We start from the raw sequence: 284,861 nt of genomic DNA on the forward strand, positions 1-284,861 counted from the left end.
TCAAACAGGTCTACAAGAAACTACTATACTTACAAATGAATGTACAATATAAGTTCTCCACAACAATGCATCTTATTTTATGTCTTACTAGTTAATATAACTCACAGTGGCATATGTATACTATGCTATATGTTAGTTGGTAGGTCCTGTGTAATAAATGTGTAAAAGTAGCACTTTGTATTACAGTTGTGTTTCAATGCAGTTACTGTGGACGCACTAGTGAATTTACCCAGTAGTTAATGTGTACAGTATTCAATGGTTGGGTTTGCCTCACAGTAGCATGTATTTATGTTTGCTATAACTTAGGTGATAGGTCCTGTTTAATAACGGTTTAAAATGCAACACTTTTTTGCAGTCCTGTTTCCATGCATTTACTATGGACCTACTAGTGAATGTACCCAGTAGTTAATGCGTAGACATACCGTGTGTCTCAATCAGCTCCCTTGTTCAGTAGTCAGGGCACTGATCAGGGAGTCAGCTATTTTAAGGGCTGTCTCAATCGCAAAATCCGTCCAGTGCACTGGAACGTTCGTTCCCTAAAAATGTCCACAATGCAACGCAAAAACCAGTGAGCATCGATGGTCCCTATGTTCCCTTACCGGAAATCACGTGACCTTTTCTGAAGCTCGCCAAACGAACATCACGTGGTCCAACTCAATAAACTTTATGAAATGTGACAGAACTTTTATAAAGACAAACGTTTGTTTTAGTTTTAAATATAAACGTCACTACACAGTAAGGGACCACAATCTACTCAATATTTAAAATAATAGTATTCATTTACAATTGTAAAAAAAATATACATTTAAAATGTAATTATATTCCTCCAATTTTATGCACAGATATGTAAGAGAATAATGACAGTGTTTTTCACAATGTACTGTTTAAAATTAAGTCTTATGTTGGTTTTGCCGGTTGTTGATGAGTAACAGCTGTGAATGATCACAACGCGCTTAAGCAGCCACATGACAGAAAAATAAGTGAACATTGTCCCAATGTCAAGTGAGCTAGGGTCCTTACCATTGCCCGAGCCTGTGTACACAATATACTGATTCACGACCTCGGGAGCTAGGGAACGAATTGAGACACAGGGATAGACATGTGCCTGTTCAAAGACTTACATATGGTAGACTCATGAACAGAGTTGTAGCCAGTCCCAATGATGTCTTCAAGCCTTTAGCTGTTACTCTTGGGTTCTTTTTTACTTCATTGAGTATTCTGTGTTGTGCCTTAGGAGTCATCTTGGCTTCTTGCGAGGTATTGTCACAGTCGCACACACAGAAGACGAGGAGTATGAGGAATATATATCTTTAATTAGAATAACAATAAACTTAAATGACGAGTAGAGAAACATATATCAATGACATTCACAAAATGGTAGATAGACGAGAACGGACAGAGACAAAGGGAGAACACAGGGTTTAAATACCTGAGGATGGCTAACAAGGGACAGGTGAAGACAATAATTAACCAAATGAACAACAGGTGATGATAATTATGAAACTAAAAACCAAACTATGACAGTAACGCCACACTCCCCTAGGAGTGACTCGCGCTGTAACCAAAACAACACCGAAGTTGTGGGAAATAGCAAACAAGTTCATTCTGAGAGTCCAGTATCAACTTACCCTCGATAGTGGGAGTGTGGGTGGGCTACACATCCTCATCCCATGGCATCAATATTTGACGCACTTGACCATGCGTCAATATGTTACGTGGAGGGTATACCTTTCGCGTCATTTTTTGACGAACTGGGGACTTCAATACTATTACGTCCGTTGCATTCTCTTTTCCTATTTTCTAACCATTTTCGTGTCGGTTTAGGGTTAGATTACGCAAAATTAAACAGTGTACGCGAAATTGTCACCTGGCGTTGGGGTTAGAGTTAGGTTTGCGAAATTAAACAGTTGTCACCTGGCGTTGGGGTTAGAGTTAGGTTTGGGTAGGGATGTCATTATGTAAATCTATCCCTAAACCGACGCGAAAATGGCAAGAAAATAGGAAAAGAGAATGCAACGGACGTAATAGTATTGAAGTCCCCAGTTCGTCAAAAAATGATGCGAAAGGTATACCCTCCGCGTAACATATTGACGCATGGTCAAGTGCGTCAAATATTGACGCCATGGGGATGAGGATGGGTTGGGGTGGGGCCTCCCTCGAAGCCCTCAAACTCCACCAGATCTTCCACGGCAATGCACGGTGTAGCCGGCTCACACACTTGGTTAGACATTTTTAAGGGCTCATGCTCCGGGGCGCTGAATGGGTCAGTTGCTGGGCTCTGGCTCCATGTCTGCAGTATGCTCAGGATCCATGCAGAGGAGGTGTGGCTGGCTGGTCTATGGTGTGAGAGTGGGACTCGCATCATCAACCACGGTCAGTGGGGATCCACAAAACACAAGCACACACTCCACATATCTGACGAAGCTCCCTATAGGACCCTCCCCGGAAAACTGCTTCCATGTGGCAGTGCTAAGGTGAGCACAGAGAAACGTGCAGAGGCAGTAGTCGGGGGAAAGGGGTGTGCGGAACCAACATGATAAAGTCATATAGATGTTCCTCGAGGGCGTGATTTACCTGCATATCAGGCTGATGACCGGAAGGGTCATAACGAGTGAGGGGGAAATAAACTACTGCACGAAGGCTTAGATGGAAAAATAAAAACCACTAAACGTACACCCTGCTTTTACTTGTTTAAGTCCGATTTTTGGTCTGGGCTGCATACATGGACTACACACTTACCAGGTAGGGGAGAACAGGGTTAGTTGTAACACTGTTCATAACTCCAACATTAGAGGCACTATGTCAAAAAATCAAATAGCCACTTTGTGTGACGACAACTTCTATAGTCAACTTCAGTAGCGGCTAGTGCTAAAAAAAAATGTGGGGGGGGCGCAAACACACTCAAAATCAAACTTTTACTGTAAGTATGCAGTACTCTTAATAGCCATTTATCAGGTGATGAGTATCATTAGGCTAATACTTAGCTAAAATCCTGAAAATGTTACAGTTGAAATCAAACGCACGAAATAAATGTACTATGAATCTGTAATGAACTAATATCAAGGTAATCATTCACACACAAGCACATGCACGCACGCGCGCACACACACACACACACACACAGGTTGCGAATTGCGATATACTTTTTCAATCTCCGTCATTTTTTTGATAAACAGCGTTGTAAAGAGTCCTTCACAGTCAGTTATTATCCGTCATTTCATGTTTTAATTATTTTATTTTCGTTCACATGTCCATTTCTAATCATAAACTTACAAGACGAGCATACAAGTCAAATGTGTTTATTCATTTGTTTAGAGAACAGATAAACGGAGACCGTGCATCACTTTACCATCACATGAAGCAGATGAATTAATGTTTTTTCTCACAGTGACAGCGGAGGCAATAAAACACGTAGCTTTATGCTGAACCGGCAAATATGAACAAATCAAATAACAAAATACTACTGTGATTAAAATATCAACAAACATGTAAAAATCTGAATTTAACTAAACTCATCTGAAACCATCTTGTGTAATAAATGCATGAAGGCAGATTAATGCACTCTTGTCATTAGATTTTGTATCTTTACCTTAGACAGGCGTCTTGTTGCATCGCTCCTGTAGTGTTTAACTTCAGCAGCCATGCGCAGACCAATCAGTGTATGACATCAAAATATCGCGAGAATGTTTAGAAACCAGGGCGTCATTTGAGCAACACACTGCCACCAACTGGACATACCTAGGAATGACATTCTCAGGTTGAGTTGTATGGGCAATCTGCCAAAATGGCGTTCAGATTTTTCTTTATCCTGCTTAAATTTTCTCTGTCAAAGACTTTTCAGTTAACGCAATCGAACACACACAAAAAGAGACACTAAAGTTGCCTAATCACAGGCTTGTACATTTGTTTTTGCTTTTATAACAATAGCACAAGCACATTTTTTCCCTCACAACAGACAAAGTAAATACAGTCCATCAGCTCAATATGCACGGTTCGTGAAGTTCCCTTAAAAATAGTGGTTTTCTCGTGTGTGGTTTTTAAAACTTTACAACAACAAAACTAACAACAAAGTTGACCAAGCCACGGAATATACCGGATTGTATGAGCTTACGCTCTCATTATATCCATGCAACACAAGCTCAAACGCGCCACAAAAGTTCATGTTGTGCACGTCAATCACACATTCAGACTTTAAAACAGCAAACAGGGAAAAATAATAAAACTAAGGACTTACTCCATTTGCCATAAGAAGTGGTAAAGCACACAGACTGCCATCATTTGACTCCGTTGGTCGATCTGGTCCAAGCTCCTTAATCCTTTATTTATTCATCAATGAAATACCTTGTATAGGGTGATTTTGTAAGGATAAAACAAATTTTCCTTCATCTCAAGATATTTCACTTGCTTTCACTGATCTGTACTGTAGCTATCAGAACACAGCAATCTTCAACGTGGTTATGAGACTCTGAGAACAGTCCAATCACAGGAGGTAAAAACATAAAAACCAATATTGATTCGCTTACAACACAAGTGGGAGGATTTGGGGCGCACAGTCCTGTGCCCCAGGGCGGATCCGAAACCAGCCACTTGGAGCTCAGCCTCAGGTCACATGTTTTTACCCTTTTTCATAGAGACTCATTAAGGGTGTGCCCCAGACACACAAACATGACACACACACAACGAACTCAGTTTTGATTTTTAATTGTTTTAAATAAATTATAACATGACTAGCAGTGAAAAAGTACAACTAAATGATTTTATTTTGTATTAATTTGCACTATATATTTAACTTTTTGATAACATGTTAAAGTAGCTTTCCTCTTTGGCCAGCTTTAAGGGGGCGGCGCCCCAGCGCCCCCTAGTGACCAGCCGCCACTGGTCAACTTCGCATTCACATATGGTCAAGATTTCGTCCAATCTGACACAGTTTTGCACAAAATACATGACAATAACATGTCTTTTGATACTTTAGCTGACGTGCTATGTTGAGCTAACTCTGAGATTTAACCAACATTAGCACACATGTCAGTTTGGGGCAAGTTGTCTTAATGACTTTGGGGCAAGTCATCACATGCTTTTCTCACTGGAAATAGTTAACCCCATGTTATTCTAAACCCCTGGGTTAACGGAGGGTAAGGGCCTGCAGGGAAAGGACAGGACGGAGCTCCTTCGTCACTGTACACACCTCCTGCGTTGATGTTGTTCCCGTGGCGCCCTTCTCTTCTCCTGAAGGCAGATCAAAACACACAATAAGTATGAGGGAAGACAGAAAGCAACTACCTGGGCCTGTGCCTACAATAACGCTGTGCTGACGGATTCAAGTGTCAGCAAACGGTCCGACCGTGATCTAGAGCTCACAACATCCCAGTGGAGAATGGCAGAGGACATAGTCAATGTTCTCAAGCCAATGATCAAACTGACAGAGCTTTTGTCACAAGATATGAACACATCTCTGTCTGCCACTGTTCCAATGCTTATGAACATTAAGAAACGACACTTGGTGGTACATGAAGATGATAGCACTGTTACAAAGACCCTCAATATCACCCTGACCGAGGAGATAGACAGACGATGGGACCTTAAAGGCCGTCTTTTGGAGAGCAGTATTTATATCAAGGCTGCAATTCTTGACCCACGCTTTAAGCTGCTTTCTTTTTTCACTGATGATGAGCAAAGGAATGAGGCGTATACTGTGGTGGAAAATCTTGCTGAGAGTTTATCTGCCAGGCCTGTACAGGAGGTGAATTGGTGGAGGAGCGCGATACTGCAGGCACTTCAAGACAAGAAAAAGAGAAAGACCAAGTGATGTCGATGCTGTTGTCCAGTGATGAAGAGGAGCAGCAGCCAGGGGACAGTGAGATGAGGGCTTTTTTAAAGGACACTACAAAAAGCAGTACCGGACCACTGGAGTGGTGGCAAAAGAATGATGAGAGATACCCGAAGCTGTCCAGGGTCGCAAAAATGTTCCACAGCATCCCATCTACTTCCACGCCATCAGAAAGAATTTTCTCCAAGGCTGGATTTATTATCAGTAAAACCAGGAGTGCACTGCTGCCGGCCAACGTTAACAAGTTGGTTTTCCTCGCACACAATATTAAAAGACTCAAACGCACACAAGCAGAGTGAAAGACTGGATTTTTTTTCGATCGGGTAGGGTACAAGTGTTTTCAAACATTTCAGCCGTTTCTAATTTTAATTTGCTGTAAGCATGTTTAGCTAAAAAAATGCCAGTTTATCATTTATTGTTGTTTCGGCAGTTAAAAAGAGAAAGTTCACAATTCTGGCTAAACTTTCTTTGTTTTAATAATTTACTTATTTTAATTTTATTTATTGATCACTCAGGGTAACCTAATTTAACGTTTTTTTTTTAAATATATGTTCCCCTGCACGTTGCCATTTTGCACACATTTATTATGCTCCCTGTGACTTGATTTTGACTTTATTTAGTTTTCATTTATTTTTTTATTATTAAAAGTGTATATTCTGTTCTAATTTAATTCTGTAAATTAATGTTTTTCATTGTTTTTCGTTGTGTTGATGTTGCGCTGCACTTAATGCATGCTGCTGGCAGAGGCAATTTTGCCGATTTTATTTAATTTCGCAAAATGTGAAATGTAAATCCTGTCTGCGGTCTTTTCCTGCCTAGGCAGGTATTTTTTAGGTTTATTTATCAAAATGTTATTTTATATATTTGTGTGATGTTCTGTATTTCGATTGCGGATTTAAATTGTTATGAGAAAACGTTTTACGAATGTTTATCCACATTACCTTTTATTTAAACCTAAATAAGAAATCCATTATCAGTTCGTCTGTCAGTTGGCAGGCAATTTTGTTCTCTTTATTAAAAGCTGTTGCTGTGTGCAGTGTGTAAAAGAAAATAAGTTTTACCCTCCTACTGACCAGTGTTGTGCCCCTCCCAACTCATTCTCACACACATAGATGATTCGACTATCAGTCGACTATAGAAAGATTCGAAAATTCTGATTCGAATATGAAAATTCTTAGTCGGGGACAGCCCTACTTCTTATATTATCTATTGATTTTCTGTGTTCTCCTCTACATCTTCTCATGTAAAGCTGCTTTGCAGCAATTAACACTTGTGAAAAGCGCTATATAAATAAAATTGAATTGAATTGAATTGAATCAATAACATTGAAAAACCATACGTCACCTTTTGGCTTCGTTCAAGAGCGAGGAGAGGGGGGGAGTTTTTACCAGCGTCCGGCTGTGGCTTGTGGGGCCAAGTGGGGCCAATGGCACCTCAGTGGCCGAATTCGAGTCGAGCAGCTACCGCACTTTCGTCCTCCTGGACTGGCATGTCCTGTTCCCTTCCTCCTGTGGGCAGGCGAAGATCTAGACAGTGGGGTGGGCAGCTCAGCTCACACCGCCACACACAAGGTACTAGGGATGTGCCCGAAGCCAAATACGTTATTCGGAAGGGCACGGATAATAGCTTAAAAACGAATAACGAATTCATCCGAATAACATAGAAAATATTCAGCCAGACATAATCATGTGTTTACCGGAACAGCTCTAAATTATAAACCCCTTAAACACGAATAATGTGTGTGTGAAGTGAATGAGTGCAATCTAAAAAATGACATGAATGACATTTTCAGCGCAACCCTTATTTAGAAACGCCAGCTGTTTTGGAATTAGTTTAAAATCTTAAAAACGCTGCCAATATCAAACTTATTTAATCCCAGCTGTACAAAAGTACCCTTTTAGTTTTTTTTTCGTTTTACATAATTACACAAGACCAAAAAAAACTTGATAAAATGCTGCACTCTGATAATAAACTATTCATTAATAACTCTGTGTCTCCGTGTGACTCCGGTAGATGATCTTTTAAATACTTCTAGTCGAAGCAAGCTTTATTGTCAATCTAGGTGAATATAAAATAAATAAGTAAATAGGCAAAAATATGAAAATGTAACATTTTAAAAGCTAAATTTAAACTGAAGATTACTATGACATGAATTGCAATTAACATAAAAATAAAGTAAGCAAATGACAACTGAAACATTTGAATTAAATATTTCTAATTAACTTATTGTTTAAAATCATGTTGCTGATTTTTAATAGAGCATATTGTTATTTGAAAACGAATATCTGATTATTTATTTATTTAGATGAAGATTAATGAGAAAGTTTTTTTAAACAATTCGTTATGTTCGCGCAAACGCTGTAGAACATAGATAAAAATGAGTTCAGCAAGTTTGTTGTAATGCTTTTATGCTTTTGTAAATTATAGTCAAAACAGATGTTTTTGAACTATTCTGTGTATATAGTGCGCACACGTGTCTCTGCGTTGCATTTCGGATCTGTCAGTCAGCGCGAGTTTGTCGATCTTAATAACCTTTTAACATAAATCAGTTCCCGAACTTTATCTCCCTTAATAACTCTTTAAACATCAAGCAAGTCCTACATTTTATTTTCAAATTCCTGCATGTTTTTAAACCGAAACCAAGACTCAGACATGTGGATGTATGAGTAGTATTAGGTTATATTTCACTCTCAGAAAACTTACAAATAACGATTATTTTAGATGTTTAATTACTATATGCGAATCGTTAGACGATGGATTAATGTAGGCTTTTTTTTCTGAAAACATCCCACTCATTTAGACAGAATGCGTCTCATGGAACTGTGCTGACAGGCACAATTAACGTTTAAAGGTGATGTAGCCTACAGTTTTGTCAACGTGCTTTCAAGTTTGTTATTTTAATGCTACAATTCAATGATGCATAGCACATAGGCACAAAGGATTTAAAAATTAGATGCTTGCTTTCCATGCGTATTAGTAACGAGAATCAAGTTATTTGTCTTTTTTATATATTTTTTTTTATAAATATTTACAGTTATTCAAGTTATAATTATAATAAAATTTTCATGTAATATGAATCCGGTTTAAGACCCGCCCACTTCCGGTTCCATCCGTATACAAATACAGATACAAATAATTTTGAGACTGTTACAGATACAAATACAGATACAAATACTGACTCCGCTGCACACCCCTACAAGGTACACACACAGCAATCAAGTTTCCATACAACACTCCCCACGTTCCCTCTGGCGATATGATTTTTCCCACAATGTTCTCACAGTACCCCACTTGACGTACGTGACCCACTTCCTCTGGGCTGGGGTTATAGCGGGCAGTTAGAGAATTTGGTGTCCACCGCCTCAGCAGCTCACGCTCGTTTCCACAGGGGCCTTCTTGACCTGGGGCGAATACAGACGACAAGAAACACGGCACAATACTGCAAAGCTTCAGGTGCACACACGTCAAAGACAGACTCACACACTGCACGACACATACTTCAGTGATTTAATAAGGTCCGTACTCTTCACCTGGCCGAGATCCGCCCTGGAGGAGACTTGAGTTCACTGGACCGAACGATGTCCTACCCAGTCGTGGTAGCTCCGCAACACAACACCAGCTCGATCTCCCAGACTTCGGCTCGCCCACCCGTCTTAACATACACGTGGGGTCGCTAAACAGCAGATAACACTCCAATACTGTTACTTGTATCCGTCGTAAACGATAACTTTACCCTGTACTCACTGTATCTGTGTCATTAACCTTTCTTCCTCTTCGTTCCTCTCTCCTTAGACGACTCATCGGATGCCATGCAGTATTGTCGCTTCGCCCAGATCTTCAAGGAAGCACACACACTTGGTAAGTATAACTTCCTCCAATGTCACTTTTCTCACCCCTGTTTAGGATCTTCGTTCTCCTATCCTTTCGTTCGCATAGCGAATCCACAAGAGCTTCAGCCTGTATTCTCCCACACTCGTGTTCCAGCCCTCCGTTTTTCTCGCAGCGTTTTCTTCCCAACCACAACAACACCCTTCTTGTATCTCCAATACTCCTTTTATGCTCCTTTCAATCATATGAGCCGCCCACTGAGCAATCACCACGTCGTTTGCGCACCTGCGTTTGATTTCGCTTGATTTGAGGGTCTCCCGGGGATACCCGGAAGTGACGGTGTTTGTGGAATTCGGTCCGGGCGGAACCTCTTCTCTTACTTTTGGTTCCGCCCTAGAAGTCACTCCGTGACATCCTCCCCCGCCAATGGGTTCTAGTCCCTAGAACGTCCTTCTCCCGTCCACTCTCCATACCTCACAGGGGGATGTCCTCGTCATGTTCCGATGAACAATGCGCTCTGGCCCAGCCTTCCCCTCGTGCCGAATGGTGTATACCGGTTGGCCTGGCCGTTGTTGTGCCACTATCACGTAGGGAATGCCTTCCCATCGATAACTCAGCTTGCCTCTTCCCTGTCGGCGATTATCTCGATGATGGGTAATGTAGTCCAGATAGTGACAGGTGAAAGAAACCTCTGAAGACCAGCAGAGGGAACCAATCTGGCTCTCAAAATAGAGCCCTCCCTGGAGTGGATTCCAGACACTCCTCAGGAAGTCCAGGACGGTGGTGGAGCCGAAACGGAACCAGGGGAGGGACGGTGGGCCAGGTCCATGTAATGGCCGAGGGTTAGGAGGCCAGGGAGGAGCCGGCGGAGCAGAAGGCCAGGGAGGAGCCGACGGAGCAGAAGGCCAGGGAGGAGCCGGCGGAGCAGAAGGCCAGGGAGGAGCCGGCGGAGCAGAAGGCCAGAGCTGAGCTGGAGACCAGGGTGGAGGTGCTCTGGGTCTGCAAATAGGGACAGGAGATAAAGAGGCTGGCAAGGCCAGTGAAACAGAACAAAAGGCAGACAAAACGGAAAGTTTGGTTAATTTAGACATCACCATCTTGGGCTAGGCAGAGAGTTCAGGGAGCTCGGAGACGACCATTTTGGACCAGGCAGAGAGTTCATAGTTAGCCATCTTGGATAGAGCAGAGAGTTCATAGTTTGCCATCTTGGATATGGCAGAGAGTTCAATGACAACCATTTTAGACAGGGCAGACAAAGCAGAAAGTTTGGTTAATTTAGGCATTGCCATGGCCACTTTAGCAAGGGTAGAATGTCTTTGGAAGTTGTGAGATTGAGGGTCCATTGAAAGTCTATGGGGGTTGTATATGGCATGGGCAGAAAGTTTTTGGAGTCTGGGAGTGACCATAATAGCTGACCTACAGGACTCAGGGAACTCAGGAGTAACCATTTTGGCTTTTACAGGAAACTCAGGGAGCACAGAATCAGGCCTTATGGTCAGAACAGCAAATTCAGAAAACTTGGGTTCGGTTAGCTTGGTCGACACAGATAGCTAAGGGGACTCCATTTCCAACTTCTCAGCCATAATATAAAGTGCAGAGAACTCGTGTGACCTTTGTGATTCTGATGATTCACTTGACTTTGATGATTCCCTTGTGACAGAAAGTGCATAGGGCCTAGGTTCAGATCTTCCAGTCGTGGCAGATGGCTCAGGAGATGATGCAGATTCCAGTGAACCAGACGACTTTGGTGAATCAGACTCAGGTAAACTGGACGATTCATGTGACTCATACGATTCAGGTGTGACAGAATATGCATGAAGCTCAGGTTCGGACCATCTAGTCTGGGTTGAAAGTGCAGGAGACACAGGTCCGGACCTTCTAGCCGTGATAGGGGGTGTGTTGGATGATTCAGATTCATGAACTTGAGAATCCTCACATGAAATAGAAGAGCAGAAAACAGACCACACACAAGGCCATGGCAAATACAGGAAGCACAGAGTTCAAAGAACATACCTCTGATGCCGTGGAGATGACAGGAACAACTGGACTAGGGATCCCAGATGCCCATACAGACATCATCTGGGTGTCTGCCAAACCAGACATCAGGTGAGGCGGCCATTTTGTGAACTGGTTCACAAAACAGGCAAACAACAACATCAAAGGCAATCCAAAATCAGTAGTCAAATGTCCAGGCGTGGGTCAGGGCAGGCAGAGAACAATCATAAAACAATAAACAGGCACAGGTCAAAACACAAGGCAGAACAGAATGACAGGATGAAAACGCTCAGAACTGTAGACAATGCTAGTGAGTGTGTTTGTGAATGGATTAAATAGTCCAGGTGATTACTAACAGGAAAGAGGTGTGGTGAGGAGCTGGTAGTGCAAGGGATGATGGGTAATGTAGTCCGGATAGTAACAGATGAAAGAAACCTCTGAAGGCCAGCAGAGGGAGCCAATCTGGCTCTCATAACATCATGGACACTACGTCCATATTTTTTACAGTCTATGGCGTGAACAGGCTGTGGAGGGGTACACTGAATGCATTTATATATTACTTAACGTAGTGATTGCTATCACAAAATGGGGAGACTTTTAACCAGCATAACAAAAATGTTTTAAAGAATCACCTATTCCACCTTTAACACTGCCCTCCCACTTTATCATACTAGCCTCGGGTACTAGGTGAAGTAAAGCAAACCAAAGTGTATCTACTGTAAAAACATATCTTGTTACCTCTGTCTCTGTGGCTTGTGTTCCTCACTGGTTTTACAATGAAAGAGTTTGAAGTTTTGAATGAAAAATGACAATACACTGTGCATGACCCAAACAAATTGGAGAGCACATTCACTTGCAGTTATAAACCGCATGAGAATGTAAAAACAGGAAAATGTGAGCAAAAATCCCTCAAGGGGCCGGCATTAAGAAAATAATATTCTATTTTCAGGGAGTATGCGGTTGAATCTGACATTGGTATTTACATTAAAGAAGATTATAATTTGCTCCTGGAATGAAATTCACTTACCTACAGTAATAATAAGGCTGGTACTTTTGCTGAGATATGACCGCATATTTATTTGGTTTGAAACAAGCTTTGTCTGTTTCCTGAAAATTAAGACACACAGAATCTGAAGCATTTAAAAGTGGTATTTATTAAAGGTAGCCGTCTGGCAGAGCTTGATAAAGTGGACTACACTTCTCCAAGCCGTTCTGGTGTCCCGGGAGGTGATGAGAAAATGAGCATTAACATAATACACTTTGTGCACAATTATTAGGCAATTGAGTATTTTGACCATATCATATTTTTTATGCACATTTTCCAACTCCAAGCTGTACAAACTTGAATCCTTATGTGAAAGAAGCATATCAGGTGATATTTAATTGTGTAATGAGGAAGGTCGTCACCTAAGAAGATCAACATCTTATATCAAGGTGTGCATAATTACTGTAGGCAGCTTCTTTTCTTTAGGCAAAATGGGTAAAATAAGAGAGTTAACTGACTGTGAAAAGTCTTTCAGAGGGATGCAGCATTCTTGACAAAAAGTTTTTGGGGCATGATAACAGAACATCAAACATTTTGGGGCAAATGGTTAACAAGAAATGTGTTAAGAAAAAAAAAGATGCAAATTAACTGCAAAAGTGTGTCCTAGGGCCATGACACCACCACGGTGGCACAATGTCACATGATGTAAGTTTTACTCTAAACTCTCCAAGTAGCCTTCAGTAAAATTCATGTAAAAAAAAGTGTCCGGGCGCCAGACAGGACTTATACAAGCAATATAACATTACTTAGTAGTACAAAAGCATAAGGGCCAGCATCGGTCAGAAACCCCTCCTCCTCCTTTAGTTCACGCCAGCGAGCGAACACTGGCCCAATATAATTTATCCTCGTTCTTCTTGTTATTCTGTCACTCTCCCCTTTTCTCTTTCTGGTCTCCTCAGTTTCTTTTTCTTAGTTGCTGCTTCGGCCATGAAAAAACATCAAGAAAATAAATAGTTGCGCTCTCACGTCCGAATTTGAGAAAGCGGAGGAAGTGATGTGTGCCGTAAAGCAGATGTTTTTAGTTTTTTGTTATTTGCTCTGGTTACTACCTGAAACCCCAAGTTTAAAAGTATGAGTAAAAGCGATACAGACCCCGTCAGGCTATGTGGACATGTCATTCAACCTATTTTAAGTCGATGTACTATCACAAGGGTCTTGAAATTATATTTTGAAGGTTGAAGAACTACAAAGTGTCACTTTAAAGAAGACCCTTCACAATTTCAACTGATGTGAAACACATAAGTGTATGATTATTAATGATGAAGTATTTTATGTTGATTCTGCTATGATAAGGAGAAATACGTCAAAACATGGCGCCTCGTTTTTGGACCCCAGGGAGTTAAGTATTAACCTTTGACATATAACTTATCCTTTATAATTTCTGTAACAGATATACTGTAAATGACACCAGGGGCGGACTGGCCATCGGGAGTTCCGGGAGCAATCCCGAACGGCCGGTCCATTTCAGGCCGAACCGGCCGGAGGTCAAATTTTTTTTTTTTTTTAATGCCTAACCAGGCGCTCAGCTGCAGCGGAACGCTGTGTCTGTTTCAGACCGGGCCAAACCAATTCTTCAAATCTTGAGGGGGGATAAGAGCGGCCCCTCCCAACTTGAACTGATCCTCATTTTTCCTCACATCCGATTGGCTCAAAGGCGCCGATCAAAAGAGGCAGCTAAATGCATAAATGCGCCAAATTAACAGACCTTTTTCGCAGTTAAAAGGACGCTGTGGCAGGAAGTGCAGATGAGGAAGGACCAGCAGCATGGACAGGACAGGTGCACAATTAGTGATGCATCTATTATACACTGAAATCATTTATATTTGCATTTAAATATAGGCATATATAAGCGCGAATACAACCCCGACAGGCTTATCAGGACCCCACGCAAAGCGGAGCTTGAATCAGCCTTACGGGGTTGTATTCGCTATAAGAACCGCCTCGCTCTACATTATCCCGCTTATGAAATTGATGAAATAGCCTGCGTGCGCATTTTGGCAACAGAAGTGGTGTTGTTCCCCAGTGGTTTTAACGTGTTAGCAACTCAGTAAGTTTATCAAAACAGTTTCCCAGCATCAAAATGTCTGGTAATTGCGTTTGGTTGCACTAATAATATACTTTATATTTGGCCATCTGCTAACGTCTTCTATTCACTCCACTATAGTACACGGATCTGGTAGCTGTGTTGAAAAACTTGATAAAGCCAACTTTTAAATATAACTTTCTCTGTCTGTGTTGCTTCACTGCTGATTCTTGCCATACTTCCATTGCCAACATGCGCGTGCATACGTTTCCACGTCAACATTGTGTTCAAACAGTAAAATGGTCTAAGGAATCCCTGTATGTCTGTATATTAGCTGTTAAGGTCACTGATGGAGAGAGACAGGTTGATGATGACCCTTGCAGTCATATTGATGAGGAAGAGGAAGGAAAGCAGAACAAGAGGAGGAGGAGAATGGAACCAGTACAAAAACAGTGATGGGGCAGTGTGCAGGGCTGGGTAGGCAATCATATTACCCTGCTGGAAAAACCAGCAAGACCAGCATATGTTGTGTTTTGGTGCTTTTATGCTGGTGACCACCAGCTAAACCAGCATCAAACCAGCATAGACCAGCATAATTCCCATGCTGGTTTGATGCTGTTTTTTCTGCAGGGTAGGCATATCAATCAACCAATCAATCAAAGGTTTATTAAGGACACACAAATAGAAAAATACAGCACAATATTACATATTTACATATAGGATAAAATGCAATAGTTCCACTTACTAGATTATAACCTGACTAAAGCACAGATTGAATTAAAAAAAAGGAATTATTCTTAGTCATATTTATTACTGATGTTCTTCTCATGCATGTACAATCAGTAAGCAGAGGCAGGGTCCAGCACAGGGGAAGTGGAGCCAGGGAGAGTTGAAAGTGAGTACGTACACACACAATCTCTATTTTATGGGACTGTATTGTAGTTTTTGATTATCTGAGTGGGTATGTGTCAGTATTTGTAACAATTTTATCACTCCAACCAACTGTACACATGACATGCTGGTAGTTAGCAGTATACTGTGACTTATGTGTTCGAGATTGGGTTTTGCTGACCTGGTTGTGTTTAGTGCAGTGGTGACTTGCTTATACAACCTGAGGAGGCAGGTGTTATCCTAAAGTTTCTTTAAGGTCTTCAGCATAATCTGATTCTCTTCATACCATAAAAACACTACTAGAATTAAAATAACTGCAAAAAATCCTGCTCGTGCACCAAGGGCACTCGCGTAAAAGGCCTCTCCATCTTAAAGTCCCAGGCTGAATTTCAGTCCCAGTACGTCCCTGAATGACACTTCAAATTGATGGTTGTCCCTTACAAAAATTAACCATGTTTTTGTGGTAAAAATGTAATAACTATGTTTTTTTTTTTGGTGTTTTGATTACATAGGGCCCTATCTTGCACCCAGCGCAATTGACTTTGTCAGTGATGCATGCATCATTCGTATTTTGCACCGGTGCACAGCAGGGTTTTTCCCTCCACAAACGCACGTCGGCAAACTAGGGAATGAACTTGGGCGGTTCAGTGCAAAAAAGGAGGCGTGTTCCGGCACAAACCATCCCTGATGTTATTTTGCAGTTTCAAAAAACAATTGCGCCACTGACCAGAAAAAAACTAGTCTAAAGTCAGTGGCGCGTTGTTCATTATGCTATTTTAAGGGCGCATGCTTGACCATAATGTATAGCGTGCACAACGCGCACACACTTTGCTTATGTAATCTACACAGATGTAACAGTTATTTTTGCAAATCATAAATTGTTACAATAAAAAAATATTAACACATAAGATATAAACATAAGTATAAATCATTGTGATGAGCATTGTGGTGATAGTTTTTATTTATTGTGTGGCTGCCTTAAAAAATTCTCATGCAAATAACGATTAAAATATTTTCATAAGTTTGTTGTGTGGCTGTATTACGTTTATTTTATGTAAATAATAATTAAAATGTTTTCATAAGAAACCTTAATGTATGTGAACTTGATTTGTAAGTGTACTTTGGGGTTGGACTGCTTGCGTTTCTTGGGTGCCGATTTCAAAGCCCCCAAGCCCTTCAACACTTTCACCGGTAAGGGTGGACGCAGCGATGTCCTCAGGTCCTGTGTAGAGGCAGATCCACCTCCCGTTACACGCCGTGCCCAATTTATGCTGGCAAGCTTGGGATTCCCCCGTCTCCTGACATCATTGTAGCGCTTGCGGCGCAACGTCCTGGGGATGCCAGCTGATGAGACAATTGTAGCTATTTCATCCCACGCCTGTTTAACCGATGCTGATTTGGGCGGGTTTCTCCCATCCCCATACAAAACAACTTCTCTGTCTTTGACTGCTTTTACAAGAACGTCGGTCTCCTCAGCTGTGAACCGCTCCTGGCGTGCGCCTGGTAAATCCGTCATAATAATAGCAACCCGCCATGGAACTTGCACACTTGTTAAAGGGAATGTTGGATGACGTTCTGATTGGTTTATTTGACGTTACGCCCAAACCACACCTATGAATAATGAACCTACTTTAGAACAACCCCTTATTTATTTGCGCCTGGCGCAAGAGTTATTTCTCCCACCAGGAAAATAGCAACAGTGCCCAAGATCCACCCACAAAGTCACATGCGCTTTGCGCTTGACACTTGCGTTTCAGATCGTTAAAATAGGGCCCATAGACTGTAAAAAAAGATGGACGACGCAACTTCGCTTACTTCCATTGTAATGAATTGAAGGCAAAATGTCCGATCATGGGCGCTTCCATGTTACGCAAAAAAACTGCAGTTTTAAGCCAGGGCCTGCACAGAAGGAATCGTCCGTGGAGCCCAGAGGTGGAGCCGCGGTGTCAAACTTCTACTCAAATGCTTGCGCGTCCAATTCAACCACACCCCTTGAACATCTCATTTGACTGGCCTGCTAAAGTAAGGTACTTTAAATACAACTAATTTTGTCGGTGTGTGAAATAACACAGAAATGGAAAATTAAAAGTTAGTTATATCTTCAATATTCCCTTGAACCCCCGAGGGTCCGTTTAGAAAAGCTGTCAATCACAAATGTAAATAATTTCTATAGCAAATGCCCTGTTTCTATTATAGCATCAAATTATTAGCTAAAATAAAACTTATCACAAAAATGAACAATTAAACATATATCAGCATTATAAAAACTACCTTAAAGGACCAAAACCATTATATTTTGACCCGAGTCCTGTTCGATTGCATTGAGAGGGCAGGGTTTATGACTTGTACTGCAGCCAGCCACCAGGGGGCGATCAAAGAGCCAGCAGTTTTACTTTTCATGATTCATGAGGCACACCTGATTGATTACTATTAGGGTTAAATGGACTGCATTCACAGTCACCCATTCACTTATTCATTCATACACCGACTGCAGTGTCAGCCATTCAAGGCGCCATCCAGCTGGTCAGGAGCAGCTGGGTTTAGATGTCTTGCACATGGACACCTCGACACTTGGTCAGGTGGAACCGGGCATTGAACCACCAACCTTCCAGCTTGTAGACAACCTACATGATACCACTTTTTTCCTACCAATCTGATTTCGATACCTGAATTTTAAGTATTGGCCAATACCGATCCTAGTATTTTTCTTGATCCATTTAGAATTGTGTGCGTTTCTGAATACGCATACATATACACAAACAAAATCAGGAGAATATCATGTCAAGTGTACAAAACTCATTTAAAATTAGATACAATTTACAGTTTTTTACGATTGCTATGACAGATTTTTCAATACTTTTAACAAGTTTTCAAAACTCTTAACACAGTTAGCAATACATCCACCTATGTAAGCTATACTATTAACACATTTCTTGTTGGTTTAACACAAAATGCATATAATTAACACAAATTTAAAATGCTTTAACTTCTTTTACATACAAGCTCAAACAATACCAAAACAATAGATTTTGAATGTCAAATTTACAAATGCTTTAACACAGCATGTCAAAACAGATAACAACATGTGCTAAACCTCACTTATAGTCAAAGTAAACAGCTGTTTATATGATGAATTGAAACATAAATATATTCCCTGTATTTTATTCCATTGGGATTGAAAAACAACTTATTGTACCAATGCAAATATATAAATCACAGCTGATTCCCACCTAGGAAACACACTCAAGTTCTTTCAATTGCATGACTATATAGTATACAATAGTGTAAAGGAGGGCCTCTTTAGGTCGATCTTGTGTGAAGAAAGGAACAATATGAGCAACACACAAAAAAAAAGATATATGTCTGCACAAGTCAACGGAAGACCACCAGTTTTCCTCAAGTCCCACCTGGATGCAATAGATGGTGCATTCCTAGACATTACACCTGAACACTGTCAGTGATGGATAAGACATGGCAAAAGATTCGTAGATATCAGGTGTGATGTGAATGAGAACATATGGCCAAATAGAAACGCAATAGATTAGAGAATGAGATTTTCCTTTTACTTTATTTTTCAGTGGCTTTTTCTGTTTGTATTTTCTTTTTTACTTTTTACTGTAAAAGGAAGTAATATTGAATATGTTTGTTATCTTGCAGTAATGTCCTGTTGTAAATACCGTACTGTAAAGTCTTTACTGCAAAAATTCTACTTTTTTCATAAACTGTACTCTAAGATGAATGATTAATTTTTGTCTTGAATTGCTGCAGCAAAACAAACATAATGCATGCATTTACTAAACCCAACTAAACAAAAATATAACCAAGTTTTCAAAAGAAACTGCAGTGCAAAACTCAGTCTATAATCAATACAATCTACTGTCTATTGTATAAGGACAGACTTACACATAAACGTATGCAGTTTTTGTTTTTCCATCTTATGTTTGTGTTTTTCATGACATTGTGTTATGATTGACTAAATGTTTCTGTTGGAAGAGAGCATGTGTTGGTGATCTGGTATAACTAGTTGATTCTGAAACATGTTTACAGTGTTTTTGTAAACAGTGTTAGAGTTTAGTTTACAATGTGTGATTTTGAGGATAAAATTAACTGTTTTGCCAGTTGTGTGTTTTAGGTGTGTTGGTGCGTTAAGAGTTTAGAAAATTTGTTAAAAGTATTGAAAAAAGTGTCATAGCAATTGTAAAAAACTGTAAAAGAAAGTAAGTGTTCTTAAATATTTATTAATAATGCTAGTATTTGAGTTGACATACGACTGAGCAAATAAATAGTCCAAGTACATTTTTACTTAATTACACAAAACTGTCACAATTTGAAAGACATTGCTGAGTGGAGAAATAGGGCTTACGCACATCCTGGGAGAAGAATGATGCACTTGAATCATCCCGTCCTTTCTGTGCTTCTGGGCAGAGGTGTCAAGTAACGAAGTACAAATACTTCGTTACCTTACTTAAGTAGATATTTTGGGTATCTATACTTTACTTGAGTAATTATTTTTCAGACGACTTTTTACTTCTACTCCTTACATTTTCACGCAATTATCTGTACTCTCTACTCCTTACATTTTAAAAATCGCCTCGTTACTTCTATTAATTTCAACTTGTTTTCTTTTTTTACATTCCGGCTTGTCATAGTTAAAAAAACCTATCTTGATAAATTGCATCATCCAGATGAATGCGATTGTGGTTGGTTGAGAAGTATAAACATACACCATTCCGACTCCCTATTGGTTTGTACGCAATCCCCGCCCCCCAGCTGACTGCAGATGATCAAAAGTTTGTTCGATAGCGCTGCACAGAGAAACATAAAAGAACCGCGAGAGCGATTAGAAAGCATGCAGAGTGTCTCCCCTCGCGATGCTTTGATATCATCCGCCATCTGTTTGTACAGTAACAGAACGCGGCATTCTGTCTTCAAATGGAAAAGTACGAAATAAAACTCGCGCATCACTTTCAGGTCAGTTCACATTCACAAGCCTGTGTAAATGTATAGCTGGCTGCTGACACCAACTCATCTGTGTGATTTAAATAGTGTAACAATACCAATTTATATCATGTAACTTCAGTTGTTCAACTTAAATGACATTGTGCTGCGTTGCGTTTTGAAGAATGGCAAAGATATCTAGGCTAAAGACATTGTTGTTTTGTCCGCCGTCAATTTTATTTGCATTAACAAAACCTACTTAGCTGAATGCTTGAGTGTTAAATCAATGAAACACATAACCATACATTCCAACTTTTGCTTTTGTTAATAGACATCAGCTGTTTCCTTAAACCTGACTTTTAATTTACTTACAATAAAGACATTTAGTAATTCTCCAAAATTGTTTGGATTTATACTGACTAAAGTAAAGTATACAAAAGTCCATTAGCTACACAAGTACAGATGCAGAAATAGGCTATAATATATTATACCACGTGTCTTTTGAATGCTGCAGTCTGATTGGCTGATAAATGTTCTATTGGTGTTGATTATTTTTCTGTAAACCGCACACCTTACTTTTCAAATGTCTTAAAAATAGGCACCAGAGCAATGTTTGTGGTAACCGTGGTATAAGCGGAATAATTGACTCCGGTCCTTTGAATTATTTGAAAATAATGCACACCTGCGGTGTAACGGCACTCCGCTTCGCGTCGTGCCGCATTACCACCTTGGTGTGCGTTATTTTCTTATAATTCAATGGCCCGTCCTCAATTATTCCTTACTAATTGCATATTTGTAGTTTGTGTTGCTGTCAAAATACAATTATAAATGATAACAATAGCATATTTGTATTCTCACACATACTATAGTTATGTGTGATTTTGTTGTTTTTTAACTAAAGAGGGCACCACTGTAAAAGTTTGGCCACCAGCGGCACTGCTCTGAAGATTGACTTTTTGCACCATTACAATATTTATAGGCAACTAGTCATTATATCTTCCTCTCTATTGAACACATGTTAATGCTCAGTAGTACACATATATGGTTCTTTAATGCAGTTGTTATCAAACATTATTTGCGGCCTCCCTTGTGTACAGTGGATTGACATAAACATTCTAAAACTTAAAATTTGAATTAAACAAAACATTTTAAATTATACAATTTATTGCTTTTGTTTAGTAGCCTTATTTTTCTGAGGTTTAATTACACAGAATTTATAATAAAGTAATGTATTTCATAAAATATTATAAAACTGGGGCCCCTGGCACCATCTGGCGACATCCAGTTTGAGAACCACTGCTTTAATGTATTTGTTTGCATAATATTGAAATGCGTTAATTTTTAATGGGCATATACCGTATGTGGTTGAAACAGATAGCCTAGTGCAGGGGTAGGCAACATGGAGTGCCGATGTTCTGCAGTGTTAAGCTCCAGGGGCCTCATTTATCAACATTGCGTAGAAAATGTTCTATATTTGTACCTACGAATGAAATTTTGAATGTGCCTAAGTACAAAAAAATCGGGATTTATCAAACGTGCGCACGTGGTTCGTACGCACATCAGTAAGTAATCCTTGATGATAAATCCCACTTGTTCTTAAGCACCATGCTCGTGCACGTTCATGTTCATTTGCATTTCGAAACGCCTCCAATGAACCATATATGGTGACAACACCTCCCGTTATAAGTCACGTGGTTGTGCTTTTTCCCTCATCGCAATAATGACAAAGAGAGCGTAAAAGAGGAACTTTACAGACGCAGAAATTGAGTTACTGGTGGATGAGGCTAATAACACATCTGTTTGGTTCACTTAGTATGGGAGGAATGACTAACAAAAGAAAACAAATCTGCATGGGAACATGTTACCAGTGAGTTTAATTCCGTTGGTATGAGAACACTTCTAGAAATAAAAAAGTCGTTTGACATTAAATTATCAGCAAAAAAAAAAAAAAAACGCGTCACAGCACACCGACGTGAAACGAGTGCAACTGGAGGAGGACAGACAACTTTCCACCTTGGACAGCAGCATATAACCAGCGCTTTGAAAACGCGCTACCTGCGGAATGATTGTTTGCCAAGTCTTCCAATAACGCAAGATAAGCCATTGCACTGTGTCAAGCATTTGACGGAGACTTCATTTATACAAATCACATGTAGAGCTTTCACAGATACAGATACATATCACAAATAAATCATTATACTTATTTGCTGTTACCATACTGCATTAATCATTTTTAACACCTGCGTGTGGATAATAAATAGACACTTCTTTACTCACTGGAACAGGGTCCTGTGTAGTATCGCTATTCTACCACTAGATGCTCTGCGTACGCATACTCCGAGGTGTGCGTATATTTACACACATTTCTAAGTATAAGTGCAATTTGATAAATTCCACATTTTGCGTAAAACTGTTCCTACGCACACTTTACGCACACTTCTGTGCGTACGCACGCTTGATAAATGAGGCCCCAGGTCTAATCAAGCAGACCTGAACAAACTAATAAAGGTTAAAGTCACCTGAAACTACAGGTAATCAAGGTTTTATAAGGGTTGGAGCTAATCTGCAGGACATCGACACTCCAGGACTGACGTTGCCTACCCCCTAGAGCATCCCAAATTTTTTAACATTAACATTTTAATAACACTATAGTTATTATGGCCTTTATAAACATTTTTTAGAGGAGATGGGTAGTGCCCAAAAGGCCCCTGTGGTGCGGCCTAGGCTTTTTTCTCTAATGACATTTTTTTCCTTACATTTACTTTTACTTTTATACTTTAAGTAGTTTTGAAACCAGTACTTTTTCACTTTTACTTGAGTAAAAAGCTTGAGTTGATACTTCAACTTCTACAAAAGTCTTTTTAAACCCTAGTATCTATACTTCTACTTGAGTAATGAATATGAATACTTTTGACACCACTGCTTCTGGGGCACAAGATAATGTGCTTATAGCATCTGTGTAAATGCTCAGCATGAAGTATATTGCATTCATCCAGTGGTTTACTGAGACTTTTTAATCAGATGTTTCAAATATGGTTATTGTGTGTGTGTGTGTGTGTGTGTGTGTGTGTGTGTGTGTGTGTGTGTGTGTGTGTGTGTGTGTGTGTGTGTGTGTGTGTGTGTGTTTGTTTGTGTGTCTTGTGTGTGTATGATGCATTTAATTCACCGCTACTCAAGTGCATTAACTCCACAAGCACTACCATTCAGTTTTTGTGACATTAAAGACACACTATGCAGTTATTTTACCTTAATATAACAGCTTCAAAGTTATTTCTGTGGTAAACAAAGTCATAGTAAGGCGAATCATCCTCCTGTTGAAGGTTGGGGAGGATGCCGCTAGCAAAACCACCGCTAGCAAAACCACCATTGCAAGCTTGAGAGAACCGCCCCTGACAAATCTCGCGAGAATCACGACTTGCTTTACGGCAACGACGTCACACACGTTAGGCTTGTTCGACTTCGTGTGGCGCTGCAAGAACCGACCGCCTGATGACATCAAAGTACCGCGAGAATGATCCGAGACGGCACTTTGACGTCATCAGGCTGTCAGTTCTTGCAGCGCTGCATGAAGTCGATCAAGCCTATAGCACCAACTGCGCGCGCGAATTTGAGACGTGAGGCTAAACGATTTAAAAGTTAAGAAATCGCGTTTGGAAGAGAGTAGGAAAAGGAAAAGAGAATCTGACCGCGTTAGGAACCGGACAAGGGTCCCACTCGGTCAGGTTTTTACTCGTTGGCGTGAGCTAAAAGACAGCACTGGATGGGATGCTGATCTGACGATCTTGTTGATGGACTAGTAAGTAAATCTCTCATTTGTAAACTTGTTTGTGGTCTATGTTGTATGTTGTTGAGCTTGCTTGTAGTATGTCATGCGATTATCATGACAACAGTTGTCAATATCTCACATAATTATCAGGATATAAATAAGCCTAGAGGTTGTAAATAGTGTAAACATGCACAATTTGCAAACTATTATAATAAATAGCAATAATCATGTATAGTGACATTATAAGGAACAACGTTATGAAATAATGGAACGTACACAATTAACTTTGTCATGGCATTTTGTAATGTTTACTTGTGATTTAGCTGGAATCATGTAAAAACGTTATAAGCTAGCAAACGCGGTACTTTATTATTATATGCACTCTACACTTGGAATAAACTTCTTATTATCCTATTACCATCATCTGTAGTTTAGTAGACAATGCAGTAGCCTAATATTTGTATGAAATTGTGAAACATTACCTGGTCATTATCTTCGGAGTACTAGAGTGGGAAATTACGACGGTTGCAAGTATTCTCCAGCGACTCTAGGGGTCGCTGTTTGACAAAAACGCTGTAAATGCATAGAGCGGCTTTAAATATCTTCATATATGTATTTGTTTTTCGGATAAAGCTGTCGAATATGTTAGGAAAACTTTGAATATAGTGTATAAATATGTTTATGATGCTTTTATAATAGTCTGACTTTTCTATAGCATAGTAACAACCATGAGTAAAGCACAGCATCGGAATCCGATTGGCCCGTTAGTCCGATAACCGATCGGCCCACCCCTAATTACTACTAGCAAAACCTTGGTTTTACTGTACTAACCATGGTTTAACTATGGTTTTTGAAAACCATGGTTGTCAAAAACATGGTTATTTTGTGGTTACCGTGGTTTTACTATATTAACCATGTTTTTTGTTTGTTTTAACTATTGTAAAACCATGGTGAATTTTCATAAGGGGTGACGTGCTGAGATTATTTTAGAAATGGCAGTGCAACACACTAAAAACAGCCCAGATCACCTCAGCATTGCAGCAGCAAGTTTTGCTTGGACAAGAACCTCTAACACTTTCTTTAAAAATTTAAATTGTCTTGTTTTCAACCTCTCATTGCAGAAATATACTGCAGGAATACTCTGCAGTAATGTTGTATTATGTCACAATGGACATCTCCAGGGCTATAAAAGCAACGGAGTGAGAATAATGGTGATGCAGATATTCAAAGAGAAGTGTTTAAATACTTTAGCTAAGTATCTTCTTCCCAATTTAGGCCTTAATATCCCTGAAGATATTAGCTCAGCAAGTGAGCTGAAACATTACAATCTACATACATTACAGCAAGGCAAAATACCATAAAAATGGCATTTAGTGGCGTCTTAATGCTGTGATAATTGCTTTAAAGTTAGAGAAATATCAAATAGACTTTACCAAATCACTTTGAATTTTGTTAAATTTTGTTAATTTTTGTTAATCTTTAAGCTTTCATATTTAAATATTAAAAGCTATATCTGTAAGGTTTGATAAATAAATGCAGTTGTCATTTAATATTCACATTCCATTTACATGACGGGTGCATGACGCACTCTTCATAGACTAAACTAAGTCTTGGTGCCTGGTAAAAGCATTAGACTGAAAAATGACATATGACAATTACAATTAAGTAAAATTTCTCTTTTAAAAGGACAAACCCATTAGATGACTAGATGCTCCCGGATGGGGAAATTACAGCATGTTTGTTGTTTCTTTTTTATTTCATGCCTCATATATCATGTCCGTCCTGTTTATAGTCAGTGTTCTTCAAAAGGCATTTGCTAAACAAAAACAGCTTGACGTAAGGCAACACAATACATCCTGCCATGGTGAGACTACCACAATGTTAAATGGTTTTCCATTGGTCCCCCATATAAAGACATGTCTGCCATCTTCTGGAATGCTGGAGAAAGACTTTATGTTGAGACACTCTTGATTTCCCAGTGTAACCCATAAGAAATGAAGTGAAGATGAAATGGAGTGTCTGATTAAGACTCACCTGTACAGTTTTAAAGAAAATGTCTTGAATTGTGCTCAATACAGTATAAAAAACTCATAACACATTTGTATGTATATTTTACATGTGTCTCATATTATACTCAAAGAGATGTAAAAGGACAAAGATGATACCTTAATGAAACACAATTAACACCACAAAGTTTCCCGAACCATGAAAGTACTGGACAATACAATTTCCTTGAATGCTTGAATGCATAAAATACAATGTCTTTTCAAGAACCTCTACTAACTCAAATCTTGTAACATTCCTTTTAATTTGGTTCAGATCTATTTATTTCTACTTTAAAGGTGTCAGGGGAACATTGCATTTCGCTTAGATCATGCTTTGGCTTTGTGGGTGGGAAACTTGGCATGGTTTTCAAAAGAACAGTTGTGTCTCATCGAGTCACTAAAAGAGACCACAATTGTATTGTCATGTCAGGAATATGGCAGCGAACGCAGTTAAAGTGACATTATTGTTTAAGTGTTTGTCAGGATGCAAAACCGGCTTGAAATTCAATGACAGTACGGACATGTCGTTGCTCCAACACATCACATCTCAGCGTGAACTCTGGATATGTACATTATTTTTGGATGTGCAAGTGCTACACAGTCAGCACACTAAAACCTCAAACTTTATGTGGACCCAGAAAACATCATGTTAATAACAGATCTCTCTGTGACTCCAATGTTAAGCTAAGACCAAATCCTGCTTCTCAACCTTGTTAAAACATCCTTCCTGTAGTCATTTGGCTTTCTACTTCCTCTACATTTATTATCATGCACAACGGGTTTTCCTTACCACAGTCGGTTTATGTGGTGGAATCTTACTCTGAAGAGTCGAAGATGAAATTTCAAACAATGGACCAAAATTGGTAGTAAATGTCAAACCTTTGATGTGACCCTGTGTTTGAGGTGATCGTTTCACTCCATGATGCTAAGACCACTTCCATTGAAATAATATTTGAACAGTGGTTATGGATGAACATGATGCCATACCTCATTTCAGGTTGTACCCACGAAATATGCAATATTGGCTTTTCCTCTTAAGAGATAGCGTGCAGAGCACTAGGCCCACAAGATCTGTCTGTACTTTGGTTAGAATAGTGGTTTATTTGCTAGTTTTGTCATGCACATTCTAATACCCATTAAAAGTTTATTAATGTTTAGTTAATGCTCACAGATTTCATCAAGTGTGACATTTGTTCTTCTAACAGGTCTAGCCATTAAGCAATTTTTTTTATTGTAACATTTTTCATTCTGTGTCAATATGCACTATGGACACCATGCTCTGTGAAAACATTCCTCTGTTTGTTTGTGCACCTTGACCAGCCATTGTCTTAAAGGTACAGTATATTTTTGCATTTAAATGCGCTAAAGGGTGTGATTGGGTGTGACGCGTAGCCATCTCTTTCAACGCAGCCTCTCCAACATCTTGGGAGACTTTCGAACAAATCATATACAAATTTTTTTTAAATATATTCATTAATTATTACCATTTGCCAGTAGCCACCGAATGGCAATGAATGTAGCGAAGTAAAAGTACAGTTTTTTTCGACTAGAAATGTACTTGAGTAAGAGTAAAAGTACCCTAAAGTACTTGAGTAAGAGTAAAAGACGTTGGGCGAGTTTTAATACATAAAAAAAGATCCAGGATGTTCATTATGTCATGCCGCACACGTTGCTGTTTCTGTGTGAAGTCAAAAAACTCTGTGCAAGCGCATAACTATAGATTTGTTAAAAATAATGAAAATATATATAGTATATGTACAGGAATTAAATTGGGATTTGTTTTGTGGGGATGCTCTGTTAGGAGGGAGGGTTCGAGGGGTTACATGTTTAATCCTGATGACAGGAAAGCCACTTGTGTTTTTTAATGACATTTTGTACCTCTGTTAGGGTTTTAAGTTTCAGTTTTAAAGCTGTGCCACATGTTGACCAAAACTTTAAAACCTGAACTTTAAATTATGCAAATCTATGAGTCTGACACCATATATGCATTTGGTGCACATGTCATTATGCACAATGGATCAAACTTTGAAGGAAGTTATAAGACTCAACCTCCATGACTAATTCTAGGCATAAGATAGGCTACCCAAAAGACTCAATTAACAAGAAAAACAACATACTGATTCAGCATAATGTCTTATAAAATAGCCATAGAGATTCCCTAAGCTGGTCAGCAGTTAGTTAAAAAATACCTATAGTTAGGTCGTAATTAACTTGTATAATCAAAATACATTATTTTATTAAACTATACAATAAGTTGTATCCAGTTATCTAGTGTAATGAGATGAGTGACATGGCTATACATACTTTAATACTTTGTTTCTAGACTTCTATTAAGTTTTTTCGACGTGGGCACCATTCTTACCTCTATCTCTCATCTCTACAGTAATGTCAAATGATCCTGTTCTTGAGGTTCTGAGTGAGACGCGGAGCTGCGTCTGAGCACAGGATGACAAAAACGATCAACGCGTCGTTTAAATGAGCGGTAAAAACCCACGCACGAGTCTGAAGCCTATGAACGAAAACACATCAATAGGCTTGTTCGACTTCATGCGGCGCCGCATCAATCCACAGCCGGGTGACGTCAAACTACAGCCAGAGTGATCGCGAAATCATGCGTAGGAGTTTGCTTTTAAATCGCTCTCGCGAAACTTTGACGTCATCCGGCTGCCGGTTCTTGTGGCGCCGCATGAAGTCGAACAATCCTATTCTCTTCTCGTCAGTTCACACGCAGAGCGAGACCTTGACGCCGGATTTTAAACCCTGCATATGTATCCGAGTACTGATCAGGAGGTAACATCCGATTCCGATCGAGTCTGAAACCACGTGATCGGGGCCGATTTCCGATCACGTGATCGGATCAGAATTTCCCTAATTATAACTGTATTTTTTTTAATTAGCCAACTCGTAAAATACGTACGAATTTCTGTGAGATAAGGGTGAAACATCAGGACCTCTCTGTGGCATACAATGACAAGATTATTATGTATAGAACAATCTGATAGCTCAAGTGTTGTACCCAGGGATCTCATGGGACCATGATCAAGCCCTGAATGGATTTTAAGTTCTTGTTTACTTTTTTTGTGTGATCTTTGGTTTCTTACTACCCTTTTACCTAATAAGATGGTGCTTCAACCACTAAAAGACGTCATGCATGATTGACAATATAATATCTTTTCTTCTTTAGTAAAACACATTTGCCTTTGGTTCAACTGGCAGTCTAGGCGGTTTAGTAAGCCTTAGGTTTCACAACTCATTTGTCTAATCTACAGCATTACCTCATCATATCAACCTGGCCTGATAATACCTTTAGAGATGAAAAACATCTTGTCTCCTTCCTTCATTTATAGTTCGGTGGGGCATATAAATTGTAAACATCTGTCAGACAACTTTCATTGAATACAGAAGGTGTATTCTTTAAAACTCCTTAAGGTAATTTCTATCAGTTTAACACATGTTACTTAGGAACTGTAGCATGAGAATTCAATGCTGGCCTCATTTAATGGTATGATCAGAGTATATGGGATGTAAAAGGTAATTAAGATGACGGATTAAACTGTTATCTCCTCACCGGATACTTAGCATGGCTTGTTAATACCTGCCTGTGTCAAGGATTGTTAGCGCCTAAGGGAGAGTGATGTCAACCAGCCCTATAGTATGTGAAAATATTTGGGGTAATTGTTAGGTGTAATGAATTAGTGATAACTAACCTTTTTACTGTTTTTGTGTTATGCCTTTTACACATTATGTGTAATTTTAACACATTATGTGTCATTTTGTTGATTTTGTTTTAAAATAAAACACAAGTTTTGTTAAAAGTAACACAAAATGTGTTGTTTTAATATTTAAAACAGAGATGTGTGTATTCTGGGACAACGCATTTAGTGTCTTGTCCCAGAAGAATACACTTAGCTTCATCGGGACTCAGCTTCTTGCAGGGGAGTTTGAGATGGATATTCTCGGTGGAAAGCCAAACCTTGCGTTCAGTCTGACTACTGGATTGAGGATGGTATCCACATGACAGACTGATGGCTATACCTAGGAGCTTAAAAAGGATGTCCATTCTCCTGATGTAATCTGAGGTCCACGGTTTGAAACTATATCCTCAGGGATACCAAAATAACTCAAAAAATGTGGTGAAATAGCAGTTCTGCAGTTTGTATGCAAGTGGGTAAACCCTTTAGAGGAATGAGCCTGATGAATTTGGAAAACCGGTCAAATACTATAAAAAAATGTGGTACCCTCAGACAGTGGTGAATCTGTGGCAAAATCAAATCCTAGGTGTGACCAGGGTCGATTGAGAAGGTAGAGGAAGAAGGAAGGATGATGGGGAGTTTTGTGATAGCACAGATCTCACACATCCATTAACAAACCTTCTGACAATGTTGAACATTCCCGGCCACCAAAACTTTTCCTTCACAAGTGAGAGAGTCTGACCAATGCCCGTGTGACCAGTGCCAACAGAGGTATGAATTTGGTTAATGATGGATGTTCGTTGGTCCTGTCAGAGATACTGTGCATGAAAGGGACAGCCCGGCGGAGGTTCTGAGCTTTGTGGAATTGAACCTTGTTAAGAACAAGACCCAGCGTGCTTGGCGAGGATTTAGCCGTTTAGATTCGCATAGATACTGGAGATCTGTTTTTTGTGAGATTTTGTGATCTGTAAAGACTGTAAATGGAAATTAAGCACCCTCTAACCAGACAACTTGATGGCAAGAAGTTCACAATTGTCAATGTAATATTTAACCTCCGCTGGGTTTAACTTCTGGGTTGAGCAAATGGATGGAGTAAAGAGGTGTTACAGAATTGCTGGAAGAAGAATGGCAAGAACTTCAGTCGTGGATGCGTCGACTTTGAATGGTAGCTGTGGAGCTAGATAGGGGCTAGAGTGAAGGCAGTCATAAATTCTTTAAAGGCCTTTGTTGCTAAGGGGGCCAGGACATGGACTTATTCTTTCCTCGGATGTTAGTGGATACTATGATGCTTTAGTTAAGGATGAAACGTCTGTAGAAATTGTCGAATCTTAGAAATATTTGAACGTCTTTGATGGTGAGTGGAAGTGGCCAGTTGCAGAATGTCCATGTAGAGACCTTGGGAAAAGAGACATTGTATCCCAGAAATGATATATGAAATTTGTGGAACTCACACAGTTGGTGGTTACAAAGTCGTTGGAGTACAGTAGCCACATGTTGTACATGTTCCTGTACAGAATTAGAATAAATGAGAATGTCAATAATGTAGATGCTCACAAATCTGTTAAGAAGGTCCCGGAAAACATAAGGCATGAAATTCTAAAAGACTGAGGGAGACGTTGACTAATCCAGGTTTTCGCTTATCTCCACTTCTTGTGCGCACCAGATTGTAAGCACTGCGTAAATCCAACTTGGAGAAAATGGTACTACCTTGTAGCTGTTCCAATGCTACGAATGTGGAGTTCTCCAGAACCAGAAAATGGATGCTTTCCTGATGTAATTCACCTACTGTCAGAGTTACTGGTCTGGCACAGAAATGAATAGCAGAGCGGTTGAAGGGTTTACCAGTTATGGCCTGTAATTTTCAGTGATTTACATAACTGGGCTAAGATGAAGTTGCCCGCTGAACCAGTGTTAAGGAGTGCGAAAACTGAAAAAGAACAGTCATGTACAGAAATCACTACTTTGATTTGCAATGGAGCATAATGTGTGGATTCGGGTTGAATGACACTTACCACTGAGCATGGAGGATGGATGGGACACAATATTATGGTGTGTCCTGCACCTCCGCAGTAAAGGCAGAGACCAGGGATAATCTTTGGTTTCGCTCTGACAGTGTAAGGCATGTGGAGTCCACTTGCATGGGTTCTGGAGAGAAAGACTCTGGTTGGCAGAGGAAAGATGAGGAGTTACTAACACTGTGGGAACAGTTCATACGGTGTTGAGCTGGATTAATTTTTTCAACCCATGAGATCGTCCTGAGTGGCGAAAGGCAACTGCAGAGAGGAATTGAGTCCATTGAGATGAGAATCACTCATTCATTTCAACTCACCCCTCACAGACAAATCTCTATTAGGTAAGTGAAAAAATTGAAAATTGAATAAGACTGTACCATAGGGCTATCCTGTTGCCAGAGTGAATCGGCCCATTGAAGAGCTTTACCTCATAGATGGGATATGAGAAAAGCAGTCGGTGGGCAACTGTTGTGGTTGCATTTTGAAAACCAAAGTACACTGGAGGAGAAATTTGCTGCAGTCCTCCACTGAACCAAAGTAGGGTGCCGGGCTGGCCTTGGGAGATGTGGTAGCGGTGGCAGAAAAAAAGTGTTGCTGTGACTGGTGTGACGCTGTGTTGGGTAAATTGTGTCCGTAATAAATCCACTAATACCTGTATCTAGTCTGTTAGTGAAGATGAAAACACAAGAACCAGGAAGTAGCAATGGTGAGCCAACCCTACTGAAAAATCCAGCTAAGACCAGCATGAGCTGGTGAGCTGGTTTTAGCTGGTCCCCAGCTTGGTTTTAGCTGGTTTTGCTGGTGTAGGAAGCTGGTTTTGCTGGTGTAGCAAGCTGGTCTAGGTGTGTTTTGGTCACATTTTAAGCTGGTCTAGCTGGACTTAGCTGGTCATGCTGGAATACCAGCTGGCCCACCAGCATGACCAGCTTTGTCAGGCTGGGAGGACCAGCATAAACCACCTTAGACCAGCTAAAACCAGCTAGAGCCAGCTACCAGCTTGTGCTGGTTTTGGCTGGATTTTTCAGTAGGGAATATGGAGAGTCCAGGTAAGATATGAAACACACACACACGTTCAGTAGCAGAGATACTATTCATTTTCTTGCAGATGAATGGAGATAGCGATTCATGGGAGATTCCAGAAGGAGACGATGAAAGGAACTGGTATGTAGTGATGTTACATTTGAAACGAAAAATATAGCCATAAAATATAGTTCCTCTTTTAAATCCGCTTAGAAAAGCGCTACGTTTTATTTTGTACCACCAAACTTGCTCGTATAACTACTCGTCTTAAATAGGAAAAACGTTGATGTGTTTGGTCACTTCTAACTTTATCTCTAAATGGTACCATTGAATGAATGGGGCTAAGCTAAATGCTATCGAAGCGTCGCAGCGCGCTCCAGCGCTTACGTGCACGCACACAGATGATAGAGGGATGTATCAACAACTCTTAGTTAAGGTAATTACATATTTTAATATTGAAAATGAGTAGACTATTCCTTTAACGTAGAAAGCACGTGACCATGACAAACAAGCTTTACTTTCTGCTCAGTCACGTGCGCGTTTTGCTTTGCATGTCAGAACATTCATACTTTAGAGGATTTTTTTGAGTTCTCCTTTGCCTTATTCACATTTTAGTCACACATAATATATAGTGTTGTATGTACATATACTTGTGTACGCGTGGTTTATTTGTACACGTAACATTAAAGAGCACCTATTTCATTACATCTATTTCTAAAAAACAACATTATTTTGTATATTTGGTATAATACAATGTGTTCGTGTGGTTTATGGTTAAAAAAAAATCATATTACCGTACATTTTGTTGCTCCAGATATCCCTGCCTTCCTCAAAAGCTCTGATTTGTTACAAAGCTCATTGATCTGAAAAGTGCTGTATCCCCAATTGGCTAGCTAACAATACATTGTGATTTGCCTGAATACCTCAGACGTCAGCCGGAAATGTGACGCTACCTACCATGTTTTGAAGATTAGCTCACAATGCACTTCTGACAAAGTTATTATAGTTTTTATAAACCTTATCAATACGAGCCAAATCTGATCCAGAATGCAGATGACCAAGGTGATCAATCAACTTTTCCAGCGCGGCTTAAGCATGACATAACAGATTGGTACATTAAGAATTACTAAAGCATTAAAACCATGTTGCATTTGTGATCGTAGAAACAACAAATACAAGCGCTACTCTGCACTGCACAAAACTTGTGTTTTAGTCATGGTTTAGTCAGTAGTAAATTATTTAAATATGAAAACAGACTACTTACTGACTGTATCTCAGAAGCATGAGGAATTATGATAATGACCGTCGTGTCCATGTCAACATGCCCAGGAAGTAAACTGTTGCCTACAATCTGTGTGTTTGTTGTAGTCCAAAAAAAGAGATTTACGTTGAAAAGGATAACTTGCTTCATCATTTACTTTGGGATTTGTATCTTTTGCATATCGTTAACATACACACTTACACACCAAACGAAATGTAAAATCGTGAATCGGATAATACTTGCTCTTTAAAATGAATCTGAATTTCATCAACTGGTTGCTTTGTGTAACAGAGCTTCTTCATAAGCAACTGCTATAGCACTTAGTTACGTTAAGGATGCCTGCCGGCCAACATTTCATATGGTGACAATAAAACTACTGCAGACTTGTACATCGTGCATAAGGGATCAGCTGTGCTGGGCAGAGACCTCTTTACTGGATTGTGTTTACAATTATGCGATGGCCAGGTCAGTACAGTTCAATGTGTGAATCCTGTTTCATCTGTAGCTGCAAGCTCTAAAAACCGACTGGGATGTGCAAGAGGATTTGTACATCGTGTAAAGATTCGGCCTGAGGTCCAGCCCATCCAACAGAAGCTCAGACGCTTACCTTTCTCAATTCGCGATGAGGTGTCCAAGGAATTACAGAAGCTTGTACAACAGGATGTAATTGAGCCTGTGGATGCATCTGAGTGGGTTTCCCCGATAGTGGTCACCAGAAAAAAAGACGAGGGGATTCGGCTCTGCGTCGACTTACGTGAGCCTAATAAAGCCATCGTAGTGGACTGTTTTTTTCTTCCGCACATGGAGGAGATGTTCGCCCACCTGTGTGGAGCTAGAATGTTTTCCACATTAGACCTCCAAAGTGCTTACTATCAGGATGTGTGGCATGAGGACAGTCGGAACATTACTGCATTTATTACGCATGATGGATTATTTCGTTTTAAAAGGGTTCCTTATGGACTGGCCTCAGCTCCTAGCTGCTTCCAGAAGATGATGTCTGAAATACTTAAAGGTCAGTCTGGAGTTCATTGCTACTTGGACGACATCATGGTCACAGGAGCAACACTCAAGGAACATGATGATAACCTGCAATCTGTGCTACAGCGAATTGACAAGGCAGGACTGAAACTGAACACGGCAAAGTGTCACTTTAGACAGCCAGAACTGTCATTTCTGGGTCACACACTGTCTGGGCAGGGACTGAGGCCGGATGCTTCGCATGTTTCTGCAGTGCCGGATGCTTCGCCCCCGGCTGATGAGGTTAGCCTTCATTCATTTCTGGGACTTACATCGTGGTTCTCCAAGTTTATGCCAAACTTTGCTACCGTGGTGGAGCCACTGCGCATGCTCTTACGGGGCTCTGTTCCATTCATATGGTCACCTAAAGCTCAGGAAAGCTTTGAGACCTTTAAGAGTCTGATTGTGAATAGTGCTGCTCTTGCACTGTTCAACCCAGAACTAACCACTATCGTAACTACAGACGCCTCAGACAATTGAATTGTAGGTGTTCTTACACAGCTGCATGCAGACAATACTGAGAAAACAGTAGCATTTGCTTCACGCACCCTCACAGCAGCAGAAAGGAAGTATTCCACAATAGAAAAGGAAGCACTGGCTTGTGTTTGGGCCACAGAAAGATGGAGAACCTACCTGTGGGGACGACACTTCATACTGCGGACAGATCACAGCCCACTGACCACTCTTTTGATATCAAAGGGTCAAGGCAGAGCAGGTATGCGCATAGCCAGATGGTCAGCTAGGCTAATGGCATTTACATATGACATTCAGTATAAGCCAGGGTGTGAGAATGTAACCGCAGACTGTTTATCTCGTTTACCATGGCCTAGTACTGAACCCAGTCTGGAACATGATGTTGAAGTGGTAGCGCTCACTTCTACGCTTACTGCAATTACCAGCTCTGAGTTCAAAGCAGCATGCGATTCTTGCCCTATTCAAGCTGAACTTCGCAGACTAATTGCTTCAAAATGGCCGAAGTGTGCAAAAGCACTGGACCGTGCTTTACAGCCATATTTTCAACTACACCATGAACGTTCACTGCAGGATAGTTGTGTGGTGCATGGAACCAGCTGCCTCCTAGTTCCAGAATGCCTCCAGCCCAAGCTCATCATGCTCGCACACGACACACATCAGGGCATCGTGAGGACGAAAAGGAGGCTGAGAGACCTCTACTGGTGGCCTGGTATGGACGCAGCAGTTGAAACAGCAGTAAAATCTTGTGTCACGTGTCAGTCACATGATAAATCGGCTGTCACACACATAACACCACTCCAACCTGTGCAATACTCTACCGATGCCTGGGAAAAAGTGGCCATAGACATCATGGGTCCTTTTGATGCAGCAACCCCGGACTGTCGCTTTGTAGTCACTCTGGTGGACTATTACAGTAAGTGGCCTGAAATAGCATTTGTCTCACATCCAACCACCCAGTCTGTAATACAGTTCCTGTCTACTGTGTTTAGTAGAGAGGGGAATCCAAAAGAGCTGATTTCTGACAATGGAGTACAATTCATGAAATATGACATCAAACTGTTCTTGCAAAACAGGGGAATCATACACAGGACATCATCTGTGTACTACCCGAGAGCAAACAGGGAAGTTGAACGCTTCAACCACAGCTTAAAGGATAGCTTACAGACTGCATCACTGGAAGGAAGAGGGTGGAAGGAGTTTACTAAAGACTTTCTGCAGGCATACCGTTCAACGCTAGCCTAGAAATCTAGACGCACCCTAGCGGCCGCAAAATATATTTGCTGCCAGGGTTTAGTCTAGGCACTCACAATACACTTAACAGCTCCAAAAACCAAAATTTGGTCAGGCCAATCACATCGTGTGTAGCGTCTGTGGGGCGGGCTTAACATGATGACGACAGAGCTGCCTGCGACGGTTCCTACTTGAAAACAAAGAATGGCTGCTGCTGGCGAACAGCTTTCTTTTGAAGCGGCTTTGGCCGCGACTCTGGAGGACTTAGACTTATGTTTTTCTTTGAGTGAAGAGCAAATAACCCTACTGAAGTCCTTTTTAAGCAAGAAAGATGTGATTGGAGTTTTGCCCGCTGGTTACGGTAAAAGTTTGATATACCAATTAGCTCCACTGGTGGGGAAACGCAGGGGACTCATACGTCACCTTCTTCGTTGCTCAGACCCATGTTAACCAAACTTAACCTGTCAGGTTTTCACTTACCACCTGCACGTAAATCGCCCTCACCTGAACAGCTAGCTTCACATGTGAGAGAGAAACAGGCAAAAAGCAAACAGTACACTGACAGAAAACGCAGCGCAAAGCATGTCTCATTTCAGTGTGGATCCTATGTCCGAGTAAAGAGACCTGGAATTGTGCCAAAAATGCAGTCTAAATTTGGAAAACCTCTGAGGGTTGTGGGTAAAAAAGGACTGTACACATATAAACTCTCAGATGGACGATGCTGGAATGCATCTCACCTGGCACCTGCACTCACTCCAAGCGAAACAGAGTTCAGTGATTTGCCATTATTTGCCTCTGGTAACATTGAACCAGTAGGGGAGAAACAACCTGCTGTAGTTACACAGCCTGTTCGGAGTAGGCAAGCCCCTGCATGGGCTCGGGATTATGTGATGTAAAATATGGTTTAATGCATAAATAATACATCATTTACATAAAATGACATCCCTACCCAAACCCAACTCTAACCCCAACACCAGGTGACAATTGATTAAAGTTTAGAAAATATAAAAGAATACATCAGAAGAGATAGTTAGACCAATATTTAAAGTGACATACTAACGCAAACACCATATCTAACCCTAAACCGAAGCGACAATGGTTTGAAAATAGGAAAAAGCAGTTGAGTAACCAATCCGTAAGAATGCCACGGAAAAGAAAGTCCGTGGCAGGGCCACGGAAATATGTGGAGATCCGTTACTGTCCCACGGAACTTTGTGAGATCATGTTGGAAGCACATATGAAGAACCATACGGGGGTCATATAGCACCACATATGGTTCTACATAGCACAATATGGTTCTATACCGGTGCTCCACAGGTACTTCATCGGTGGTATATGGCACTTAAAATGGTTCCTCTATGATTACGAGCCAAGAACCACTTTTAGCGCTATTTAGCACTGTTTGTTTTTAAAGTGTATATGACAGTCAGTACTGTTACTGTCAACACTGTTACTCTACCTGGCTGGTAACAGAGTTTGACACTAATAGAAACAACACTAACTAATTCAGACAACAGGAAATCGTGATTTTCAGCTATAAGACACTTTTTACAGAAAACATTATATTTTTATGGCCGGTAACATCTGGTTATCCATGACAATGAAAACCAAATTTGTACAATTGTTATTATACACTCACCTAAAGGATTATTAGGACACCTTTTCAATTTCTCATTAATGCAATTATCCAATCAACCATTCACATGGCAGTTGCTTTAAGCATTTAGGGGTGTGGTCCTGGTCAAGACCTGAACTCCAAACTGAATGTCAGAATGGGAAAGAAAGGTGATTTAAGCAATTTTGAGCATGGCATGGTTGTTGGTGCCGGACGGGCCGTTCTGAGTATTTCACAATCTGCTCAGTTACTGGGATTTTCACACAAAACCATTTCTAGTGTTTACAAAGAATGGTGTGAAAAGGGAAAAACATCCAGTATGCAGAAGTCCTGTGGGCGAAAATGCCTTGTTGATGCTATAGGTCAGAGGAGAATGGGCTGACTGATTCAAGCTGATAGAAGAGCTACTTTGACTGAAATAACCACTCGCTACAATCGAGGTATGCAGCAAAGCATTTGTGAAGCCACAACACGAACAAACTTGAGGCAGATGGGCTACAACAGCAGAAGACCCCACTGGGTACCACTCATCTCCACTACAAATAGGAAAAAGAGGCTACAAGTTGCACAAGCGCACCAAAATTGGACAGTTGAAGAATGGAAAAATGTTGCCTGGTCTGATGAGTCTGATATCTGTTGAGACTTTCAGATGGTAGAATCAGAATTTGGTGTAAACGGAATGAGAAAATGGATCCACTGTACAGGCTGGTGGTGGTGTAATGGTGTGGGGAATGTTATCTTGGCATACTTAGTGCCAATTGGGCATTGTTTAAATGCCACAGCCTATCTGAGCATTGTTTCTGACCATGTCCATCCCTTTACGACCACCATGTACCCATCCTCTGACGGCTACTTCCAGCAGGATAATGCACAATGTCACAAAGCTCGAATCATTTCAAATTGGTTTCTTGAACATGACAATGAGTTCACTGTATAAAAACGGCCCACACAGTCACCAGATCTCAACCCAATAGAGCATCTTTGGGATGTGGTGGAACGGGAGCTTCATGCCCTGACAGTGCATCCCACAAATATCCATCAACTGCAAGATGCTATTCTATCAATATGGGCCAACATTTCTACAGAATGCTTTCAGCACCTTGTTAAAGCAACACTATGTAGTTTTTTACCTTTAAATAATTATGTCAGTGATAGAACAACTTTTAACTGGACAAATTTTACTGTTGCTGCAACCTGAGCAGCCTCCTAGCTGCTACAAGCACACTCTGAAAGTGGCGGTGGGTAGAGCACACAGCCCGCCCCTCCCCCTGCCTGCAGAAGAATGTCTGATACCAGGCACTGTTGCGCTTTTCAACCACATGAGGGAGCTGTAAGTCATTTTTGCATGGAAACTACATAGTGTTGCTTTAAATCTATGCCACATAGAATTAAGGCAGTTCTGAAGGTGAAAGGGGGTCAAACACAGTATTAGTATTGTTTTCCTAATAATCCTTTAGGTGAGTGTATGGCCATTTTTAAAAAATAAAATAAAATAGTGGACATCAAACTTTGGACACAAAATGTACCATATGCAACTATATAATCACATAGGATGACACATGAATCACATGAATCACACTTGAATACCCATTCATTTTATGACTTTTAAACTGTGACTGACTGTCATAAACTCTAAAAGATTCACTGGTGTCAAAGTCATTATATGCATTATGGAAAAAGTACATATGACCAAATACTTTTTCCACACTGAAACAAGAGCTGATAGAAAGGTCTTCTTTTCCTTTATTTAAAGAATCTTACATCAAAGTCTGTTAAAAACAGTTGTAGAAATTAAGTAGCTCATGCATTTCAAGCACCATATTACAGTATCATCTACTGCATGCCAAAAACATTAACTGGATAAATGCCATATTTACATTCGAGATGATAACTTTTCAGAACTAAACTTACAATGTGAACAATAATGTTAGGTAATGCGTTCATGGTGCAGTGTACTGAATGTAATTGCTATACTGTATTTGTAAAAGATTGACTGTAGAAGCCACATTTAACAAGTTATTGAACTTTGTGACTTGGAATAATAATTGTTTATTTTGATTATTGTTATATTCATAATTATATCCAGGTTTAAGTCTCATAATCTAGTTATGACATTAAGAGCATCAAGGTTTGATTTCATTCATTGTTTTTTCATAGATAGCAGTAGACTCCAGGGCAGATCCGCTCCACAGTCGGAAGCTCTGCTAAAGATCCATCCCGGAGTCTATTGCTATCTGGGATTCTTAACGCTGTTCCAGCATCTATGGTTATATTCATGGCAAGAACTGATTAATCCATACCCAAGTTGATACACACAAGTTAATCCAATTCACCTAACCTGCATGTTTTGGACTGTGGGAGGAAACCAGAGTATCTGTAGTAAACCCATGCAGACACAGAACTCTACAATGGACACCTGACCCACCCAGCCGGGACTTTGAACTGGTGACCTTCATGTTGCTCCGTACTGAGCCACTGTGCCGCCCCAATTTCAATCTTTGACATGACCTTACTCAGTCAATATTAAAGATATTAAGGTTATATTTTCACAGAATGTTCTTTACATTATGTAGGATAATTTTATAAAAAACATTAAATCTCATTAAAAAAAACTTAAAAATATAGTAATATGACAGTGTAATCTAAATATAAAAATGCTATATACGATTATATATTAAAATATTATACAATATATTTAATATATTTATAATGAAAATGTAATAATGATTATTGTTTATTATGTATAGATCTACATGGTGAAACAACTGTAACCACTTGTGAATAGACGTCACAGAATGTCCCACCTGTTGAATTAGACATCCAACAAGTCAATGATGCCAACTCACCACTAGGTGGCGCCATCATCACATAAATAGTTGGATCATCCTCATGTGAGTGCAGGCTCACCTAACAGAAGTTGTCTTTTCATGCTTAATGTGGGGGTGGCATAAACATTTAAACCCATAAAACTTCTGTCTGGATGTGATATCTAATATGTGATGATCTCATGAGGGTCTGTCAAGAGCAGGTTTAATGCAACACATGGCCACAATATTACAGTTTTTTACGATTGCTTACACACCAAAAAATTTTCAAGTCACACGATTTTTGAAACCTCTCACTCAAAGTGCAAAACTACATGCCAAATCTTCAAAACCATAAGCTATTTCTCAGCCTTTGACTCAGTTTTAAATTGCATTAAACACTTTTTTCAGAACACTACACACAATTCTCTACCTAAAACACAAAGATCTATGAGGAAGCCACTTGCTTTCCTTTTCCAAACACAACCAATCAAAATGCTACACTTGTCACCAGGTCAACATTTTTTTCCAATTGCTAACACACTAAAATGACATGAACAGAACAACTATTTAAACTGACACACAGAGAGCAACACCTCTTCGCAAGTCTCCAAAAGTCTAAACACATTTTCTGCTTACAGTTTTTTCCAATTGTTAACACACTAAAATGACATGAACAGCACAACTATTTAAACTGACACACAGAGAGCAACACCTCTTCTTAAGTCTCCAAAAGTCTAAACACATTTCCTGCTTTACACACATTTTGCAATTCACAATGGCACTTTTTAAATGCACTGAACACGGTTCTCTGCACAAGACACAACAATCTGACATAAAGTCACATGTTTGCCTTTTCAAAACACTACCATTCAAAATGACAATACACGAGCTAAATGGCCAATATATGTGCCACCTGCCCAAACACCTGAATGGTTAATTTGTTAACACTTCAATCAGGATGTAAGCACTAGAAAAGACCACAGGAACGTCATTGGCCACAGAGCCATTATAGATGTTTCTGGCTAACGTGGTGGGAACATCACAATGTGTGCTGCCATCTCCAATATGGATGGTGTCCTCCACCTTCATGCCAACCTTGATACAACACAGCCCATATTCTCACATTTCTAGAAAGACTCCACAACATTCTCCTACCATCAGAGTGTATGAATGATGCAGACCAAATAAACCAGTATGTTGTAATATGGCACAACGTGAGCTTTCATCGTGTAGCCCCAGTCCAAAACTGGTTTGCTGACTACCAAACATTTATCGTGCAATACCTCCCACCATACTTTCCATTTTTGAACCCCATAGAAGAGTTATATGGAAGGTATATGACCAGCAGCTTTTTGTGCGCATGCCTCTTTTGGAGGCTATGGAAGATGCATGTGATGAGATTGATGTTGGTGCAATTTAGGGATGGATAAGGCGCTCAAGGCGCTTCTTCCCTCGATGTCTGGCAAGGGAATATATTGCCTGTGATGTGGACGAGGCGTTATGACTTGTTTGGTGAAAAAGTAAAAAATTCAACAGCATGTGTGTGTATCTGCAAATATTTCTGTGCATGTGAACAATCTAATACATATTTTAGTATTATGGCAAAGCATACTAAAGAAAAGTGCACTTTTCATTATGCCCAACTGTGTGTAGTTGGTTAGACAAAAATCTGGTAACATGAATGAAGTGTGTTCCAATTTGTGTCAAAGTTTGATTTTGATAATGTTATATGTAGTTTAGGTTAGAGTGCTTCATTTTGCAGGATATATGTGGTATTTTGCTATTTGGGTGTGTGGTTTTGTGAATTTCTCGGTTACGGATGTAACCCTCGTTCCCTGAAGGAGGGAACGGAGACGTCACGTCGTGACCGACGAATTGGGAACTCGCTTAGAGAGACCAATCTGCTTCGTATACTACTAAAACGCCAATGAACTTGGCATTGAGATATTTGCATAATGCTGGCGCCGCCCCGCCAGGTGCGTATATAAGGCGCACGTGCAAATAGGGAAATCAGCTTCTGTTCGCTGAGAAAGCCGGAAGGTGACCGGCCTAAACAGCAGGTGGCAGCACCTGTGGCGACGGGACGTGACGTCTCCGTTCCCTCCTTCAGGGAACGAGGGTTACATCCGTAACCGAGACGTTCCCTTTCAGTCGGTCACTACGACGTCACGTCGTGACCGACGAATTGGGAATCCCTACCAAAACGCCACTAGGGGCTGACCTCTTCCAGTGTCTGCGTAAAGCCCTCCGGTTCCACTTAAGGATAAGGAGAATTAGGTTTTAAGGCAGAAGGCCGGGCACTAGATGTTCCTTTAACCCCACAGTAGTGCCAGCGACTGGGAAGCGCCCTACCAGAGCGGGATAGGAACGCTGCGGAAGCCACCGCCCCGTTAAGGGCTAATGGTGGGCGAAAGTCAACCGTAGTTGAGGTAAAAATGACAGCCGTGGCTGTGTAAGCAAAGCAGTGCTCTGCTAAGGGAAACGTGGGCTGGTAGGATTAACCCCACGGAATAATACTCACAAAGGAACCCGATGGGACACAATGTGGGGCCCTGGCCAAACACGTAGGTTCGTAAGAATACAACTAGTGAAAGGCTGACAGCCAATGCTCCGCAACAAAGGCTGTCAAGGCAGTGGAGAGAGCAAATCAAACCATTACGCATTTTTGCTCTGTTAGCCTTCCATACTGAAACTCAATTTGGAGCCTCAGTCGGAGGCTGCAAGCCGACTTGCGAGTCTGCTCTCCGTGCCCTCCCTGGTGAGGAAAGAACACGAGAGGATACAGGCTCGATACGAACATTGTAAAATCTAATGAACGTATTAGGTGTCGCCCAACCAGCAGCTCTACAGATGTCTGTTAGCGAGGAACCACGAGCTAAAGCCCAAGATGAGGCAACACTCCGTGTGGAATGCGCTCTCAAATTAAAGGGGCAAGGAATGCCCTGCAAATTGTAAGCTAGGGCGATAGTATGAACTATCCAATGAGACATCCTCTGCTTAGTGACAGCTTTCCCTTTCTGCTGACCACCATAACAAACAAAGAGCTGGTCTGAGGTCCTGAAGCTTTGCGTGCGGTCCACGTAGAATCGCAGTGCGCGTACGGGGCACAACAAAGCCTCGGTTGGGTTTGCCTGCTCCAAAGGCAACGCTTGCAAGCTCACCACCTTATCTCTGAAGGGAGTGGTGGGAACTTTGGGCACGTAGCCTGGTCTGGGTCTTCAGTGAGACAGCAGGACCAAACTAAAAGCACGAATCGTCAACAGAGAATGCATGTAAATCCCCTACTCTCTTCATGGAGGCCAATGCTAGCAGGGTCAGAGTTTTCATTGATAAAAAACTTCAGACTCGCAGACTGCAAAGGCTAAAATATGAGACCAGAAGGCTTCAGCACCATGGACAGGTCTCAGGAGGAAAGAGGGAGGGCGCGAGGGGTTTTGCCTGCGAGCGCCTCTTAAAATGTAATAATTAAATCATGCTGGCCAACTGATCTGCCGTAGATAAGTGAGTGATGAGCAGAAATAGCGGCGATATCAACTTTAATGGCGGAGGGACAGCCTACCATCTAACCTATGTTAAAGATATAAAAGCATAATGTTAAAGGGCATTCTCTGGGGTCCTCGCGTTGCAAAGAGCACCGGGTGACGAAAAGGTTTCATTAAGCGCGTAAGCCCGTCCTGTGGACGGTGCTCGAACCGCGTCGATGGTGTTAGATACCGCTTGCGATAAATCACCTAAACCTTGCGCGCGCTCAACGACCATACATGGATCCACAGGTCGGGGCGCGAGTGCCAAATGTGCCCCTTCCTTGAGAAAGAAAGTCCTTCCTCAGGGGAATCCGCCAGGGAGGGCTGTCGCGAGGAGCATTAACTATGAAACCAATTCTAGGTCGTCCAGTACGGACGATTAATAAAAGGTTATCCTCGTCCTGCCTGACTTTGCACCGTGCCTGCGCAATAAAGCTCACTGGAAGGAATGCGTATTTACGCACCCCCCGCGGCCAGCTGTGTGCCAACGCATCCACGCCGAGGCTGCCCTCGGTTAGTGAATAAAATAGGCGACAGTGGGTATCGTCCGGCGACGCAAACAGATCTATCTACGCACAACCGAACTTCTTCCAAATTAGCTGGACCGTCTGGGGGTGGAGTCGCCATTCGCCGGGGGCGCAGCTCGGGAAGCGCGTACCGCTGTATTGAGCGATCCCGGGATGTAAATTGCACGAAGGGACCTCAGATTCTTCTGACTCCAAAGGAGGAGATGACGAGCGAGATGCGACAGGTGACGAGAGCGCAAAACCGCCTTAACGGTAAATAACGCAACAGTCGCAATGTTATCGGTGTCGACAAATACATCCTTCCCTCGCATCTCCATAGCGGAGCGTACAAGTCCCAGATATACAGCGCACCGCTCGCGGCAGTTGGGGTGCTATGCACACCCCAGAGACTGCAAGCCCGTCATACGTGGCTGATCATCCCGTGCTTAGGGCATCGCATGCTACAGAATGCCAGGAGACCCCTCAGAGGCATATCTTGCTATCAGAAATGCTGGGTCTACTACGGGGAAATTTAAATGACACGCAGGTGTAGTGTTTACACAATGTATGCCGGTGCGCCACGCTCTCCTCGAGACTCGATCGTAAAGCCAACGCTGAAGCGGTCTCATATGACGCAGCTCGAGCAGTGTCACAGCTGCAGCATGCTGTCATATGTCCAGGAGCTTCTGAAATTGTATCAGAGGGACCGCGTACTTCCCTCGAATTAAACCGAGGCAAGTCAGAACTGACTAGTTGCGCGCTCTTGTAAAACACGCCAATTAGGTGATCGAGTCTAATTCCATACTGAGAAAAAGGATCCTCTGCACGGGGCAAAGTTGCTCTTTCCCAGTCGACCTGATGACTTAAACGAGCGAGATGCCGAAGCATTAACTCTCTGTGTTTGCGCACGTCTGCCAAGAACGGGCTATTATAAGTCAACGTAAATAAAAGCAGAATGCGAACAACGCTCTCTCTCTGATATTTTAATGCCGTGACTAGCACTTTCATGGAGACACGGAGAGAGAGAGACAGCTCGAATGGTGTACTTAATATTAATATGCCCACCCCACGACGCAGAGCGAAAAAACGGTCTAAGGCGAGGGGAGATGGACACAAAAGTACACGTCTTACAGGTCTAAAGCTGCAACCGATCTGAATATTGAAATACGAGCCTCGGCGTTATCATCCAAAAAAAGACCACCTTTGTAGAGCCGGTGCGTAAATCAAATCGATCGTAACCCACCGCGTATTTTGGGTACTATGAGATAAAGGCTGGAAAACCCTATCATCATATCATCATCTCGGTAAGAGGGACCGGCTCGAACATCCTTCGCCAGCAGGATATCGACTTATGCACGCAGTACATGTGCATCGAACACTTTCACATAGTGAAACGAAAGCCCGAGAATTTTGGGGTTGTGCCGGTAATTGTATTTCGTAACCGAGGCGGATCGTGCGTAAAACTCAACGAACGGGCTGGGAACTGAAGCCAAGCACCCAGGCACCGTACGAGGAGAATTAACGACACTACCGGTGTACCCGCGGCGGGGCAGCGAGGCGGGACAGGCGGGACTGCCGGTGCGTCTGCCGTGACAGCATAAGCATCTACAGTATGTGTGTGTGTGACACTGACCTGAGCCCGCTGAGGGAAACGGTCGTCCGGTCTCCTCAGCTGAGGACGCAGACTCCGAAGGGGGTGCTGGTGGTCCGGTCTCCTGAGTGGAGGGCTCGGACTCCTCAGAACACCCGCTGGCGATAGAGGAGAGGTAGGGTGAGCTGGTGTGTGCCCGCTCACGGCTCTCTCGATCCTCTGGAGACCTGGAGAGGGAAGAGGAATGCACTCTGTGTGTGGTTAGTGGGTACCGGCTAAACAACCGGTGGAACATATGCAAACCAAGAATTTTCCACCCGACCCTCTATCGGGGGAAGGAGCGAATCACCGTCTCCTGAAGAGTGATCCTCTGCCAATCCAGGTCGCCCGCTTACTGGCCACTTAAACTCCCGATTTCACGGGCAGCGGCTAAGCGGGCGGGGCGAGCTGCTGACGACCGGTTCCCCCGCGCTGCCGAGATGGGGTCCGAGGAGGGGAACGGAGGTGGTCGCCGCAGGACGCCGACGGCGAGAGGCAGACTGAGGAGCCGGCGTGGTGGTTTTTACCAAGGGCAGCTCTCCTTCGCCGGGGCATGACCTCAGAGATCGCCTCAGTCTGCGCAGCGGAGCTGTACGACTCCACGGCCTCGCCGAAGAGGCCGGTCTGTGAGACAGGAGCATTCAAGAAGTTGTTCTCGCCTGCGTCCGTCAGCCAGACACAGCCAAAGGTGGCGATCTTGAACCACTGTCGTGAACATCGCACGACTGAAGGTCGCGGCCTCCCTCGTAAATCCTTGGTGAACCCGTAGCAACGTTATTGCGTGCAGGGCTGAAGCCGCCTCTCCGCATGCCTGACGGACAGCGCCCGTAACCGGACGACTGTCTACAACCCCGGGAGGGAAGGGTTGGGTGGTCCCTCCAGGAACGCAGCTGCATCGCAACCCCCCGCTCCACTGAAGGGTTCCTGCCCTTAGCGGCTCCATTGGTGAGGGAGGTGAGGGGTGAAAGCTGAAGCTGAACGGCCGGATGGCCGCAAATCACGTCAGCTCTTCGTGCCGTCGGGAAGAAAGGCACAGGAGCAGAGGACCGAGAGGCCCGAGCAGCTCCGAAATGCCAATCACGTGGGCGGTACAGTTCGGGCGGAGAGGGGTTAACCTCTCCAACTCACCGTTTCCACCGCTCGAGCGGGCATGGCGGCCATCTCCGGAACGACTCCACTTCGGAGGAAATTGGACACCCCTCTGATGCTGCAGAAGTGAACGGGACCAGAAGGAGGTCCCATGGATTCGGCAGACATCGTAGAACACGACTCTGCCGTCTCCACCGGAACCTCAACCGGCTGAGGATGAAAGGCCGGTAGGTGGAGGACGCATCCTCCGTCCTCCTCAGCGTAGTGATGCGAAGAGCGTCATGCGAGCGCTTGACAGCCGCACCATGGCGGTGTCAGCACTGCAAAGACGCGGACAGCATTCCCGTAGAAATGTCAGTCGTCTCCGCAATCCAAGAGGGTTATGCTCTCACAGAGAGAACAAAAACTCTCCACGAGCGCAGCCTCAGAGTGCTTGATGCCCAAGCATGAAGACAGCGCTCGTGACCGTAACTGGAACCCTTATACCTCTCACATCCAAGATCGCACGGACGAAAAGCAATCCTGAAAAGGACGCCGATCTCCGAATATACGAGAGAGTGGCTGTCTTTAAAAAGACACAGAGCTCTCACGTATCACTCTTTTAGGGAAATCACTCTTTAGGTGCTCAGCTGATGATGCGCACAGGGAAAGGCAACGCACACACTAAACTCAAAACAAAAAATATGCAGAGCAGTGGAATACTGCGAGCGTCCGCTGTGTTAGTACTGCTTGTCAATCAACTTCAGCAACCGTTCCCAGAAGAGCAGATAGTAGCTTCTCAGTCAGATAAAGCCGGCTTTCGAAGCGAAAAAAGCTGATTTCCCTATTTGCACGTGCGCCTTATATACGCACCTGGCGGGGCGGCGCCAGCATTATGCAAATATCTCAATGCCAAATTCATTGGCGTTTTAGTAGTATACGAAGCAGATTGGTCTCTCTAAGCGAGTTCCCAATTCGTCGGTCACGACGTGACGTCGTAGTGACCGACTGAAAGGGAACAATATATTCAACAACATTCAACGAGTCAGTCTGTCCACATGGGCTCGCATTCTTACAGTTTTTTACGAATGCTTACACACAAAATCTTTTCATTTCACATGATTTTTGAAAGCTCTCACTCAAAGTGCAAAACTACATGCCAAATCTTCAAATCCATGAGCTATTTCTCAGCCTTTGACTCAGTTTTCAAATGCATAAAACACTTTTTTCAAAACACTACACACAATTCTCTACCTAAAACACAAAGATCTACGAGGAAGTCACTTGCTTTCCTTTTTTCAAACACAACCAATCAAAATGCTACACTAATTCACCAGGTCACACAGACACACTCCTCACGTGTGCAAACACTAATTGCTTTACTGATCACTTACCAATCACTGCTTTACTTTACAGTAGTATAGATAGGCCTATAAAAAGGTCAAAGGTAAGATTACCTGTTTTGGCAATCTGCACCCCACCCCCCTTGCCAGATCCTGGACAGTATTCTACTGTAAAGAATATACTTTTGGTTTACATGTTTATAGTTTTGTTGTATATAACAGTAATGTTTGGCCTAATAAATATTTTCTGTTTCTACATTGCATTGGCGTTTTTGGTGTACTTGTTACCCCTCTCAGCAGATTACTTTCACTGTAGAACATTGTATTGAAATGTAGATATAAGACCAAAGAGCTTTAGATTTTGAACAGCAGTGTTTAGATGGTATATCCAAAAATGAATAATTATGAAGGAAGTGTTTGCCATTTGATGCAAATGCTTGATTCTGACGTGTGTTTGTGGCATTTTGAATGCAGTGTTGCATTTTGAAGGAGAAATGTGCTATTTTGCATTTTGTGTGTGCAGTTTTGAGAATTGTGTGTAGAGTTTTGAAAAAAGGAGACTTAGTTTTGAAAACGTGTGTAAGCAATTGGTAAAAACTGTAATATACTTTTGGTTTACATGTTTATAGTTGTGTTGTATGCTAATGTATACAACAATAATGTTTGGACTAATTACAGTAATATTTTCTGTTTCTAAATTGCATTGGCGTGTCCGGTGTACTTGTTACCCCTCTCAGCAAATTACTCTCACTGTAGAACATTGTATTGAAATGTAGATATAAGACCAAAGAGCTTTAGATTTAGAACAGCAGTGTTTACATGTTATATCCAAAAATGTTTTATTATGAAAGAAGTGTTTGCCATTTAATGCAAATGCTTCATTCTGACATGTGTTTGTGGCATTTTGAATGCAGTGTTGCATTTTGAAGGAGATGTGAGCTACTTTGCATTTTGTGTGTGCAGTTTTGAGAATTGTGTGTAGAGTTTTGAAAAAATTAGACTTAGTTTTGAAAACGTGTGTAAGCAATTGGTAAAAACTGTAATGTTACTTTTCAACAATACATTTACCATGTAGTTCTGTTATTGACCAACTGGAGTCATTACATTGAGCATGTACAATACCAAACAACACACTACCAGTTACGGCTTGCAATACATCCCTGTATAAAAAGTTAAAAGGGAACAGGTGTTGAAATGATGTGTGATGTACAATTTTGAGCTGAAACTTTTCAGACATAGTAGCACGGTTTTGCTGTACCTTTTAAACATTATTATTATTATTATAGGCTAAGTTAAGCTGCTTAAACACTGACAAACTCAAAATAGCAATACAGTCTATTTCAACCACCGCTGCTATTATTATAATAATAAAATAACTAGATTGTTATATGCAATTATCTTGATCTGTTAGTAGGAACACTCAAAGGTTTGGGGTAAAATTCTTATTTATATATTTTTTTCTACATTTTAGAATAATAGTAAACTCATGGAAAATGGTATAACATGGAGTTTCTCAAACAGGGGGCTGGCGCCCACAGGGGTGCCTCAAGATGATTAAAAAAAGGCACAACAAACAAAAATCAAGATGTTTCCTATTTTTGGGCCATTTCAGTAGCGAATATACATCTGTTTACTAATTCCAAGCTCTAGTCCATTTTATTTGAAAAATTGAGTGAGGGGGGTTCAAATATTGTTTTGGGAAACAAATGGGCCTTGAAGGGAAAAGGTTGAAAACCACTAATATAACAGAATGGTATAACTGCAACTATAGGAATTATGTTGAAACTAAAAATCCAAAGTAGATTAAAATTATGTTATGGTGTTTCACATCTCACTAAGCTATAATTTGTAAAAATGTTATTTTGTCATTTTATCAATCATATCAAGATGACAGCATGTAAAGGTTTCCTGTCTATTCTGGACTCATACTGACTGCTTTTACATAATAATATGGTCGATTTCATCCATTTCAAAAACATGAAAGACATGTTTTGTAATAGAACTGATTAACACTTTTGATTTTAGTCATGCTGAAACGTTAAACTTTTAATGGTGGTGTATATTTAACATATCTTTAGGTTAGTTATGTAGGATAAAGATTCATCACCGAACCTCTTGACAATGCAGAATTTGAGGACTCTTGACCTGCAATATTCAAAGTTCATTGTTCAATGTTCACTGCTCTATAATGCTAACCAATAAAAACTTTTTACCATGTTGTGCTTTCTCTCATGTGAGATGACATTTGTTTTGTGTTTACCTGAGAAGTATTTTTTTTAGGATTATGATTATATGAGACTGATACTGTTCTCCTTCAGCAAAAACTATGGCCAGTTGATGAACTACAACTGAGTTATTTAATCTAAAAAAATAACATCATCCGTTGAGACTTATTGTACATAACATAAAGAATGTAAAACTGCATAAAAACACTGTCCTGGTGTCCACAATCAACAGCAAACAGGTATATTAAATGTATTTACATTTGCGCAGACGTTTTTGTCTAGACCGACATTAAAGCTAATACATTACTTTATCAGCATGTGTGTTTCCTGGGATCAAACCCATGACGTTTGGCATTTTTAATTTAATTCAATTCTGCAGAAACACGGCACTTGATTGTTTATTATTAAAAATACGCTTAGATGTGACTTGGTGTATTGTTTTATTAAAATCATTTTTTTGTGATATGTGTTCTGTTGTGTGATATATCTTATCTCTGAGCAATAAGGAGTCTCATTTATGACTCAACACCTTACAGTAACATGGTGAATTCATTAACATTATTACTTTCAGGAGGGCACTGATTAAATACCACTTATCACATTCTCATGATCTCTATCAGTTGAGTGTTTCAAAGGTACATTCAGATGTACTGATGTTTATGACAGCTTACATCAGTGTTTCATAATGCACCATACAAAAGAACAATACTGAAACATGAAAAATACAAGAAACTTTCAAATATAGATAGGTTTCTGAATGTGGATGGTGTTTGGCATGATGCTGGGGCATTGTAGATGCTTCCAGCGGTAGAAATAAATGTACATAAGCTGTCACTGGGGCTATACCCTTTGAATGGCGCATACAGTACCTCAAAGGTATATATTGGTACCTTAAAGATACATACAATATTGGTACCTCAGCTGTATCTAAATTTTTACATAGGACCTTATGAAGGGTAGTGCCCCAGTTACAGATTATGTACCTTTTTTCTGACGTGTAGGACATTTTACTGCATCAACATCCTTTTTGTCCAGCAATTTCTATCAACCAATCAGATTGCAGGAATTTGTTTAGGGTCAGTGTTAGATTTGGGTTTAGGTCTATAGGTTTGGGGCTTGTGTATTTCTTATCAACATATAATTTCCATATGATTTTAGCAGTAAATTATGGTCAGGATTATGTGTATAGGGGTTAGGTTAGGACAATAAAACATTGGTTAGGGTTTGTAGTTAGTTCATGGTAATTTTAAATAAGTCTTATTTATTGTATTGTTTACCAGGATTTTTTAACATTTAATAGTTAATAATGACTATTAAATAAGTAATAAGTAACTAATTGTTACTTTACTTAAACGTTAGTATGCTATTACCTACTGATTAGTTAATTATTTTTCTTTATTAGTTACCAGTAGTGATAACAGTGTTAAAGTAGCACTAAACATTTGTTCTGCATTAGTTCCTGTGTAACTACTTATTAATTATGGCCCATTATTTTGTGTGTTGCCAATGTTAATCCAATTGTTGTTGCACTACATCAAGTCACAGCATTCATTTGTGTCAGATATCAGTCTAAATCTCAAATATATTTCATATATAAACTGAGGGACAACCTTCCGATCTCTCTGATGAAGCCAATACGGAAGTGACTTAAACTGCAATTCATTGACTAGAGGCAGGCTCCAAAAGGGAGTCAATCCCCATAGACCTCCATGTTAAAATGCCTAACTTTCAGTAGAAAATAATGTTTACAGCCTGGTACAAAAAGTGTTTTTGGTCTATATAGCTATTTGTCCTTCATGACAACTGGGGGGGGGGGGTTGTAACCCATCCGTTTAAATTAAATTAAGCCTTAAAGGGGCAATAAGTAGGATATACCCCCATCTAGTGGTGGAATTGTATTTTGCATTCAAACGAATAGTGCTCTCTAGCGCCTCCCCTTTCGAAATGCGTGTTGCAACTATGGTAGCCGTTATGTAATCGCTGATCGCCTTGTCCGTTGCAGCTGGTCCACGTGTTCTGAATGAAAACGCGTTGTGGAAACGCGTTGGTAGGCAAGTGCTTTTTGTCCCTCTCTGCTATAGTTTATCAATACGGCGGAACGACATGGAAGCCTCCCCGTTCAATGTAAGTAAAGAGGGGAAATTCTAAGCTTACAAAGAAAATTCAGATCACTGGTAGAGGTCATTTGACACCAACGAGGACATATTTATGAATAAAGACATTGATTTTGATTAATAAAACACTTAAAATCCTACTTACAGTCCCTTTAAACTTTTGCGTAATTAAGGGCGTGGCCACTTGTGTGAGGGGTAAACTGCCACTGCTGTCACTAGAATTGAGCTAGGTGGGCGTGGTTTCAGCAAGCAGCCACCTCAGCTTCACCCATGTCCCGCCTCTTTACCCATTTTCGGTTTTCCGCGAGTGATTCGCGGTGACGCGTGGCCAAAATGGTGTCAACAGGCAACGCCTACTTTAAGCTTCAAAAACGATCTTCGCAAACCAATGGATGACATCACGTACACTACGTCCATATTTTTTTACATGATATAAACATATAATGTATTGAACACTAACCCACAAGGAACTTTTGATGTTATATAAATCAAAATTGAAATAAACTGAGGCATCATCAATTGAAACAACAAGTATTTAGTTAATGTAAATTGTGTCTCTTTTGATTTTAAATATGCAATCTGTACTGTAAATATTCCCTCTCTATCTCCACCTCTGTTTGCAACAAAAAATTGCAGGTGACCCTTTCTATGAAATGTTGTGCTCCTTTGTTAGCTCAGTGGAACAGCATTGCGTTAGCAAACTGAAAAGGTTATGGGATCGAATTCAGGAAACACACATACTGGTAAAAAAACATACAGTATACCTTGTAATGTTTTTGAATCATGGACATTTTCAACACTGATTGTTTATGTACTTGCAAGATAACAACATTTTTTATTTTATCCAAACAAGTTACGGATTGCAGTTTTAAAGCATAAGGAAATGAAGAAATCTTAAAGAAACCCTTACTGTAGGCCTTGCTTTGTTCATGTGTATTGACCAAAGGTTTAAATATTAATTTGTCCCCTCAGTTGTAAAGTTTTTAAATACAAGGTAAAGTTAAGTTTTACTGTGAATTGTATGATATGCTCATATGCTGCAACAAAATTGCCTTTGGGAAACGAATAAAGTTGAACTGAACTAACCAGATGGCATTCTTAAGACTTTCTCTGTTCACACTGTGTCGTGGGAAGTGTGCTTCTTACGAGTAGTGTATGCACCATTTACACACAGCCATCTGAATAAGCAGTGTGGTGAGACTATGGATTCGCCTGTGCCCCATAACACCTCTGAGTTTTGGGCTTTTTAATCCCAAAGTTTAGGTTTCATGAAGGCAGTGCATACAGAGTTTCCTTCCTGTAACTCGTGATTCATACTTTCCTAATGGGAATAATGTAAACTACTGTAATAGATTCACTATGTTTAATCTTGGTCACCATGTGTCTGCCCTGTGTCTGCTGTGGAACAAGTAAGCAACTTTTATTACATAGTGCTGTCTTTTGAGTGCACCAGAAAAATGTGTCTAAACAGCAAGACTGATCTATAGAGAAATTAGAAATTTTAAAGAGATCATATATTAAAAAACTTGACCATTTACATCATGTCTTTTCATCTCAAACTCTCCAAATCATTTCTGATTCTTTTTTATTTTGCCTTAAAGCCGCCATGAAATTTAAATTAATTTTAAAACTATATGGTCATGAGTTTGAAACCAGGGAACATATACTAAAAATTTATGTAGGCACTTTGAATGTACCTGTGTTCATGCTCCTACAGATGTTTGTTAAAGTCCCACGCTATTGTTTTTGTTTCCTGAACGTCTTACTGTTAGAAATACTTTAGCTTCATAGCATTTATCATCACCTTCATCATCACCGTCTTTCTCTCGCTGGCTTTCCTGAAACTTATTAGCATCTGTGGAAAGGTAAGCTTTCGCTTGTCTTCTTTCCTCATAGATGTCCCTGAAAAATTTCCTGTTTTTAATTAACTCTGCATATCAGGTTACAGAGACAGAAGTGCAGTTGTCCCTCCAGGTTGACATTAATCAAAATATGATTTAGCAGATGTCAACGTGTCTTAGTTTCACATTTGTATATATTTAGAAAATGCTCTGCCTCCTCTACCCATAATTCTAAATGGATGACCCATGTCTGGGTAACACCTGCAGGACAGAGTGCACCCTGCGGAGGATGTTTGTGGATGCAGTCAAGTCTGAGGTTTGCCTTCCCGGCTCCAGGACGTTTGCTTAGGGAAATAAACACATGGCTGACCCCGCAGGACTTACTGTAGCACTCAGGTACTTGACTCGGGGTATGGCCACCGTTTGATTTCTCAGAAAAATAACACGGGTCCTGCTGGGTGGTAGTTTGGGCAGCTGGTAGGTTGCAGATTTTAAGGTGGGGTCTTCCCAGTTGGCAGCCGCAAACTTCAAAGTTAGGAGGTGTGAGGCTTTGAGGTTTTTGTTTTAAATACTTAAAATGAAAAGGCAGTGTTAAACACCCATCACAGGGTTGTTAAAGTTAAATAAACGGCAACAATTACAATGGGGGTTTTGCGCAACAAACTTCTGTATACTGCAAAACAGGTCACATCACTGTCGAAATGAAGATGTATGACTCAGGATGCCTTCATAGACACTACCAAGGATAAGCATGACCAATGTCCTTTGCATATGCAGATTGATATTTTAAAGTTTTATTACTTTTCTTGTCACTGACATTTGGATACTAAAATAGAATAAAATGCACACATAAAAACACATATAGTACAATCTAAAAATGCTGGGTCTTTAACCTATGCTGGGTAATATTGGACAGAACACATCCGCTGGGTTAACTCTTTGATGCACAAGCTATGCAAACCCCTTCTAATGCACAACATGGGTCAAAAATGACCCATATTCAGTTTCTATGGTATTTCATGCAGGCTTTGCATTTTCAAGCATTTTCTATGAAACATATGGTAATACAAATTGGATTAAGACAAAAACATGGTTGCTAAACTTTTCCTGTAGTAAAGCCATGGTTTCTATAAGGTACACTTACCAAATATTTCAATAGAATATATTTTATTTTATTATATTTTTTGCTATAATTGAAATTTAGCACAAACAAAACAAGTTAATTTGAGTTTTAATAACAAATGTCCAGCAGAAACCTTAAGCCCACATCAACTATGAAGACTGCTTCAGGATCCATAGGAACAGTAAAAAAATGATCAAACTACTCATTTTGTGAAAGCAAAAAAGAGTTTGAAGGCTAGAAGCTGCTCACAAACTCTATCAGCGCAAAGTAAGAGCCAACTTATGATTGGAGATGGCCATTGTACCAAACCTGGGTCTCCCTGAGGGGAGAGTAAGTGCTCTAACCCCTAGACCACAGAGAATGCGTTGAAACGTGCCAGCCGATAACTGGTCCTGTGTATTGCTGTATACGATCAAACTGTTGGCTGGCTTGTACAGTCAGAGTCACACCCACACAAGTTGACACATACATGAATACATTTTGCTTGAAAGCACTACATTTTTTTTCTATCTTAAATTTCATAACATATGTTCAGCAGAAGCCTTAAGCCCACATCAGAAAAGAAGACTGCTTCAATATCCATAGAAACAGTGATAAAAGGATCGATCTACTAGCCTTATACAAGTCTTTGTTTCCTAAGGTGTCAATCACAGATTATTCAGTAGCTTTCACACCTCCCATATGGCCTTTCTAAGCAAAAGTGTCTTAGAAATTCTTAATCAATATATTGTTTTATGTGAATGAGTAGGGAAGATGATATTCACATCATTTTGAAGAAAAAAAACTCTAGACTAAAACACTTTTTTGTGAAATCATGGTTTTGTGGACTTATATCAGGGACTTCATTTTGCGTTTTCAAAAACCACGCATAAAACTTTCTCTCAAAAATACAAACAGGTACATACACGTTGCTCACATAATATTGTAGCCCAGTTTGTGCTGAACACAGTGTTATAAGACTTGTGCCATTATTATGTTTTAAGGCATCTGAAAAAAGCACAAATGCTGGTCAAAACTGCTCAAGGATGAAAAAATCACCTAAGGACCCCATATGGTTATAGGTGGCTGCTTCAAAAACAGGAAGGACAAAAACAGGATGCTAAAACAAGAAAGAACTGACCTCTTCCTCAGCAAAAAACAGTCAGACAGTTAATGAACCCTTCTAAATCAATAATAAAATGTAACCGTAATAATGAATAATAATAAAATGTAATACTTTTTTTGTTTTTATTTAATATAAATGTATTTGGATGAAGCAAGTTACATGCACCTAATATGATGGCACAAGGGTTAGTAGATTATGAGAGATTTTTCATATTCTGGTGAATTATGCCTTATAAACAAATGCTAACAGGAAATATGTATTAGAGATTTTGGCTGATATGAATACATGCTGTAGTTCATTGTTAACTACTGTTAACAAATGGGATCTTATTGTAACTGTTACAGTACACAGGCCAGATCAGACAGATGTACATATAGTAAATGTTCTTACCTCAATTTATTTTGAGTTATTTTGAGCTTAGTTTGCTCAATTACTGGGATTTTCACGCACAACAATTTCTAGGGTTTACAAAGAATGGTGTGAAAAGGGAAAATCCAGTATGCAGCAGTCCTGTGGGCGAAAATGCCTTGTTGATGCTAGAGGTCAGAGGAGAATGGGCCGACTGATTCAAGCTGATAGAAGAGCAACTTTGACATTTGTGAAGCCACAACACATACAACCTTGAAGTGCACTGTAAAAAAAAATTTGCTGCAAAAACGTAAAAAAGTGAGTCAACCTGATGCATTAAGACTTTTGCGTTGTCTCAATGTATTTTGAATAATTACACATGGATGGGCTACAACAGCAGAAGACCTCACCGGGTACCACTCATTTCCACTACAAATAAGAAAAAGAGGCTACAATTTGCATGAGCTCACCAAAATTGGACAATTGAAGACTGGAAAAATGTTGCCTGGTCTGATGAGTCTTGATTTCTGTTGAGACATTCAGATGGTAGATTCAGAATTTGGCGTAAAAAGAATGAGAACGTGGATCCATCATGTCTTGTTACCACTGTGCAGGCTGGTGGTGGTGGCGTAATGGTGTGGGGGATGTTTTCTTGGCACACTTTAGGCCCCTTAGTGCCAATTGTGCATCGTCTAAATGCCACGGCCTACATGAGAATTGTTTCTGACCATGTCCATCCCTTTATGACCACCATGTACCCATCCTCTGATGGCTACTTCCAGCAGGATAATGCACCATGTCACAAAGCTCAAATCATTTCAAATTGGTTTCTTGAACATGACAATGATTTCACTGTACTAAAATGACCTCCACAGTCACCAAATCTACAACCCAATAGAGCATCTTTGGGATGTGGTGGAAAGGGAGCTTCGTGCCCTGGATGTGCATTGAAAAAAGATAGGTATGTATTAATTTGTCTAAGTTGAGGTAAGAACACCGTAAAATATTGAAAAACTGTGGTGTTTTCCTTTAACACATGAGCAGGTAAACACACAACAGCAGATATGATGCTGTAATGATAAAAACCGAAGAGGATGAATGCTCCACACATACACTTCTTGAGAGCCACTGAATGTAATTGGATATTACACTTTTCTTTTTTTTCTTTGCAGAGAGACAGATGACAAGGAGGATGACACACTCCTTAATCCTTAGAGGTAATTATAGTCAGGTGAGTAGAAACAAATACACATAAGGGTGGTATGTTAAAACTTGACCAGACAAAGGCTGAGTGACTGACTGCTGTTTATATAGTGCTGATGAGGGACAGGTGTCTGTGAATAGTAATCTGGTGATTTTAATCATTGTGGGAGAGTGCGCTGTGAATCTTTTGATTATGTAACAGTAACATGTTACCCATGAAATCAAACAGACTCTTAGTTTTTGGGCTTGTAATGACTTGGTTGCCCTCTGAATCTGCTTTCTTTTTCAGCAGTCATAACAAATTCTTCTTATTCCTTAGTCCCTCCCCTTAACGCACCTGGCTCCATTCTGATAGGTACAACAAGCCCCGGCCCACATTACATTCCCACAGCACAACTGTGTATTATGTAGCAGTCTACTGTGTTTACTTTCTATTTGTTGTAGAATTAAATTCAGTCTTTACATAAACACGATAGCTAGATCATATCTAGTGGCTGTCCATTGTGTCAGATACTGAACCATCAGGTGACCTCCAAAAAATAAGTGTGCCCTTTTTTAAATCTTCATAAATGATACAGACATGAGCGTACAGATCTCCGAAAAACATGCTTACTTTCTGTAACGACACACAGATGTGGCCTCCCTCTCGAAAAAAAGAAGAGTTTTGACAGGCTACTTTAAGTTAATACGTTTGGACATTGGTTTAGATTTCAGTGTGGGACTTTTATCTCACTTGATATGCATTGTTTGAGGGGCTAGCAACACTATTTTACATCAGTCATTTCTTGCTCCAGCAGTCTTTAGAGGTTTCGAAAGCTCGCCAGCTATTGTGTGCCGTTTTTAAAGGACGAGTCACGGCAGGCAGGGTAAGTGTTCCTGGGAAATGCAGAAAAAAATGTATGCTGTCATCATGGCTAATGCTTTTCCTGATTGTCTGTTCATGTCGATTCAATGTATGAGGTTAAATGTTAAATCCTTAATGCATTTAAGAGGTCCTCTTTAGTACTTTGTGTTTTTATTATATTATTAAAGGCGCTTAGGGTCACGTCCACCAGACACGGATCAAAAGCGTTTTTCAAGGATAAGTGCAGCCTTTCAACAGGGTAACCGAGAGATATCAATAACAAATAGCAATTGTTCAAAAAAGAGACCTACCTGTATGAATTCTGCATTATAGAAAACCTTCTGACTACAGTTTGAGTGAGACAAGAGCACCTATTTAATTGCTAAAAACAACATTATTTAGTGTATTTGGTATAATATAATGTGTTTGTGTGGTTTATGGTTAAAAAACATTTCCCACATATCGTGAATTTTTGTAGTTCCAGATTTCCCTGTCTTCCTGAAATGCACTGATTTTGTACAAAACTCATCCCCCTCATGTCCCTGATTGGCCAGCTAATCTGTACAGAATCAACGTGAGCGAAATTCCAACGGAATAGCGGAAGTAAACAAAAAGAAGGAAAATACAGCAGACACCGTGAACAGACGGCTGCGCGCTGTAATTATGTCCATGGTTGTTATACATAGTTTGTATACAACACTCTAGACAAATTGTTCATTTCCAGAATGAATCGCGGATGCGGCTTGAAAACAACGTTTAAATGAACTACAAACGGCGAAGACACCAAATTTCCTAGGCTCCGCCCGCACCTGTTCAACAAACACTTCCTCATTCGATAATGCACTGCGCAGCTGACTACGGCAACTGGTTTAGTCCAAAATGCGCAGTACTTTTGCAGTTAGGTTGGTTCGATCTCGGATCGTGTTCTCACCACAAACAAACCGCTCTAGAGTTTGTTTGAAAGCGTATCAAGGAGCTCTCGGTCCGCTTGTTTGATCCGCTTTTGGTGCGCACCAGAGTTCGATTGCTGCATTCTCACCTGCCCAAACGAACCGCACCAAGTGAGCAATTGAACTCTGGTACCATTCAACTGAACTAAATGAAGCAGGTGTGAAAGCACCCTTATTTAACACTTTTAGAACATTTAGAAGCTTGAATGGTTTTTAGCTTTGACCACCTCAGTCACCATCTACTCCTGTAGTAACCAAAAAACCTAAAACAACTTCTTAAAAAATGCTTTTTGGTTCCGAAGAGCAAAGAAATACACGAGGTGGAGTAAAAAAATGAAGTTTTCCGGGTGAACTATCTCTTTAAATATTCATAAATGCTGTATACAATAGACCCCTTCACGGTTCACGTCACATGCGGTTCCCACTGCGCATGTCGGGGTCAGAAAAGCCATTACAGCAGATTGAGTTGCGTATTATTCAAGATCGTCAAAAATGCTTACTTACGTCGTGGGCTGTGAAAATCGCACCAGGTCTTCCATTAAGTTTTAGCGATTCATGCAGAATCTCAAAAGCAAAAAAATACAACATCTGCGGCTGCAAGCAATTAACGTGCAGTTTGGAACAATGCAAATATCAAAGAAGCTTGTGTTTGTAGTGCTCACTTCATTTGAGGTAAGTCATCATTTTTCAGCCATGTTAAATTTATATTATAAAGCCTGGATGGTATGAATAGTTTGACCCCATGCTGCGCACGCACCCGATAGTCATTCAATGTTTACAAACCTTGAAGGGGTTTATACTACTACAGTACTGTACATAGATTTGACTTGTCAAAATGTTCAGGTGGCCCCTTAATGACATGTTTTTAAAACATGCTATACAGTACATTACGTTTTAAATAATACATTCAAAGTAAGAGTCATGTCTAGTGTGTAAGGCTCTGAGAACGTCATGCATTCATATACTGAGTTTGATGGTATTGAAGTTTTGCTCAGTTTTCCCTCCTCAAGTTCTCTACCAGATGTAAAGAGCTTTCTTATGTACTTGAAAGCTTTTTCAGTTCACATAAATACTGCAGTATGATCTCATGTATGACTTCAATTGATTTTTATTATACATATGGATTTGTGCTCTTGTCTCATGTTGTTATTTTTGAAGATGACCAACTGGATTAAACATCATACAGTGTCATATGTGAACTTGTTTAAAACCTGTTATTCATGGAAAGTGTACTGTTTACTGTTTTTTCACTTTGTGTAGATTTAGAAATAGAGCATGACTCTTTTTCAAACTCTCTTTAGTGGCATTGATTCAGTTTTCTTCATGGGGGGTTAAAAATCCTCAATTTACAAATACTCCTCTCATGTACAATACAAAATGTCTGATTTATTAGCTGTGTGAATTCCTTTCCTTGTTCACTCATTCAATATTTACTATAGATGCTAAATAGTCCTCTATAAAGTTAAAAAGGGAACGAAAATGAGTGAGTGATTTATGACACTAGCGTAAACACATACTTGAAATTTGACCTCTACATTAACCCATCCCAGTGAGCAGTGAACACACACATTGCAAGTTGTTAACACACACACCCGGAGCAGTGGGCAGCTATCCCAGTGGCAGGGAGCAATTAAAGTAAGGTGCCTTGCTCAAGGGCACCACAGTCGCAACCCTCCGGCTATGAGACTCAAATCAACATCTCTCGGGTTACAAGCCCGACTCTCTAACCACTAGGCTACAACTGCCCATAGGCAAGATGCCAATACTGTACGTCAGAGAGTACTGTTGTGGACATTCGTCATAAACATAATGTTTACACCTGTGTGGCTGTATAAAACGTATTGTAAAATCAATGGGCAACCTTCTGGTCTCTCGTAAATCTAACATGGAAGTGACTTAATCTGCAATTCATTGACTGGCCACTAGAGACGGGTTCTAAAAGGGAGACCCCATCCACCGTTTAAATGTTCAACTTTACAGCATAAATAAATAGGTTTATAACCTAGTACAAAGAGTGTTTTTGGTCTACAAAGCTGAATTTGCCCTTCTAAACACTGGACGTCGGATAGACGTGCAGATCGTGTCTATATTGGGTCTGTCGTTTCATGGCCAATTCTGGACATCTATTTGACGTCCAAACTAGGTCCACTATGATTAATACATATAAATAGCCTATATTATTTATACAGCACTTTTTCTGTTTCCTTAAATTACATTCAAATTCATCTAAATTTACAGTTAAAAAATCTGTAATTAGTTTGTTATTTTAAAAGTATAAGACCATACTAACAATTTAACATGAAAAAACACAAATGTACAAATGTATTGTAAAAAAGTGTATAGGGTCATTTAAGACTGATGTAATAGTCATAAGGTTAGAGAGACTTGATTGTAAAAGGGTATAAAGTGAAAGACGTCACATTGTGCAGTGGGCCATGAAAACTGTGAAAGGGGGATTTATTGTTACACTCTAAAAATTTATTTATTAATGGGTAATTAAAACTCATGGTTGGGTAACAACAATTGGACAGTGTGTTCTGTCCAATATTTGCCCAGTATGGGTTAAAAATTACCAGAGTGTACTCATACGTTTGATTTATATTAAGCTACCTCAGCTCCATCCACATTCCACCTCTTTGCCCATTTTTTAATATCCAGGAGTGACGCGCTGCTAAAATGGCAATGGTTGGCTCCGCCCACTTTGAGGTTTAAAAAAAATGCTCTTCAGAAACCTACGGCTGATGTTACGTCCATGTTTTATACTGTCTATGTCTGAAACTGTAAAGTTAATTTTCTTTCTGTTTGTCGTATTTGTCATGTGTATTAGTTGATAATAAAAAGAACAAAAACGACTGCTTGTCACGTTTATTAACTATTATGTGTACTGTATTTATTACTTTTAATTAAAATATGTATTATATTTTAAGTAAAAGTCAAAAGCTGTGTCCACTATATAGTGCACTATATCGGGTGTCAGCCATTCATTCGTTCACTTCTTTTTACCCACAATGCACTTTGATTTTGAGGGTACATTTGATTACACAATTTTTTAATTCTTGTTGTCAGTTATTTTCTACTTTTTTAAAATAAACAAATTCAAAATAGGCTAATGCGCTATCCTTTATTAAAAATATAACACGCATTTTTATTAATTAATAAATAAACAACAGCACTCTTAAAACGAATGTGTTAAATTAACACATCTTGTGTCTAGTTAAGGACAACACATCTAGTGTGTTGTCCATAATTTAACACATCTATGTGTTATTTTTGGAACAACACACTTTGTGTTGTTTTAACACATCCTGTGTTGTCCCTTCTATTTTTTATGAACTCAAATGACACATAATGTGTTAAAAACAACACATAATGTGTTAAATATTTCAACACAAAATAGTGTGTCAAAACCAACACATCCTGGATGTGTTAATTTTAACACACTGTTTTGTGTTAAACTATTTAACACATTATGTGTTATTTTTAACACATTATGTGTCATTTCGTGTTGATTTTGAGTTCATATAAATAAAAGGGACAACACAAGATGTGTTAAAACAACACAAAGTGTGTTGTTCTAAAAATAACACAGAGATGTGTTAAATTAAGGACAACACACTAGGTGTGTGTCATTTATTTCCTATGGAGAGTCGCAAAGGGGCTACGTGAGGTGCCAACCATCTGTGGATGCGTAAATATTGGATACGTTTTGAGCGTTGGATCCGTTAAAAAATTGAACTTGCGCGACTAAAACGCATGCACATGCCGACCGGAAGTGATGTATTTCATTGTATTCCAATCATAAACTGTGTGAAGTGATGATTAATCCTTTTTGTTTAACTTAATTAGTAACACTTGAATCCTTAAAAAAACGTTTGATTACTGATAATAAATACATTATTACTATAATTTGTGTATGTTATTATTTTAATCTTGTATTCAAATGTTCTCTCCAAAAAATAGTAAAACTATGGTAACCACAAAATAACCATGGTTTTGACAATTACCATAGTTTTCAAAAACCATAGTTAAACCATGGTTAGTGTAGTAAAACCATGGTTTTGCTGATAGTGATCAATACACCAAAAAAACATGGTTACTACACTTTTACCACAATAAAACCATGGTTAATTTTCGAAAGGCACCTATTTTATTGTTAAAAAACGTTATTTTGTGTATTTGGTATAATACACAATATATTTTGGTGTTTGCGTGGTTTATGGTTCAAAAAACACATTATTTTCCACATACAGTACATTTTTGTCGCTCCAGAGTTCATTCTCTTCCTGAAACGCACAAATTACAAAATTTGAAAAGCGCTGTGTTCCTAATTGACCAGCTAATCTGTATGGCCTTAATACCTCTGACGTCAGCCCGAAATGTGACGCTCCTTTAGCCTGTCTCGGCCCTCCCACGTACTTCTGCTTAATTTTCATTTCACTTCAGTACAACGTCTGGGACTGCTGTGCAGAGTTTCATTTTCTCCTGCAAAAATCTGCAGGTCCAATCAGCGAACAGAGGGGGGTGGCTAAAAACGATGATGTTGAGGTCGTGCGTCGTAGTTCAGTAATGGCAGCGGAGAAATACGTGAGGAAAGCTATTCAGTCCGTTGTTGCAAAACTTCAGAATATCCAGAAGTTAAAGCCGGAGCAAGAACAATGTTTGCTAAGTTTTGTTGGTCTGATCATTCGGACTTGTTGTTTCCGGCCGCATGACATACGTCACGACCAAACGTTAACGATTGGTTATGGCAGATTCAGAGTGACTCTGGGCAGATCCAATAGTTTTAAACTTCAACAGAGGACCCTCCTTAACGGAAGTAACGCTTTGCAATGGAGCGTGGCCAGACTCTCTGTACAAATGAAATGAATGTAGAGTCTGGTTGGACCAGGCAAACGCTCCTTATCATGTTTAAAAGATTCGGTTGCTAACAGGAGTTAACTTACAGGCTGAGTCCGAAGCGGAAGGAATTATGATAATGTTGGTCTGGCCACATCACCAATCCCCCAATATAAACTGTTGCCTATAATCTGTGTGTTTGTTGTAGTCCAAGAAAACAGATTTACGTTGATGTTAACATCTGGTTACATTTTTTAAAGATTTATATAACGTTGACTTATATTTTGGTTCCTGCTTGTGCCTTTATTGGACGTAATGGTATGTAAGGAGGGGATATGAAAGTACAGGGTGAAGAGCATGGAACAGGATTAGCAAAGGACCTTGAGACGGAAGTCAAATTTAGGTCACAGAATGGGCATTTCACATGTTGGAGCTCTGCCAACTAGACCGTCATCTCCTACATCGTTCAATTTCATAATCACTTCATTTTTTACAGTTTATGTATTCAAAACAGCTGTAGTCTCTGTTTGGATTAGGATATTGGATAAGTGTCACTTCCAGTCTAAAGACTATGGGAACGTTTTAGCATTAGAAAGAAGAATATTCCCGATAGCACTCGGAGCTGGAGCTCAATCTTGCCGCAACTCATTATTAAAGTAATCTCAAGTTCAGCCTCTTTGAAAGTGCTGCCTACCATAACAATAACCTGACGTGTCTCAGCGGGCCCAGTGTTGAGTTTCCCCGCTCATATTTTGATACGTGCTGTGCGGTCACATCATGTGAGGCCTCGGTTCAGATTTCCCTTTATTAGCTGCTTGATTTACCATGAATGAGTGCGAATGTAGTTTGCCTGTGTAATGTCTTGTCCATCCGTTACAGATGAGATACTTTAAAGCCTCATTAAAAAAAAACTGCAATGAGCCTCTGTGGATTAGATGTCCAGCAGTCCTGGTGTTCTTCATACTGTCTAGTTTTCTCCTCTTTCTATTTTTATGACATTTATTCTCCACTACCTCATGGAAGAAAAATGCTGCTTTTGCTTATTTTACACAAAACACTTCCAAGTGTTTGGAGTTAGTCAGCAAACCATAATTGTCTACAGGAAAATAAACACGACCTCCGATGTCTAATGGCTTTTATGAAACAACAGCATTATTGTGATCTTGTCTGTGAAAGTCTTATAATGTGATTATGAGTTCTTTAACATGGCCTTACTCAATTAATATTTAAGCTATCAAGGTTATATTGTCAAGAATGTATTATACATTATGTAGGATGATTTAGAAAACTGTAAAAGTAAAAAATAAATGTACTTAAGCTGGGATTTCATAGAATGGGTCTCTATTATTGATTTACTGTAGGGGTGTAATTATGGGTGGGTGATCTGACTAAAGTCTTAAATCACATTATGAGTCATGTAAAACATATTTAATTAGGTTCATCATTAATTGGGAATTTTATGGACACAAACCAAAACATGAGATGTTCATAGTAAAAATGAAAACATACCGGACTCATTTTCAAAAGAAGTATAAACCAAAATGATGGTTTGAATGATGTCAGTGAGCATGCATGAGCTCTGCTATTTTTCCCCTGCTGAATTAACCATCGTATGAAAAACACACATTAGCACACTTCGCCACATCAAAGGGCCATTCCAGTTCCAGCAGATCTCAGGAGAGATCTCAGAAAGAAAGGGAAAAGAAACAAGGAAGAACGGTCTCCAAAAACAAAAACGCCGGATTTGGAAAAAGAACATGCGAGGGGCTTCCTAGCCCTGTGTGGTCCCCCAACGTGAACATGAGCCTATGGGCTGTCTGGGGCCTGGGCTTGCAACACACCCTGGGTTTAAAAAGCAGGGGCTGGAGGTTAGTGGAGACACTCCTTTTCAGCGCCGAGGTGTGCTGAGGTCGCTCCTTTCTTCCTGGCTCAGGATGTGTTTGGTTTATAGCCGGCTCCCTGGCGTGTTGCTCCTGTTGGCCCACCTCCTCCTGAGCACAAGCTGCAGCCTGGAGGCCGTGGGTAAGGACATAGCGCTCCTTTTGTCTGCATTTCCAAAATTAGAGCTTTGCAGGCGGGCAGGTAATGTCCCCTGTTGAGCTTGTGGGTTCTTTGCATGTACGGTAGGTTGAAACTGGATCCACATGGCTCGGGGAGTTGGAGTTTGACGGTTTCTTGAAGTTGACGAAAGTGGTGAAATGTTGAGTTTTATGTTGAGTTGTAGAAAGGGTGCACTGTGGCTGCTTGCCTCTTCACACAAGGCTCTCAGGTCTTGTCAGGGCAGGTTTGCGGTGGAGACTTGCTACCTTATACCTCTTTAAAGGAGTTACAACCTCAGACTGGTGCTATTTCTGAGAGGGGAACGTTTTTTTATAGTGCGATATTTGTTTTGGTTTGTTTAGCCGAATGGGAAAAAGAACCTTCCTATTGGAACGAACAGGCCAAGAGGACGCTGGAAGCTGCCCTTGCATTGCCACAGAGGGCGTATCGTGCCAAAAACATCATCCTCTTCCTTGGTGACGGTGAGTTACCTACATAAATTGTCTCTATATGAGAGTCTATTAAATTGTACATCTTTTTATGGTGCTTCTTAAATTTTGTTATTATATTTAGAGAAAATAATTGCTATTGTTATCTCATCTGTTGAGTTTCTGTTATTAGTTTTCTAAGAGAAAATATAGAAGACATATGGTTTATGATATTATATATACAGTAAATATGCATAACAATCATGCTAACTACAGTAAAACATGTGGTTGGGTCTAAAGGGAAACCCAGCTGGAATAAAAAATAGCATGAAGTAGATAAATTGAGTTTGTCCCTTCTTGATGCAATGCTGGGTTGAAAATAACCTAGCAATTTTTTATTTGTTTCAACATGTTATTTATGCACAATAATATTTGGTGCTGTAAGCAGAGTTAATATGTTTTTATACTGTATATTGGGTTGTTTTAACCCATAGTTAGGGGAGATAATAGTCAGAACCAACCATTGGGTTATACAGTAAGTCTTAGACCACCATGGTACCATTAGATGTGTTGTTTTTGCAATTGTATAGTGATCATATATAATTATTTCTCAGTTTCTTTATTAGAATACAACCAGAAAATACAGGAAATGTGTGTGTAGTATTAAAAACAGAATAAAAGTATAAGCTGAAGTGTCACGTATTTAGGGTAAACTCCTTCCACTTGAGCAATAGCAGGCAACTGCAGGATCTCTTAAACCTAAATGAAATTAAATACTTATTCTAATCGAATGACTTTAGGACTTCAGCCTCCTCAAAAAAGCTTGAGATGTGTTTAGTGCCAAAGGAGGTCACACTAAATACTGTCTGATACCTAAAGAATTTAGTTCTCAAAATTGTTTTGTTTTTAATTTTGTGTACATATTTCCTATATTTTCTGTTTGCATTTTAATAAAAAGAATGAAAAATAAATATGGATGGACATTAAAACTTAATGGGGCAGTTTCCTGGACAGGGATTAGCTAAATCCAGGACTAGGCCTTAGTTTAATTATGAAATATAACTAGTTTTAACAAACATGCCTTACTAAGAACATTACCTTTGTGCATTTTGAGGCAAAACAAAGGGCACTGGTGTATTTTAAGATATGTAAGTGCAAGTTGTTTTTAGTTTGGACAGCTCTTAAAAATGTTTTAGTCTAGGACTAGTCTAATCCCTGTCCTGGAAACTGCCCCAATGTTTAATACTTAACTCAACACTTAACAGGTTTTTTCAACGGAGTTTCAAAGGACTATAAACGATCCCAAACGAGGCATAATGGTCTTTTCTAGCAAAACGATTGTCATTTTTGACAAAAAAAATAAAAAATATCCACTTATAAACCACAACTTCTCGTCTAAATCCGGTCGTGATGCGATAGCATGACCCCACGCAATACGTCATGATGTCAAGAGGTCACAGAGAACGAACGCGAAACTCCGCCCCAGTGTTTACAAGTGTTGAGAAAGAGGACAGTCTTTGTGTCAGTTTATTGTTTACAATGGTCCGCAAATGTGCGTTTTATATATGTAACACGTGACCTCCCTACGTCAATACGCATTTACGTTAGGTCGCGCTGGACCGGACCTAGACAAAAAGTTGTGGTTTAAAAGAGCATATTTTTTATTTTTCTTGTCAAAAATGACAATCGTTTCGCTAGATAAGACCCTAATGCCTCGTTTGGGATCGTTTATAGACCTTTGAAACTGTTAAGTGTTGAGTTAAGTATTTAATGTTGGGCTCTATTAAAGTCCATTAAAATGAGAAAAATCGTGGAATGTTTTCCTCAAAAAACATAATTTCTTCTCGACTGAACAAAGAAAGACATCAACATTTTGGATGACATGGTGGTGAGTAAATTATCTGGATTTTTCTTTTAAGAAAATGGAATATTCCTTTAAGTACTCTCTAATGTTTATAACTGCTTGTGCTGAGTTTATAACAGAAACTGAATGTTATTCCCTCATTTATTGGCAGTATATCAGAAATTTACCTGTGATTTATAATACTTGATTCTGATTGGTCAATCATGAAATGAACTTTTTTTATATATAATAAGCATCAAATGTAATTGAACGTTTGTCTACAACAGCTGTACTAATTTCATGTCTCTATTCCCCCTTCACTTTCTTATCACATAATACAAACAATTAAAATAAGATTCAACTCGAATAAAAATTATATGTCCTTTAGTTTATTTGGTATAAATAATGGCCATGTAAAAAGTCAGTTAATCATGCTTTCAATGTATTTTTTGCGATAATGACTGGTTGACCTTACACACGGTAAGTATCTATTACCTCTGAGCTCATATTACTGCCGAGTTCATGAAGGGGTTTGGGTGCAGGATCAAACTGTGACATTATGTCACACCATGTGTTTGTTATTCAGGGATGGGTGTGTCTACGGTCTCAGCCGCTCGGATTCTGCGAGGTCAGATGAGAGGAAAATCGGGAGAGGAGACTGTTTTGGCCATGGACTCATTTCCATACGTCGCCCTTTCCAAGGTCTAAAGTTTTTCATTTATCACTTTTCTCAATTTTTGCTTATCAGAGTGTCATAAATACACATTATCTAATAAAGAAGATCATAAGTTTTGTCATACATGCTATTTTCTTTTCTTTTCTTGTAATAGTATAAAGTTACCTTGTATTGTAAATCATATGGAAATGTCATCTAGGGATGAAGGATGTGGGCCATTTGAAGTACATGGGTGTTTCTTCGCTTTTGGCTGCCAGGGTTTATTTATTTTTTAATTAAAACTACATGATGGTACCAAATGTATTCATATCTCTACCTAAATGCTACATATTTGGACCTTTTTAAAGCATACTGGCCCAATCTTTAACCATATGCTTTCCGTTGGGCAGCAAACCTTTTGGCATTGCTAACATAAAATACATGAAAGCCTGACCTACATCTGTACCTACAATATATGCTGTACTGTAAAAAAAACAATAGTTATTAGCAATTTTGCACTTCTGTACATGCAAAATTGACACAGTTGTGTGATGTGTCTCTCAATAGACCTATAGTGTTGACAAACAGGTGGCAGACAGTGCAAGCACAGCTACTGCGTATCACTGTGGTGTGAAGGCCAATGGCAAAACAGTGGGTTTGAGCGCTAAAGCAGTAGCCTATGAGTGTAACACCACATTTGGCAATGAGGTTTTCTCAGTACTACATCGCGCCAAAGCACAAGGTATGACCTATTCACACACTAGTTTTGGGTGACCTATACCTTTTAAAGCAATTCTTTTGGTATGTGCACACCAAAAGCAAATTATAATTTGCAAAAGTGGATTACATACAAAGTCAATGCAAAGACGTGAGTAGACACAAATTCGCACCAGGCACCAAATTAGACAACATGATTGCCATAAATGCGAGATAATTGCCTCAATCGCATCTTCTTTTTTGTGCAAGTGTTGTCGCTCAAGCCAATCAGCAAAGAGCTTCTGGTTTGACACGTCCAGTTGTGTCATAAAATGAAGAAAGGCATTGTCTATTCATTCATTCACGCAAGTAACATAAAAAACAAGTTATCCCCTGTGTAATATAAAGTGATCATCACAATGTGCATATTCGCTTTGCTTTTGGTGTGCACACCATTAGAATTAAAGCAATTCCGTAAAAGTGTTTTATAGGAACTTTAACATTTTTACATTATGTAATAAATGCATAATAACACACCAAAGAGTGTCAGCACAAACCCCACAACTAATGACGTTTCTGTTTTATATCAGTTTTACAGTGATAGCTCCATTTTAAAAGATTTTGCATCACAGGATTGCCTTTTTGTGATGATGTCTGTGTTTGCATATACATAGGAAAGTCTGTTGGTATTGTGACCACCACACGAGTTCAGCATGCATCACCCGCTGCGGCCTATGCCCACTCAGTGAGTCGCAGTTGGTACAGCGATGCTGATATGCCCTCCAGTGCCAGACGCCAGGGATGCACAGACATTGCCACACAGTTGGTGAACAACACAGACATTGATGTAAGCCATAACCCACTGTATTATACTAAAAGTTCAAAACTAATATTGATGGCAGTGGTGTACAGACAGTTGACACTGTTCAGTCATTACTGTTGTGAATTTTTAAAGTAATAGTTCATCCAACTCACGATAATGTTTTACCAGTTGAATAATAGCCTAGTCTATATGGCTCATATGCTATATTTCAAGTAATTGGAAGCCATACAATCGAAATGTAAGTCATTATTCACAAAATCTTCATCATCTGCTGTTAACATCCATTCATACACGTCAGTGGTCACTGACAATTTCATCTCACGATCATGACATGGCAGGATATAGGAACTGCAGTGAAGTTAGAAGTAAATGACATAAATTGTATCTGTTCTTCACATAAAGCTGTTTTATGTCTTTTAACTTTATTTCAGAATATAAGTGGAGTTGTGTTAGTAGTAGTGTGAGTCATATGGACTACTACTATTAGAACAGTCTCCTGCCATTTTTGTTATTTTAGAGCTTGACAGCCCAGATCCCTGACTTGATTATTTAATGCCTGGTTGCATGAAAGTCCTTAAGGAAAGAAAGCCCTTCGATATAAGGTTAATGGTACCCTTAATGAAAAATGGGTTGCAAGAAAAAACCTAAGGGTTCACTTAAGGAACCACAAGGCTGTCAATAAGTATTACTCTTAAATGCTAAAGTATTCTCTTACGTTCTGCAAAAGTATTCTCTTACGTTCTGCTTTGTGTTGCTACAAAGTCCTTAATACAAGTTTTACTATAATTTAAGAGACCATAACAATGCTCTTAACTGTTTCCCCGCCATTTACGAGTTATCTCGTCAATTAAGAGAAAACATTTGCATAAGCATAAGAAAAGTGTTCCTGATAAATTTTTATGTTAATCTGCAATACCGCGATTATTCACTACCCAATTTATGAAAAAAAACTAAAGCCAAAACGTTATTTACTAATTTTAAACTCTGTGTATGTTTTCATAATCTTTCTGAATCCGTTCTCTAACAAAATTCTTCCACAAAAATGCAATTATATATATATAGAAGAAATTTTCCTGGAAGGCATTTTGTGAAACTTGTGAAAATCTGAAAAAAAATCGGGCTGGTGGGGAATGAATTAAAAAATCCCACATTTTTTCTCCCTCGGGGAAACTCTAACTTAAGGATTTTCATGCAACCAGGCACAGATTTCTTCTTTATCACAAAATAAAAAGAGTGATATAGATTATTATGCAATCATTCTTTTTTTTTAAGGTGACCCAATACTCCAATATGTTTATGTAATTTTAATAAAATTGTATAACTTTTAACTTTCAAACAACACATAACTCCAAATAGGTCATTCTTGGAGGTGGCCGTATATACATGACACCCAAAGGTACTCCGGATCCAGAATACCCCTCTTCATCGTCTCGTAAAGGAGATCGCAAAGACAAAAAGAATCTTATCGATGTCTGGCTAAATGCTCGTAAGGTAAGAAGAACTCCAGTTGTTACATTGTACAGGGTTCCCACGGGTCCTTGAAGTTTGTGAATCTGGGGGGAAAAATTCAAGGCCCTGGAAAGTTTTTTTAAGCACACATGCTAAACTGTTCGCTTTAAATGCTTTTATCTTCTGTATGCAAATGCTGATTCATACCAAAATGTTTTTTTGCATTATTGTGTTTGACACATGAAAACGTCTCTGGTTACATAGTAACTGTTGGTCCCTGAGAAGGAAACGAGATGCTGCGTCTCCCTTGCCATACTGTACTTCCTGCGTCCCTGTAACGCCATCTTTTGCAGTATTTCAGATAGCGATACACTTCCTGGCTCCCGCGTCACCCTGTCTTTGTCGTTAAGCCTCACCATTGGTTGAATTTAATATACACATTCAGACATACTTACCCCTGGAGGCGTCCCCAAAGTGTCACCGCAGTGATGCAGCGCGAGTTCCCTCGAAAGGGAACTGTAACAATGTAGCTTAAAAGGTAACACAATGTAACCTTGCTCTCACTTGAAATGTGTCCCCACATTTAGTTCTTGAATTTGAGGTTATTGGATCTAAAAAGTCCTTGAAAGGTCCTTGAATTTGAAGTTAACTAAGGTGTGGGAACCCTGATTGTACTGATTTAGATTTTTAATCATATTGTCTTATCATATATTTGTTTATTGTATATATGCTCTGTTTTGTTTATCAGGGAAAGAATGCCCAGTACGTCTGGAACAAAGAGCAGTTAAATTCAGTGAATGTTAAAACGACAGACTGTCTGATGGGTAATGTCAGTTTATAAAGATTACACAATGTGATTTTATTTGCATGCCATGAGACACCGACAGTATTCTCGAAGCTTATAAAGAGGGGTAGTTTCCAAAAAAAATCTGTCATCACTTCATATAGACCTCAAAAACATAACATTGTCTTTTTCCATGGAATACAAGATGAGATGTTTCACAAAATGAAGCCCTCTGTTACAGCTCCAAACAAATGGTTGAATCACAGTTTCAAAATGATTCATTGGAAATAAACAACTGAAGTTAATTACTGATTGCAATGTAATTTTTTGCTTGTTTAAAAAAGTTTAAAACACAGACACTATATTTAGGGAAACGTGAAACAGTCATATGGAACAGGCTGGAAACTTAATAGCTGTAAAATGCATTCAAATCTTACAAAGTTGCTTTTCAATGGCACCAGTGTTTGAATGAACCAACCATTTAAAAAGAATGGGATATTTATAGACAGATGGACTGTAATGCCTTATATTAGATTACACTGAAATGCTTTAATCTGTTAAGCCTTATGTAAATCTTCACTCAAAAAATGCTGGGTTGTTTCAACCCATGGTTGGGTAAAATATGGACAAACCTTACCATTTGTGAGGTTTTTGACTTGTATTTATTCAGGTCTCTTTGAACCAAAAGACATGAGATTTGAGGTCTTCAGGAATCGCACCCGTGACCCCTCCATTGTTGACATGACAGAAAAAGCTATTCAGATCCTCAGCAAGAATCCTAAAGGTTTTTTCCTCTTTGTGGAAGATAAGTATTTCCGATTTATGATTTATTTATACTGTATATATAGAGATGTGTGAATAAATAAAGTCTGTGTTATTTTAAGAGGTAGAATTGACCACGGACACCATGATGGGATTGCCAAGCTTGCCCTGACCGAAACTGTGATGTTTGATCGGGCGATCCAGAGGGCATCTGAGCTAACCAGTGAGTCAGACACGCTTACTGTTGTCACCGCAGATCATTCCCACGTCTTCACTTTTGGTGGAAATACCCCCCGAGGAAACCCAATTTTTGGTACGTCCTGAGCTACTTCCTGTTGTTTGAGTGGTATTCAGATAATGTCTATATTCAAAACATACTACTCATACTTTTTCTGCAGTAGGGGAGAGGGGGGCACAAACACCTTTTTAACCCTTTTTGTCTTTGGCTTTATCATTCAAAAAATATTTAAGTTAGACAAATATTTTTTTTACATAATCAACACAAACATCTCTGCTACAAATGAACACTTAACGTTTGTTTTGGGAACCTACTGTTATCGTTCAATTATAATGAAAGTGACAGGAGTGCAAACGTTACAATACCCCATAGGTGGGGTTCATTGTAACAGAAGGTTTGTTGTAACACCTGCTAGAACATTTTGTTTAAAGACAAATAATTCAATAAATTCTGTCTATATACTATAGGTGGATATTGTTTAAATATCTGCCTATATTAGATAGATATCCACACATTCATTCATCCATGATCCTTGCATATAAATATATATATTTTTGAAAGGGCTGCACATTAAGACAAAAAATCATAATTGTCAGTTATTTCCCCTGATATTGTATTACAGTTGCGGCCGGTGACTTCTTTTTTTTGAGGGCGCTCGATGCGAAGTTCGTCACAACATGTGTGTAGCCCGTCATGTGTGTGGTTCATAATTTCAAAACATGTGTTCTACACGTCGAGTTATCCTGTGTGCATCACATGTCTTGTCAAAATTAGTGCCTGTTGCAGACGCGTCTAAAAGGTTTATGATCAAAGAGATGCTCGCGTTTGCCAGATACTCGCATAATCTCATGCGTAATCAGAGTTTACTGTTAATGGAGTGTCTTGCATGTATTTTGTGAACCTGAGCGTCTCTTTTATCATAAATGTTTTTTACGCGTGTGCAGCAGGCACTTATTTTGACAAAACACGTGATGCACATGGTTCACATGATGCAACAAACACATATTTTAAAAACACGAGCAACACACATGACACTCCGAACATGTTGAATTTGCGCCGCTCGGATGAGCAGTCACGAGCCGACTCTCAACAATTATCAAACGCACAGATGGCTCGGCCCTGTATAAATGTGTAAAGTAGCCGTGTTACAGTGACAGCTCACCCCTACATAGCATGTATGCAAATTGTCTGTGTGTCATACAATATTATCATGTGTGATAATAGCATGACTTCGATGGTTATTGCAAGTTGCTCTGTATAAAAAGTGTCTGCCAAATGCGTAAATGCCTACAGTAGATAACCTGCAATTCCGCAATGCAATTTGCATAGTAAAAAAGTATTTATCCATTTCCAGCCTGATAAATAAATGTGCAACATGAATTGGTCATGTAACACTGCCAAAAATATGTTGTCGCTTTATAGTCCTTGTTTGTATTGTTCATTAGTATTGTTTGTTTTTCAGGTCTGGCACCCAAGAACGGTGATGATAATCTTCCATTTACTAGTATATTGTATGCTAATGGACCAGGATACGTTCATGTAAACGGAACAAGAGGAAATGTTTCAGCTGTAGATTATCGTAAGTATTGTATTTTTTCTTATCGGGCAAAATATATGTGTATGTATTACTTCCTTTTCAGTAAATGAATTTAAATTGAACTGGCTACGCCCCCCAGGATATTGCATTGAAATATGAATTGGACAGGAAGAGAAACTGATTCAATTGTACTTTAAAGAAATTTAACACAATTTAATACATTTGTCATAGGCATTTTCAAATGAAAGTTTATATAGTGGCCATTTAGTCACTAATATCTTAATTTTTTTCTATAAGGTGAATTAAATCTGCAAGCCATAACTTTTTTAGGTTTAAAAAAATGAGAAAGTACATAAAGAATCAAGTTCAAACTGTATCCTTAACTTTCCACGATTCACAATGGCAAGTTTATAATATTGATCAATAACTCAAGATGTCAGGCCGGATTATGCAGGCAGTTGTTTTTCAATACCCGTGAAGATAAGTACATAAAGTATCCTGAACTTTAGTTTTTAAACAGTTTGAAGCATGAATCACAGCGAATAAAGATTATTTGCCCTTCATGAAACTCAGATTACAATTTTTTGTTAACTCAATCCAGGAATTTAATTGAATGTATCTCATTTTGAATGTTGTATAAATTGGAGCCATAAGCTAATATTATATTTGATCTATTCTATAGTGGATGAGGAATACATGCAACAAGCTGCCGTTCCTTTAGAATCAGAAACTCATGGAGGGGAAGACGTGGCTATCTATGCCAAGGGTCCAATGGCTCATCTATTCCATGGAGTCAAAGAACAAAACTATGTGGCCCACGCCATGGCCTACGCCGCATGTCTGGAGCCATACACTAACTGCCCACCACAGCCACACAGTCAACTCTCTGATGGCTGTAACAATTCTCTTTCTCTCTCTGTTTTCTCAATAACTGCCATATTTTGGCTTGTCATGAGATGACAGACTCAACTATATTAGTGGTTATGGTCCCAATGTTTTGGAAGTGGTTTTATAGTTTTCCTTTAGCCCAGATACAAAAATCATGGGTTGGAGTCCCAGGGAACTTATAAAGAGAAGTATGCATACTGTATCATAAAAAGTATACTTTGAATGCACTGTACGTCGCTGGATAAAAATGTCATGTGCATAAAGTATATTGTTTACAATGTCTGCAGTGCTGTGTGTATAAATGTAAATTGTATTCCTCACAAATGTGTTTTATAACAAGATATTTTTGTATATATTGTGTAACGAAAAGACACTTTTGCACTGTGCAGTTATACACGCAAGACCAATAAAAACATTAATCATGTTAATGTTATCAGCTTTTGTGATTTGGTATCTAATATCTAATGAGTGCCACTCATTGCTGTAAAGTTATAAATCTGCTTAGGGCACAAAGTGTGTTGGTATTATTAAAAGTTGCATAACTCTGCGTAAATAAACATTGCGTATAAGGCGAGATGTTATTACTGTCAAAAGTATTATTATATATGTTTACTTAAAAAAGCATTATTTTATAGATTTATCTTCTATTTATCATTAATTTCATGAAAGTTGTTTTGTACATTTTTGATACATGCTATTATTTTTTGCTTTAATATTTGCAATGTGCGGTAACCGTTTTATAAAAGCAATAAGGTGCTTGAGGCTAATGCAGTTTTGTGAATAAATCACGACTAAAGTGGTTGCAGTGACTCCACCTGTCATTGCTCACACACATGCATGCACACACATGTACACACACACACACACACACACACACACACACACACACACACACACACACACACACACACACACACACACACACACACACACACACACACAAAGCTTTTCACCTAAGGAGTTCATATTACATATTGGTGTCAAAGAGTGCATATTAGTAACTTAGAGACATTTTAGTTACAAATGTATACATATTTGTACGTACCATGATTTTAAATATGTGTCATTTTAAAAATGTACGTCTCTTGATTTTACTGCAGTGGCTATTTATAGGTGCAAATAGTGGTCGCCCATAAAAAGTTGTCCAAGCAGTCTTATCTGATTGAACTGGCCACTTGTTTGTTAACCCACCAAAATCCAGTCCAAATGTAGCAGTTAGGAAGTGGTCTGGAAAGCTGGTTATATGCTGTTTCTACAAGTGTATTACTCATCGTATTTCCTTACATTTAGTGATTATGTTTGTGGTATCTGATTTGAAATGTTATGCATTTATTGGCAAGAATTTGAACTAGCCTTTAGCCCAGAAACAAGCGCAATACTATCAGAATGCAAGGCATTCAAATATATCCATATGATTAGAAGGTAATCAAAAGTTATTGCTGGAAAAATAGTTAATGAAAACTACAACAGACCTTTGGTCTGTGGCAAGACTATAAACTGAAGTCAAATCTTTGAGTTTTGCAGAGCTGTTGTTGTTGTTTCACTCAAACCATGGCCACTTCACAAACCCTTCTGACTACTGGAATATTTATTTCATTTTTCTTTAATGGATGTTGCTCTGTTATTCCTGGTAAGTGTGTTTCCATTTTTTTTTATTAAATTAAGTAAAACCAAATGAAGAAACACTGATTCTCTTCAATTTAAAGTGGAGGAGGAAAAACCAAACTTCTGGAATGTAAGGGGAAAATCTGCCATTCATGAGGCTCTTTCAATGAAGCCCAACATCCGTCGTGCTCAAAATCTCATCCTTTTTCTTGGAGATGGTGAGTTAAAGAAAACCTGATTGTTGATCGTGTATCATGATGGAATTCAAGTCTTTCTACAAGTTAAAGGGACACTCCACTTTTTTTGAAAATATGCTAATTGTTCAGCTCCCCTAGAGTTAAACATTTGATTTTTATAGATTTGGAATCCATTCAGCCTATCTCCGGGTCTGGCACTAACACTTTTAGCATAGCTAAGCATAATCCATTGAATCTGATTAGACCATTAGCATCGCGCTCAAAAATAACCAAAGAGTTTTGATATTTTTCCTATTCAAAACTTGACTCTTTTGTAGTAACATTGTGTACTAAGACTGACACAAAATTAAAAGTTGCGATTTTCTAGGCAGATATGGCTAGGAACTATAGACTCTCATTCCAGCGTAATAATCAAGGACTTTGCTGCTGTACCATGGCTGCAGCAGGGGCAATGATATTACACAGCACCCGAAAGTAGTCCCCTTGGTAACTTTCAATAGCAGGGGACTATTTTCGGGCACTGCGTAATATCATTGCGCCTCCTGCAGCTGTGGTACAGCAGTAATATAGCAATGCTAATGGTCTAATCAGATTCAATAGATTATGCTAAGCTATGCTAAAAGTGGTACCGCTAGACCCGGATGGATTCCAAAACGGTAAAAATCAAATGTTTAACTTTAGTGGAGCTGGAAAATTCCACTTTTAGCATAGCTTAGCACAATCAATTGAATCTGATTAGACCATTAGCATCGCGCCAAAACATAACCAAAGACTTTTAATATGTTATATTCCTATTTAAAACTGGACTCTTTTAAATTTACATCAGAATGAGAGTATAGTCCTAGCCATATCTGCCTAGAAAATCACAAAACAACTTTTACATTTCTGTTGGTCTTAGTACACAATGTAACTACAGAAGAGTCAAATTTTAAATAGGAAAATTTCAAAAGTCTTTGGGTTTTTTTGAGCGCGATGCTAATGGTCTAATCAGATTCAATGGATTGTGCTAAGCTATGCTAAAAGTGGTAGCGCCAGACCCGTAGATCAGCTGAATGGATTCCAAAACGGTAAAAATCGAATGTTTAACTCTAGGGAAGCTGGAAAATTAGTATATTTTTAAAAAAGTGGAATGTCCCTTTAAGTGGAGTGTCCCTTTAAGCAATGACATACTGTAGCAAATATTGTAGAAAAAACTGTATTTACAGTAATTGCTATTTCCTTTATCAATAAATTTTGTTTGTTGTTTTAACTAAATAAATGTTATAAGTGTCTTATACCAACATGATGATAACATTACTTTGAATAATTTGAAGTCACACACACACACACACACACACACACACACACACACACACACACACACACACACACACACACATATATACAAAACAATAAATGTAAAGGTGAGGATTTTAAAACCAATGTGCTTGGATTGTTATTGACATGTGATTAGGTATGGGAATCAGCACTGTGACTGCAGCGAGACAATTGAAGGGTCAAATGAATGGAAAAACAGGAGAGGAGAGCTCTCTGGCCATGGACACATTTCCTTACCTCGCTCTGTCAAAGGTAAAGAAAGTTTCACTCTTCTGTACAGTGTAGTTCATTACAGAAAAATTACATTCAATACAGAACAGGTCAGCTGTTTAGTTTTTTTTTATAAACATGTAGATCAGTACAATTTCAGGACACTTCAGTTCAATACGGTATAGAACAGTACACTTCAATTTAATTCAGTATTGTTCAGTTCACTTAATTACAAAATTATTTAGTTAAATACAGTAAAGTTCACTTTGGATTAAATTTAAATTCAGTACAGTACACTTCAGTTCAGAACTATTCAGTTCAGAATGGTAAAGAAGGGTTAAAGGTGCAGTGTGTACATTTTAGCAGCATCTAGTGGTGATGTTGCGAATTGGAACCAACGTCTTAAAGGAATATTCCATGAGTAAAATATCTGGATTTTTCTTTTAAGAAAATGGACTAATCCTTTAAGGGCAATTTATAGTCGTGCGTAAGTTCTACGCCATACCTACGCCGTAGGCTATCCGTAGCCTGTGTGTAGCTCTGCGTAGCCTGACGTGCACCTTGAAAAAATTTTAACAGCGCGTCAGTTCTACACGGACCGCAAGTGCTGTGATTGGTCCACCAGAACCCCTCCCGTCAGGTAAAAAACTGCGTCATAGGTATTTACGTTTGCGACGGTGAAAACAAAGATGAGCCAAGTTGAGGAGTGATTTAACTTAAACTGCAACAAAAGTCACTGTTTATTTACTTCCATCATGGCTGGTCTTCTTAAATCATACACAACAAGTTGCTGTTTCTTCTTCGTTTGTGGGTTAACTTGCCAAGCTTCTTCTTCTCTGACGGTCACGCTGCTACTGTGGTTACACTCGTGGATACTGCCTACCAGCGGTTTGCGCGTGTGTTTGCACGTCGACGCGGAGGACGACGCAAAAGTATAAATGAAAACCGGCGCGGAACCTACGCCGTAGGACCTACGCACGACTATAACGAGCCCTTTAGTCCACGGCTCACCACTCGCTTTTGAAACACATAGAGAAGCTACGGTAGCCGCAACCGGACATACATGTCATCGTCGGAGACAACTAAGTAAAAAAACTGTCCTTTAAGGGCTTCTGTAGAAAAATGGCAGCACAAAATGGTGACTTCCATGTAAGGGGACCCTCGATGTATTTAGATAAAAAGGTCTCGTTCTAAGGTAATAAACACATAACGGTTCATTATGAAAGGTCTTTATACACCCCTGATAATATAGTTTTGTATATTATTTTGCATTTCTGTCAAAAGAACCTTCTAAAAATGACACACTGCACCTTTAAGGTAAATTTTTTATGAACACACTAAAGTCCATAAAGAACTATAAAGTCCTTTTCCATTTAATAAACACTATTACCTTCTGTGTTGGTTGTGGCTGTTTAGACCTACAACGTTGACCAGCAGATGCCTGACAGTGCGGCGACAGCAACAGCGTATCTGTGTGGTGTGAAGGCGAATTACGGTACTTTGGGCCTCAGTGCGGCCGCACGCCGTGCAGACTGCAGCACCACTCAAGGCAACGAGGTCAAATCGGTTCTTCATCGCGCAAGAAAAGCAGGTAAGGAAAAGTCACAACAGTACAGTTAATAAGTCTTCTAAGCGATTGCAGATATGTTATCTAAACCAACTTCACTGAAATGCATATGAACTTTGAAGTTGTGACACTTTCTTTAAATTCTTATCTTATCTATGACAAAATAGGCTGTTTGTGTAATTTGACTTTGATGGATATCTTATGTGAGTCTAATAAACGATGTTTAATTTTCTACCAGGTAAATCTGTTGGTATTGTAACCACAACACGTGTCCAGCACGCATCACCTGCTGCCTCTTACTCCCACACCGCTGACAGAAATTGGTACAGTGATAAAGAGCTGACAGAGGAAGCAGTCGCAGGAGGATGCAGGGACATCGCATACCAGCTCATCACTAATACTGATATACATGTAAGACCGCTACACTGAATTAATATTGCTTTTTAAAAGATATATGCCTGTCTGAATATATATTTATGTATTTAAATATATATTTAAAAAATGTTTACATGTGTATATTTATGTATAATTTATATTATATATAAATATAAATACTTAATATATAAATATATATTTTTTCTTACAATTATACATGCATGTGTGCATATTTATCGTTAGCCTCATAGCATAATTGCCTAAGTCATATTTCAATGTTTTTGGAAAACACGAAAAAACACAATATTTAGAAATCACATTATGGAATTATGCTAAGGCAGATAGTGTTTTTGGATTCTAATAAGTGTTGTGCTTGGCTAAGGACATAGGCAGAAAGGCAGGATAATGCAGCAGTGGAAGGACAGTAAAAGTAGGCAGATATCACAATTTGGCCAAAAAATTACTTGTGTAAAACTTATGTAAAAACGATTTACATATTTATTATATACATTATTATTATTCATAGTTGACACACATATATGATGTAAACAAAAACCTTCATTTTGCAATAGATTAATCACGAATAATCGTTATGCAACCCTATTTAAAATTGTACAGTTTTGGTGTCACAAATTTTTGTTGTTTAGGCGAATATGTAGATGTATAAACTTCAATTCTGTAGTTATTTAGTAAAGATATTATTTGAAAATTAGTTCCAACTACTTCAGAGCTATGAGTGATCAACACTTGTGATCAGCACTTGTGACTAGTTGACTAGACTCGCAAGAACCAATGACCGTCTTACGTACTGACGTGTAGCCTGTGTGCTGCCATTTTAGATCATACTTACTATGTTTTTTTACATTTAAAGGGACAATAATTAGGATATTCCCCCATCTAGTGGTATTTTGCATTCAAACGAATAGTGCTCTCTAGCGCCTCGCTTTTCCAAATGCGTGTTGCAACTACGGTAGCAGTTATGTACTCACTTTTCTCCTTGTCCTTTTCAGCTGGTTCACGTGTTCTGAACGAAAACGCATTGCGGTAGGCTAGTGCTTTTTGTGCCTTTCTGTTATTATAGTTTTTCAATATGGCGAAATGACATGGAAGCCTTCTAGGACTTACCCGTTCAATGTAAATAAAGAGAAGTAATTCTAAGCTTACAAAGAAACGTCAGATCATCGGCAGAGGTCATTTGACACCAGTGAGGGGATATTTATGAATAAAGACATCTATTTTGACTAATAAAATACTTAAAAAACTACACATTGTCCCTTTAAACCTGACTTCTTGATCTCTAAATAAGCTCAAAATACATTTTCTCTTACAAACCCGCTGTTTTGTTTACACAGGTTATTTTGAACCCAGAGTTGGGCAAAAAGTGACAAACCTAACCCACTGGTTGTAATCAACCCATGGGTTGTATCAGGATAGGTGTGAAGGAGGATGAAGGAGGCTATCCAAACATATAAACTTGACATTGACTGTTTACATGTACACCAATAATGCGATAATAATCAGAGTAAGGACGTAATCGCATTAAGATGTTTACATTACTGGAGCTAACCTCAGTTTTTATTTTCAGATTATTAACATAGCCCAATGCAAAGTACAAATAATGAACTCACAGAAACTGTCAACTGTTTAAATTTTACATGGCAAACATGTAATGTTATGTACGTATTTTGTTATTCGTGCCGTGAAGACAGAAAAATTATGTTACAGTGCCTGTAACTGTTTTTATACGCTGCTGTTGCGTTATTTTAGCTGTTTTTGGATTAAGGCACACTGCTCATTTAAAATAGGCACATTTTCCAGCTCCCCTAGAGTGAAACATTTCATTCTTACAGTTTTGGAATCTATTCAGCCGATCTCTGGTTCTGGAGGTACCACTTTTATCATAGCTTAGCATAATCTATTGAACTCGATTAGACCATTAGCATCGCGCTCAAAAATGACCAAAGAGTTTCGATATTTTTCTGTATATGTATTAGGCTTATAGAATAAGGCATTCTACCTTTTACATCTAATGATCATGTTTCTTGCATGTATTGTTTACTTTACTAATCTTACTTATGAAATATAAATGTTATATAATTTGATTGATGTAGGTTATTTTAGGAGGTGGAAGGCAGTACATGTTCCCCAAGGAAACTGTTGATCCTGAATACCCCTCAACTACAGGGAGCCGACGGGACAAAGCAAATCTTGTTGACGAGTGGCTGAAAAACAGAAAAGTAAACCAAACATTTCCAAAAATATTTCAGTATTACTGTCAATATAGAATAGATGAATGCAGTAACCTTAAGTTTATGTTGTTTGCTAACATCAAGGTCTAGAATAACTTAATTTAATTTGAAAGTCCAAAGTCCTCTCACTAGCAAGTATAAAATATTTATACAATCATAGAAGTTTTACATAAAACAGAGCAAGTAAAAAATAGCATATTAGGGCTAAACTTTTTCTATCATCCTTTCTTTACGTTAGAATGCCAAGTATGTATGGAACAAGGCAGATTTTGATGCTGTCAATGAGGAGAAAACTGATTACTTGATAGGTAAGGTTATTTTGATCTATTTTAAATAGAAGTCATGTAACCTATATATAATACATTCAGCTGGGTGGCCAGTGTCGTTCAATGCTATGCTTTTTATTGTTGTGCTCAGGGCTGTTTGAGCCAAAGGACACCAGGTACGAGTTGGACCGCGATCCCAACATGGATCCATCATTGACAGAGATGACGGAAAAAGCCATTAAGATTCTTAGCAAAAACCCGAATGGATTCTACCTCTTTGTGGAAGATAAGTGGACATTAGCCTATGTGTGCTTTCCATCAGATACATCTTAAATGTGCTGAATGAACTTATTTTATATTTTCATTTCTCTAAGCGGGAGAATAGATCATGGTCATCATGCAGGGCAGGCCAAGTATGCTTTGACCGAGGCTGTGGAATTTGACAGAGCCATTGAACGGGCAGCTGAGCTGACCAGTGAACTCGACACAATGACTGTGGTCACTGCAGATCATTCACATGTTTTCTCATTTGGTGGCTACTCTTACCGGGGCAATCCAGTGCTAGGTATGGGAAAATCTTTGAGCTACTGAAATTCGCAAAGCATTATTTGTGCTAATTTCTTGTCAGTGAATGGATTAACACCTTACCCAGAAAATGTTACATTTACATTTTACATTTGTACAAGCTCCATTTGTCTTTGAAATCCAGGCTAAAGTCTCATAACCTTATGATGAGATTTGGAGCATCAAAGTTTGATTTCAGTCATTGATTTTACACGTTGACATAACTTTACTCAGTCAATAAAGATATGAAGGTTATATCTTCACAAAATGTTCTTTACATTATATGGTTTTATGTAGAAAGTAAATCCCTAAAAATGAATCTCATTTACCTCCAAAGGCTCAAAATAGACCAAATATTAATATTTAGTAATAGGCCTATTTCCTGTTTATTTGTATGAGGATTAAAATTTTTGATACGATTTAAAACCCTGAATTATGTGATTTGAGAATTTTCCAGTTTTAGTAAACATAAAAAATAAAACTGGGCTTAAGAATAATTGATTTACATTCTCTATCTAGGCACGTCCTATGCTAAAGCTGAGGATGGTAAACGTTTTACTAATGCACTTTATGCCAATGGTCCAGGATACCAGATTGTGAATGGAATTCGTCCTGACGTGAATGAGACAATCTCAAGTAAGTTACATGACAACATCTTTAGGAGCATGGCAAGTTGTATGCTTTGTCAATACAGACACCCCATCTTGTGGTCATATATTTAACTGCACATGAAACATAGTTTATTTTTAAATTAATATGCCATCCAGGAATTGGAAACCTCATGTAGTTTCATACCTGTATAACTTTTAAAATATTGACTAAAAAGTAAAGTGGCATAAAGTCTTGTGTGCTATATTTCACATCTAAGGAAACCACATAGTCTTGAAATAATGTCTATGAAAAAGATTAGAGTATAAAGTATATATGTTAGAACAGTAATTCTCAAAGTGTGGTCCGCGGACCACTAGTGGTCCACCAAACCCCTAAAATGACCTAAACTAGGCAAGTGTTTATACAATCGTCACTTATTTAAGTAGATTTTTAATGCACTTGCAAAACTGTGATATCAGTTCTTGTCATTCTGTTTTAATAATGTAAAAATGGATCGGTGGCTAAACCAAAAAGGAGTCAAAAGAAGGATCAAGCGTCAACTGAAAGCAGCTAAAATCCACAGATCTATTAGTTTTGTAATGTACTCGTTTTTGTTTCATGTGTAAAATCCCTGTAATTTCAGTGATTTTGGACATTAAGGGGAACATTTTTTCAGCATTTTATTGTTACCATAGTTACAACAATAGACTTCATATACCCACCACTTCAGATTTAAACTAAGGGCTCTTTGGAATGACATTAAGTGGGACCTAGGCTGTTATACTATGTTTAATTGCAATTTTTTTTCATATGTGCAGTTTGTTGTTCATATTAAGCTGTAACTCATTTCACATTTACTTGTTTAAATGAAATATAATTTCTGAACATAGCATTGCATTTGTGTTTAAAAAATTTGTTTTTGACTTGAAACAGTTGCATATTAAACTTAAATTTAGCTTATCCTTCCTATTTTGTTGTTTTTTGGGGGCATGTTAGAGTGGGATTCTGTTGGGTGGTCCTCAGAAAAAAATTGGAAGATAAAGTGGTCCTTGGGCTGAAAAAGTTTGAGAAACACTGTGTTAGAATATATACCTGTACTATTATTGCACATTTTATTGTCCTCATAAATTAATTCTAATCTAATAAAATCTCCTGTATCATTTTCTCTATCAAGTTTTTGTGTTAAACAATTTTTTTGTAAAATTTACATATGTTTTACATTACACTTTTCTGTAAAGCTGCTTTGAAACTCCAAAAAGCAGTGTAAACATTATCAAATAATCTCCTTATGTGGTTGAAACAGCAAAGCTGTTTTGTAAATTTTGGTTGAACTTTTTATAATTTACAATAATGAAATTATATCCAGTTTCTATAACATTATCTAATATCTCTTGCAGGCAGTAAAGAATACCTTCAGCAGGCCGCAGTGCCTCTTGATTCAGAAACTCATGGATCCGAGGATGTTGCTATTTTTGCCAAAGGTCCAATGGCCCACCTCTTTCATGGTGTACAAGAGCAAAGTTACATAGCTCATGCCATGGCATACGCAGCCTGTCTTGAGCCTTACACTGACTGCCAGCTAGATAATTATGGAGTTTGTACCCAGGCCAGCCTCTTGATTCTGGTGTTGGGTGTGCTGTCCTCACTCACAGCTCTGATATGATGTCAATAAATCATTTAATAGAGCATTCTTGCACAACACATTACTTGCTATTCCCTTTGGTAAGCATTTAGGTGTAACATGTAGATGTATGAAACAGGATGATGTTTTCTACACTATGTATTTTATGTTGGGCTGAAATATCATATAAAATCCTCTGTGAGGACATTACAATAATTTTAGAAGTTTCAACACACAATTGATAGAAACTTTTATGTAATTAACTTTTAATATATATTGTTTTTCCTTGTTGGCTAGTTAAAGGAGCATTTCACCTGTAGAAACATTAATCTTTATTGAAAGTGCGTCGTATTTTTTAGTCGAAATGTAACATACATTTAGAATTTGGTGCCTATTTGACCGAGAAAAGGGGTGTTTGTAGTCTCACCTCACCCCCTCAACAAAGATATTGGACTTTCTGCTTTCAATGATGCAAAATGATGTTTTTTACATCATTGAAAGAAGGAAGTGCAACATTGAAATCTTTCTCCTGTCTGAGCGGAAACTGGGGAAATGATGCACAACCATTCAAAAAAATGACTGGGGTTCTAACTATACAAAGCTTGATGGAAATGGGTGAAGTGTCCCTTTAAATATGAATGTACATGAATAATTACTTTGTGAAATTTGGTTTATTAAACAATATATACCATTTTTGAATGTCTGTTTTACATCATTCCTATATGTATATGCAGTGCCGCTGCTAGCCATTTTGGTGCCCTAAGCATAATTCCTTTATAATGCCCCCAACCCTGAGAAAAAAACTTTTTTTGCCAGTTTAATTTTTATTACCAAATATATAACTTCTTTGCAGAGAGCAAAATCTTCACAGCTTTAGCCAACACACACTACACATTTGAAAGTGAAAACTTTTATAGAATAGCAAAATAGAAAAAAATTACCAAACTTAAATTATCAAAATAATCCAGACATGTTTTTCACAAGTACAATGTCACTTTAAATAAATGACATTAAATAAACATCAATAAACAAGAATAATCAACATTTCATATCAAGATTCAGAGAACTAATTGTCACAGTAATGTTTGCTTCTTATCATAAATAATGACGTTTTATATTTATATATTTAAGAGTCATGAATTGTTAGCCTACCATGTGCACTGACTGCTAACGTTAACTTTGACTGAGAAAGTTTTAACCACCGTCACGTCAAAATAAACCACAAAATAAACTACTGCTCAATATCTAAAGAAACGTAGTGAAAGTAACAGCTGCGTCAGTTATTTGTAAAATGCATATGCATAGGTAATGTTTTACATTAAAATCTCAATTTAGCTTGCAATGAAGTTATAAATTATAACAACATAGTTTGCTAACATTAATGTCAGCACAGCAAGTTCGAGGCGCATTACGATTAGCAGCAGCTGCAGCCCATGCGCATTTCCCTTATTAGGAATGATTAAACATGATGGACTTACCTGCAAGTGATGCACGGGCATCATCCCGCAGTTTCTTTTTTTCCCGATCCTGACTCCTGCTGTCTTTTCGGGCCATTTCCAAAAGTTGCCTACTGACTGGCCGTTTCTCAACCCGAAGCCTGCAGCCTGCGCGAGGTTGCATATGCAGGCTGCATACGTCATCAAGCCTGGCTTATTTCAGTTAACTGAACATAACATTAGCAAGTCATAAGCATATCACAACAATATACGATTAACTAAGAATAATAGTCAACTTTATAATCGTTAATATTACGAAATAAGAACGTTTTGATGACGTTTTGATGACGTATGTAGAAATGCGACCTCTGGAGGCTGCAGCCTTCGGATTGAGAAACGGCCTCTGTCAAACCTCGTCAGGCGCCCGCGCTGTCAACCAGCACGGACCATCAAAGGCTGTGGGGCATACTTTCTAGACTAGAGCAATTAAATGATCTCGTTCCCCCTTTTTGTAACATATACATGGATAAAAAGTGCGTAATAATATTTCTATAGGCTCATGAAATAATATCAGCATTATAATTTTTTTTGATTAGGCTATTTTTGGTGCCCCCTCAGCACGCGATGCCCTACGCACAGCGCGTGATGCGCGTTATGGGAGCGGCGGGGCTGTGTATATGACCTACAGGCAGCATTCAAATAGCACCTCAGAAGTCACCAATTCAGTAACCAGTTCTATAGGTAGGATGTCTGAACATCATACAAAAAGGTCGTTTCATGTGAAGTACACCCAAAGATAAAATTACAATTGATTTCAATATGTTTTGATTATGCTGCTCCAATCCAGTCCTTGATTCTGATTGGTTAATAAATGTGTTTAATTAACACTAAGTCTCTGCACCTAATGATTCTGTGTATCATTGCACAGCACCCTTAGTATTTTTTTTTATTTTGTATGTGATTAGTTGCAATTGACAGCCCTAATAAAAATAAATATTTTGTATGAAATGTTTTGCTGAATTTTTCCCAGTGCATTCTGGGATTGCCTTTTGTGCAAATGATACATGTAGTGCTGCCTTTTGAATTTATCCTTTATCTTATAGGTATCTAGAATCTGTTTTAGCATTAAAGTAAGCACAATGCTGTCTGTGGAGAACTTACAAAGTTCAAGCTCACCTCAAACAAAACTGAATATCTTTTAATGATTAGAAAGCACAAATGTATGCCGACTTATGCTTTCCATATATAACTCATATAAACTTATCAGATTAAGTATAACTGGATTTAATTTGCAACGTGATGTCATGTAGCATACGACTGTTGCATTATGCATACTGTTTCGCATACTATCATTCTTCGAAGTGCGATTTGAAGACTTTACGACGCCGATTGCCACAACAAACATGGCGATTCTATCGCGCCACGCGACCGCGGCATTGCTATAGTAACACCGCAACTCTCGTGAGAGCAGGGCGCGCGAGACTGACTGCGGCGCCCTATTTCCTTTCTTCGCTCTAAATGGACAAGTGCGTACGCGCTGGGAGAAAACGAGTCGTCAACGGCCGCGAAACTTTAGTCACAAACACCGTATAACTTTAAACATAAGGTGGTTAAAATACAAGTGGATATCTAACTAGGTGAAGGTAAAGGTGGTGTATTTAAACCACGTCGTTGTGTTTAGGCGCTTGTTGGCGGTGTAAACAGCGTGAAAGAGGAGTTGTGGGTGGGTTTGACGGTTATGGCAGCACCGCGACCCATTAAAGGTATCCTGAAGAACAAATCCAGTATCAAAGCCCGACCCGAAGAGCCAGTTCAGGACACTTCAGAACCAGCAGCGCATATAAACCCTGAGGACGACCAACAGTAAGTAACTAGTCCACAAACAGGTTAAATTAGACAGCCACGAGACCTGATGACATGATGTTGACAGCTAAACCAAAGCACTCAGCCAGCACTCCTTGAGGTTCTGTTTCATTGGTTTGGTTAGCTGGGTGTGTTAGTAGCTTGCTCTGCTAACTGCTGCTTAGCCATTGAAATGGCACGTCAAAATAACATATCATACAGGTGAAATAAGATCTGTCATTTTGTCTAACCAGCTGTTTTCTGATTAGTTCACGACTGTTTGATGTTAACTAAGTTGTCTAACGTGTGTTAGAAAGATGAAACTGTTTGCAATTGTATGTCTTCTGTTTCAAACAGTGATGTACACCAAAAGTGTGAAAAATGTACTTCTCATTAACAGGAGGTACCTTAAATAATCTAAACAAATTTATGATTAGAACTGGAGTCCACAGCCTGTTATTTTTAAGATATATACAATAATTGGAAGTATATTATATCTTTAACACGATGGCATGTAGGTATAAAACAGATTAATAAGTTATGTATTCTAAGTTATGAAATTCTCATGCGAGTTAGCCAATCTGCATGTTTAATCTACATAAGCAGTGGTTCTCAAACTTTTTTGCTGTGCAGCGACCCCCCTCCCCCACCCGTGGTGCATCCCTTTGTGCCCCCCCCCTAAAGAAATCTATGACATAAAAATGTATGTTATGTGTGCCAGGCCAGTAGATGGTGATGTTACTATGCCACATGCCTGGGCTGTGCACAAGCATTGTTCTACTGAACGATAAAAGCAATCAATAACGGCGGAGAAAGCATCAGACATTTTGTTGACGGAAATTAGTATCTTATGGGGCTGTTTACTTTTGGTATTAAGATGTGTTTTCATCGATCGGATCTAGGGATGCACGATACCACTTTTTTCGAACACGAGTACTTGCATTTCAGTACTTGCAGATACCGATACCGAGTACTTAATAAAAAAAACATGATTTAAATTTACAGGTAACAGCTTAAGTCATATAATTTAACAAAAAAACAAGGGACTAGTTTGGAATTAAGAACATTTATTTAAACTGAAAAGCATGTCGTATGCAACATATTAAAGAATAAATAATTATAAGAAATTTAAACAGTGAAAGTGCAACTCAAGTTTTTTTTTAGTTTGTTGTAAACTCTGCCTCTTTGGAGAACACGAGGCATTAACTCCTTACACGCTGCTCAAACATAGATATTTCTCAGACCGTAGTATCGATCCCTGGTATCGGCGGCCTTTTAACGAGTACTTTAGAAAATGTGGTATCGAGGCCGAAAAGAGTAAGTGGACGAAAGAGACACATCACGTTTACACCTGGTATTTAAATCCGTCTCTTTTGTCCACTTTTGACCGCTTCTGTCCTGAATACTGTGGGGGGTGGTCTGTTGAGACGGTTGGTGAGTCTCTCAGCTGTCATTTAAACGCGAGCGGGAGTAATGATGAGTTTATATGGATGCGAACTAATATTAAGTTGGAGTCAGCTGCTTGTGTAGTAAGTAAACATGCTTCACAGTGTTTTGTACATGTATATGTTAAAGCTTTCTCTGATATTTCAGTGCAATTGATGAAATAGGATCGCGCAACTTTCACACGCTTGCAAAATGAAACTGCAGAGATCAGCCGCTTTAGTTTTATCAACGAAAGGCTAAAAATAGCGTTGTACACAGTGTGTTCGCGCCAGAAGTCAGAAAAGACGTAAAACATTGTTTTCAGTACCTCAGATTAGATAAATGGGCGGAGAGAAGGCGGCCCGTTTGGCTGTTCGAACACATTCAACCACATGTGCGTTTACACTACAAAAGCAATCCGATCGAAAGGGGTTTCGACTACCTCTGAATGTGAGCTAAAAACTTTTTAAACACCGTTTACACCTGACATTAACGTTGTCCACTTGTGATCCGATCAATGAAAAGGCATGTTAATGCCAAGTGTAAACAGCCTCTAAGTAGCACAAACACAGTCGCGCATACCTGTAGACTGAAAACGCAAAACGTACACATAACGTCACCGGCATCACAAATTTGCATTGTTGTCACTTACATGAAAACAATAGTACTGTCGGTTTCAAAAACATGCACCCGTTTACAAATGCTTTGGTTTTCAAGACCCTAAAACATCATTGTGGCGTAAACTAGAAGCCAAAATGCTAAAAGTTTCCTGTTTTGGTTAAAACTGTTGTTGTGTAAACAGCCCCTTAGTCATGAAGGTTGCATATCATCACTTGTCCCATCACATCAGATATCATTAAACATAGCTGCCACTGAAGAGTAATTTTGTGCCTGAAGGATGGCGCATGTAAGAATTGATCTAATTTATTTTGACATTAGTCCCTTTCACACATACGGTCTTTACTGGTAATTTTCTGGTAAATTGCAGTTAACATGTCATGTGTGAACCGAACCTTTCCGGTAAATCAGTGCTCCCAATTTACCAGTAAGACAGGATGTAAGATTACCAGTAATTTACCGGTAAGCGCTATGTGTGAACGAAAAATATAGGATTACTGGAATTTAGAACGGACGACGTCAGACCGCGCTGACAGATCGGGCCAATTAGAAAGTTTTTTATACAGGTGATGCGTTTACCCCCGAACTGTTTAACGACGTTTCCACAGACATGCTGCTTAAAATTCGAGCACACCTGAAATTAACATCCACATTTCTTCACCAAAGTTGTTTAAAACAGCTTACCATCTAATTGCCATATTGCCAATGTCCTTAGCACACCATCTGTGATGCCTAGTGTCCAAACGCAGGTTCCGTTTGACGCCGCCTAACGCAATTTGTTTTGTCACGAGCAACTTCGCGACCGTTTGCCACAGATGTGAAAACAACAAAATACGGACCGTGGATATTAAGTCATAACCCGCCATTGTTTACAAATACAACACGGAAGGAGCACGCCGGCCGCGCGCCACAGGTAACTTCCGCTTTCTCTCCGAGTTTACCGGTATTTTGATACTTATGTGTGAATGACGTCTTACTGGCAGTGACGTTCCGTCTTTTTACATGTGTGAACGGCACATTTTTGTATTTACTGGTAAATTCATTCTGGTAAATTCATGGTAATTTACTGGAATTACTGTGTGAAAGAGGCTATTGACTTGCCCAAAAAAGTCCTGTCAGGAGTTGTGTGTGCTTTTGTTAACACATTTTCTCTCTCTGAGGTCAGAGGAGTTCTCTCGCATCAAAGATAGGACCAAAATAATGGCGATCCCATTTCGTTGTTAGCTGAGCTGGCTTTTGTCAATATTCAGCGCATGTATTGATTTGTGCCTTTGGGTCGACCAAAAATTGAACAGGATATTTCAACAGCATTGATAAAAAAGTACTAAACGTCCGGATTATAGAGAGGTTGTGTTTGTCAGTATGTAGGCGTTCTCTTTGGCCCGTTGTCTGCTGCTGCTGCCTCCTCTTCCTCTCTCGCCAGAAGACAATGTTCTTAAATCTAGCTCTCCCACTCTTAGAAAAATAGGACATGCTGTAAGAATGGCACTTATTACTAGAGCCCGACCGATATGCATTTTTTGGGGCCGATGCCGATACAGATATTAGAGAGTAAAAAAAGACCGATAACGATATATCGGCCGATATTCATTATGTGCATATTATAGTACAGTACACATATACTACAGTATATTATACTACTACAGTACTGTACATAGAATACACTATATACATTAACAGAATATACTATATATAAATACTTTTTGCAATGATCACTCTATGATCACACCACAAATGTGGTGATCAAACACTTAAAATGACGTGACAAAGATATGTAATATAGGCAGGTGTGTTTTACAAGTTAACAATAAACTTTATTATCCAAAATGATTCTGATATAAGTGCACAAAACAGTAAATTTGACTCATTATAAATAACTTTAAAACACAAACAAAACAAAATACATATAACTTAAACCATTGTCAGTTTTAACGAGAATCATGTTATATTGGGCTTATTTTAAAAAATGGAAACTTATAAAGTCATTGTTATATTGGGCTTAGCTTTAGAGTAAGTTATAGACTTCACAAATTAATTAAAAACTTACCGTTAAGACGACAATGCTTGAATTACTGACAACATACTGATGTAGGCTAATGTTTAATGTACTGCACAACTTTTTTATAACACGAACCCACAGTGTTCTGCCGGGACTTTAAACTTTTATAAAACTAAAGCGTCTGCTCTCCGCCTCTTTTATTTAAGAAAGGGTGTAAAGTTGCGCGAGCTTATTTAATCAATTGCTTTGAAATGAGCATGTAACAGCACAAGCAGCTCCCACAGACTGCGCATCAGTTTAGGCGCGTCCTTTCTCCGCCTCGCGTCATTTCTTCCGCTTGCGTTTGAAACAACTCGCAAGTGGACAAAAAAGACTGATTAAAACCACCAAATGTAAACAGGAATGTGTCTCTCTCGTCCACTTATAATCCAATCGACCAAAGCGCGTCTTAATACCAGGTGTAAAATGTATTGACGAAACCGCGTGACTGCCGCGCCCGCCACCTGAACTGAGAGACTGACTGAAGTGAAGGGGGTGGGGGATTGGCTGATGTCACTACAGTAAGTGACCTGAGTCGCCATTAGCAACCAATAGGGCGCACTCTGCTGGACAAACAAGTACTTACATCTTTCAAAAGCATTTAATGTGTTCTGTAAGGAACGTTCATATCGGCTTCATATCTGCGGCTTATACGCCGATACAGATATATCTGCGACATGCTCATATCGGCCGATAAAATCGGCAAAACGATAAATCGGTCGGGCTCTACTTATTACAGAATTCTTGTCCTGTGAGAGAACCATGGTGGCTGCTGTGACACTAAATTAGTCTTTGCTTAATAACAAACTATATTAAAAATCTGCCTAACTATTAGAAAAAGTAGCAGTGTGTGCTGTGGTACACCAGTTATCATTTTCTCATGGCCAAAAAGGAAAAGGGTCATGCTTATTTTTACCAACACAGTAGCCACCAACTTTTATGTTAATCATAATGAAAAGGGCAATTGGCCTTTTTGCTTTTACTTTATACTTTAAAACTTACTGTACTCCCTCAAAGCTCTTACAGCACATGTTTCTTTTACATCTGCTGCAGTGGGCAACATTGTCATATTGGAGAGAGTATATCCTGTACTTAGGCATGGGCCAGTTACCAGTTTCAATGTATACCTAGGTTTTGAAGAGTTTCACAACGCTGTGTCAAAAACGTGGTATTTTTGCTTAAGTTATCATATCGCCAAAATCTCATATGTTCTACCCATGTACTACCCATATGGCCCATGCCTGAACACTGTCAATTTTTTTGTCATATGAAGGTAACATGCTGTCTTGTTTTATGCAAAATCGTGGCTTGTATAAGGCCAATAGACGTTTCAGCCGTAACAACATAAACAATTGCTTTCGTGAAACACCCGTTTCCCATTCCTGTAAACTCCGCTAAGAATCAATAACAACAAAGTCATTTTAGAGTAGTTTATTTCTGATAACAAGCAAAGTAAACAGCAAGTAGATGACCTTAGTTAATATTGTATAACTAAAGTGTATAAAAAAGCGACACAGCTAACGTTGCTGTGTAAAATGTGTACTATAATGTATACAATGTTAACTGGCTGCCAAACCTCCCTTCACATAGTGGTGATTCATGATTGTTGTCTCCCCCTGTCTTTAGGAAGCCAAGACATTTGTTATTTTTGACGAGGTATTTGTTCCAGAGTTAATTTAGCCACTAGTCAGATCATTAAAGGCCACGTTCTTCCCGATCCCATTTTTCAAACTTTAGTTGATGTGTAATGTTGTTGCTGTTAGGGCATAAATATTACCTGCAAAATGATAAAGCTCAAAGTTCTCTGCCAGGCGATATATTGTCTTTAACAGAAGTCCCCTTTCAAAGCCTACAGCGGATGGCCGGCTTGGACTACAGCCTGCTACTTCCAGATTGAATGACATTAGTAAAACAGTTTTTGACTAAATCCGCCCACAGGAGTACATCAGTCGCCAGCTTTGGCTCAAACGGCTCTGCTAAGCTAAGCTTCTGTCGAATTTGTTAACGCATAACCGCACGTGCGTCCAACGAAACGGTCTATATTAGGGTTGTGCCTATAGACGATAGTATCGTGTGTCGACGATCTTCAGACATATCGCCAATGGCAGGCTTTCATGGCGATAGTCAAGACGATAGTTGGCGAATGGTTATTATTATTATCATAGTTTTATATTAACACCGACAATGCATGCTTTTCCTCACATGAGGGTTTGTGGGCTTCACTTTACGCGGAGAGCTTGTAAAGAGAGAATTCCTTCTTGCACGTACCTGCACTTAATGCGCGCGTCTTGGTCTCCATCTACCACTAAATCCAGCGCGCCGCGTCATGAGCAGCTGCGCTTCTCTCTGTCTCACGTGCACGCGCTCTCGTGTCTGTCCGCAGTCTAAACATAAACTAAAGTAGTAATCCTTATTTGTTCAGTTTAATGCGTTTCATGCGAGCTGATGCAAACTTTACTTTTTGTTTAAAATATGACCCGCTGCATATTAGCGCCTCTCTCTCACTCTCGCGTACGTGCAGAGAGCTGCGCTCTGTCCGAAGTCAGATCACTAGGTATTAATCCTGTTTATGATATGCATTTTAATGAGTTGTAGCAACAAGTCCCTCGTGTTTAATATATGATTGTGTTTAAAATATGATCGCGTTCCGCTGGACCGATGCGTTTAAAAAGGCACCTCATGAGAGCACCACTGCTTGACACGTGAAAATTACAATATTTTTATTTAAAACACATAAAATAAAACATAATTTTAAAGAAACTATGACAGAAAATGAACACATACTACATTATTAATGAATTAAATGTTTTACCTCTAACGGGAATAGCTGCGTGATGAAGTTAAACTAAAGTAGATGTTGTAGAATGTCTGGCGAATGATGATAGATAGCGCAAAAATTGTAAAAACTGATTACTTCAAATCACCAGCTAACTTACTTTAAATTTGCAAGAATTATAGACTAATACAATAACAGGCTTAAATAAACTAGGGATGCACGATATTTATCGGACAGATAAATTATCGGCCGATATGGGCGGGAATGACGTCATTTTTATCGATCCGATAAACAACTGAAATCCGATAACTACATCCGATACAGTACGATTGGTGGTAAATCAATAAATCTGTCTGCTTTATCCTCTTTCCGGAACTGACTACACCTCAAACTGTCGCGCTCATTATGCGCTCATTACGCGCTCAACTGTCGTGCTTACCACGTCATCATCTGTAAACAAACATGTCTTCGCCGGTCTGGAAGTTTTTCTCGGTGGCAGTGGAGGACAATGCTTTTGCTATTTGCAAAAAATGTTCAGCAAGGGTTCCGAGAGGAGGAAAAAAATTCGTCATGTTTCAACACATCCAATCTTATATCGCACTTGAGAGGTCGTCATCGCGGCGAAGATGTACTGAAAGAATACGAAGCCGCTGCAGCTGCAGCTAAAGTTAATAGCGCGAAGGCTAAAACACCGAGCGTCATTGTACCCATTCAGCGAGCATTTGAAAATGCTAAAAAGTTTTCCAGAGACAGCGAAAAGGCAAAAGCTATAAACGATAAAGTGATCGAGTTTATAGTCCTCGACGACCAACCTTTCTCCGTAGTAGAGGATCTGGGTTTTCGCGGATTAGTACAGCATTTGGAGCCACGTTACACCCTTCCAAGCCGCCGCTTCTTCTCTGATGTTTCCCTCCCTGCTTTGTATGAGTCAGTCGCCACACACATTCATAATTTGATCGACAAAAATGGACTACACATAAGTTTCACCACGGACATCTGGACATCTGATGTTAGTCCGGTGAGTATGCTTAGTTTAACGGCTCAGTGGTTTGATGAACATTTTAACATGCAGAAAGTTCTGCTGCACGCACAGGAGTGCTCCGGATCGCATACCGGGGCAATGATATGCGAAGCTTTTGAAGCAATGTTAGAACGGTGGAGTATAACAAAAGACAGAGTGCATGTTGTCCTTCGGGATAATGCACGCAATATCATCAAGGCCATGCAGGACTGTGAGCTTGCAAGCTTGGGGTGTATGGCACACACCTTACAGCTCGCGGTAAACGAGGCTGTGCTGAGCCAGAGAAGCATAACAGACTGTATTTCGATCTGCAGAAAGATGGTAGGTCACTTCAAACATTCACAAGTTGCCACCTCCCGTCTGCAAGACTTGCAAAAACAACTGGGCATGAAAGAGATGAGGCTTCAACAAGACGTGCCCACGAGATGGAACAGCACGTTCTATATGCTGAGAAGTTTGTTGGATCAGAGGCGAGCCCTTGCAGCATATGCGGTAGATTTTCAATTACCTGCTTTTTTGAGCATACAACAATGGACATTAATTGAAAACATGATGACCATTCTTGACCCATGTGAACAGCTGACAAGAGACATCAGCTCATCTACAGCCACAGTAGCTGATGTGATCCCCTCCATTGTAGCATTAAAACGTCTGTTAAACAAGACTGTTGCAACAGATCATGGAGTTAAAACTTCAAAGACCACTCTACTGCAAGCCATAGAACAGCGATTCAGTCATATCTATGGAGAGCCCCTGTTTTATCTTGCTACAATCTTGGACCCCAGGTATAAGGACTGCTATTTTGACCAACCAATGAAAAGAGAAGTAACAGAAAAATTGCAGACCATGATGAGCTGTGCATCAGAGAATGTGGATGAACCAAAAGTTAAAAAGACCAAGACAGATGGTGGCAATGTTTCCTTGCTGGCAATGTATGAAGAAATCCTTCAAGAAAACTATGATGTCACAAAAGAGATGACCCAAAGCCGAACAGAGGGGCAGGTAATTAAATTGTTTATCTAAGTTAGGTTTATTTGTCTCTAAAAATAGACCAAAATGTAACAGCCTAATTTTTTCTTTGTTCATTGTCTACTTTAGATAAACATGTACCTCTCGGAGCCCCCAATTCCTAGATCAGAGAGCCCTTTGGAATACTGGAAACGCAACAAATCCCAGTTCCCAGACCTTGCTTCACTTGCAAGGAAATACCTGTCAGCCCCTTGCACCAGCATTGACAGTGAACGCTTATTTTCTGCTGCTGCAAATGTTATGGATGAAAAAAGAAACCGAATTGGATGTGAGAAGGCAGAGATGCTTTTGTTTATCAAAAAAAATCTGCCACTAATGCCTAATGTAACAAATAGAAAAGATGATGGACATTAAACAGAGAAGTGAAAAATGTGCACTTTATAGAAGGTTGAGACAGGTTGAGTAGTGCAAATTGGAAATCAAATTATTATTGTTTATATTTTTTATGTTAAACTATATAATTTCTATGCCCGATGCACTTCATTTTTGTTAAGCATGCACTTCTGTTTTTTACAAGGTTGACAAATGTCAATGCATTTTATTTATTTAATTATTTTTATTTTTTATATTTGAAAAACATGTCACCGTCATGCGGTAGAATAGATGCATTTCTTGTTTGTTATGCGTGAAATACTTATGTTAATGACTAATGAGTTGTTAATTGCAGACCAGAGTTCCATGACAGGTTCTGTTAAACCCTTTCTGTCACACAGTATTGTGGTGCCTTACACACAATAACATTTGATAAGTCAGGCCTGATGTTTGCTGTTAAGGCCAGAGCTGCTAAAATATCAGTTTTATTAGTGCACTTTTGTTTTTAAGATGTATTTAAAGTTGACAAATGTTAATGAATTGTATTTATTTTTTAGTTTAAAAAGGATACCTACCTCACCCTCATGCACTAAAGGTATAATTGATTTTTTTGTTTGTTATGTGTTAAATACTTATGTTAATGACTAATAAGTTGTTAATTGCAGACCAGAGTTCCATGACAGGTTCTGTTAAACCCTTTCTGTCACACAGTATTGTGGTGCCTTACACACAATAACATTTGATAAGTAAGGCCTGATGTTTGCTGTTAAGGCCAGAGCTGCAAAAATATCAGTTTTATCAGTGCACTTTTGTTTTTAAGATGTATTTAAGGTTGACAAATGTTAATGAATTTTATTTTATGTTTAAAGACATATATACCTACCTCATCCTCATGCACTAAAGGTGGGATATATTAATTTCTTGTTTGTTATACAAAAACTTCAACTTAAAGTAATTTAATTGCAGATAAGCCATAGTACTGTTAAACCCTTTCTGTTACTAAGTATTGTGGTGTATTGCACAAAAAATAAAAAGTGGAAGAGTCAAGGAGTACTAATGTTTGCTGTTATAGTTGTGTCAGAACACTAAAATATCAGTTTCATCAGTGCTTTCATCTTGGAATTTTTTATTCTCGTAGGAGCACAATCTGAAAGTTATTTCGAACATTATAATGTAAAAAATTGCACTTACTGGTTATCGGTATCTGTATCGGTATCGGCTATTAAGATGACTTAATTATCGGTTATCGGTATCGGTCAAATTTTCTCTTATCGTGCATCCCTAAAATAAACCCAAACATAAGTCCACTTACAGTTCTCACGGACACGTGTTTTACCAACAAGCTGTCCTCCAGACATGACGGACCACGTCTTTAACTCATTTCGGCCGTGTGGCGCGCATGCACGCTTGCGGTGTGAAGCATCTCCACGCTATTCTCTGAGATGTTTTATCAACTGGCTAGTTATCCTCTAGACAGTGACTGTCTGGACCACGTTTTTCTAATTTCGGGCATGTGGCGGCCGCTCGCGGTGTGAAGCGCCGTCTGCGCTATTCTCCGAGATGTACTTGATGGCCTTTTGTGCAGTGAATTTTTCTTTTCTTGACGACTTAGTTAAAGCCGTAGGGTTTCCCAGCTTAGGCGGGCCGCCCGAACTGCAAAGTTCTGCGGGAAACCCTGTACAGTAACTTCAAACATTTCTTTTTAAATTGTTACTTTTGTTTAGTTTCTTTTCTGGACAATCAGCAAACATTGTAAATATTGATAATATTGATTCAATGTGGATTTGACATTTTATGGTACTGTTTGAATAAGTGTGTTAAACTAGTGTGATGGTGTGTGTGTGACACAAAACATTTTACTGTCTGTCAGACTTTGGCTTTATGTTAGGTGTCACTGAGTGTCCTTTCATTGCAAACATCAGATTTAAGTAATAGAGAAATTTACTGGCGATTGAAAAGATTTATATCTTTAAATCTATAATCGATAATAAAAAATATCGGCATCTGCACTATATTGTCCTATCACTACCTATAAGCCAGTCTTGGTCTCCAACATGAATGAAATAGGAATTGGAAAGTTAATCTCTGATCTGTTTTTCTGTGGGAATATAAACATCCATCCATACTAAAGAGATTATTATCACTTTGTTTGTCCTCAATTCTGCTTTCGTTTCAGCTACGTCTCAATAACATAACATAATAATGGTTGTTTAGGCATCAAAGATGGAGACATTTTACTGCAGTAAACCTTCTTCAGTCTCCTTCCTCTGATTATGTCAACCATATCTTTAAAAGAGGGACAAAATAATCCCTTTCATCAAAACAACTGTATCTTCATCTCTGCTTAAATATCATGTTGTGCATCAGGTTTGAGGGGATTTCGCTGTCACTGGGAAACAGAACGGCACCTCTTCCAAACGTCAGTTGTGTAACTGTTCCTCTTCCATGTGGATTGGCACGTTTAACTGCTAGTGCAGAAGCATTAGTGGTCCAGTGGATTCATGTCACTTAATGCACTGACATGATTTTAATCTGAGTGTGGCATCAGTGAAAACGGGTTCATGCTACAAAAGCTTTAAACTGTGCTGTGGTTACAAATTATGTAAAATGAATGCTTGAAGTCTAAAAGCTCTTTGTTTTGAAGTGGCACTGTCATCGCAATGAGTAGGTGTTGATTGCAGCTACATAGGCCACAGTCCATGAATTTAGGGCTATGTTTACACTGCTGCATGTTCAGAACATTTGTTACGATTATGCCTACTTCTGCGTTTTCTACTCTCGAAAACTAAAACTTTTGGAATCGCTGCAAACTGTTTTACTTTAAAGCTCCATGGTTGCATTCTTATTTTGAGGGTGTTGGGGTATAAATACTATTTTTAGTTGGATTTTTCGCTAGGCCAATTTATAGCATTAAATTTGATGTAGACAGCTACAGGTAGCCAAGTGTGATCAAGAGCCCTTGGATGAAGACCAAACATGCTGCCTTAGTCTGTTTATATGGAACATGAGGTAAATTAATGCAGTTTCTATTATTGGACATGAAAAGTATTGGAGATACTGGCTTGTAGCTTTCAACTGTTTATAGGTTTAAATAATTATGACACACTTTAACTGTAATAATCTTTAATAATCTTCACTGTTTGATCAAAATATCTGCCTTTAAGAGGAATCAATGCACCCTTAGCCGGACAATTTTAGCAGCTTTAATAAGAAACAAAAAAATGTAGTTTTTTTTAACTACTTGCAAACTCCAGCAGTATTAGTACCTGATAGTCATTATGCATAGAAGTCTATATTAATTTGTGACACTGCCTGTGAAAACCCAAAGTAATTTATTGTGATTTATTGTTTTCTACATAAATTCATCTTACTTTATGTAACCTTAACTTAAGTGGTAGGGGTCTCACGATTCTCCAAATCCTTGATTCGGTTACATTTTCCGACTCTAAGGTCACGATTCGATTCTCTATTTTTACTTTTTTTTGAAAGCACAAAAAGATGCTATGCCATTTATGTAATATAATAGTCCCTTTCACACATACAATCTTTACTGGTAATTTACTGGTAAATTGTTGTTTAAAAGTTGTTTAAAACAGCTTACCATCTATTTGCCAAATTGCCGACGTCCTTAGCACACCCTCTGTGAAGCCTAATGTGCAAACGCGGGTTCTGTTTGATGCCGTCTAGCGTAGTGTTGTTTGGTCACGAACAACTTCGCAACAATTTGCCACAGATGTGAAAACAACAAAATACGGACCGACGATATTAAGTCATAACCTGCCATTGTTTACAAATAAGACACAGAGCTCGCCGACCGCGCGCCACAGGTAACTTCCGCTTTCTCTCCGAGTTTACCGGTATTTTGATACTGATGTGTGAATGATGTCTTACTGGTAAAAAGACGGAATGTCACTGCATGTGTGAACAGCACATTTTTGTATTTACTGGTAAATTCATTCTGGTAAATTCATGGTAAAATTCAGCGGGAAAATATGGTACACATGCACATACCTGATAAAACGAAACTTAATGTCAGATGTCCATTCCTGGCAGTACTTTGCACCTAAAAAAGTGCTTTTATTAAACAAGATTGTGAGACTATACTCCAATAAGTCATGTTTAAATGCTGTTTTCATAACTCTTAAGCAACTGAAATAAGTTGTTGTGTGAATAGGGCTGGGATAAACGATTATTTATTATTTTTAAACATTAATCTAGCGATTATTTAGTTCGATGCATTGATTAATCTAACGATCCTCCCCACTAATTAACTAATAGCAATTTATACATGTTGATTTTCAATTTGTTTATTGCTCTTAAAATGTCTAAATAAAAAAGACTATACAAGTGCAAAATAATACATTCTTAGTCAGAGGAAGCATTCAATAAAGCGTTTGAATGATTTTATGGTAAAATTACAACTTTTCGCGTCAATCCACGAGCATTTAAACCATAAACAAAGCACTGTCACTTTAATTGAGCGTGAGCAGCCGCCTCAAAAATAGAACCGACGCAGAAACGATCACAGCACTGCTGCTACAGCGCTGCTCATGCGGCGGGGTGCATGCTTGTTAACATGGGCGCTGAAACCGGCGTGGACTGGAGCCACTCGCATTGCTACTACTCGACTGCGCTGCCTTTTGGGGTCTGACGGATCGACGCGCATATTTTGCGTCAACGTATTTTTTGCATCAACGTCGTCGATTACGTTGACGCGTTGTCCCAGCCCTAGCTGTGAAACTTAAACAGATCTCAGTTCAGGGAAACGACCGGTCCTGGCACAGACGCCGTTCTGCTGTGCACACGTGTTTGCTCTGTTCTGAGTTCAGCTAAAGGTGGGAGGCGCTTGCTGTCTCCTGCATCTGCCATGCTATCTTTTGACTGGCTGTAGCTAGCAAAGTTAGAGGAGGTTGACTCGCAGCACTCAACACATTTTTTTTCCCCACTTGGCAAGCCGACCGGATGTGACATGGGGGCGTGGCAGTATCGACGATTCCATTTTTTTTATTCGAAGTTCGAGGTTGTGACTTAATTTCGATCGATTTCGATTTAAAATCGAAATCGTGACACCCTTATTAAGTTGATATTTTTAATATTGACTAAGGTCATGTCAAAGATTGAAATCAATGTGAAATCAATGATTGAAATTAAAATTTGATGCTTAGCCTGGATTGCACAGGCAGGGTTACATATAGGAACAGCACATTTCTTAATTTTCTCTGGATGCGGCTGTTTTTACTACACAGCTTTGTAGAAAAAAATGTTTATAAATGAATTTGCCTAAATGACTGACTGTATGTGATTTTTGTTTCTTGCTCAACTACCTTTAGCTGGTTGAATGGGAAATATTTCGGAAAGTAGCTGGTTCTAAAATATATTACCTTACTCCAAATATTTATCCCAATGCACCCTTTCGTCCTGTTTCAATTATCAAGATTAAGGACTTGTAATTGGCTGGTAATCATTGGTACTACATAGGGCAAATGTTGAAGTTTGAACTTTGACCATTTTAACAATGTGCTGTGTCTATGCTCTGGCTAACTGCTTTGCTCCATAGATAATGCATTAGTTTAACATGACCAACTTTAGTGTTTACCTTTATGTGTTTGCTGTCCTTGTAATGTATTTCACCTAAGTCAATATATTTTATATAGTAAGTGCTTTTTTGTGTATGCCATTTAAATAGGCCAGTGTCTTTGGTTAAATGTAGAATATCTCAGTGGAATATTTCTATCAAGGCTAATCATTTCATCTATAATTGTATGCTAAGCTTTGTGTCTTGACTTGTTCTTTTAGAAAGAAGTCACAGAAATGGGATGAAATGAACATTTTGGCCACATATCACCCAGCAGACAAGGACTATGGGTTGATGAAGATAGATGAACCCAGCACGCCATACAACAGGTAAACAGCACTCAAAAAACATGTCGTTCGTAGAAAGCAATTAAACACTTATTTTACATTTACACATTTAGCAGACGCTTTTATCCAAAGCACATTACAGTATATTAATACATTACAAGGTATACATGTTTTTTTCTGTGTGTGTTCCCTGGGTTTGACTTTGAACCCATGACTTTAATGCAGTGCAGTACCACTGAACTATACAGGAGCACATTAATGCCTTGATGTTTGTATCTTTTTAACTGACACTATAAAAATACACATAGACATAGACTTTGGTTTGAACCAAAAACAATAAAATAGTTATCATCCAGTATAAACTGTTTATACTGGTACAAAAACATATTTACGCAATTGGCAGGTGCTTTTATCCAAAATGACCTACAGCAAAAAACAACGTATACATAAACCTGTGGAATTACTAAAGAAACATTATGACTAGCTAGTAAAAAGGACCATTTTAATAATTTTTCTATGGTATTTTATTTGTCCTATTGTGTTGTTTATAATGTAATGTAATGTCATATAAATGTTAAAACATTTATTAAAACATTAAATTGCTTATTATAATAATTTTGTTATCTGCATAACAATCCAACTGAAAAATAGATAACTAGAACTAGAACTTGTGGAAAATCTAAGATATTCATTTTGTGTCATAACAAATTGATCCAAGAATACATATTATTAAAGATTGGAGCAGCTGGGTATGGTTTGAGGAGGATATAGGTCGTTGAATCTTTCTGGATACGTTACTGCCCTGTCTGCAAAATACAAGAGACACACACTGACGCTGCAACTCGATATGACACAGCAAACTTGAAGAAAAGGTCATGATGTTGTTGGCCAAAACTCTTATGTCCCTTTTAGGATGGCGGGCGATGACGAGGATGAGGGGGCACTCAGCGACTCGGATGGAAATACAGTCCTACCCGGAGATGACCTCGCCAAAAAGTAAGCAATGTTTTTGATAGAGTAAGCATTTGTTCTAATGCACCTGGTTTATGACCCTGTAATTTTGCCATCACTGATATGATAGTACAATTCCTCTTTTTTTTTTTTATACTGCAACACAAAATTTTTTTATTTCTGATGTTTACAGGAACAATATTAAATCAAGAGCATGTACTTACAACCCTACCATTTGCATAGAAAAACTGGTGTTTTTTAAATAATTAAAAATAATTATAGAATAGAGAAAGCTGAAATGTGTTTTGATATGAATGCATACAAAACGCTTTCTAAGTGACTTAAAAATATGAAATCACACCTTAAATTTCTGGACACTGTGGACTCAACCTGGCCACATCATAGTGCGCTGCAAAAAATTTAAACCTTGAGAAGCACCATCACCTGTGAATTCAATGAATTCACAGCATTTTTGATGCTCGCCAAAACATCAAAGATGTTGGAAAAACAATTGGATTTTGATTTTATTGGTTTACTTGTTTCATATAAGGATAAAACAAACAGCCCTGTAGAGTATCTACTTAAAGCTGACACATGAACGACCAGAACTTGCGTTCCCACAGAACAGATGTGTCACATTGCCAACAGGCGAATCGACAGTCAAAAAACTCTACCACAGATGGTAACTCGTTTCAAAATGGTGTCTGCACACACTACATTCTGTCGTCTGTACTGTCTGATTGTTTTGGTTATAAGTTTCATACAGGCTGTTTTTCTATATGAAGGAAATATTTTATGTGCTTCTCTGGTATGCAGGGAAGATTATCCGCAATAATGCAACCAGCATTGATTCACAAACAACAAAACATGTTTATACATGATTTTAAATTCTAATGTTCTGGTTGAGTAGTTTATTAAATTGATTTTCTATTAGCAGTGCTTTAAATTTTAAAGAAAAGAAATCTGGTGACAGGGGTGTTTTTCAACATGCTGATATTAACTGTTAGACATTCAGCACAATAAAACTCCTGGGTTGTTTCTTGGTCACTTAAACTGAGCAGATTTCTCTCCGGTAAGGTTTTGCAGAGTCCATTTACACTTGACCACAAAAATGTGCCACAGATAAATGAATGCAATAAAATTTTCAATTACAGAGCGAAATGCACATTTCAGTAATAATAATGCAGAGCTACGAAATTTGTTGCACTTGTGGCTGATGAACAGTGACGGTTACATTTAACTTTTGGATGAAGACATAAGGCAACAGATTTCAAAATGAAACTGCAATTGGAACGAAAGTACATAATGGATTCTATCAACAGAGCGGTATTACTGAATGGCCTGAGGTCGGAATTAAGCAGATTTGAAGCGGAAAGATTTGATGAGCATATAGTAAGTGCTGAGAGCATTCGGTCAATAATATCATTATCTAATTTCAACGGAGGTGCCTTTTTAGAGGCTTTTGCATCTGAGCTCCTCACATAATGCCAGTCACTTTTTATTAGGGTGATTTTAAACATCAGATGCATTTACATTTGTCTGTAAAGCCTGGAATACACTGCAGGATTTTTGCACTCCTATAAGATCATTACCTTATCACACTGTGCGGCATGGATCGTTTAAACTTGGGTACGACAAGCATTTTGACTGTACGATGATGACACGGAAGCTTCGGCGGCTGCGTCACACGCTTGCGCAACATCACCAGCATATGCTTGTGGTAAACAAATACCAGTACGCAGGTCGTGATCATGCTAAATTTCTGACACCGTCCGAAAACTTTCAGAGGCTATCTTTGTACGCAAGACCGGGAAAACTGCCGTATTTTAACCTCTCTCACTGTACAACATAGGCCACTATTACCGAAATCACGACGATTGTTTCACAATGGCAGTCTTTCGTCTGGGACAGCCAATAATCGTGCAGTGTATCCCGGGCTTTAGTCCATTAAGAAGTTTTGAGGAAAAAAGCACTTATAGTTTGAAATGTTTGTAGTCTGTTTTATTGCAGTATTTGGGTTCTGAAAGGACAAAGATGCTTAGAGAAATATGTATGTGAGTGGTTTATGTGCCGCTGGCGTGTAACTGAGTTTGTAGCTGATGTATTTTGTACTGGAACAATGTGCTATGTTGTTTTCATTCCCATCCTTTTATTAAAAAAACAGCTCTTGCCCTCTCCATCTCTTTCAATTTGTATGTCTGTATCTCAAGCTCTTTTGTTGTCATCCTCTTGCATTTCATTGTTTTATCACTCCATTTTGTGTTTCCCTGAGGCTTGTGTATCTTAATGCTCCTTTTCCCAGCAGTCTTTGGGGCTATTGTGTGTATATGTGTCTGACTCCTGAGAAATGCTTTCCTTAAAGATTTTCTCATGTCAGGATTAGGAATGAAGTGCTTTTACTGGACAGATATTAGTAGTTTCAATTTTTGTAGTCATTTTATGTTCCCTCTCTTATGTGTTTTTTATTAGAGCTACCAAAGTTAATGTATTAACTTGAAGGGGCAGTGTGTCATTTTTAGAATTTTTTTAGACAGAAATGCAAAATAGACTTTTTATCTACATACACTAAGGGGCCCCTTTCATGGAAGACGCCATTTTGTGCAGCCATGTTTCTACAGAAGCCCTTAACGTACAAACTTTTTTACTAAGTTGTCTCCAACAATGACATGTTTGTCGGGTGGTGGCTACCATAGCTTCTCTATGCGTTTCAAAAGCAAGAGGTGAGCAGTGGACTGAGCCGTTGGTTGCAATTCGCAACCTCACCACTAGAAGCCGCTAAAATTTACACACTGCACCTTTAATACTGTTTCTTGTTATTATTACTTAATTGTTTTATGCTTGGGTATGGAGTATTAAGATTCAAACTAATTAAATTAAACTACAAACTCATTTACAGTCCGTTGAAATCAATGGGGTTTGAGAGACGATGCCTGTAACAGTTTTTTCTCCTGATCAGGCTAGCGGCAGCAGTGGAGGAGGGAGCTGAATCTCGCTTTATGAGGGAGGAGGTGGAGGAGGAGGACAGCAGTGAGGAAGAGGAAGATGAGATGACTCCAGAGGAGCAAGGTGAGACTTAGGGTGCACTCACATTGGGCTAACCCAACCAAACCATGCCCCAGCGCGATTGTCCCCCTCCTTACTCCCCCAGAAGTGCACACTCACACTGAGTTTTGAGCGATCCGAGCCTGGGATACACTATTTAACTTTTTTCATAGTTTGGCTGGTCCTGCGACTTCTAGTCAGGTGTGACTTGTAAGTCAGTATGAATTAATTTTGACATATATGAACCAATGTCTACAGCCGCGAGAGTCCACTATATGCTGCTCCTGTATTTTTGTAATTCAATGAATTAAGTGATGTGGAAAGACGAGCCTGCCAACTTGATGCGCGTTGGCTTGTTCTATTAATTTAGCCTATTCAGCCTTACAGGTATGTTCAGTATGCTAATGTGTATCGTGTAAATAACTGTTTGTATTACGTTAACGTACATACACCTTTTCAGGCTGCTGTTCCGTGTGCTATTGTTTATTTGAATAACTTGCCTTTCCAGATTAAATGTCTGTTCTACAGGTTGGATTTTGTGAAATAATTTTCTAAATAAATGTGACGTAAACTTGTATATGTTTTTTCGTTTTCATGACGCATTTTTGATTAATGCGACTTGTACTTCGGAGCGACTTAGGGTGTTTTCACACATGTTGGTGCGCACCGTGGTGCGGCCTCGGAGCGCTGCAAATTACATTGTACAATTTTTCAGTTAGTACGGTCCGTGTTCACATATGTTGTTTTTACTGTACTCCAAACGCCACACCATATATACCATGTGACAACGGTAAGCGCTGTCATTGGTATCTGACAGATCTTACTATCTCATGACCACCCCCCATCTTTCCATGACAACCAGTCTGACAGGAAGAGCGAAGCTAGCAAGATATGGAGATAAACGATGCACATCTTTGCAAAGTTTCTTTGCTTTAACGTGAAATTGCGCAACTGCGACACGTCATTTGGACCGACCTAAACAGTGTATGTGTGAAAGCACCCTTATTGTCTGGAAAATACAGTAATATGCACACAGTTACTTACCTAAAGGAAGCTAAAGTTGATTGTTAGTTTTTAGTCTAAAGCCCTTTATAGGTTTAGGTCATTTGTAAACATTTAAAATAATAATAATAATAATGTAATGTTGCCCTGGCCAAAATATAAAAAAATCATCTTTTCTCTTCTGTGTTCTTGTGGTTGTATGCTATTCGAATGCCTGTTTGGATTTCAGACTTCTTAAATGTGATTATTTTCAGTCCTGTTTCTTTTATGAAGCTGTAGTGTGTTGTTTATTTCAGCAGATCTGAAATGTTTTTTGAGCTGTGTGTTCTTGCCCCCTTCTCAGCCAAAAAGCATCAGTTCCAGATGATGAGGAAGATGCATTATAATGAAGGCCTGAACATTAAGCTAGCCCGACAGCTAATCGCCAATGAGCTGGAAGAGGATGAAGATGAAGAAATGAAGGACGACACAGAGACTGAAGACATCACCATCGACCCACCTCACAATGGTAAACGCTGATGACTTTGAAATATATTCAAAGTCAATATTCAACCAATAAGAATCCTAGCAAGAAGCACAGCAACATGCTAAATGTCACTCGTAACACCCTATTGACCACATAGCAAAAACCTAAATACCACGCAAAATACTTTAGTACTTTCACATGGTCAAACACCACATATTTATACAAAATATATAGTAGAATATAAATGTATAATTAGTAGTTTATGAAATGCTAATTGAACCCCGAATATCTTCCCTCTTTTGGCAGCTGATTCCCTGGAATCATAAGGATGAATCAAGATTAATCCTTCAGCTCCTGCCTTGTCACATGAACCTTTTAAAGGCACAGTGTTGTCGCCGATCCAGCACCTGGATTCCCCTCCACCTTGTTTATTTCCACCGACACTGCAATGCCACACATATCAACCAGCTCCCTTATTTGCCAAACGTTTATTGTCGTCATGCTAATAAACATGACTGTTATCAGACAGAGGTCAGGACTTCTTCATGAAGAGCTGAAGAGCACAGGAGCTTCACACCTAACAACTACCAGGCTACTGAAAAGTGCATTTGTTCTCAGTGCTGCTGTTTTCATACTGTACATCTGACCATAGCTGACAGTAGCAGATCCACTATATCATGACCTTTTTCTTTACCCTGATCAAATTACTTTCTGGATGAAACGCACTTCTCCTTTTCAAACACCTATAAATTTGTTTTATTGAATACCATTGATGCGATTTAAACAGGTGGTTTAGCATGCACTGGTTCTTGTTTAATGCATTAGTTTGTCATTTAAATCAAGAGGACTGTGAGATCTTGAGATCCTTGAGTAAGGTCGACACACATTTATAGTGTTAAACCGCTCATATGAGCTCTACTGTATGCATGGCTTCCCAAAAACCCCCATGTTCAACTACGCTGGCACTTAGTGTAACCCTGTGTATAATATGATGGGTACGTATTACCTAACTAACTATAAAACTACTGATCAATAGACTTAAACCTCTGGTTGTCTGTTTTAACCGCTTTAATAGTCGCTATACAATACAAAGTTTTTTTTTTCAAAATGTCATTTTTTTAATCACTTATTGAGTTGTTCCATAATCATTGAATACTTTTCTGTTTAGTACCAAATGAAAGATTAAAGTAATAAATATTATAATTCCAGCTTTAAAATAAAATATTGAATTATCATTTGAGTTTTTTTAATGTATAAACTTATATTCATGAATATTTGCACTTCTCACACACTATTTCTGTCAAAAGTATGCTAGTAAATGCTAAATGGGTGAATTTTAGGATGCCTGTCAAAACAATTTTAACATTTATTTAAACCCAAAATTTCATTTTTTTTATTCTTTTATATTTCTTACCTAAAACATGGACACATTCACAATGTTAACAAAGTATTTAAATGAAGTGTTTAAAAATGATGTAGTATTTGATCGCTATGGTAGTTGTCATGCTGATTAAAAGGAAAACTGATGTGAGAATATCATTGAGTTATAAAAATCATCATTGCATTGACAAATAGATTTTCAAAAGAAAACATTAAATATCCAAATGCCCCCATCACTTTAATAATAAATGAATTTAATTGTTATTATGTGGTTTCCCAGACAGGGTTTAGATTAAGAAAGGACTACACCTTGGTTATATGGGACATTTAAGTAGTTTTTACAAATATACCTTACAAAAAACATTACTGTTGTGCATCTTGAGACAAAACAATGGCATTGTTATATGTTAAGACGGTTCAAACATGCATTTTAGTCTGCGACTAGGCTTAAGTCTTGTCTGGGAAACCATTCAATAGTGTAACAACAATGAGATTTGAACAAGACAGGTTTTGTAAAATTCACCCAAATGTCAGACCTTTATTGATGAGTTTGTGTGTGTGTGTTATCACCATTAAATGGTACATCTTAAAGTGTATATATGTTGAGATGTTTTCAATGTTATGATGATATTTATAAGTGCTCTGCCCTTGACTAAATGATGATATAGTCAAATGTGTTAAATTCTGTACTATTACTATCATTTTGGTTCTGGACACACAAAGGCACTTAATTCTTAAAAGGTTGCATAATTTAAATGAATACCTGAAAGTATAAGATTTATAAGAGTGAAGTTAGAAATAATTGACAACGGGCCGTTGAAATTATATGAAAATAATGCGAAGTGGATGCGGCCACAACGTGAGTCGGATATACTTTACCGTACATTAAACAAGTGCTTTAATCGTATTTGTTTTCATGTCTTTTTTGGGAAATTTGGCCAATTCTTTGTGTCCATTTTATTAACCATGCGGGAAACCGATGTTCACATTTTTCAAATGTTATTAAAAGTGCTGTATGAAGCTGCCCTTTGAAATTGTATTCAGGAATGATACACACATTTATGTAGATACTTAGCAGAGGCTAAATCCAAAGCAACTTACACTACTGTTTCCAGTAGAAATATCTAAAAATTCTTAAATCAAGATGTATTTTCTTGAGGAGCAAAATGATGAAAATTAGTCTAGTTTTTAGACAAAAATATACAATTTAGGTGAATTTGTGCTTAAAACAAGCAAAATGATCTGCCAATGGGGAGAGAAATTTTTGCTTGAATTAAGTGTTTAAGAAAAACTATTTTTTTTCTCACCCCATTGGCAGATATTTTTGTTTGCTTTAAGCACAAATTCACTTAAATTATGTTTTTGTCTAAAAACTAGATTTATTTTCTTAGGTCATTTTGCTCATCAAAAAAATACATATTAATTTAAGAATTTATAGATATTTCTACTGAAAACAAGACAAAAATACTAAGTAAGAAAGTCAATTTTTGCAGTGTACCTTTACACACATACATGTAATGCTGTTTATATTAAAATTTTAGTTAAAAGTATTGTGAAAGTTAAACCACTAGATGGCAGGAATCCACAGATAATAAGCTAACTTGTATGACAAACTTGATCTAACAGAAATCACCGAATGGATGGGACGATCATTGCTGTTAACGATTGCGTAATCTTTTAATAATACAAATATGCCTTATTGCTATAAGTAAATGATTCGGACAAATTAATGTGTTATTTATTAAACAAGTTTGGTATGTCATGTTTTTCTTTTTACAGTGAAACCTGCAAGTTTCCTGAAACCAGAGTTAGTGTGAATGACGCTTATTTTGAATGTGTTAGATTAGAGATGGACAGATGAGAATTAAAGACTGGATTTAGTTGACTTTACTGGCCGTGTCTCAAATCAGTTTCCTATGGGACATAACAATGTTTGTCCTGCAGGTGGCGCTGGACGGCTCACAATCTCACTAGAAACCATAATCCTTTAAAACTATTTACGTAGTTTAACCAAGTACAGGTTTGTAATACTTTCATACACAAATAATATAAATTAATTAATAAATGGTTCTTATTCTAAGAAATCTGTATTCACAAACGACATGATCGTCATCATATATGAGAAAAATGTCAAGTTTCTTAATAGAAACTTAACATTTTCCTACTATCCTACCCACCCTCTTTTAAAGCATGCCCTCCTCACAACCCACCAATCAGATTATATTGCGCAAAATGATTGACAGGATAGAAACGTTTCTAATTGGCTACAAGAGTGGCGGGTTGCCCTCGTCGCGCTGTCTCTGCTGATTACGGAGTCCAGTGACAGATTTAGACCGCTAGGGCGCATACGTCATTTATATGTTTATTTAAGTGACACTTGTGACTGTGATTAAAATATATTTTACAGGACCATTAACTATTAACAAGCACCCTTTGAACTTGACTGAAGAAGTGACCCGCCTACGATAGGCGAAACAGTTTATGCTTATTTCCGTTCTACTGAAGTATTACACTTCTTTTGCGTTTGAGCGAAACATATGCCAAAAAATGCAACCCAGATAGTCTTCGCACTAGGTTTGAGACACAACCTCTTCTCATTTACACTCCTCAGATCAGTCTCGCTAATACATTAAATATAATTTCTACAGCCTTACAAGTTACATTCAACGGACACGAGCGGACCTGACTTTATTGCTTTAACGTATATGAATAGGTAACTTGTGATTCTGCGTTGATTCGAGCAGAAGTTTTGTTTGGGATTTTGCAGGAGCTAATGTTAGCCTGTTAGCTTTTAATCTGTTCATAAACCTCCCGTTACATCAACATGAAGATTACTGTGGATTTTGAGGAATGTCTCAAAGATTCACCCAGATTCAGGTGAGGAAGACACATTTAAACTTATTATAAACATTTATAGTGCGCGTATATAATATAGTTTAAAGTAAGTTTACATTTAACCAATGAAGTTCAACATAAGCAACGACTCGCATACAAGAAACATACTGAATAAGATATTGATAACAAAATGGCTCATTATAATTAATTAATTTTTTTAGACGTTGTTTTGACAGATTGAGTTTGTTTATGTTGGTGTCTGTTATGATCTTGGCATTCTCGGCTTTGACAGCCCTTGCAAAGATTAGTAACGTGATATTATCAAATGAAAATATTATGTAAATAAAGGGCCCTAACTGAAGATAAACAGCAGGATATTTAACATAAAGGTACAAGCACTGAACGTAATTGGAAATGTACGTTATATGGTTTATAGAGGTTTGTAAAAGAGTCGGTATGTATTAAAGTTCACAGTTGGTAATTTAGCCTTATTTTTCTTAAGCTGATTGCACAAAATGAATGATACATTATTAATATATTTCATATAAGGTCCTAAAACTAGGGTACCCTGGTACCACCTACCCCAGTTTGACAACCATTATAAAGAAACCCTTAAGGCAAAAGTGAAAGTTTGATCATTGTTAACTACAAACCCAAATGCTTAACTTACTATCTTTCTTTAACATCGGCAAAAGAAAGCCATCGAGGTTTGAAATCATATGATGATTACTGATTAAAAAAATCTTACATTTATGTATGAGCTATTATATAACTTCTTTCATTTTTGAAGACAATGAAGCATTAAGAATTTTGGCATATTTCTTGTGAAATTATTTTTACTTTCCACCTCTATAATTTCCCTTCCTCTCTGATAGCAACATCCTCTCAAAAATCGGGAGCAGATGTTGTTAAGTCATTTTTTGTTCTGTGTCAGAATCTCTTTTTTCAGCCAAGAGGATGTGAAACCCACATTTTACCGCTGCTTTTAATGACACTTCTTGCACGAAATGCTAGTTTGGTTGTTTTAAACAAGAGTTTACTAAATAATCAGTTCTCTAAATAAAAATGTTCATATGAAAACAATGAGGCTAGGTTTTTTAAATAGTTACTGGCTTGGTGCATTGCTATCAAGTTTTTTAAGGTCTTTTAAGGTCTGAGTGTTAGATAGTGGTTTGGTGCTAGGGCTAGTGGGTTGCTATGGGATTACTAGGTTTTAGCTAGAACCCATTTCTCACAGTGCCTCGATCCTATAAAATTGCCAGAGTGCCTTCTGGGTGAACCGAAACACATTCTGGAATTGTTCCTGGGATCGTTCCCTGGATCAGGACCTAGTACCATTGCCGTAACATTACTGATATGTGTACTTTGTGAACAAAAAGGCAGAAACAAAGGCGTAATGGGTTTGTCGTCGCAAGCAACAATGTAATTACCGGTCAGCTCTTGGGTTTTAAATGCAGATCAGTGTTTTCAATGATAAAATGTCTATAAAATGAAATAAAGGGAGCTCTTTACTATATACGCTGTAGCTTAGATCGTCCACCAGCTTAATGGAATGGTACGTAATTACAATGCGTTGATTTATGATTGAATAAGAAAAGAAAATACAAGTGAGTGAACTCACAAATAATAAGCAAACTGAACTTGGTGCAGAAAAACATCCTATTAAGTGCACAACAGTGTTGGGGGTAACGCATTACAAGTAATGTGCATTACGTAATAATATTACTTTTCTGAAGTAACGAGTAAAGTAACGCATTACTTTTTAAATTTACACATTAATATTTGAGTTACTTTTTAAAAAGTAATGCAAGTTACATTTTTAGTTTAATTCATTTGAATTAAGAAAATTATTTACTGAATTAAACTAAACGTAGTCACATTATGCACTCTATGCATTCACGCCTGTGTTGGAAATTTTTTTTGGAAGTAACTTAATATTGTAATGCATTACTTTTAAGTGTAACTTTCCCCAACACTGGTGCACAATAACATTTAAATTAATGGCACTTATAGACCTTTTGCGAGTAGTCACCACACAGGCTTTCACATAGGACGCATTGTGTGCAGCGTTATGAAACCCATTCATTTCAATGGCTTGCGCTGCAAATGGATGAAAAGTTTATACTCGGAAATCCCGGAGCTTTATAATACAAGTTTACGCTGCTACAGAGACATCAGAAGGAAAGCCATGTCATGGAAACACGTAGCAATTCAAGTTGGCATGTCAGGTGTGTTTTAAGTCAGGTAGTTTGTTGTAGGTAGGCAGCTTAAAATTTATGTGAAATGGAGACGGGCAACATCAGTCTCTGTATTCCTCATCCACTATTTAACCCAAGTATAAACACTAGAATTTATTGAAAACCCCGCCTAGGTCTGGGCAGCAGAGCGCAAATCGCTTGGCTGCGCTGAACCCAGCGGCGAGCCGCGCAGCGCACTCCGCATCCTATGTGAAAGCTGCATTACACGCTGCAAGCTGCACGCGCAATGTGGTGGCAGATGTCTTGTTGTGCTGTTGTTGAGTGTCAGAATAGCAATGCCAAAAAAAGATGGTCTTTATTATTATAGAATACCGTCGTCGAAGACACCATTTGAAGATAAACGTAGGCGTTTATGGTTGCAATAAGCCCTTAAACGGACAGACTGGGGTGATTAAATCATCTGGAAATCTATTAATAATTAGAATAAAAAATAATTAGAGAAGATGCCCGGTGTTATGTCGAAGTCTGTTCCCTCTATGTGTTTCTTATAGCGTTTTCATCACGTTACGTTTATAATTTATTTAGAAAGATTAAATATTTGAATGGGATATAATGAAAAAGCAATAATATCACCATTTATTAAATATTTCATAATTTTTCTGTTTTCTATTATTTCTTTTTATCTTATATCTTAGCCTATGTCTTCTTTCTGTTTGTTCTAAAATTATTATGTTTATATACTTAATAAATATATAAATATAGCACACACACACACACACACACACACAGTAAAGTGTTATTTAATATATAAACAGTCCTATGCATATTAGTTTGCATAATAGTTTTATTATAGTTTTAGAACAAACATGTAAGATAAGGAAGAAATAATAGAAAACAGAAAAATGATCTTAATCTAAAAAATCTAAAATGCTTGATTCTGATTGGCCAGCCACAACATTCCAAGGTTTGTTCTTTTCAGATAACTACTGCTCAAAACGAACTTAAAACTAACACACACAGCAGCGGAACATTTTGACAGGCATCGAAATTTCGACGATATTACACAAAAAATGAATATGTCTTTTAATACCATATATGACATTATATTTACAAATGATTAAACCAAATAGTGTGTTCGTGACATTTAAATGTCTTGTCAAAAATAAACAGGGTTTCCTTGCGGAAGGTCTGCATTCATTAAAAATTAGCAAATAAAATATTCCAAATCATTATTTATTGTTCCTTACCTTACTTGTGAGGTAAATAAATGTATTAAGCAGGATAATGTACAGTCAGCCGGTTGTTATCGTGCAATAAGTGATACAAGTTTACACTCTCTGGGCTTATTTCTGCGATAATAACCGGCTACCTATACATTATCCCTTATATGTCTTTATAGGGACTTTATGTGTGTGAACATATGCCCGCACATGCAATGATTCCAGAAAATGCGTCACATACCATATTTACCATATTTCCTACAGTATATGGTAAAAACTTAATTGTGCACAGCACAACATGGAATTAGAATACTAATGCTTCGGATTAGTCATTTCTTTTGATTCCTGATTCTCTGAATAGACATGCAAGTGATGCTTTCTCCAGTGTTTTGCATATTGCATTTTTGTAACTTTGCGCATAGCGCTGCTGCATATGAAAATGACAGAAGTCCATCAAGTATAATCAGGTTTATATGAGGGGTCAGGGTCACAGCAGAGCGACTGCTGCCACGGGTGCGTGTACAGAACAGGTCCTGTTAGAGAGAGGTAGTGAAAAACGCAATGTGCAAAAATCTATTTGTGGCCGGTATTTTCAAGTTACTTGTCCGGTCGGGCAAGTAAACATCTCACACTTGCCCATCCAAAACATCACTTGTCTCACTTGTAATGTTAAAAGATCTCAAAGCTTTCAAATGTTCTTAAATACGCTGCATGACACTGAAAAGAAATGTATTATATACAGCTTTTTACAAAGTTACATTTTAAATCCCAAAAGCCTGAGTGTCGCTCTGATTATCCCCTCCCAAAAATCATCGAGAAAAGAAAAACGAGAAAATCGTGTCCAGGACCTTGATCTGGTCAGATTAACTTGTAATGTGAGACGTTTGCAAATCAAGAATTCTCTATGTTTTATGTTAGGGTTTTTAAAGATTTAAAGATTATTATACAGTAAAGCTAATCGTCATTTCATTAGAGTTTCAAAGGTTTCCTTCACAGGCCGGTTTTCTATCAGAGCTGCTGCATTCAATTTTTTTTCCATTTACAGTGTTTAACTTGGCATTGTGCAAGCAAAAAAGCGAGCTATTAAACAGCCCCCTTGGACTGCGTGAAATGGCTTGGTCTGTTGACATCTGTTTTCATTTTTGTGCTATGAGTTGGCTTCAAATGTGCTATTGGTAAATTTCTAAGCATTTGGGGGAGGCGTTTTTGTTACTGTAGTTTGATGTTACTTTTGTTTTGTTTTGTTGTAGAGTTTGTCAGCTACAGTACAGGATGTAGTTGGCTTTTTTTAGACATTGTCTTAGACCTTTTTTTGGAATAAGGAATTTGGAGAGTTTGTTAAGAGTGTGATAAACCTCTTAACCAAAAACAAGCTTCCTGCCCAATTGATAGCTTGCAGAAACTGCTATTGAAAGACAGCATAAAGAATGTTTTATACAGTATGCGCAAGCGGTGGCCCATAACACTAGTAAGTTAGGTTTAGTCTATAGTCATCATTTGGGTTCATTTATAACATTTTAGATCATACAGTAACCTGCCCTGCATGGTTTTTGTTACAAACATGAATTGAGAACAGTGAGCTTGTTGCAATAAAAAAAAAACATTACTTGTACACCGCACAGCAACCAACAACTGACGAAACACTGATGACGTGAACTCCACTGCTTCACTCCCATTGGTCACTCCCAAAAGTCGCTCATCATTTGCATAAAGTTCAACTTTGTTGCATAGCTGTACACGCCTACTTCCAGCCGCCAGTGGTCAATTTCGCCTGTGTCAATGGAAATCGGCAAGCTTCAATTAAAATGAATGAAATTGTGTCGCTCTGCTATTGCTAGTTGCAGGCGGTGTGCATGCAGCTTTAGTCCTATGTACTGGCCATATATTTGTATAATTTATATGAATATAGTAGTAAGTGTTTAACCTTTATTCAGATATACATAACGTGTCATTTATGTGGATTTTACTTAATACTATAAATATTTACCTAAATAGTAACTAAATATGCTACACAATCCATATTAGATTAAATGAGTTGCTTGTACTTTATTTTACAATATGTGCACTTACTGTACAATGTATTCACCCAACAAAATACTAAGTAATATAAAGGTGATTATAGAGTCAGTCATATAAGTTATATACGTTAATTTACTTGATTGTAAATTCATTGTACGGTACTTATGATAGCATAGCACCTTTTTAACCTTTAAATATATCATAGTATTATTATAGGTGTGGTAATAGCAAAATAGCTTGTTCAAAATTATCAGTACTTAAAAGTTACAGGGTCAATGTTTTAGCAGTTGGCAAGTATTCCTCTACAAAATTCCCTCAGTGTAATCTCATTACGTTCTGTTTTTGGTTTTCCAAATATCTGAGGTTTACCTCTCTGGGAAGCCCCTCCCCTATACATTTCAGTCTAGATTGTTTGACAACAATTACAGGAAGAAATCCACAACAGAGGGGCTTAACAGAGATGCTGATCCAATCGGCAATTCCCCCGGAGTGTCATGCTGCGAAAAACGTCATCATGGCTTATATCCTTTTAACTCTTACTAGTTTGTTCCAGTAAGGAAATTCTACAGATCTTACTGGGATTTCCAGTGGTTTTCCAACTTGTTGATCCAACTGAAAAGTCTTTAATCACAAGATTGGTTTTACTTTCGGTAGGAAGATGTTTTCACTGTAGAAGTTTTTGAAGAAGGTGGGCGTGATACCTCTATTGAAACCAGCTGGATAAACAAATGTCCATTCACTGGTCATGCCTAAAGAACAGCACTGTTTTTCTGATGAATGTTGACATGTTCACATCTGATGTGGTTTCCTGTTTCTGGGTTTAGTCTCTCTACATTGCTGCATTTTCTTTGATGTTTGCTCTTTTATTAAACACAAGTAATGTTATCTAGATATCAGACAGTGGTTTCAAGCTTCTTCTTTTTTTAGGTCTAGACTTGTAGATAGTTTATGTGAATCCTGTCAATAACATATGTTAATCTATAAGCAATTTATCAATTAAAATTTCTGTTAATATTTTAAGCGCCCCCAGGGAATGTGCTCTGTACAGAGTTATGTGAAGTACTTGCTGGACTTCACAGGAGCATTCTTTTGAGGGTAACATACGCAATTAATGGTAAAGTTGATGCCAGGTTTAACTGTTTGTCAGAAATATTGTTTGTTGAGCAATTTTAGAAATCTTGGTCTTCCCCCAGTCAGATAGTTGATCTTTTAATGCCATAAACATTGCAGTTGTCACTAGCTGGATTCCATCGAAACGTGAAGCGAATCTTTTCAAGATTCGCAAAAAAAAAATGCGAACAAGGTGCGTTTCCATCAAGTTGTTCGAGTGAGTGATGGTGGCATTGGCAACCTTGTAACCATCAGTAAATAAACAAGGCACGCTTAGAAAATAAAGACAGGGCTGCATTTAATTTTTTTTTCAAAAACCACCTCAAGCGAGCATAAAAACTTTTTTTGCGAATGAATGAATTTTTAAATAAAATCAGGGTGATGGAAACCCAGCTAATGTTGGGCAGAAACCTTGCATCTACATATTTCGTATCATTACTTTTGGTCACATGTTACAACTATCTGGGGGTTATTTAACGAATGAAATATATCTAAAAAAATAAAATAAACCTCACAACTCCGTTGGATCCTCAAACTGTCAGGAAAGCCGTATAACTCCACCACGCCCCTATCAAGAATAGTGTCACACACATTTTGAACTGTCTGTGTTTGTTTGCAATGGAAGGCTAATACAATGAATATGTATAGCTTATATTCAACCAATGCTATAATATAAAGGCTAATGTTTTAGATGTTTGAGGAGCGGAAAAAATTGGAGCACTTAGTTTGCAGCACTTCGACCTCAGGCGCAGCAATATTAACGGAAGTTTGAGCGAGAGGGGGAGTAGTCAGGAGTGACGATGTTACTGCGTGCTAGTGTTGCTTTCGTCAACGAAAAGTATGACTAAATATAGTCGTCAACGAACCTTTTTCACGTGACGAAAACGAGACGAGACGCAACGAAAATGCTGGTCATGTGACAATGACTTTAATAAAATGTATGATGAAATATCATTGATGAATAAAAATGAGACTAAAAGTGGTTTACAAAATAAAAACTAAGCTAAAATGTCTCTTCATTTTCGTTGACCAAAACGAGACGCGACGAAATGTTATAACGTTATTTAGTCTTTTTTGTCTTTAAAGCAGGCTGCCAAAGGTTGAAGTGCTGCAAACTAAGTGCTCTTCCGCCGTACAATATAGTTCTCATTTTTGTCCGCTTAAAAATCGCCACATTTTATTTTGTGCCACCATACTTACTTGTGTAACTACTCATGTAACAGTCTTTAAATAGGGAAAACTTGGAAGTGTTTTGTGGCTTCTAAATTCATCCCTCTTTGGATCCTAAGGATTGAATGGGGCTAGGCTAAATGCTAACACATTCACAACGCGCTATACAAAGATTAAGTGCATGCATTGAAAAAAGATAGGTATGTATTCATTTGTCTAAGTTGAGGTAAGAACATAGTAAAAAATGTAAAACTGTGGTGTTTTCCTTTAAGCTCAAATTGTGATAAAACACGTTTATTCGAAGTTGTTTCAGCTACTGCTTATGCACAAAGGTTGGCAAGCACCTTACGCGTGTCTGTATAGAGCTCCTCCCCCAGCGAATCATTATCGATTGTTGATTGGTTCTTTTAACAGCAAAGTTTCTGTTAAGAACAATGCACAACAAAGTTTTGTATGTTTTAAAAAGGTTAAGCCATAAAGCGCTGATGTTTTGAGTAATTTTTGAAAACGTGAAAAATAATTTTCATGTCGTTGTGCAATGACAGTGGAGTGTTGTCCATTTAACAAGAATATATATATATATATATGAAGAGTTTGGTTCCAAAACGCAATAAATCCATTTTGACAAATTTCGGTAAAAACGTGTTTTCTATACCAAGAAAGTGACAAGATGAAAACCACTATTTTCTGTTACAAACTTTCACATAGCATCTTTAGGTTATAAAAACATAAAAAATTCAAATCCATAATTTGATTTTCAAAGATTTATTATAAAAACTAATTATTTTTTCCACAAAATGCAATAAATCCATGACAAGTTTTTATTCAAAATGCTATAAATCTATTGAATCAATCGCCTATATAAATGTGCATTCATCTTTGCCATGATATATTCATTTAGTTGACTAGTGGTATACACTAATAAAAAATATAAACATTAATGTCATTAATCAAAACACTTACTTTGTGATATTAAGAACACTGTCATTGCTGCGGTTATACTTGACGTCGTCGCTTAACGTTTTTCACAGCGATCAGCTGTAAAATGTTTTGGTCCTGCTCGATTTTCGTTGACTTTGAGTAAAATTATGGAAAGTTTTTCATAAGATCCCCTGGGGTCAATGTGTTATCATGACAGAAACTTGATGCTGTCGGCCCGGGCAAACAAGCACCCGTCTCCCGAGTGCCTCTTGCGTAAATTATTAGATGTTGATGGCTTACGTTTCTTTCCCGTCACAGAAAACCATCACAGGTTTATCAATCCTATTAAAGTATTATTTTGTTTTTGTTCGTTTGGTGATCACGAAGTACATAGTAAATGAGGAAAACTAGGATTCCGTGTACTCAACGCGCCGCCATTGTTTGTTTACATTGCGTGAATGGTGCGCTGTAATCTGTGGAGTGGATTTATGGCATTCTGTAGAAAAGGGGGAGTGGCGTTTATTGCATTTTGGGAAAAAAGGGAGAAAAGATGACAGAATAACACGGCGGATATTGGATTTTGCGTAAAATTAAGAATTTACTTTTAAATACTGACCTGATATAATACTGATTCTGGCAGTAATTTTTTCCAAAATGGCATTTATTGCGTTTTGGAACCAAACTCTTCATATATATATATATATATACACACACACACACACACACACACACACACACACACACACACACACACACACACACACACACACACACACACACACACACACACACATACACACACACACACACACACAAACATTTTGCACAAGAAAGACAATCATAGCCCATGTTTGATCAGCAGTTTTTAAATTATAATTATAAAATGGTTAACTTAAATTTTGGATGCCTCTTGCGCCTCTTTTGATCATTTGGTGCTGTAAGATATGAACAAACATGACAAATATGTGTGCTAAAATATCACATTCTGTTCTTTGAGAAAATGTGTCCAGATGGTGATGGCTTTAGCAGGAAAACTTGCCCCAGCTGTCTTATGTTAATGTGTGAAGGGTTTTTGTTTTTAGTTAACATGCATATTTAAGAATGTCTTTCAATTTACCAGCCATTAATACTACTGTTTTACTCCGCTATTGTTTAAAAGACTAATTGTGTAGTAATAAGAACAAAAAGACAATAAGGTTTAACATGAAACACTGTTCATAAGCCATTTTTAATTTTGTAATTTGATGTATTTATGGTTGATACTGAATATTCAGTGACAAATTATGCAAGATTTAAGTGTATTCATAAGAAAATGACTACAAAAGTGTTGGAGGGTTTATGAACACAAGACAAGTGAACATGTATTATGTAATGTATATTCTCAATATACAATATTACATTCAGTGGGCGCTTTTATCCAAAGCGATTTACAGTGCATTCAAAGTATACATTTCATCTGTATGAGCGCCCTGGGAATGAAACCTGTGACCTCTTCTAATGCAATTGTCTACCAGCAAAGCTATGTGAATATAAATGGGGTCAGTTTTCATTTTACGTTGACTTTAAATCACTTTAAGTTACATTTTTAAGGTTTCTCCTTCTGCTTTTTTATTTAAAGATAAAGCTGAATTTCTACCAGACTAATTTACAGAATTTTTGTTATCATTTATTAAGTTCACATTAAGTTCTTTAATGTTACCGGTGCAGACTTGTGCAGGCTCTTTCAGTTTGATTTAAGACCAGTTACCCTTCTTAACAGTGTTCTATATACTGTGAGTGCAGTGCATATTCAAATTTTTAAACTAAAGTGTATTTTATATAAATGTTAGAGTTAAATTTACTTTTGTTTTGATTTGTGATTGTGCCGGATGTTATTGTATGTTTAATCATTAGAGAAGACCCCCTCGTTACTCACAAAGAGTCTTTGGATCTCTGGAGATTTGAATCTTTGAGGCAATGACCTAGATTTCATTACCAGCAGTCCCACTTCCCTCATGTCAGCACTTTCCCAACAGTCTTCTTCAAACAGAGTTGTTTTGGGAAAATCTTCAGGGCGAAAATAAGAAACAGAAGCGTTTGCATGCTTCATGATAGTTGCTCTGCTGATTAATTTGTATAACCGCAAGCTCTTATCATACCACGATAACAGAGACAGCCACCAGTAGAATTAAAATAGACTGCAGTAGAGCTAAAGTCATGAACAGTTTTTAATTTTAGTCCCTAAAATTACCATAAATGTAGCTGACGATCACTTTTTAATGTGCAGAAACCCATTGGCATATAGTTTACATACACATTTTGTTTTTAATGGTACATCAATGGTGGTATCTCACCAGCTTTCTTTTGGTTGTGTTTATCAGTTTTAAGTTTTTTTTTTTTTTCGCAAAACAGTTGTTTGCTAGCAATTAAATATCTTTAATATCTTCAAATTCACTAACAGTTTTATGGAGTTGCAAAAAACACCAGATTTTGGTGCATTCAAAGGTCAGGATATACAATAGAGGGTATGCATTGACGTCACTTTTCCACGTGACCACGCCAAAGCTCGCCCTGTAGAGTGGCAAAATGGCTGGTTTTCATAGCGGCTGCTGCGAAAACGGCAGTAGAACTGACTATTATCATTAAATATAGTTAGTCGATTGAAATTAAGTCACAACCTCGAACTTAGAATAAAAAAAATTAATCGTCGATGCTGCCACGCCCCCATGTCATGTCCGGTTGGCTTGCCAAGCGGGAAAAAAACATATGTTGAGTGCTGCGAGTCAACCTCCTCTAACTTAGCTAGCTACAGCCAGTCAAAAGATATCATGGCAGATGCAGGAGACACCACGCAAGCTGCTCTTTACATGGGAAACAAAAAAACAGCAAGCGCCTCACGCCTTCAGCTGAACTCAGAACAGAGCACACACACGTGGACAGCCGAACAGCGTCTGTGCCAGGACGGGTCATTTCTCTGAACTGAGATCTGTTTTAGTTTCACATCAACCTATTTTAGTTGCTTAAAGTTATGAAAACAGCATTTAAACATGACTTATTGGACTATAGTCTCACAATCTCGTCTAACGGTAATAAAAGCGCGTTTTTAAAGGGACACTTCACCCATTTGCATTAAGCTTTGTATAGTTAGAACCCCAGTCATGTTTTTGAATGGTCATGCATAATTTTTCATTCAAATAGGCACCAAATTCGAAATGTATGTTACATTTCAACTACAAATATGACGCACTTTCTATAAAGATTAATGTTTCTACAGGTGAAATGCTCCTTTAAGGTGCAAAGTACTGACAGGAATGTTCATTTGACAGTAAGTTTCATTTTATCAGGTGTGATAAACATGTGCATGTACCATATTTTTCCACTGGCATCACGACTAATATGGCAGGGCATCTCCGGGTTCAAGGTCAGATATTATATTTCATGAAAGTCTAGTCTAAAAATGGCATAGCATTTTTTTGTGATTTCAAAAACATGTAAAAATTGAGAATGTTATTGAGATGTTATCGAATTGAGGATTTGGAGAATCGTGACACCCTACTTAACAGTGACCCTAACAACTAGCTAAACAACCAGTAATTTGTGAACATTGGCATATGGCCAGACATTGTTTTTCCTGACATACATGTTTGTCTTGCCTAACACTATTTAACCATCCCACCTTTGTATAACACAAGGCTCATCATAATGAATGTTTTTAATCAAGGCTCACTGACATAATTCTTTGGAATTACACAGAATAAGAGTATTCATTGGTGTATTTTTATAGGATTTTTTATCCCAAAAATGTACGTACCTGACATTTGGCTACTGCTACTGATTTACCTCTCCTAGACACGTTTAGACGCGTTTTTCACGCTATGTTAATGCTGTCGCTCAGACTTTTTGCCACTCAGTGGGCGTAACCGCAGTCACTTTTGCCGAAGGTGATGTCACATGCATACCCTCTCTAAACTACAGCCTACTGTGTATTTGTTTTCCGTACAGCTAGGGCTGGGCGATTTTACCAATATTTTTTTATTTCTCTTTGATAACAGTGTCCATAACACACGCTGTTTCTGCTAATCTGATGTTAATCGGTCATTGGTAAGGTGAACAGCGCGACCAATAATGTATAATGAATTGCAAACTAATAATGACTTTTTTGGAAAGATTCATTTAAAGGATTGGTAAAAAAGAAATTATTGACAAAATTATTAATTAAGAATCTAATCAAATTGTAAACAATTTATAGTAGAATGTTATGAATAGTTAAAAGAAAAATAATAGTTGAATTTTTTCATTTAACATATGACTACAATCAAATACAACAAAACATATAAACATGCTTGAACATAGGTTTTAGGGCTAGTTTTGACATTTTGGCTACCATTATATTTCTAAACAATGCCTAATTTCTGCATAGATATTTTTAAAAAGTGAATTAATGTCTTATTTATAGTTATGTTGATAACTGTTCTTCAGAACTTTAGTTTCTTTAACAATATGTTGTTGCATCTTATAAAAAAATGATTGGAAAGAGAATGTTATTGCAGTATTGTGTTTTTTTTTTAAGTTGACTAGTAAAATGAAATCGAACCGTGAACTGGTCAAATGTTGTGAAAAAAATTTGCACTCGGTACGGTTCGGTATGTTGAGTACAGTGTAAGTGACGTCAGCAATGCCATCATTGGCCCTCATGCATTTTGCCTTTGAATGTTGTTTCACACAACATAACATAGCCTCAAGTGCCATCTTGCTATAATAAAACTTCACAATAAAAATATTTAAACCAAAATTTGAAAGCTAAAGTGGAACCATAAATCACCCTTTATAGTTCTCCTGTATGGGTGTTGTGTACTGTAGTGATATGCATAGAAAATAGTAAACATGTGTGTTACATATTGCCTTAAGACGTTGCTTATTCAGAGGTTTAGATTAACTAAAACATCTCAGCAATGTCCTGAAGCCACATAGAAATGTAAAGCTTGTGAAAAACAGCATGTGAGCGAAGTTCAACTTTTCCCAGTTTCACTGTCGTCATGACAAATCAGTGTCTGATGAAATTTCAAGTATTGCAATAAGCCGTTATTGGCTAATCAGTTCAATCTTTGCCTTTGGTATGCTTCTTTTACTTGAGTGTACTTATAGTAAACTCTTTTTGTCTCCAAAAATTAAGCAGACTGTTTTTGTTACTTTACACTAATGTAGAGCATTTATGTACAAGCGTATAGTTGTGATTGCAGAACACGAAATTAATTTCAATAATGTGAATAGTCAAAATAATATAACAAAATATTAGGTGCAAGAAAATGGAAAAAAAAGGTCTGATCCACATTAATATGATTCATTTAAGTTTTACATTCGTGTAAATCCAAACTGATCTGTTTTAAGGCAGCACCATATATCACTTCAGCATCGACATCACAATGTGAGTCACAAAAAACAATGTGGCAACAATAAATATGGTTACAAAGAAACTTTTATAAATACAATATGCTTGCTTGACAAGTGGTATGTACAGTAATACCATCATGCAACTATTTTTCTCAAGTTGTCATCCCAGAGTTATACAAAAAATTAAAGGCAAAAGTGAATTTCTCTTAAACAGAGCTTTTCAATAAGTTATTTAGTATTTCTTATATTTCAGTATACATTACAGGAAACCAAAACAAGACATTGCTATGTCAGTTTTTCTTCAATATCATGCAGCCCTAATCTGTTTTCAGCATTTCATTTAAAGACTGAAAATGATTTTCTGTCCATTACAGGGCGACGATCGAGGAGGTGGAGGGCGACGTCTGTGAACTGGAGAACAAACTTGACAAGGTGCAGTATATGTTGTAGTGCTGTCAGGCCCGGATTAACACAGTGAAGTGCCCCAGGGTGACCCCATTTCAAATGCCCCCCAAAGAAAAAATATATATATGAAACTCTAGTCATTCAGGGCTCCAGACTATCTTTTTTGTTATTAGGAGCACTGTACCCCCTGACTGAAAATTTTAGGAGCACCAGCAGAAAATTTAGGGCACACCTTAAATCAGCCTGCAATGCAGTTTTTCACATTTTTACAAAATAACTGCATTACTGACAAATCATAAATAAACTTAACTCTATGCAGTTGCTGCACATGCACAATTGATGAAACTTTCAGAATAGGAAGTTATGAACCAAAGAATCATACATCCTCTTTAACTAATTCTAGGCATAAGATACACACATATACAATATGTTATACCCAGATAGCATACTGTAATGAGATATATGGCAGGGCAATATACATACTTGTATCCTTGTATCCTCTTTTATCCAGTTTTCCTTAACTGGGCACTTATGTAGACCTTTATTCTCATCCGTAATGTTTTTTTGTGTTAATAGGCTAAAAGTTCTCCCATTCTCTTTATCTTTCATTTCTGAAAAGTTTAATTTTAAACTCTCCCGCGCGGTTCTGACTGAGATGTGTTGACTTTACCTGGGCTGCGTAGACCCATCGGTACAATCAACGGAGGTCATGGTGACTTAAAACGATATACCCGTCATGCAATTGAGCGGTTAAAACCCGATCACGCATTTCGTAGTTTTGTGTGCCCGCACATGTGCGAGTACTTGTACAAAAAACATTTTGCCCACAGTCTGGAGCCCTTGGTGTCCCCCTATTGCCTGGTGCCCCAGGGCACTCGCCCAATTCCATCTATGGATAATCCGGCCCTGTGTGCTTTGCAATAAATTGTTTTTGATTTTCAATTAAAAAATTGATTAAAAATTCTTGAGCTAATCGATTATTGATTAAAATATCAATTGTGTGCTGCTGAACCGATGTGTTTGTAAGGCACTTCGAAAGCACCACTGCTTTATCCCATGTAGCCTATTGCAACACTTACTTAAATGTTTAAATAAATGCATGTTTTCAAAGTCACTGAGCAATCATGTTAAATAATCATGAGTATGATTTTATAACCAAAATAACTGTGATGTTGATTTTTCCTATAATCGAGCAGCCCTAAAATACTGGACTAGTATATATGGATGTGGATTTATGGGCAAGAACCAACATCGATAGAGAACAGAGTGCCGTATGTAAAAATACATTTAGTTAGAGCTATATGCTACATCAGCGAGTTTTTGATCATTAATGTGAATTATGTTGTTTTCAGGGTATCTTTAAATGAGAGTTCCATGGGAATCAAATCCGTGATCTTTGCTCTGCCTTGAACTTAGGATTCCTTATTTTGTCATAAAGCTTTTGTAAATTGTGTTTTATAAGAGTTACTTATGAAGCTTCTCCAAATAAAAGGGTTAAAATGCACAAATTTGAAGTTATCCATATTGGCCACCAAAAGCTATTGGTAAACAATAAAGTCATGGCACTCATCTCATTTGGTCTGTCATAATGACCGCTGACTCCTGCATCAGCACAAATCTGCCATAAAAACAGAAGTAATTGAAGGAAAGAGCAAAGGAGCGAATGGCTCATTGTTGAGCCGGTTGCTGACCCACCCAGCGTCATTTGGCCCAGTGGCTGACTTCCTTCTCTCTATGAGGAAGGATATGGAGTCTTAAGGCGGGGCTCCTGAATTAGCACCACATCTTTTCTTAGAAAACAAGATAAACTGTGAGAAGTATGGTAATAAAAGCATCATCAGTCAGACCAGGCTCTAACTGAAACATTAGAAGACAATAACGTAATCATCATGTATGATATTACCATTATGTTTGGACATGTACCGGGCGTATCATGCTAAAATATGATTTTGCCCGGTATCTGTATCTTTTGTTGGTCTCAAACCCTACCACCTAACCCCTAAAATCAGAGGGAAATAATAGGCCAAGATTGATAAGAAAGCACCAAACGTATTCCTGCAGTTTAATTTGTTGATAGACTAGTGTTGCGTCCTGGAACAACATACAAAAGAAATGAGGAAAATAATAAGTAGATTTCGTGATTTGGCCCAAAAAGCATCCTTAATGCCTTAAAAGTGTAGTGTCAAGTTCTGTGTGTAACTCTCATGTGACATTTTATTTGTAGTTGTGATTTATTTTCTGTCATCTCTTCTGTTTAGCTGGTAAAACTATGCATTGGAATGATAGATGCTGGAAAGGCATACAACACGGCCAACAAACAGTTTGTGAACGGCATTCGTGAGCTTGCACAGCAGTCTGCCACAGATGATGTCATAGAGGTATGTGTAGATGTTTAATTCATGTTTTTTAGATCTTAATTTAAGGTTTTTGATCGTTTAGTGTCAGAAACTTTCAGGTTTATTTGTCCTACCCTAGTGTGTCCTGTTTAATTCTGAAAATGTAAAGACTGTTGTTTTTATTTAGCACTCTTTGAAAGCATGCTTGGTTTATATCCACCCAAAACACTGACCATAAACCAACATTCCTACTCTTTCCATTTTTACTTCCCTGCATTTTTTAAATACAGTACCTATTGTTAACGCATTGTAACAATAAGTGTAACACACACACATACAAATGTTTGCTATTCTTGATGCTGTTGTCTTTAACAACCATAAATGGATTTTCATGCAAGCCAACTGTTCCAGCTCATCTCCACACTGGATATACTCACCATTTAATAGTGGTCCAATGGGTCACAAAACTTTGGATCAGTTTTGATCATACAATAGCTGTTTCACAATTTCAAGAAAGCAAAGAATGGACTTGCATTCTCGTGGAGATTAGTCTTGCCAGGTGACCTTGGAAGAACAAACTCAGAAGGTCACGAGAACACAGAACGCACTTGTGAGAATTGAGATGTTTGCGATCTTCCTTTTGGTCACCTGACCTCCCCAGATTTCAGCGCGCAAGTCTGCACTCAATGCATCCTCGATATCAAGAACACATCCGGGTATTTTCATGCGTCCTCTGTACTTGTGTTCTTGGTTAATGATGACGTAGAGCAAGAACACAAGGATGTAAGATCGCCGAAGAAGGCATATTGAGAAATAGCCAGTGTTATGCCAGTTACAGATTGGATCATTTTTACCGATTAGAAAATTACGGGCTAATGTCGCTTTAAGAGGGAGTTCTACACAGAGCCACATATACTGTAGTCTTTTTCGCAATTCTCTTTACTGCACATGCAATCTATATCATGTTTAAAGACACACTATGCAGTTATTTTACCTTAATATAACAGCTTCAAAGTTATTTTGGTGGTAAACAAAGTCATAGTAAGGCGAATCATCCTCCTGTTGAAGCTCGGGGAGGACGCCGCTACCAAAACCAGCAATGCAAGCTTGAGAGAACCGCCCCTGACAAATCTCGCGAGAATCACGACTTGCTTTACGGCAACGACGTCACACACGTTAGGCTTGATCGGGTCCTTGTGACGCTGCAAGAGCCGACCGCCGGATGATGTCAAAGTACAGCGAGAATGATCCGAGACGGCACTTTGACGTCATCTGGCTGTCGGTTCTTGCAGCGCTGCATGAAGTCGATCAAGCCTATAACAACAACTGCACGTGCGAATTTGAGACGTAAGGCTAAACGATTTAAAAGTTAAGAAAGCGCGTTCGGAAGTGAGTAGGAAAAGGAAAAGAGAATCTGACTGCATTAGGAACCGGACAAGAGTCCCACTCGGTCAGGTTTTTACTCGTTGGCGTGAGCTAAAAAACAGCACTGTAGGGATGCTGATCTGGCGATCTTGTTGATGGACTAGTAAGTAAATCTTTCATTTGTAAACTTGTTTGCGGTCTATGTTGTATGTTGTTGCGCTTGCTTGTAGTATGTCATGCGATTATCATGACAACAGTTGTCAATATCTCACATAATTATCAGGACATAAATAAGCCTAAAGGTTGTAAATAGCACCACATAAATAGCAATAATCATGTATAGTGACATTATAACGAACAATGTTATGAGATAATGCAACGTACACAATTAACTTTGTCATGGCATTTTGTAATGTTTACTTGTGATTTAGCTGCAATCATGTAAAAACATTATAAGCTAGCAAACGCGGTACTTTATTATTATATGCACTCTACACTTGGAATAAACTTCTTATTATCCTATTACCATCATCTGTAGTTTAGTAGACTATGCAGTAGCCTAATATTTGTATGAAATTGTGAAACATTACCTGGTCATTATCTTTGGAGTACTAGAGTGGGAAATTACGACAGTCGCAAGTATTCTCCAGTGACTCTAGGGGTCGCTGTTTGACAAAAACGCCGAATTGCATAGAGCCGCTTTAAGCTTGCTGCGGGAGATTTCATTTTTTACGTGAGGATAGTAATGATGACTAAAAGGACGATTTTGGAAGAAAAGCCAGATCTAAAAGATCCAGATCGTCAATGACAAATCAGTACTGCTTGCTTCCTGTACAGTTCGCACCTTCGCACGAATGGAAAGTGAAAGTATCGCGAGCACGGATTCAAACCTGATTTAGGTACCTGATGCCTAAATTGCATACTCTATAATTAACCAATCAAATCTATGAGAAAATGCAAAAGAATTTAAATATAGGGAGGAAAAATATAAGTCAAGACGGAGATGCATTTTAGTAGCCCGACTGTAAGGCACAATAGCCCCAGGATATTGGGTTAGCGATTTTGCAAGTCCTTATATATCAATGATGGGATCACACTACACAATTTTATTGGTATTATCATATTCTCTGTGTCAGATTGAGTGATTTCAATTCCAAAATTAGACAAGAAACTCGTCAGTCTACCGGTTGCTGACCAGTCATCACTTGCCGTCTTTAATGGCATACGTGATGTCGTAGAGAAGGCAAAACTACCCAAATAGATATGGCTGCAGACTGAACACTTGCAGGTGGGAGGAGCTTACACTACAAGTAGGCTACAGGGTTCCCACGGTACTTGAAATTCTTGAAAGTTTGTGAATCTGGGGGAAATAATTCAAGGCCCTGGGAAGTTTTTGAAAATATACATACATAGATACAGGTCATTGAATGTCTTGAATCTATTTTATGCAAGAAGTTTTCTGGAAAAAAAAATCCATATTATTCCCTGTGTAGTGTAGGATAATATCATAAAATTTCTAGCCTTTTAAGCACATGTGCTAAACTCTTCGCTTTAAATGCTTATATATTCTGTATGCAAATGTTGATTCATATCAAAATTCTTTTTTGCATAGTTTGACACATGAAAACGTCTCGGGTTATGTCTGTAACTGCTGTTCCTCGAGAAGGGAACGAGACGCTGCGTCTCCCTTGCCATACTTCCTGCGTCCCTGTAACGTCGTCTTTGGCAACATTTCAGATAGCGATATACTTCCTGGCTCCCACGTCACCCTGTCTTTGTCGTTAAGCCTTACCATTGGTTGAATTTGATATACACATTCAGACTCACTTACCCCTGGAAGCGTCCCCAAAGTGTCACCGCAGTGACGCAAAGCGAGTTTCCTTGAAAGGGAACTGTAACATTGTATCTTAAAAGGTAGCAAGATGTAACCTTTGCTCTCACTTGAAATGTCTCTCCACATTTAGTCCTTGAATTTGAGTTTATTGGACCTGGAAAGTTATTGAAAGGTCCTTGAATTTTAGGTTAACTAAGGTGTGGGAACCCTGAGGCTAGATTTCACGAATGCTAGGGACTTGCCTCTTGAATTCGGAAACATACTAAATACTTGGTTTTTCCATGACAATAGGCCTCAAACTTTAAAACTTTGCTATGGTTTGGGGTTAGGGTATAAATATGTTTCTGTAAGATCTCGTACTACCAACAGACTCAAAATACCAAATATTCTAGCTGTCAATTGTCCCAATTCAGAGGCCGTGACCTTCGAAACCTTCAAAGGACATATTCTAAGGCCAATTGCGCCACATCAGTGCGACTGAAGGCTTTTAAGGCCATCCCAATTCTAGGCTGCCTAAAATAAAGCCTCGAAATATTTTGTATTAACCTCCTAAGACATACGTGGACATCACTTTGTTTTATTCTGTGTAACTGGAACCTGTTGTACACAAACATGGACATCATTACAGTTCTCTTTGTGGACTTCGGAGGCTGCAAGCCTTGTGACCAAGTGCTCGCCTTTTGAGATTACGTCCTTAGAAGGTCGCAGCCTTTGAATTGGGGTACAACTTTAGACTCTGTCACAAGGACTATCGCCGCAACGCACATAATATTAAATATACCAATCAAAATCAACTGTAAAGCACGAACCAATACAACAACAAACATGACATTAAATAAACCACTACATGACTTCCAAAGACAAGAGATGAAACAAACAGTGGCTATTTAAGCACCATTTTCTTCTATATTTGGATCATCCAAAACTATCTTACTCATCATTGTAAAATAAATCAATATTGATACATTAACTTTAGTTAGGTTTATTTATGGTATGGTATGGTATTTGTAATCTAGTCTGTTTTTACCCAATGTAAATCTCTTTTCTTCACAGTGTAGTCTCACCAAGTTTGCTGAGAGTCTTCATGAAATGATCAACTATCACACAGTAAGAACATCTCCTTCAGTTTTTGCTGTATTGGCTTATCATGTTTAACTTCTTCTTTTTTGTTCCGTTATTGTGATTCAGATGTGTTTCAGCATCATGTGTTCATGCAAAAAAAGACCTTCACCATATTTCACAAAATAAGTATAGATCATGTAGTTTTTCTGAGATGTTCACATGCATTCCTTCCATAGCTTTAAGACTTTTCCTTAGAGATCATTTTGAAAGAAGAATGGTTTTTAAGGAACACAAGAGCACACACAATATATGCAATATGCATTCAAACAGTACACACACACACACACACACACACACACACACACACACACACACACACATACACACGCACACACACTGTATAAGCCTCCAGTTAAGACAATGATTAAAATTTGCATTAATATCATCACATTTCCCTGTAAAAAAATGAAGCCGCTGGTATTTCACCCAAAAAACTAAAACTTTGTAATTATTTACTTACCCTCATTTAGTCTGTTCCCCGATGTCTTTGTTCTTCAGGACCCAACTACAGATTTTTTTTAAAATAAAAGTGATGTTTTGGGATTTCTGGTTACTATGGGAGAGGATGTTGACCGAAGCAGTCCCTTACACTAAGTCAGACCATCTTGGCATCTTTGGCGTACTCTATACTCATACTCAGTACTCATAAACAATTGTCACACTACATTGTTTGGGACTTTTCACAGTTTATACTATGATAATCTGAGGAAGACTTCAGGTCAGCATGCTTATGTAATGAGCTGCATTACGAATCCCATTCTGACATATTACAGAAAACAACAATGCATTAAATCAAGTTTGCAAAGCTGGAAGTATTTGTGTTTATGACCCAACAGCACAGCTGCATCCCTGATGTTGCCTGAAGCAGTTGTGAAAATCTTTGAGCCAGTGTTTAAGTCTGTGATAAGATCATGTGACTTGTGGTTAAAGTCTTTGCAGACTGAAGCTAAGCGCATGATCTTTAGCAGTGATGTGTGACACTTTTTATCTGTAACAGTCTATCTGATTTGCCTTTTGCAGTCCTATTTAAGTCCCTGAAGTATGAAATGTGTCAAAATTGCTACAATTAATATGATAAAATCTATTAAATGTTTAGTGAAGCTACTGTAGTCCGATCTTTTACGATTTTGTTTTGCAGATTTTATTTGACCAAGCACAACGAGCAATTAAATCACAACTTCAGCTGTTTGTGCGAGAGTGAGTACACTTGCAAAAGTTACAACAATTTGTTTTTTTTATGTCAAAGTGGTTTTTGAATTTACTTTTCAATGTTAAAATAATCTTGTCTATTGCTAGTTTGATGTACAAAATCAACTAAAGTAAACATTTGTAGATCATAATTTTTCATAAGAGGTTTTTGTCACGTGTCACAAAACTTTGCATAAGTGCATATCCTGTTTTGTTTTAATAAACATAAATTTTATAGATTATTGTTTTGCAATCCATTTTGCAAGTTCTCCCACTTAGAAACATGGAGGGGTCTGAAATTGTCATCGTAGGTGCATGTCCACTGAGAGACATAATCTTAAAAAAATCCAGAAATCACAATGTATGATTTTTTGAACTATTTGTTTGTATGATACAGCTGCAAATAAGTATTTAAACACCTGAGAAAGCCAATGTTAATATTTGGTACAGTAGCCTTTGTTTGCAATTACAGAGGTCAAAGGCCAGAACCTTGATATGCTTCTTACAGAGCCACTCCTTGGTTATCCTGGCTGTGTGCTTCGGGTCATTGTCATGTTGGAAGACCCAGCCTCGACCCATCTTCAATGCTCTAACTAAGGGAAGGAGATTGTTCCCCAAAATCTCGCAGTACATGGCCCTGGTCATCCTCTTCTTAATACAGTGCAGTCGCCCTGTCCCATGTGCAGAAAAACACCCCCAAAGCATGAACCTACCACCCCCATGCTTCACAGTAGGGATGGTACTCATCATTCTTCTTCCCCCAAACACGTTTAGTGAAATTATGACCAAAATGTTCTATTCTGGTCTCATCTGCCTACATGACTTTCTCCCGTGACTACTCTGGATCATCCAAATGGTTATTGGCAAACTTAAGACGGGCCTGGACATGTGCTGGTTTAGGCAGGGGAACCTTCCATGCCGTGCATGATTTCAAACCATGTCGTCTTAGTGTATTACCAACAGTAACCTTGGAAACGGTGATCCCAACTCTTTTGAGGTCATTGACCAGCTCCTCCCGTGTAGTTCTTGGCTGATTTCTCACCTTTCTTCGGATCATTGAGACCCCACGAGGTGAGATCTTGCATGGAGCCCCAGTCCGAGGGAGATTGACAGTCATGTTTAGCTTCTTCCATTTTCTAATGATTGCTCCAACAGTGCACCTTTTTTCACCAAACTGCTTGGCAATTTCCCCCGTAGCCCTTTCCAGCCTTGTGGAGGTGTACAATTTACTGATTGATTTACTGACAATATTACTGATTGTATGGGGCGGACAGGTGTCTTTATGCAGCTAGCGACCTAAAACAGGTGCATCTAATTTAGGATAATAAATGGAGTGGAGGTGGACATTTTAAAGGCAGACTAACAGGTCTTTGAGGGTCAGAATTCTAGCTGATAGGCAGGTGTTCAAACACGTATTTGCAGATGTATCATACAAATAAATAGTTAAAAAAATCATACATTGTGATTTCTGGATTTTTTTTTAGATTATGTCTCTTACAGCGGACATACACCTACGATGACAATTTCAGACCCCTCCATGATTTCTGAGTGGGAGAACTTGCAAAATAGCAGGGTGTTCAAATACTTATTTTCCTCTCTGTATATGTTTATAGACAAAGGTCAAGTTTATAAATAACGGCAGCTTTTACGTTTGCTTTAATGCCAGAAATAGTTTATAATGGTGCTGTTTTAGCCATTAAGGTATGCACGTTTAAAAAATGGCATTGCTCTTTGCACAGGGACCTTCGAAGGTTTAAAGAAGCTAAGAAACAGTTCGACAAAGTGAGCGAAGAGAAAGAGGCGGCCCTGTCCAAAAATGCCCAGGCACCTCGGAACAAACAGCATGAGGTCGATGAGGCCACCAACATCCTCAATGCCACGCGCAAGTGTTTCCGCCACATCGTCCTGGACTACGTGCTGCAGGTGAGATTGCTTTAAAACTTTCTTAGGTTAACTGAAAGCATTGAACTGTAGTATTCCTACAGCTCAACTGGTAGAAGCAGTTAGCAATGCAAAGGTCATGGGTTTGATTTTAAGGGAACGTGTGTTCTGATTAAAAATTATGTAAAGATTGAATGCACTGCAAGTCTCTTTGGACAAAAGCATCTGCCAAATGTTAATACTGTAATGTTATATCATGCAGAAGCAGCCAATGGAGATGTTTAACCTTTGTACTCATACAACCTTTGTACAAATTACAACACAGTCACATTCTGCAGAAGCATTCGTATATATTTTGTTTAAATGTAAAACAAATTTATCTGAATTTACATTTATTTTCATTTATATATATACATTATTCATAAATATAATTTTTTTTTTTATCTGGTTCAAGTGATGTCTTGTATTTAACTCAAGTGATAGACATTATTAACGCTATTCTGCGTAAGGATTTTTATGTAATAGTCCAGCACTAGCTATCATCCTTGAATACATTTCTAAATTTGATTGCAATATGCAGTTATGCACTTCACATTATGAAAGGAAACATGATCAGTTCGTGTAACACAATAAACGTCTACCACCTTACTTCCTGTGCTGTAGTAATGACCACACATGATCAGATTGAGTTACGCACATTCGTAAGTATCAGATCAGTCTGGTAGCTATAATGTACAGATCTTTCATGTTATTACTCTAGGTTGACCTTTCTCTCAAAACGCTTGCAATCTCACAACCATAGTGAGTCATTGTTTAACTCTTTCTAGTTTGCTTGACTTACAATAGACTGTGCCCCCTGGTGGTGACACACAGAAAGATCAGCATGTATCCAATCTAAAGTATCATGATTTAAAGTTCAAGAGTTCAGGAAGCAGATGTGTTGTTCTTCATATAGGGAGAATGGGCCATCATTATTTAAGCATTAGTTGTGCTTCCTCTATTTTGTACCTGCAAAATACAGATATTAAATGGATAGTTCACCCATAAATGAAAATTGTGTAATCATTTACTCATTCTCATGTTGTTACAAACTTGTATACATTTCTTTTTTTCTGATGAATGTTTGTAACCTAGCCCCATTTACTTTCATAGGAAACAATTATACTATGGAAGTGAATGGGGCCTCTGATTGGTTTGGTTATGAACATTCCTCAAAATATCTTATAATATCTTATAAAAATATAATAGTTATACAGGTTTGAAACAACATGAGAGTGAGTAAATGATGACAAAATTTTCATTTTTGGGTGAACTATCCCTTTAATTTCAGGTGCCCAGCATTGTGGCTTTGAGTGTGTGTTTTTTAAAGCAATGTTAAAAATGAAACCAATTTCTTTTTAATGTGGATTTTTAGTTATTCATTTTTTATGTTTTCAGATTAATGTGCTCCAGTCCAAGAGACGTTCAGAAATCCTCAAATCGGTAAACTGTTATTGCTGTTTTTTAAGACATTTAATTAATACAGAAGTTAAATTGCTTCTTTTAAGAAGTTTAATACATTTATTTGGAAGTCTGTTAATCTACACATAATAGTTTTTCTATAGGCTCTGATATTTTGGCCAATTTCATAAAACTTCATAATACATCTACAACAAATAAAATTAGACATGTAGCTATATTTAACACAATTGTACTGTATTTATATCTGTTATGCAATTCTGCAGATTTTCAGATCAGCATAAAAATTACATATAAAGGTTTGTGTATGAGTTTTGTTTCGTAAATAGCTATCTGTTTTTTAGATGCTGTCATTCATGTACGCCCACCTGACGTTTTTCCATCAAGGCTATGATCTATTCAGTGAACTACAACCTCTCATGAAGCACCTCACATTACAGGTAAATCACATCTACTATATATGTCTGCATGCCTGTCTGTCTGTGTGTGTGTCTGTCTGTGGGTCTGTCTGTCTGTATTTGTCTGTTTGTGTGTCTGTTGGTGTGTCTGTCTGTGTGTGTGTCTGTGTGTGTGTGTGTTGGGGTGTATGTCTGTGTATCTGTCTTTGTGTCTGTCGGTTTGTCTGTCTTTGTGTCTGTCGGTTTGTCTGTCTGTGTTTGTCTGTCTTTGTGTCTGTCGGTTTGTCTGTCTGTGTATCTGTCTTGTCTGTGTTTGTTTGTCTTTGTATCTGTCGGTTTGTCTGTCTGTGTGTCTGTTTGTCTGTCTGTATTTGTCTGTCTTTGTATCTATCGGTTTGTCCGTCTGTGTATCAATCTGTCTTATCGTCGGTTTGTGTGTTTGTTTGTCTGTCTGTGTGTCTGCCTGCATATCTGTCTGTCTGTCTGTGTGTGTGCCTGCATCTGTCTCCCTATGTTTCTGTCTGCCTGTAAATCTGTCGGTTGGTCTGTTTTTTGTGTCAGTCTATGTATCTGTCTGTTGGTGTGTCTGTCTGTGTGTCAGTTTATTTTTCTGTCTGTTAGTGTGTCTGTCTGTGTATCAGTCAGTCTATCTGTGTATCTGTCTGTCTGTCAGTCTGTTTGTTTGTTGGTGTGTCAGTCTGTCTGTCTGTTGGTGTGTCTGTCTGTCTGTGTATCTGTCTTTTGGTGTGTCAGTCTGTCTGTCTGTTGGTGTGTCTGCCTGTCTATGTATCTGTCTGTTGGTGTGTCTTTCTGTGTTTAAGTTTATCTGTGTCAGTCTGTTTGTTGGTGTGTCAGTCTGTCTGTCTGTCTGTTGCTGTGTCTGTCTGTGAGTCAGTTTGTCTTTTTGTATGTGTATCTGTCTGTTGATGTGTCAGTCTATCTGTGTATCTGTCTGTTGGTGTGTCTGTCTGTGAGTCAGTCTGTCTTTTTTTATGTGTATCTGTCTGACTGTCTGTGTATTTGTCTGTTGATGTGTCAGTCTATCTGTGTATCTGTCTGTGTGTTAGTCTGTCTTGTCTGTGTGTCAGTCTATCTGTTTATCTGTCTGTCTGTGTATCTGTCTGTTGGTGTGTCTGCCTATGTATCTGTCTGTTGGTGTTTCTGTCTGTGTGTCAGTTTATCTGTGTCAGTCTGTTTGTTGGTGTGTCTGTCTGCCTGTCTGTCTGTCTGTCTGTCTGTCTCTGTTGGTGTGTCTGTCTGCGAGTCAGTCTGTCTTTTTTGTATGTGTGTCTGTCTGTCTGTGTATCTGTCTGTTGATGTGTCAGTCTATCTGTGTATCTGTCTGTGTGTTAGTCTTTCTTGTCTGTCTGTGTGTCAGTCTATCTGTTTATCGGTCTGTCTGTGTATATGTCTGTTGGTTTGTCTGTCTATGTATCTGTCTGTTGGTGTGTCTGTCTGTGTGTCAGTTTATCTGTGTCTGTCTGTCTGTCTGTGTATCTGTCTGTTGGTGTGTCTATCTGTGTATCTGTCTGTCTGTGTATCTTTTGGTGTGACATTAATCTCACGCAAGCTTCTGTGGTAACAGCTCTTCTAGCAAAACCAAGTTTACATGCCTTCTTATCACTGTATGTTTTCATAGAGAGTGTGTGTGAGTGGATAGCGTAATGTTTTTGCCACTCCCCCTTTCTGCAAAAGAGCAGAAGCTTTATACTCTATCTGTACCAAATCTCCCAGCTGTGTTCTGTTTACTCTTGACGACTTACGGGCACGTGAATCTTTGTTTCCTGTGGGCAGGAATGTAAAGAGATTCCTCAGATGTGTGATTGGGCGATTGTAGTGCTGGGCCATTCTGGAAACAGGAAGTTAAATTGGAAGATTAAAAGGTTTTCTCTGTCAGGGAGTTAAACTTAGCATGTGAGAGACTGTTGAGTTGAAGTGGACTTTATTGCACAGAGCTATCAGGAGTTGATTTTTGCGGTTTATTGGATAATATGAAGCTCAAGAGAGTGGAACGTTTGTGTCGGGAGGTCTGGAAAAGCTGCCCGCAGGTTAGTGTTGCTGTCTTTCGTGGGCTTTGACTATATGTTAGCATGAACGTTATTAGACTACCAGTCAAAAGTTTAGACACACCTCCTCTGTTCACGTTAAGTTACATTCTTAAAAGATTTGACATATAGATAATATTAAACGAGTATAACATTGTGTGTCCAAAGGTTTGACTGTAAAGGTTTATCAGCTTTTCAATTACTCGGTATATTTATACTTTTGTATGTTGTAAGTATGTTGTTAAGATAACAAAATATTTCTATTTTTGTTTTTTCCATTAGTATAGCAGTGAGTTTACATACTTAAGCAACATGAAATATCTACTGTTCAATTTGGTTTACATTTAACACTGTAGGTCTGTGTAGTCTTGCTTAACCTCAGTAATGTCAGATCCCTGTCTACTGATGGTAATGTGTTATGTTTAGTCTAAAGCAGCTCATGCTAGGGGTTGATTCATGCTCACAGATTTGTCAGGTGCTCAGTCTCTGTCATTTAACCCTATAGATACTGAAAGCTCTGTCGGATTAAAAACATTTCCCATCTGATTTTATCAGCTTGCATCTGCCCGCCCCTTCCTGGTGAAGCAAAACAGAATGCCGTAGCCAAAAACTGTGTTTCTCTGTGGATTATTACTTGCTTTATATAACAATACAAGGTGGAAAGGGGGCCAAATATATTTCAATGTATTATTCCAAGGTTCTGGTTTATTTGTGCTATTTATTTGTTCAGTATAACAGGTATTTGTGGTGGTTACTGGGTACAATTCAACATTTACACTAAAACCACTGATCAAAATCGCACAATCAACCTTTAAAGACGTAAAATGTTCGAAGGGTCAGCTCAGTTTTATTACATTTCCCCAAGTTTTATTTTCGTCAGTGGAGGACAATATTACAATTTCTACTCTGTTACTATTATGTATAGGTATGTTATTGTGATGTTACACCATTGTGAATAGTTCAGCTAGGATAAGAAATTTACTATAAAACTTTAAACCTTGTGGACCAAACTGTTTTATAAAAGACCCCTCCAGGGTTCCCGCGGGGTCTTAAAAAGTCTTAAAAAGTCTAAAATTCAGAATGTTAAATTTAAGGCCTTAAAAAGTCTTAAAAACACCCAGATTTTTATCCCAGGTCTTAAATTTAATTTACCCAAGTCTTAAATTTCTTACCTCTTTTCATTCCCAAAAAGCGTTGTCCGCAGAAAATAAAATAGTAATTTAAAACGCTGAAGAACTAACTTAATCAGTGGCGGAGGCAGAAAGTGTATGATGGTGGGTCTCTAAAAAGAAACGTTCTGCCCCTTGTCATAATCCACGCAAATCGTGCCATAAGCTATATTTCAGGTGTTGTGATCTGACTGTTTACTGTGGGTTTGGCGAGAAACAATCCTTAAACTTAGTTCTGTATAGGCAAAAATCTTTTTCGGGGTAATTTATAAGCCCGTGGCTTACCTGAGCATTTGCCAGGTTCTGAAACATAGAGGACGAAGCGAACAAAAATCAATGCTGCTTTATTGAAAATCAACTTAAACAGTCGGGCCGTCGAGTCACGAGCCACCAACAGCGTGTCAACTTTAGTGTTACACAGTTTTATATTTTAGACTTTAATATTGCTCTTTGCTGCGATGCACTTGAACCTAACACGCTTTCCCTTCAGCTCTCCACAAACCGCAGCGATTGGCAGACGGAAAGCAAGAAAGTACCGTAATAAACCATATATTTCAAAAAAGTGCAATTGTCTTTTAGGAACAATTCAAACTTTTTGATTGCGCAAATGCTTCAGGAGTTACGGTTAAATAAACAGCGGTAGATCAGAGCCCTTTCGCATAGGCAGGCTGCTGCATACGGCATCGCCTGGTTTATTTAAGTTAACTGAGCATTACATTCGCAAGTCATAAGCATATTACAACAATTAACGATTAACTAAGAATAATAATCAATATTTTAAAGTTAATTTCAAAGTTATATTCTGAAATAAGACCATTTCTGAAATAAGAAATGCGACCCTTCGGAGGCTACAGCCTTCGGATTGAGAAACGATCTTAGTGGATAATGTTAGCAACACATATCAAACAGCCTTTTAATGGTAAATTTCATTTTCTTAATGCAGATTCATCCGTTATTGTGTAATTAGAGAGGCTATTAAACCTGATGGCAGTATATAGTGCATATTTATGCATAAAACGTATGGGTGGAGTGTTTTTTTGGCTCTGTGATTCTGTATTCAATTAAATGCAATACATTAATTTATTAATAACTTGTATTAATAAAATGCATATATTAATGCTTTTAGGGATTAATAATAATTGAAAGTGATCTTTTGTTCTTTGTATATTTATAAACAGGCACAAGATATATACACAGCACACAGCCAGCTGTACATTAAACATTATGGGGTGGTTTCCCGGGCAGGGATTAGCTTAAACCAGGACTAGGTCTTAGTTTAATTATGACATATATATATATAACTAGTTTTAATAAACATGCCTTACTAAAACCATTACTTGTGTGCATTTTGATGTATTTTAAGATATGTCAGTGCAAATTGTTTTCAAGTTTGGAAAGCTCTTATCCATGTCTGGAAAACCTCCCCTATAAGCTTACGTACTACAGAGTGTGATGCATTTTAAAGCTTAGTTGTATGAGGCAGTGTAAAACTAGGCACAAACCAGCAGCTGACCATACTAACTGATCTAATATTAGTGAATTTTATTTGTCAAAAAACATTGTTGATAGAATTTTATAAAAATACTACTTACACATATTAGTGTGATGTATAAATATTGTAAATCAATGCATTTGTTGACTATTAATTAAGAAAAATCAAAGCTCTTTGCCTCTAACTCAATGTATTTCAATGGCTCACTAGCCATTTTTGGGCTTCCATTGTCAGAAGTCTCTTCCTAAAGGGCTATGGGTAAAATTTGTCGGCGCCAACAATCGCGGTCTAATATAGTTAAGCATAATGTATTTCCATGTATTTTGATTATCTGTTTTAAAACTGCGTTCATTTTATATTTTTCTATAACTGAATCAATAAAAATAGAAGGTTTTAAGAATTTCTGAGATCATTTGAATGCTTCTAGTAATGTGTCGTGTTGGTCTTAAATTTTACTCATAATGGTCTTAAAAGGTCTTAAAAAGGTCTTAAATTTAACTTGCTGAAACCTGCAAGAACCCTGCCCTCATCAAATTTAAAAACCATAATGACTTATTGTTGTTTTTATATTCTCGATTAAAAATGATGTATGATTTATATCTGACAAGAAATTACAGAGCTACACCTTCAGTTCCGAAACTAAACCAGATCAACCATACAGTACCTCAAAATTTTGGTTTTTGTTTGATCCAGTACTCAAGGTCAGCATTGGGGCGATTCAGACCTTTTTTGCTGGATTGACATTGACTAATGGATGAAAAACATTTCCCATCTGCTGATGCTTTAAAAGTGAAAACAAAACGTCAGAGGGCCTTTGCCTTTGCTTCTGATGGACATGCATCCTTTGTATTAGGATTTAGGACGGTACACCTCTTAGAAAACGTACAAATAAAGATAATGTTAGATGTTTAATTACTATCTAGAGCATTGGAATCGCTAGACTGGGGCTTAATGAACTTATTTTTTATAAGAACCATAAATTCGTCCTAAATCAACATTTTTCGTTTTTTTGCCTGTAGCTCAAAAGTAGACCATGCACATTTCAACTCATTTAGACAGCACTGGTCACATATTTCAAATAGATCATGATCGTCTTTTATTGTGTGTTTTGAAATCTGATTTATTTTTCTTCACACGTGCACACTTGTAAGCCACATTTGCACTTTATCTGTTTTAGCTGGATCAGCTGATGGTGGATGCAGCCAAAGAAAGAAAGGACATGGAGGTGAAACACTCCACTATACAGAAGAAGGTACGAGTGCTCCTCTAAACAAACACATACATGATCGCTGAGTTTTCATCTGCTGTAGGTACAACATGAATGACTCTTAACAGCACATACTGTACAAATGGCTTTCTGAACATTGTCCTAGTGTGACATGATGCAGCAAACTTTGATCAGCTTTCCTGGCCTGACTAATGCGTAGTTGACATATAAACCATAAATGTGTCATATGGGTTGACATAGCAAAAAATTAAGAAAAAACTCATTCTTAAAGGCACACCATGAAACTTTTTGGCCACTAGGGGGTGCTAGACATGTATTTTTCACTTCTAGCGCCCCTAGAGCCCACAAGCGCCGAAGCACTGTCGCAAAGGAAAGGAACTGGCCAACCTTAAAACTAAACTAAAAACTAAACATTTAAAACGCTAAACGATCAACATTTTGAGACAACAGTGAGAAACGCAGTCATGTTACAACTTTCTGATGAGGAACTCGTCGTGGCAGAAGCCATGTCTCAATCTGAAGGTTGCAGCCTCCAGATGTCGTATTTCTAAGCTGTATACGTCATCAAGACTGTCTTATTTCACAATATTAACAATTACAAAGTTGACTATTATACCTAGTTAATCGTAAATTGTTGCAGTATGCTTATGACTTGCGAATGTATTGCTCAGTTTACCTTAATAAACCAGGCTTGATGACGTATGCAGCCTGCATATTTGACCTCCAGAGGCTGCAGCCTTCCAATTCAGAAACGACCAGAAGTATTTCCTTGCCTTTTCCCAAACAAATATTGTTGCATCGTCTCTCTCTCCCCCTCGCCATCAGGATTTTCCGCAATGGCGCCCCTTTTTTCCTCTCTTTTGTGTGAAAATTGTCGCGCCAAATCCAAGTAAACCGATGTGGTCCAAGCAGACCTAAAGGCTGCCGCTTTGTAATACGTCACGCGAGTGACAGCGGAACGCAGCAAATGAGGAAGAGAGAAGAGAGAAACGCTCGGATCTGATTGGTGAATGAATAGGGTTTGGTTTTACACTGTGTGAGTTTGAGCAAGTTTGACTGCTATTGCATCCTGGATTGTAATGTAAATATCATAGACACAGTAAAAGAAAGGTAAATACGCGAACACCGCATGTGAATACAGGGAACTATATGCAAGATAATCGCCGTCATTTATAAAGAACATCGCATTTATGTATGAATCAAGAGTTTATATAAAAAAATTGCCTTAAAGGGGAATCGAACCCGAGTCGCCCGTGTCATAGGTCTGTGGCTCTAAAGACTATTGCCACAGAGTCACATAATAGAAGCTGCTCTCTACATTCCTTAAGTAAGCCTCCAGCCAAATTCACCTTAAAAACAAATTGTGTGGAGGAAGTGACGTATGCCGTAAAGCAGTCGAATTTTGTAGGTTTTTTTGTGCTCTGGTTACTACCAGAAACCCTACGTTTTAAAATACGAGTAAAAGTGATACAGACCCCATCAGGCTATGGTAGACATGTCATTCAACCTATTTAAAGTCGATGTACTATCACAAGGGTCTTGAAAATTTATTATGAAGGTTGAAAAATTACATGGTGTCACTTTAACTTTAACGTTAAGATAAATCTGTCGAAATCTATTTGTATATTATGTTTTTTCAACATTTTTGCTATGTCACACCATATGACACAACTACCCTAATATAAAATAATGCTACAAAATGACAGCCTATCACATCATTTTCTTGATGTATGTATAGGCATAAACAGCCTATATTCTGGTTTACTGTTTTACATGCCAGGTAAGAAAAGTGGGATTTTTTTAAGTTTGGGTTTGTTTGCCAAATAGTGCCACTATTTAATGGACAGAAACTACTTTAGTCTAAAATTTGAAACACAGGTAAAGTTTCAAATTTCGAAACTTGTGTTGCGTATTACCTGCTGGCATGCATTGTATTATTGAAGTGTATTCATTGTACACTGGAGGTTTGAGAAGCTACTGTATGTGACCCTGCCTGTAAAAAACCCAGTTAAGCTTAGTGATTTATTGTTTTTCCACATAAATTCCTCCTACATAATATAAAGAACGTTCTGTGAAAATATAACTTTGATATCTTTAATATTGACTGAGTAAGGTCATGTCAAAGATTAAAATCAATGTGAAATCAATGACTAAAATCAAACTTTGATGCTCTTAATCTTATTTTGTAAGACTTCAGCCTGGATTTCACAGACAGGGTCACGTATATTACTCTATAATGACATAGTGAGCACATACTAATTCACCTGCTTGTGCCAGAATCCTGCACGTCTCTAATCTCCTGTCTTACTTGCCTTTAGCACTGATCTATTTTAGTGTGTTCTCTCTCCTTCTTTCTTTCTTTCTTTCTCTCTCGCTCACGACTGTGACAGCAGTTCTTAAAGGGGTCTGTCTTTCCTCTGCGCTCATGTGATGCTGCTCTGCAGGTGAGTCTGTCTCTGCTCTCCTTTGTTTTGTTGAGTAAGTTTGTTAGTTAGGAGTATCGTATTTTCTGGACTATAAGTCGCTCCTGAGTATAAGTCACATCAGTCAAAAATGCGTTTTGAAGAGAAAAAACGTATATAAGTCACAGTCGACTATACGTCGCGTTCATTTAGAAAATGATTTCACAAAATCCAAGCCGAAGAATAGGGATGTGCATTTGTTTTTTTTTTCGTTTCGATTAAGCCATAGAGACAGAGCGCAGCGCGTCATAACCTGAAAACCACGCCCACCGGGGGGAAAGCAATCCAACCGTCTCCATTGACTTTGTATTGCGAGAGGCCGCCTCCTTGTCATTTCTGGCTTATAACAAAAAACTGAATAATGCCTAAAAGCTGCTGTGTGACAATATGTACAGCTAACAAGCCAAAGAACCCAGAAATAAGTTTTTATAAGCTGTCGAGCTGTAAAACCCAGCCTTTAAGGAGAATAAAGTGGATCGCTGACTACCTTTCTCCCTATTGGACGCAGTTTTACCAATAGGAGTACTATGAAAAGTTGCCTGTTTCCATTTCTGTGTCTTTAAACGCTCGTTTTTTTAAGTCGACAGCTTATAAAAACTTTTTTTTTTTTGGCTTGTTAGATGTACACCTTGTCACACAGCAGCTTTTAGGTATTATTCTGTTTTTAAGTTTAATCTGTAAATACATTTTTATAAGCTGTTGACCCAAAAAAATGGCACAAAAATGGATACAGGCAACTTTTCATAGTACTTGTATTAGTAGAACTGCGTCCACTAGGGGGAAACGTAGTCGGCGATCCACTTTATTCTCCTTAAAGGCTGGGTTTTACGGCTCGACTGCTTCTAAAAACTTATTTCTGGGTTCTTTGGCTTGTTAGCTGTACATATTGTCACACAGCAGCTTTTAGGCATTATTCAGTTTTTTGTTATAAGCCAGAAATGACAAGGAGGCGGCTTCTCGCAATACAAAGTCAATGGAGACGGTTGGATTGCGTCCCCCCCCCCCGGTGGGCGTGGTTTTCAAATTTGCATAACTGCGCTCTGTCTCTATAGGTCTGAAGAATGAGTACTCGGTTAACTGGGGGCAGGGCAATCAAAGGGGCGGGGCGTATACATCATGGTGAAAATGAAAATATTTGTATTAAAAACACTCAAATAAGACTTAATTTTGAAGAAACTATGATAGAACAATGAACACATACTAGATTATTGAATTAAATGTTTTTAACAGAAACCTTTTACAGGAATAGTTGTGTGATGAAGTGAAACTAAAGGGTTAATAAACACAAACCGAAGCGCTTTCTATGTGACGCACTCTACAGAATATTAAGCCTTTATAAAACATAATGTATTATACAATGTGCATCTATCTGCATAAAATGACTTCAACTAAGTTTTCAACTAAGTTATGTACAGAAATTGAGGATGTGGATCATATACAACGCGCTTTTAAACACGTCCAGGCAAAGCACAAGCTTCATAACATTAATTAGCTTTACTTCTTTTGCTATCATTTTAGCGATTAGCTGTGTGGTGTTGTCCTCTTACCTGTTCTCAGTCAAGATGTATTTTTTATGCTCGTATGGCTCTCTGGTATCTCTTGACATTTTAAATATGAGATGATAACCCATTGAATTTTGACGGCGCTGTACATTTTGCACTTGATTGTATTTCCGAAAATCATGGCATCCTTTTAATCCATAGTGCCTCAGTGATGTGAGGTGTGGCTGGCTGCAGGCTTATCTGTTTTTTTAATCATACATAGTAGCGTTACTGATGTCATACACCGGTCAGCATAGCTCGACACAACGTCAAACACACATCTCCAGACCCAGTCTTTACTACCACGTGAGCTTGTAACGCTAACCAGACATCCAAATGCCGCCATATCCACAATAAATAAACACACATGATCATCGTTTTCGTGATCGATCATCGACCCCACGTTCGAGCAATCGAGTACTCGTGCCCATTCCTACCGAAGAACAGACATTTAATCTGGAAAGGCAAGTTATTCAACTAAACAATAGCGCTGAACAGCAGGCTGAATAGGTGTCCATACATGTTAAAGTAACATAAACAGTTATTTACACGATACACAACATCATAGAGAACATACATGAGAGGCTGAATAGGCTAAATCCATTGAGTTACATAAATACAGGAGCAGCATAGAGCGGACTCTCGCAGCTGTAGACGATAATGGTTTCTCTTGGTTCATATGAAATTATTTTGACCATAGGCTGTAAAAAAGATGGATGACGCCCGTTCGCTCTCTTCCATTGGTGAAAAGTGAAGCCGTCAGTGCCCCAATACGGCACTGACATCTTGGGTCTTGAATCTGCGCAGTAGCGATTACGGGAACAGTCCTGCGCAGTAGTGAGCAGGAAGTAAAGCCGCGAAAGCAAGGCCCCGCCCTCGCTCTCGCAGAACTTAAAACAAACTTATTTTAAAAACAAACACTTGAATTTACATCAGCGTAATAAAAACTACAGTAAATGACAGAAACCAGCTTCGGAAAAAAGATAATTGAAGTGTAAATTGTTTAGTTGGTCTCAAGTCCCATTGAATAACATGGGGAGGCGGGGTTTATGACCTGTACTGGGACCAGTCACTGGGGGGCGATCGAGACGTTATGGCTACACTTTTCAGGGCTTGTGCGGCACGCTTGATTTTGACGTATAAGTCGCAACTGACTATAAGTTCCAAGACCTGTCAAACTATGAAAAAGTGCGACTTTATAGTCCTAAAAATATGTTAACTATGTTAGTAGTGTGGATCATTTTGAAAGCAAGTTAATACAAAAGTTTTTAGCAAACCAAACATTTTATTTTCAACAAGGTATTTGTTTTAGTTTAGCCACTAGCCAGACTGATAAATAAATACAGATCGGAAGTTCACTTCGGTTCAGGCACATAACAGCGACAATGGGGCTGTTTACACTTGGTATTAAGATGTGTTTTCATCGATCGGATCACAAGTGGACGAGAGAGACACATTACGTTTACACCTGGTATTTAAATCCGTCTCTTTTGTCCACTTTCGACCGCTTCTGTGCTGAATACTATGAGGGGGTGGTCTGTTAGACGGTGGGCGAGTCTCTCTGCTGTCATTCAAACCCGAACAGGAGTAATTATGAGTTTATATGGACGCAAACTAATATTATGTCGCAGTGCACTGCTTGTTTAGCAAGTAAACATGCTGCACAGTGTTTTGTACATGAGTATGTGAGAGCTTTCTTTGAATTTTCAGCGCAATTGATGAAATAGGATTGCGCAACTTTCACACGCTTTCAAAACGAAACTACGGAGATCAGCCGCTTAGTTTTATCAATGAAAGGCTAAAAATAGCGCTGTTCACCGAATGTTCACGCCAGAAGTCAAAAAAGACGTAAAATATGTGTTTAATACCTCAGATTAGATAAATGGGCGGAGAGAAGGCGGTCGCGTGTAGCTGTTCGAACGCATTCAACCACATGTGCGTTCCGCAACTCCAAAGCGATCCGATGGAAAGTGGTTTCGACCACCTCTGGATGTGGTTGAAAGTGGTCGAAAGTGGACGAGCTCAAAACGTTTTGAACAGCGTTTACACCTGGCATTAACGTCGTCCACTTGTGATCCGATCGACGAAAACACATGTTAATGCCAAGTGTAAACAGCCTCAATGAGCGTGTGTTCCTAAAACCGTCTATAGACTATTACGTTTTGCTAACCCTAGTACAGAAATGCAATTAATGCAATTAACACTTTTATTTAAGTTGATTACTGTTCTGGACAAAGACCGAAAGTGCATCACTCATGGCGTAAAACTTTAATGCTCTTCTGCTATTGGTGAATCCGACCCCTGAGCTGCAGTTAATGAATTCATTCATCAATGCACACGCACATAAACAGCTTTCCTGAAGAGGAGGAGCTTGCAGGGGTAACCAAAGCTGCTTGTGTATTCATACTTCATACACAGTGCTTACATCACTTATTTCAGTGAAGATAACAGACAGCGCTTACGGGAATGTCACTGTAATTTTTGGATGTCACACACACTGCTGCAGTCTCTAGCATGAAGATCTTCAGTCGCTTCCACTATGTTTGGTATCTGGTGAGTCAGCATTCACCTGTGTGTTCACCATATTAGTGTGTGTCTCTACAATTCGCATTGAATATCAGGAGTGTTTTACACATTATTGGTCTTCTTTGAAGTGTAAAATCCTGTAAAGCTTAAAACTTTTGTTTTTGTGTTTAGATGTTTGTTTGGTTTCACTTGCTAGTTTGTAAGGTTGCTGTATTTCCTGTATCCATCATTTTGCTTTATAGGGTTTTCAAAATTATGAAACATGTTAATATAAAGATCAGTATTTTGTGAAGGTGGTGTTTTATGTAGGGTCAAGTGTCTAGTATGTGTGGGAATAAACAGAAAATATCTAATCTAGATTAAAAGATTAATCTAGTTTAAATTGTTGATATTACTTTTAGTTTTAATTAAATGACAGGATGTCATGTACTGTAAACTATCAAGTTGTAAGGTAGTTTAGCCACTAATTGAAAAGTTATATTGTATTTAGACCACTTGACAACATGAACTAACCCTGACATGTCAAATGACATTTATTGACCTCAACTGGCATATGTTATGTGGGTCTTACATGGATCTGTGATTACAACTATAAATACTGTGTTATGCTTGTTTGACCAGTAGTTGGCATGTCACATATGTCTGAACACATAATATGCATGCATATGATGTCACAGTTTTCGCAAGTTTGTGATTTTGTAGTTTACACAGAGACATTAACAATATTATTTAAATGCATATAAACAGCAATAATGCATTAATTGTTACAATAGTGCATTAGTTACTGCAATCCATTGTGATATGCGTATTTTAATATGCATGTTTGCGATATTTGAATAATTTAGATATATCTTGCGGTCGTTATCCTAAATTATTTTAACAACCCATGCAATCCGTTACAGAAAGATGGTAGCCTACTGTAGACTGTGTTGTGTTATTTTATAATTATAAATAATAAAACGTTTAAACATTTACATTTATGCATTTGACATAAATCTACTTGGAGCGTTTTCATTTATGTATTTATTTGGGGATTCAACCCACTGACATTTGCACTGCTAATACAATGCTCTACCAGTTGAGCCATAGGAGCATGCTCAAACTGGCTCCACGGAGATCAGGATGTAAACTAACCTCACCTACTCGTATGTCACTCTTATCTGCTGTCACCTGGTTGAGGTTTCACTCCAGAATGAAACAACTGGACCAAAACACATCATCCCGTGACTGCTCTAGTTACAGGGACTTCACTAGTCTGAGCTCAGACAGTTTTCCTATCTGAGCTCAGACAGTTTAACTAGTCTGAGCTCAGTCAAGCTCACCTTACGTCCACAGGAAGCAGGGATGCTGGTTTAGAATATTACTTTTCAGTATGATCAAGGCCCTGCTTTCTATTTTAAAATACTACAGATGTTCTGCATCCCAGTTCACTTGTCTAAATAATATTTAAAAAAAAACTAAGCATCTTCTAAAAGGTAGTATGAGTATCTTTGTAGTTCCTGGATGGTCTCTTTAATACTGTATCACTTATGAACATTCAGAGTAAAGAATTCAAGTGCAGATTTATGTAGAAACTAACAGCTGAAATTACACATGATGCTTCAATTAATAAATTAAGCTATTTAATATTAGAAATAATGAATGATCAACATATGAAATGCATCAGAAGTTGTGTTTTGATTTTGGTGTGGTATGCATCTAGAAAACTTTTTTTACGCTTTAGTATTTCATAATACTTGCATAAATTTTTGCTATTCATTCAAATGTCTGTATATTCCCATCACAAAAGAGTTCAAATGCTTCTCATTAAGTAGGCAAATTAGATGCGGCATTGGACTTTAAAGCTTCATAATGACAAAAAACACACAAAGTTTTATAAAAACACAACTTGACAACTTTGTATGTAACATTGGCAGTTTTGTAAAGCTATGACTTCTAGAGAGCTTTTAACAGTTGTGACTGAATTGTTGATTCTGTCTGTTTTATACTCTTATGAATGAGCCAAGGAAACTAGATTTTTGTCAGTTTCTCACACAAAGCTATTGTATGGTTTTGTATATGAGTTACGAGTCACTTCATACGCTCCGTCCTATTTTTATTGCACTATCATAAAGATAATAATTGATCATTGTTAAATATTTGGATTTATACCATTTATACCACGTGGCTGTTGAATGCTTTATTCTGATTGGTTGAGAAATATTCCATGAGTATGCATTATTTTTTTGATAAACGCACACCTGACCTGTCAAGTGTCTTAAAATAACCACCCGAGCAATGTCTGTGGTAATCGTGGTATAAGCGAAATAATTAACTACGGCCCTTTGAATTATTTTAAAACTCCGCTTTGCATCTTGCCACATAACCACTTTGTATGCATTATTTTCAAATAATTTAATAGGGCATCATCAATTATTCCTTACAGAACCAATGACCGTTGCATTGTTAACGCAGTGATCTGCTGTTGAGCTAAAGAAACAATGTTCACATAAAATAATCAAAACATTGTGTGCACACTGTACATCAGGGATGGGCATCTTCGGTTCTAGAGGGCCAGTGTCCTGCAGAGTTTAGCCCCAACCATAATTAAACACACCTAAAGCAGCCAATTAAATACTTACTAGGCATACTAGAAACTTTTAGGTAGGTGTGCTGAGGCAAGTTGGGGCTGGACTCTGCAGGACACCGGCCCTCCGGGACCGAAGTTGCCCATCCCTGCTGTACATGATCATGTACTGTATGGGTGATCAGCCGAAATTAGTGTAATGGAGTTTATGTATCACATTAATAATATTGATATTTGCTATGATTTGTATCTTACAAACAGTTTTTTCGATTGTATGGCCTGTCTTAATGAAGTCTTCCCACATATTTCTGCTCAGGACTTTTCAAATGATGACACTAAACTGGAGTATAATGTGGACGCAGAGAATGGGATCGTCATGGAAGGATATTTGTTCAAGAGGGCCAGTAACGCCTTTAAAACATGGAACAGGTCAGTGAGAGGAGCAAACAAGAACAAGTTTAATCACAAATGTCAGATAAACATTAAAGGAATAATAAATTCAAGACTGAATCTCGTCAGGATTAATTTTAACCAATTCATGCAAAGAAAACTGAGAATTTGATTTCATTATTGTAATGAAAAATCATAATTTTTTTATCTAATATGTTTATACATTGAAGGTAATTTCATAAAAATATTGTCAACCCATTTTTGTGGTACAATGTTACATTGACACATTTTTTTTTACGTTTTTTGGGGGGCTGATTCCCCTATTTAGAATATAAAAAGTGCTGAAATATCAAGACTGAAAAAATTGACTATATTATTTAATTAATGTATTTCAGTCACAATTAATTTGCAAATAACTCATTTTTCTTGCAGGCGATGGTTCTCCATTCAAAACAATCAGCTTGTATACCAGAAGAAGTTTAAGGTACAGCTTATGCTGCTTAATACATTTTTTTAAAAGTGTAACTTAAAAGCCCTTCACATTATAACGATAACTATTAACAATGTAGTTTTAAAAATCCTTTTATTTTAAAGAGAATAGCGGAGTTCACACCACAACTATAACGATAAATACACAGGGATCTATATCATTGGGATCACTTGCTTAGCGAAATTTTCCAACTGATGAAAGATAAACCAATGACAGCCAATCCAATCTACTGGAATCTTACTCCAGGTGTCTATTGCTGTTGCAGTAAAATTGACTTCATCATGTTTTCATGCTACTACACTACAAACTAGATTCGCTGTTTAGGGATACACGAAATGCTGCATTTTGAGGATATCTCCTGGTCATAGTCACAGTAAATGCATCAAGAACAGCATATTTATAAATGTAATGTCATGTGAACAATTACAAGCGTTTTTATTACCGGTAATGGAAATATGCAATATTAGTTAATGCAATTGAAGGTAAATCATTTGCTTGAGTACTAAGCCTCGCGAGCAAATTAGCATAAAATTATTGTTATTGTCATGTGGTGTGGACGCTTATATAGTTATCGTTATTATGTGAACAGCTCTTTAAGCCCTTTTCGGACGACGATTGAGTTACAATTCTTATTTTTAAAAAAACCCACTGAAATGAAGACAATAACTTTTTATAATGGCAACATTAGCCTGCATAATTGAGTACACAAATTTAAGTGAGTATCTATAACCTGACATTACAGTGGCTAGTCATACAGTTTTGATAATTTATCTGTTGACTTTATTTTTGTATTCTTTATTTCTTCGCTGCATGAAAAATGCACGGCTTAGTAATATCTACGGTAGTTTACGTGGACCAAAACTCATAAGAAAGGCGATTATATTTAAAATAATTGATAATAATTCATTCGCATTCAGACAGGATTCGATTTCTTAAAGTACCACAAAATTTGCTGAAAACAAAAGGAGCTTAATTTCTTTGGCAGATTGTCAGATTTATTAGATCTGTAAAATGTCACTTTCTTGAACCTCCTACAGGAAGGATAGGTTGTCTACCAATAATTCTTACACTTTAGTCTTTATTTTCCAGGATAATCCAACAGTTGTAGTAGAAGACTTGCGACTATGCACCGTCAAGCATTGCGAAGACATCGAACGCCGATTCTGTTTCGAAGTTGTGTCTCCAACAAAGTGAGTCTGAGCTCATTCTTTGATATCGATCTTTCTGGCCAATGTTTAACTGTACGATTTCTGTCCTGCGCAGGAGTTGTATGATGCAGGCAGACTCTGAGAAGCTCAGGCAGGCCTGGATCAAAGCCGTCCAAACCAGCATCGCAACAGCTTTCAGGGACAGAGCAGAAGACGTCGAGGTAGCTTTGAGAATATATTATACATCTGTTTCATGCCAAGAAAAATGTGATGATAACCGGCAGTGGAATGTGTTTGGCAGAAGATGGAAAAAAAGTCGTCTGCATCTACAGGGAGTCTGGACTCGGGTGTCGATACGCGTGAGAAAAATCTTAAAGGGGACAGCGAGCTGCAGAAGGTTATGGCCATCGCCGGCAATAGCGTCTGCTGTGATTGTGGGCAACCCGACCCGCGCTGGGCAAGCATTAACCTGGGCATCACTCTATGCATCCAGTGCTCTGGCATACACAGGTGTGTGTATGTTTTTTAAACCAACATCAACATGACAACAGTATGGTTCTTGAAATTTCAAAATGTGAGGTGACAGACAATATAAGCCATTTTTAAGCCACATGGAAGATTCTACAAAAACAACTGTTTTCATTATTTACTGTTATCAGCTGTGTTTGTATGTGTTGTAATGTGTTATGCATTTGCGTTATCAGGAGTCTTGGAGTTCACTTCTCTAAGGTCCGGTCTCTCACATTGGACACATGGGAACCTGAGTTGCTCAAGGTGAGATGAACGTGAAAGATGCTTAACTTCTAATGTAATGATCACAGCATATGTGTTGACAGATGGGTCCAGTTGGGTCTTTTTCATCTCAGAAATCTCTCGTTAACTAACATATGTTTATTAGTCATTCTTAAAATGTTATACAGATGCGCAGTAACATTTAGCAGTGTTCAACTGTGTTGAAAGAACAAAAATAAAAAACATACGCATTATTACTAACTATTTCTAACATTACTCAACATTTTGCAGTGATCAATAAAATTAAGATGGACATTAAAACACTAAGACCAGGAAGTGGTTGCATTTGCTGAAATTGCATTAAGGTCTTTTCATGACAAAGTCAATCCAAGATTTATAAAATCAACACTTTTTCTAATACATTTTTCTGTGTCATTTGAAAATATGTCACGAAAGTGTAATGGGTTGCAAATGTTGTGTTGCAATAATAGTCAGCTTAAACTATTTCCACAATATATTTGTAACCGAAAGACTATTGCTTTTGCATTATGCTAACAAGTGTCCAGAATTCAAGAGCACTGTCCTATTAGCCATCAGAATGTACACAAAAGTTATGTAATGCACCTTTAAGGAACAAGCTCTTTTATGATGACAGCTTTCAACTTTGTCTGTATGTCAGTAAAAAATGTATGTAAACCACTATATTGTGTTTTTTTTTTTTTGTAGCTAATGTGTGAGCTGGGAAATGGTGCGATTAATCAGATATATGAGGCACGTCGAGAAGAGCTTGGAGCCAGGAAACCACAACCAGGAGATCCTAGGTAATACTCAATCAGTATATTTACACACAAACGTTAAAGTGACGTTAATAAAACGTTATGTGTAGAACACCAATAACATAAGGGTCTGATTCCCAAAACACAAAGTGAATTTTGTGGATATCATTTATAAAACCATGTTAATAGTTATACGCCTTATTCAACCTAACACCATGTTGATTGCAAAACGAGGCTGTGAGGGATGGACTGGACGTCCTCTTTAAAAAGACCATGCTCTTTAAACCTTTTGTTTTTTTACAAAGATGCTGGTCATTCAGCCATCAAAACACAGAAAATGCATATTTACAAATTTCCACAGGACAAAGAACCTCGGAAATCATGGATTGTTAAAATGAGAAGGGACATATGACCTAATTTTGAGATAAGAGCAGCGCAATGTGTACATAAAATTTGTTTTGTTATTAGCCTGTTGGCTAATCACTAATTTCTAATATTGTAAGCATGCTTAATTTTCTTTATAACACTTATATAGTCCTATAACTAAGTACATATCTCCAATTTGTGCAGATTGCAAAAAACGCAAGGCATGAATACTAGGGCTGCCTAATTAGTCACGACTAATCGTTTGCAGAATAAACGTTTTTGTTTATATAATTATTATACACAGTACATGTACTGTATGTATAATTTTAAGGAAAAAATACATTGATATAATACATATTTATATAAGATATAAATATACACATGCATGTGTATACATTTATCGCGACTAATCGTTAAGCAGCTCTAAGGAATACGTTAAAAACTTTTCTCTGTTATTTTGGGGATTTACCTCTAACGAATACTTGCACAACGAACTATCACATAAATAGCTTGTTATAAAGTAAATCACACGTTATTAAGTCAATATTCATGTCTTCAAAAAACATAATGGAGAAAATATGTTTGGGGCATACTCTTATTTTCTATACAAACTGGAGATGTAGACTTAAAATATTGTATTGTTGCACTATATTGGTGTTTTAAAGAAAAGTAAACACACTTACAACATGAGAAATGGGCGACTAGCCAACAGGCTAATATCCAAAACAGATATTATGCTATTCTTATTTCAAATTAGGTCATATGTCCCTTCTAATTTTAACAATCCGGATCCAATGTATTTTCTGTGTTTTGATGGCTGAATGACCAGCATCCTGATACAAAACAATATGTTTAAAGCGTAGTAGCGTACGCTCTGGATGTCCATCCCTCAAAGCCTCGGTTTGAAATCAACATGGCGGAGGACTGAATAAGGTGTATATTTTTGATTCAGGCCTCTTTCTCAAGCTAATTTTAAAGGAAAGCAACACCGTTTTTTTATATTTTACTATGTTCTTACCTCAACTTAGATGAATTAATACATACCTATCTTTTTTCCATGCATGCACTTAATCTTTGTACAGAGCGTCGTGAATGTGTTAGCATTTAGCCTAGCCCCATTTATTGCTTAGGATCCAAACGTCATCACTCCTGACGGATGTTTGAGCGAGAGGGTGGAGTTCTCAGGAGTGATGATGTTACTGCGTGCCGAGGTCGAAGTGCAGCAAACTAATATAGTTCTCATTTTTTATTCGCTTAAAAAACGCCATGTTTTATTTTGTGTCACCATACTTACTCATGTAACTACTCATGTAACAGTCTTTGAATAAGGAAAACATGGAAGTGTTTGGTGGCTTCTAAATTCATCCCTGTTTGGATCCTAAAGGAATGAATGGGGCTAGGCTAAATGCTAACACACTCATTATGCGCTGTACAAAGATTAAGTGCACGCATTGAAAAAAGATAGGTTTTTATTAATTAGTCTAAGTTAAGGTAAGAACATAGTAAAATATTGAAAACGGTGGTGTTTTCCTTTAAAGCATATTAAAGTCTAATTAATTGATTTGATGTAAACGCTTTTTGATATTTACAGATATAGAGGGACAGATGAAGTTTGTTGTTATTTCATTATTTATACTTTTTACTTCATCAGTTATTAGTTTTTTATCCAGTCTACCAATAAATACATTTTGGTGGTTCTCTAAAAATATCAATCAGCAACATAATTTTAGGTAAACTTACTTAATTTATAATTTGCATAAATGACTTTTTACTTTAATAGCATAATAGACATGTGTTGTCAATTAAGAAACATTTTTTATTTAAACACATTTGGCAAACAATGCATTCAATCTATACTTTTTTTTTCAAACCCATGACATTTGCATTGCTAACGCAATTCACCACCAGCTGTACTACAGTATAACTGTAACATTTCAAGCTTACAATTTAGACACAACTCTAAACAACAAATAAATAACCATAAATGGTTTAGCAATGTAGTTTGTTGACATTGCATCCAGACATTATTATTAACTTCGTCACTTAGGATAAAAGCGTCTGCCAAATGCATTAATGTCAATGTAACTTGCTTAGTGTTAACTTTAAGGGTAATTTACATAGACGTCCCTATTGTGTTTTGACTCTCAGGCAAGAGATTGAGGCTTACATCAAAGCCAAGTATGTTGAGCGAAGATTTGTCCAAAGACGGTCAGAGGATGAGATCAGACAGAAAGTTTTATCACTGTGTAATCAAGATAAATGTCTCAGCGGCGGCTCAGAAACTCAGTCTACACAAGGACAAACCACAAAAGCCCGTCCAGCCTCTGGTTCCTCAGGTAAGACATCCATATTCATAACATTATTAACATTTGCATTCTTTCCTCATATTCAGAGCATAAAAGCTAATGAGTCCTAATGCATCACTACAACTTTAAAGTGCTGTCTTCTCACCTTGCATGCATCATTTTGCCAAAACAAAGATTTTACATTTTAACACTATCAAACATTATTTCAACAAATTCAGCACATTCATCTATAAATGTAGCAAGAGAATTACAGTATGATTTGGGATTTTGGTTGTTGGTTCATTTATGAAGATTGCTACAGATATAAGGTAATAGATTATTAGCACATTCATTTGTTTAATATCTGTCACAGACACATGCTAATGCACATACACATGTACATGACCCTCTCGCCTGACAGATCTCAGGTTAAAGTCCATGTAAAGTCGTTTCAGATATTTTTTTCTTAACACATTATAAATGTTAGAAATGTATTGCTGAAAGATTGTGAACTATGTAGTACTGAATTGTGGAGTTACACCGTTAAACAGTTTTTCCACATTTCTATGTTTGGGAATATTTGTGTGGGACTAAAACAGTGGCTCAGTGACCCGCTGGAGCCACCGAGCATGGCCCTGCCCATAGAGCGCAGCGTGTCGTGACCTGGGAGCCGCGCCCACCGGGGGGAAACAATCCATTCGTCTCCATTGACTTTGTGTGTCGTGGGGCTGCCTCCTTGTCATTTCTGGCTTGTGGCAAGGACAGAATAATGCCTAGGAGCTGCTGTGTGACAGGGTGTACTGCTAACAATCTAAAAAAAGTAAGTTTTTATAAGCTGTCGACCCCAAAAAAACAAGCGTTTAAAGACACAAAAGTGAAAACGGGCAACTTTTCATAGTACTACTATTAAAAGAAATGTGTCCACTGTGGGAAACGTAGTTCGCTATCCACGTTTTCTCCTTAAAAGCTGGGTTTTACGGCTCGATAGCTTATAAGGACTTATTTCTGGGTTTTTTGGCTTGGTGGCTGTGCATCTTGTCACACAGCAGCTTTTAGGCATTATTCTGTTTTTGTTATAAGCCAGAATGACAAAGAGGTGGCCTCTCGCAATACAAAGTCTATGGAGACGGATGGATTGTTTTCCCCCTGGTGGGCGTGGCTTTCAGGTTGTGACGCGCTGCGCTCTGTCTCTATAGCACAATAACGAGCCTCCATTTAGGTTGTAGCGGTATTTGGAATTTAAGAGACGACAACTTTACTTCGAGTGGGTGTGGCTTCAGTGCTGACAGCAAACACACATCCAGCGTTTAAGAGCTGCCTATTTTTCCCAGATTTGATAACTTATTTTATTTACTTAGTTTTTCTTTCAAATTTGGCTTGGTGGTTAATATCAAAATTTTTTGTGGTGTGACAAACTCCAAACACATATTTAATATCACTTTACATGGACTTTAAGCTTGAATCTGCTCTTTGTTTCTGACCCTCTCTGTGTATGTAATGCTAACCCTACTCTCGGCTTTTGTATCGCTGAAGCGTCCCATGAGTCTCTCTTCTGTCTAGATGAGCTTGATTCTCTCTTCTCCTACTTTAACACCTCTGCCAAGCCACGTAGTTGTAAGTACAGCTGTTTATGTCCCCCATCATCTTAATTCTGTTTTTCACCCTCTCCCCATCAACACCTATCTGGCTTTACGGGAAAGATCCATCATATATCAGCCATAGCTCTGTTTAAAAAACTAGTGAGCTGTCTTGCTGTTTATACTCTACTGTCTCTTTAAGGCACCATACTAAATGAAATTGAACCTTTAACCCTCTGGGGTCCGACCATTTTGTTACACTGGCAGAGGTTCTGACATGCTCTTACATTTGGTCTTTTTTCAGTTGCTTTAAACATATTAATATCAAGTGTCTCGTAACACTGCGTTCAGTACAAACTGGGCTACAATATTATATGAACTACATGAATGTAGATGTTTGTATTTTTGAGAGAATAATGTTTATGCATGGTTTTAAAAAAACTAAAATTTTTAGGTCACTGATATAAGTCCACAAAACCCATACTAAACATGTTTTCACAAGAGTTTTCTAAACAGAATCTAGTAGTCTAGAGTTTTTTTCTTTAAAATAATGCGAAAATCATTCTGCCTACTCATTCACATAAAACAATATATTGATTTAAAAATCATAAGACACTTTTTGTTTAGAGGGGCCGCATGCGAGAAGGATTGGCAGCTGATCAAACAAAAGACTTGCATAATGAGCTGCATAATGTTGATTATGCTCCAAAGAGTTAATTTTAAATTTCAATTTTTGATTCAAACGATTACAAAAACAATGTAATCGAGGTAAAACAATTATTGTGCCTAATTCCATTTCTGTTGTTTTGTCTTTTATTATAAATACAACGCGTCAAAATATTAATCGCGTGCCGCTGGACCAATGTGTTTGTAAAACTTCTGAAGGCACCACTGCCTATTGCAACAACACTATAAAAATGCATTGAATTGAATAAAGTAGACTACTAGTAACTCCATCTAAAGACACAGAGATCATCTTTTGTCCCTCTCAAATTTTACAAATCCTTCTAGTCATTAAAAAATGGATTAATCGTGTAAAAAAGATCAGATTATAATCAGGATAATTTTTTTTACCATAATCGAGCAGCCCTGCTTTAAACACATGGAAGACAGTTGATTAGTTAGTGTAAAGCTAAGCTACTAATTTTATCGAGCATAAATAATGTTACTAAGATTGTACATTTAAAGGCATCGTAAAACATTTGGAGCAGTTTACACATCATAAGGACAAAGGACTCTATAAAGTCCTGTTTAGCACACTAGGTTTTTCACAGAGCTCATATATGTCACAACATATTTTTTTTACATTTATTGTGTTGTTTTTTGGGAAGGATGTTATTGTTCTTATTTGTTTTCTTTGTGTGTAATGCACTACATTTGGTAACGGTGCTGATTACTGAAAGTTTTGAGTCACTATGTGTGTTTATGTGTCAGTCTATAAGATAAACTTTGTTTTTTACAGTGAAAAGTACAGACAGTGAAACACAGAATCTTGCAGATGGAAACAGAGAAACTCTGAACGCAACCAACACACACAACACAGAAGTCAGTCTAAAACCATGATCTCTGTTTTAGGCAGTAGGCGGCAGGGCGCAAATTCAAAATATGTGTTCGGAATGTCATGTGTTGCTCGTCATGTCAAAATATGTGCATCATGCGTCTTGTCAAAATAGGTGTCTGCTGCACACGCATCAAAAGGGTTAATAATAATAGAGGTTCATGTTCACAAAATACTCGCAAGACACTAAGTTAATTGTCATGTTTGAGTCACTGTACATCTTAATATGATTTAATGAAAGTGAATGAGCTCAGTGATTGACTTTAATATTATTTCTACTTAGAAGTCACCGAGCCTCAGGCTGAATGTGCTGCTGGAGATCTGCCGGTGTACTCTGAGCCGAATCACGTGACCCCGGGTCTACAGCTGTACTGGGCGTCATTCTCCCGCAGTCTGCCTGATATGGCTGAAGCTCTCGCGCATGGAGCCCATGTTAACTGGATCAACACGGACGATGATAACCGGACGCCCCTCATCATGGCCGTTCATGGGGTGAGTCATTCTAACACGAGTTTGTCCACTTAAGCTTCATACAGTATGTTATTCAAAGAAAAAAATACTTTTTTATATCAGGGTTCCCACGGGTCCTTGAAATCCTTGAAAGTTTGTGAATCTGAGGGAAATAATTCAAGGAAGTTTTTGAAAATATACATACATAGATACAGGTCATTGAAAGTGCTTAAATCTATTTTATGCAAGAAGTTTTCTGGAAACTAAACTATTATTCCCTGTGTAGTGTAGGATAATATCATAAAATGTCTAGACTCTTTAAGCACACGTGCTAAACTGTTTGCTTTAAATGCTTTTACCTTCTGTATGCGAATGTTGATTCATACCAAAATGCTTTTTTTGTTGTTTAGTTGTGTTTGACACATGAAAACGTCTCGGGTTACGTATGTAATGGTTTCCCTTGAGAAGGGAACGTGGCGCTGCATCTTCCTTGCCATGCATCCTTGTAACGCCGTCTTTGGCAAATATTTCAGATAGCGATATACTCCCTTTGTCTTTGTCATTAAGCCTCACTATTGGTTGAATTTGATATACACATTCAGACGCACTTACCCCTGGAAGCTTTCCCAGTGTCACCGCAGTGAGGCAGCGCGAGTTCCTTTGAAAGGGAACTGTAACAATGTATGTTAAAAGGTAACACAATGTAACCTTGCTCTCACTTGAAATGTGTCCCCACATTAAGTCCTTGAATTTGAGGGTATTGGACCTGGAATGTCCTTGAAAGCTCCTTGAGTTTGAAATTAACTGTGGGAACCCTGGATATCTGATACCATTATATGCAAAGGTATTAATCTGATTTAATTTGTAAATCTTTTTTTCTGAATTCAGAGCAGTGTTTCTCATACACATGTGGTGCATTTTTGTAAGACATGTTTACATTTGTTTAGTAGATCGGATTTCCCCACTGTTTCCTTTTGATTATTCAGTATTGGTTTAAATCAGAAATAAAAAATTTCTTTCAGGGATCTCTGGTAACTTGTGAATTCCTGCTTCAAAATTCAGCCAGTGTGAATCAGCAAGACAATCTTGGCAGAGGGCCTTTACATCATGCTACTATACTGGGCCATACAGGGTTAGTAATCCTTAACAGCAAAGTATTAATACAAAATATATAATACAGATATGTTTGTAGTATTAATGTTGTCAGATCCTGAATGTAAATTTCACTCTTGTTTCTGGGCATGGCTGGTGCGAGCTTTTCGAGATGATCTGTCATTTTTGTGACTATTCAAATCTTTCTGCTGCATAATGTAAATCAAACACTGCAACAAAAGCTTATTTAAACTAGACTTTTCTGTACATAACCCGCGTAACATGCCCTCTATGAACCCCTGAACATACCCCCCATTAGATAAATCTCACTCCAAGCTGATCTCAAAAATTGGCAGCCCTGTTTATGCATTTGGCAGATCATTTTATTCATAGCGACTCAGAATGAGTTAACACAGGCCTTAAAACAAAATCAACAAAATTGAAGAGTGGTTCTGTATTGTTTCCTGCTAAAATATTAACAAAAGCTATTCTGGCTTTGCGCCCCTATAAAGTAATATTATTTTACCCAGTTGGAAACTTATAATTATACAAACTGTATCACGTACAAACATCCTTGACTGAATCATTTTCCATAATTTCCATGGAAAGTTTTCAAATGATCCAGAATTTTGCAATCCAGAATCCATCTTTATCTTGTTTTTACCCAGATATAATACCTCAGATAATAATGAATGAGAATGTTTCTTGCAGAACAACTTGTATTAAGAACCTTAATACTATATCCCACAGATATTTTCTCAAAAGATATTAAACAGCCTTGAATCTTTTAAACAAACTTAAAAACACTAAAAGAACAACTGACTACAACTTGTAAACAACTAACAACTAAATTTAGTAATTGTCACCTGTGTACAGTATCAGACTTCACAAAGTCAGTGTTTATTTTACTACTGCATAGTGTAGAGACATAAAACAGCGTCTGGCAATAAAACCTTTAGTAAGATTTCATTAAGATTCCCACATTTTATGTAAAATATATCATATTCCAAAATTTCATCACATGAAGACCTCAGATATCCATTGGCTTGAGAAACATTCTGCGGTCTCCCGTTGTTATAATCACAAAGCCATTTCTATTTTTATGATGTGTGCTGTAATATGATAAATTGTATTTGTAAAGTTTGAACTTGTGGTATTAATGATCTTTTATGTAATTTCCTGTTACAGGCAAGTGTGTTTATTCCTAAAACGAGGAGCCAATCAGAATGCACCAGACGCTGAGAATAAAACACCATTGTCTATTGCAGTGGATGCTGCAAATGCTGACATTGTCACATTGTGAGTTTCTCAAGCCTCTACATTCATATACAGCAGGGAAAATAAGTATTTGACACATCAGCATTTTTATCAGTAAGGGGATTATTATGACTTAACTTGTATACTTAAATGTTCTGATTTCATTGTATGAATTCAATATTTGGCTTGATGTCTACATCTGGTGGAAATTTTGTGTCAATAACTCACTTAGAAATACCCTTACTGATAAAAATGCGGATGTGTCAAATACTTATTTTCCCCGCTGTATATATTTATCATTTATATGTTATTGATCTGTCTTTCTATCATTTGACACAGTTGGATAGACATATAAGACCTGTAATACGCATAAAAGAAAAATCTGTATCTATATTTTTCTTTGCTTATAAACTAAAATTATAAAATATTAGGTTTTTTTAAATATATATATATATATATATATATATATATATAAATTCTTTAGCAAAAAGCTAAAATAATTGGATTTTTGTAAAGGAATTTTGTTAAAGATCAGATTCAGAATGATTATCAAAACATACACGGAGTGTAAAATTAAAAAATAATATTTTGCTTCAGTTTTATTTTATAAATCTGTAGCATGTTTGTTTTCATGCAAATGTTTTCTATTAATGTTTTCTCTTAATTGACGAGATAACTCGTCAATGGCGGGGAAAGAGTTAATATTACTAGAAGTGATAGCTGCACTAAGTTTATGTGTTTAACTGAAAATGTTAAACATGATGAGTTGTTACTGTGTTAAACTATTTTCTTTATCTCTTGACAGGCTTCGATTGGCCAAAATGAATGAAGAGATGCGTGAATCAGAGGGTCCATACAGTCAGACAGGTCATTATAACTCTAACAGTCCTACTGAAATACAGTACAGAAAGTGTATGGAAGAGTTTATTAACCTACAACTTGGAGACTCCTAACACATCTACAGTACAGTACAGTAGGCCCAAATCATAAACGCCTGTATCATATGCAAAATATCTGTGAATGTACACAGCAGGTATATGGAGCTGGGCTTCATTTGACCCCAGGATGGGTTCATGTAGTTTAGTATTTTAATATAAAACATCAAACAAACAGTAAGTCAAAATCTATTACCACTGGAACAAATGCAATAAATAGCTTTGTGAATTTGATGTAAAATAGTATTAAACGCATATGCCTTATGAATACATTATTTACAGTGTTTAAATGTAATGCAAATATTGTCTGTGTCTAATAGTACGGTGTTATCAATTGAATCTGCCACACCTCATAAGTTAAGTTAGAAATTAAATTAAATTAAAATGACAAAGAGTTAAATTTACTGAATTAACATTCTGGAATTCTGGATTTTTTCCAGCCTGGTCTATAAAATGAAAGTTAATAGATTAAATATATGATATACTGAATTTTTATAGATTGCATTTTAAACAGATTTATTTCACAGTCTGGTAGGCCTTGCAGACTTAAAAACGTTTAGTTTTGTTAACTTAAAAATATATATTTTTTCTAAATTTTCTGAAAGGATTGCTAGATAATGTTCTATACATTCCATTAAGAAACTATTCAGACCCCCTTAACTTTTTCTATTTTGTTATGTTGCATCCTGATACTGCAAATAAATGTTTTTTTCTCATTAATCTACGGTCAGTACCCAATAATGACAAAGTGAAAACAGAATTTTAGAAATGTCTGTAAATTTATAAAAAAGAAAAACTAAAATATCAAATTCACATAAATATTCCAGACCCTTTGCAACAACACTTGATATTCAACTCAAATTACTCCCATTTCTCTTGATCGTTGTTAAGGTGTTTCTGCACCTTAACTGATAGATTACATTTATTGGAGTTGATTAAAAAAGGCACACACCTCTATTTATTTTAATTCTGTTTCCTTAAATTCAGATTCGAATTTTAATTCTGCCTCCTTGTTGCTACCTCAGTTCAATTTAATACAAATACAAGAATTAAAATATACTTTACAATTCAGTGCTGAATAGCACAGACGTTTGTCTGGCACTTTCCTAATACAGATAATTTTATTTTATGTAAATAAAGCTGTCTAGAATTGTTGTCAGATCAGAGAGATTTCGTTTACCCATGAATAATAATTGTGAATAGTTAACATATTTATCATGTATTTTAAAGAGTTTTATTTGTTTTATTTTAAGACGGATATTTAAAAAAGTTATTTTTGTAGATGATTTTATGTAGCAGACTTGCACATTAGTACAAAGTTTACAGATGTAACATACTAAAAAACGGATGTTTTGCATGTATTTATATAATTATACCTGATATAGAATTATACTATTATTTAACATGATTTTTAGATAATTGTTTAAACAAATGTAAATCTAATCAGAGTTTGTTTAAGTATAAATGTAAGAAAAGGAAAATTCACCTGAATATTATATTGTTATGAATGTAAATGTTTTGTTAATTTTATTTTGTTTAAATTTAAGTGCCAAATTGGATAGGACCTGTTGATAGATTCGCTGCTTAAATCATAATAGTTTAGCTAAACTGTCTGGGCTGCAAATCTTCGTTTTGGTCACAGAGGGGCGCAGTAGAGCAGGAAGTTTGATAAAACAGGCACAAACTGTATAAAAATACAATATTACGTGTCCTCCAGTGTAAAGATGACACAATTATTCAGTGCACTAGTGCAGAATGTAGGAAGATTGTGGATCGCATAATAACACAGTCAATAATTCCAATATGTATTCACTGTAAAAACTTTTTTTAACTAGTGATGAGTTGCTAAAATAAAGTTGAAATAAGTTAAGCTGATTTAACTTTATTTTATAAGTTACAGTAAATCCATTTGGTAATACTTAAACATTTTAAGTCCAAAAACAATTTTAAAGTGCAGTACAGTATATGTGATATCATTCTAAGCAGCTTTGAGTTTTTTGTTTTCATTTTTCATTTGGAAATGTTTGTAAAAAACATCATGTTTTAAAGTAGGATCAGTACAAGTTAAGCTTAAACAACAGTAGGTATGGTGTCAGTAAGCACCGGATATAATGCCATACATAATAGTGTCAGTTTAACATTTCTCTAAATAAACACTTCACTACAGTGTTTCTATAAACATATTTAATGTAACAAATAGCCAGAGATGTACAATTTATATATAAACACTTTACAAGCTTTTCAATTCTGCAAATATCTACATTTCCCTCTTTTCTGCTGCATTCACCTGCTGTCTTCTGAGCTTCTCCTCTGAAGTTTTGCAGGTATGAGGCTCATCTACAGTCGTGTGTTTTTTGTGTTTGGATCTTAGTGTGCAGTTGTGTGTTTGGCATGCTTGCATGCTGGTCAGCTGTTTTTTTTTGTACTGTACCATCTAATCGCTTATACTTTTGTTTTTCATTTATACAGGTGATGAAACATACCAGGATATTTTCCAAGACTTTTCACATATGGCATCAAATGATCCAGATAAACTCAATCGCTATACATAAGTGAAGGTGATATGATGGATGTGCATGTGCATTTTTTTATTGGGATAGCTGCAGAATATTGCCTGTAATGTAAAGTATTAAATGTATTCATGTGAATGTCGTATTTCCATAATGTAATGTGGTATTTTTATTTGAAATTTAGTACTGGTCAGAGTTTAGTTAAAAATGTAGTTTTTTTTTTCATGAAATCAGTATCTTTGCCCATATATTATTAGTTTGGGTGACAGATTATATTGCACTCATAGTCTTATTGTAATGTGCTGTCTTTTTGTAAATGATCATATGTTTATTATAGAGTTTATTCTTTAGTTTATATATAAATGAACAGTAAATAATGGGAGTATTTGTATGCATCTTTTCAAGAAGCACAGTAACCATTCTTGAATAAATGTTCACATGGAATTGTGACAATTTGTGTAAAAATAGTTTTACAGACGACTTGCACAAAATTCTTCTGTTTAGTAAATGACAACCATTTCTAGTTATCAACTATGGCTCATGTGTAGCTGTGACCTACTCTGTTGGAATGTATACAAGTTTACAACAAACGCATTTTAAAATAGCATGCATTTGTGTCTGTTGCATGTTTTTTTTTTTTTGCTATTTGATATGTTCTTGAGCGTTTTTTGCATGTGCATCCCACTCCCACATTGATTTTTTAATATGTACAAAAAGTATACAGTGAAACATGATCATATCACATTGTATGGGATGTAAATTGTGTAAATTCTGTACATACATCATCTTGGGCAGGGTTGTTTATTTTGTGGTACTTTTAGGTGATGTAAGCGTTTTGTGCTTTTTATTCAGTATTGAGTATTTTGTAATCATCTGTATATGATTTCTGCAATTTTTAAGTTTATTGTATCTACTGCAGTTGTTTGACTGAAATGATCTCAATATATATTATGAGTAGTTGTTTTGTGATTTTTTTTTCTTTTTCAAATATAAAGCATTGTAACTTTATATAAAGTACTGTATCCACAGCATGTTTAGATTTTCTTTAAAGCTATTCAGAAGAAAACTTGTGTTTTATTATGTTGCACACATGCACAGCTTACTAGTAGAGGTTGATGTTCCATAAACATTGGCCTTGGTCTTTGAAATCATTGGCTTGTGAAGGGTGACCATCATGAAAGCTTTACCCATTATGGCCGGTTCACATTTTGTGTCTAAAAACGCTTGGAAAATGCAACCACACCGCTTCCCCTGCTTTCCAACATGATTTAATTTCTCAGAAAGCCGCATTGAAAGTATTTTCAACTGGATGAAATGAAAGAGCGTGTCGATCTTTATTTGCAAACGCAAAAGATGTGAAATGTAATTCGCCCCTTACAATGGTTCAGAATTTCGTAAAACATGTCAAGTAACACCTTGTAATTGATGTGTAGGTTCAAACATGTGTTGGGGTTGACAAATCTTACAATCTCCAGTTGGGAAGTAAATCTTATAAAAACTGTTGTAGTCAGTTTGTGAAAGAAGAGTGCAACAATTTTATCTAATTACTTGGATTCAAATTATTATTTATTTCCCAAAAGATTTTTGTTTAAAGTTATTGTCAGTCAGGTGTTGTAATATAGGCTACTGACGTAAAGTTGGACAAATAAATTTTTTCAGGAGGGTTTTTAAAGTACAGGTCATCAAGTTAGTCGCTTTTCTAGAAAAAACTTAGTGTGCAGATCGCAAAGGTGTCCACTTTATTCTGTCAGAAATAAGGTACAAAACTATGTTTTCTGTCACTGGGGTGGTACTCTCAAAGGTTTATTTTTGTGCCTTTATGGGTATACAACATATTAAAATCTTTTAAATATAGTATCTTTTGGGGTACAATATTATTCTCATGGCCTATTGTATACCCTTAAGGACCAATTTTGTACCAGTTAAATATTAGTGGTAACATTTAACTGTACCTTACACAATAGGTCCTTAATAGGTACGGTAATGTAGACAAAAAAGTACAACATTGCATTATGTTTTGTATACCTGTAGAGGTACAAAAATTGAACCTTATTGTACCTTTTTTCTGACACTGTAGATTAGAAATGACTGAGGACAAATATTACATTTTAATGCACTTCCTGAGTTACAAGCAAACTACTGTAGTTTCGCTATCGTTTTATGTTTGTTTTTGAAAGGTGATGCCAACTCGCAGCTGAACAAATCTTACAAAAATTAACCATGTTTTTTTGTGGTAAAAGTGTAGTAACCATGTTTTTTTGGGTGTATTGATTACTATTAGCAAAACCATGGTTTTACTACAGTAACCATGTTTTTAACTGTAGTAAAACCATGGCTAATTTTCTTAAGGGAATGGCTAATGCAAAAAACACTTTACAATAAGGTTCATTAGTTAACATTAATTACTTATTCATTTAGCTGACGCATTTATCCAAAGCAACTTACAATTGCTATATATGTCAGAGGTCACACGCCTCTGGAGCAACTAGGGGTTAAGTGTCTTGCTCAGGGACACAATGGTGTGACAGTGGATTCAAACCCGGGTCTTTCACACCGAAGGCGTGTGTCTTATCCACTGCACCATCACCACCCCCATTTATTAATGTATTAACTAAGATAAACAAACCATGACCAATACATTTTTTACAGTATTTTTTAATTTTTGTTAATGTTAGTTAATAGAAATAAAGCTATTATTTGTTTGTTCATGTAAGTTCACAGTGCATTACCTAACGTTAACAAGATTTTAATAAAGTATTAGTAATTGTTGAAATTAACATTAATAAAGATTAATAAATGCTGTATAAGTGCAGTTCATTATTAGCCTAGTTCATTTTAACTACTGTAGTTAACTAATGAACCTTATTGTAAAGTGTTGCCCAGTGTTACCAACATTTCTTTACCATCAACAACACCTCAGTTTTTGGAGGCCTATACCACCAACAAAAGACAAAAACCTACATGCACCTCAGCAAATATAAGTATCTTAAAAACACTTAATAATTAAAATTGTTGAATGTTGAATGATTTTTTAGATTATCATTATCAAAAATGATCATTACCGCAACATGATATTACATTAAATATATGCATTTACAAACTCATGTTTTGGTAATGAGAACTAAAAAGTTGTCTAGGTACTAACATGAACAAAGAAAATTTCAACTTTTATCTGGAGAGAATAAATAAGAACTGCTTACCTGGTAGCCATCTTGAGTGTCACAGTCCATTATGTCCCTCCAACTTTTTTTTTTTTTTGAAAATGTAAGTTCCTTGAGGGCTTAAACAATGATTGAAAATTGATGCGGAGGATGAGAACATTTTTCTTGGACACATTTATATTCCTTATTATTTTCTCTACATTTACCAATGATCACAAAATACCACGTTTCTTTACTGTAAATGTTTATAGTATAACATGCACTGAAGCTTTTGATTTTTTTTTTTTTTTAATTATAAATATTTCCATGTCAAAGAACCCAAATCCAGTCATGGACACGTTGCGGTAATGAAAATTTCCCCCTTAAATGTGGAAAAACATCAAAATTTGTTTGTATGATGTCATTTGAAATCATGTGCAAAATAGTACATGAAGAGATGTTGTAACTGTATGCTTCTTATTTTGATACTCTTACTTTGCATTTAGTTTTTTATTAAAATGTTTCACCTCATACGTCTAATTTCGCGAGAATCACCCTAATTATTTACAAATATTTAAATAGAATATATCTATTATGGATTGACTGAGATGGTTTATGTGGATTTTTGTTCTTGTAGCTTCACTTGAAAGAACACAAACATGCTCGAGTTATGCCGTTCACATGGGCCAATAGGGATGCTACTGTAAATATGGAAAATTTATATTTTCTCTTACTGGACATAAAAAGTTCCCATCTGTTTGTTCAATGTTTAATTTTTGTCTGAAGGCTCAAGGCAGCTGGAACAGTGATTCACAAGATCTTGATTGCTGACTCCTGTTGTTTGACTCCACAAACCGAATGAAGAAAGAAGTCTTTGAGGTTCATCCCTCCTAAAATAGGCTCACCATCTGTCTGGTGACGGCTTGCTTTCAAACTCCACCAATAATTAAAATCGTTGTTTTAAAACGTTTGGTTTCATAGTAACTTGACGTGTCATGATATCCATGTGGAGCTTGTTGGAGTCTGCTGAGCATCTTCTGGACCTCTGTCTTTGCTTAGAGGAAATCTGCGGTCAGCTTCCCACAGAGAGCCTTTCCTTAATGAAAAGCTCCATAAATATCTGTTCATATTCACACCCATCGGCCAGGCCAATCTGAACATCAAGAGTTATTTTTAACTTTGACTGACCAATATTAAATTCAGTTCACATGAGATAGAAACAAGGAAGTGCAAAGAACAACAAAGCATGGCACTTTTTGAATATACTATAGGATGGAGTATTTCAAGCTACCTGGAGTCATTTCTTATCAAAAGATGTGTGAAGATGTATGAAAGCAATACAAACAAAATAAAACAGCAAATTACAGAATGTACCAGAAAAAGGTGCCACACCAGCACAAGCTTTCAATGTGAGTCGATTTAATGTTTCTGAAAAGCAAAGCAAACTGCGATGTCATAGCCTACTTAACCTTGTTAACAAACATTTTCACAAATCATTTCCAGAAGTGGCCGGTTTGCGTCGACCAATGAGTTCACTTTGAAAGAATCGTTGTTTCATATTTTGGAGGAGAGGGAAGGCAAACAAGTCATTGCTGAATCCTTTTCTAGATGATGAATGAAGATGAAATGAGATGATGAATGAAGATGAAATGAAATGATGCCTTCAGCAGCATTCTTTCACACCTTAATCATTTACATAATGGCTGGAATACTGTGAATGTGTTTTGCACTACCCCACCCATCCACACATCTCTCTCTTCTGTCTGTTACTTCATTCTCACTTCCCAGAATGGGACGGCCCCCTGCTTTTCCAGTGGAGACAATTTTAAGATCAGAGTCCCAGAGGTCTCGTCCTCCCTACCCCAGCAGCTGGCCAGCAATCCGTTGGAAAATCTACTAAATTCATTACAGCAAATCTGGCTTCCAGCTGTGCACAATGTAAGCGTGAAGACAGGCTAACCCAAAGCTTTACCAATACAGAAGCCTCTATTGTGTAGCTTTATTTAATTAGTGCGCTGCCCATGAGGCTATCTGTGTCCTATATATTGTTAACAGGGTCTGCTCATATTTAAATAACATCATAAACAGTAACCAGATGAATATGTTTTCCATGGCCGTTTTTTAAACATAAATCTAGAGCAACTGTTCTTAGTCACCAAAACAATAAATCTAATGGTTCCTATACCAAAACATATGTTTTTAATTATTGACAAGTATATTTTGATTCTTATAAACAAACAAATTACTGGCAATCGTACAACCTCTAAATTGGCAGCACTGATTTACCAGAAAGGTTCTGTTCACACATGATCTATTAACTGCAATTTACCAGACTGTATGTGTGAAAGGGATAATGTGTAACCCAGATCATCAAACTGTACAAACACACAACATCCACACTCACCTTGAGCACCGGCATCCCCCAAGGCTGTGTGCTGAACCCCCCTCCACACTTTTCACAGATGACAGACAATCCATCCACAACTCATACAATACTTGATACCCTTTATATGTTAATATTCTGTAGTTATATATGATGTTTATTCTCCTGTAAATATGTGGATTTTGTTTTATAATGTACTGGTGGAGGATGACACACATTTTTGTGTTTATAAGATATAAAACCATTGTAAGTCATTTTAACTTAAGGATCTACCGATTAAGTTTTAAATGGAAATAAAGCAAAAAATACCCCACATTCATTCTCTTTAAATAGAGTAGTTTTTATAATCTTTGTCATTGCATGATTAAACTAGGTTTACTTGCAATACCAAAATGCTTTGGTAAGATATCAAAACCTATAACCAAGTCACTTTGCCCAACCCAACTTATCCCACAGTGCTACCCACAAGTTGAGAAGCTCTGCTGTAGTTGAGTCATTGTTTTGTGACTGAATGAGCGGATTTACACCCTTCACTTTTAAGATAACTCTGTAGTTTTACTCCATTATATCCCGGGAATGACTCCTACCATTGGTCTAAGTTGCGTGTGTTCTGTTAGACCGTATTTATGATGTTCCTACAGTTCCTTGCCAAGACTCACAAATTCCCTGACTGTAGGAGTAACAACAGTCATCCCTGTCCCCGGCATGTCCATCAGTGCTCCAAGCAAGTACAATAAACAAGGCTCTCGACCACCTCCAGGGCCTGGACACCGGTCATAAACGTTTCACAGAGGCCAACACCGCACTGGCCAGGATATTGACTGACCAAACAGAAGAGAGTTGCTCTTGCCATCCATTCTGTCATCAATGGTTATTCAATGCAGCTTCAACAGACTATGACTCCACGGCAGAAAGGTACAGAGGTATTTATGTTAGCCAACACTTATGCATCAGACAAAGTCTCCAAGAGCTCACGTTGACCCTTTAGGGTCATAACAATACATCTCCCTTGTTGCCCTAAGAGTGCTCATCGCCCTCTATGGTTATATTTCCAAACATGGACAAAATAAAGGACTATCAGAGAGATCAACAAATAAAACGTGTAATGACATAGTGATCTCATCTGCATTCATATATTTTTATTCGCCCCATTGAGCTCAATGCTATGGACTTCTCAGTACTGTGATTTCGAGAGGCTAAATAAAAGCATACAATGACTTTTGATCATGTGCGCTTCTTTTACATTGTAATTTTACAACCTGGGGTCCTGACTTCAATTGTCTTCTCTATTACAATACAAATACATAAATTATTACATAGAGGAAATATAAAGGATACATAAATATCCTCTCAGAACTCAGGCCAGTTTTCCTGAGGTTTAAGTTCAAAGGATCCCACCCACATTGTAAAAGACATATGGTAAATGACCACCTTAAAAAATCCTTTCCTTTTAGAGGATATAATAAACAGTGGGTAAATGTGTGACTAAACAATCAGTTTGGACAGGGTAAAATATGAGGTGTTAAAAGAACACCTCTGATCGCATACCATTAAATACAGACACCCAGTAAACCCAGACAGTCACTCAGTTCTATATAAACCATGTTAAGGGCATTTTTAACAAAAAACTGCTTTTCTGTGTTTTCATCTGCTTTAATTAATGTAAAGCTGCTTTGAAACAATTAAACAACCGTGAGAACCGCTATATAAATAAAATGTAATTGAATTAATAAAAATATTGAAAAAAATGTGTTTATAAAACTTTCTTCTATCACTTTCAATGTGGTTTGAATGAAGTCTGTGTTTACTTGCAGTGATAATCTCTAAGACAGTTCTTTTCATCTGAGAAGCACAGGCGACCAAAGTAGCCACAAAAAGATACCTCCTCAGAGTTCGAATTAGAACCTCCAAGGGAACTGAGAGGGCCCATGAACTAATCTGTTATGGGCTGAAGGAGATTGCCAAAGTTCATCAGGTTGTTAGACCTGAAGAGTTGAGGAGATTCTTCCCTGAAGTTGAACTTGAGGAACTAAGAATACCTGAGGAGATTGAGTTGCTCATAAGTCACAGAGAGGGGAGACTTGCCCCACAAAGGGTAAAAGTTGTGGGAGATCTTGTCTTGTGGGAGAGTCCTCTTGGAAAGACAGTGGGCGGAGCCCACCCTGATCTGTTTGAGCAAGTTGACATGGCGGCACATGAATCAAAGACACACTTTGCTCGTTCTATGAGAACAGCTGCCATCAAATATGAGGAGATCCCTGCTGAAATCCTTTTTATGACAAAGGCACTTTACATTCAAGACACCATCGTTGAAGCTAGGCATACAGCCGCAACTCACCGTGACTTCCTTGAGTGGTGGAAATGGGATAGTATCGGTGCAGCCTGTGAGCCAAAATGTGGTGGATGTCGCTGTGGAAATTGTCAGCCTGGAGGAAAGGAGATGACTTTAGCAGAGGAGAGGAAACTCGAAATAATAAAAGATGGCCTTAAGTACATCATAGAGGACGAACACAGCAAGTCTCCACACTGGGATGCGAGGTATCCTTGCATAATGGACCCTGTTTGCCTTCCCAATAATCAAAGTGGAGTTGAGGCCACCTTCTTAAGAACTGAGAAAAGGCTCAGGAAGGAACCAGAGTGGCTTGCTGCTTACACTGGTCAAGTTCATGAGATGGTTGACCGCGGAGCTCCAAAGAGACTTACAAAGAAGATGATTGAGGACTGGAGAGGACCAGTTTGGTCCCCACTCAGTCACTACTCCAGTGCGCCTTGTATGGAACAGCAGTCAAAAGTTCAAGGGAGTGAGCATGAACGACCTGCTGCTCCAAGGGCCAGATGTTTTGAACCCCATCAGAGCTGTCCTGCTAAGGTTTAGGAAAGGAGTACATGCAGCCTTAGGAGACATCAGGAAGATGTATAACTCTGTGTGGCTGGAGGAACAAGAGACACATCTGCACAGATTTCTTTGGAGGGACCGGCAGGATGAAGAGATTGGGGAGTATGACATCACGAGGGTGAATATAGGGAACAGGCCTGCTGGATGCATAGCACAGCTGGCTATGCATGAAACATCAAGGCTTACCAAGTTTCCTCACCTGGAGGAGGCGTGAAGGGTGCTGGAGGTAGACAGCTATGTAGATGATGTCCTCACATCCCACAATGATGTTAACAGGCTTAGCGAAGTGACCAAGGAGGTTGAGGAGATTCTGCAAGCAGGTGGTTTTTCTCTGAAGCCATGGGTCCAGTCTGCGCAAAGTGGGAGGCAGGAAAATGGAGTGATAGACCTCACATCAAGGACGCTCTCTGAGACGCACAAAAAGCTTGTCCTGCCAAATCAGATGAGAGATGAGGACAACAAGGCATTAGGCATTGGGTATCTAGCAGAGGAATACAAACTCTATATTTCTCCAGAAGGAGAGGGAAGATGAGAACGGGCCAAGACCTGTCGATGGAGGAAGTGAGATCAAAGACACCTTATCCTCTCACCAGAAGACTACTGCTGAGTAAGGTTGCTGGGCTTTATGACCCAATTAGATTGGTAACACCACTAAAGCAGAAAGGTGCCATTCTCGTGAGGAAAGCGTTTCAGGAAACGGGGAATGGAAATCTAGCTGAAACACCTGGGAGAAGCCGCTTTCCGAGGGCCTTAGGGAGGAGGCCATCAAACTGTTTGAACAGTATGCACAACTGGGACAAGTAAAGTTTCAGAGAAGCCTTACACCACTAGGCTGGAAGGGGAAACCATGGGCTATTACCTTCTCAGATGGCAGTGACAAGTCCTACGGAGCTGTTCTGTACCTTTGATGGGAAACAGATGAAGGAATAGACATCAGGTTGCTGGAATCCAAGGCCAAGCTGACACCACTGGACCAGAAAGGAGATGCTGTGAAAGCTGAGGTCTGTGGTGCTGTGTTTGCAGCCAGACTGAGAAAGTACGTGGAGAGGCATGGTCGAATGGAGATAGAGCACTGGTTTCACTTAGTTGACAGCCAGACAGTATTCGGAGCCATTCAGCGAGACAGCTATGGCTACCAGATGTTCTTTGCCAACAGAATAGGAGAAATCCAAAAGTCTGTCTCAGTTGAAGACTGGTGGTGGATCCCAGGGAACCTTAATATAACAGATGCCATTACAAGGGGAGCTTCTCTGGAGGATCTGCAAAAGACATGGCAAAGTGGGCCAGATTTTTTGAAGAAGCCATTAGAAGAATGGCCAATAAAGTCAGCTAGGGAAGTGGTATCTGATGCCAGGGACAGCATTAGTAAGCTACAGAGGAAGGCCTTTTTTAGCAGCAATGACAAGAGGTCAAGTGAAAAGATGCCGCAAGGATATCACCTCCCAGGAACACACCAAAGCTGAAGTCTCTGTTGAAAGGAACGGTGACGAACCTACTCACCTAACTGTCTACCCTAATGCATCAGAAATGGATCCAGCAATGAGACAGGGTAAAGCTGCAATGAGGAAGGCACTTACTGGTTCACATGTCAAAAATCTTTTGGAGGTGAAGAGATTTAGCTGCTTGTACAGACTGGTAAATGTCATTGCTTGGGTGAGACAGGCTGCTGACTGCTGTCTAGGCCTAAAATATCAGATCCAAAAGAAATCAAAGTAGGAGGTATCACCCTTTAAAAGAAGATTGTAAAGTTCTTGTTCTCAATGTTGAAAATTGTGAGTATGCCTTCAGAACTCTCTCATTGGCAGCTCAAGAAGACTACTCTTAACCGGCTAGTGGTGGTTAAGGATAAAGATGGACTCCTTCTCTGCGGCGGCAGAATCCAGGCCTTCAGAGAAGATAAATCTTTAGTGCCCATTCTCCCCAAGATGCGTGCATTTCTACACTGCTTGCACAAGAAGCACACAATGTAAATCATGAAGGTATAGCAGGAACACTGTTGAGGATGAGGAGAAAAGCCTGTGTGGTTAAGGGAAGAAGGATAGCCAAAAAAGTAGTGGACAGTTGTGTCATCTGCAGAAAAGTGAGAGGAAAGAGATGGCAACAAATAATGAGTGATTTACCACCTGAACGGACCGCACCAGCAGCCCCATTTCAGTTCACTGCCATGGATCTATTTGGGCCATATGAAGTGAAAGATGAGGTGAATAAGAGAGTGAGGTTAAAAGTGTTGGGTATCGTGTTCAGTTGCATGGCATCCAGAGCCATTCATGCTGATATTGTCAGTGATATGTCTGCAGAAGGATTTCTACTAGCCTATCAGAGGTTTATGTCACTGAGGGGACACCCCAGCAAAGTATGGTCTGACCCAGGCACACACTTTATCAGGGACAAACCTGCCCTTGAAGACCTGTATCAGTTCCTGGAGTACCTGGAAAAATCAGGAGTGGAGTAAAAGGCGGCCAAGCATGGCACAAGTGGACCTGGAAGATCCATCCTGCGGACTCACCTCATAGAAATGGAGCAGCCGAGGCCGCAGTGCAGACTGTAAAGAGAGCACTCCAGAATGTAGGTGGCAATGGAGTCTTCACTTGGGGAGAATTCCAGACGTTTGTGTATATGGCAGCCAATCTGGCCAATGAGAGGCCTGTAGATGCGAGAGCACAATGCCAAGAGGATTGTGTGGAGTATATCACTCCAAACTCCCTTCTGCTGGGGCGGGCGAGCATGAGGGGAGACCCAGGAGACTTCCAGTTTGAGGGTTACCCTAACAAAAGGCTGAGAGTGATCCAGTCAAAAGTAAATAAGTTCTGGAAGAAGTGGTGTCAATTGGCAGGCCCGAACCTCTTCGTTAGAAGCAAATGGCATACGAAGGAGAGGAATGTTTCAGTAGGAGATGTTGTTTGGCTTGCAGATCAGAATGCTTTAAGAGGTCAGTTCAAATTAGGCAGAGTGATCAGTACATGTCCCGACGAGAAAGGAGTCGTGAGAGACGTCAATGTCAGGACATTTCCCAGCTATCCAGTCATGATTAAGAAGCCATCCCATGAAGAACATAGCAGAAGTACACCAGCAGCGAAAAAGCTTTCCAACAAGATCCCTGCTACAATCCTACACAGAGACGCCAGGCGTCTTGTTGTGTTGATTCCAGTGGAGGAGCAATGAAGAGAATATCTGGCATGCTCCAAAGAAACATGATGTGACCTCCTTGGGTTCTGGAACCAGAAGCTCAAGTGGGAGGTGTGCTGTTGGATTGCATGGAGACTTTTATTAAGGGACTTTTGTTTTGAAAAATGAATAGACTTTTATTTTGAAAAGGGAAGTGGAAATTGTATAGTCCTTATGCCAGAAAGCAGGAAGTGCAGTCATCTTCAAGCACATGTAGTGAGAAGCTGTGAAGCACATGTTGAACTGCTATTGGAGATAGATGGTGAAGCAGGGAAAAACTTTACTTTACCAGGGATGCTACTGGTGGGATAACGGTTTGATGTTAACATTTTTCAATAGTTTAACATTAAATGCAAATTGATGGTAAAAGTGCTAAAGTGGATGTAGCTACTCTCTAACTGTTTGTGCTTATGTTAGTTCATGTAATAGCATGATGGTGGTAGCATATGAATAATATTGTGAGTAATAATGTGCTTTTTTGAGATAATGTTGCATGTTAAATTAATGTAAGGTTAAGGAAAACTTTATATCTGTGTATATTTATATATATTTGTATATTTATATGAATGTATATTTGGTTGGCAGTTTTAAAGGTGTAGCGGAAGATTTTCTCGAATTTTAGAAAAGAACCGCCTTCTCCACTTTTTAAAAAATGCAAATGTGCAACACTCCTGATTGACAACTAGGAGGACCAATAGTCTTGATGATCCACCCGGAAAAAGAAAATCCTCCACAATACCTTTAAGTAATTGCTGTGTTTTGTTTTTCTTGTAAAGGTTTTCAACCCTACCTAATCATACCACATCTTACCTAATGAGATCTATTCTTAATTGAACATGAGAATCTAACTAAATAAAGAAGATTAAAAAGAAGCCGTTTGAGTTGATTCCATTTACCCTGTTGATGGCCAAGGCCTTTTTCAAGTTTGGGCAGAAGTAAAGTAAAATCCCCTGAGAACTTGACAACCATGCCTAAACAGTGTTTATAGTGTAATGTGGCATATATTCAGTACCTGGGGGACACCTGAGGTTCTGTCGAGAACCACTAAACCCCAAAAGAATAAATTTTCTTCTCTTATTAAGCCACAAAATGTTACGCCATGTTTTTTGAGCAAGTTGATGTGACTCTGGACATGCCTTTATTTCAACAATACTGCTTTACGATGGCTTCTTGCAAATAGCTTCGCTTCAATTAGACGTCTTCTGAATGTCACAGTACTCACAGATAATTTATGATCACCTTTGATTTTTCTAGAGGTGATTAAAGGCTGAATCTTTGCCATCCTGACAATTCTTCAATCTGTATTAACCGTAGTTGCTTGTTTTATTCCATGTGCTTTGGGTTTTTGTTGCAATTTCAAAGCATTTGACATCATTTTAGCTAAGCATCCTATACGTTGCTGCATTTCTTTATGTGTTTTCCCCTCTAAGATCAACTTTTTAATCAAATATGCTGTTCCTTAACGAGCCGTTTTTTTTACAAAAACTAATTTTCTAATTAAACTTCACACTGCTATTATTTTGATCACTGCACTTTCAATAAATGAGTTTATAACTCAGAACAATAAGTGTGGATACCATTACCAATGGTCTATTGTTTTCCTATTACACTACTAAATCCAATGCAGAAATATTACTACTACTAAAACATTGGATTATCAGGTTACTGATGTTGCACTGCTATTTTTTAAACACAACTGTATGTGCATATATCGGGGTTGTGTGCTCACACATCTGTGTGCATGCATCGGATCTGTCAGTCAGCGAGGAAGATCGTTTTCATGTCTTACTCTCTTAATAACATCAATCAGGTCCCAAACTTTTGATCTTTGTATCAGATTAAGCATTCAGGACGGTGCACCTCTCAGAAATGAACAAATAAAGATAATTTTAGATGTTTAAGGACTATTTAGTGCATAGATAAGGGCTTAATGTACTTATTTTTATGAAAACCTCAATTTCAACCAAAATTGACATTTATACTTTCTTTTGGCTGTAGGTCAAAATTACACTGTGCGCATTCCGACTCATTTTGCCAGCATGGGTCACATATCAAGGATTTTACATAATGCAGGATAATATTATGTAGATAAGTAAATCACAAAAATGACTTTTCACAAATAAACCATAAAATATAAAAATAAGCACCCAATCTCATGTGTTGAACGTGTATATTTTATTGTAATAACTGAGATTCATGTAAAACATTCCCCAATTGGCCATGGCAGACCAGGTGGAAGAAATAACGTATAAAAGGACATGAGGGTGAAGGAGTGGACATGAAGCATGGAGCATGCTGGAAACTCAATTTTTAACTCCACCTGGAAGAGAAAGAAGAGATTTGATGATAAACGTGTCAGAGTGAAGTGTTTCACACATACAGTTTTAGAGTATCACCTCTTTTGTCTCTGTAAAACAAATGATCACATTTATTCAGTCCAAAGGCAAATATTACAGCTAACAATTTATGTAAAGGAGTTTAACCCCGAAGCATTCCTAAAAAGGCTAAAAACACATAAAATGACTAATTGTACTTGCTGTGTTGATTGCATCTTAAAAGGGTTTATATCATTCAAATAACAAGAATATCAGCTTTCCAAAGATATGTGACATGTTTAGCTTTTTGTTTTTGAGTTGTTGTATGTCATGAAGTTTTCTATATATTTGATCTTTACCGTTTTGGAATCCATTCAACCGATCTCTGGGTCTGGCGGTAACACCCCTAGCATAGCTTAGCACAATCCATTGAATCTGAACAGAACATTAGCATCGCGCTCAAAAACAACCAAAGAGTTTCTATATTTTTCCCATTTAAAACTTGACTCTTCTGTAGTTATATCGTGTACTAAGACCGACAGAAAATTACATTTACGAATTTTTTAGGCTAATATGGCTAGGAACTATACTCTCTTTCTGGCGTAATAATCAAGGAACTTTGCTGCTGTAACATGGCTGCAGGAGACGCAATTATATTACGCAGCAGCCAAAAATAGTCCCCCTTAGTAACTTATAATAGCATGTTATAAATAGGGAAAATATTGAAACTCTGATTATTTTTGAGCGCGATGCAAATGGTCTAATCTTATCCAATGGATTGTGCTATGCCAAAAGTGGTAGTGCCAGACCCGGAGATCGGCCGAATGGATTCAAAAACTGTAAAAATCAAATGTTTAACCTCTGTGGGGCTGGAAAATGAGAATGTGTCCCTTTAAAGACAGGCAAGCTTTTAATGTTTTTTACAGAAAGTGATGACTCTGAGCTGTGCATAGAGTAACTATGCCAAAAAAAAAAAAAACCCCACCCAGAATGCCTCCAAAATCACAAAAGATAACATTCACCCTGCTATGGAGGAAAATCTCCCTTCTAAACTATTAACAGAAGAGGCTGGTGCAGAAATGTACCTGTTGGGTTACTCATCTATGTACTCGAATGGCTCTGGGGCTTCAGGCTCCTGCTCTTCCTCCTCAATCTTGGGCCCGTGGGCAGACACAGGCTCCACAAGGTCCTCCTCTTCCTCACTGGTGTCCCTCATGATTATAATGCCACCGGTGTGTAGCTGTGGATGACAATGTGTGACACAAGAGTGTGTCATATTGTCACTGTAAGCCAGTTTGTACAAGTCTTGAAATTATAACAATCCAACATAAGCTTCCTAAGTTTCCTAAATCTAATCCTTCAAATATTATTACAGGATCTGTACTGTAAAGCGTAAGTGTGCACTGTGGTAAAAGATGCCAGAGCAAAAATATACAGATTTTCTTTGGCACTTTAAACCTGGAAATGTAAAAAGACTTAAGAAGGTCGCATACCAGGCGTGAGTAGGACAAGTTGCAAATTTGGATATTGATCCTCTGGACTGATCCAGTGCGTACAAATTTTATAATATATGAATCCTGGTTCTGTTGTTGACCTGTTGCTGCTGTTTGTACATTTAAATTAAATAAAATGTTTGTATTTACCAGGTCACAGACAACCGTCAACTCTATTTTTACTCAATGACAATTTAAAGGGACACTCAACTTTTTTAGAAATTTTCTAGCTCCCTCAGAGTTAAACACTTGATTATTACCGTTTTGCAATCCATTGAGCCAATCTCTGAGTCTGGCGGTACCACTTTTAGCATAGCTTAGCATAATCCATTGAATCTGATTGGACCATTAGTATTACGCTCAAAAATGACCAAATAGTGTTGATATTTTTCCTAATTAAAACCTGACTCTTCTCTAATTACAATTGTGTACTAAGGTCGACGGAAAATAAAAAATAGTGATTTTCTAGGCCGATATGGCTAGGAACTATATACCGGCGTAATAACCAAGGACTTTGCTGCCGTACCATGGCTGCAGCAGGCGCAATGATATTACACAGTGCCCGAAAAAAATCCCCTGCTATTGAAAGTTACCAAGGGGACTACAGAACTAACTACAGAAGAGTCAAGTTTTACATAGGAAAAACATCAAAACTCATTTGTAATTTTTGAGTGCGATGCTAATGGTCTAATCAGATTCAATGGATTATGCTAAGCTAAGCTAAAAGTGGTACCGCCAGACCTGGAGATCGGCTGAATGGATTCCAAAACGGTAAAACTTTAATGTTTAACTCTAATGCTGCGTTTACACCAGGCGTGATAGAGGCGTGAAGCGCGAGTGATTTCAATGTTAAGTCAATGTGAAGACGCGTTGACCGGCGTCTGGAGGTCTCGCGGCGCGGATAAGGCGTTTGGTGCGGAACACGCAATTCGGCCTCAATGGCGCAATGTGGATTTTGCGTTTGATGCGAATCAACATCAGTCATCTTGCAAACAGACAACCACATGGCACTACTTCACTCTAGACGCGCAAATGCATTTAAACTGTTCAAGCGGCAAACTAGGCGCGATTTTGATGCCTAAAACGCGGTTGGTGTAAACGCAGCATAAGGGAGCTAGAAAATGAGCCTATTTTCAAAAAAGTCCCTTTAATATTAAAATCTTATCAGTTACCGGTTAATGTTTGGTTAACAAGCTGCGGTTGTCAGTCGAGAAAATTTACTGAAATAAACATCCATAGTCCTAATACGGTTTACTTGTAGCATTAGTACAGTTACATCGGTTGTGTGGGTGAAAGTTATTTACATGAACTTAACCTTTAACTAAAGTTTTACTGGTCATACCTCTACAGTTTGCGCTGTGTAATGTGTGATACTCACTGGTTTGAATGGCTGGTATCTGCAGGTCTCTGGCATAGTCAAAACCTTGAGCTGGGCGGACATAACACGTGCCGGGTTCTCCAACATCTGAAAATTGGGCTCTGGCTCCTTTTTCTTTTCCTTTTCTTTCTCTTTCTCCTTCTCCTCCTCTTTCTTCTCCTTCTCAGCCTCGGCTTGAGTTTCCTGCATAAGAGAATGAATGACTAAACACTCCTGACACATACATTGGTAAAAAAGTGAATTTACCAGGCATACGCTTATCTAGCGCTCAAATATAACATTTTAATTGTTTATTCTGTTTTGTATATTCAGTTTAGGGGTGGGGGATAAACCGCTAAGTATGATAAATCGAAATTTGTCAACCAGTAGAGATTTTGGACAATCGTCTATATCAAGGTTACGCGCTCATGTCACATTGCTGTGCGCATGGTTATGAAAAATGAATGTTTTTACATGTATTTAAATAACTGTTGGGCTATATATCATTATCATGATATAAAATTACTTACATCATGATATAATATTTTTATCATATCACCCATCCCTAATTTATAATTTGTAATGTACTCAAACCCAGAGGTGCCCTTCTTGCCTATCTGTAGAATTGACAAAACAAACAATTTATTGTACCAAAGTACAGATGATAATAAAGACATTGATTCTTATTTAGTTCTTGAAAGCAGATATATTTATATATTTTTCCTATCTTCTATAAAAAATTTTTTTTTAAATGGTTACAGTCCTTGATACTGATTGGTCAATAGCTACCACCCAATGATTCTGTGAAACATTCTCTTGTTCAGGGCCTTTTTTTTTTACAGCGGAAGGAAGGCTTTTAGTGATTTTACTTGATGAAAGTTGTGTTGATGTGTATATTTTTGCTTTAATATTTGTATTGTGTTATATACAAAGAACAACAGGCTACTGCTAAATGGTGAATAAGTAACGGTTGAAGGGGTTGCTCTGCTTCACGCCGTGCCTAACAAAACCCTTCAGTCTCTCACTTTGGTCATGATTCAATAACCATGAAAACCGAAAGAACATGAAGTTCATTGTGGTTGCTTCAACGAAACTTTTTAGTTCAACAGAAAATAGTGACGACTGATAGGGAGTCTTAAGCAGTGGCTGGTAAAACAGAAAGGCTTTCAAATGCATGCAGGAACAAACGCTGGGTTTTTTCCTTTTAAAGGAGATGTGGAAGATTTCTGGAAGTGCTTTGCATGGTGTGAATAAAGTTCTGCTTATAGGCATACATACCACCTCCATCTTTTCTTCTTCTTTTTCTTTCTTTTCCTTCTCCTTCTTCTTGGCTTTAGCTGTGATGGACAGAACTGCAGTGGAAACCTGACAGAGGAACAGTAAGACAAAACAAACCATGAAATCTGAGACTACATTGTGAGCTCAATGCGTGAGTCTCAGGTCAAGACTTGACTAGATAGAAATTAACAATACAGACCTTCTCCTTTTCTTTCTCCTTTGGAACTTCCAAGGGTGGAGGGTAGGCAAAGGTAGACGGCTTGCAGTTGGATCGATACTGCACTTTGGGCATCTGTTTAAGTCATAGAAACACACAAATAAGCCTATATGTTCTGATGTAGATGCTGATGTGGCTTAGATTAAGCATACCAGAGATCAAAATACCTGATTATAAATTAGATAAGATGTGTGGGGGGGACCCACTCGACTTCAAGCATTTTAAAGCAAAACTAATATGAAATGAAGTCTGTTTCAAAACATGGCTAACAACATTATGATGCATTTACATTCTTTACATTCTGCTCTGCTCCCGGGTTGTCTGAGATATGGCTTTAAAAACATAGCTGTAGTTACCAAAACCGTGATAAAAATGTTCCCTTTCAATCCCAAGATATAAAAATAGAGTATTACAAATGTTATTGATAAATATGACCAACATCAACCATCTTTGCCATAGTGAGGTCCAACTGCATGAATGTCTGTATCTCCAGTCCAAATAAAACGCAAGTACAGTGTGCAAACGTACAACTATTGGGTAAGGTTGGAAGATACATCATTTCTGTATACCTTGAGGTCTTTGTTGAGTCCAATGATGGCCGTGGGTGTGAAGGCTAAAGACAAGAAATGAGAGAGGGGGAACCAGAACCAGAACTGGGTGAAGACCAGCAGACCCACGACAGACGGCATGTGGGTGTGGCCTGTACGTGACTGCAGTGAGATCGACACATTACGACCACCTGAAAAGGAGCAGAAAGCTAAACAGTTTAGATGCTTATCAGCAGGACCACCCAATTGGTTTTACAGATCATTTGATGCTTACTGCAGACAAAAGTATATTTTAGTTTATTTCTGGAGTTCTGTTCGGTTTGAGATTAAATGCTAAATGTATTCTTTTTAATTAATAAATAAAATCAGATTTTTTAAATTAAATGGTTCCTTTTAGGTCAATTTAAAATAAAACTCATCAGCTAAATCAGACTTAATATTACCACAGTCAAGCACTTCATTATATAACACTAATATTTTTGGTAACTGGACTATTATGGATTTGTGCACACCAAAAGCGAATATTCCCATCGCCCTACTTGCTCTAGATTACTTGCAGGGCAACTTCAAGTTTTTACTCCATTTACACTTTTTTTCCTCTATTGTACATACAATCGCATGTGCCAAACTGGACATGCCAATAAGGTCTTCGTTGATTGGCTTGGATGACACTGTGTTAAGCAAATTTCACTCTCAAGTTGAAACTTTCTCTGCTTGGTGAAAATGTGCATCTATTCTCATCTTTACATTAACTTTGTATGTATCTACACGCGGAAAAAAAATAATTCACTTTTACACCATTGGTCTTGATTTTATACTTGTGTTTGTACTTGTATAACTAATACTTCTGGATCCGGCATCTTAAATAGATTTTAATTGAAGACTTTCTTTTAATGTTGGACAAAACACTTATTTGTGATGTTACTAAATAAAGACAAAGTTAGTTTAACAAGTGCAGCGTTACTGTTCAGCTGTATGCTAGAGCTGATATTTAACTAGGCTGTTAATTTGGAATGACATGAAGGTCATCACCAAAAACAAAGGATTATTTCTCCACCCATTAATTCCCTGAGAAGACAATAGCAGGAGTGACGAATAAGTGCCAGAACGGAACAAGGTGTGGATGTGTCCATTACAAAGATTTTGATAAGGAAAGTAATGGTATCATCAGTTTAGAGGACTGAATTGGCTTCAATTTAAATCTGGCATGGACAATAGCATTTCTTTAACAATGCAAAATCTGTTACTGTGGCAGGACCATTTAAAAAGCCCTAATATATTACAATAAAATAGTAAATGTACTGCATTTATATAGCGCTTTCATAGACCCATGGCCATTCCAAAGCGCTTTACAGTTTACCTCACATTCACCCATTCACTCACTCATTCATACACCGATGGCGGTGTCAGCCGTGCAAGGTGCCATCCAGCTTGTTGAGAGCAGCTGGGTTTAGGTGTCTTACTCAAGGACACCTCGACACTTGAGCCGTTTCTCAATACCAAGTACGCCAACCTCGGACTTGCGTCCTTCGTAGTTCGAACTTGCAAGTTCAGACTCGGAAGAACGAACTCCTGACGCGAAATGCATTCTGGGTAAACTTCACTGTCATAAGTCCACCCAAGTCTCCTCTGATGCATCCTCGATAAAATGGGCGGATCAAGAACACATCCGGGGATTTTATGTGAACTTGGGCTTGATGCGAACTTTGAATTGGAACAGTTCTTGGGCCGCGACTGATGACGTTTCACAAGTCCACAAGAACGCAAGTACAGACAAGAACGCATATTGAGAAACGGCTTTGGTCAGGTGAGCCGGGGGTTGAACCACCAACCTTCCGGTTTGTAGAAAACCTACATGAACCACTGAGCCGTTGCCGCTAGGGCTGGGACAACGCGTCGACGCAATCGACGACGTCGACGCAAAAAATACGTAGACGCAAAATATGCGCGTCGATTCGTCAGACCTAAAAAGGCGGCGCCGTAGAGTAGTAGCAACGCGAGTGGCTTCAGTCCACGCCGGTTTCACAAATTCACACAGCAAAGATGAGCAGTGCCTGCGGCCGCGCATTTTTTTCAGCGCCCATGTTAACAATCATGTACTCCGCCGCATGAGCAGCGCGAGCTCGCGGCTCTGTAGCAACAGTGCTGCAATCGTTTCTGCGTTGTTTCTGCTGCGCTGCTCACGCTCAATTAAAGTGAAAGTGCTTTGTTTATGGTTTAAATGCTTGTGGATTTACGCGAAAAAGTGTCATTTTACCATAAAATCATGAATGTGATGCCAAGTGTGTTTTAAACATTTTTTAAGTCATTTGAGCAATTTAACAGAAAGCAATGAAATATGTTACTGTTGCCGGAAGACTGCACTTTCATTCACTCTCTGTCCAGCAGTAAATGAGTCCTAATCTATCTTAACAAACTTAAGAGAAAAAGATTTAATAATATATGCGCTTCTTAAAGCAACACTAAAGAACTCTGGTTCTTTGCTCCCCCTACAGGTTGGAAGCGTAATTGTTCATTACCACTGTCGTAAATACTGCAGCATAGCTGGCTCTGATTGGACTGTAGGTCTGCCGTAAAGCAAGTTTTTGTAGTTTTCACTCGAACTACAGGACCGCTACCCGACGGTTGGAAACTTCTTTAGTGCGGTTTCGGCCGATAGAGGGCTGCAAAGCGAATGTGAAAGTGCCATTCACCCTGTTTTGTGTGGATGAACCACTGAAACTTTTTTGGAAACGTTATTTTAAAGTAAAAAAAAACTCTTTGGTGTTGCTTTAAGTCTATAATTCTGTTTATATCTGTCATTAAATGTACTTGAACAGCACGAAAACAATGTGGATTAAACAAAAGTTATAAAAATTACACTGACCATCAAAAGGCACATTGAAGAGGTTTTGCTCATAAATGCATGTAAAATGAAGTAATTTGAACTTGAGATTTTTATACAATTACTAAACTACTCAGAATGCACTGCAAACGCTTTATTGAATGCTACCTCTGACTAAGAATGCATTATTTTGCACTTGTATAGTCTTTTTATATTTTTAAATTTTAAGAGCAATAAACATATATTGAAATGTTTACATTCAGATATGTAAATCAACATGTATAAATTGCTATTAGTTAATTAATGGGGAGATAATCGAGAATCGAATCGAAGTCGAATCGGACTGATAAAATGAATCGTTAGATTAATCGATGCATCGAAAAAATAATCGCTAGATTAATCGTTTGTCCCAGCCCTAGTTGCCGCCCATAAAATGTACATAAAGTACAGATGCATTTGGTACAATTATTTATTATTTACATGTATTTATTATTTATCAGACCTATGCTGTCGCCTCTCGATCGATATGTTAAAGCGCTAAATTCAAACATGGCAGTATGTCGATATCGTCATTAGTTATCTTGTGTCCCGTGACTATTCATTTGATTGTTTTGTCATGAGACTTATACAAATAAGTGAGATTTGAAGTAATCAACATGCTGCCATTTTTTTATTTAGCACTCTGATATGTTTGTTTATGGCATAAATTTGAGTAATGCCAGGTGAAAAAGTAGTACACTTCCATAGTGTACTTAAAGTGCTCCACCTTCGCACACCAACCCTGTACACAATACACCAAAAATTCATCTTTAGTCCTTCTTAAGATGTTCTCAAGATCATCCAAGTGTACTTAACTGTGCTATTTTGAGACACCATGAATATGAACTACTAAAGTACTAAAGAAGAATTATTAGTATACAAGTACAAAATTAGTGCGCAAAAATAGAGCACTTTAAGTACACTTTGGAAGTGTACTTCTTTTTCACCTTGGATATATGAAAGAATTGTCTTATTTGGGTGATGCAGATTATAGTCCCTCAATATTGGGAAATTGCCAATTATTTTCCAATAAACTAATCCAAAAGATTTCTGTCTGAAATAAATTCAAATTCCGCCCCACGCCGTTTTCTGGAAGAATTAACAGATTGTTAGATTTAGGATAGGGGCTTAAAAATATATATATACATTTAAAACTAATTTAAGGGGTAAGAATTAGTTACGGTTTGAGTTAAGGGTAATTTGAGGTTTCTTTGATTAAAATGTTGATCCAGGACCAACAAAATAATCCAGGAACACATCTTACTTTGGGAAATCACGGCAACCCTATAATGATGGGAGGGGGAGTTGGCTTAGCTAGGGGACCCCCATAATCTTTGACAATTCGAAACACTGGTCAAGCCCACACCGCAATTATAACAATACAGAGAAATTCATTATAGTATTGTTCTCGGTGTGAACAAGTCTATATATGATATTTTAGTAAAGACAAATGACTCAAAGCAGATGATAATGAGTGGAGGAATGTGAAAAGTTCAATGAGCCTGTGGCTGTATGACATGTATATAAATCAGGAGTCTGTGATTGCAGCCCTGAAGTCGCACATAATGAGAGCAGCGGCCCTGACCGGAATTTAGATCACAAGACAAGGTTAACACATCGTCCCAGTGCGTCATTTAAAACAATTACTGTACTTTCCATGTGAAATGTTTGCCCCATTTATAATATGGCTTACGACCTGCCGCGTGTAGGTTTATGGTCTGATGTTAGGAAAGCAGTGGCAAGAGCAGCTAGAAGGTCGATGCACTCTTTAAATATTAATAGGCAAGCATCCAGGAGACAGAAGAACGAGATTTGCTTGCATTGGCACAAAGCCGAAGCAGTGCTATCTGGTTTCCAATCCTGCATTCCTGTCACAATCGTATCATCATCATTTTATCACACAACTTTAAATGAACTTCCCTGTCTTGGCATGCATACCAAGTATGCTTGTTTTCTTAGCTCCAGGTTTGCCTCCCATTTTTGACTCTTTGGGGAGCTCAGAAAATGTGTTAAAATTTAAAAAGCATTCTCTAATTTAAAAAAAACTGATACTTGGGATAACTGATACACAATAACACTATCACCGTTTACAAGGAGACAATATACTTTTGCCAACAACTGTTTTTCATTTTTTTTACTAGTTTTAACTGCTGACATAAAAAGCAAGCAATTGAGTTCATCTTTTAAAACCTGGACACCAAACACTTTAAAATAAGATCAACTCACTGGTCAACCATGTTGCTGGATGACATATAAACTAACTCAACTCATCCCTATTACTCACCTGCATCCAGGATGCCCTGAGCCAGGATAGCCCCAAATTTGGCCATCACATCATCATGTTTGTCATTGATAACCTTTGAGTAGAGTTGCCTGAACTGGTTCACCTGCAGAGAAAAGCCATGCACAGGTTATTAATTAATAAATTACTGGAGACATGCATGTAAACATTTTACAAGCAAATACTAAAAACGTGAATTCAAAACTGGCCATGCATCTTTATACTTTTGTCCTTTCACATAGCATTGAGGTAGGCAAACGGCGGATTTAATATATACTTCTGCAGTGTCGTCCACTAGGCCTGCACGATAGCTACGTTTCATAAGTCGGTAAATTGCCTAGAAATAATGGCGATGGTCGATAGTATTGTCTTTAAGACTTTTTAAGATTTTATGTCACTGATTATATATATGACAATAAAATAGCACAATAATGCAAATACATCCTATCTAATAACACAAATTTAATTTTTTAGGAATATTGATATGAAAAATTAATATGAGATTGGAATGTAAGAAAAAATAATATTTAAAATATTTAAAATAAATAAATATTATAAAATATGCATTTCAATATTAAACAGCTAATAGTCATTGTTTAGTGTAAATCCCGGCCTCACACGGTTTATTGCTTTAGACAAGTGTTTCTCTAATCGCATCTGTAAGTTTGTGCCATTACGTGCAGTCACGTTTATAAAAGCTACACCCCAGATCTAAACGCTAGATGCTATGTTTCAGATGACTTTATTTGTATAGCTCTTGTCATTGCCTCTGCTTTTGAACGGAGTAGAAATGCTGGCTCATATTATTGTTTTGTTTTATGACAACCATAACAGCCCTAGTTACAACCTCTTTTCAATAATTTTCATTTGTTACCAATTTTCAAATCCCAAAGGGAAATGTAAAGGGGGGGGTTACTACGAAATACAGCAACATTGTTTTCTTTGTAAACCATTAAAATAATTAAAGTTAAACAACTAAGAGCAATTTAATCTTAATTTGGTATATGGTAGCTTTGTCAGAAATCTGAATTTATCAGGTTTTCTAAATGATAACGACTACGGATAAAATAACAACAAAGCATCCATAAATGTGTTTCAGATTTAGTGTTTTCTTGACGAGAAGTCATGACACTGAAACAAATCACATGTTGTGTCAGATACACAAAACGTTTAGCTAAGAGCCAACAATTAAAAAAAAAACAACTGAAGGGAATCTTTAACAAATGTAAGCGATTATTTTATGCAAGATGTTTCACTTCTTCATTACATTTACATAAGAGTGTGTTTAAAAACAATTTATTGCGGACAGAAAATTTGCAGTTCAGTAATAATCGTGCAGTAAAACTGAAGGAAAATTGCCCCGGGAAGTTTATGTGCCGTGACTACAAGACCACAAAGTAGAAATGATGGGAGAAAATCGTACATGGCAAAAGGTGAATAATTAGGTGCACACTAGAATCTACAATAAACATTAAAATGAGTAGACAATGGTTGATAACAGTTTGTGTAGTCTCTAAATCCCACATAATATCTTTAACTTCCTCTAGCAATTATATATCAATTTATACAGTCCAGAAAACACTGAGCTCTCACTGTACATTGAATATTATGACAAGATTGAGGGTGGACAGATGAAAAGTGAAATTAGTTGTTCAACAACAGAAAATCAGTTTAGTCCAAAATAAACAAAACATTCATTTATTTATGCAAACATAAGGGTAAGATGAACCCTACATATTTTCACCTTTGGGCAGGTGACCTCTGTCTGTTGGATCATTATCAAGGCAGAGGAGATCAGTGCACCCTGTCTTACATAATTCACTGGGTCATTGGTCATGGGTTCAAGGAGATTTATTGCTTCCTTGTTAAAGGGAAAATAACGCACATTAATGGAAACACAAAGCATGATTAGAAATTAACAACAGGATATCTTAAAACATCTTATTATCTAATTAAAATGTATTGACGCCAAGGCATGACACACAAGTATCTAACAATTATTAAGACAGCACGAAAGGCATAATTATATCAAACACATCTACAGTACTTTGCCTTTCAAAGGGAAAACAAAGAAAAAAAAATGACAATGCCACTGATAAACCGGTACCTATAAACTGATTCCATTTCGAATTATAGATATAATTCAAGATATATCTTGTTGCGATTACGCACATGCATTTTTGTTCATTATAAGCTCATATGAGTGCCTAATGCGGCTTTCACATAGGAAGCGGTGTGCGCTGCGCTCGCCGCTTGTGCTCTGCTGGCCAGACCCGAGTATAAGCGGCTCTTCGTCCATTTTGTTTGGACGCCCCGTTTCTATTGGCCGCGCGGGTAATCGTCACAGAGCGCAGCGCAAAAGTTAAACTATTTTGAACTTTGACCGCGGCGTGAGCGCTCGCTGCGCCCGCGCTTTGCTCGACGCAACAAAAAACCGCCCTCGCGCGGCGCAAGCCATTGAAATGAATGGGTTTCATAGCGCAGCGCAGCGCGCACTGCGTCCTATGTGAAAGCCGCATAACGCGCTATTCCTTTATGCTGCTGAATGATCTCCGCTTTAGCGCGAATAGCGATGAGCTCCTTGATATCTGCTTCAGTCCAGTTTGTTGACGTTTCTCGTCGTGAATGTTGCTCTGCATGTAAATCCCTCATTTTAAAGAGCTGAACCATAACTTAATTGTTGCGATCACACGCGCTTCCTCACTAAGGCACACTCCTTAGCGTGGGTTCACACCAGCCGCGTTTGAGGTGTCAAATTCACGTCTATCGCGTCTAGTTTGCCGCTGGAACATTTTGAGTGTACTTGCTTCGTTCGCGTGTGAAATTCTAGTCATCAAAACATTCATGCGGAAATTCACGTCATGGGATGGGCTTCTGCAACTACTCCACTCACTTTCTGTAATCACGTCACTACTAGAGCAAGCTCCTGATTGGTTAACGTGGTGCATTTTTCCGCCAAAGTTCAAATGTTTTAACTCGCGCGTTTGCCACGGCAACGCTCAGTTTGCACAAACTAGACGCGCGAATAAGGCGAAATCGCGTCTACCGCGGCGTACTAAACGCCTCATTCGTGCCGCGAAAACCTCCACTCACGTTTTTAAATTGACTTAACATTGAAATCACTCATGCTAGACGCCTCTACCGCGGCTGGTCTGAACGCACCATTACAACATTGTTTACGCGTCTTGTTAACACAGATGGATTTCCTAGAATGTATTAGGTCCTCTTTCCGGGAGCGATCCCAGAACATTTACGAGACGTGTTTGCGTTCACATAGAAGTCTGTCTGGCAATTTTACGGGTATTTTATAGGACCAAAGTGCCGTGTGAATATGGTTTATTATTACTTAAAATAATGGCAAGTCTGTCCGGAAATGCTTGTACATTATAAAAAGTACTATGTAATGTATTATGTTAATTATAAAGATAATTTTGGGATGTATAAAGTACCAGCACCTACATTTACTGAAAATAACAAAACATTTTAACGTATATGCCCTTCTCTTTATTGCAATTACCAGCTTGCTGTACTTTTAGTTTTAGTGCATAGATCCTATTTGTTGGCAATAAAATTAGAAATACTCTTTGATTTTACATACTAGAATTAAACAGATGACACATCAGCTATTAGTAAGTGATAAAGGATTATCATGACATTTCACTCATATTGGCACTGACTAAAATGTTCATATCAGTCTTTGTTAAAATGGAGTTACTCTCATTATAGACTAAATTTAATTAAACTAAAGGTTGACACTAACAGGCTTATTATTATGAACTAAAACAATTAAAAACATGCCTGTTAAATGAAATTCAATAAACTAATAATAAGTTTAAGTTGATTCACTAAAATTAATAATTTAACCTTAAACTAAACCAAAATAAAAGAACTTAATATAATAACAAATGTACATAGCAAAATTACAAAAACAATCAAAATGTATTTATATAGCACTTTTTGCAATGTTACATAGTTTTAAAGCAGATTTACAAAAAAATATGAAAAAGCAGAACCGTGGAAATTAATTATTGAATTATAAAAAATCAGATAATAAATTTTATATTTTAAACCGAGATGTCAACAAAGGTGTAAATAACTGCAATAACTGTGGACAGTATGTACTGTATGAGTCTTGTACTATTCTCACCTTGTTACCGGTTCCAGCGCAGCAGATTCCCAGAGCCATAGCAGCACCGCAGCGGACGTGGGGGTTGTAGCTTTCGGAGAGCAGAGAAACCACACTGGGACATTGTTCTGGAGTCCTGGAGACACAAATACAACATACTTGAAGGAAAGACAGACAATATTTCAAAAATGGTTTATTTTCACTAAAAAGTAATACTTTGGATCGGGTGCTGGAATGTGAATTTTAAGTATCTTGTTCAAAGTTTATGCAAAATAACTATTACATCCAACTACACATCCCAAGATCAAAGTCAAATTATTGGCAGTAAAAATGCTAAATGAGTTCCAAGACAAAAATAGGGCAGATATTTAAGTAATAAACCTGATCATGAAATTTTGGTAATTTGAAAACTATTACAATCCTAAAACTACACTGAAAATTCAGTTTCATTGCTTTGCAGCTATTGGAGTCAGTGTTCACAGGATTTTATCACTTCATCAGACAACCACCTTTGTTTATAAGTAGCAAAAAAAAAAGAAATTTCAAGAAAAAAATAGAAAAAAATCGTATCAAATACTAAACTTAAAGACTTTTGTTTAAGGCAATAAACAAGTGAACAACATATCCAGGTGAATAATGTCATATTATACTTAAGATTTGCTTTTTGAAAGTCTGTAAAACCTTTCAGAAAAAAACAAGCTGAATCAACTGCATGCTTTCTTGTGACATCATCCAAATCAGATGTGTCTTAAATGGCAAATGGTTAAATGTGGTTCGTCACTTTAAATGTCAATCATCCTAAAGAGGGTGGTACTTAAAGAAGTACCTAAAATATCCCAAAGCAGCAATGTCTCTGGCAAACAATAGCTACCAAAACTAAAAACCCTAAATCAGAACAAAAACATGTGGTTGTGCAAAACAGACTGTGGCCTGTGATCTCATTTATTTACAATGAAGCTGATATGCCATGTAAAACACATCAATGCATCAAGATTCTGGCACATTTAGATACGGCAAAACAATTATTCATTAGGTTAAAATACATGGGCAATTTCAACTGGCACTTGCAAGAATAGAAATTAGTCACATTGCATTAAATAAGCCTTGACATGGAGAAAATAAGCTGAAACAAGCTGCTCTGCTAGAAACTCCATGAAACAATGTTGGCTTTTAAAGCAACACTATGTAGGTTTTTTTACCTTTAAATAATGTCTCTAAAATTATTTCAGTGATAGAACAACTTTTAATTGGACAAATTGTACTGTTGCTGCAACCTGAGCAACCTCCTAGCTGCTACAAGCACACTCTGCAAGTGGCGGTGGAGGGTAGAGCACACAGCCCGGCCCCTCCCCCTGCCTGCAGAAGAGTCTCTGATACCAGGCACTGTTGTGCTTTTCAACCACATGGGGGAGCTGTAAGTCATTTTTAAATGGAAAGTACATAGTGTTGCTTTAAAAACCCAAACCCATTCCTCTACACTGACATAGACTTACAAAAAACTGACCATTTGACCTTACACGAATCACAATTGCTCTTCCAAATCCACAGACTGAATGAATGGTACCTCTTAAACCCAACAAAAATGTCTTTCAGAAACTTTTCCCAGTCAAAACAGCTGTGTTGAGGAGCCTTCTTTAAACAATTTACATAAGGTGATCATAGCTCCGTGGTCTCCCTGCTATTCCAGGGAAAAGGGTGGATATCTGCTGATTATAAGCAGATCCGTTTAAGGTTCTCCATGACATAGTAGGTCTGCTTCAACACCTAGTGAGCTGACTACCTATACAAAAATGTTAAGGTATCACTAGTGCACAAAGACCGTTTTCTATAGCGCTATTTTGCAGCCCTCTAAGATACCTTCATCAAGAGCATCACATGTCCTTTGTAAAGAAAGCAATCCCTGAACGCACTGCAATAAGCGGAGTAAAATTCTCCAGATGATGGATGACTTCATTAAAATCGGAAAGTTCTGATAAATATACTTCAACCAATATGTGTATGCAAGTCATTTCATGCTCATTAGTATAAAGTGTTAGCTAGCAACAAGTCAAACACTTATTAGTCATTTGTGAGCTTCTATGATGGTTAGCATGCAAGCACACCATGCATATGAAAAACCAAACACAAATGGCAAACTGAGAAGAGTTTCTTATAATGGTGTTAAATTTGAGTCTGGTATCACGCAACAGTGAATGGGGATCGAGCGAGGGAGGAGGAATGAAGAATGATTACAAAAAGTGACAGGCAAAATTCTAGTCTCTCTACTATGCTTACATACTCAGAGAATTAGCTGTTCTCATTGACTTCACACTTGAACAAATCAAAACAAAGTATTAGAATAAAAGTTGATAATTACATTTATGATAAGGCTGGTAAATGATGTGATCTCCAATATTGTGGATCTATAGCGTTATACCAGTATAGGATTTCATTTAACATGAAAGTGTTAAGAAAAGCACACACACAACCAAACTGCACAAATGTTCTCAAACTAATTTTTAAAGACTTTCTCGTGTGTTAAAAGTTTGTTCAGGATATTAACATTTAAATGCTTACACAATTAAAAAATAAAGTGCCGCAAAATGCCATAGAAGAACCATTTTTGGATGAATGGTTCCATTAAGAACAGTTAACATCTATAGACCGTTTCATCAGACGCACCTGCAGTGAGCATGCGTATGTGTCTAGTCGAAACTTTACTTCCTTTTTACTTGTTTAATGGTCTAACTAGTTGCTAAACTCTTCAACAAATACCTCGCCGAAAATAACAACTGTTTTTATTGTCCAAGGTAATCTACATGTTGTTTATTTTGCTTGTTATATTAATAAACTACATTAAAAGGACTTTGTTGTTTATTCTTAGTGGAGTTTACAGGAAGTTACCGTCTAAACCGTTTATAGTGCCTTTCTGTTTCACAAAAATGTTCTTTACAGAGGAAAAGGGTTCTTTAGATTATAATAAGGTAAGAAACAAATGTTTCTTTTAAGAAATTTTGACTGAATGGTTCTTATCAGAACCAAAAATGGTTCTTCTGTGGCATTAATGTGAAAAGCCTTTTGTAGCGACTTCATTTTTAAGAGTGTATAATCTGATTGTGGCCAAAATCAGTGGTAAGTGGTATTATAGTTATACAATATTTATATGTCAATCACTATGTTTTTATGACAATGCCTGTAATAGTTTTATATGCTGTGGTCACGTTATTTGAGTTGTTTCTGGATGAAGGCAGACTGCTGTCATGTTGACAGAGTTCAGGGAAAACTTCCTAAGTTTAAAATTAATTTGCCCTTAAGATGCAAAAAACACACACGCACTTCAATTAGTGCAGTATAGATGCAGTTAAAGTGGTCGCATTCAGGGATTAAAATGGCATAAGCCACTTGTTTTAATACGATTATACTTACTGCGATTATGAGATTAATCACATTACTTTTATCCAAGTATTGCGTTAACATGAGGTAAAGTATAATTGGAATATTGCCGAAATCTCGTTATAAATGCGTTGTGAGGATGCATGTAAATGTGGTCATTATTATTGTTACCGGAATAAATACATAAAATTAGCAAGATACATTTTTAAGTCCATATACTGTCAAAAATAAAGGTACAAAGCTGTCACTGGGGCAGTACCCTTTGAAAAAGGTCCTAATATATACAAATATTTTTGAACTGCCAGTATGTACCTTTGAAGTACTAATATGCACTCTTTGGGTACAATTGTGTACCTTTTGGAAAGGGTACTGTCCCAGTGAAAACTTTTGTACTTTTTATGTCTTTAACTCTTGTTACCTTCTAAACAAAAATCAACCTTAAAGTATTTTAAATTCATAGCAAATCCCTTCTAAAAAGAAGAAAAACCTCCCTTAAGTCGCCTGCTTTGAGTTCTTTTTACTTGTTAACTTTTATAAACAAAAGCCGAAGCCTGACACACTCCAGGAATCAGAGCTGTGCAGGATTTAGGAGTATCCCTTTGCCAGACACAGTCTAACTCAACAGCAAAACGAACAAACAAGAGGTTTCACTCAAATAAAGGTTTTGATTGTGAAAAAAAATTCTTCACTAGTTTACAGTTTAAGCATAACATTTTTTTGTTTTGTTTTGTTAAACACAGCTTTTCATTCAAGTCATTGCTGCCAATTACAATTCATAATAATACTGTAGTACATTAGAAATGCAAAAAGAAGCATTTTGGTTAATGGCTTCAAACTTATAGACTCTACTGTATGTGTCTAAACAACGTCAAGGTGGGAAACAGATGTGTCTGGACCTGTGCAGTCTGAACTCATGTGGTAATGGGAGGGAACAAACCCACAGAGAAAGTTCACAGATTACCTCCTGAAGCAGATGTCTGATGCAAAAGTAGGAGCGAGAATGTAAATACACCTCATAACACAACAAATCATCTATTCAAGCAACTCGTGAATTATAATTCTATAAATATCAACACACCTATTATCTGGACATTTTTATATATTCCACATCTTTTAACCGAGTTTGCAAGCATGTAAGGAAACTCATTTGTTATACAGTAAGACAAGATGTCTTGACACAAATGTTTGTTCACTTAAGGTTTTTCAATTTTGTTATTAACGAAGACGATACAAAAAGACCCAGCATAATGAATAATAATTTTAAACAATAAATTAAACTATTTAAATAAACTGCATACAAAAGTTATGAAAAAAAAACACTGCAAGTTAACGATCAATAGACTGACAACGTAATTCAGAAAAGCAAAATCTAAAAACAATGTAGTTACTCCAAATTCAATACAGTATTTTCCCAAATGCCCCTCCTGAACTGCTACTTTAATGTCAGTTATTGGGCTACAGGTCCTATCACTGCCATCCAATCTGTTTACATTTTTCAAAGCGATGCCATAGAGGAACCATTTTTTTGAATCCCCAAACATGTTTTCAATCAAACAGATTACCAAAGAACCAATAATTTCCAATAAAGAAATAAAAAATAACCAATAAAGGTTATGTAGATATGTTCAAGGTTCTCTATGGAACCATACAGCTAAAAAAACTTTATTTTTAAGAGTGTATGCAGTTATGTAACCACAGCTCTAAGGCAAAATGAGGTTTAACGGTACCAACAAGATGATTTTTAAAAGAAAGGAAAGGCAACATCTTTTCTGGGAAATCACTTCTAAAACTAGGTTGACAACCTGATAAAAATCTGTTTTTCCATTTCCAATATGTGCGATGTTTACAAAGAAAGATGTAAAACAAAGGAGTGGACATGAAATAAAATTAGTAAAAATAAAAGTCAACACTCACTTATAAAAGTTCTCAATTAAATGCTTAAAAAAGGCATACACCTCATTAAGGACAAACAAAAGGCAGACTGGAATCATCAAGTGTTGTTTATTCGTGAACAACATGGTGGAGTGGAGTATAAAACAAACAGCCCATTCAGATTTAGCCCATTCAAATAACTATCCTATACCTGCTTCTACCCCCATAGAGAAAGACTGGGTGACAAACATAAACAGCTGTATTGAAGGAAATTACCTCCCAGAACTGCTGGAAGACCTCCAGTGCCGACACATTCATCCATCTCTCCAAGTTTAACACACCAATGAGAGCGAGAGCATGAAAGAGGGGCAGAGCGAGCCGACAGGCAGAGACAGAAGTAGAGAGGTAGGGGCAGAGGACGCATGGAAGTTGTAAACCTGTGAACGCGATAGATGATGCGGAAAAAATATCCAAGAATCCGTCCAAATCATCAAGAAAGAGGAATTTCCACTGAATGAAATGCTAAAAACGTGGGACAACATTTGGATTTTTCCCCATAAAGGAAGCCTATGAATTTTTTGTGTTTCTGTGCACATATAAAATGAGAGAAGCCACAATCAGGGAGACATGTTATAACATCGGGAATTGTAACAAATCATCAGGAATTGCAACGAGGCAGAAGTAACAAGATTCTGTTTGTTTAAAGAAGGAAAAACTACAGAGCCAAACTACAGAGAATACAGGATTTGGGTTAATAAACAAAGGAAAGGTAAGCAAACAGAAAAAATTCATTTGTCTATTTTTTTCCCTGTAAAATGACGTATAATGAAAAAAATTAATAATGGATTAAAGTCGTTTGCGCTTTATAGATTTAGTTATGATGGATAAATCTATTATTTAAGAAAATGTGCTATACAGGAAAAAATTTAGTCACTTTCTAGTTTAATTATAATTTTCTGAAATACACTAATAATGTGAGGGAAAAATCTTATTAATCATATGTTGGTTTCAGTTGTGATAGAAACAGCTAAAAATAAGTTGCGTTACAAGAATAAAACTCTAATCTATTTACTTCTCTTGTTGTTCCTCAGCGACACAGATGGACGATACCTTACTTTCCTTGCGATTACTCAAATAATGATTCTGTATGAAGGGTAAAACTTCAAAAAAGGACAAAGCTTGCTGCATGTAGATGCAAAATTTAGACACAAAAAGTGAATTTTTTTGTAAGCATTTGGTTCAAATTTTGTAGCAGATGGGAAAGCATCACTTGAATTGAACCTACCACCACCCTCTGATCAGACAATGCTGGCCAAGCCTTTGGAAAAACTTGAAGCACAACTTGCCAAAGCAGCACGGCCGGCCATAGCATCATGTCTCAGAGAGAGGTGATACTGCTGGAGCTCAACCAAACATGGAGCACCGATGGAGCCTTTATTCAGTCCGGTGAACGACTGCGTTGGGCTGCATTGCTTATCCTTCTGGTCATTATCCCAACAATTGGTGGAAACATCCTGGTCATTCTTGCAGTATCATTGGAAAGAAAACTCCAAAATGCCACAAACTTTTTCCTGATGTCTTTGGCTGTGGCAGATCTACTGGTGGGTGTGTTAGTCATGCCCATTGCTCTGGTGGCTGTGCTCTTTCGTAAGTAAACCGTCGTCTTAAGTTCGATGGTGGAGCACTACTAGTTTTTACATTATTATAGTGGCACCATTGCAATTTCACTCTTTAACTAAAAGTCTGTAATTGCATCAAAAACAATTAGATACAAAGCCCTTATACACAAAGCAGTCTGCTGAAGCCAAGTAGTTCTGAGATCAGATTTTGTGTTGTACAGATTCTCCCTACAGTCTAGGTTAAGCAACTAAACAATGCTTTAGGGGAACACAAATTCATATTCTGGTCTCTGAAATACCTCAACACGTGACTGTATGAGGCACCTAACGCTTTAAGCACACATTAAACGAAATGCTTAAGAAAACCATAGTTTGTTCTATACACTGACAGGCATAGCATACTCGCACCATGAAACATTTCTGCCACAAACATGTCTCTAACAAACGCAAACATTTTAAAAATGTTAGCCAAGCTACTACAACAGACATCGGTTGGTTATGCCAGCTTGGCTTTCAGCTCAAATGCCACAACACTCAAGCAAGTCCATTATTCTTCATTAATTAGATTCAATGACATTTACTAAACTTCCATTTGCTGCACCTGGCCTGTGCAGGGTAAAAATCAGGCCAACAATTTATCCACAATTATATGCATGAAACACAAAGGCGGCAGAATCTCTAGCATGTACAATATATATACTTTGTGAAGTTAGCTTTCAGTGTAAATATAGGATGTAGGATGCCCAATGTATGAGGTCATCAGCCAGCTGCAATTAGGCATTGGCCGGTATAAGTTTCCTTGTGATAACCTTTAGCAAAAATACCACGGTTTCACGGTGTTGCGGTCTTGCCATTGCAACACTAAAATGTGTTATTTTCAAATGCCAGGTAAAAATAAAGCCTTTAAATTATAATATACATTACGAAGATATTATACATTTTTTGAAAGCATATTAAATGTAAACATCAAATCAATAACGTGACTTAATGATTTAATGAATTCTGTATAAACACAGCTCATACCTTGGAGACGGTCTCACAGAACATTTTGGTGGTTTTGAAACCTTGACTAAAACCTTGGTATACCTTGAAACTAGTAACCGGCCCATCCCTAGCTGAAATACAACCCCTTGACCCTGGCATCATACAGATACACAAATAAATTAACATAAATGTTTAAACATTAAACAAAGCTGGTTCAGGTTAAACAGAAATGGTTCTGTTTTTTAAAATATTTGGTAAACTGAACCAAAATGCAGAGATGGAAAGGCAGGTTTTAGTTTTGTGTTTCTTCCATGTCAAAAGCAAAGCTTGGTCTTTTAGGCTTTTAGAAGTCTAGAAGGATTTAAGTGTCCCAGAAGGAATGAAAGAATGAAAGTAATATTCAAAAGAAATACAAAAAATGTTTTAAATGTGTTCCACAGGAAAAGAACCATGTGTGAAGTCCAAGAAAGAAGCTTACCAGAAATGACAAGTAATTGAATCAAATTACCTTAGAGAAAGCTGTACAAATAATAAATAACACCCGAGAGCTAACAAAACAGTAGTAACTTTAGACATTTTTAGCTGTAATTACTTAGATGTCACCACTGTGCACAGTTCATTTAAAAAAATAATAAAGAAGCTTTAAAAGACTGGTGCAACATATATGTTCAAAGCCTGCTGAAACAAGTTTTCTTGCTCAAAAGAAAAATTTATCTAAAGCCACCACCACGTCTGTGGACCAGGTGAAGATGACTGTTGTTAACACCAATTCAAAACCAACAACTCAACACTGAGCAAATCTACACAACGCTTTATAAAGAGTGCTTGAAAACCAATCACAATTTTTTTTGAAGAAGAAGAGAAATATTTACATGTGGAAGTTAAGACCTGATTGTTGAGACCAAAAACACAAAAGTGTGGGTGAGCATTTTGATCTAACCGTGGTTCCACACCGGCCGCGTTTGAGGCGTCAAAATTGCGTCTATCGCGCCTAGTTTGCCAGTTGAACAGTTTGAGTTTACTTGCTTCATTCGCTCGTGAAAGCCGCGCGTAAAATTCTAGTCAGAGCCATTCACGCAGAAATTTGCGTCATGGATGGGGGTTCTGCGACTACGCTTGCTTCCTGTAATTATGTTGCTACTAGAGCAAGATCCTGATTGGTTAACACGGAGCATTTTTCCGCCAAAGTTCAAATTTTCAACTCGCGCGTTTGCCGCAGCAGTGCTCAATTCGCGTGAACTCAGCGCGCGTATGAGGCAGAATCACGTCTACTGTGCCGCGCTAAATGCCTCATTCGTGCCGCGTCAACGTGTCTTCCCATTGAAATCACTCACCCTTGACGCCTCTACCGCGGTTGGTGTGAACGCAGCATCAGGAAGACAGGGCACAGTTATTTATAATTGTATATAATAGCGGACTTCGACTAAAGAAAAACAGTGCATTTCTGCAGGTGAGATAAAGCAAGCTATATAGTAGATTTCAATATTAATGTGATACTTTATAAAAACAAAACTTTGAAAAGCATTATCTTTAGTTATGAAAATTCTCTAAACATTTACTCAAACTCTTGTTCTTGCAAACCTGTATACATTTCTTTGTTCTCATGAACATGCAGGAGGGTATTTTGGGTAATGTTTGTGGCCAAGCCATTCATGAGCCCCATTCACTTCCATAGTATTCTTTATTTCTACTTTATTACACAGCTCTCTGGAATGCTTGATTGTGATTGGTCAGTTGAGACATTTGCAGGTTCGTTCTTTTCAAATAATAACCGCTCCAAAGTAATAACGCAAAGCCGGACTACTTGTATGTTTTAAATCCCTCCGTGCCAACAAAGATTACTGTTTGGCGCCATTTTGTGACAAACACTGGACAACCACAATTAAGAATGGAACATTTTGACATTAATTTTAACATGTATGGAAAAAACAAAACATTTAAACAGTGGATAGAAGAACGAACAGCGACAAGACACAGAGAGCTTATTGAGACTGAACTTGACAAAATAGAGCATGACAGCTACGAAGCCAACACCAAAAAAACAGAATGGGCATTAAAACTTCTCAAAGACTGGCTAAAAGAGAAAAAAATGGAGACAGACAAGTATGAAGCAGAGGATCTTAATAAGGTATTACGATCATTTTATGCATCTGTGAAAAGTTTCGCGGAAGGATAAAAATGTTAATTTAAAACATATATGCCCATAAAATGTTTCAAATTCATATTCATGTCCAGTTTTTTTTCTTATGTGGCAAGTAGCCGTGTAATAAGCGGGATAATGTAGAGGCAGCCGGTAGTTATTGGGAAATAAGCCCCGACAGTGTGATCAGGACCCGACGCGAAGCGGATTATCCCTTACATAGAAGTGAATGGGGCTCATGATCGGTTTGGTTACAAACATTCCTCAAAATATCTTCCTTCATGTTGATCAGAACAAAGAAGTTTACACAGGTTTGTAACAACATAAGAGCGAGTAAATTATTTAAATGATGACGGAATTCATTTATGGGTGAACCATCCCAGATGATTTTAGGCTTGAATCTTCAGTTAAATCTTTAAAAAGCACAGTTTTATCCAATTGTGGTCATTAAGCTAAAATTGAAACATGCACCGAGATTACAGTTGCATGCTAGGAGCAATAAAGCACAGAATTCTTAACTAACTTGAAAGACATTACACATATTGAAATGTCTATTTATATTATGATTGTCATGCATGTTAAAGTAATTCAGATTCAAATTGACTAGAAAAATGTGCAGGGATAAGAAAGCTTTAGAAAGCACAGCTGGTAATAATGTACCCCTATTAATGTCCTATTTGGGGGACTTCAAGGAACTGGGGTGCTCTAAATATGCCAAGAGTTTTCAACAACTGGCTATAAGCACTTCAAACCATGGAGGTCGGCTCATACACCCCAAGTTTATACAAGTGTTAGGATTATTAAGGTTATTTAACATCTGAGGCACGACTGGGAACTTACAAAACTAAACTACACGGCATGTCCAAATATTACAGGTTGGTGGTTTAATCACATTTTTATGACGGTATTAGTCTTGTAACAATGTAAAATCTATTTTCTCAGTTTTTACGGCTTAATATAAAATCAGTAACTTTGGCATATTATACACTGTTTATCCATTTTACTTAAGAATGAAATTGTAAAACTGTAGATACTGTGTGAAAACAACAATCGCATTTAACCTCTTTAAACGAAAACATCTGTAACCATGTTAAAGTACAGTGGGATAAAATCCAACTCAATTATTCGCCATTTTATATCTGATGCTAAAATAAACAGTGTCATTGGAGAACTTGATAAATAACCCAAAAGCTTTCGACGGTTTGCACTAAACTCAATCTTGTATCAATTTATTTTAGATTGTTGAGGTTCACTAAAACCAAGAAAAGATGCACTGACTTTAAGGAATTCTTAAAGTAATGCTTTCTGATCTAAAGCTATTATAAACAAGCAAAAAGAGTGTTCAGAAGTACACAAGAGGGCAACACAGAGAACACATAAATGCTTCTTGCAATATGTAAATATAAAACAGGGAAGGAGAAACCTCACCAATCAAAAGTGGTCCTTTATTCATTACGAAAATATTTTTAAGGCACAATTTTTATTGCATTAAAGCCCAGGATACACTGCAGGATTTTTGCACTCCTATAAGATAATTACTAGGGCTGTAACGATTAATCGTGCAAATGCGCGTTTTCTCAATTGAATGAATTACGGTGAAATGCCACCACATCCAAAAGCCACAGGGCGCTCTCATGCAGAAACTCCAATTGTGCCACAGAAGTAGCAGCATTACAAACGCTATTCCAGGAAATGTCTAGGAGAATATTTATATCGCCGTTCTTCAGATTGTTTCAGGTATTTTCATGATAATAAATAATATTTTACATTTTTTTGTTTATCGAGTGTTGCTTTTTAAAATGCACGTTATAAACGACTCCGACTAAAATAATGATTTTATATTGATAAGGACTTCTTACGGACCAAAACCCCACAGTACATGCACAAGCTGCGCATGAAAAAAACAAAAAAAAAATTACAGCCTTGTGATTCAGAATCGATTTTAGACAGGTCTTTTTAATGGGACACGCGATTTATCGTTACAGCCCTAATCATTACCTTATTACACTGTGCGACATGGATTGTTTAAAGTTGGGTAAACAAGCATGTAGTATGTATGATGATGACACCTATTGAATCGGAGGCTTTGGCGGCTGCGCCCCTTGTTCAAAGAGTCGCCTGTCAGTGATGTAATGATCCTTGTTTTTTGCTTTTACTGTGGTAGAAATCATATATGTGTTTAATTTCATGTTGCGTATGTGCAGACCGATACATCATACATCGCAGTATTGTAAAAAAAAATGTAATGCAGTACTATCCAGTCGCTCTCGTGAGATATTATACACCGACTGCTTCACTGCAATGTCGTATTCAGAAGTAGTATTCATGTCTCCAGACTGTAAGTAAAAAGTCACATTTTGTGAGTATTTTTTCCTGTCTATGCAACGATTACGCGTTTACGTCTACAGCTCATCCAGTTACCCTCACTTGTTGCTGCTCTCTAAATCAGTCTCTTTTGTCCACTTTCGTACGCTTCTGTCCTGATTACTTTGAGGTGATGGTCTGTGGAGACCGTGAGCGAGTCCCTCAGCTGTCATTTTGACGCGAATGGGAGTAATGACGGATTTAAATTGCCGCTAACTAATATTATGTCAGAGTCTGCTGCTTGTGTTGTAAGTAAACATGCAGCACAGTGTTTTGTACATGTGTATGTAAGAGCTTTCTCTGAAATTTCAGCGCAATTGATAAATAAAGCTCACAATATAAAACTAATTAAAGGTGCGGAAATCAGTTGTTTTAGTTTTATCAATGAAAGCCTAAAGATAGAAGTCAGAAAAGATGTAAAACATTGTGCTCAGTACCTCAGATTAGAGTTTACAAGTCGTGGCCAAATGATATCTTCTGAGTGCAATGTACAAAATATACTTTGTAGTGATTACAGCACAAGAATGTGATTTCTTTACTCAAGTCTGTCTTAGAGGCTGTTTACACTTGGCACCAACATGTGTCCCCGTCGATCGGATCACAAGTGGACGACGTTAATGCCAGGTGTAAACGGTGTTCAAAACGTTTTGAGCTCGTCCACTTTCGACCACTTTCAACCACATCCCGAGGTGGTCGAAACCACTTTCGATCGGATCGCTTTGGAGTTGCGGAACGCACATGTGGTTGAATGCGTTCTAACAGCCACACGTGACCGCCTTCTCTCCGCCCATTTATCCAATCTGAGGAATTGAACACAGGTTTTACGTCTTTTTCACTTCTGGCGTGAACATTCGGTGAACAGCGCTATTTTTAGCCTTTCATTGATAAAACTAAGCGGCTGATCTCCGTAGTTTCCTTTTGAAAGCGTGTGAAAGTTGCGCAATGCCATTTCATCAATTGCGCATTTTGCCACCAAAATTTGAGTGTTTTTTGTGATGTGACACGGAATTTGAAACAGCACATTGTACTTTCTGCATCTAAAGAAAGTATTTATTAGTAATACAGTGGAAATTAGTAGAAATGTAAATATTTGGTTAGCATGTTGATTTACAGTGTGTGCCCCTAAATTTTTCTGGTTGTGCCCCTAAAATTTTTAGTTGGGAGCCACTGCGCTTCTAGTAAAAAAAGTTAGTCTGGAGCCCTGGTATATAAAGAAGAAAATTGTCTGTATTTTTAATGAATTTATTAATGCCGTAAACATGTTTGCACTTAGTTTTAGTATTTCTTTTTTTGTTTTTACACCACTCAGTGACTGATGCCACCAAATTGAGGCCCAGTGCCACCAGCTGTACAACTTGGTGGTGCCAGTGCCACTTCTCTCAAATGTTAGTCTGAAGCCCTGGTATTGTAGCGCCAGTCTATTTTTAGTCTATCAAGTCACTCTCTTGGTTTGTGTTATAAGATAATGATTATAAAACTTTATTATATCACTCCATAAACATAGCTGCCTTTGACAAAGAATTATTGACATTCTGCATGGGTGACTAAGAGAATAAAAAGTTATTTACGCCATTTGGCAATTTTTCCATGATAAGCAGAATGGATGCCTTGAATGTTCAAGCATGTTCCAACAAAAAATGCTCAGATTAAATCCTTTTTTATACCTAATGGTCAGGGTTAGTTATTTGAGTCACTGATCAGTGTTTAATATACTCTTTTTGTTTCAGACTCTAGGTGGCCTCTTCCAGATTTCCTGTGCCCTATCTGGCTGTTTCTGGATGTCTTGTTCTCAACAGCCTCAATTATGCACTTGTGTGCAATCTCCCTTGACCGCTACATAGCTATCAAGAAACCCATCCACCACAGTCGGTTCAAGTCTAGAGCCAAAGCACTGGCTAAAATTGCATTTGTCTGGCTGATCTCTATAGGTATGTCATGCTAGAAGTTGGTTCAAGCTACAATACAGACACTACATCTTACTTGTTAATCAGTATGGTTTTAATTAATTTGAAACCATCTAATTTATGAATGCAACATTTATGCATAACATTATGGATAGTTCGCCCAAAAATGAAAATTCTGTCATCATTTAGTTACCTTCATGTGGCTACAAACCTGTATAAATTTCTTTGTTCTGATGAACACGAAGGAAGATATTTTGAGAAATGTTGGTAACCAAACAAATCATAAGCCTCATTGACTCCTATAGTAGGAAAAAGAAAACCATGGAAGTGAATGGGGCTCATAAACGGTTTGGTTACAAACATTTCTCAAAATATCTTCCTTTGTGAGTAGATGAGAGAATTTCCATTTTTTGGATGAACAACACATTTATTGAGATGTTAATGCATATACACGTTTTTGCGCTTTTGGGGACCATTTCGTTCTTCCGGTTTGAAAATCCAGTGATTTGAGTGTTCATTGGCTGCGTATGTGCAGATTAAGAATGGACTTTGCTGGTTTTTGGGCATTGTTCATGAGAAAGGACTCTAATCTACACTGTCAAAAATAAAGGTACGAAGTTGTCACTGGGGCAGTACCCTTTAAAAAAGGTCCTAATATGTACCATTTAGGTACAAATATGTACCTTTAAAAGGTACATTTTGGCAGTTCAAAGTACTAATATGCACTCTTTGGGTACAAATGTGTACCTTTTTGAAAGGGTACTGTCCCAGTGACAACTTTTGTACCTTTATTTCTGAGAGTGTAATCACAGCACCCTAATTAAGCTATTGCAGCACTGCTTAAAAGGGGGTTTCATTACACTTTAAATCGAATTTAGAGATCAAGCTGAACCCCAAGTTGAGATCATAAATATATTCCAAAACTGCCATTTAAATTGAAAAAATTATTTAAATTCAATAAAAAAATTATGCAAACTTGCAAAACAAAAAAGTAATTTAACTCTTTATAGATTAATCATCTCATTAATTTTGTTCTGGAAAGCCAACAAATTCCTTTACCAACATTAACAGACCAGTGAACTTTCAATTTTACAAGCAAAATGGTTTACTTTTAACCATCAGGTCTTAGTTATAAGTTGACATTGGCTAGCATGGCTGGAATTTAGTAAACACCTCACAATTTCTGCTCATTAACATCAGATCAGACAATTACTTTCAGGGCTCGAAATTGCGACCATTTTGGTCGCATATGCGACCGAAATTGAATCTGTGCGACCTTAAAATATATTTGGGAGCATTTGTGCGACTGCCCATTTTGTTGTGGTGCGACTTGAGATTGAGAGATGCTGCGTACTGTCGCTGTCCCAGGTTCAGTGTTCTCTCCAACGTTACCTAACCAATCAAATTTCACCATTAAGTTCTTGCGTTTAATGAAGACCGCAGATTGGCTAATATGAGCGTCAGTCATTCCTAGTTGCCGTGCTACGTTGGTATGTGAAGCGCGGAAACATGAAAAGACGAACCGCGAGCATGACGAGAACGAGCCGATTACAGCCAATGTTACTACTGTAATTAATGACGAGGATCCGGATTCAAATGCGACTTCACCACCGGAAGATAAGACTTGACTTTAAACCTTTCGGAGAGAGTGGCTTAAAGAGTACGAGTGGCTCCGCTATGAAAATGGCTTGTTGTACTTACTGTGTTTTATTGTAAATCCTGTAAAACGGTGTTGGTGGCAGAATCAAAATATTTTAAGCGCCAGACCTTGCTTAAACATGCCGAAAGTGCCAAAAACACAAGACGTGTCGTGACAAATGTGTTCATTATTAATGGAGACACCGACCTGTCTGTCAAAGAGTGTATGTGCGCATGCGCTGGTGAATGGACATCCGACAAACATCCTTGTGGTCCATGTTGATGTGGAACACGACAATGCTGATAGTATGTTTTTGTTGTATTTTTAAAACATTGCCTATTTAGTAGTTATAGCATCCTGGTATGCAGTTATCAATACCAATATACTGCCCTACAAAGGCTAAGTGCAGTAACTACGCAAACACTGAAACCGAGAAAAATGCTCTTAAAGTTTTTTACACCAGCCAGTCAAACATGTTTCTGCAATTTTGGCACACACGTTTTTTCTGAAAGGGGACAAAATTAAACCAGAAGACTTTGTCACAAGACACAACAGATCTCACAAAGCCTATTTGAACCCTTAACTCAATTTTGACCAAATGCGTAGTTACTGCGCTTTGGCTTTGTAGGGTAGTATATATTAGCCTTCTATATTAAGGTCACTTTTGTAATGTCTCAATTAATTAGTGTTTTACGTGTTTGCTAGATTTTCTATTGTAATCTTAATCATGTTACCTGTAATTGTTAAATTATTATTGCTGCTATACTATTTCAACAGCATTTGGGTATTAATTTAGGAATCTATGCAGCAAAATAAAAAAAAATAAAAAATAGAAGACCAAATTTTAAATGCTGGCCATATGATGTGTAAAGCCTGGATGTGTAAAGAATAAATGTATTAACATTTACATTGTAGTTGTGGTGTTTTATAATTTTTGTATGGATGCGCCTAAATTTTTGCTGGTGCTCCTAACTCTTTAAAGTTGGGAGCACCAGTGCTACCAAATAAAAAAGTAAATTTTGAGCCCTGACTTTTGCTGTGTAGTTTGGACGACCTTAATAAATTACTGGAATCATAAATCTCAATTTTTCACCACCATGAAAGGCAGGCATATTTCTTCTGTCATTTTAACACTGACCATAAACTCAATGTCCCTGCATACTCTGGAGGCCGATATTGAATATTCTTAGTTTCGAGGTATATTACTACGACAAAACAGACCACAATAGCTCAAGCCAATGCCATTAACAGAATAAGTTTATAATGTATTATCTACATTGAAAGATTAGGAGCATCAAAGTTTTCACTGATTGATTTTACTTTAATTTAAAAACTGTCCTTTCTCCATCAGGTATTGCAATACCTATTCCAATCAAAGGGCTACAGGTCTCCAATTATCCAAACATCACCTTCAACACCAACCACACCTGTTTGCTGTCCCCAGAGGGATTTGGGGATTTCAAGGTGTTTGGTTCACTGACGGCTTTCTTTATACCTCTTGCAATCATGATGATTATTAACCTGTTGACAATCCAAGTACTGCGCAAGAAGGCCTATCTTCTGAGATCGAGAGCTACAAGGGGTACATTTTCCACTGTCGTACAACAGGAACCATCAGTTCCTTCTCCATCTGAGAAATTATTTATTCTAGACGGAAATAAAAACAATCGAATACAGAGCCCCATTAACCCGGACAACCCCATCACAAGTAATGACGTCCCTATTCGCAGGATGTCCACTATAGGAAAGAGATCAATGCAAAACCTGAGCAATGAACAAAGGGCCTCAAAGGTCTTAGGGATTGTATTCATGTTGTTTGTTGTGATGTGGTGTCCTTTCTTTATTACTAATGTGACGTCTGTACTCTGTAAAGGGTGTAATAGCAATCTAGTGGAACACTTGTTGGACATCTTTCAATGGGTGGGTTATGTTTCATCGGGCATCAATCCTCTGGTCTACACCTTGTTCAACAGGACTTTCCGGCAGGCCTTTACACGTTACATAATGTGTAACTACGGCCGTGCAAAGACTCCAAAAATGCACAGAAGAACCAGAATTTATTTTCGGTCATCTGTGGCAGAAAACTCAAAGCGGTTTATGAAACATGGCATGAAGAATGGCATCAGCCCTGTGAGTTATCAGACTCCTCTTCCCTGTCGCCCAGCCCATGTTCAGACTTCCGCAAACATAACGTTGGACATGTTGCTCCTGACACAGAATGAAGGCTGCAAACCTGATGAAAATGTAAGCTATGTGTAACACATTTGGTTGAATCAGGAGTGAATCGCAAGCATATGTGCCTTTTTTGATCATCAGTGTCGAAAACCTGGAAAGGTGTTCAACAGAACTGGCTTAAGCCTCAAGTTGGGAAAAAAGAAAGGCACACAAGGATGACATCCAAGCTTTCGGGTGTGAAAAAGGCAGCCTGTAAAAACACATCTGAACTAACGGGTATGTTGGTCGACAGGGTGTGCAATGTGAAGCCAAAATAAGACATAAGCAAGATAAGAAAAAAAATCTAAATGATAGCAGTTTTTTATTTTTATAAAGCATCTGATATTAAAATAAAAAATTTTAAGAGCTTTTTTATCTGTATATGTACAAAATAATTATCTAAATTTATGCTGTTTTGAAAATGCTTTCCAAATACTGCAAAAACAACTTTTTTATACGCAACAATTATGAGTAAAACAATGTTTCTGGTGTATTAAATGTGCCAAAAGTATTTTTTTTCTGTTATCATTCAGTGATGCTTATTTTTGCATTTGGCAGAAACTGATCCAAAATGACATTAAGCACTTTTTGTCAGTTTGTAGATAAAATGAGAGTATAAAATATAAGTCCTGGAGTATCACAGCCTATCCTGTTGGCCAAATCAGTCACAGATCCAGGAGTAAACTCACAGAGTATCATGAGGGCTTGCTAATAATTTTAACACAAAAGATGGATATAAAATAAACTGCCTCATTGAATACATTAAACTAACATCAATGTGCAACAAGACCCATTAACAACCTCAAGTAGGGCTACAATACATGGATTTTTGCAAAGTTGCAATATCGCAATGCCTTCATTATTTTTAACTTTATTATTATTATTAAGTATTAAAGTTGTGTATGTTTAGTCAAAGTTTTATGTCAATGCAGATAGCAGAGAGACTGGTGAGACAGAGAGAGAGAGTAATGCTTTCTTTCCCAAAAGGAATGTGAAACATGCATGTTCGTTACATAATTTTTAGTTTTTAAATATAGATGTAAATTTAGATGAAATGGATGTTACAAACTTAAAGCATTATTGTAGTGCATATCATTTATCAGATTATTAAGAAAGTTTTCCTATATCAAATTTTTCTTCAATACTGTCAAAGGTGTCTTACTGCGTCCCTAAGCGCAGTAAAGTTAGGGTGCCTGCATGAGTAAGAAAACAGAAACCGGTTGAATTGTTGCAGCTCTGTACGCTCTCTAAACACAGGAAGGATTTACATAGGGTTTTTTACTGCCAATTGATCATGGGAATATCACATGGCCTTTTTAGGGCTTAATATAGTTCCTCTACTTAGCCCAGAACCCTAAGGGAATGTTTGTAGGGGTAATTCATTACCGTTCATAAGAGAAAAGACTGTGAGAAATAAACAAAAGAACAAACTGTCTTTAACCAACATATATGATAACAAAGGTGTTAAATTCAGCCCAGAAGTCTAATACTGCATACTATTATTGAATTGCTTAAAAAAACAAGCTCTGCTCTAATAATGGGTCAGGAATGTTAATAGCGATCTATTACAAACAAAGATCACGTTTTGTTAACACTTATACACTTATATTTTTGAGCTGGTTCTTTTAAAGGGGATGAATTGAGATATATATTTGAGGAGGGTGGTAATTATTTAAATTATTAGTCAACCAATGACAGCTAGGTTGACGGAAATAAAGTATTATTTTTCTTTATTTTTTATAGGGGCAAGGCAACTTTTAAATTAATCCATTTAATACACTTAATTAATAAAATGTATAAGGGTCACAAACTGTAACAGAATGCCACTAAATAATATCATATTTTTTGTAATATGAAAACAGAAATACTACAGAATATGTGTGAGATTGGGATTTTAGAAATGCTTGTTTAAGTGGTGAGCGGTACACGAGTGGAAGCGTTCATTTAGGCCGTAAACGATTAAGTGCACACGTGTAGAAAGGAAAACTGAAAGCTTCATGTGGCTGGATGTCTGTGGCCTCTGTTTTATAAAACCACCATGTCAAGTTAAAAACAGTTCAATGTGTCTTCAGACGCCTGTGCTGTATTTCATACAAATAATAATATTTTAGGTGAATCTTTACACATTTGGAAGTCACTTGCCCAAAACTTTTAAGTTTTCAACCAAAAATGGGAAAGGCTCTTTTAGTTTGGCTCTTTGTTAATACAACAACTGCATTTTGGGGTCATGAAAACTAAAATTTTCGAAAAGCAAGAGAGAAAAACTTGTTTTGTTTTTTCCTACATCATTGTTGTGGGAACATAGCCATAAGCCTGAAGTATAGTTTGGTTATAACTTGTACACAAGGGTGCGCGTGACGCAAACTTTGTCATCAGAATAGTTGGCACATACTGTCAGGCATGCGCATACAGAAGTATGTAGTAAGTAGCCCAGCAAAGGTAATGCAATTTGTTTCAAAACACATGCGTCGAACGTCAGCGTACAAATCAAATGAAAAATGCTTTGCGAGGCTGTGCACTTGACTGTGCGTGTATGCTTGCATATGCTTAAAAAAGCAAGTTATCTGGCTTTGGTTTAGTCAAGGTCTGTCAGTGAATGTGTGTGTTCCTCTGGAAAAAAAACTCATAACCTTTGCACTACTAATGCAATGCTCTGCCAGTTGAGTTACTGGGACTAACAATGGACACCTCACCTATACTTCTCACCCTTACAGGACAACCAAGTACCGATTGGTGCAGTTAAGTGTGGTACAGCATGACAGCAGGAAAAGATCCATCTCTGTGTTTCCTCTTCATTTTTTAATAGGGGCAACAAGCCCGATACTCGAAACACATTTGGGAAAATACGGCAGAAGAATGGGTGGAATTTCGTCTGTGTTTGCACTACAGTTGATTAATCTAGTTTCCTGGCAAGCTTTTAGAGAGCGGCCTGTCATAATGTGGTCTGTTTAAACTGAAGCACAGACTAAAATAACTGAGTAGGGTGATAAAAGAGGAACAGGTGAGGACAGGTGGTACAGTACCTGAACATGATGAAGCCAATGGACTCGACAGCGGCTCTTCGAACATCATCATTCACGTCACTCACCTGATGGAAAGAGAGCAAACAATATTCAGAAAACAGAGATGTGACGATAACAATTCAAGCATCGTTGAAAGTTATTGCATTATTTCTCAAGATATATTAGAGTGAAAACAACTACTGTAATGTGTTTCTCAGTTGCTTTCACAATGTAGTACCTTCTCACGTCCCTATCATGTCTTCACATATCAGATTAAATAACAGCCTACACTAATATGATTTCTTTAAAAACAGACTTTGTTTTCTTATCACAATGTAATGAGCTTATGGGCAGTTTTGAATCTACCTACATTGGATTGGTTGGTTGTTAATTATGAGTTATTCCCTATCTCTGCAATCTCTTATCTAACCTAGTTTCTGTAATTTCCATTTAACTATTGGTTCACTGGTGAAGCTCTTACTAACATCATCCTTTTGTAAGTGAACAGTATAAGCAACCGATGTTACAATATCTGACATGTCTCTCGAAACACGGAATTAAAAAATCTGAATATCAACAAGACAAAATTTTAAATAATCTGCATATTCAAATTATAATTTTTTATTTTATATATTATATTTCTAATTATATTAAAAATGTATAAAAAAAAGTTTTACAATTTAAGTTGACACTTTCATGTAAGCAAATAACTGATCCTTGCCACTGATTTAATCCTGTAACCTTTTACCAATAGGTAAATAAGTTATAAATTAATTGTAGCTTGTGTGCCAAAATGTGACCCGAGCCTATTTATAAAATACTGAAATCAAGCTTTGCTTTCATAGGAATAATCATAATATATATATGACACGTACATTTATTTTTTTAAAGCGAGTTTAGATCCTGCAAAATAGAAACGACTCTGGCAAAAGAAAAATTTCAGGCTGTGTTTAGATCCTGCAAAATAGAAACGACTCTGGCAAAAGAAAAATTTCAGGCTGTAACGCTAAATGTGTTGTAACTGTGTGTTGAAATGTCGCCCCCTGCAGGAAATCAGAATAGATTAAAACTTATCACATTTATCATAGAAATAAAGCTTTGGAGAAAACTTAATTCTGCTGAAATGAAATGTATACCAACACGTGATTCATGGGTTTATCCTGCATTAAAAATCATAAAAATAATTGTAGCTTTATTTACCAGCCCTTTTATTTCTCCCAGGTTTAAAGGGGCCATTGCATGCTTTTTTAAGATGTCAAATAAATCTTAGGTGTCCTCACAGTTTTAGCTCAAAATACCATATAAATAATTTATTATAGCATGTAAAGTTGCCACTTTGTAGGTGTGTGCAAAAATGTGCCGTTTTGGGTGTGTCCTTTAAAATGCAAATGAGCTGATGAAATTCAAACACTTATCACAATGATGAGCAGCACTGGGGACCCAATCACAGCACTTAAACATGGAAAAAGTCCGATTTCCCAGGCTTCCCATCTGAATTAGTTTACTTTGATAAAAGAGCCATGTTATACACCATAGTCCACACCATGTGTTTTTGCATGTATTATATCGAATCCAGAGATGTAAAGAGATTTGCATCATAATTCAGTTTAATGTATTTCACTAGCTTTCCAAACGTATTGCATGCCATCCTGAAGGGTAACATGTCCATCTTTCATTGTTCTACATACACAGCTAGGCATCGTAGCAATAGTACTTAAAGCAATAGTACTTTTTAACTGCTGAACAATTCATTACAAAAATCCTCAAACAAGTTCAAAGCAAAAAGCAATCGGTCTAAACAATTATTGCTGGAAATATTTGCATTGTGCAAGACTCACAGCAACGTGGAGCAGACGTCTGATGGCTTTGTTGTTCCCAGAACCACAGTACGCCATTGCCACTGTGTACATTCCCGACCGACGCAAGATTGGGTCCTGCAGAAAGAGTGAGACAAAACAGAGCCTTAGTGTTGCCGTTTATCTGCATGGACCACCATTACTATAGAAATCAGTGAGGTTTTACAGAGAAAAAAGGGAAAGAATGATTTTTTAAAAAACTGTTTAGACTTTCAAATCAATCTTGTTTTTCTAGACTAAATCATTTAATTATCTTTATTATTAAAATGGAAATTTTTGAATCATTTATGTCAGCATGAAAATTTGTAATTGAAGATTGAAATATATAAGTCTTGTCGCTAATCTATTTTATTGAAACACCTGCTATTAACTTGACTTTCAATTAATCAATTGGTGTTAGAAACAGTTCATATGAAATGCTAAAACCCTCCCAAATGACGTTTAATGCACTGAAATAAATTAGTTTCACTGAAAAAAGATTTATCATTTAATCAAGACAGAAAGTTCAAATTTTGGCAAGACAAAAGTTTTGTCACCTATACAGAAATTTAAGAAACTGACTGCAAATACAAAAATAAGTCAGAAAATTAAGTAGTGGTGCTGTGAGATCCAAATTGAATATCTTGTATGACTTCCATGAGCTTGACGGACTGCATCCATGCGGTTTGGCAAGGATTCATACAATGTATCGATGAAGTCATCAGGATTAGCAAAGGAAGCAGTCTTGCTTCCCTTCCGGAGTTCATCAATATTCTTTGGTTTTGTCTTCCATGCTTCCTCTTTCATCCTACCCCACATATGCTCAATGATGTTCATGTCTGGTGACTGGGCTGACCAATCCTGGAGCATCTTGATCTTCTTTGCTTTGAGGAACTTTGCTGTGGAGATGGAAGTATGCGATGGAGCACCATCCTGCTGCAGAATTTGACCTCTTTTATGGTTGGGAATATAAGAGGTAGCTAAAATTTCTTGGTATTTAAGACTATTGATGTTGCCTTCCAGCCTACAGATCTCTCACACACACCCATACTGGATGTAACCAGACCATGATTTTTCCGCCACCAAACTTCACTGTTTTCTAGGTGAATCTCGGATCCATGCGGGCTCCAGTAGGTCTCCTGCAAAATTTGCAGCGACTGTGGTGTAATTCAACAGAAGATTCATCTGGAAAATCCACCTTCTCCTTTTCCAGGGTCCATCCTTTAAGCAGGCAGTGGGCCTTTTGTTTAGTGCTGGCATCTGGGCACTGATTCGACCATGGGGGCCATTTCGAGACAAAATCCGACAATCTGTTCTGGTTGACATAGGTATTTCAGGTGACCAGGTCTCGTGGAGCTCTGCTGCAGTGGAAAATGGGCTGGCCTTGGATTTTCGAGCCAACAAACGGTCCTCTCAAGCAGTTGTATTCCGGGGTCTGCCTGACCTTCTCTTCAAATCTTTTTTCTATCCTCTGTAGTTGACTCTGAGACACATTGAAGGTGTCTGCCACATCAGCAGTGGATCTTGTCTTCAGCCTCCTCATAATCAAAACTTTAGTATCAGGGTGAATGTTAGGCATGTTTGCAGAGGTCCAGTTGCAGTTGATGTGAAGGTCTAATGTACTGGGGTTCTTTTTATACACACCTGAGACCTAAATGATCCATTATTAGTCACAGATGAACCTTATATGACAAGGCGACAAGACTTATGTCTTTGCAAAAATTGACTCAATGGGCTTTGCCAAGCTGTGAATATTAGAATACTTCTTGACAGTTTAGTTTTGCACTGAAACATTATTACAAAAGCTGTTGGGATTAAAATGACCCATTTCTTGAAAACCAATTTTGATTAGAAATATATTTTTAATATATTCAATTTGTACACAAGGGACAAGACTTTTATCAGGTAGTGTAGAAATCAGTAAGTTTTTACTGAGAATAAAGGGAAAGAAAGATTTTTTTTAAACTGTTTAGACTTTTAAATCAATCTTGTTTTTCTAGACTAAATCATTTTTATTATTAAAATGGAAATTTTTGAATCATTTATGTCAGCATGAAAATTTGTAATTGCAGACTGAAATGTATATATATTATTGACTACAACCACCGATGTATACTAAAAAAAGAAAAGTGTACAATAGAAATAGATGGCATGTGCACAAATACTCACTTTATCTCTGCAAAGACTCTCGATGAGAGCATCTGCCTCCTCCATCCTGCCGTACATCACCATAGCAATGCCGACAGCCAGGCCACGCAAGATCTTCTCATGCTGAGTCTCCTGAGCGTAGCCCACCATGTCTTCTATAGCCTGGGCTGATTTCGAGCCCAACATGACAAGTCCCAAAGCAAGACCAGATGCTTCTCCTGTAACAACACATGACAACATTATTGTTAGTTAAAATCATTTTCATAATTTCAAATGAAAATGTAAACTTAGAAAGGCTTTGTATGGTCAACTATGAGATGACGTGCAATGCAGAAAACCAATAACACACTTTTCCTCAAAATAGCCACTATTCAAGACATCATGGCATGGTTTTACAAAGCTTAGATTAAGCCAGGATTAGGCCTTAGTTTCTTATAACAGCTAAGGGGGTTTTAACAACTGGCAACCCACTGTTTCTTGGGGCTTATTGCTTTATTTTAAACCAGATTTAAGCCTAATCTTTTTTAGTGTAACCCACCCACATATGAGACCTTTAAGCCATGTATGCAAAATCGGGCCCTTGTTCATATGACAAAAGATGCATGACAAGTTACATGGTAAAATAAAATGGTTTAAAGCTTAATGCTTTGTAATGGGTCTAAAATATGTTTTAAAAAGCATCACATGCCTGTTACTGCATCATCTTGATATAGGTTTGATTTGAGCAGATCGTAAACATCTTGGCGGGCAGTGCCTAGAGCAGCTAGTCCGAGGCCGAGAGCTCCACCATGACGAACAATCTAAAAATAGAGAACAGAAAACATTAAAACATTCCCTTTCGACAAAGCACTGCAGGTGCTTTGGTATCACATGTATTTAAATGTCATTTGCAAAGGACATACATCATTACTGGCATTCTTCAATTGGCTCAGCAGATAGTCGATAATGTCCCCTCCGTGATTGGCATGAATCAATCCAAGAGCATATAGCCCACCACCTTCCTGATAGGCTGACCCGGGTGAGGTGTCTTTGGGCAGGTAGGTCGCCATTAATTGTAGTGCCTCCTTTTCATGACCCTGCATACAGATGCAATTACATTTAACAATGAAAATCCAGATAAGAACCTCAAATCCATTATTTTTCATTTCAAGAGATAAAATTATATTTACAAAACTTTACATGGAGGCTATAAACAAATTTGTTTCAATTTCTTAACAAGATAAACATCAACTAAACAAATTGTCAAAAGAATGACATTGCTATATTAACTTCATTGACAATATGTGACACATGTACCAGTGGCTACATTTCAGTATAGATTTTGCTAAATAACAATTTTTAAAAGATCAAACATTGAAATTTGGTAGTTGTGCATCGGTTTCCTCACAAAAAACAAATCCTAGTTAACCTTACCTTTAGAAAGAAACCTTATGCATAGGCACATGATAATATTATTATAACACACAAGCAAGAATATTGTTAACCTTATGAATGACGCCAAGACTAGCTGTTGCTGTGAACTTTGCCCAGTTAGTTGCTCTTGCCAGCCACTCCAAATTCTCTCTGAAAAAAAAATCCTTATAATTTTTTCTGATAACAACAATATTCTGTTTAGTACAGTAAGCGTTTGACACATATTTTACCTGAGAAACTGATCACTTGTCGTTCCCGTGTGCATGAATGAGTTTGCTATGACTGTGGCTGTGTGGCACACTGAATTTCGAACTGCGTCCTAAAACGAGAAAAAAATAAAATGCTAAACAAAATGACATGTTTAGGTTATAAGGCAAAGTATCTCATGCTCTATTATAAGTTTAATTCATGAGGTACACTTTACAATAAGGTTGTATTTGTTAACAATTAGAGTTAATGCATTAGCTAACATGAACTTACATTGAACAATACTTCTACAACATTTATTAATCTTAGTTTATGTTAATTTTGGTATTTACTCATATATTAATAAAAGCAAACGTTGTAACTGTGTTAACATTTAATTAATGTACCATGAACTAACATAAATAAATGCATTAACATGAATGAATACATGCTGAAAAACAATATTGTTTATTGTTTGTTCATGTTAGTAAATGCATTTAATAATGTTTAGTAATACAAGCTTATCGTGAAGCGTTACAATTTTATGTTGTAACAAAACACCTTTAGACCCCTGTGGGTTAACATTAGCTGGTCAGATATGATAAATTCGCTGCATTGCTCTGGTTTCCTACCTTTGTGTTTTTAAGAATCATTAGGTCTGTATTGTTATTTCGAATGAGGAACTGAAGATGGAGCTCGATCGCCATTTCACCACTTAGTATTTTGATCATTTTGGAGTTCTGGTCTTTTGGCTCTTCCTTCTAAAAATAAAAACATACACTCAGGATGTGCTTGCATTTTACAGACACTTGTGAACTGATGACAACAAAATGAGATTAACTACCTGGTCTGCGGTCTTTCCAGCAGGTGAGCTTCCAGGTTTCTCATCGGTCTCCATAGCATCACTAATAAAAAAACAAAAAAGACCTATATCATTATCACATAAACATAAGTAAAAACATTTTGCCTTACAATCACAATTCATGGTTTTATTTGTACGAGAGTATTTAAGATTTATAAATATAACATTTATTCACAATAAATGTTTCGTTTAGTTTCACCTATTTTCTGTTTGCCTCTTATTTTCTGCAATTAAATTCCATTTGTATTATCGTTCAATCGGCCAAATTTTTTTTATATCAGTCAACCGCTAATTCAAATCATTTCACTGAAGAAGTGTTTGCCATTGATAATTAAGGCATCTACAAAGAATTTTATGAAATAATGCTAAACAGTTTAGGAAAAGTTTGATTTTACCATTTTTAAAGGGTACATTTAACAATATGTTAAGATGTCAAATAAATCATTGGTGTCCCTAGACTCAGAGTATGTATGTGAAGTTTTAACTCTAAATACCATATAGATAATTTATTAAAATTGCCACTTTGTAGGTTTGAGCAAAAATTCACGGTTTTTGGGTGTGTCCTTTTAAATGCAAATGACTTGATCTCTGCACTAAAAGGCAGTGCTGTGGTTTGGTGCTATTATGCTTTTTTGACATCACAAGGAAAGTGAAATTTCAATTACCTATTTTTGCACATGTTTGTAGAGAATGGTTTACCAAAACTAAGTTACTGGGTTGATCTCTTTTCACATTTTTTAGGTTGATACAAGCATTGGGGACCCAATTATAGCACTTAAACATGGAAAAAGTCAGATTTTTATGATATGTCCCATTTAAGGGGGTGAATCTCTTACCCAGAAGGAACAATTAGTGGTTTTAAAATGTACCATACACAAATAATACTGGCATGCCCTCTGCCTCTTACCTGTCTTTCTCTTGGGTTGGGACGGTGCCCGTGTTGGTAGACCCGGGTACTGCGGGGATGGGTGTGCCGACTGTACGCAAGTTTTGAATGACTGAGGACAGGAACTGCTGGCTGGCGCTCTCATACAGGTCAAAGCAGATCTGATAGGCCATCAGGAGGTTATCCTCCTTCACCAACTTTTCCAGAATATCACTTACAGCTTGAGGGTCATCCAGGAAAATCAGACACTGTGAAGAAAAAATGTATGTTGTTACGCAGAAATGTCCGAAAACAAATCCATTCAAAGCTGACGCCAATTCAGGAAAGGTTACCTGGCAAACGTTAATGAAGTCGGGCATTTCCAAGTTCATGTACAGCTTGACAAGAACTCTGAGAACTTCGTTACGAAACTTTTTGTTCTGCATGAGGGACATGCAGATCTTCAGACTGTAGGCTAGCAAACCACCAATGTCATTCTGTGGAAAAACACAAACAAGTAGAAGGTGTTATCATGAACAAATGATTGAGATAGCTCAAATGCTAATAAAAAGCTAAGTTAATGTTAAATAAAGACAGAGTAGGCAATAAGCAACATACTGATTCCAGGATTGTTTTCTCAAAGATGTCCAAGCGTCTGGTCTCTAACGCGATGCCAATGGCTTGTTTGTACTTGTGATCTCCCAAGCACCGCTGAAACATCTTGTTGACGATTCCCTCCAGACGTGGATCAATGCTTTTCTTTTCCTCATCCTCCGGCAGCTCTGCGTTCTCCACGCGCAGTTTGGTGTAATGATCAATACATTTGGCAATGATGGACAAAGAACAATTAGTAAATGATGTTGCCAGCTAGAGATAATTAAAACATATGTGACCCTGTGTGTTAAATCCAGGTCTCACGATATAATAATGAGGTTAAGAGCATCAAGGTTTGAGTTCAATGACTGATTTCACATGGATTTTAATCTTTTACATGATCTTACTTAGTCAATATTAAAGGTCTCAAGGTTATATTTTCACAGAATGTTCTTTATATTATATTAGGATGATTTTATGTAGAAAACAGTAAATCACTAAAAATGACTTTAGCTGGGTTTATTCGGACAAAGCTTGTCACTTACCAATGATCGTCTCGACATATTCTGAATCATCGTTGACATTGAAGAGATCTCCGGCACCCAGAGCGTAGTTCAAAGATTCCTCGAAAGCACCAAGGTGGTAAAACACTTTGGAAGCCACCAGCGCGGCAAACTCTCTGCTACAAAACGTCTCATCCTCATACAGGACTTCACTGACCAAGAAAATACATAGTATTAGAATAAAATATTTAAAGATTAAAGCCTTGTGGCAGTGCTGTGTATGTAGTGTAGTGATCGACCAATATAGTTTTTTTAATGGCCGATGCCGAGAAAGCAAAGTGGCCGACTGGCTTTGACATAAAATAACAAAAAAATTGTATGCGTAATACTTATAAATATACCATTTTTAGGTACTTAAAAAATATTTGCAATACATGTACTGCGGATCTGACACTTTACGAAATAAGTTAAAATAAGATTTGCTTCCCGTCGGAGTGTTGTTTTTTGTTACACAACCTTACGTCATGTTAAAAAGTGAATAATGGTTGGTTAATTTACTGTCTTTTAGGGTTGTAAAGGTATACTTTCACGGTTATCATACCGTAAACATTTGCTTATACATGGTTTGGGGGGAAAAAATAAAGCAGATCTCACCTGCACTACTACGCACATGCAACTTCATTTGGAGTGACTGCTAGACTCCACTCGTTTATGTACAGCAGAGAAAATGTCAGAGCCAGAGACTACAAATTCTAACCTCTATCCCCCACCAGAAAAAGTTAAAATCTAGTTTGAAAATAATTTGGGTATACGAAAAACGATTGCGGGCTTGTCCTTGAAGATGGATATCCAGTTTGCAAGAAATGTGGACAAAGAGTGGCTGCAAAAAGAGGCGCTAAAGCCCATTTAAGTGATTTATATTACAGATCAATTTAAGTTGGTTATACTTAGGGCATATAATAAAAACTATACATTTCACTCACTATATGACGATGTGAACAAATGAATATATCCAGTGAAACCACGATAGTTTCGGAGACAATTATCATACCGTGGAAAATCATACCGTTACAACCCTACTGTCTTTACATTAGGAACAACAAAATTAGGAAAGGCCGATTGAAAAAACGCATCAGCCGATGCTGCTAATTATAAAGTTCCAAAATTAGGCCAATATATCAGTGTATAACTAATGTAACGTTAGTCTTACTTACATTTTGTCTACTGACTCTGAAATCTCAGCCCAGAAGTCATTAACAATGGAGTTTAGTTTGTGAAGTGCAAACTCCTTCAAAAGAAAAAGAGATTATTATTAATAATGTTTCAACGCAATAAACATTTAAATATTTATTTTTATAAACATGGGTTGTACCTTGAGCTGTGGCTCATCTTCATCCAGCAAGGAAATTATACCAGCTATAAAAACAGCAAACCCACTGTCAATACATACTGTCCACTCACAACAGATATACAGTATATGCATCTAAATGGATTAATAATACATATATCTACAGTAAAGAGTATTTGTCTACAGTTAACCCTCTGCTTGTCTATCAGTCTAGTTTGATCCATTATATATTAATCTCTATATACAGTATACTTGATGACAAGGCTGACACTTAACGTTACATTGACAAGACATTTTTGCTAAACAACAAAAACTTTTGACAAACACTATATATGTGAAAGTTTTAATATTTGTCGTTTTTTAAAACGCATTAAAGTGTTGAAATTTGTATAAGATTAAAAAAAACGCATTGTATAACAAATAAACATCCAACAATCCTTCAGCGCTGTCAATGAAAACGAAACTAAATAAACAAACATACACGCAATCAACACCTTCTATTTAATTAGAAAAGTAAAATAAAGCACAATAAAAATATAACTTTCTTACCATTACACACATAAACATGTAAAAAAATAACGCAAAAAAAGAAAAGTGTTTAGCGGTTAGCTGTGTGACTCAGCTAAATCAAACTCACTCTCCATCATTCATTCACATTCACTTACCGGCTGAAGTGATCATCATAAAGTCTGTTTGTCCTCCAGATTTATAACGCAAATATCCAAAATTCAATAAAGTGTATTTAAATATAAATGAAAACTGATTGAAGAGCTCGAGCGATCAAGCGCTATATGCACCAGTAGCTCGCACTCGTCTGACAATGAGCGCTGCAACAAGACGACCTAAAGCATGCCTGAATAAATCAACATGTAACTTAATCTAAAATCAAAGGCTGTATAATACGTAAATTTATGATTAAACAAATGTGAATAAAATATTCATTTTTATGTACAATATCTCCTATTTCTAATTTAATAAATTATATATGAAGGCTGTAGAAATTATTTTCAGGCAGGCGACAGGACTCAAGCAGATCTTCTTTGGTGGTCAAAAGGAGAACATGAAGCACATGTGCACGCGCATGCCGCTCAGTGGCCCAAGATGGAAAAACATTTAAACCCCAATTTTAAGATTATTATTCTGTAAAATGTAATTATTAATAATAATAATAATAAAATTATTACTTTAAAATATATTATGGTTATTTTTACTATTTAAACGTAACATTTTATTCAGTTTGCTCACTACTTTAGTAAGACGTTACAATAGCTTGTACCTGGCTATTATGAGACTTTTATGCTTTCTGTGTACACTACTACTATCTAGATGCTATATGTAGATAAAGAGCTCATTGCATTTTAAACTAAAACAACAAATAGTTGACAGCAGAATTTGTTTTATTCATTTTAGTAGCAGTACTTGGCATTTTCTCTTTATTGCTTGTGTAAATTGAGATAAGTGTAACAAAAAAGAAAATTAACAAATTAAATAAAAAAAGGAATGTCAAGATACTGTTGCACTAGACATTAGTAACATCTTTATGAGCCTATACATTTATATTTTTAAAAAATATTTATATTTTTATTGAGAAGAAACACTACATTTTTGATGATTCACATGGTCAGCTGAAGCAATAAAGTAACTAAATAAAAAAGTAGTTTAAACATTGCAGTCACGGTGTATTTGTCACATCAGATTTCTACTTTGTAACAAACACTACTTTATACTATAATTATAACCAGATATCCTTCTAAAATCATGAGTAATATTGTAGCAGCCTTACATTGTCATCAGTTCTGGTTTGCCTTAATCCTGAGTGGTTAGTTATAGTGCAAGAAAATATCACCTGTGTAGAACACAGGCACACAGTTTTGGGCTTTCTTTTAAACCATTTTGATCTATTCCGAAAGGTAGCTAGCCGTCATTGTGACGTTGCCTTCATCTGCAGAGGTATTCCTTCTTCAGTGGTCTGTGTCTTGTCTGCAAAGGTAGGTTACATAATGAATAATTGTGAAGAAACTGGTTTGAAACAAAATGTCATGATATTATAGATGTGATAATTATCATTATTATAATTGTCATACCTTGCTGCCATTTACGAGAAATTATGTCAGCTTGTCCTCTCTTGCCTTTTCTGAATATTCCTGGTAAACACGTCAGTGGCCAGATCATACGGCCTTTATCATCAGAGCTACTGTCTGCAACATAAAGAATAGCATTCATTCTTCTTGGGTATCCATGCATGAAAATTCCCCAAATCATGTGATTAGGATTAACAGACCTACATAGGCAATGTGACTGAAAGTACAGACAAAAGCAGAAAAAAGGTGGTAAAGGATATTCCCAGCACAAATTAATTTTCTGTAAAGAAAATGTTCCTAGGGAACCAAAAACAAACCACTAAAAACTAACATTATGGGAACGTTTCAGAAACCAGAAATTGTTAGGTGGAATTATTCACATGTCTTTTTTGCAGGTGTGACGTCATAATGTACAAGTAGCTTCAGGTTTTCAGAATTTGATGGCCAAAATGCAGCAAAACATTATTAAGCTGACTGAGTTCGAACCTAAAAACTTTGCACTTCAAACTGAGTTACGCTATGCCAAAATGTTGTCAGGGTAGGTATGTCATCAGATATTTGAGGATGCATTTTACAACCACAGACTTCTCTGACCTCCGTACAATGAAGACTTGATAGCTTTACATGCGTTAATTTTGATCGCGTAGAGCACATCCGGGTCCTTCGTGACGTAATGGCCGGTCCATATGGCTTGTTGTGGGTGATCGATAAACACTGATCGGAGGGATCGATCTAGTAAATCTACTGACTCGCGGTTCTGTGATCGACTAGAGTCAGTGTGAATGAGTCCCAGCAGAGCCGGGCTCAGCGCGTTTCTCTTTACGCGAGCTCGGACGTCCTTCAGGATCTCGCGCAAGCAGACTTTATTATCATTTTTGCAAACATAATCATGTCGGAAGATGAATATGATCACGGAGCATTTAATAGACCTCTTCTCTCCGCTGATATTTTTGCTTGAAATCACTGTTTTATTCTTGTGCTCTTCTGGTTTGACGCTCTTAGTGCAATGAGCATGTATCGATGAACTCTGGTCTGATCGATCGGACTGTGTTTGAACAGCACCGATCGGGTCAGTTTTATCCCGGGTTTGGATTTTAATTTCGCCGTTGCTGCTGCCAATACAGTCGGTGGTGTCCTCATGCATGCTATCATTAAACATGTCAGCGATAAAGTCCTTAAAAACACCGCTGTCTCCATCAGGTCCGGTCACAGCGCTGATTAAATGGATGTTACTTTTTCCACCGATCTGTTGCAGAATTTGCTGGAAATCGTCACGCTCACTCTCTGAAGCCATTAGCAACGCAACGTCTTTAGGATATATATCTTTATGGCTAGATAAAGATAAATATGAATTTAATTATCACAAAACTTTTTTGAGATCATTTAATGCCAAGAAGTTCTCGCTACGAAGGTGGGTGCAGAGAGCCTTCTCTGATTTGCCACGCACATGTGTGGGCGGGGTTTATTTACACAATCATGACCGGTCGGCGTGAAGGTTGAAGTGGGGAGGTTTTTTTTGATTGGCCAAGCGCTTGTGTGGGCAGATGCATGCACACGTTTGATAGTGCGCCGAATAGATATATCATAGACCACGCACTGACTGCTGGATCACCGTCAACATCGCCGCCATATTAGCCCTGGCAAACAAGTTGTCCAAGAAACGTTTGCATTCATCCAGTTTCAATAATTTACGTGGAGTATAAATACGTTATGTGTAGTTACTTATAATCTCACGCTTCTCAATAGTTGATTTATTTTTATGTTTGACAATTACGCAGACATCCCTTGTGTAATACAAATTAATGTACATGACCATACACAGCTCATTCAATTTGAAATACTGGGGGAAAAAATCTAAATAAATACTATTTTACTAAAACTGCTATATTTCATATTGTAAATACTGCATGGTAGAGTTTGACCATAACATAGCCTAAATGTTTTACTTCTGTTTAACCGGATCCATCAGGGTTTATCTTTAATCTGTACAATTGTCTATTTTAAAAGATATGATGATGAAAGAGGTGAGAGCAAGCGTGATGCTCTAATCCACTGTTCATCGCACCTTTATGAGCCACAATTCAGCAATTCGGGGGAAGACGCCTCAACCCTTGGCCTCTGCTGCCTGTTTTGAGGACAGCAAAAACAGCGGTATACAGATAAGTAAATTGTGTGAAAAATAATGTGGTTTTTTTACACGTGAAATATGAATACATGTTATATTGCGCACTGTAAACACAATCAAAGCTTCAAACACAGAAAGAACAGGACTTTTAAACACCACCAATGTGCAGCATCCACCTGAATGATGCGACGGCAGCCATATTGCACCAGAACACCAATCATACACCTGGGCTGCGGTTAGCCCCAACAAAACATTGCACATAGGTTGTAACATCTTAGCCGAAGGACAGTGCTTTTTAATAATAAATGTGTGGTTTCCCGGATAGGGATTAGCTTAAACCAGGACTTGGCCTTAGTTTAATTCATAAATATAATTTTAACACGCATGCCTTTCTAAAAACAATACTTGTGTGCACTGTAAAAAATACTTTGCTGCCTTAAAATTTTTGCTAAATCAACTCAGATTTACAAGTCATGTCAACAGAGATGAGTTGTCTCAACTTATAAAATATAGTTGAGAAAAGTCAACTTAGTGTTATAAGTTATAACAACTCACCTGTAGTTATAACAACTCATCTCTAGTCAAGATAAATCATAGTAAGTTGAAGTGACTTGTAAATCTGAGTTGATTAAATTTTAAGGCAGCAAAGTATTTTTACAGTGTGCATTTTGAGGCAAAACAAAGGGTACTGATTTTATTTAAGGATACATATTTTAAGATATGTCAGTGCAGGTTGGTTTGGGTTTGGACAGCTCTTACATTTATTTTAGTCTAGGACTAGTCTAATCCTAAAGTGAAATTTTATTTGGAAATAAAGATGAAACTCTCAAGCAATACGCAAATCAGCTTAACTACTACCATCTCAGAATATTGCCAGAATTAGATGTTTTGTCTCAAGACAGGGCTTAGAGAAACTTATTCATGCTTTCATCACCAGCAGGGTGGATGACCTGAACCAAAAAATCTGAGCACATCACACCAGTGCTCAGGTCTTTACACTGGCTTCATGTTACATTTAGAATAGATTTTAAACTATTGCTACTCGTTTATAAATCACTTCATGGCTTAGGACCGAAATACATGACAGATATGCTAATTGACAGATTACTCGGATCATTAGGATCCGGTCAGTTAGAAATACCAACAGTTCACTCAAAACAAGGTGCGTCAGATTTAGCTTTTATGCCATCTGTAGCTGAAATCAGATTCCAGAAGAGATCAGATGTGCTTCAACAGTAGCCACTTTTAAATCTAGAATAAAACATCTGTTAACTCTGCATTTACTGAATGAGCACTGACTGCACTTTTAAATTCAAATCACCACCCCATGTCCCCATCACTATACTGGGGTGTTCCGGGCCGTTCACATTATAACGATAACTAGTTCTATTTGGGGAGTCTAGTCAGATTTTGACATTTCATGAAGACTTTGGTTTATTTTTTAATGGAATTCGTTTAAGAATGTAACACTATGATATGTTGTTACATTTCACTTGAAATGTATAGGGGTTATTTTGTACTACTTGCATTAATTAGTTTTAAATGTTTTCAAACATTATTTGGTCAATAAATAAAGCAATTTATGCAATCCTGTGTCTGACTATTTTTATATCCAACCCCTTAAATTACTCAATTTTTATAAGTAATTAGTAATGAGAAATATTAGCTAGACCTTACCTATTTATTTTTTGTTCTTTTGTCATAGTTAAATGTAGGTATCTTTATTAAAATATATAGGATAGAATGTACCCAAACAAAGTGAGTGCAAATTGTTACAACAATTTTATTGAGTAGATTCTAGGTTGGGTTTTTTTTTTACAGTGGGCTCAATCAGATTGAAAAGTTTTCATGTAAACGCCTTAATCAATAAGATTGAGGTTGATCAGATGCAAATTTCAATCGTATTGAAAGGGGTGGTGTAATCCGATCTGTGACCCGATGATACACTGTAAAAAATAATATTCTAGATTTACAAATGTAGTGCATCATTTTTGCATCCACTTTTTAAAATACGTTTTACTTGAAATTATAAGCAAAAAAAATGCTTAAAATTCCATGTAATACTTACTTTAAAAATAGATACAAAAATTATGCACTATACTTTTAAGTTAATCCAGCCTTTATTTTAAATGCGTAAATCGACAATCGGATGCAAAAATACATTGTGCACAAGCGTAGACGAATTGTGCTCCATTTCATGTCTTATATTTACCTCTTATTTACGTATCATATGATTCTCGTCACAGAAACATGCAAGAGCAAGGCAATGGCAACACACATTAATAAGGTAATGGGGTCACGCAGTGTATATTCTGCAGCGTTCATGTCTTTTTATAACATTACATTACATAAAGCAATAAAATAGGGCTGTGCCTTTGGAAAATTGTGTTTAGATTTCCTATAGACGGTTTCAGCAGTAACAATATAAACAAACGGCTTTCATGGATAACATGTAACTTTCGCTAAACTCTGCTAAGAATAAATAACAACAAAGTCCTTTTAAAGTAGTTTATTTATATAACAAGCAAAATTAACAACAGGTAGATTACCTGAAACCAAAATATTTGTTATTTTCAATTAGGTATTTGTTCAAGAGTTCAGTTTAACAAATAGTCAGACCATTAAACAAACAGAAACCGGAAGTAAAGTTCCGACCAGCATGTGCATCCGATGAAACCATCTATATCTAAAAAACTTCTTAAGAACAACTTTATCCAACTCAACTTTGACTTTGAAAAAAGTAAAAATCCAGAGATAAAGCACCGACTAAATGAGAGATGCTGTGCACTGTGTTGCCAAGTCCTCTGCTTTTTGTTAAAGTTCAGATTTGGGCTACTGTTCAAACTGTTTCCGCAAGTTATTTTATTTATTTTTTTGCGGGTTAAAGATGAAAGGATTTCGTTGATTAGTTATTGGTATTTGGGCTGTGAATAGTCATTAGGATGGATTTTTGAATGTCCGGCTGGTTTTGATACACAAGTCTGGCAACCCTGACTGTGTGCTTGCGCAGATGTTTGGTTTGGATTATATGGAATGTGCATGTAAACAAACATTTTAATCAGATTGCAATGTTTAGGGGGCATATAAACTGTACTGTCATAACTTGCAGCTGGATTAAATTCAGTCTAATTTGTTTTATGCATGTAAACATAGCCATACTTGAAAAAGTAACACGAGTTTTAGAAAAAGAGTGCAACACCTTTCAGTTTCACTATACAATATATTTAACAATTAACATCATACTGATCATGAATCTGTCTTTGAGTAAAATAAATAAATGCATTTATTAAGCATTTATAACACGTGAGAAGTGTTGGGCAGTAGCTTCACTACAAGTAGCGAAGCTAGTAGTTTAACTACATTTTTTAGTAGCTTGGCGGTAGCTTAGCTGCTTTCTAAATCAAATAGCTTTTAGGTAGCTAAGCTCGTTTTTTGAACAAGTAGTGCGGTAGCTTCCACACAAGCTATAATTTTTCAAACATTTCTGAAGTCATCCTGAATTTGAGAATTAGCTCGTCATTTTGAATCAACACGGGACGTCGTTTGTCCCGTATTTTCGAGTTGTGGAGCCTTCATTCATACAAAACATTACCACTCTCATTCTGTGAAGACTTGTGCTCTACCTCTGATTGGGTAATGTCACTGCCATAATCAGTTTGATTAGTTGTTTAATACAGTCAGGATCAGGTCGGGGCCAATCAGGGTGAAAGGGAGGGCGGGTCTCGTTGCTGTGTCTGGAGTTGATTTTAAACGATGGCAGATATAGCTCCAGATCTGCGTACACCTTTGAAAGTTTCTGAGCTGAAAGTACCAACAAGATGCAACTGTGCACTATTTGTCGTAGAGTAACAGTTACTGTCTGATGCACGTGCTGGTTTGTCAGATGTGCGACAGCAATCATATCATGCATCAGGAGAGGAACATTCCCGCAATACTTTTACAGAAATCAGGGAGCACCCTCTCCGAAGTATCTCCAAAGGTACAGTGCCATGACACGGTGGGAGAGACAGGACGCAAACGCAAGGTTCCAAATAAATAACATTTAATAATAAACACACGAGGGCTGACAAGGTGAATACAGAAACTCAGGAACATGAACACAGGAACATCCAAGACAGGGAACAGACGGGGTAGCAATGACAATGATCCAGCAGTGAGCAAACAGAAGACAGAGGTATATATACACACAGACTAAATGACAAACAGGTGTGATGAGGCAGGTAATTAATCAATGAATGTCCAGGTGATAACAATCGGAACAGAGACAAGACATGACACGGATTAACCGTGACATACAGTGTAATAGTTTTCTCCTTTTCATAATCATCTTCTGTTTGATTACATTACATTTCAAGTGCTACCTATTTGTTAAGAAATAATGTTAAAAATGTAAATGAATCACATCCCGATGTTATGATATGTCTTTGTGAATGCTGAGTTGTAGCCTTTATAGTCAGACACATACGCATTAATTTAATAAGAGTTAAAAGAGAGATATTTTTAGTACTGATTTAATCAAATATAGGGGCTGTTTCCTGGACAAGGTTAGGCCTTAGCAAAATTAGGTAATTTAAGTGGTTTTTACAAACATATCTTACAAAAACAATACTGGTGAGCATCTTGACACAACCCTTATGAACATTAACCATGGTTTTACTACAGTAAAAACAAAAAACAAACAAACATGGTAACTATAGTAAAACCATGGTAACCACAAAATAACCATGGTTTGGCAATCATGGTTTTCAAAATCCTAGTGCAAGGTTGGTGAAACGATGTTTTTGCTGATAGTAATCAACACATCAAAAACCATAGTTACTATACTTTTACCACAATCAAACCATGGTTAATTTTTGTAAGGTAAAACAGTGGCATGATATATGTTAAGACAGGGTTTCCTTTCGAGGAACTCGAAGCAACGCTTTGGGGAACACCTCGGCGTGACTGATCTGAAGCACGTAACATAATCAATAATTTGATGATTGGATATAGGCTGGATGCTGTGCGGACCAGGAAGGAGGCATAAGAAGGGTTCCCACACAAACACACTCGCTTTTAGTTCCTCAGCAAGTGACTGCGTGTACGTTTGCTTAAATCTGAAGTATATTTAGGAGTTCAAGTATGTGTATCTCCCTGTCGGCGCAATATCATAGACAAGGATACACATATATGTGTCTGTCGAAGCAGAGCGCCGGTTGCACTCGTTGAAGACGCCATATGATTTCGTGCAGGCGGAGGTCCCTCTCTCTCTCTCTCTCGCTGGATCGGGAAGACGCCCTGCGTGAGAGCCATATATTTTCAGCTGTCTATCTCTGGAAAGATGGATCATCTTCATAATCCACCTACTGTTTAAGGCTAAACGTGCAGTTTTCATGTGAAGCTTCTCTTTTTACAGTATGAAGGTATTATATCTACAATTTGAAATGGTGCTTGCCATGGCAAAATTCTGGAGACAATATATGATTACACTCCAAGCCAAAAGTAAAATGATCCAACCCCTGTGTCGCTACGATTTTCTGATGCAGAGATATAAGGCTTTGCTTATTCTGTTGCTAGGGTACTATATTTGGTTGCCAGGGAGAACATTGGAATCCACTAGTGATTACACTCCGTGTCACGAGTCAAACGGTCCAACCCCCGTGTCTTTACGATGTTCTGATGCGGAGATAAAGGCTTTGTTTATTCGGTTGCTAGGGTAATATTTGGTTGCTAGGGAGAAAATTGGAATCCACTAGTGATTAACCTCCATGTCATAAGTATTTGACTTCTGTCTCCACCTGGCGACCAAGAGGCGAATTGCAGCTCTATTAGTTTGGTCTGAAGAAGACCCCTGCATCGATTACTCCCTGAATACCTATTAGGGTACAGATCGTGCATCACCTAAATCCTTTTTTCCTACTATCTTATTCCTATTTATATAATATAACTTATTAGTTTATCCTAGGAATACTTTACCATGACGATTATTGAGCAACACTACCACGTGAAACGATTTATCACTAATAAACACCCAGTGTTAGCATGTAGCCCACTAGCATCAACAAACGGTGCCGGCTGAAGCTAGAATTCAGCGATCTAATGGCGGATTCATCTGATATATGCTTTTCTGACCTGTCCTCACCTGAGCGCAAAGCTGTGGAGGAGTGAATACCCGGTTTTAGAAGATCCAACGCTCCGCAGACCGCGTTCGGGCAAACGAAGACGCCATCGCCCAAGATGAAAGCGGTAAGACTCTGCTTGTTATTGTAACATGTACTACTTGCCACATGTATAGTTTAGCTTCTGCCATTAGCATAGAGGGGTTTACATGCACTAAGTGTATTGAAGTAGTAAGGTTGACTGAGAAGGTTGCTGAACTAGAATTGCGCATCCGAACGCTAGTTGAGGATAGCAAAACCGCTAATGTTACTGTTACAAATACTGTATCAAGCGCGCATAGTGTTAAGCGAAAAACTAATGGCTCGGTTCCGACATCAGATGCCAATGTAAATATTACAAATACTATATCGAGCGCGCAAAGTGTTTATCAAAATACACATGGCTCGGTTCTGACAACAGAGTCAAGTCAGCGGACTAACTGGGTGACTGTCAGGCGTCATAGTCACAAATGGCATCCATCTAAGACCCATACTGTGACGAGACTGACAGGTTAGGTTCCATTTGCAACTCTTTATTGATGTAAGTAAACAGCAAACAGTAGTAAACAAAGGGCACATCCAAGTAATCATAAACGTTAAACAGACCAGGTTCGGGGCAGGCGGCTATCAATCATAAACGGGAATCAGTCCAAGATCGGGGCAGGCAGAAAGCAGTCGTAATCGTAATACAGTCCAGGTTCGGGGCAGGCGGCAAGAATCAAAACACCAAGAGACAGTCCAAAGTAACACTGGGAAATCAAACACGGGTATACACAGGGAAAACGCTCAGAAATGCTGCTAGGGCAAACAAGACTTCGCAAAGTACAAGTGGCAGAGTCCCAGGTTAAATAGACCCGCTGATACGCTGCAGCTGATGTGTAATCAGCGGGTCACAGTGCATGATGGGGAATGTAGTCAATATTCGGGTGAATGGGAAGTACCGGGAGCGTTGGCGCTGACATCCGTCACAGAGCCCCCCCCCCCCTGCGAGCGGCTCCAGACGCGGGAAGTGTTCTTTCGAGGACGACCTCTGGGACGAGGGGCAGGTTTATCCGGGTGTAGTCTGTGAAATTCATGGGTGAGGTTGGGATCCAAGATGTTGCTTGCGTTCTCCCACGATCTCTCCTCAGGACCATACCCCTCCCAGTTGACGAGGTACTGCAGATTGGAGCCCTGTCGTCTGGAGTCCAGCAGCTCGCTGACCAGATAGGCCTCTTCTCCGTCCACCATGATGGGAGGGGGCCCTGATCCTCTAGAATCTACAGCCGCTCCCGGGTCCTCAGCAGGTTTTAGCAGGGAAACATGGAAAGTGGGAGAGATACGGTAATTAGGGGGGAGATCAAGACGGTAGGAGACAGGATTAACTTGTTTAACAATTTTAAAAGGACCAACATACCTGGGACTCAACTTTTTGCAGGGGAGACGAAGTTTCAGGTCTCTGGACGAGAGCCAAACCAACTGACCAGGTTCGTAGTGGGGTTCTGGCGTTCTATGGCGATCCACTTTTTCTTTAACCTTTTTAATGGCTCGAGACAGATGAACATGAGCTTGTTGCCAAGTTTCCTGACTTCGGGTGAACCAAGCATCAATGGCCGGGATATCTGCGAGATCCTCATCCCAGGGAAAGATGGGCGGTTGGTAACCCAGGACACATTGGAAAGGCGTGAGACCCGTGGAGGTTTTCTTCAGAGAGTTCTGTGCATATTCCGCCCAAGGTAGGAAGCGACACCAGTCATGCTGATTCTTATGACAGTAAATTCTGAGAATCTTGGTTAATTCTTGATTAAGACGTTCAACTTGCCCATTGGATTGTGGATGATAACCGGATGTGAGACTGATGTTAATGTTTAATGCTTTGAAGAATGCTTTCCATACCTTGGACGTGAATTGTGGACCCCGGTCCGATACGATGTCCTCAGGCAGACCGTAATACCGGAACACACAGTGAAATAGCTGTTCAGCAGTTTCCATGGCGGATGGCAGCTTGGGCAGAGGGATAAAACGACATGCTTTAGAAAAACGATCTATGACAGAAAGTACCACTGTGTTACCATCAGACCTAGGCAGATCCGTCACAAAATCCATCGCTATGTGAGACCATGGTCTCTGTGGGATTACAAGGGGTTGGAGGAGACCAGCTGGGTTCTGATGTGGAGTTTTACTGGCTGCGCAAACCGTACAAGCATTCACCACCGCGCTGACATCAGGTAACATGGACTGCCACCAAAACTTGTTCTTCAGCATCACTAATGTTGAGTTAATGCCCGGGTGTCCAGAAGAGAGAGATGTGTGTACCCATTGGATGACCTGCTTCCTGTGAGATGGAGGAATGTAAGTACGGTCTGCAGGGCATTCCGCTGGTGGTGGGTTAGCATTGTTGAGGTGGTTTATCTCTTGCATCACGTTCCACTGAACAGGAGCTACAATGAGGGAGGGTGGGATGATGGGCTCGGAACAAACAGGCTGGGGTGAAGAATCAAAAATACGTGACAATGCATCTTCTTTGGTGTTTTTGGACCCAGGTCGATATGTGATAGTGAATTGAAATCTCGTGAAAAACAGAGCCCATCTTGCCTGCCGGGTATTGAGACGTTTAGCCAATTGTAAGTATTCCAGGTTGCGATGGTCTGTGAGAATCAGGAAAGGATGCTTAGCGCCCTCCAGCCAATGGCGCCATTCCTCCAAAGCCGCCTTCATGGCCAAAAGCTCTCGGTTACCCACGTCATAATTTCGCTCAGCAGAATTCAGTTTTCTAGAATAGAAAGCACAGGGGTAAACTTTGCCTGGGTTACCTTGCCTCTGTGATAATACCTCGCCCACTCCAGAATTCGAGGCATCCACCTCAACTATGAAGGGTTTCTCGGGATCTGGATGATGCAGGATTGGAGCTGAAGTAAAGCGAGTTTTAAGGTCACTGAAGGCTGCTTCGGCTTCCGGGTTCCATGAGAGCTTGTGATTAGACTTGTGCACAAGTGAAGTTAAAGGTGCTGCAATCATACTGAAATTCTTGATAAATCTTCTGTAAAAGTTAGCAAATCCCAGAAATCTTTGGAGTTCTTTTACCATCGTGGGTTTGGGCCATTGCAGAACTGACTCCACCTTCTTTTCATCCATAGCCACCCCGTCTGGACTTATGATATACCCCAGGAAGGAGGTAGATGACTGATGGAACTCACATTTTTCTGCTTTCACGTAGAGTTGGTGTTCAATGAGGCGTTGGAGGACAGTTCTGACATGTACCACGTGTTGTTCTAGAGAATCAGAGTAAATTAGTATGTCATCAATGTAAACAATAACAAATCGGTTAAGCATGTCCCGGAGCACATCATTAATAAAGGACTGGAACACAGACGGACTGTTAGATAGACCGAAGGGCATCACCAAATATTCATAGTGACCATCACTAGTGGAGAATGCTGTCTTCCATTCATCCCCTTCACGAATTCGAATCAAATTGTAAGCACTTCAGAGATCCAACTTACTGTAGATCTTGGCACTGCGTAGTTGTTCCAAAGCAGCTGGCACCAGAGGTAATGGATAGCGAAACTTCACCGTGATGTCATTCAGGCCCCGATAATCTATACAGCGTCTTAGACTGCCATCTTTCTTGCCCACAAAGAAAAACCCTGCAGATGCTGGTGATGTAGAATGGCGTATGAAGGGCGTTTCTTCATAGCCTGTTGTTCAGGTTCAGATAGAGGAAAGATGCGCCCCCTAGGTGGTACAGTGTCAGGTAACAGGTCTATGGCACAATCACTGGATCGATGAGGTGGTAATTGTGTGGCTTTGGTTTTACTGAAAGCGATGGCTAGATCAGAATACTCGTGGGGAACATTGTCAGGTAAACTGGGTACTGGGTTAATTTGTGATGTACACACAGATAATTCAGGTGACCTACTTAAACAGGATTTCATACATTCATCACTCCACTTTAGAATACTCTCTTCTTCCAAGAAACGAGCGGATTGTGTAGATGCAGCCAGGGGAAGCCCAAGATGACAGGGTTGTGAGGAGATGAAATGACGTAGAAAACAATCTCTTCAGTATGGTTGTGTTCGGTGACAAGTGTGATACTTTGAGTGATATGCGTGACGTGACCGGTGCCCAACGGTCGTCCGTCTAACGCTGCGATGGAAAGAGGGGGTACACAAGGGGTTACTGAGATACCATGAGACTTCACTAAACTCACATCAATAAAGTTTCCCGCAGCCCCTGAATCAAGTAGTGCTTTGGTAGTGAAGTTACATTGTTGCCATGACAACGTGACAGAAACCTCCATACATTCAAATGTAGCGGATGGTATAGACGCACTCACCCGTCCAAGGCGTGTCTGGGCTGGTCGTGAGGGACAGACAGCAAGAACATGACCAGCTTCACCACAATATAGGCATAAACGTTGACGAAAGCGGCGTTCTCTCTCATCCGCCGTGAGACGTGCTCTACCCACTTGCATGGGTTCACTCGTATCTGATGAAGGTATAGTGTGAGTTGTGTGAGTCTCAAATACTCGGATTGGTCTGCGACTGCGTACTAAATTATCCACACGAATGGACAGCTTGACGAATTCATCAAAACTCCTCCCTTCATCACGGCAGGCTAACTCGGACTGTAACTCTTGACTTAGACCTTGGCGAAACAACGTCTTCAATGTATCCTCAACCCAGTTAGTCTGTGCAGCGAGTGTGCGGAAGGTCAGGGCGTATTCGGCCGCTGAGCGACGCCCCTGTCTAAGGGTGAGTAATTGTTCACCTGGGTCTCGACCTCCTGCTGGGTGTTCAAACACAGCTCTCATGATGCTCTTAAACTCATCAAAGGTACATTGGTTAAAGTTGCCAGCTGCCCATAATGCCGTAGCCCACTCCAATGCTTTCCCAGTAAGCAAAGAACAAATCAATGAGATTTTACTAACCTCCGTGTTGTAAATGTGGGGTTGTTGGGCGATGAAGAGCTCACACTGCATGAGAAAGCCTTTACATCGATCTGGGGTGCCATCAAACTTTTCAGGGAATGCCAGACGGGGTGTAACTGTAGCCGGAGGCGTGGCTATGGGTCGAGGTGGAGGAGGAGTGGGATCTGGTGTAGCGGCAGTGTTAGCCGATGTTGCTAAGCTCTGCACAGAGCGAACTAATTCCTCCGTGAGAGATGTTAGCCGGACTAACTGATGTTGATGAGCCGCCAGGATGTTTGCTTGTGTGGACAGCTCGCCTGAAAGCTGTGCCACGGTTGATGGAGCCTGTGGTGGCGAAGTCTTCTGTGACGAGACTGACAGGTTAGGTTCCATTTGCAACTCTTTATTGATGTAAGTAAACAGCAAACAGTAGTAAACAAAGGGCACATCCAAGAAATCATAAACGTTAAACAGACCAGGTTCAAGGCAGGCGGCTATCAATCATAAACGGGAATCAGTCCAAGATCGGGGCAGGCAGAAAGCAGTCGTAATCGTAATACAGTCCAGGTTCGGGGCAAGCGGCAAGAATCAAGACACCAAGAGACAGTCCAAAGTAACACTGGGAAATCAAACACGGGTATACACAGGGAAAACGCTCAGAAATGCTGCTAGGGCAAACAAGACTTCGCAAAGTACAAGTGGCAGAGTCCCAGGTTAAATAGACCCGCTGATACGCTGCAGCTGATGTGTAATCAGCGGGTCACAGTGCATGATGGGGAATGTAGTCAATATTCGGGTGAATGGGAAGTACCGGGAGCGTTGGCGCTGACATCCGTCACACATACAGTAATTTCTAACAGATTCGATACCCTAAGCAGTACACCAGCTGGAACGCCTGTTAAAAGTGCCCTGGTCATTGGAGATTCTATACTCAGGAACACTAACATTGAGGCACCAAACACCATAGTCGACTGTATACCGGGAGCAAGAACGTCTGACATTAGATCCAAACTTAAAGTACTGGCTTATGCTAAGCGGAAGTTTTCTAAGATTGTTATTCACGCTGGCACGAATGACACCAGGCTCCGCCAGTCGGAAATCACCAAAGATACTATTAAGGAGATGTGTGAAATTGCAAAAACAATGTAAGACAATGCAATATGCTCTGGTCCACTCCCCTCCCCGCCTACTGGGGAGATGAAACACACAGTCGATTAGTGTCTCTCTATGGCTGGATGTCAAAGTGGTGCCCTCAGCATAAAGTAGGGTTTATAGAAAACTGGAAGCATTTCTGGGGGAGACCATTCCTCCTAACCCGAGATGGCTTTCATCCATCCTTGGAAGGAAGTGCTATACTCACTAGAAATCTGATCAATAGTCTTAATTCTGAAATAGTCTGACTATCCAGGGCCCAGGTAAGGAAACAGATGGCTCGGCTTAACCATCCATCTGTTAGCTGCCGTGATATGTCAAGATCACTTATATTCCAGCACTTTGAGTCGATCTTACAAGAATATCAACACATTTCAACTGTATCTGTTCCCCGAACAAATAAATACAGAGCACCGCTTGCCACATCTGGTACAAATCTGATTGACATAAAATTAGAAAACAATAAATTAAAGGCGGAGTCCACGATGTTTGAAAAACGCTTTGGAAAATTAGACGGGGCGTCTACCAAAACACACTTATACCCAATCAAATCAAATCAAATGCCGGGTTGCGTATGTGTGGGGCGGGTCTATCAACAGAAGGTCCAGATTCTATTGGGGTAGGGGTGTGTTTGTTTAGGTGATTTCAAATATCAACATTGGCTTTCAAACATCATGGACTCCGCCTTTAACAGATGAACCTCGAATGTTAAAATTCGGCCTTCTTAACATTAGATCGCTTACCAATAAAGAACCTTTTGTCAATTATATAATTATTGACCAAAACTTAGATACACTCTGTTTAATAGAAACCTGGCTTAAAGCAGATGGCTACATTAGTTTAAACTAGGGCTGTCAATAGATTAAAAAAATTAATCTAGATTAATCGCATGATTTCATGAGTTAACTCGCGATTAATCGCAAATTAATCGCACATTTTTATCCGTTCTAAATTTACCCTAATTGAACACTTTTCAGGTTTTTAATACTCTGATCATATACATACATATATAGATGCTTTATGCAAATGTATGTTAACAACAGCCTGTTTACATTTTTAACAGAACCATCAAGTTTTGTATATGCATTTTCCTTTAAGAAGAATTTTCTTTCTCCATTTTTATTTGATGCTGCATCATGTGACATGTGCTGTCAAATTTAGTCGAAATTAGCAAATTTTCAAAAAAATTGGTGGAATATAACAAAATATGACAGAACTACACTTGTTTGAAGTTGAAAGAGTCAGCAAAGTTAAATTACCAGAAAAATGACCACATCCTTACATTAAATTACCACATCAATACCTTAAAATCACTGATTAAACTATAAGATTTAGCACACACAAAGCAAAAACATCATCGATATATGTTAAACTTTTTTTTCTTTTGTTTGATTGACATTGTGACAGACTGCTTAAAATCTAATGGCGCTTTTCCATTGCATAGTACACCACGGTTTAGTTTAGTTTGGGTCGGGTCAGCTCACCTCACTTTGGCGTAGTTAGCTTTTCCATCGAGTTTAGTATCACTTCGCAGTGGGAGGGATTTTAGGCGTGTCGTTATATTTGCAATGCCCACAGCTGTGACATCATACAAGTGAGAGGAGAGCGTCGTTGTACATTCCCATACATTTATTTATTTCTCAGTCCGCCACAAAATTAAAATTGGCCACCACAAATAGATGTTTGCACATCGCGTTTAATTACCTCTGTATCACATGACAGTTTCAAACACCCGCGGCGTCAGCCGACGGCGCTCCGCTGAGCCTCACTGAAGTTGCATTTAAGTATATAATGCTGACGTGCTCGTCACGAATGTTCCGCCACAAACTGCAAGTCTGGAAAAAACTGTTATGGTGTCCTTGATTCTCAACATGTGGATGTTTTTCATCGCTAAAAGGGTGTTTGGGAACGTATAGACCTTTCTCACAGTAACCGGAAATACGTAATCGCCGCGAAAGCGAAGTTCCTGTCAAGCGTCAACACATTAGAAAAACACAAACCCGGGAAAGTTTAAAATGGATTAAAGAGTCTACACAACTTCGTTAACGGATTTGCCAAATATTACATTTGCTGATGTGACACGACTAATAGAGGAAATCTTTTTCCATGAAGAATTTGTCTATAAATATCAAGGTAAGTAGAGAGAAAGTCTAACTGTTACTGAACTGTCAACTAAAATAACACATTAGTAGAGTGTCCACTTAAACATAATGTATGTATAGTAGATGATATAGACAACCTTACCAAAACATTATAGTCTGCTTTGAATGAAGCATTATGGTACCAATTACCTTCAATTACTGCCTATGGTTGTCCAAGTGAACGTCTTGTGTGTAGCAACAATAACGTTAGCCGGATGCTTTCATTATCAGTTAACATTTTTGTCTGGTAATGTCTGTTATCGTATGTTTGTGTGTCGGGGTGAACTCGTTCCAAGAAAAATGGGTAGACAGCATTTGGTTGCAAGCGTAAAAATGTAATCGTCTTTAGTGAAGTGTCTGCTGCATACATAAGTGCTCCCCTTTCTTATGGTGAAGTTAGGTCCTTAATCTCGCCGGATAGCCTGAATCCACTTCTGTCTAACTTCACCATCAACAGGGAATTAATGGAACAGATATGGCTTTTTACATTGCCTTGACTGCGGAGGAAGTAGATTTCCGCCACGATTGCGTATTTCCGGTCATAAATACGGAAGTTGTGAGAAAGGTCTATAGCAGAGCACAGATGACAACAGGTGCGATCCATTCGACCGTAAGTGGACTGCGAATTGGACTTCACAGGGTATTCCGCCATCTTAAGTGAGATTCCAATCCGAAGGGAGCGAACATGTTCAGTTCGAAGGGCACTGCGCACGGCATAGGGAATCAGGGAACATCGATACATCACTTCACAGGAAGTGGAGAGCGATAATCACCCAACTGTCATTGCGCGCATCACGTGATCACCAGTCAGAATGGTCAGACCGCTATGCAATTATATGACAATCATTTAAAAACCCATAGATACACATAGTTAACCAAATAAAAGTTTACTTTCATATTTGCATGACAGTTACAGCAGGGCTTCAATTCTGTTAATAGTCAAGTAATAGCAGCAACAGTCAATTAAAGTGTATAATAAACATACGTTTTTCATTACATAGTACTCAATGTCTTTTTACTGTATACTTTACATATTTTAAATGTGATAGTAAATAAAAATTAAAATATGAATGCAGTCCTATATATATTTATGTTATATCAATCTGCGCGACCCCGTCGTTGACTTTCTTTGATGATGTTTGCATGCCGTTCCAAATGAGCGGTTATTGTCAGTGAAGTCCACTTCAACTGATATACCATGCTCAGGGAGTAGGGAGCAGTGAACACTCTGTAGGGACCCTGTCGAATGGAACGCACCTAACATGTTTGCTCAAGACAGCGCAAGCTAGCCTAGGACAGGTAAAGCTAGCGATGACGCTGTTAGTGACGTTTCTTTCAGACCAATCAGTGATCTACAGTGTTTTCGCGTCACGTTTGGTATCAGCTCGGTTCGCTTGGAACCCCAACCGAGGTGGTACGAAAAAAAGTATCGGGTACCACGTACTGCACCTAATGGAAAAGCTCCCAAAATGTAAGCTGACCCGACCCAAACTAAACCAAACCGTGGGGTACTATGCAATGGAAAAGCACCATAAGTGATCTAACGTTACACATCACATATTTTTACCCAACAGTTAACCAAACATTTACTTAAGACATAACAGATTATACCTACCTGCGTGAATTCTTATTAAAGCAGATATTTGTAAAACTTTAATTTTGTGTAGATGTCTATATATCCAGGTCGCGCACTCACGCGTCTGTGTGCACGCGCTTCAGATGTCAGTCAGTCAGCATGAGGAGATCGCTTTTGAGTCTTGTCACTCTTAATAACTCTTTAACAATAATCAGGTACCGAACTTTATCTCTCTTAATGACTCTTTTAAAATCAAGCAAGTCCTGCAGTCTATTTTCTAAGTCATGCATAAAAGCGAAACCAAAATGAATTGAGACGCATCTTTGCATTAGATTAAGCATTAGGAGGACGAGAACGTTACACCTCAGACGTATAAATATAGATCATTTCAGATGTCCAACGAGCATTTAGAGCATTGGATTTGCTAGACGATTTGGTTAATGTTCTTATTTCTATGAAAACCTTTGACTCATTTAGACAGGATCCCATTTGTCAGCGCCTCTGTACATTCAACTATGGACTGGACCAACGGTCAAACAGAAATTGCGCGTTGCGTTAATCGGCGTTAATAAAATTAGTTGCGTTAAAATGAATTTGCGTTAACGTGTTATTAACGCGTTAATTTTGATAGCCCTAGTTTAAACGAATCCACCCCACAAGATTATTATTATAAACACGAACCTCGATTAAAGGGGAGAGGGGGTGGTGTAGCTACAATATACAACAAAACTTTTAAAGTAAACCAAAAATCAGAACAAAAATTTAAATCATTTAAACTAATGTTGTTAAATATGGAAATAACTGATCGTAACAACAAACAGCTTTCTTTTGCCTTAGCTACAATCTATAGACCTCCGGGCCACCATGCAGATTTCCTTAAAGAAAAAGCAGATTTCCTGTCTGAGCTTAGTCACTGTAGATAAAGCTCTTATCGTTGGTGATTTTAATATCCATGTGGATAACCCAAAAGATGCATTAGGACGTGCGTTTATGGATGTTCTAAATTCTTTCGGTATTAAACAAAACGTGTCAGGGCCCACGCATACTCGTAAGCACACATTAGACTTAATTCTGTCACTCGGACTCAATATTAATGACATCAAAATATCACCTCAGAGTGATGCAGTTTCTAACCATTACCTTGTGTCATACACTGTACTTCTAGTAGGGCTGGGCGATTTGTCCAAAATCTGTGATTTTTTTTAATAAAAAACTTGATTTACGATTTGATTTTTCCCCGCCCCCATTTAACCCATTTAATGACATTATTGAGGCAATGGACTGTAAAAACTCTTGTGTAGCCCTTTTTATAGACTTGGCCAAAGCATTTGATACAGTAGACCATTGCATTTTATTGGCCAAGTTACGTAATATTGGTTTTACTGACCATGCTGTTGATTGGTTTGCCAATTATTTGGCAGAAAGAACTCAGTGTGTTTATTTTGATAATTGTAAATCAGCAACTGTGAATGTATCTTGCGGTGTACCACAAGGGTCAGTCTTGGGTCCAATTCTATTTGCTATTTATATTAATAATGTGGCTGATGGCATCTCCAAGGCAAATTTCCATTTTTATGCGGATGATACCATTATTTACTGTAAGGCTGCTTTTTCGCATCTGCAATCTGCTTTTAACCTTGTTCAGATACAACTGTATCAGCTAAAGTTAGTGTTGAACGTTGATAAAACTAAGGCTATGCTTTTTTCAAAATCTAAAAAATCCTTGGATAATCTACCAAGTATTATTACTATTCATGGTGAGCCAATCGAACAAGTTAAATTGTATAAATATCTGGGTATATTAATTGACGATCAGCTCTCTTTTAAGACGCACATTGATAGACTGGTACGAAAGCTCAAGTTAAAAATAGGTTTTTATTTCAGAAATAAAGCCTGTTTCTCTTGGAAAACCAGGAGGAGATTGATTGCAGCTACCTTTCTCACTGCACTTGATTACGGTGATTTGTTATACAGAATGGCGTCTGATCGTAGTTTGTCCTTGTTGGATACTGTTTACCATAGTGCCTTGAGATTTGTGACAGGATGTAAGGCAATAACACATCATTGTACTTTGTACAAATTGACAAACTGGCCTGCATTGTCAGTGAGGAGGCATATACATTGGCTTATTTTTATTTATAAGTCTTTGTTGAATATGCTACCGTCGTATCTTTGTTCTTATATGACATGTAATATCAGCTCTTATAATTTACGCTCCAGTAATTTGTATTTATTATCTGTTCCAATGGTCCGTACAGAGCTGGGAAAAAAGGCTTTTAGTTACGCAGCCCCAGCCACTTGGAATATATTACAGTCTGATTTGCAATTACAAACATTGATTTCTCTTGATGATTTTAAACGACATTTGCAAGTTTTTGAAAATGATGCCATAAACAGTTGTCAGTGTTTTTAAATTAATTTGTTGTTTAACGTATTGTACAATTAACTTGTATTTTTTAAGTAGTCCAATGTTAACTGTTTATATATTTATGAGGATTTTGGCTAGTATTTGCTGTGTGCGTATTTTGTTTTGTATGTGTATTGTTGTAACTTTGTTCTGTAATTATGCTGCCATTTTGGCCAGGTCTCTCTTGAAAAAGAGGTTTTACATCTCAACGAGATTCATCTGGTAAAATAAAGGTTAAATAAAAAAAATAAAAAAAAAACCCTTGTGCATTGTTCAAATTTACTACCTTTCGTGTTGTTAGTGGATGAAAACATCCACTAAATTCAACGGCTATAAAAATGTATCGGATGAAAATTTTTTCCAAATTTTTTTTACATAAATCTGTTAATCAACCTCAGTACTGATCAAAACTGCCAAATCTTCACAAAAATTCAATGATTTTAACTCTTTAATTGCCAAGTTTATAAGTTGTGTCACTGATTTGGGGAAAAAACACACACAAAATGACAGATTTTCAATATAAAATGTGATTGTAAACTGGATTTTTTTAAAATCATTTTCACAGTCTTGGGCATGCCAAAGATTGGTAAAAACATTGGCTTTGAAGCATTTTTAGTTTTTGTGTAGCATCAGTTTTAATTTTTTCTCCCTCATTTATTGTTATTGGCTGTTTCTGCCCCATTGACTTCCATTATAACCACATTTTTTGATTGCAGAGCTATGACACCTTTTTATCATGCATTTTTGAATGTTGGTGTTTTTTCCTTTTGCTAAGAGGTCAAATTAGTCATTTTTACTGTTGATCACCATGTGGCACATTAACCCTTTAGTAGCCCTGTGCAAAAACAAAGCTTAATTTCTGGCTTGTACATTGTGTTTTATGGAGTATAACGCCATAATAAAAGCATATTTTGTGTGTGTGTGTGTGTGTGTGTGTGTGTGTGTGTGTGTGTGTGCGCGCGTGTGTGTGTGTGTGTGTGTGTGTGTGTGTGTGTGTGTGTGTGTGTGTGTGTGTGTGTGTGTGTGTGCATGCATATGTGTGTGTGTATGTGCATGAAAAAAAGATATTCTGTAAAAATCTTCTCTGCATTAGACATTAGATTTATGAACATCATTATTATGAACACATAAGTGTTTAGTCATTCCAACAGGACTTGCAGCATATCACTTGGTGCTCTCTGCAAGTTTGTCTGGAGGGACAGCAACTCATGCACGAGGGAGGTGAAAAGCTGTTTAGGAGAAGGCTTTCCTAGAAGACCTGGGAAAATCTCTGCAGCAATATTGAGGAGAGAGCATCACCCTTGCACACCAGTTGCTACTGCACTGGTGAGAGAGATTCAGTCTCCTGCAGCTGTCTCTCCAGACACAAATCCACAGACACCAGCAGGCACCAGCAGCTCAGGAGTGAAGAGGGGAACATGCAATTGGTGCAAAGAACAAACATGTCAGCACTTGCATCTGTTGTGGTGGACACACTTGCAGAGAGCACCAAGTGATATGCTGCAAGTCCTGCTGGAAATACTGAACACACCCCCGGCACACATACACAGTAAAAGTTAGTTTGATTGTTTAGTTCTCCATCCATCCTCTACTCTTGCTTCATTGTTCAATTTATTTGAAGTTGTTTTTGTGTTCATAATAAATGATGTTCATAAATCCGATGCAGAGAAGATTTTTACAGAAAATTTCCCTAACCCCAACCATCACAGAAACCCTTCTCCTACTTCACATTTTCAGGAAACATCATTTTGTTTGATTTATAAACTTGTTTCCTCATGGGGACCTCAAAATGTCCCCACACGGTCACAAAGACACTGGTATTCCTATCTTTGTGGGGACAATTGGTCCCCACAACGTGATAATTACCAGGTACACACACACACACACACACACACACACACACACACACACACACACACACACACACGCACGCACACACACACACACAATAATATGATTTTATTATGGAGTTATACTCCATATAACTCAATGTACAAGTCAGAAATTAAGCTTTGTTTTTGCACAGGGCTACTAAAGGGTTAATAGTGCCACATGGTGATAAACTGTAAAAATTACAAATTTGACCTCTTAGCAAAAGGAAAAAAATCCAACATTCAAAAATGCATGATGTCATAGCTCTGTAATCAAAAAATGTGGTTATAATGTAAGTCAATGGGGCAAAAACAGCCAATAACAATAAATGAGGGAGAAAAAAATTAAAACTGATGCTACACAAAAACTAAAAATGTTTCAAAGCCAATGTTTTTACCAATCTTAGACATGTTTAAGACTCTGAAAAAGGTAAACAAAAATCCAGTTTACAATCACTTTTTATATTGAAAATCTGTCATTTTGTGTGTGTTTTTCCCCAAATCAGTGACACACCTTATAAACTTGGCAATTAAAGGGTTAAAATCATTGAATTTTTGTGAAGATTTGGTAGTTTTGATCAGTACTGAGGTTGATTAACAGATTTATGAAAAAAAAATTGGAAAAAATATTCATCTGATAAATTTTTACAGCCGTTGAATTTAGTGGATGTTTTTATCCACTAACAACACGAAAGGGTAGTAAATTTGCCCACGGTATATCGTTGAGTTTTAAAAAAAATTCTAAGCATTTTCTTAAAATATATGTAAATATAAGATTTGTCACCAAAAATCATTCAATTTGCTAAAACAGAGAGAAAGTTACGGCCAAATTAAGATAAAAAAACTCTGTAGTGGATGAAAACATCCCCAACAACACATGAGGGTTAAAAGAAAATAATTGCAAACTGTACATATATTTTAAATATATATATTTATTATATTTAATTAAAATGCATCAACCTAAAATTCCCGTAAATCCAAACCAACTCCACACGAGTGAAGTCGAAGAGAATTTTTTTGGAAGGAGCTGTTCTCTTTCGCCGGCTGTTTTTGCCATGCTATTTGTGTATGCATGCACTGCCCTCGGGAGAGGGGAGGGGCAGAGGGCTGCACCGCAGGGAGCGTGCAACGGAAACCCTGAAGGAAGATTTGGCGAATGCAAAATGTATGTACTGCGCTATACTGCAGAGGGGGAGAAAAAAATCTAAAAAAATATATTTTTTGAAAATATGAATCGATTTGACCTACCAACTCGATTTTAAAATCAAATCAATTTTTTTCCCAGCCCTAACTTCTAGATAGGATCACTCGTCCCACAACAAGCTACAGACTAGCCAGAACAATAATTTCCACCACTAAAGATAGCTTTATTAGCACTCTTCCAGACCTGTCCCAAATTAAACATGTAGCAGATAACTGTGACGATCTAGATATTGTAATAGAAAACCTGAACAATGTCTGTTCTAACACGTTGGATGCCGTTGCTCCCATTCGAAAAAAAAGAGAATCAAAGAAAAACCGCCAGCTCCATGGTATAACCATCACATCACAGCCCTTAAAAACGCAGCTAGAAAAATTGAAAGAATTATAGAAACACAAAGTTAGAGGTATGGCGTGCAGCATGGAAAGAGAGTGTTAAACACTACAGACAGGCTATTAAAACTGCCATATCTACCTATCTCAGCAAGCTTATAAATGATAATCATAATAACCCTTGTTTCCTCTTTAGCACAGTTGCGAAACTGACTAGAAACAAAGAACAAACAGAAACCAATAGTAAACTTCAACACAATAGTAACGATTTCATGAACTTCTTTTCTAAAAGGAAAAAACTCCCGCACACTATCATATACTTGCAATTAAAAAAATTATTTATTCATAACAACGTTTCGGTCTCACTACCTTCATCAGGTATACAAAAAGCTTCGTATCTTTTAAAATACAATTATTTCAGTTTTGATAAAGATTTTTTTCTTCAGATAAGTGGAATAGCAATGGGTTCAAATTTTGCACCTAACTATGCCAATCTATTTATGGGTCTTTTTGAAGAAATGTATGTGTTAAATATAGAGAATAACCCTTTTCACTCACAGATTATTAAATGGTATAGATACATCAATGATGTTTTCTGTATTTTTGTAGGTGATCAAGATGAGGCTCATAAACTTGTTTCATTTTTGAATAACCTGGTTGACGACTTGGAATTTACTTCTGAAATTGATTCATGTCGAGTACACTTCCTCGACATGTGGGTACAAAAAAATGAAGGTAGTCTGCATACAACTTTGTTCACAAAAGAGACTGATCGAAACACACTTTTACTTGCTAATAATTTTCATCCAACTTTTTTTTTTAAAAAAAGGACTGCCTAAGAGTCAATTCTATAGACTGAGAAGGATCTGCTATTCTGATTCCGATTTTATCGAGAAAGCGAATACTATGAAGAAGTATGAAGTTTTTGCACAGAGGTTACCCTTTAGAATGGGTGGATGAAGCGTTTAATGCAGCTTTTAAAAAAACGCGGTCTGAATTACTAAAAAAGAAGAAAAAACGAGAAAGGAAGTATTCTTTTACATGTATTACAACTTATTCACCCAAATCACATATGATAAAATCAATTTTTAAAAAACATTGGCATTTGTTGTCTTCTGATCCAGAGTTGAGAGATATTTTTTGTCACCCTCCTTTGTTTGTACATAAGCGTGCAAGGAATCTAAAAGATAGACTTGTACATGCGTGTTTTCAGAGTGAGAATCCTCGCGTTTCTCAGAGTCTACTTAGCCCTATACAAAACGACAATTATCGTTGTGGGAACTGTGCTCAATGTAACAATACGTGTAAAACATCATTTTTTTGTCACCCAAGAACTGGTAAAAAATATCAAATTAAATCTGTAATTACTTGTGTTTCTACTCATGTTGTGTATTTGATCCGATGTCCTTGTGGTTTAGGATATGTGGGGAAGACGTCACACCAATTGAAACAGAGAATTAGTGAACATAAGAGTTCTATAAGAAGAAAAGATTTAAATTATCCAGTTGCAGCACACTTTTTGTCTTTTAATCATGATTTTACCTCTTTACGGTTTTGTGGAATTGAGAAAGTAAATTTGCCACCTAGAGGGGGTGACCTTGAATTGCTTTTACAGAGACGTGAACTTTTCTGGATTTATACCCTTCAGACTTTATCACCTATGGGTATGAATGATGAGGCATTATTCAATGTGATGTTATAATAACAGTTTGGAACAATGTGTCTTTTAATATCTTTTGTAGGAACTGTTTGAAACAATGTGCTTTATATACTACTCTTCCTTATGAGTTTTGGTGATTATTGATTATTGAGTTTTGTCGAACACTGTAACTGTTTAGAATTATAACTTGAGACTGTTTGATGACATGTGGATTCTGCTTTTAATGACTGTAATTAATTAAAAAACAGGAGTGTGTTTTCTCTGTTATATTTCAACGTGTAATTGTTTAAGAGAGGTCTCTAGGTATGCCTAATGAGCTTGAGTGAGTCCAGATGGGATTCTGTTGATGTGTCATGTGATTTTTTTTTTTAATGAGACGTATGTGAATTTTTTTGTATACCTGATGAAGGTTGTGAGACCGAAACGTTGTTATGAATAAATAATTTTTTTAATTGCAAGTATATGATAGTGTGCAGGAGTTTTTTCCTTTCTGATACGACCTAATTGTTGGTCTTTTTTCATACGCACCTATTCACTACAGGTGTGCGATAGAGTTTGTTCATTTAATGAACTTCTTTTCTAACAAAATTTTTCCACTGTTATTGCTCATTTATTTTAACGTGTTTGGCGCATTTACTCCAGAGTTTATTTCAGTTATTTTGCAGTTTTTCCGGTAATAATAATACAATTTACATGCCAATCCTGCTTCCTTGTCTTTTTATTAATTTCATTATGCTGTTATTTTAAGTTATGTGGATATTTATTGCCATATAAGACGTTCATTGCCGTTATATACTCATTACTAATATTCAAATCATATGCGGAATAATGTGTGCATCTTTGAATAACTGTAAGAATACAGTTCCTTTGAAAATAATTTTTGTCAAAGTTTTGAGAAATAATAATGTTGTGAGGATATTTATTGCCATATTGCAGTTGAATACTCTCGTTTTCAAAAATATGAAAATCACATAGTAGAAAAATATATAATGTGATACTGCAAAGTTACCCTTACCCTTATTTTTATTTATTATATAGCCATATGTGTCACAATGAATGTCTCGGAGTCAATAGCAAGTTCACAATGTTTATTTAGAAAAAGAGATATGTGCAGAGCAAAGTCAATATTCAGGAAAACCACACACGACGATCACCCTCGACTCGCGTTTCGGCTTACGCCTTCATCAGGATACACGGTATCCTGATGAAGGCGTAAGCCGAAACGCGTAGATCTAACTTTTAATTTTGTATGTAGCCCAGTGTATTAAAGGCTTTTTAATATTTTTCTCACTCGAGTGCCTTGGATTTTTGTATATTTAGCTTAGATATAACTGTTTGAATTCTATGTTGCTAAGTTGCTCAAAAGTGGTTGCTAGGGGCGTGGCTTAGTAACTCTATAAGGATCCTGAGAGACTGATTGGAGGCCTGAGTAAAATGAGCCCACCCCCATGTCACTGTGGTGTAAAGATATCCATCTGGGCATTTTATAATGGCAGTCTATGGGATAGGTTGCTAGGGTGCCCAAAATCGTTGCTAGGGGCGTGGCTTAATAGCTATGGTTTGGACCTGAGAGACTGATTGGATGCCTGAGTAAAATGAGCCCACCCCCTTGTCTCTACATCACAGTACAGCAAAGATATCCCATCTGGAAATTTTTTTATTCCTTTATATGGGCATTTTTCCTGCCCCATTATAAGTCAATTGGAAAATCCGGGTGCCTCTTACAACTTACACCCCAATGTGATGTATGTTCTTACAGAGCCTACCACCCTCTTCAAATAATGTAAGCCACATGTTTCTACATAATCCTCAAGCCAGGTTAAGACCCATCAAAGTTCGGCGCAAAGTCAATGGGATTTTTTGGGTAGTTTTTTGCCCCCCTTTCGGAAATCCTGCACCCGATCGCTTATTAAGGTCATAGCAGACGTGTCCTCAATAAGCCGGTCGATTTGAGCCCTCTTTCATGAATCTACGACAAACCGCGTGGGACGCCGAAAAAGTGTCCAGATATAAGAATAAATAAATAATATGCCTGAGCAATTAATAGTGATGCCTTGCATAAATGCAAGCACCACTAATAATAAGTATATTTTTTACGTTTTTACACCTGTATGTGTAGGCTATGTATGTATATCTGCCTGTCACAGCCTGCATGAGCTGTTTGTCACTGTTTGATGAGTCAAACAGTGATTTTGTGTCTATACTGTGTGTTGCTTGTACAGCTGTGCAGCATTTATTCTCTGTGTTGGGTGCGCATTGTAAACGTGTGACGCTGACAACAGTCGCGTCCCTCACAGGTTGGTGCAATTATGGCAAGCCAAGAGTTTCAAAATCAATGGCAAAACTCCTCATTGTTTTCCAGCCTGTCAAGAAGTATGTTGTGATCGACAGTGTCAAAGCAGCACTGAGGTCGAGTAGCACCAGCACTGATAGCTTGCCTGTGTCTGTATTGAGGCGAATATCATTTATTATCTTTATGAGTGCTGTCTCTGTACTGTGGTATGGTCTGAAACCAGATTGAAAAATGTCAAAGTAACCATTAGAAATTAAGAATTTGTTCAGCTGATTGAAAACAACTTTTTCAATGATCTTGCCTATGAAAGGAAGATTTGAGATTGGTCTGTAGTTGCTCAATACAGTGTTATCTATGTTGCTCTTTTTCAGGAGGGGCTTAACAACTGCAGTTTTAAGGGACTTTGGAAAAGTCCCAGAGTTAAGTGATGAATTTACCACTTTTAGGAGATCTGCTTCTAAACAGTTAAAGACACTTTTGAAAAAAGATGTTAGGAGTGTGTCAAGGGCACATGTCGATGTCTTAAGATGCTGTACTGTTTCTTCCAAAATGTTACCATCAACTGCTTCGAAATCAGACATCATAACTACTTTCTGATGTTGTGGTCTGACTTGTCTGACCCCGACGCAGCTCAAGGATGTGCTGATCACCTTTCTGATATTATTGATTTTCTCAGAGAAGTTAGCAAACTCACTACATTTGCTGTCTCAGAGCATTTCACTTGGAATGTGACTTGGGGGGGGGGGGGGGGGGGTTGTTAGTCTCTCTATAGTAGCAAAAAGAGTGTGTGTGTTATTTATGTTGTCGTTTATAATATTTGAAAAGAAAGTCTGTCTAGCTTTGCCTAGTTCCACACTGAAAGCACGAAGGCTGTCTTTATAGATATTATAATGGACTACAAGTTTTATCTTCCGCCACATGCGCTCAGCTTTTCTGCATTGTCTCTTCATATTCTGCACCGCTGTTGAGTTTCTCCAAGGTGATTTTTGCCTGTCATTCTTCTTCCTAACTTTTACAGGAGCAATATCATCGATTGCACTCTTAACTTTCGAATTAAAGGAATCAAGGAGAAAATGAACAGAGTCTGCAGATATGCTTGGTGTTAAAGATATGGCCTTCATAAATAGCACACTGGTGTTCTCATTTAAGGATCTCTTTTTGACAGACACAGATCTAGTTTCAATAGTAGGAGAGATTAAAGGGATAGTTCGGGCAAAAACGATATTAAACCCATTATTTACTCACCCCCAAGCTGTCCAAGTTGCATATGTCCATCGTTTTACAGACAAACACATTTTCGGATATTTTAGAAAATATTTTAGATCTTTCTGTTGATTAAATGTAATGTTACGGGGTCCAGCAATAGTCCACGACCTTCAAGTCCAAAAAAAGTGCGTCCATCCTTCACAAATTAAATCCAAACGGCTCCAGGATGATAAACAAAGGTCTTCTGAGGGTAATCCGTGCCGTGTTGTTGTAGAAATATCCATATTTAAAATGTTATTAACGTTATTAACCACCTTCCGGTAGCGCCGCCATCCTAGACTCAGGAGAGAGTATTAGCGTAGTGTACGCACTTTTCTTAGTGACGTATGACAAATTCGGAGGGCGGGGGACAGAGCAGCAACAGAGAAACCGCTGTATGCTGCGTAAGCGCTCATCCTGAATGCGCATGGCTCTAAAATGGCGGCGCTACCGGAAGCTAGTTAATAAAGTTAATAACATTTTAAATATGGATATTTCTACAACAACACCGCACGGATTACCCTCAGAAGACCTTTGTTTATCATCCTGGAGCCGTTTGGATTTAATTTGTGAAGGATGGACGCACTTTTTGTGGACTTGGGGGTCGTGGACTGTTGCTGGACCCCGTAACATTACATTTAATCAACAGAAAGATCTAAAATATTTTCTAAAATATCCGAAAATGTGTTTGTCTGAAAAACGATGGACATATGCAACTCGGACAGCTTGGGGGTGAGTAAATCATAGGTTTAATATCGTTTTTGGCCGAACTATCCCTTTAATATATCAAAGAAATTACAGAAATGATCAGACAGCGCTACATCCTTAATAACAATTGAAGAAATGTTTACACCCTTACTGATAATTAAATCTAGAGTGTGTCCACGATTGTGTGTGGGTCCATGTACATGTTGAGTCAGATCAAAAGTATTTAAAACAGCTGTGACATCTTTTGCCATAATGCTTTCTGGCTTATCTATGTGAATGTTAAAATCTCCAGCAATAGCAAAACAGTCAAACTCTGAGGAAATCGTTGATAACAGTTCTGTAAAGTCCTTAACAAATGCTGGAGAGTATTTTGGGGGCCTGTAAATAATGATCAGTAGAATGCGTGGGGTACCTTTCAACACAATACCTAGATGTTCAAAAGATGGGTAATTCCCAAATGACACTTGCTTACATTGATAGACATCTTTAAAAAGAGCAGCTAGACCTCGACCTCTCCTAGCAGTTCTGCAGAAACTCATAAAAGTAAAGTTAGGAGGGGCTGTTTCATTAAGGACTGTTGCACTGTAGCTTTCTTCTAGCCATGTTTCATTTAGAAACATAAAATCCAGGTTGTTTGTGGCTATTAAGTCGCTGACTAGAAGTGATTTGTTTTTAAGTGAACAGATATTTAAAAGTGCTAACTTAACAGTACAAATTTTTCCCTAACAGAGATCTTAGTTTGATAAGTCACAGGCAGCAGATTAGATTGATTTGCCACACGATTTGATCTAGCCTTACGCTTTCTATCATGTATTAAAACAGAAATAGAGAAAGATATAGGCACACTGAGTTCCTGCTTTTGTAAACATTTGATAAAAGCATTAGTATTTTCATAGCAGGAACCCGACACACATCACTGAGAGCCGTTATCAGTTGTTTTTGGTTCACTTACAGTAGATGGAGGAGGGTGTGTGCCTTGCCGTTGTGTCAGAGACCGAAGAGCTCTCACAGGACGAGGAGGGGGAACTGGGCCCACTGGCTTTGGTGGTTTTGGGGCTTGCCGTTTTCTGGTTGAAATCTGGGGGCTTGCAGCAATAGAGTGGGATAGTTTAGTTCCAGCATAAACCAGTTCCTCCATTTTTCCAGAGAAGGACAAAAGCGGGGATGCTGGAGAGAGGAATGAGATATCTAGTGAGGAGTCCTGTTTTTCTGATGTGACCGGAGGCTGTGATATGTTGTCCTGGTTTCCCTGGCTGTTTTCCAGAAAGTCGTCCTTGGGTGCTGAATCTTGGAGCCGTTCTAATCTGACACAGTCTGACTGTGGTGAGCTCTGTGGGCAGGACTCAGCTGAGATTGTGTCCATGAGCAGTGGTTGTTGTGGCTGCGTGGTGTTATCTCTGTCCTTGTGGGATATGTCAACGTCATGTCCATTCAGGTGCTGGAGAGAAGTCCTGTGGTCATTGTGTGTGTGCCAGTCAGGTTTAGTGGATTGGCACACACTGCTGAAGGATGATGAAGTGAGAAATAGATATTGTCCTTTAGCACTCTTGCACCCAGTCTGTTTGGGTGGATGCCATCCTGTTTAAATAGTTGTCTGTGACTCCAGAAAAGATTGAAATTGTTGATAAAGTTCAGTCCTTTTATGTTGCAGGTTTTTTGCAGCCACGTGAAAACCTATTTGTTCCTCTTGCAGGAAGTGGTCCACTGATGAATGGCTGAACTTTCACTGTTCTGAGTGTTTCAAAAAGTTTGTTGATATCCCTCTTAAGGAGTTCAGATTGCTCTTTGTGAATATCATTCTTCCCTACATGAATGACAACTCGATTTACAGTCTTATGTTTCATGAGAATGTTCTGAAGTTCCCTGTTTACATCAGAAACGGTTCCTTGTGGAAGGCAGTCCCTGTTGCTAATGTTTCTGATAATTGAGTCACCCAATATCAGAGTTCTGGGCTCAGATGCGCTCTGCGCTGAGTGCCGCTGTCTGCTCAATCTTCAGCGGCAGTTAGCATCAGTGTTAGCTTCTGGCTGATTTGATCGGTGTTCAGTCACATTTATCACATTTGGGGATTCCTCACTTATATTCATTAATACTTCAAATCTGTTCTCAAGAGGTAGAAAATCAGTGTTCCCAATCCTTGTCCTAGCTGTATCTGGGGTAGAGGACGCTATTGCGGTAAAATGTGATGCTCGTGACAGCCTGGTTTCTCGAGTGATTTTGGGTCTTGCTCCCTGTTTGTACCATTGATTAGTGTGTTGATCATTAGATTCATGGGACTCACCGGCTGTATGCTGAGGGCGTCCATGATGACGAAGCTCTGTTGTGTGTTCCGTCTGGTTTGGTAGTCCTGTAAGTAACTTTGTTTCAAGAACAGCAATCCTTTGTAAAAGTCTGTGGCAGTTTGTGCAGCAAGTAGATTGTTGATGAGGCATTTCTTTTTCTTATCCTTTTGAATAAGAAAAAGAAGGGTTAGAGTGTGCATGAATGAGCCCTAAAAATAAAGGGAGCCCAAATAAATAAAGGGATCTCTACGAATGCGAGGTTTGGTCAAAACAAAGTTTCTGTTTGAAAAATAAAGGTTTAGATAAGAAATAAAGAAGGCTGATATTGTTGTTTGACATGTTTTGGATATAAAAAAACTATTTATACAATCTCCTTTCAAAACATAAAAACCTGCGGGGACATATAGGAGAATAAACAATTGAACATATAAAATTAAATAAACCCACAAAGTGTAATAAAGGTTTTTGTTATATAAAATAAAGACATGGCATTCAGTCCTGTTGAAACTTTGGGATCAATGTATCCATTGTGTAAGGATCTTATAAATAAACTGTCTAAAAAATGGCAAAAAACGTACAAAAAACATGGTCACCAGATGGCCAGAAGAGGGGACTTTTGATGTGGCGTTGGGTGAGGAGATGGAAACATTGGTTAAAAATTACAAAACCAAAGAGATGAGTAAGAAAAATAAAAAATTAGAAGAAAAACGTGAAACGGAGCAAGAAGTGTTAGCATTGTTCAAAAAAGAAGGGGAAAGTCTGCGTAAACATTTAAAACAGGCCAGAAGGCTGTTGAAAGACATGGAACAAGAAACCAAGGCTAAGGAACAAAAATTTGCAGACCCCCTGCCTTATTTGACTTCTGAGGGTCAGTTTCCATTGCTCAAGCGAACTGTTGGGATTTTGGGTGAGATGCAGATGAAGGGAACTGTGGAGATAGAAGATGATGAGGAAGAGGAGAGAGAGCAAGTTGTAAGACCTAAAACCAAGTCAGCTATTACAACAAAAGAAAAAACATTACAGTTACACTGTTACAAACAAGCACGAACAGCACTAGAAAAGTTGAAAACACAATATAAAATAAAAACACAAAGTTCAAAGCAATCATTTGAGCAGGCAGAAAAGAAAAAAGAAGAGAGTAAAAAAAGAGAACTTACCAGAAAGAGCAGAAAGTGAAGAAGAATGCTTATTTGAGGAAGCATGTGAAAAGAGCAGGGAGGGAGAAGAGTCCTTGGTTGATGAGGGAAAGTGGTCACGCGAGGAAGAAAAATCACTGAGACCTTTAACAGAACAGCTCCCCATTTTAATTAAAGGAGCGCAGGGTAATTACGTGCCCTGGGCCTCACAAGATCTCGAGGGACTTGTTAACCGACTCCCGGAGATTCACGAGGGGGCTGGTAAGTTCATCAGGATTTTGGAGGAAGAACTAGCTGGGAAGCTGATTGCAGTAGGAGACATCAAAGCCCTCCTAGCGAAAATCGTAGGGGGAGCTAAAACTGATCAAATCCTTCAAGACGCCAATTTATACAGAGCCGTGAATTCCTACGACATGGATGGGATTGTTTTGGATGCATACCGCCCCGCAGTGTGGCGAGTTTTACGAACTGAATAGGAAACCAGAATCGACCCCAAGGAACTGAAGGGGGAGGAACTGGAGAAACAGAAAATCCCATCACTTACCTTCAAAGACAATTAAAGAGATGGAAACAAGAGACTGAGGGAGATCCCGAGGGGGATCCTCTGATTACCACACTTTTCAGAAATGCCATAGTGGATGCTTTGCCACAGACTGTAAAAAGCAAACTAGAAGATGTGTTAGGTCTAAACTCTAAATCACACAAAGAGTTTTGTGACCATTTGTCTCATGCTGTGGACTTATTTAGAAAAAATGAACAAAAGCTGAAAACACAAGAGAAAGAACTTCAAAGAAAACTGACACAGTTACAGCTGGAAGAACTTTCAAATAAAAACAAGAGAAAGATTCAAACAGCAGTACAGAAAGACGAACCCAACCAGATGTCAGTGATGGCTCCTGTGACTTCTCCTCCACCAGCTGTCCAGCCGATTGCGCCCACAACAAACCCTCCTAATGCACACCAGACCCCGGTGCCCATCATCAATGTATATACTCAACAGCCAGGGCCGTTGGGGTGGAAAAGAAATCCACCACAAGGGGACAGGAGAGGAACAGACAGATTTTCTGAAGTAACCTGTTGGGGGTGCGGACAGCGGGGACATATTAAGAGTGCTTGCCCGAACAATCCATGGCCACAGCCCTCTGGGGGTAGAAGGGGGAAGAATTGGCAGCGGTTAATTCCAATGACTGCTTCGATTTGTCTACAAACTAAAAACAACCGTGTGACCTTACCAATCCTGATATCAAACCAGACTCCTATTAACCTTTTAGGAAGAGACGCATTGTGCAAATTAGGTCTTAAAATTTGGTGTTCTGCAGAGGGAGTGTATGTGGACATAAAAGGAACTCAGATGATGATCTCTGAGCCAAAAGCTAATGTGTATTGGTTAGGACAGATTAAGAATGATGTTAAGCAAGCAATTGATAAGTGGGGTAAATTCATTGAAGCACAGATTCCTGATGCAAAAATACCAAGATGACAGTTCCATTGTGCAATGATGTATGACCCTTTAAGAAGTACAGAACTTGAAACGAGATGGCAGGAAGAAACCAAAGGGCAACAAATTGAGTTAATTTCAGATTCTATCATAATAGGTAAACAGGGAGCAGCTATAACCTTAATGGAGAATTACTTCACAAACAAATGGTTTACTATAGCAGATTCTGTACCACATATATCTCTATATGTAGGGGAAAATTGGAAAACAAAAGATGTTGGGCCTATGCTGAAAAAGGCTTCACAAAGTCAATGGGAGATAACAGAAAATCCATTGCTTTTTCATTCTGTTGATAAAAATTACATTAAAATTCTGTATGGAACCTCACTGTTAGGAATTCCTCAGGAAGTAATTATTAATCAGCAGAAACAAATTCAAATGATGACAAAACATGAAACAAAAGAGAGTTATACTGCTGAATTACTACAGGATGTAGAACGACAAGTCCCATCAGAGCTGTGGTCCAAATATGAAACAGATGTGGGCTTGGTAAAATCAGCCAGCCCAGTGAAAGTGAAGCTTAAACCAAACGCTTGCCTTCCCAGGAAAGCACAATACCCATTACGCCCAGAGGCTGAATTAGGCATAAAATATACAATTGAAGGACTAGTGAAAGCTGGAGTACTTTTTGAAACAAACAGCTATTGTAACACTCCAATTTATCCTGTAATTAAAGCAAACAAAACTAAATGGCGCCTCGTACATGATCTACGAGCAATAAATGACATAGTAGAGGATAGTCAAGTTGATGTGCCAATCCCACACACTCTGCTAACAAATGTCCCCCCTCATGCCAAATACTTCACTGTGATTGATCTATGTTCGGCATTCTTCAGTGTACCAATTGCTGAGGAATGTAGATATTTGTTTGCATTTACATATGCGGGTAAACAATATTCATATGCGAAATTACCGATGGGTTTTAAGCTGTCACCTACAATATTTAACCAGGTACTCAAAGCTGATTTGGAAGATCTCATGATAGACAGCACTTTGCTGCAATACATGGATTATTTGATGATTTGTTCAACATCACTGGAACAATGCCATAGAGACTCAATAAAGGTACTGACTAAACTAGCTCAAGGAGGTCATAAAGTATCCAAAACCAAACTACAATATTGCCAGCCACAGGTGGAATATTTAGGGGGGTTAATCTCATATGGAACAAAGGCCATAGCCCCAGCACACCTAGAAGTCATAAGTAAAGCACCATTGCCACAAAAAGTAGGACAGATGATGACTTTTTTGGGCATGACAGGTTTCAATGCTGATTGGATAGAAGATTATGCAATCAGAACAGCACCATTGAGAGACATTATGAAACAGGCTGGGCTACAAAATCTTAGTGCTCCCTTAAAGTGGACAACAGATGCATTAGCAGCCTTTGAGTCGATTAAACAGGAGCTTCAAAAAGCACCTGCTTTAAGTACACCTGATTATAGCAAACTTCCACCTGTTTGTTGCTAAAAGAGCTGATGGATATGCTTCTGCAGTATTAATGCAAGAAACCTGCAGTGGTAGGAAAAAACAACCAATAGCATACTACAGTACTAAACTAGACAATGTAGCACAAGGATATCCACCTTGTTATCAGCAAGGTCTTGCAGCAGTATTTCAGACATATGAAAAGGCCTCCAGTTATCATATATACCCATCACAAAATTGCAGAGTTAAACAGGGAAAATTTGTTGATTCCTTTGGCTTATGAAGGTGAGCCACATGAATGTGTTGCTGACTCATTAGCATTCACCAGGTTACGACCCGATCTCGAATCTGTCCCAATTACTGAAGCAGAAGTCACTTACTTTGTGGATGGATCCAGTTTCAGGGATCATTCAGGAACTCACACTGGTTATGCAGTAGTGAAACAAGAGGGAGAAGATTTTGTGTCTGTACTGTCCCAACACTGCGCACAGCCGTGCTCTGCTCAATTGGCAAAATTAAAAGCTCTTACAGCGGCATGTAAATTGGCAAAAGGGCAAACAGCAAACATTCTGACTGATTCGGCATATAGCCACGGCGTCTGTCACCACTATGGGGCAGTATGGAAACAAAGAGGTTTCAAAAGGAGTAATGGAACTCCTATTCAACATGCTGAACAGATAGTTGAATTAATCTCAGCTATGATGTTGCCAAAAAGACTAGCCATTATCAAATGTCAAGCTCACAAAAAAGCAAATAATTATGTCATCAAGGGTAATAATGCAGCAGATTTGGAGGCTAAAAAGGCCTCCGGGTGTCAGGTGGCAATAATAGCTCCAGAAGTTCTTATTGAACCCAACCCAACCATTGATGATCTTGCTCGAATTCAACAACAGGCAGGACCATATGAGCAATCTTTGTGGCACCAAAGAGGGGCCACAAAAGACTCCCAAAACATTTGGCGGTCGCACGAAGGTCACATTGTTGCACCAACAGCACTGTTAAATGTTCTAATCACAGACGCGCATGGATTTGACCACTGTGCTCGAGCGGAAGTGATTAGAAAAATTCAAGAACAAGGGTATTGGTCTCCATATTTGTATGCAAGAGTAGAGGAATTTTTGTCAACATGTGAAATTTGTGCTAAGTACAATGTCAGAAAAGGATTCCGGTACCAGAGGGACCGTTTAAACACTTGGTAATGGATTATGTGGATATGATCAAGAGAGTGCAGGGTAAGAAATATTTGCTTGTTGTTATTTGTAGGTTTAGTCGTTGGGTGGAGGCTGTACCGTCGGCTGACGAAGGAGCAGGAACAGTAATCAAATTTCTGACAAGAGAGGTTATTCCTAGATTCGGAATACCATCAGAATTAAGTTCAGATAAGGGGTCAGCGTTCATTAAAAAAACAGTAAAACAAGTACTACAACATTTAAGAATAAAGCAAAGATTGGGATGTGTTTATCATCCACAATCTCAAGGGATGGTTGAAAAAGCCAATGGAATCATTAAGGCAAAACTCAACAAAATATGTGCTAGTACTAAACTTAACTGGATTGATGCTTTACCTCTTGCACCAATGAGCTATCGCATGCAAACTAACAGAAATAAACATTTAACACTGCATGAAATGCTTACAGGTCGACCTATGCCCGCTCCACACTGCATATGTCCATATTCTGGACCTCCATTAGAGCAATTGCAAATGGAATTAAGGTCAAAAATGAAAAAACTAACTGCTATCCAGAAAGCTATTTATGTGCAGGAAAGGAGAAAGCAGCCGAGTAAGGAGACGGAGACCACATGTCCAATTGTCCCAGGGGACCAAGTCTATCTGAGGGTTTTCAGGAGGAAATGGAACAAAGCCACAAGGGAAGGACCATATAAAGTGGTGGCCGCTACCCCAACAGCAGTCCGAGTGGAAGGCAGTAACACGTGGTACCACTTAAACCACTGCACTAAAGCTCATAAAGAAAAAAACGTGACTGGAGAGGACAGCCTTGGAACAAACAACCAAGAAACTTCTGCTAAAAGCAATGAGGCACAAGGTGTGGCATCAGGAAATGACCATGGACAGAACACATCTGACGACATGCCTGATCATCCTATGCTTGTGGCCAGTTCATGCTTTAAACAACATCACGACTCCACTTCCAGTTACTCAGGTCCGGAATCACACCACACTGCCCTTGACTCCAACACCTGTAACTCCGATTCTGAACCACACTTCACTGTCATCAACTTCACTTGCAACCACACAGCCTTTTAATCTTACAACCTTTACATCAACGGATCGTGCAACCACACAGACTCTGAACCATACCTCCTTTACGTCAACTATGTTTGCAACCACACAAACTTTGAACTCTACATCGCTTACGTCAACATCGCGTGCACCCACACAAACTTTGAATCACACATCCTTTATGCCAACCTCGCTTGCAACAACACAAATTCCCAGCCACATTACCCTGTCATCAACTTTACTACCATGAACACAAACGCCTAACCAAACGTCCTTGCCATTGACTGTGGAGCCCTCAAAAGGACTGAGGAACAACACAATCTCAAATACAACTGAACTAACATGGAGAGGAAAACAACGTAGAGATATTGAGGAAGATTACAGTAGGTATGGAGAAGATACCCAACTAGACATTTTATGGGAAACGGCACAAAGTAATCAATGGTATGAATGGGCAACCTTTACAGCAACAGATTTACAAGAAAAAACGGTTTGTTTTGTTCTAAATCACCTGCAAGTCAAGTAATAATAGTGCCAAATCCATTTGATTTTGAAAAAATGTGCCGAGATGAATAGACTTCATTGTAATGTGAAATTGTTCAAACCTATTTGTTCAAACCAGAGAGAGTGTCTTCATACAAATATTTGGGGATATGGATAGATGATAAGCTTTCCTTCAATGAACACATTACTGCTTTAGTTAAGAAACTTAAAGTCAAGCCTGGCTTCCATTACAGAAACAAATCTTGCTTTACTTTTAGTGCTAAGAAGAAACTTTTGGAAGCTACTTTTCTGCCAGTTATTGATTATGGAGATATATTGTATATGCATGCTGCATTTTCCATCTTGCGTCATGTTGATTCAGCTTACCATGCATCTCTACGATTCATAAAAAATACAAAATCTCTTACCCATCACTGCATTCTCTATGATTTAGTTGGTTGGACTTCACTTAAACTTCGTAGACAACAGCACTGGTATATCTTTATTTATAAAGCTATACTTGGCAAATTTCCACTGTACCTTTGTAACCATCTCTCTGTCTGCTCTGGTACCTACCAGCTACGCTCTTCAAAGTGGTTGCTTTTTAATGTGCCACGAGTTGCAACGGAATTGGGAAGAACTGCTTTTTCTTATCTAGCACCGTGGGAGTGGAATAATCTGCAAAAAGAGCTAAAGTTAGAAATCCTTATGTCCATAAATGAATTTAAAACTACTATAAAGAGTATTGTGATGGAGACATGTTCTTGTTTCTCTTAATAGTCTAATTGTGTTTTATATATTTGAATATTATATATTATAGTGTGAGAATGTAATTTGGTGTTTATGTATGCATTTGTTGTGATTTGGCTGTTACCTTGGCCAGGTCTCTCTTGTAAAAGAGATTCTGAATCTCAATGAGACCTCCTGGTTAAATAAAGGTAAATAAATAAATAAATATTTGTCCAGCAGAATGTTTGGGTTCGCTAAGTAATAGCAGAGAAAGACTTATGTATCGACACATACGATCATTAGCAGCTAGATGTCAAGGTATTGGTGTATCAAAAATTATGCAAATACAAAATGATCAAATGGAAATCCCACAATGGTACATCATAGATTATAGTAAGGAATATGAGTGCTTTGTAAAAAACACAGGGAATATTAATATGGGACAATTTAAAGGAAAATGAAAAGTAATTTGGACTTTAGATAAGACAAAAATTCTACATGTCAGCGATTCCTTAGATATCCCACCTATGAGGTCATCAGGAATAAAAAATGGGAAGAAAATAATTCCAGAAAAAACCTGTGAAAATCAAACTACGGCATTCCCCGATGTAGACACCTATACTGATCAAACACAAGTGATAGCAGATTTTTTTCTGGGTTTGCGGACCTAGAAAACTTTTACCTTTTTTGCCATTAGGATGGTAAGGAAAATGTACAAGAGTACGACTAGATTGATATAATGGAATGGTATTTCGATTACAAGTCAGAACCAAAGGACACAAGTAACCATAGAGTTAAGAGAGGTTACAAATCAGATCCTACAGTATATATAGACGCAATAGGTCAACCCAGAGGTATACCAAATCAATTTAAGGCCCGAGATGAAGTTAAAGCAGGTTTCGAGTCAATATTCCTTTGGATTTCACAAAATAAAAAAACAGAATGGATCAATTATATATACTATAATCAGCAGAGATTCCTTAACCACACCAATGAAGCTTTAACTTCGCTTGGAGAGCAACTAGATCCAACAAGTAAAATGACATGGCAAAATAGACTTGCGCTTAAAGTGCGTGTTGCAGGTTAACCACCACTGTCGATTAATGGGTACATAAATCACTCAAGATATGTGTATAATTTTTGAAATGTCTCAAAAATGGTCTTAAAGACCCCTTTTTTTTACGTTTTTGGTATTAACGGTTTTTTAACGCAATTCTGTGCTGACGTCACGTTGGGGAGAAGTGGAGAAAGACTCAGCCAGAGCCATAGAGATAGATGAGACATTTATTGCTGTTTAATACTTGCGTATATAATTTGGAAATCATATATACAACGTAGGAAATATATAATGTGTTATACTGCAAAGTTACCATGCTAATTATAATTTATGATATATGTGGAGATAAATAAAACTTCGCAAATCTGCTGATTTGATCCATTCATGTCCTGACCACCAGGCTAGAGATTTTTAAACATCCTTAATCCACACTTACTAGTCTATCAAATAATATCTCAAATATATTGTTTTGTGAAATAAAAGAATGCTTTGTTATATTGTTTATGCAATTATAACGAATCACACGATCATTTTATGCAGCAGCAGTCAGCAGCTGCAGCATACTCGGATCCGACCGCATACATACATAATAAACAGGCGTTCGGCGGCTTTTTACATCATGACAGGCTATGCCATTTGAGGAGGACCCGCTCATTGATCACCGTATTTTTATAAATCCTGTACATGTTTGGACCTGCCGAACAGGTTGAGCACTTTTATATACTTTGTTGAGCAGAGAGGCTGCACAGTTTGACCAGCGGGCTGAGGGAACCGAACGCAAATCACGCCGCCAGACGGTGTGCTAATATAACTCAAAATGTATAACTATTATCAGATCGGCCCACCGGGAAAGTCACGACTCTCCCGATTGCCATTCCGCTACTGGCTGTAAGAAAATGAGTGCGTTTGGGTCGCTGGTACCCGCGAACAGACGTGATGTGCTTCACTCACCTTCAAGGATTAGAGACATGCTGCCAAAACCGTTTGTGCTGAAGATCGCATAAAGTTACACCCATTTCAGGCAGGATCATGGACTCCCTCAAGCCAGCATGCACGAGTATGTTAATTGTTTGTTTACTTTCTACACGAAGATATGCTAACGTTATGCTATCTGGCTGTCTGCCTATCTCTCTATACTAGCCTATCCATCTGTCTGTCTATCTATCTGTCTATCTATCTATCTATTATCTGCGCTATCAGAACTGTACTTTACTCATCTTTCTATAGTCATTCTCAATGGTCTCAAGGCGGCTTTGGTAAATCCTCTCCCCAGCGTGACGTCATACAGTGCGTTGTGGGGGAAAGGAGAATCATTGCAAATCGCTGTACTTTTTCATACTTTTTCGGGTTTTGTGATACCCAACAACATAAAATACAACAGATAACAGTTTAAATGTTTATTATCAACAAGCAAATTGCACAAATTCGTTGAAAAATTTTACCTGCAAAACGCCCTTTAATTGGATATTAGCGGATAAAGGAGGAGTATGTATTTTATTTTCTAATTACTGCTGTACTTTCATTCCGAATAATAAAACACCAGAAGGTACGTTTACAAAAGCCATGACCAAACTCAAAGAATTACAAATAGAAATGGCAACTAATGCCGGAAGGGATGAGAAAATATGGGATTGGTTTGATTTAAAACTAGGAGCATGGGGAGCTTGGTTAGCAAAATTAGGAATATTTGTAGGAGTGGCGATCAGCATCGGAGGACTATTATTTTGTTGTGTAATACCGTTATTAAAATCCTTCATTATCAAAGCTACCGTTAAACAAATGGAAATGATAACTTATCAGGACGATAAAAACTCTCAATCCGTGCATTACCAGGATTTACTTTATAGAACAGTAATGAACCTACAGTTAATAAATGATAAAGCACCTCTGAGGAGGATGAAAATGAGGAATAAAAACAAACCTCAAGCAGGTTTATTATAATCAAAACGTATTACACGAACCTTACTTAAATTGTATTATTAGGTAGTACTTTTGTTTTATTGACTTGATTTTACCTTTTGTTTTGGGTTTTATATGTATGCTTAGCTTCAGTTTATATTTGGGTATTTTATATTCACTTGTTTTATTCAATTTAATTTTACATTTCTCTCGTGTTTATCATGCATACTGAACTAAGATGTTAGTATCAATTATTTCAATTTTCTTATTTTATTCTATTTAATTTTACATTTTACTCTATGGTTATCATACATACTTAGTTTTGTTGATTATTTCTAGTTACTTATTTTATTTGATTCAACTTTATATTTACTTTATAATTATTATGCATGCTTTACTTAATTTTGTTTATTTCTACTTACTTGGTTTGATTTTACTTTACGTTTATTTGTTCTCTATGCATAATTTATTTTGTTTTAATTATTTACTATATTATTACTTTTCATTTGCCAAAATTTACATATACTGTATGATTATCATATATTCTGCATATTTGTGATTTATCATTTATTTACCTAGTTTTACCACATATATTCAATATAACTATGATAGTCGCATGCAAGTGCAGAACCAATTGCACACAAACTGTTTATGTAGGACACTTAAGTTCTTTAACTTTTGCATTCCAAACAAAATGAGAATGGAAAGATGTTTGCTCTTATTGTCCATAGTTCGAAGTGCAGTGGCATAATTTAGTGATTGGTAATGTATAGTGGTTTTCTTTAACCACCATATGTAGTGATAACTAGGGATGCACCGAATCCAGATTTTTTAGGTTCGGCCGAATCCCGAATCCACCGTATAAGATTCGGCCGAATCCGAAACCGAATCCTACTCGCATCCTTATTCCATTAACACAGTAAAGCACATTAATGAAGTAAACAACGTCCACAGCAGTGTATTTTTCATTTTATTTAATTTTAACTGTACATTATGCCAGGATGACAAGTTGGAAAACTATTTTGACAAGTACCATAAGCCTATGCATAATAAAAGCGATGAGTTGCGACACGCTCGTTTTTCCAATAAGCAAGCAGCTCCGCGCTGAAAACTATACTTTGAGTTAGAAGCTCCGCTCATCAATGTCACAGTCTTCACACGGCCGTCCAATTACAGTGGAGGAGGGGTGGGACATTACCACAGCAACCAACCGGCTCACAGCTGAAGCATCACTGCGACCAAGCGCTCGGCTGAAAAACAGCTGGCATTTGGCGTCCTCAAGGCGTTTTCAGCCGTGTTTAAAAGTTTTGGTGTGTCCAGACCCTAAGGGTTACCGAAAGAAAAAGCTCATCTCCACGTCAGGACACGATGTGTGTAATCAACGGCCGCGTGACGTCGACCAGCGTAGCGCAAGCCTAGGGTTCGGTTCGGTGGGAAAAAAATCTAGGATTCGGCCGAACCCGAACCCCGTCAAAAAGCCCAGTATTCGGCCGAATCCGAAACCGAATCCTGGATTCGGTGCATCCCTAGTGATAACTGAGACACTGAATTATGAAACGGCACTTCGGATTAAAATAAATAAACAGGAAAACTGAGGCTGTGTAAGCCTCAGAGCGGGGATTATGACGAAGTTTGTTTTATTCCGAATATAAAGGAATTAAGTATAATCTTACTTTACCATTATGTTTTTTTATATGAATATAACCATAGTTTACCAGTGTGTGTGTGTATGAAATTTTCCAGCATGTTTCTGAATATTAGACCATGTATGGAGTACATGTATGGAGTTCACATTTATGGGGGTGGGGTTGCCACCATATATACAACTTGTGGTACAGTAAACTTTAGTGGATCTTGCAAGATCTCCTCACGGCTTTTTTCGCTAACAATAAAGTCCATCTTTGAAATCAAAACCTAAGACTGAAGACTGTTTCATCTGAAAAGGGGAAACCACAACAGTTGTTATGCCCCCCTACACAGTTTTGTATTCATTTAAAGGTAGGGTAACAGATTTGATCCTGAAACATTTTTAGTTATGCTGGTTAAAAGTCTCATCACATCCTGATAGCAATCACTGTGTTAAGTTGTTTAAATGTAGTTGTAGAAATTTATGTCATCCGTGAAAGGCGTAGGACCAAAAAATGTTCAACCAATCATAGATTTCGGTCTGAATGGACGTTTCCGTTTTTGTCCCTCATATGTAAGCGTAATTTGAATGCCCACCGCGCAGCGAGTCCACGCAGACACCATACGTCATCGGCGCGTTCACGTGCGCTCACCTCCTGTCTGTAAACAGTGAGAACAGCAAACTTTTCTGCTGAATTGACCACCTGTACAGGAGCCACAAAGCTAAAGGCATCTTTTATAACAAAACAAGCAAAAACTGCCTGAATCAGCAAAGAGGAAAAACCCAAATTAACATTGCTAACTTTACTGCTTTACAACGAGATGCAAACAGCTGCAGGAGGCAAACGGTCATTGCACTGTTTATTTTGGTAAGGTAGGTACGCGATATGTTTGTATTGAGATGGATTCAGATATTCTACTTTAATGAAACATTGTGTTGCTTATGAAATTTGTGTTTGTTTACGGATTAGGGTAACAATATAGTTGTAAGTCTACACAACCGAACGTGTGCTTAAACTAATTCTGATGTAAACCAGTTGTTTATGTTGGTTATTTTGGAAGTGTTATTCACTTTGTACTGCAAAGTTTTCTCACTGGTGAATGAGACATGAGATGTGACCGTCTGATCTGTGCATGTTCATGTGTTTTGAAAGGGGCTTTGGAGGGCTTTTTTTGACTTTGGATGGCGATTTGACTTGAGGGTGGGATCGGGATTTCATTGCTAGGCGGCTACCGTTAGCATTTTTCAAAATGTGTTACCCTACCTTTTAATATATATCAAGACTAATTAAAATAAATTAAACATTGAATGTTTCATGACTTTTAATGTTATCAAATGAGGAAAATATAGTGGATATATGTTTTCTTTAATTAAAATAAACCAGTTTCTCTGATTGGTTGTATTGCGGCGTCTCATGCCTCTTTACGTCTTTAGCATATTTGTGACGTGTTTTTTCGCGGCATTTTATGGATCATGTAAAATATGGATTTAGAATATGTAGAACGAACCAGCAACACCTGCTTCATCTGACTTCATGCAAACACCGACTGGCTCAAACTCAGAGATTAGAGGTTGAGGTGGAATTTTCAAATCCACAGGACACTGTTATAAGGAAGTTTACTGTTCGTACACGCCGGCTTCAGCTATTTTAAAGGTAAGTTAGCGTTGTTTTAATTTACGTAAGCTTAAATGTGAAGTTTGGCTATAGACCGTTAACAGCATTACGACATGATTTTGGTAAAGCGGCTTTTAGGACGCGGTGTGCGCTGCGCTATGAAACCCATTCATTTCAATGGCTTGCATCTCGCGAAGGCGGTTTGTTGTTGCGTCGAGCAAAGCACGAGCGTCGAGCAAAGCGTCGAGCAAAGCGCGAGCGCAATGGAGCGCAGCTTGCGCTCACGCCGCGGTCAAAGTTCAAAATAGTTTTGCGCATCGTTTGTGATCTTTTGCACTTTATACAGGAAATGAACTGACAGTCTGTACCAGTTGTATGAGTGTGTGTTTTAATTTTTTAAATTTTTTTATGTTTGGGTTTTAATGCCTTGTTTTTGCAAGTTATTGTTGCTATTGCGTGCCCCCTGTTGGAAGCCACTTGCCCCCCTGTTAGTTATGGTCTGGCACTGGCTTTGAGCCATCATGTGCTTGTCCAGACAGACATCACATCAGTGGTTAATTAATAAATTACTAAGGAGATCTGCTTTCAAAGTCACGCATTGTTGCCTGCGTGCTCTGGTGATATGGAGAAAACCTTGGTTTCCATCCTAAGGCCTGTTTTTGGTGCCCGCTACTGGCATGTGACGCTGACAACAGACGCACTCCCCACAGGTTGGAGTACAGTATGGAAGGCCGAGAGGGCCAAAATCACTACATTATTGATTTTGGGATAGTGAACCACATCTGGAGAGGATTTGGACGCGCAGACGTGGATCTGTTTGCGTCTCAGGACCGCACACACTACCCAATGTGGATTTCTCTTTTCCCCAATCACTCTGCCATAGAAGTTCTGAAGATCTTTAAGCGATGCAATACAAAACACGATGAGCGGACTGCTGTCTAATAAGTGGAAATGAATCTGCTCGCAAACTTACCTTCGTGGCTCACGGGCTTCCTTCTGCACAGAAGCATTACAGCTATCGAGTTTTAATAAATGTACTTAAACCTAACTATTTTCACTTGTTAGTGCCAAACAAACAGAAGTATTATATTAATTAAACAGCCATTTTATCTCCAATAAATAAAACATTTACTTGTGTTTTACATGCACAAAATAATTTAATGGTGGTATCCAAAACATTCAATTAAATTAAAGTATTATATTAGATACATTTTAAAACTTCAATGCATGTATGATAAGCCTAGTAATACGTAAATATTTAAAATACATTAATAACTGATATCATAGGTTAACACAGATAAAATCATAGTTAAGTCTTTCTTTATTAAGCCCATTACTGAGTGTATTTGTGTTTGTGAGTTTATGACTGTTGTTGTCTGAGTTGGTGACTCGGATGGGGACGACAGTCATCAGAATGGTTGATTTTCAAGTTCATAGTTCAAATCTGTACCTGACAGAGTTCCTTTAAGGACACAGACATGGTTGCTGCAAAAAATAAATAAAGGACAAACGATCATTTCCCTACGTTATATAAGGCATGTTTACGTATAATAACGAGCCAAAAAAAAAACAGTTCCTTGCATAATAATTCATGACTGCAATGGCAGAACTAGCGGGGTCAAGATTTTTTTTCTTTAAGCCCCACAAAAATCACGTTAGATACCAAACATGATAACAAAACCAATGGATAGTGGCTAACTAAGTCAAATGCAAGCAATATGTGCTTTAAATTCACTTCACAAACGTGAATAGCGTAAAGAAAAATCTAGCAGCCTCAGAAACGATACATTAGACTTTAGCACTACCATTACTTCGAGATAAAACTTTTATACATAATATAAAAACTGTTATTATATAATTCATATAACTGAAACATAAATAACCAGTGTTTTGAGGACATTTACCTCAGTGGACGTGTTGCTCGACGAGGATTTCGTTGCGATTCTCAATCTTGAAGAGAAATATGCAGCGAAGCTCTCCCGCGGATTACTGACACCTATTGGTTATTTACTGGTACTACTGCCTTAACAATGACACTCCAATGGATAAGGTGAGGATAATTTAATAGCATTTAATAGAGCCGTGTAATGACGTATAAATAATAAATTTAGCAAAAAATTGTCTGATAGACTGGTTAATATACAACACATGACTTAATTTGGTATACAAACAACCAATTTGTAAGCAAAGACTAGGCTATGTAAAATGTGAATTCACTTTTATTAGTAACTTTGGTAAGTTTGAGATTTCAATTCACAAATAACCTCGATGGGGGGGCCCAAAAAATGCAGCCTGCCTAGTGTAGTCCATTTATTTAATCCGGCTCTGGATATATCTCCAGTCTATGTTCATATTGGATTTAACATCTTCCATCTCCGCCTTTCACCCACCTTCAGTCGAGCGTGATTCATACCCTCTGTTGCGTGTGGTGATTGTGCTGGTTGTCATCGGCTGTGAGCGTGGGTGGCTCTCCAATCAAGATCAGAACTGGACTAAAGAGAGAGACGCAAGAGAGAGACGCAAGAGAGTGGCAACACTGTTATCGGAGCTCCGTCGAGTTCATCATCTAAATCCTATTTTCTTACTATCTTGTTACTATCTATATAATATAACTTACTAGTTCATGTTAGGAATACTTTACCGTGACGATTATTCAACAGTATCAATAACTGAAACAATTTATCACTGGTAAACACCTAGTATTAGCATATAGCCCGCTAGCATTAACAAACGGGGCAACGCTGCTCTGTGCATTGAAGTAGAGGTCTACACGGAAGACCCGAAGACCCGGGACCCGACCCGGGACCCGTACGGGTTCGGGTCTATATTTTAAATGATCAGCCGGGTCCGGTTCGGGTCTCAATGTATTACTTCGGGTCCGGGTCTGTTTAACATTGTGGGTAATACCCGAGGTCGATCGGACTCGGGGAACACACACTCACATTTAAATAAAATATTTCTCCAGCAACAAAAACTTAGATGAACTGTCGCATAAATTTTTTCTATGACGCTAAAGTTGCGTTAAAAAGTTTATATTTGGTTGCTCCAACCAGGCAGCTAACGCGCATGCGCTCTTGTAATGTTTCTCTGGCTACCAGTCAGGAGCTTCTGCAGTGAGACGCAATGACTTTACCTTTGACATTATTGGCTATTTTATTTAGAAGGCGGGACCTATTCCGCCGTACCGCGCATTTTGCACTGACGTGACTTCTATAATTTTTATAATAATATTATAAATTGACCGTCTTGCTGTTATATCTAAAGTTTTCGCGACTCTGCTCAAAGAGCACAGAGATGATAGCAAAGTAAAGCTAACGAAAGCAGCAATGGTACTGAACGAGCAATCGTTATTATAATCCAAATGGGCAAACATTATTAAGCAAGTTGACCCGATACACAACAAAGTGGACTTTTAAAGCTGGAATAAGCATTAAACATTTCAATCGTCAAGGAATAACATGGATGGAACTTTCTTGGAAATAAGGATTGTGCATCACATCACACAGTCAGGTGCAATGAGGGAGAAGACTAACTTCTATGGGTAAGACTAAAAGTTTAATTTTCGCTACTTGTTTATTGACTTATTAATAACATTTAGCTAAAGAATATTTGCCGGTCGGGTCTGTGTCTTCCCGGACGGGTTAGGGTCCAGATTTTAAATAATAGACGGGTCCGCGTCGGATCCGGGTCCAGCTTTTAAATAAGATACGGGTCCGGGTCGGTTCCGGGTCCAGCTTTCAAAACAACAGACGGGTCCGGGTCGGTTCAGTGTAGCACATTTACGGGTCTGATCGGGTTCGGGTAGGAATTTTTGGACCCGTGTAGACCTCTACATTGAAGCTCCGTCAAGTTCATCATCTAAATCCTATTTTCTTACTATCTCATTCCTATCTATATAATATAACATACTAGTTTATTTTAGGAATACTTTACCGTGATGCTTATTTAACAGTATTAATAAGTAAAACGATCTATCACTAGTAAACACCTAGTGTTAGCATATAGCCCGCTAGCATCAACAAATGTGCCGGCTGAAGTTAGCACTTGCTCACTGTCTGTCTACTGTAAATCTGCCTTCCTTTTCAATCTAATGGCGGACTCATCCGATGCATGTTTTTCAGACCTTTCCTCACCAGAGCGGGAAGCTGTGGAGGAGTTGTGGCCCGATATTCGCACCAGGCGGTACAGCAACCCATCTTGATGCAGCTTCACGGACCGTGTTCGGGCGAACGGAGACGCCATCGCCCAGCATGAAAACTGTAAGACTCCGCTTGTCATTGTAACCTGCACTACTTGCCACATGTACAGTTTAGCTTCTTCCGTCAGCATAGAGGGGTTTACATGTGCTAAGTTTATTGAAGTAGTAAGGCTGACGGAGAAGGTTGCAGAACTAGAAGCGCGCATCCGAACGCTAGTTGAGGACAGTAAGACTGCTAATGTTAATGTTACAAACACTGTTTCGGGTGCGCCTAGTGTTAAGCGTAATACACATGGCTCGGTTCCGACTTCAGAGTCAAGGCGGCTGACTAACTGGGTGACTGTCAGGCGGCATAGTCACATTCGGCACCCAAATCACGTTCCTGTTTTAATATCAAAACAGATTTTCTCCACTCAGCAATACACCGGCTGAGACGTCTGTTAAAGGT

At 38.1% G+C, this 284,861-nt stretch overlaps 8 protein-coding genes across 20 annotated transcripts; 6 read left to right on the forward strand and 2 right to left on the reverse strand.

Annotated features, from left to right (window-relative positions):
- Positions 1–67,731: 67,731 nt before the first annotated feature.
- Positions 67,732–78,713, forward strand: alpi.1 (alkaline phosphatase, intestinal, tandem duplicate 1). The gene is made up of 11 exons (XM_055218755.2): positions 67,732–68,168; positions 68,549–68,668; positions 71,044–71,159; positions 71,680–71,854; positions 72,483–72,655; positions 73,988–74,122; positions 74,829–74,904; positions 75,535–75,669; positions 75,748–75,939; positions 77,327–77,443; positions 78,084–78,713. The coding sequence occupies exons 1-11, from the start codon at positions 67,955–67,957 to the stop codon at positions 78,359–78,361; spliced, it is 1,731 nt and encodes a 576-aa protein (XP_055074730.1). The 5' UTR covers positions 67,732–67,954; the 3' UTR covers positions 78,362–78,713.
- Positions 78,714–79,760: 1,047 nt separating this feature from the next.
- On the forward strand, positions 79,761–89,544 carry alpi.2 (alkaline phosphatase, intestinal, tandem duplicate 2). Its single transcript, XM_055217582.2, has 11 exons — positions 79,761–79,919; positions 79,996–80,112; positions 81,545–81,660; positions 83,035–83,209; positions 83,424–83,596; positions 85,672–85,797; positions 86,048–86,117; positions 86,227–86,361; positions 86,449–86,640; positions 87,159–87,275; positions 88,628–89,544. Exons 1-11 carry the CDS (start codon positions 79,841–79,843, stop codon positions 88,891–88,893), a joined length of 1,566 nt encoding a protein of 521 aa, XP_055073557.2. The 5' UTR covers positions 79,761–79,840; the 3' UTR covers positions 88,894–89,544.
- Positions 89,545–91,770: 2,226 nt separating this feature from the next.
- ppp1r2 (protein phosphatase 1, regulatory (inhibitor) subunit 2) lies at positions 91,771–114,958 on the forward strand. Its single transcript, XM_055217583.2, has 6 exons — positions 91,771–92,150; positions 107,145–107,252; positions 108,123–108,206; positions 111,118–111,227; positions 112,549–112,713; positions 112,978–114,958. Exons 1-6 carry the CDS (start codon positions 92,026–92,028, stop codon positions 112,995–112,997), a joined length of 612 nt encoding a protein of 203 aa, XP_055073558.1. The 5' UTR covers positions 91,771–92,025; the 3' UTR covers positions 112,998–114,958.
- Positions 99,194–102,636, forward strand: LOC129438587 (zinc finger BED domain-containing protein 4-like). The gene is made up of 2 exons (XM_055197382.2): positions 99,194–101,009; positions 101,106–102,636. The coding sequence occupies exons 1-2, from the start codon at positions 99,495–99,497 to the stop codon at positions 101,388–101,390; spliced, it is 1,800 nt and encodes a 599-aa protein (XP_055053357.2). The 5' UTR covers positions 99,194–99,494; the 3' UTR covers positions 101,391–102,636.
- Positions 114,959–116,380: 1,422 nt separating the features above from the next.
- acap2b (ArfGAP with coiled-coil, ankyrin repeat and PH domains 2b) lies at positions 116,381–174,436 on the forward strand. Of its 10 annotated transcripts, none has more exons than XR_012366061.1 (25): positions 116,381–116,928; positions 131,269–131,326; positions 133,558–133,677; positions 137,888–137,941; positions 139,095–139,153; positions 140,884–141,067; positions 142,463–142,507; positions 142,828–142,923; positions 148,765–148,839; positions 151,206–151,259; positions 158,227–158,339; positions 158,733–158,784; positions 159,880–159,980; positions 160,054–160,159; positions 160,243–160,448; positions 160,643–160,712; positions 161,397–161,491; positions 163,961–164,148; positions 165,631–165,711; positions 167,137–167,215; positions 167,514–167,724; positions 168,705–168,814; positions 169,963–170,073; positions 170,837–173,290; positions 173,436–174,436. XR_012366061.1 is itself a non-coding variant. In XM_073862211.1 (25 exons), the coding sequence occupies exons 1-25, from the start codon at positions 116,876–116,878 to the stop codon at positions 173,516–173,518; spliced, it is 2,469 nt and encodes an 822-aa protein (XP_073718312.1). In that variant the 5' UTR covers positions 116,384–116,875; the 3' UTR covers positions 173,519–174,436. The 10 variants fall into 10 exon arrangements, 3 of the variants coding, with proteins under 3 accessions (XP_073718312.1, XP_073718313.1, XP_073718314.1); XR_012366059.1 differs by having other exon boundaries at positions 116,382–116,928; positions 160,240–160,448; XR_012366062.1 differs by having other exon boundaries at positions 116,383–116,928; positions 160,240–160,448; positions 165,658–165,711.
- Positions 174,437–187,216: 12,780 nt separating this feature from the next.
- On the reverse strand, positions 187,217–233,255 carry psmd1 (proteasome 26S subunit, non-ATPase 1). 2 transcript variants are annotated; one of them, XM_055217552.2, is made up of 25 exons: positions 233,068–233,255; positions 232,427–232,470; positions 232,269–232,342; positions 231,097–231,266; positions 230,576–230,784; positions 230,311–230,454; positions 230,000–230,226; positions 229,072–229,135; positions 228,863–228,991; positions 228,275–228,363; positions 228,116–228,194; positions 227,534–227,707; positions 227,320–227,431; positions 226,653–226,849; positions 224,487–224,582; positions 222,670–222,734; positions 201,560–201,674; positions 199,157–199,273; positions 197,416–197,518; positions 192,290–192,459; positions 191,703–191,795; positions 191,504–191,590; positions 190,247–190,429; positions 188,461–188,615; positions 187,217–187,380 (listed from the first exon to the last, which is right to left on the reverse strand). In XM_055217552.2, the coding sequence occupies exons 1-24, from the start codon at positions 233,084–233,086 to the stop codon at positions 188,469–188,471; spliced, it is 2,907 nt and encodes a 968-aa protein (XP_055073527.2). In that variant the 5' UTR covers positions 233,087–233,255; the 3' UTR covers positions 187,217–187,380; positions 188,461–188,468. The 2 variants fall into 2 exon arrangements, with proteins under 2 accessions (XP_055073527.2, XP_055073528.2); XM_055217553.2 differs by having other exon boundaries at positions 229,075–229,135; positions 233,068–233,252.
- htr2b (5-hydroxytryptamine (serotonin) receptor 2B, G protein-coupled) lies at positions 206,820–220,416 on the forward strand. The gene is made up of 4 exons (XM_055217554.2): positions 206,820–207,551; positions 207,874–208,429; positions 215,617–215,817; positions 218,784–220,416. Exons 2-4 carry the CDS (start codon positions 208,156–208,158, stop codon positions 219,689–219,691), a joined length of 1,383 nt encoding a protein of 460 aa, XP_055073529.2. The 5' UTR covers positions 206,820–207,551; positions 207,874–208,155; the 3' UTR covers positions 219,692–220,416.
- A 526-nt stretch (positions 233,256–233,781) lies between the features above and the next one.
- LOC129454063 (uncharacterized) lies at positions 233,782–236,049 on the reverse strand. 3 transcript variants are annotated; one of them, XM_055218540.2, is made up of 3 exons: positions 235,108–236,028; positions 234,487–234,600; positions 233,782–234,382 (listed from the first exon to the last, which is right to left on the reverse strand). In XM_055218540.2, exons 1-3 carry the CDS (start codon positions 235,775–235,777, stop codon positions 234,324–234,326), a joined length of 843 nt encoding a protein of 280 aa, XP_055074515.2. In that variant the 5' UTR covers positions 235,778–236,028; the 3' UTR covers positions 233,782–234,323. The 3 variants fall into 3 exon arrangements, 2 of the variants coding, with proteins under 2 accessions (XP_055074515.2, XP_055074514.2); XM_055218539.2 differs by having other exon boundaries at positions 235,078–236,005; XR_008647675.2 differs by lacking the exon at positions 233,782–234,382 and having other exon boundaries at positions 234,970–236,049.
- Positions 236,050–284,861: the final 48,812 nt, after the last annotated feature.

This window comes from Misgurnus anguillicaudatus, chromosome 23, assembly GCF_027580225.2.
Source record: "Misgurnus anguillicaudatus chromosome 23, ASM2758022v2, whole genome shotgun sequence".
NCBI classification, from domain to species: domain Eukaryota; kingdom Metazoa; phylum Chordata; class Actinopteri; order Cypriniformes; family Cobitidae; genus Misgurnus; species Misgurnus anguillicaudatus.

What these genes read in the sequence shown, in the direction of transcription:
- alpi.1 (XM_055218755.2), top strand. Translation starts at nt 67,955, where the DNA reads ATGGGCTGTCTGGGGCCTGGGCTTGCAACACACCCTGGGTTTAAAAAG. An exon ending in CCGAGGAAACCCAATTTTTG is followed by an intron (nt 75,940 to 77,326) that starts GTACGTCCTGAG and finishes TTTGTTTTTCAG; the next exon opens with GTCTGGCACCCAAGAACGGT. An exon ending in TGTTTCAGCTGTAGATTATC is followed by an intron (nt 77,444 to 78,083) that starts GTAAGTATTGTA and finishes TCTATTCTATAG; the next exon opens with TGGATGAGGAATACATGCAA.
- alpi.2 (XM_055217582.2), top strand. Translation starts at nt 79,841, where the DNA reads ATGGCCACTTCACAAACCCTTCTGACTACTGGAATATTTATTTCATTT. An exon ending in ATTCTACCTCTTTGTGGAAG is followed by an intron (nt 86,362 to 86,448) that starts ATAAGTGGACAT and finishes TCATTTCTCTAA; the next exon opens with GCGGGAGAATAGATCATGGT. An exon ending in CCGGGGCAATCCAGTGCTAG is followed by an intron (nt 86,641 to 87,158) that starts GTATGGGAAAAT and finishes TTCTCTATCTAG; the next exon opens with GCACGTCCTATGCTAAAGCT.
- ppp1r2 (XM_055217583.2), top strand. Translation starts at nt 92,026, where the DNA reads ATGGCAGCACCGCGACCCATTAAAGGTATCCTGAAGAACAAATCCAGT. An exon ending in CCCAGCACGCCATACAACAG is followed by an intron (nt 107,253 to 108,122) that starts GTAAACAGCACT and finishes TGTCCCTTTTAG; the next exon opens with GATGGCGGGCGATGACGAGG. An exon ending in CATCGACCCACCTCACAATG is followed by an intron (nt 112,714 to 112,977) that starts GTAAACGCTGAT and finishes CTCTTTTGGCAG; the next exon opens with CTGATTCCCTGGAATCATAA.
- LOC129438587 (XM_055197382.2), top strand. Translation starts at nt 99,495, where the DNA reads ATGCTTTTGCTATTTGCAAAAAATGTTCAGCAAGGGTTCCGAGAGGAG. An exon ending in AAAGCCGAACAGAGGGGCAG is followed by an intron (nt 101,010 to 101,105) that starts GTAATTAAATTG and finishes TGTCTACTTTAG; the next exon opens with ATAAACATGTACCTCTCGGA.
- acap2b (XM_073862211.1), top strand. Translation starts at nt 116,876, where the DNA reads ATGAAGATTACTGTGGATTTTGAGGAATGTCTCAAAGATTCACCCAGA. An exon ending in CCACAACCAGGAGATCCTAG is followed by an intron (nt 161,492 to 163,960) that starts GTAATACTCAAT and finishes TTTGACTCTCAG; the next exon opens with GCAAGAGATTGAGGCTTACA. An exon ending in GCAACCAACACACACAACAC is followed by an intron (nt 167,216 to 167,513) that starts AGAAGTCAGTCT and finishes TTATTTCTACTT; the next exon opens with AGAAGTCACCGAGCCTCAGG.
- htr2b (XM_055217554.2), top strand. Translation starts at nt 208,156, where the DNA reads ATGTCTCAGAGAGAGGTGATACTGCTGGAGCTCAACCAAACATGGAGC. An exon ending in TCTGGTGGCTGTGCTCTTTC is followed by an intron (nt 208,430 to 215,616) that starts GTAAGTAAACCG and finishes TTTTTGTTTCAG; the next exon opens with ACTCTAGGTGGCCTCTTCCA. An exon ending in TGTCTGGCTGATCTCTATAG is followed by an intron (nt 215,818 to 218,783) that starts GTATGTCATGCT and finishes TTTCTCCATCAG; the next exon opens with GTATTGCAATACCTATTCCA.
- psmd1 (XM_055217552.2), bottom strand. An exon ending in ATTGGCTTCATCATGTTCAG is followed by an intron (nt 201,675 to 222,669) that starts GTACTGTACCAC and finishes TTGTGTCTCCAG; the next exon opens with GACTCCAGAACAATGTCCCA. An exon ending in CAGAGGTCACCTGCCCAAAG is followed by an intron (nt 197,519 to 199,156) that starts GTGAAAATATGT and finishes TTTTCTCTGCAG; the next exon opens with GTGAACCAGTTCAGGCAACT.
- LOC129454063 (XM_055218539.2), bottom strand. Translation starts at nt 235,777, where the DNA reads ATGGCTTCAGAGAGTGAGCGTGACGATTTCCAGCAAATTCTGCAACAG. An exon ending in CAAGTCTTCATTGTACGGAG is followed by an intron (nt 234,601 to 235,077) that starts GTCAGAGAAGTC and finishes TTTATGTTGCAG; the next exon opens with ACAGTAGCTCTGATGATAAA. An exon ending in TTCTCGTAAATGGCAGCAAG is followed by an intron (nt 234,383 to 234,486) that starts GTATGACAATTA and finishes CTACCTTTGCAG; the next exon opens with ACAAGACACAGACCACTGAA.